Source organism: Dreissena polymorpha, chromosome 4 (genome assembly GCF_020536995.1).
Source record: "Dreissena polymorpha isolate Duluth1 chromosome 4, UMN_Dpol_1.0, whole genome shotgun sequence".
Taxonomy (NCBI): Eukaryota; Metazoa; Mollusca; class Bivalvia; order Myida; family Dreissenidae; genus Dreissena; species Dreissena polymorpha.
Window position 1 is genome coordinate 37,126,048 of NC_068358.1, and position 288,358 is coordinate 37,414,405.

The 288,358-nt window shown below is 35.2% G+C and overlaps 6 protein-coding genes, 2 long non-coding RNA genes and 1 other non-coding gene across 22 annotated transcripts in view; 3 read left to right on the forward strand and 6 right to left on the reverse strand.

Annotated features, from left to right (window-relative positions):
- Nucleotides 1-14,953: 14,953 nt before the first annotated feature.
- Nucleotides 14,954-22,459, reverse strand: LOC127878354 (uncharacterized). The gene is made up of 3 exons (XM_052424883.1): nt 22,250-22,459; nt 17,840-18,073; nt 14,954-15,517 (listed from the first exon to the last, which is right to left on the reverse strand). Exons 1-3 carry the CDS (start codon nt 22,457-22,459, stop codon nt 15,275-15,277), a joined length of 687 nt encoding a protein of 228 aa, XP_052280843.1. The 3' UTR covers nt 14,954-15,274.
- A 7,848-nt stretch (nt 22,460-30,307) lies between these two features.
- Nucleotides 30,308-37,809, reverse strand: LOC127879907 (uncharacterized). Its single transcript, XR_008049330.1, has 2 exons — nt 37,742-37,809; nt 30,308-34,185 (listed from the first exon to the last, which is right to left on the reverse strand). It is a non-coding gene; the product is annotated as an uncharacterized LOC127879907 (long non-coding RNA).
- Nucleotides 37,810-48,946: 11,137 nt separating this feature from the next.
- LOC127879903 (arrestin domain-containing protein 3-like) lies at nt 48,947-84,495 on the forward strand. Of its 5 annotated transcripts, none has more exons than XM_052427007.1 (8): nt 69,909-70,381; nt 70,632-71,314; nt 76,949-77,095; nt 78,806-79,035; nt 79,597-79,779; nt 80,758-80,943; nt 82,669-83,059; nt 84,130-84,495. In XM_052427007.1, exons 2-8 carry the CDS (start codon nt 71,173-71,175, stop codon nt 84,243-84,245), a joined length of 1,395 nt encoding a protein of 464 aa, XP_052282967.1. In that variant the 5' UTR covers nt 69,909-70,381; nt 70,632-71,172; the 3' UTR covers nt 84,246-84,495. The 5 variants fall into 5 exon arrangements, with proteins under 5 accessions (XP_052282970.1, XP_052282969.1, XP_052282967.1 ...); XM_052427008.1 differs by having other exon boundaries at nt 69,920-69,989; XM_052427010.1 differs by lacking the exons at nt 69,909-70,381; nt 70,632-71,314 and adding an exon at nt 48,947-49,499.
- A 635-nt stretch (nt 84,496-85,130) lies between these two features.
- Nucleotides 85,131-128,998, reverse strand: LOC127879902 (cytochrome P450 3A31-like). 4 transcript variants are annotated; one of them, XM_052427002.1, is made up of 25 exons: nt 128,979-128,998; nt 125,824-125,923; nt 125,528-125,580; nt 125,183-125,279; nt 124,487-124,609; nt 122,886-122,974; nt 122,051-122,199; nt 120,592-120,722; nt 120,246-120,303; nt 118,927-119,084; nt 118,339-118,433; nt 115,231-115,374; nt 104,865-104,964; nt 104,557-104,609; nt 104,200-104,296; nt 103,775-103,897; nt 101,094-101,182; nt 100,141-100,289; nt 98,807-98,937; nt 98,104-98,161; nt 97,490-97,647; nt 96,910-97,004; nt 89,395-89,538; nt 86,869-87,031; nt 85,131-86,330 (listed from the first exon to the last, which is right to left on the reverse strand). In XM_052427002.1, the coding sequence occupies exons 4-25, from the start codon at nt 125,264-125,266 to the stop codon at nt 86,253-86,255; spliced, it is 2,469 nt and encodes an 822-aa protein (XP_052282962.1). In that variant the 5' UTR covers nt 125,267-125,279; nt 125,528-125,580; nt 125,824-125,923; nt 128,979-128,998; the 3' UTR covers nt 85,131-86,252. The 4 variants fall into 4 exon arrangements, with proteins under 4 accessions (XP_052282962.1, XP_052282961.1, XP_052282965.1 ...); XM_052427001.1 differs by lacking the exon at nt 128,979-128,998 and adding an exon at nt 128,370-128,565; XM_052427005.1 differs by lacking the exon at nt 125,183-125,279 and having other exon boundaries at nt 128,979-128,993.
- A 1,295-nt stretch (nt 128,999-130,293) lies between these two features.
- Nucleotides 130,294-130,383, forward strand: Trnaf-gaa (transfer RNA phenylalanine (anticodon GAA)). Its single transcript is given in 2 exon segments — nt 130,294-130,330; nt 130,348-130,383. It is a non-coding gene; the product is annotated as a tRNA-Phe (tRNA).
- A 10,598-nt stretch (nt 130,384-140,981) lies between these two features.
- LOC127877705 (60S ribosomal protein L4-like) lies at nt 140,982-164,820 on the reverse strand. 2 transcript variants are annotated; one of them, XM_052423838.1, is made up of 8 exons: nt 164,662-164,820; nt 164,206-164,371; nt 155,196-155,566; nt 154,531-154,660; nt 152,916-153,072; nt 144,395-144,478; nt 142,880-143,045; nt 140,982-141,252 (listed from the first exon to the last, which is right to left on the reverse strand). In XM_052423838.1, exons 1-8 carry the CDS (start codon nt 164,662-164,664, stop codon nt 141,181-141,183), a joined length of 1,149 nt encoding a protein of 382 aa, XP_052279798.1. In that variant the 5' UTR covers nt 164,665-164,820; the 3' UTR covers nt 140,982-141,180. The 2 variants fall into 2 exon arrangements, with proteins under 2 accessions (XP_052279798.1, XP_052279800.1); XM_052423840.1 differs by lacking the exon at nt 140,982-141,252 and adding an exon at nt 142,030-142,135.
- On the reverse strand, nt 148,517-149,909 carry LOC127877708 (uncharacterized). Its single transcript, XR_008048585.1, has 2 exons — nt 149,315-149,909; nt 148,517-149,152 (listed from the first exon to the last, which is right to left on the reverse strand). It is a non-coding gene; the product is annotated as an uncharacterized LOC127877708 (long non-coding RNA).
- An 87-nt stretch (nt 164,821-164,907) lies between the features above and the next one.
- LOC127877704 (proline-rich protein PRCC-like) lies at nt 164,908-178,433 on the forward strand. The gene is made up of 7 exons (XM_052423837.1): nt 164,908-165,244; nt 166,561-166,775; nt 172,426-172,482; nt 173,779-174,465; nt 175,212-175,274; nt 176,066-176,266; nt 176,635-178,433. Exons 1-7 carry the CDS (start codon nt 164,995-164,997, stop codon nt 176,719-176,721), a joined length of 1,560 nt encoding a protein of 519 aa, XP_052279797.1. The 5' UTR covers nt 164,908-164,994; the 3' UTR covers nt 176,722-178,433.
- Nucleotides 178,434-209,599: 31,166 nt separating this feature from the next.
- LOC127877698 (ras GTPase-activating-like protein IQGAP1) overlaps nt 209,600-288,358 on the reverse strand; it is a 112,382-nt gene continuing 33,623 nt past the window's right edge. For all 6 annotated transcript variants that reach the window (XM_052423818.1, XM_052423820.1, XM_052423822.1 and 3 more), the window contains 33 exons: nt 276,105-276,397; nt 274,679-274,772; nt 272,020-272,180; nt 269,963-270,056; nt 268,994-269,194; nt 265,153-265,316; nt 264,564-264,645; nt 262,854-263,017; nt 262,021-262,111; nt 261,369-261,517; nt 260,675-260,836; nt 258,889-259,059; nt 257,989-258,072; nt 257,807-257,878; nt 250,933-251,002; nt 243,636-243,722; nt 242,518-242,639; nt 241,335-241,654; nt 235,735-235,809; nt 233,939-234,088; nt 232,599-232,739; nt 231,289-231,373; nt 230,697-230,861; nt 229,151-229,218; nt 226,320-226,452; nt 225,734-225,836; nt 225,268-225,406; nt 224,666-224,753; nt 221,239-221,451; nt 220,160-220,326; nt 219,339-219,458; nt 218,821-218,929; nt 209,600-213,572 (listed from right to left, as the gene is read on the reverse strand). In XM_052423818.1, the coding sequence (XP_052279778.1) occupies nt 213,453-213,572; nt 218,821-218,929; nt 219,339-219,458; nt 220,160-220,326; nt 221,239-221,451; nt 224,666-224,753; nt 225,268-225,406; nt 225,734-225,836; nt 226,320-226,452; nt 229,151-229,218; nt 230,697-230,861; nt 231,289-231,373; nt 232,599-232,739; nt 233,939-234,088; nt 235,735-235,809; nt 241,335-241,654; nt 242,518-242,639; nt 243,636-243,722; nt 250,933-251,002; nt 257,807-257,878; nt 257,989-258,072; nt 258,889-259,059; nt 260,675-260,836; nt 261,369-261,517; nt 262,021-262,111; nt 262,854-263,017; nt 264,564-264,645; nt 265,153-265,316; nt 268,994-269,194; nt 269,963-270,056; nt 272,020-272,180; nt 274,679-274,772; nt 276,105-276,397 (4,457 nt within the window). In that variant the 3' untranslated portion in view covers nt 209,600-213,452. The remainder of the gene's footprint in view (nt 213,573-218,820; nt 218,930-219,338; nt 219,459-220,159; nt 220,327-221,238; nt 221,452-224,665; nt 224,754-225,267; nt 225,407-225,733; nt 225,837-226,319; nt 226,453-229,150; nt 229,219-230,696; nt 230,862-231,288; nt 231,374-232,598; nt 232,740-233,938; nt 234,089-235,734; nt 235,810-241,334; nt 241,655-242,517; nt 242,640-243,635; nt 243,723-250,932; nt 251,003-257,806; nt 257,879-257,988; nt 258,073-258,888; nt 259,060-260,674; nt 260,837-261,368; nt 261,518-262,020; nt 262,112-262,853; nt 263,018-264,563; nt 264,646-265,152; nt 265,317-268,993; nt 269,195-269,962; nt 270,057-272,019; nt 272,181-274,678; nt 274,773-276,104; nt 276,398-288,358) is intronic.

A 288,358-nucleotide genomic window follows, 5' to 3' on the forward strand; every position in this document is an offset into this window, starting at 1 on the left:
TAGGCCTAGGATCATGAAACGTCATAGGTAGATAGATCATGACTCGCAGATGACCCCTATTGACTTTGAGGTCACTAGGTCAAAGGTCAAGGTCACGGTGACCCGAATTAGTAAAATGGTTTCCGGATGATAAGTCAAGAACGCATACGCCAAGGATCATGAAACTTCGTAGGTAGATAGATCATGACTCGTAGATGACCACTATTGATTTTGAGGTCAGTAGGTCAAAGGTCAAGGTCACGGTGACCCGAAATAGTAAAATGGTTTCCGGATGATAACTCAAGAACACATATACCTAGGATCATGAAACTTCATGGGTAGATTGATCATGACTCGCAGATGACCCCTATTGATTTTGAGGTCACTAGGTCAAAGGTCAAGGTCACGGTGGCCCGAAATATTTAAATGGTTTCCGGATGAAAACTCAAGAACGCTTATGCCTAGGATAATGAAACTTCATAGGTACATTGATCATGATTCGCAGATGACCCATATTGATTTTCCGGTCACTAGGTCAAAGGTCAAGGTCACAGTGACCCGAAACAGTAAAATTGTTTCCGGATGATAACTCCAGAACGCTTTTGCCTAGGATCATGACACTTCATAGGTAGATTGATCATGACTCGCAGATGACCCCTATTGATTTTGAGGTCACTAGGTCAAAGGTCAAGGTCACGGTGACCCGAAATAGTTAAATGGTTTCCGGATGAAAACGGAAGAACGCGTATGCCTAGGATCATGAAACTTCATAGGTACATTGATCATGAATCGCAGATGACCCATATTGATGTTCCGGTCACTAGGTCAAAGGTCAAGGTTACGGCGACCCGAAACAGTAAAATTGTTTCCGGATGATAACTCAAGAACGCTTTTGCCTAGGATCATGACACTTCATAGGTACACTGATCATGACTCGCAGATGGCCCCTATTGATATTCAGGTCACTAGGTCAAGGGTCAAGGTGAAAGTGACAAAAAACGTATTCACACAATGGCTGCCACAACAACGGACAGCCCATATAGGGGGCATGCATGTTTTACAAACAGCCCTTGTTAAATTTAAATTTTAACAAACAAACACAAATCAACGTATTATCACAGCTTTTTTGCCCCCATGAAAGCTAATAACGGCAGTCTGTCCACATGTTTTCAACTGAAATGTAAAGGTTAAGTTAAAATATGTTATTGAATATTGTGACCCATCCCCAGTCCATTTGTGTCCATCTTTTTCCATCTTTTTGTTTGTATATAGACATGAACTTGTCCCAAGGTGGTATTTTACTCTTTCACGTACACTATTGAAAACTTGCATAAATTGTCACTGAAAATATAAAGTTGTGAATGTGTAACTTGTCTGCTGAAGTTTACCATTACAACAGTTATGCCCCCTTTTCAACAGTTGAAAATGTGTATTATTTTTACATGTTAACCATTCATATATACAATTTAAATATATTTTAAACTCTCTTTGTCATGTATTAAACAGTTATTTTAATATGTTTGTAGGTTACTGTTCAGTGCAGTTCAGCGATGGGTTTAGACGCATCGAGTCATCGTGAGTGAGGAGAGTTGGGGATCTCTAACGACGGACAGCAGTTAAATTCAAATGGACCAGAGACGTGGCTCTTGTAAAAATAGTGTTGCTTTTTCAACGTGTATACTTCTTTTGTCATATTTTCTTTTGAATGTTTTTATTATTATTTAAAGTAGAAGTCCACCAAAATAACCTGCAGATGAATTGTAAAATTCGTACCAAACTGATGATTTTTAGGAAGATACTTGCCTGTGACTTATATTAAAGGATGTTATACGCTTTAAAGGGTGACAATTCTTCGTAAAATAGAGTTGGTTTAATCCATTTGTTGAATTGGCGTTCTTCCCCCAATCATATTATTCAAAGCCCTTACTGAACGCTACACTCTGTACAAGTGAGTTTTTCCATTTCGATTTTCATGTGTGTTCGTGAATTTAAATAAGTAATATTGATTTTAAAAGATAAAAATAAATGGCACTTTACTACTTTTACTAAAAAGCTGTTGTATTGCATTCATTGCGTATATATTTTTAATCTTTGTAATTTGTTAATGTACATATCACAGTGTGATTCTAAATATTTTGTTTTCGATTTAGATTTGCAAGTTGTGATCATATGTTTGTGTTGTAGTGAATTCAACATAAAATATCGTCCTAATTGGTAATGAAATGATTTTATTAATCACGGTTAAATCATTATATTAATCCTGTCGCATATTTGTTTGAAATATTTTACATTTAGTACAAATTTATTTGTAAACATTATTAATTGAAAATGTGTTATTGGGTTATAACCTCATTCGTATTTATTTAAGTTCTGTTATCATATTTATTTTGTATATATTTCCTTACTGTGACTGTTTATCTTTTCATTTTTGCAGATCAATATTTAATTTTGCTATAAAAGAAATATTTGTTTTGAAATGTTGATACTTTGAACATCCTGTGACCTACTGATATTGTTTCATGTTGATATTAACATTTATATCAATCATCAAATTGTGATTTTACTGAAATGGGAACAACTTTGTGTGATTTAAACAAACTTGGCCAACCAGTCTTTTAGATGAAAATATGTATATATTGTTGTTCATAAGTTATAATTTTTTATATAATTTTGAAATAACTGTTTTGTTAACTTTAATGGAAAACTGGCATGTGGTCAGTGTATAAAGTTGACAGTTCCTGAAATGTTGGATGCAGTGTATATTTTACTCTTTTTTAATTTAGAATACATGCTTTAACTAATGTGATTGCTGTACTTTTTGTTCTTTGACTCATTACTACTTTGAAGTTATATTATGCTAATAAATGTTGGAAGTTTGTTATGCTGGAGTAATATTTTAATAATGGGTCTGTTAATTAGAAATGATAGGAAATGCAAGCAATTCACTTGTTAGTTATAATGCTTGGAATTCTGTTACACTGGCATACCAGTTTGAGTTGTGAATGATTTTTACTTCGTGACATTAGCAGTGATAGATACAGAAATTGGAATTCAAGAGATTTGCATTGGATTTTGTTATGCCAATGAAACATTTTGAGTTAAAGGGTGAAAATTAAAAATGATGTGAAATCTGAAAATGCTTCACTGGCATAACATTTTAAGTTTGGGTCTGTAAAACAGAAATGTAGAAATTATAGGAAATATGCAATGTGAGTGATTCGACATAACTTTTTTGCGTTTGGGTCTGTTAATACAAAACAATGCGAAATGTTTGGAATTGTGTCACCCTGGCATAACATTTTGAGTTGGGTCTGTTGATACAAAACAATACGAAATGTTTGGATTTTTGTTACCCTGGGAAAACATTTTGAGTTTGTGTCTTTATATAAGAAATGATGGGCACCTTTTTTGCAAGTGATTTACTTTTAGATAAAATGTTTGGCATTTTGTTAAGCTGGCATAACATTAAGCAATTGGCTGCTATAAATAAGAAAAGATAGGATGTGTATTTGCCATTCACTTTCTGTTGACATGTTATGCATTTTGTTATGCTGGCATACTACTTAAAGTTTTGGTTCATAAATACGAAATTATTCAAAATGTGAGTGATTCACTTTGGAATTAAAGTGTTTGGAATTTTGTTACGCTGGCATAACATTTTAAATTTTGGTCTGTAAATAGGAAATCTTTCGAATTGCAAGTATTTCACTTGTAGTTTTAATGATCGGAATTTTGTTACCCTGGCATAACATTTTAAGTTTTTGTCTGTAAATAAGAACTCATTTGTTATGCAAGCAATTCACTTTGTGGTTGAAATGTATGGAGCAGCGTTTTAAAATTGTCTGCTTGCTACATAGCATGATTCATGTTATTGAACACTTTTTACTATAACTTAGGCATATGTTATATCAAAACTGCTAACTTTCTTCTTTCTGTTTGTATACTCAAATATGCCCATAAAATTAACTTTTTGTAAGCTAGTTTAGCGATAAGAATTTATTCCGATATTAGCTCTACATTCATGTTATCAATCTAAAAAAACAATACTCAGATAAGAAAATCATACTCATAAACTGTCTGTATATGTTAATGTCTGTGTATGTTTTTGTACATAAGTATGAACATACATTAAGCAATAATACATGCGAATACAATTTATACTGACACTTTCTAAAACTCATGTTAATATTTTTTACCACTCCTGTAAGGTCTCCTTACCCATGCCACCACTATTTGTCTGTTTTTGTTTGTCAAATATTCAGAAGTATTGTAATGTGTTCGAAAACAAACAAATACCTACATATTTTATATTTATGGTAGTGGAAGTTTCTATATACATACGACATGTAATGCATGTGACATTTTAATTTGATATAGTGTAGCTGCTAAATTAAGACTAATCATCTTATTTGAATAGCACATGCATATGTCTCTGTAATTCAGAATAACTATTCTGAAATAGAAATTTTATGCGTCTCTGTTCATGCTAAAAAGTATAAACCAAATTGTTTTTGTGAATGTAAACTAGTTTACTCTGTCATTCAGAGTTACCGCCTACTAAACAACTTATACACTAAGATACCTTCAATGCCAAGGATTCCATTCGAATTGCTTATGTGAAAATATATTAAGTTTTGAAGGTATTAAACGCGGTGAACCTAATATCATTTGTGTGTTTTCATTTAACACTTTTCAGTTAGACTTTCTGTCTTTATATTGCACACCTCTTGCTTCATTTTCGCTTTTATATGAAGCTTATTTAAGTGTTAAGTGAATCTTTTAGATGTACAACTACACTGTCTGACAAAATATCATTGCTTCTATTGTATTCTTGAATGCTTAAATGAAGATTGCTTACACAACTATAAGAAATAGTAACATGCTTGACATTTTTTTTCTTTTCTCTTGTATTTTTTACATATTCATAATGATAATACAAAATCAAAACTAATACAATAGAATTCATGCAAAACCTTAGCAATTGTTTTGCCTTCTCTTGTTTTGTTTATATAATTATATATAGTGTACTCTTTGTATAATCATAATGACAATACTAAATCAAAACTATTAAATGTGTTCACATGTATATATGATTTAAATTAACAATGTTTTTGCTTTCCCTTGTTTGTTTATGTAATTATATGTATTATACAAAACAAAACTAACTTTTGTGTTTATATAAATATGCCTATGCAGCTACATAATTGATATGCATATCTATTCCATAAATAGTATGTGTACCTTTGGTCCACAATATCAACTCAAAGAGAACCTGTCATTTCATTTGTAGGGCTTTGAACCCCTACAAATGAAACTCGTTTACCTCTTTGTTATAGTGAAATGCTTATCATATTTATTTTATTTTTCTGTTTATATGATGACATGTATGCAACATAGGTACAACTGTTTATCTGCTTCTGAATAACCACTGTTTCCCATATGAACTCTTAATGGTATACACTTAATTTTTAAAATAAAATTAGTTTCATTTATAACAGTTTATTTGTAAACACCTATATTTCAATAATGCTTCAATTTAAAACAATATTGAATCAATAAAACATAACTTTTCATAACACAAATTTCTTAAGTTAACTTGATACTGATTTGCATATGTTTGTAATCTGTTTAATGTTTACCCATATTGTAAATAATTTGGTCAATGTTCTTTTATGTTGTATACATATGTATTTATTTATGTATGTCTCCTTTTTGTTTTTCATGTTGTTGTTCCTTTTTTCTAGATACTTTTCCAATAGTATCACTGTGCTTTATTATTATAACATGTACGTTTTAAAGGCATGGTATATAGATGTTCGCATAATTAATAATTGTTGTTCATTTTGTTTAGATACCCTTACAGTAATATTACTGTGTTTATTTGTTAATACAGTTTAAAGGCAGGGGATGTAAATTTTTGTTTCATAAAACTTACTTTACCACATGACTAGCAATCTGAATATTGTTTCTTTAAACTGTAGAGGATTAAATGGCAAATTTAAGAGGCTTAAGGTTTTTAATTACTTAAAAGAGTTAAATGCATATATATATATTGTCTGCAGGATACACATTTTACCCCTGATATGTACAAATCCATTTATTCGGAATGGGGATCTGAATGCTTTTTAAGCAATGGTTCTGCTAATTCTAGGGGAACAGCTATTTTCATATCAAATAGCACAGATTATAAAATACATAACTCTGTTGCTGATTCCAATGGTAATTTTAGTGCAATTGATATTTCTGTTAGTGAATACAACTTTACGTTGCTGTCTTTATATGGTCCAAACATTGACTCCCCCTCCTTTTTTACTGATATCTTTGAAACTATTGAAAGACTTGAAAATGATTCTTTTATCATATGTGGCGATTTTAACCTTGTAATTGATCCTGTTGTAGATTATTATAATTACAAAAATATTAATAACCCTAAGGCTCGCAATAAAGTATTAGAATTAATCAATTGCTACAAGCTTGTAGATCCCTTTCGACATCTTAATCAGTCAAAAAAAGATTTACATGGCGTAGAACAAATCCAATTCAACAGGCTAGGCTGGATCTATTTTTAACCACATCTGATTTTTTGCAACACTTAAAATCCACTAAAATCGAACCAAGTCTTCAATCGGATCATTCAACAATTACTTTAAACATAACTTTAAGCAATTTTTCTCATAAACCAGGTCTTTGGAAACATAATAATTCTCTACTGTCAGACATAATGTATGTGCAGGAAATAAACAAAAAAATGATGAAATTAAACTTCAATATGCACTACCAATTTATAATCACCAACATATTAATGAAATTCCTGACAGTGAATTACAGTTCACTATAAGTGATCAACTATTTTTAGAAACTCTGCTTATGGAAATATCTATTTCATATGGGTCTTAGATAAATAAGGAAACACAAATTATAATCAAAGCGCCGTAGGCGCTGAAGGCCTGGGGCTAGATTTAGGGTGCTTGGTAAGAAGTGTAGTGACTAAACTGTAGTAAATGTAAACGGATCCACGCTATTTTGCTGCCAGATACAGTGTACATGTATGCTGATGTTATGAAGTTGAAGGTTTTATATGATACTCGTGCTTAATATGTTTATCTAGTTTTAAACACTTCGACCTTTAAGGTAAGGTCATTCAATGGTCAAGTTCATCATAAAATAGGTCAGTGGGAAGGTCTTGTCCAAAGTAGAGTTTAGGACAAAAATAAAGTATATCCAATCATGAACCACAACGTTAGAGCATGGTCCAGCCTTGTCAGGATGGACTAAACAGGCGAAATTGAGCAAGTATTGTAAGTTTGAAGAGGATATCTTTGATAGTCTTTGCGGAAATTGACATTTACAGACAACTAAACAAACGCGGACGCCGTCTACCTGGCTATGACAATAGCGGTGGTTTTGTTCTATAAGTCGAGCTAAAAAGGGAGATATTAATTAAGTTATGTGTGACTGGTAGACTATTTTCAGTCAATATAATGACAATAATGGCATTTTGAAAGGTAAGTGCTAATGATAATGAAATGTTTGAAAATGGTTTTGAGATCAATCTGAAGGCAGGGCAAAGTTACCAATACCATCGTAATAAATGAACAAGTACTTAGTGCTGAGATCAATTTAATGAATACAATGTTTCAACAACCTGTAGAACATGGAAGGTAATTGTTTTTAACATCAAAGCTTAATATAACTTGACATAATGAACTAACTAATAATCTAGCTCTACAAAATGATTTTAAAATGTTTGGAACAAGAATGGTATCATGCAATTTTCGTTCTTTTGTGTGAGTATTAACATATGTACTGTAAATGTACAAGGGCTAAATAACAAAGATAAATTCACTAAAAGTTTCAAATGGTTAGACAAAAAGGTATTATAAGTCTTTTTTATACAGGAAAGTCACCTAAAACATACCTTAGCAAAAACATTAAAAAGTGGTTGGGACGGAGATATTTATCTTAGCGGACAACATACAAATAAACAAGGCATCGCTTGTCTGAGTAAAAGTCATACAGGAATAACAGTGGATTACTTGAACGTAATAATGATTGGCAGACAAGCAAGTATAGATATAAAAATACACGAAACACAATTAACATTAATGAACGTTTACGGTCCGAACATAGATAGTCGGAGAGGATTTCAATATTGTTCTTAACCCATTATTAGAGATAAAAGAAATGGAAATCTTTAAAGTACCTTCGGCTATTTCAGGTTGTATTTCATGCAGTTAAAGTTCAACTATCGAGTGATCAGTCATAAATCCTGGTTTTATGTTGCATGTTTCGATAATGTTGCAATAGACTCGCATATTTAAAAAAATCTTATCTCCAAAATATTGCTGGTTTTGTGTTTGAGTGCCAGGTGTATTTTTTTTCATTATGATTAACTGTATGCCATATGTTTATGTAATTGTAGTTTTCAATTATGTTATTCAAAATGTTCTTTTTTTTTAAAGTAAATAATAGCTTTTGAAAAGATACACAATATCAAACACAAATATAACAGGTAATAACCAATACAGTTTAAGATAACAAAGATGCAAATCCACACACCTTATGGGAAATAATTAAAGGCAAGATACTTAACACAACAATAAGATGCAAGTCATTTAAAACAAGAGGGCTGTTAGGCCCTAAGGCGCTCACCTGAGAGCAAAAGGTACTAGACTATTCTGGACAAATGCAAGCTGATTCATAAAGATTAGACCAAAAAAGGGACTTTCAACAAGTTTTTTTTATATTTGACCTAGTGACCTAGTTTTTAAGCTCTTCGCTAAGATTTCATTGGGACTAAATAATGTTTTGACCAAGTTTCATGTAGATTGGCCAATAAATGAGGCTAATATAGCGTCAACAAGTTTTCAATAAAGCCATATAAGGACAACTGCCCCCCCCTTCCGGGCGGCGATATTTTTCAACGTATTTTAACCATTTTCAAACTCAGCTGAGCTATTGTTAGAATAAATGTTCTCATCAAGTTTCATGAAGATTGGATAATTATTGCGACTTCTAGTGTTAACATTACTAAATAGCCATATTAGGAAAAATGCCACGCCCCCTTGCGGCCATGTTTTAAACGGACCTAAACCATTTTCTATCTGAGCCCAGATATCATAAGTACAAATATTCTGACCAAGTTTCATAAGCATTGGACCACAAATGTGACTTTTAGCGTAATAACAAGGTTTTACTATAGCCATGTAAGGAAAACTGGCCTGCCACCTGGCAGCCATGTTTTTCAACAGACCAGAACCATTTTCAAACTCATCTGAGTTATGGGTTGTAGAAATGTTCTGACTAAGTTTCATGAAGATTGGACAATAAATGTGACTTCTAGAGTGTTAAAAAGGTTTTACTATACACTAAAGCTATATAAGGAAAACTGCCACGACCACTGGCGGTTATGTTTTTCATTCAACTGGAACCATTTTCGAACGCGTTGAAGATTTTCTTGAGAAACATGTTTTGACGGACTAAAAATGTGACTTCTAGAGTGTTAACAAGGTTTTACTATAGCCATTTAAGGAAAAACTGGCACGCCACCTGGCAGCCATGTTTTTCAACCAATTGGAACCATAATTGATTTCGTCCAAGATATCATTAGAACAAATGTTCTGACTAAGTTTCATGAAGATTGGACCATAAATTTGACTTTTACAGTGTGAACAAGTTTTACTATAGCCATAATAGGAAAACTGCCCTGCCCCCTGGCGGCCATGTTTTTCTTCCAACCGGAACCATTTTTGAGCTTGTGAAAGATTTCATTGGGACACATGTTCTGACCAAGTTTCATGATGATTAAAATGTAACTTCTAGAGTCTTAACAATGTTTTATAATAGCCATATTAGGAAAACTGTCACGTCCCCTGGCACGCAGGTTTTTCAACGACAAGAAGCATTTTCAAACTCCTCCAAGATATTAATGGGACACATGTTTTGACCAAGTTTCATGAAGATTGGACAATCAATGTGATCTCTAAAGTGTTAACAAGGTTAATGTTGACGCTGCATGACAGACGACGCACAAAAGGCGATCACAAAAGCTCACCATGAGAAAGTTGTGCTCAGGTAAGCTTATAAAAAAAGTAACACACAAACTTGAAAATGAAGCCATAAAAGTCATTGAAGATCTTGAAAAACAGAAGAAACACAAATTATACCACCTCCATTGTAGAAGGAAATTCTTACAAAAATGAAATGTGCAGCTCCTTGAGATACACATGCATGCCAAATATAAAGTTGCTATCTTCAATATTGCAAGAGTATCCATAAAATAAGCGATTTGGGCCACATATATTTGACCTCTGACCTTGAAGGATGACCTTGACCTGTCACCACTCAAAATGTGCAGCTTCATGAGGTACACATGCATGCCAAATATCAAGTTGCTATCTTTAATATTGCAAAATTATTTATAAAATACGCGATTTGGGCCACATATATTTGACCTCTGACATTGAAGGATGACCTTGACTTGTCATCACTCAAAATGTGCAGCTCCATGAGATACACATGCATGCCAAATATCAAGTTGCTATCTGCAATATTGCAAAAGTATTCATAAAATGAGCGATTTTGGCCACATATATTTGACCTCTGACCTTGAAGGATGACCTTGACCTTTCACCACTCAAAATGTGCAGCTTCATGAGATACACATGCATTCCAAATATGAAGTTGCTATCTTTAATATAGCAAAAGTTATTGCAAAATGTTAAAGTTCGCGTAAACAAACCAACTGACCAACAGACAGGGCAAGAACAATATGTCCCCAACTACTATAGTGGGGGACATAAAAATTATAATAGTAGGTATTTATCACACACACCTCAATGGCATAATACTTTTAGCACGGGCACAGCATGTTAAACACAATGAAAACAATACAAAATACTGTACAACATTTTAAAACGTAGAAACAAACACAAAACTATACACTGACTAGTAGTTAATGGCAAAGACATAACAAATCAAAGTCAAATAATAGAAGAAGCCTATTTTTCGAAACACTATAAACGAAAGAATGTTGAAAATTTACTTTACACTAAAGCTATATAAGGAAAACTGCCACGACCACTGGCGGCCATGTTTTTCATTCAACTGGAACCATTTTCAAACTCGTTTAAGATTTTACTGGGAAACATGTTGTGAGGGACTAAAAATGTGACTTCTAGAGTGTTAAGAAGGTTTTACTGTAGCCATTTAAGGAAAAACTGCCTCGCCACCTGGCAGCCATGTTTTTCAACCAATTGGAACCATATTCGAACTCGTTTAAGATATCATTAGAACAAATGTTCTGACTAAGTTTCATGAAGATTGGACAATAAATTTGACTTCTACAGTGTGAACAAGTTTTACTATAGCCATAATAGGAAAACTGCCCCGCCCCCTGGCGGCCATGTTTTTCTTCCAACCGGAATCATTTTTGAACTTGTCAAATATTTTATTAGAACACATGTTCCGACCAAGTTTCATGATGATTGGACAAAAAATATAACTTCTAGAGTCTTAAACAAGGTTTTATAATAGCCATATTAGGAAAACTGCCACACCCCCTGGCACGCAGGTTTTTCAACGACAAGAAGCATTTTCAAACTCGTCCAAGATAGTAATGTGACACATGTTCTGACCAAGTTTCATGAAGATTGGACAATAAATGTGACCTCTTAAGTGTTAACAAGGTAAATGTTGACGCTGCACCACAGACGACACACAAAAAGCACGTTGTGCTCAGGTAAGCTAAAAAAAAAGAAACACACAAACTTGAAAATGAAGCCATAAAAGTCATTGAAGCACTTGAAAAACAGATGCATAAAAGAAACACAAATTATACCACCTCCATTGAAGAAGGAATTTTTCACACACACAAAAAATAGAAGGAATTTATCACACACACCTCAATGGCATATTACTTTGAGCACGGGCACAGCATGTTGAACACAATGAAAACAATACAAAATACTGTGCAAACATTTTAAAACGTAGTAGCAAACACAACACTATACACAGACTAGAAGTTAATGGCAAAGACATAACAAGTAAAAGTCATATAATAGAAGAAGCCTATTTTGCGAAACACTATAAACGAAAGAATGTCGAAAATAACAACCTCTTTAAAATAACACATCATGCTTTAAAGGAAGTGGAATAACACGTATGTGAAGGATTACAAACTGAATATGAATATCGACAAGCTCGTTAAGAAATGCCAAATAACAAAAGTCCGGAATCTGATGGCATCACTATTGAGTGTTATAAAATATTTTGGAACAATATTTTAACACATTTAACATTTTCACTAAATTATTCATATAACAACGGAGGAGTAACCACTCAAAAAGCAAAGTGCTAATGATAATGAAATGTTTATAAATAATACCGAGATCAATCTAAATGAAGGCAGGGCAGAGTTACCAACACATCGAAAACTAGGCAAAAGCGTTCTTGAGTTATCATCCGAAAATCATTTTACTATTTCGGGTCACCGTGACCTTGACCTTTGACCTTGTGACCTCAAAATCAATAGGGATCATCTGCGAGTCATGATCAATCTACCTGTGAAGTTTCATGATCCTAGGCATATGCGTTCTTGAGTTATCATCTGAAAACCATTTTACTATTTCGGGTCACCGTGACCTTGACCTTTGACCTAGTGACCTCAAAATCAATAGGGGTCATCTGCGAGTCATGATCAATCTACCCATGAAGTTTCATGATCCTAGGCGTATGCATTCTTGAGTTATCATCCGGAAACCATTTTACTATTTCGGGTCACCGAGACCTTGACCTTTGACCTAAAAATCAATAGGGGTCATCTGCGAGTCATGATCAATCTACCCATGAAGTTTCATGATCCTAGGCGTATGCGTTCTTGAGTTATCATTCAAAAACCATTTTACTATTTCGGGTCACCGTGACCTTGACCTAGTGACCTCAAAATCAATAGGGGTCATCTGCGAGTCATGATCAATGAACCTATGAAGTTTCATGACCCTAGGCCCAAGCGTTCTTGAGTTATCATCTGACAACCACCTGGTGGATGGACCGACAGACCAACAGACCGACATACCGACCGACATGAGTAAAGCAATATACCCCCTCTTATTCGAAGGGGGGCATAAAAATGAACAAGTATTTAGTGCTGAGATGAATTTAATGAACACAATGCATTAACAACTTGTAGAACATGGAAGTTGATGGTTTTAAACATCAAAGCTTAATATAACTTTGCATAATGAAGTATTAACTAATAATCTAGTTCTACAAAATGATTTTTAAATGTTTGGAACAAGAATAGTATCATGTAATTCTCTGTCTTTTGAATGAATATTAACATATGTATTGTAAATGTCAAAGGGCTAAATAACAAAGGCAAACGCACTTAAATTTTCAAATGGTTAAGACGAAAAATAGTCTTTTACAGGAAAATCACCTTTACATATTAGCAGTTGAAAATAACACCCTTTTAATAAATAGACATCATGCTTTAATTGAAGGGAACACAAAATAATTTGATGTGTCTGCACTTCCAGCTTGTTAAGTGAACAATCAATCGTGTCACATGTTATCTCACATGATGACTCGAATAAAAAGCCTCAGAAATGAAGAGGAGCAAAATACAAGTGTACAATTTGAGTATTGAGCCTTATTCTTTAATCAACCATAATCTAATCTAGAAGTAAAAGTGCACTTTTGCTTTTCATAGATAAACTTTCAAAAGGACTTTTCGGCACTACAACAATGGATCATGTCAATTTTCTTGCTGATCACATGAATAAACTAACCATTTATAAGAATGGACAACTGTATGTCAGGTATTAAATATAACATGCTACCAAACAAATTTATTGACTGCGGATTGCAATCAACATCCTCAAATATGCACCAAGTCATTGATTATGTTACAAGTATTCTTATGGATCATATAAGAGAAACCAGTAGCATACATGATGAATTAGAAGAATTTAAGTTAGGAGTTCCAGATTTAATCAATGGAAAGTCGTGTACTCAATGAATGATTTTCTGTTTACAAGATCAAGCTTGTTTTTAATTTTATAACTTCTAATTTTATAACTGAAAGATCCTTTGCATTTATACAAGGTCGAGTCTTTTCCTGTACCTATGAATGCTACATCACATGATCTGTAGATGAAACTCAAATATTAAATTTCCCTGCTTTCTTATTGATAACTAATGAGTGGCTAGACCCAATTAAACTGAATGTGTAGGGTCCAGCCTCAAGTATTGTAAAAATAATTTTGCCTAATCACTTCTTCATGTTGTATATTGGCAATCTTTGCAAATGTCAAAATCAAGAAATTATACCTACAGCAAACACAACTATATTTAAAACCCTATGAATACATGTATACATATCCAGGTGACATCAAATTAACAAAATCAAATTATTTTTTTGCCCATTAAAAGTTTTTAAGACTTGTTACTTGAAAAAGAACATGGGCTGTTTATAAAAAATGCAAGCCCCCCATATGGGCTGTCAGTTGTAATGGCAGCTATTGTGTGAATACGTTTTTTGTCACTGAGGTGGTGGTGGAGGTGGTGATGGTTTCATGATACCAGGCGTAAGCCTTCTTGAGTTATCATCTGGAAACCATTTTCCTATTTCCAGTAAACCACTTTACTGTCTCGTTTCACTGTTACCTTTGATTTAGTGACCTGAAAATCAATAAGAGTCATCTGCCAGTTATGATCAATGCCCCTATGAAGTTTCATGATCCCAGGCATAAGGCAAAGCTTTCTTGAGTTATCATTTGGAAACCATTTTGCTATTTCCATTCAACCATTTTACTGTTTCAGGTCACTGTGACATTGACCTTTGACCTATTGACCTGAAAATCAGTTGGGGTCATCTGCTGGTCATGACCAATGTCCCTATCAAGTTTCATGATCCTAGGCGTAAGCATTCTGGAGTTATCATTTAAGAACCATTTTCCTATTTCCAGTCACTATGACCTTCACCCGTGACCATTGACCTCAAAATCAATAGTTGGTCATCTGCCAGTCATGATCAATGTACGTATGAAGTTTCATGATCCTAGGCCTAAGCGTTCTTGAGTTATCATCAGACAATCATGTGGTGGACGGACGGACAGACAAACACACCAACATGTGCAAAGCAATATCCCCCTTCTTTGAAGGGGGGCATAACTAGGAGAAGTAGGAGCTTGTTGTAAAATGTATGAAAAAGTAGGAGATTTATAAAAAAAAACACTAGGGAAAACATGGTAAACTAGGAATGCTGAATAATGTCATGTATATGTATAACAGTTTACTGAAGTTTCACTGAAAGTACTTCCGATCCTTTTAATTGCAGCCTTAAGTTTGTTTTTCGCTCTGCAAAGAAAGATTCTGGATCCAATACTTCTTCAAGTTCTTGTGGAAGGGCAGCCATTAATAATTGTGAAGGAATTGCCCTCACAGAGTCATCACTGAGGAGAAGTTCTGTAACGTCATCTTGTGCACAGGCACTAATTACTGTAAGTGTCACATGTACAGTTGGTGGTTCGACTTTCTGGAAAAATAAGGAAATATTTCATATGGCAATACAAACATTACTTTTCAAGGATAAGGCAGCATCAGACATTAACAAAACAATAGAAGTTGTTTGTTTGTTTTAACGTCGCATTTACACGTTTAATGGCTATATGGCGCCTTTTCCCGCTTGTCATGGTGGAGAAAGACCCAAGGTCCCCTGAGCAGGTCCCCTTGAGCATTTCATGAGCGGGCACTTGGGTGGAAGTTTTTTGTCACTGTGACCTTGACCTTTGACCTAGTGACCTGAAAATCAATAGGGGTCATCTGCCAGTCATGATCAATGTACCTATGAAGTTTCATGATCCTAGCCATAAGCGTTCTTGAGTTGTCATCCAGAATCAATAGGGGTCATCTGTAAGTCATGATCTATCTACCTATCAAGTTTCATGATCCTAGGAATAAGCGTTCTTCAGTTATCAACCGGAAACCATTTTACTATTGGGGTCACCGTGACCTTGACCTTTGACCTAGTGACCTGAAAATCAATAAGGGTCATCTGCGAGTCATGATCAATGTACCTATGAAGTTTCATGATCCTAGGCATAAGCGTTCTTGAGTTATCATTCGAAAACCATTTCACTATTTTGGGTCACCGTGACCGTGACCTTTGACCTAGTGACCTGAAAATCAATAGGGGTCATCGGCCAGCCATTATCAATCTACCTACGAAGTTTCATGATTCTAGGCATAAGCGTTCTTGAGTTATCATCTGGAAACCATTTTACCATTTCGGGTCACTGTGACCTTGACCTTTGACCTAGTGACCTGAAAGTCAATAGCGGATAGCTGCAAGTTATGATCAATCTACCTATTAAGTTTCATGATCCTAGGCCATAGTGTTCTTGAGTTATCATCCGGAAACCATTTTACTATTTCGGGTCACTGTGACCTTGACCTTTGACCTAGTGACCTGAATATCAATAGGGGGCATTTGCGAGTCATGATCAATCTACCTATCATGTTTCATGATCCTAGGCCTAAGCGTTCTTGAGTTATCATGTGGAAACCATTTTACTATTTCGGTTCACTGTGACCTTGACCTTTGACCTAGAGACATCAATAGGGGTCATCTGCGAGTCAAGATCAATGTACCTATGAAGTTTCATGATCCTAGATTCAAGTGTTCTTGAGTTATCATTCGGAAACGACCTGGTGGACGGACCGACCGACAGACATGTGCAAAGCAATATACAATGTACCCCCTCTTCTTAGAAGGGGGGCATAAAAATTCAACTCCCAGAGCGAGAATGGAACCTACATCTGTGAGAGGCAAGTGATCTAAAGTCAGCCACACAATGTCGAACGCTTCTTAAATTGAATTAAATTAAATCGTGATAATCTTGTGTAGAATCAGATTGATTTTTTATAAGAATACTAATTAATTTTTATGTCTAGACAGAGCAACTCGGGGATTTCAAAAAATTTTGGGGAAGGTACTGGATGGATTCTTTCAAATGGGAAGGAATGTGTTGTGAAATCTAGAATTTGGGAAAAACTTAAATAGAACATACTTTTACTCAGGAACAAGATACCTTTAGTAGGCCTTTTACATTGGCTTTTAAAGTTTTATACAATAACAACAGGTGACATTTAGCATTGACTTGACATAGACTAGAAAAGTGTCCATAGGACACGGGTGCCTCCCTTCACAGCTTATTATTTACATGATTAGCAAAAATCTTACAAGTCTTAAGTCTCTCATATTAAAAGCAACATAAATTAACCAAGGGCCATAAATGTTACATGGCGCGAATCTTCACATGATGAGCAACAAGCCTATTAAGTTTCGGGACTGTAGGAATAAACTCTTTTAAGTATAATTCTACTAAGTCAGGGGTTACAACTCTGCTTTACCAATTGAAACAAAACTAAATAAAACTCAGATGCACAACTTCACATAGTGAGCAATAATGCTAAAAAGTTTCAAGACAGTGACTGTAGGTCTTTTCTTTCTTGAAGTGTCAAGACTGTACGCCTTATACTTTAATAGATATGCGCAAACTTTATTAAGTATAATTTTACTAAGTCGAGAGCCATTACTCTGCTTTCAGATATTGAAATCAAATGAAAAACCACAGGTGCACAAATTTACATGTTAAGCAATAAGTGTAGATATGCATATCACAAACTTTTTTCAGACGCACGGAAGAACAGCAAACAGACGGACATGGTTTGTTTTGTTTTTTTGGGGGGGGGCACAAAAATAGGCAACTTGTCATGGTGTTCTGCCCACCAGTAGTGCATCTTAGCTAAAATATTTGAAAAATCCTTAAAGTATGCAGTCAAATTGTTTACTTACAGTAACTGAAGTTGTGTAGGTAGAATTGAAGCTGGTTTCAGTTGTGTACTTTGTTTGGTAAGTGTGTATTGTCAAATAAGTGATTTTGACGAAATCCACAGTTCTGACGTTTTTGTTAGTGTTTCTCCACAAAGCCACTTTTACTCTGTCCACCGTTTCATCCTGTATGTAAATTGTTCTCATCTTTGTCGGACTTTTCGACTTTCCTACCAGGATGTCGCGCTCTTCTTCATCCTGTATAACATGATTACATACATATTGAGTTATTAGCAAAATGACAACAGCTGACAGTAATGGTGTGCATGACTTGAAGGATATACAACATGCTGACCAATATTCCTGTTAAGTTGCATGTCTTTAGCTCAAGCAATTTCGAGGTTCACGCGACGCAGCATTTTTGGACAGACACACCCACAGACAAGTTTCATTAAGAATGGACAATAAATGTAGCCTCTAGAGTGTAAACAAGGTTAATGTTGACGCTGCATGATAGACAAATGGCGATCACAATAGCTCACCATGAGTATGTTGTGCTCAGATGAGCTAAAAATGGAGTGTAAAAGGGTTAAGATTAGTAATTACGAGCTGTTTTTATGGAGCGTTAATTGTATAAGGCCTAACGAAAAATTATGTTTTTTTCCGGTTACCCGATCGACCGTCAAGAGTTTACCCGTGACTGCAATTCTTTTAACAAAAAATCGCGAGTGGACAACAACGATATTGTTTGACACTATTTGGTCCCTATGTAGATCTTTAAAGGCCTGAACTTTAAACCACGCCGCTATCTTTGAAAATGGCCGACTGCTCAAGCGTAGTGGCTTGACAAGAAGGCAGAGCTGCCATTATCTTCCACCATTTTGGAATTCAGGGTAGGGGGAAAAAATCCAATGACAAGGCACAGTCATGTTTATATCTTATACAACCTGGCTTGTTTTAAAATGTTAATACACCAGTGTGAAACAGAACTTGATTATCACAAGAAGGTCAGTATCGGTAATATCTTGATTTGTTTTGTGCGGTAACCTCCAGTGTGAAACAGTACTTGATTATCACAAGATGGTCAGCATCTGTAATACCTTGATTTGTTTTGTTCGTAAATTTGATTTATATTATTTGAATCATGTTGGTACAATATGAGTACGAACATCTAATAATTCCGAACATTTTCGAACCAAATATAAAAAAATATCTGAACCTACTGACCCTCATTGTTTTGAGTGTGTAACCGGAAACATACATGTTTTTGTGTTCGGTGTAAGGTAAATGTGCTAGTTACAAATGCATAAAATCACCATCCAAAATATGGCAGATGACTATTTGGTAACCATGTTTGAACAGGTTTAACATGTTGGTGCATATTTATACAGTAATCTACTATGTAATTTTGTATGGAACACATTAGGGGACTTAAATGAAATGAGCGCCATCGCAATAATTAGACATGTTTTGCAACCAATTCCAAAGGTATTATAAGTACACTGTATTATGTGAATTTGGAATTAGACATCAAACTGGGAATGGACATTGTGTTGTTGATATTCTAAAACAAAACTGTTCCTTTCATGTATTGAATTCATGTTTGTAATGATTTATTTAAACTTCAAGCTTGATAAGTAATAGGATATTGCTTATTAAGCTTTAAGTTCATTTTAATTGTAGTTTTCAACTGTGTGTGGCATGGACAGTTTCATTTTATGAAAATTATAAAAAAAACAAGATGCGTTTGTGAAACACAATGTCCCCCTATATGACGTTTGACTTTGTAGGATGACCTTGACCTTATGAAGGATGACCTTGACCTTGACCTTTCACCACTCAAAATATGCAGCTCCATGAGATACACATGCATGCCAAATATCAAGTTGCTATCTTTAATATTGCAAAAGTATTCATAAAATAAGCGATTTGGGCCACATATATTTGACCTCTGACCTTGAAGGATGACCTTGACCTTGACCTTTCTCCACTCAAAATGTGCAGCTCCATGAGATGCACATGCATGCCAAATATCAAGTTGTTATCTTCAATATTGCAAAAGTATTTATAAAATAAGCGATTTGGGCCACATATATTTGACCTCTGACCTTGAAGGATGACCTTGACCTTTCACCACTCAAAATGTGCAGCTCCATGAGATACACATGCATGCCAAATATCAAGTTGCTATCTTCAATATTGCAAAAGTATTCATAAAATGAGCAATTTTGGCCATATATATTTGACCTTTGACCTTGAAGGATGACCTTGACCTTTCACCACTCAAATGTGCAGCTTCATGAGATACACATGTATGCCAAATATGAAGTTGCTATCTTCAATATAGCAAAAGTTATTGCAAAATGTTAAAGTTGGCGCAGACAGACCAACAGACAGACCAACAGACAGGGCAAAAACAATATGTCCCCCACTACTTAAGTTTTGTAAAAAAAAACATTTTAAATGATGCTATTATATATGAAAGTATCTATTTTAATTATTATTTGTTAAACTAAATCAATACAACATGTAAAACTGCATATTATGCACTGTTGAAAAAACAATATAGTCCCATATTGATGTCCTATTCCAACTCCACAAAATACTGTGTTATTAGGAAGTATAATTAAATTAGGTTTACAACTGAGAAAACTAGAGCTTTGTCACAGACGTGATAAAACCCCCCACATGCTGTATGGACACAGAATGTTTTGCATGTTGCCTTCACAAAAGCAACTTGATGAATGTTGAAAAACGCACTAAGTGACCCTGTGACCTAGTTTTTGACCTGGCATGACCCACATTCGAACTTCAGTCTTGGATTACACTCGACTGATGATCGAGTTATGATTTTTGCGTCTATCGAGTTAAAATTCCAAGCCAGTAGCCCGATCGTATAAGTGCTTTTTTCGTGTTTGAACTTAGTTACATGGCCGAAATAGCTTCCTATTGTTATAGCTTCCTCGGCATTCCAGAAATTGTTTGTTCGGTACCGATTGTGCCCAGGTTTTTATTTATTGATTTTTGATTGGCTGGTGATGGCCATACATGAACGATAACTGACGAAAAGTCCTTGCTACTTTCCTAAAATCTTACAATGTCCACCATCTTAAAATATTTTAAGTGATCGATTTGCAAAGTAAAGCACTGCACTATCAGCTTAACATATTGAAAAGCAAATGCTAACAATATTATCTATTTATTACGGATTTTCTAAGAAATTTGTTTTCATTGTCTGAAATTAAACGATATGCACATTTACTTCATGTGCAAAACACATACATCTTTCGGGCATTCTTTTTTTGGATACAGTGTTTTTCGTCGATGTTAATTATTTTATTTTTTATTTTCGACTTTCTTTATAACATTTTCTATACAATGACGAATACAGATGCGGTGATACGAATGGTCTGGTTTATACTATTTTGCATTGTACCCTTGAGTTACCAGTTTCAGTTGATGTGTAACAAATAGTTGACAATATCAGATTAAAAAATACATATTAACCCTTTGCATGATGGGAAAATTGTCGTCTGCTAAAATGTTGTCTGCTGAATTTCTAAAATTAGCATTTTCTTTGATTTTTTTCAAAGAATATTATCAGAATAGCAAATAGTTTGGATCCTGATGGACGTTCTGTGGCGTCTCATCTGGATCCAAACTGTTTGCAAAGGCCTTCAAAATTCGGTTCCCGCACTGAAAGGGTTAACCAGCAATTGCAACTAGAAAGATAAAGGGCTCTGCCCTTTATTGTGGTTGGGGACGTGCGACACTTGACCCTCAGTCTTATTTTCCAGATTTCACATTTGGGACAATTGACACCCCTGCTATAGAAGCCTATTCAGAAGTAAATCGGTAATCTCCATTGGGCACTCATTGAGTAGATGCTTATTGAACAGTGTAGTAAGTTGATCTCTCTAGACACTTTCACTAGTATTATTACCGGATGGATTGGATTAGGTCCAAGACTAACATATTTACAAATGTTACAGAATTATAACTCTAATTCGGGCTAGTAAGAATTGATTCGGGCTATTGAAATTTCCAAGCTGGTAGTCTGATCAAGCTAGTGCCTCAAAAAAATAATGCCAAGACTGGAACTTGGCCTAGACATCATATAGATACAACTTATGATTAAGTTTGGTGAAGATTGGATGAAAACTACTTGAATTTGAGAGCATACAACATGCTGTATGTGACCCCGTGAACTCGTTTTTTGACCCGGCATGACCCATATTCGAACTTGACCTAGACATCTAGATACAATTTCTGGCCAAGTTTGTTGAAGATCGGATGAAAACAATTCGAGTCAGAGAGCGGACAACCAATACAGATCAGATGGACAGACAGACAAGACTCCTATATACACCCTTTAACTTCGTTTGTGGGGGTATAATGAAATTATAAGCCAATGAAAAGAAGGAATATAAATACCTGAATGACTTTCCCGCGAACAGTTGTTTTGGTTTTTGGAGGTGACCTTAGTGCTTCTCTCAATGAAACCATAGGAGCCGCTGGTGGATTGACAAGAGCCTTACCCTCTTGTACTCTACTGTCAGGGACTTCAATTTCTTGTGTTGGGAACAGTCTAGATGTTCGGGTTAGAATGATATACCCATCCCTTCGGATGAAATTTCTCAACATTATTGTTTTACCTTCAATAAGTTTGTTTAATTGGGTTGGGTCATACGACACAACTTTCACAGTTTTTTTGTCATCTGCTATAGCAACAGACTTTGACTGCTTTGTCTCACCATTGGCATTAGTATATGTCTCTGGACTGCTTGCAAACACAACTCTGCCCCTTGCAGACTTGTCATAGGGCATGCTTTGGTCCATGTTCATGATTTCTTCTAAGGTTGACATCTGCAAAGATATAAGTAGAACAAATGTAATTTATCAAACAAGAGTACTGCTTGTGGGTGCCAACGCTTAACTGCAGTTGTTTGTTGCCCTAGCATAACTCGATAACTGAAAAATATTGCCCAAATATTTATGTAACTTTTCATACAAATATGCCTCGTCTGTATAAAGACCTATTGCAAGTTTGAAGAAAATGTCCTTATATTGAAGGAGATAGCTGCATTTTTTAAGAAATTTGCTGAGTTGAAAAGGGGCATAACTGTGAAAATACTGCCCACTATTTTGTGTAACATGTTTAACAAATATGTGTTGTCAGTATAAACAACGAGTACAAGTTTGAAGAAAATATGTTTAATGATTTTACTTACTTCTCACCAAAATGATCAAGATACAAGAGGTTTTACACCTTTGTACAGCTGATCAACCGTGCCTTTGATTGTCGCAGTCGGCAGTCCATCGAGCCAGTGTCAACTTTTTCGAGAAGTGGACACTAGTCACACTCTTTTTACACATTTCGCCGTAATCCAATACATTCAAATTACACAACCAAAAAACCCCAACCGTCGTCACTTGTGCAGACATTTCTTAAATCATCGTAAAAGAAAAAGAAAGATACAATAATTGCTAACAGTTGTACGGTTGTTTTGCGTTTCATTAAAAGTAAACCAATCAAATGCCACTAATTGGTCACGTGATTTGAAACGTAGCACATCGTCATCAAAATGGAATTTTATTGATAAAACGGAAGTGAGATTCTCGCATGAATATGCAAACAATATAAAACCTATGCCGTATCCAATGCTTAGGAATTTTGCTTCAATAATATTTTATTACACGTTCTATGACACTTTCATGTTATATAGTTATGTTCTGTATTCACAATGCGGGTTATTGAGAACTTCTTTGCAGGGACCTATTTGTTTGTATAGGTCCCTCTTCTTTGATTGCGCATGAATGACCGCCAAGTGGTAAATCGGACTTTTCCAAATTCATTCATTCGCGGTTGTTTTGGCAGCCAGCCGAGTCAGCTTATTCCAAAAAACGGTTTCAGTACTTTGGCCAAGGGGCTTCGCCCCAGGCCAAAAAGCAAATCATTAACTAGAATTAAAGAGTTGGAAGAAAACTTTTCAAATGAGAATATTGAAGAATTAGAAAATGTAAAATCTGAAATAAAAAATATTCAGAGCACACAATTAAAAGGATGTATGATCAGATCAATATTTCAATGGACTTTACAAGGTGAAAAGCCATCTATATATTTTTTGAGCCTAGAAAAAAACAATGCAATAACAAAAACGATATATAAACTTAAAAATGAAGATGATTGTAAAATAACTGACCAAACATGTATCCTAAATACAATAGCATCTTATTATCAGTCTCTTTTTAAGCAAAAAATGAATGTAGTACTGAAGACTTTAATAACTATGTAAAAGAAATTAACTGTCCAAAATTAAACCAGGCTGAGTCCACTTCAATTGAAGGTATCATAACATTAAAGGAAGCTGCAACAGTTTTAAAAAATATGTCAAAAATAAAAGCCCAGGAAGTTCTGGCTTCAATGCAGACTTTTATCAAATGTTCTGGAAAAAATTGGAACCTTTGTTGTCAGATCCTTAAATGAAGCTTTTAATTGTGGTAATTTATCTATAACACAAACTTAAGGTATCATAACCTGTATTCCAAAGGGTGATAAGTCTAGGCTTTTTATACAAAATTGGCGCCTTATTACTCTTTTAAATACTGTTTATAAAATTGCCTCTGGAGTAATAGCTAATAGACTTAAATTATGTATGGACAAGTAAATTCATAACGACCAGACTGGTTTCATTAAAGGGAGATGCATAGGGAAAAATACAAGATTAATTTATGACATTATGCACTATACTGAAGAAAATGACATCCCGGGCTTACTTCTCCTAATAGATTTTGATAAGGCGTTCGATTGATTGTCGTGGTCCTTTGTACAAAATACACTTTCTTTTTTTATTTTTTGGTCCAGACTGGTTTCAGATTTTATAGATTCTAAGTCGGCTGTTACTCAGTGTGGTTACTTATCTAATTTTTTCCCTATTAAAAGGGGCTGCAGACAAGGAGATCCCTCTCATGTTATATTTTTATACTCTGCGCTGAAGTTTTGTCACTTGTATTGAGGGATAACAATAATATAAAAGGTATACCACTACATGGAATCGAACATAAATTGTCCCAGTTTGCGGACGATACTACTATTTTATTAGACGGTACTGATCAATCATTAATTGAAACACTTAATGTTATACAAGATTTTTCAAATTTTTCAGGTCTTAATGTTAATTTTTTGATAAACAAATGTTGTATGGATTGGCAAGAATAAATATTGTTTTTATACCATAAAAACAAAATGGAAATTAAACTGGATGCAACACAGCTTTAAAATGCTTGAAATAAATTTTGATGTTGACCTGTCAAAAATACTTCAAATAAATTACAATGAAACAATTGTCAAAATGGAAAATATCCTGAAAAATTGGAAAAGAAGATTTTTAACACCAATTGGAAAGATTGTTATTGTTAAAACACTTGTTGTGTCATTATTCAATCACTTGTTCATATCACTGCCTAACCCACCCCATACTATTTTAAATTCAATAAAATCTTCAATCCTGACTTGTATTTGGGTTAGGCATAGTAAAATAAAGTTTACAAGTATAGTTAAAGAATATAGTGAAGGAGGTTTAAAAATGATAAATTTGGATGCATTTTTTCCAGCACTGAAACTTACCTGGTTACAAAACATTCAATCCTATAGAGGAAATTGGATATATATCACAAAACTGTATTTTGATACTCACAAACTTTTACTTGCAGTTATCATTATGCTTTAAATATGTCTAACAGAATTTAAAACCCTTTTGAGTGGATGTTTTAAAAAGCTTTTCACTTTATTGTAGTAAATTAGAAGTAAAAGCAGAAGAATTGTTGTATTATCCAATATTTGATCATCCAAATATATTGATAGGTAATAAAAGTATTTTCTTTAAGTCATGGTTTGATGCTGGAATTCACTGTATAGGTGATATATACAAAAATGGAAGCTTTATTTCTGTTGATGATTTAAATAAAATGTACAATTTGAAAATAAATTTCATGAATTAAGAACAATAGATACATTTTTGAAAAAATATGGTTAACCCTGTCCTACCCAACATATTATCAAACCCTTTTTGCCCCCTAAATTACAACGAATATTAAAAAAAAATGAATCGGGAGCAAAAAAACTGTACACAATTCTAAAAACAAACAATGAACAACCTTCAGTAAAAGCAAAATCGGGTATAAAACTCAATACAACAATTAATGAAAATGAATGGAACTGCATTTTTAACTACCCTTTTTAATAACAAATGATGTAAAGGTACAGTGTTTCTAAAACAGAATAATTCATAGGATACTTGGAACGAATAGTCTTTTGAACGAGATGAAAATAATTGATGATCCATTATTTACTTTTTGCAAACAAAGTGAAGAAAATTTAGAGCATTTATTCTGGGAATGTCAGATATCTTAAGCAATAATTGATGAAATACTACCAGGTCAATCTTTTTCTTTCATTAATATGCCAATATTTCTACTTGAATATTTGACAAAGTCTGATGGTGCAATAATGTTATTTTGTTTATCAAGCTATACTTTTACAAATGTAGGATAAATAAATGCATTCAAAGCATAGCTAGAGCCAAGAAATACATACGAATATGATAATAAGTACGAATATGATAACTTGAAAAAAATATCAATTTCAAAAAATAATTTAGAATCGTTTGACATTGAATGAGAACTATTTTATGCCATTGTTGCAAAAACTTAATTATACAATTATAAACACCTATTATTGTTTTTCTCTATGCCTTTTCATCTGTTATAACAACTTATTCATCATTGGTGTTCTTTACTCAATGAAAAATGTCTTTATTATTCTATGCACCTATTATTATTTGTATCTATGCCTTTTTTCATCGCATAGTTCAATTAAAACATCCATGTTGATATATACACACTGGAATTTGTCTGTTTATGCCCCCTTTTAAAAAGGGGGTATATTGTTTTTGGCCTGTCTGTCATTCTGTCTGTCCAAAACTTTAACCAATATTAAAGTTATGTCATAACTTTTTACATATTAAAGATAGCAACTTCATATTTGGCATGCATGTGTATCTCATGGAGCTGCACATTTTGAAAGGTCAAGGTCAAGGTCATCCTTCAAGATCAAAGGTCAAAAAAAATCAAAGCGGCGCAAAAGGGGCCGTTGTGTTTCTGACAAAAACATCTCTTGTTTTTTCATCTATACACCATAAATGTTGTTGGGTTTTTTTCAACACAAAATTACATGCATTAGATAGCTAACCTTATATGTTTTGCATATGTTATTCTGTTCATTTCTGATTGTATTACATGCTTGTGTTATTGTTCATTATTGTATATGCAATCTCGAAATAAAATGTGTTGGAAAAAAAAAACATTTTAAGTTTGGCCGGAATTTTGTTACGCTGGCATAACATTTTTGTATCTGTAAATAAGAAATCATTTGTTATGCAAGCAATTCACTTTGAGGTTGAAATGTTTGGAATTTTGTTACGCTGTCATAACATTTTAAGTTTTAGTAGGTTAATAAGAAATGATTCCAAATGCAATTGATTCACTTTGGAGTCTAAGTGTTTGGAATTTTGTTACGCTGGCATAACATTTAAAAATTTTGGTCTGTAAATAAGAAATCATTTGAAATGCAAGCATTTCATTTTGGAGTTGAAATTATCGGAATTTTGTTACGCTGGCATAACATTTTAAGTTTTTGTCTGTAAACAAGAAATCATTTTATATGCGAGCCATTCACTTTGGTTTCTAAGTGTATGGAATTTTGTTTCGCTGACATAACATTTTAAATTGTGGTCTGTAAATAAGAAATCATTTGAAATGCAAGCATTTCATTTTGGAGTTGAATTGTTCGTAATTTTGTTACGTTGGCATAACATTTTAAGTTTTGGTCTGTAAATAAGAAATCATTTAAAATGCAAGGAATTCACTTTGTAGTTGAAATTTAATAATTTTTGTTACGCCGGTATAACATTTTAAGTTTTGGTAGGTAAATAAGAACAGTTTCAATTTACTTTGAGGTAGAAATGTTCGGAATTTTGTTACGCTGGCTTTGAGGTAGAAATGTTAGGAATTTTGTTACGCTGGCATAACATTTTAAGTTTTTGTCTGTGCATAAGAAATCATTCAAATTTTATGCGATCCGCTTTGAAGTTGGAATGTTTGGCATTTTGTTACGCTGGCATAACTATTTAAGTTTTGCTTGGTAAATAAGAAATGATTCCAAATGCAATTGATTCACTTTTGGAGTCGAAGTGTTTGGAATTTCGTTACGCTGGCATAACATATTAAGTTTTGGTCTGTACATAAGAAATCATTCAAAATTTATGGGATTCACTTTGGAGTTGAAATGTTTGGAATTTTGTTACGCTGGCATAACATTATAAGTTTTTCGTATGTAAACAAGAAATCATTTGAGTTGCAAGCAATTCACTTTGAGGTAGAAATGTTCGGAATTTTATTTACGCTGGCATAACATTAACATTTTAAGTTTTTGTCTGTACATAATAAGTCATTCAAAATGTATGCAATCCACTTTGAAGTTGAAATGTTTGGCATTTCGTTACGCTGGCATAACATTTTAAGTTTTGCTTTGTAAATAAGAAATGATTCCAAATGCAAATGATTCACTTTTGGAGTCGAAGTGCTTGGCATTTTGTAACGCTGGCATGACATTTTAAGTTTTAGTCCATAAAATAAGAAATTATTCGAAATGCAAGCATTAAACTTTGGAGTTTAACTGTTTGAACATTATGTTACGCTGGCATAACATTTAAACTTTTGGTCTTTAAATAAGAAATGATTCGAGATGCAAGTGATTCACTTTGGAGTCCAAGTGTTTGGAATTTTGTTACGCATGCATAACATTTTCAGTTTTGGTTGGTAAATAAGAAATGATTCGAAATGCAATCGATTCACTTTGGAGCTGAAATGTTTGGAATTTTGTTACGCTGGCATAACATTTTAAGTTTTGTTTGGTAAATTAGAAATGATTCCAAATACAAGTGATTCACTTTTGAATACAAGTGTTTGGAATTTTGTTACGCTGGCATAACATTTACAGTTTTGGTCTGTAATTAAGTAATCATTCGGTATGCAAGCGATTCATTTTTAAGTTCAAATATAATGAATTTTGTTAAGCTGGCGCAACATTTTCTTCATTTTTAATAAATAATCATGTCGAAATTATCAAAAAAACTGGATTTCTTTAGTATATAAACCCTGTAAAACACCCCTTTAAATTGGGATTCATGGACATTCCCTTTTTAAAATAGACACAGTTATTCTTGTTGAGAATGACATAAACCTACGAAACAAGGCGGTTAAAAAATTAGCAGACAAAAAATAACGGCGACCTGGACATAGGCTTGTTTAAAAGGCTTGTTTAAACATCACTAAGATTCGTTGGCAAAGATTTGATTCATTTTGCATTTAATTTCTCATTTACTTTATGTTTAGCTGTAACGCGCATTGGTGCAAGGCGATATCGCGTTCTAACACTATTCACCACTATTAAATCACATACGCGTATGTGTTATGTGAAAAGGAAAGATTTGTCAGAAATAATAAACAAAAAAAATCGCCATGATAAAACTCGGATTTATTTGCAAATGTGCAGCTTTTCAAGCGTCACGTCTAAGTATAGCCGGACAATTTGAAGAGGCAGTAAATCTATGTATATATGTAATGCCTTTAATAAGGTGTTTTATATGTATTATGCATGCCTTAGGCAAAGCCTTTTCCTCTGAAATGTTAAAAATAACACTACCGGAGGCTTTTGAAGGATGCCTCAGCGAAGCATGATACGGCGATGAATGGGTTAGGACAACAGTTGCTGAAAGACTGATGGCATATTAACTTAGGCCTAGGCCAATATAGCTCCAAGCTACAATGACCAGGGCGAAGAATGGTTATCAAACGAATGCTATGAGTATGTCCTTTGGAGACCTCATAAACGAAAGCACGTTTCTATGCGTTCGTTTCACGTCTCACCATTTTGTTGATTCTTATGTTTCGTAAACCCATCCTTAACAGGGATTATGTGGACCGAAGAACATTTATTGTGTATTCTCGATTCAATATCGAATAAATGAGAACTTTTTTGTTTCAAACACTAAATTCAGATCCTCTATGCTGTACTGCATCATGCGCAAATCCGGTTACTGTTGGGGATGTTTGCAGAAGCCCAACGCCACAGTACCATCTGCGAGCCCTCATATTGCATCGGTAAGATGCACAAGGTACTTACTGAGCGAATCGATATGCTGAGCATTTCTCAATTGCACGACAATATATTTGTCTTAGCAAATTAACAAGGTGTTTTTCGAATTTGACAAGACATTTGGAAAACTGCTATGCGGGCAGTTTTAACGTCTTCAATTGTGATCCAATAAAAATTGAAACGAAAACACCTACAATTAAATACGTAGTGTGTGATAATTGAGATGCAATAAGCTTCGTAAGTGCATCTTGTAACAGAATAAATTAAAACAGATGTAATTTTTGTACTTTTAATAAACACATATAATTTAATAGATCATGTGTAATCATTTTGGCTTGTTGCAAAACATATCAATATCTAAAGAGTTGACATAAGCATTCACAGCCAGAGCCAGTTCCTACGAGCTCCGTTCACCCGTAGACCTCTGCTAAGACTGGGTTCTGGATATTAACATATTATTATTAATTAATCCCAGACGACGAAGTTTTTTTTGAAATTACAACAATGACAATTTAATAAAAGATACAAAATTAAAAGAGAACAATTTGGTAGACCTAATGAAATACAACTAAGCATCGATAAACACTAAACTTAAGTAAAACAAGCACAAGTAAACTGTTCTATAATAAATAGTATTGTATTTGAAAGGGGATAACTGCGTCATTCCTATAATAAATATCATTAGGAGTTGTCCCATATGTTCAAAAAATAAATACATAACCATTGAAATATTAAAGAGACTCAATTGATGTTTATATAGTTTATTCATATAACTTTAAACTGATAAACTTCCTTACATGTATGTGACGCATTCGGTCACAGCTCATCACATACGCCTCGGTAGCAGAGTTAGGCATGCCTATATATAAATTTATTTTTGATATGCTTGCTCAGTTTTCAATTAGAATATTATATAGTTTAAAGAAGCAGATTAACACGGTGTGGTTCACGTAAAACGAGGTAAACACTCAGAATTCGGATAAAAGAACAACAACAATAAAGTGCATAGCATTGATGCATCAAATTACTTTCTTTCTAATTAAGTTAAGTTCAATATTCTAAAAAAAGAAAGTGTGTTAGTATCGTCCAAAAATGTGTGTTTAAAAGTTTTAATATCGGTTGGGGAAAACGCGTTTTCTTATGGACAAGAACAAATATGACAACTTGTATACTCTAAGAAATTGACTTATGTTTACCTTAAATATCTGCGATATAAAGGTTCAGTTATATGTCACAGATTAAAAACTGTTGTAAAATACATGTCTTATAAATATTGTAAAGTTGGATGTTCGAAAACAAAGTTTATTTCTATGATCACAAATTGTATATGGTTCGTTATATTACATAAGCGTCCTCCCAAAACGTCCTGTTATTATAGAACGTTTATCAGTATATATGCGCCCCCAGGGCCACATGCAATCAACTAAACTAGGTTTAAACAATACAAGTTTAATGAAAAAATGGTGACAACTCAGCTATTGAAAGGTGGTGAGCAACAGAATTGATGTTAATTGACCTTGACCAAGGGGACATGGATCTCGCATGTGGATCATTTCATGAAAACAATCATGTCACACAGTCTGATAAAGGAGAACAATTGAAGAAAATTATTACGGAATACCTTGATGCATAGTGACATAATTGCTAAATATTGATTCTTTTAATCAGTAAATTCAGGTTGTGATCTTGGCCTTTCCACTAGAGTTATTTGTCTTACATGGTATTCAGGAACAGATGATTAAAAAAAAACGTTTTAAACTTCATGGTTTTTGCTCATATGTAATTTGAGATACGTATTTTGATTGAAATTGAGATAATAATCCCACAACAATTTCACACCGTAAAAGATATACTTAGGTCTTGGAATAGTTGAGAATACCAGTGACAATCAAACCAATAATTTTCTCAACAGTCCCTTCATTGTCGTTTAATTACAATACAGCGATAACGATTCTAACAGTGAAACACTGCCACTGTGCAAGTGGCGACAATGAACTGTTATCGTCAACATAAGTACATCATATGTCCTCAAAAGAGACGAGCTTGTACAAACTACAACCGTGTTTTTATACAATTTAATTTGCATAAACACGAAATAAAAATTAAGCACGTCGATGAGTGCGAATTCTGTCACAGTTCACGAAATTGCAAACCAGATCCGTTTATTTTAAATAAATTATCCAAAACAAACATGTAATACCAAGAATTAACAATAATTAACTTACTAGTATGATCATATTTTCGCAATTATGAAAATATGTTTAATGTTGACAGACAATAACATCTTGCACCAAAACTTTTAATTTACATCTCATCAATGCAATTTATTTATACGAAATAATTCTTTGAATATACTATTTTCGACCGTTTTTAAGGCAAATATGTAGAAATGTTATGCAGCGAGTATAGTATAATGTATGTTTTAAAGAACGTATGCTGGTGTGGTTATTAAAGATGCTTTTAATAACGTTATAAATATCAAAATACAATGCAGGCTGGCAAAATAACAACAACATTAAACGGCGCTGAATTTGATATTATTTTATTGGAATAAGGAATAGAGAACTAGGAAAAAGAAATCAACTTACCGTCATTGACTTGCTGATATAAATTTTATATTATATTGAATTGAAAGAGGACTGTTTTGTACCTCATTTTGCGACATCTCCGTGTTGTGATGTTAGGCTGTACGCTGGTTGATTACACTTGCCACAAATAAATTGGTAATGTGTTGTGTCTCGTATGAAACCTCGCATGAAATTAATTGTAAGTATCTGGCTACATATGTATCGACACGACGGCGCTGATGTTATTGTTGCATACACTTGCCAGAATCATTAAGCAAGAAATTAAAATAAAATAGCCATCAGGTGTTACATACTTATTTGTGATTCATGTGTGACTGTTACTGTTTGCTAATTGCATTCCTAAATAAAGTTGCGATTATATTTGTGAATTGTGTCTATTTTTATAAATCGGTAATTCAGTGCAAACCGCCAACGTTGAAGTCGACCGTACGAACCACTTTTCTATGCTAGCGGCAATAATAAGTTGCGTCAAATTGATAGCTAAATAATAAGCAATAAGATGTTCGCTGAGTGGGACACTTGGTATTTCAATTCGTTTTAATCGTTTATTCATTAATTAATTGAACGAGTTTTTATAGTTTTTATGTATTTAAGTAAATTCGAAATGTAAATTTTGAAATGAAATTGTATTCGTTTAAAAAAATAATTGCTTATGTCGTCTAAAATCGTAATGCACTAGAGTTCAGAAGTAGAACAATTTATTCGCGTCTAAATTTTTAAAGAAAGAAAATATGCTTTAAAAAGTATACAATATTTGAAATTGAAACACACACATAATTAAAGTAATATCAATGTTAACTTAGAATAAAGCTAATAATCACAAGAAATCCTGTAGCAATGTAAACAATCGTAAAAGTGTTGATGCAACCGTCAGGATTGCAGAAGCAATGACACCTCAGTGCAATAACCCCTCCAGAACCAGATACAACTACACACGAACAATAAATAAATATATTTACAACATTGAAATAAACTATTTACAATATGATATGACTATCAAAAAAAAACCAACAAAGTATCAAAGTTAATGTAGTTCAACTGTAGATGTTAAATATAGTGGTGGAGCACTATTTAGTGTCACGACCTGAACCTATGTCCAGCCGTCAATGACCAGAACCGGAACTGAGTACCGTTGTTGTTGTTCTGCGACGTAGCAAACTTCGAGCTGTATCAAGCCCAAAAGTAGAGTGCAGATAACCCGAGATGTATCAAGCCCGGAAGTAGACTGTAGATACCCGAGCAGACTATGCCCGGAAGAAGACTGCAGTTACCCGAGCTGTATCGAGCCCGGAAGTAGTCTGTAGATACTCAAGCAGACGATGTCCGGAAGTTGAACGTTGACAAACGCTGAGCAGACGTTGCCCGGAATTCAAACGTACTGGTGACGTTTACGTGACCAGCCGTATACCGGTGCAAACGGTTTCCCGTATTCGAGGCGTCGTCGGTAATGTCAACGAGTATGACGCCCTGTAGACTTGCTGATGCTCAAGTAGCACTGGCGTAACACTAACGGTGCGTTGACGACTTGTCGTCTACCATCCAAACGACTACCCACATTGAAACGGCTAAAATAAATGACATTAGTAAATACTTCGCCATTAACGACTGTCCTACAGTCATACCATATAAATATATATAGTACAATGTCATACAACGTATCACAAACTTGTTTACTTCCATAAATGCACAAGTTTCTTATAAAATATTGCTACTCGATTGAATGCATATATTAAATGCACGATTTGCCAAAATATTGTACACATACTCAATTCACCAAATAACATCTAAATGTTAAATATGATACTCCACCGTTAATGTGTAATATTGAATTAAATCAAACTCTAATGGTTTGTTAAATCAATTGATGCATAAAGCGTCTACACACAATACATGACATAAAAACATTAACAAAGTCATTATAATACATGCCTCGCGTACCTAAGATTATGTACACAAGCAAACAACTACACATGTAATGCAAGTTTCCGCTTTTGACAAATATTTGAAAATTGAAACACAACTTCGACGTTTACTTGTAAAATTACAAACAATTTATTGTATTCCTATAAGAACAAATTGTTATATTTAAAATAAACTTCGGCGTTTATTTGTAAAAATGCAAACAGCAATTTATTTCACCTGGCAAAAACAAGTATCAACAAGAGCACCACCTTGCGGGTGCAGACCGCTCATCTATTTTTCTTTTTATAGGTGAAGGGACCTATCTCAATTTCAATCACAAAGGATGGAGGGGTGAAGTGGAGAGGGGTGTATAGTGTTGGGGTGTGGTCATTCATTACATTATCTTCAAAAAATGCACAAAAAAATCCAAAAAATTATTTATTTATTTATTTTTGGGGGGGGATTCTTGGGTGGGATGGTTGAACGGTATTTAAAAAATAAAATAAAAATAAATATTTGTGTTTTTTAACCATGTTTGAAAATAACAAGAGACGTGTTTGTCAGAAACACAATGCCCCCTATTGCGCCGCTTTTAAATAATTATTTTTTTACCTTTGACCTTGACGGATGACCTTGACCTTCCACCACTCAAAATGTGCAGCTAAATGAGAACGCCGCTTGGAAATATTATTTGTTTGACCTTTGACCTTGAAGGATGATCTTGACCTTGAAGGATGACATTGACCTTGAAGGATGACCTCAAATTGAGCCTACACCACTCAAAATGTGCAGCTTCATGATAACGCCGCTCGGAAATTATTATCTGTTTGACCTTTGACCTTGAAGGATGACCTTGACCTTGAAGAATGACCTTGACCTTGAAGAATGACCTTGACCTTGAAGAATGACCTTGACCTTGAAGAATGACCTTGACCTTGAACTTCCACCACTCAAAATGTGCAGCTGCATGAGAACGCCGCTTTGAATGTTTTTAAAAAAAAATGACTTTGATCTTTAAGGATGACCTTGACCTGAAGGATAACCGTGACCTTCCACCACTCAAAATGTGCAGCTTCATGAGAACGCCGCTTTGAATTTTATTTATTTTTTGACTTTGAAGGATGACCTTGACCTTGAACTTTCACCACTCAAAATGTGCAGCGTCATGATAACGCCGCTTTGATTTTATTTTTATTTTGTTTGACTTTTGACCTTGAAGGATGACCTTGACCTTGAATTTGAACCTACACCACTCAAAATGTGCAGCTTCATGATAACGCCGCTTTGATTTTTTTTTTACCTTTGACCTTGAAGGATGACCTTGAACTTGAAGGATGACCTTGAACTTCCACCACTCAAAATGTGCAGCTTCATGAGAACGCCGCTTTTAATTAATTTTTTTGACCATGAAGGATGACCTTGAAGGATGACCTTGACCTTCCTCCACTCAAAATGTGCAGCTTCATGATTTACACATGCATGCCAAATATCAAGTTGCTATCTTCAATATTAAAAAATGTATGGCCAATGTTAAAGTTTTCGGACGGACAAACACCATAAATTTGACATTTGACCTTGAAGGATGATCTTGACCTTGCACCACTCAAAATGTGCACCTCCATGAGATACACATGCATGGCAACTATCAAGTTGCTATCTTAAAAAGTGAAAAAGTTATGGCCAATGTTAAAGTTTTTTTCGGACTGACAGACAGACTGACTGACATACTGACGGACAGTTCAACTGCTATATGCCACCCTACCGGGGGCATTGAAATTATTTTTTTGGGGTGGGGTGGGGGGTATAGTCTGAGGGTGTGGTGGTCATTTATTAGATGATCTTTAATTTTAAAAAAATAATGGGGGATTGAGGGGGGATTCGGGGGGGATTCGGGGAGGCGTGGGGGATGGTTTGGACGGAGCCAATAGTGGTATGTCAGGTAAGAGTTGTTTTGTCAAAGTATCAATCGAATCGAATCATAAATAAAGAAGTTATGGCAATTTTAGCAAAATATAATATTTTTACCTTGAGAGTCAAGGTCATTCAAAGGTCAAGGTAAAATTCAACTTGCCAGGTACAGTACCCTCATGGTAGCATGAAAGTATTTAAAGTTTAAGGCAATAGCCTTGATACTTTTAGAAGTAAAGTGAATCTAAACACAAACTGTAACCATATATTCAAAGTTACTAAGTCAAAAAGGGCCATACTTCGGTAAAAATGACAACCAGAGTTATCCAACTTGTCCTTTACTGTCCCCTTATGATAGTTTGCGAGTGTTCCAAGTATGAAAGCAATATCTATGATACTTTAGGGGTAAAGTGGACCAAAACACAAAACTTAACCAAATTTTAAAGTATAAAGGGCCCATAATTTCGTCAAAATGCCAGTCAGAGTTACATAACTTTGCCTGCACAGTCCCCTTACGATAGCTAGTAAGTGTTGCAAGTATGAAAGCAATGGCTTTGATACTTTAGGAATAAAGTGGACCTAAACACAAAACTTACCAAATTTAATTTTGTAAGTATAAAAACGGCACATTATTCTGTAAAAATGCCAGTCAGAGTTACATTACTTTGCCTGCACAGTTCCTTTATGATAGTCAGTAAGTGTTGCAAGTATGAAAGCAATCGCTTTAATACTTAAGGAATAAAATGGACCTAAATACAAAACTTAACCAAAATTTTCAATTTTCTAAGTATAAAAAGGGCACATAATTCTGTCAAAATGCACGCCAGAGTTATCTAACTTTGCCTGCCCAGTTCCCTCATGATAGAAGTAAGTGTACCAAGTTTGAATGCAATAGCATTGATACTTTCTGAGAAAAGTGGACCTAAACGCAAAACTTAACCGGACGCCGACGCCGACGCCGACGCCAAGGTGATAACAATAGCTCATAATTTTTTTCAAAAAATAGATGAGCTAATAAAATGGACCTAAACACAAAACTTGACCAAAATTTTCAATTTTCTAAGTATAAAAAGGGCACATAATTCTGTCAAAATGCAAGCTAGAATTATCTAACTTTGCCTGCCCAGTCCCCTCATGAAAGTAAGTAAGTGTACCAAGTTTGAATGCAATAGCATTGATACTTTATGAGAAAAGTGTACCTCAACGCAAAACTTAACCGGACGCCGACGCCGACGCTAAGATGATGACAATAGCTCTTTTTTTTCAAAACATAGATGTGCTAAAAATATATTTGAAAATTAAATAACTTACCCAAATGCCGTATGTTATGGTCACTTACGTCCCATCTAGTGCTCTAGTCTCAAAGCTGTAACTGTCCGTGTATGTCAAATAGTCTGTCGATTTATACGTGTAACCGCCCAGCAGCGTTTACCGGAAAATCGAGGAACATGTTCTCCATGAACTCAAACTGAACAACTTGTCTTCATTGACCAATAAAATTAGACATAAATCGATCATGTACACATCACCCGATATCGTACGACTCAAAGCGTAATTTACTGAGGCCCGTAAGTCTAACTTTACAGAAAAACATAACAATTTACAAAAATATGAAGATCGAAGTTTCTTAAAACTTATCGTATTTAAACGTGTTTTGGCTTTAAATGTATCTTCTACCACACTGAATAATGTGGTTAACAAAAACTTGGTTAAAACCCCTATAATAACCATCAAACTGAAAAATCTGAAAAATAGACAAATGTAAAGTTCTATACAAATGAGGCCCGATAATTTACATAAAATAACAAAGAAATGGGTTCAAACGTTACAGTTGACTTAATTAGTTATTCATGCAATAAGTCAATGTATACCAAACGCGTTTCTTTTACGGTTCAAATATAAGTAGACTACACCGTTTATGGAAAACGTGTGTGTGTGCGTTGTTTGTTTGTTGTTGTTTTTTTTTTGGGGGGGAGGGGGGTTGGACAACAAATTGGCATATATCGCAATAGTGTATTTACTATTAAAAAGCAGAATTATAAAAACAGATTAATTTGAACAGCCTAGTGTTTTTCCTATGCCAATTAGTTCACAATCAATAATGACACGCGTGATATACGTCAGTTTATACAAAAACAAAACGTCAACGTAGTTCAAGGTTATATCCTGTTTTATTATCAAACGCTATATAAAAAGTTAAAGGAATTTTGCAAGTGTGCAATAAACAACCAATCGTTTTAGCATTTCACTTGCAATACATCTATAGAAACTTTTGAAGGGACCGTCAACCACGCATGACGAACAAATAAAACTTCTAAAATACCGTATTTTTTACAATTATTAGTTTATATTGATTAAAATATCACGACTGATATATTACATTACTTAAAAACGTTGTTAAATTGTCATATTTTCAGTATATTCGGTAATAAATTGTAATGGGTACAGGTGCCAAATAACTACCAGTTAACTATAAATAACGCAAGTAGATTGATCATCATCGTCACGTGGTTAACCCTGGAATGCAAATTGTGCATGCATAGTGAACAGTATATATTTTATATATAAAATGAGCAATCTACTTGCGTTATTTATAGTGTGTTTATCGTTATGTCACCTTTTTTCGCGATGTACTTTCAATTTCACATCGCGAAATTTTATTACCGAATATGCTGAAAATATGAACTTTTTTCAAGTAAGGTTATATACCAGTAGTGATATTTTAATCGATATAAAATAATAATTGTAAAAAATACGGTATTTTAGAAGTTATCTTTTTTCGTCATTCGCGGTTGACGGTCCCGTTAAAATTTATAAGTATTGTTTACGTGTACAGCAATATTTCCATCATGTATATACGCATGTTTGAAAATCGATGTAAACTTTTCCTCTGATTATTTTCTAGCCATTGTGTAATATTTCCATATGAATTATTTACATAATGTATTCTTAATACTATTATTCCGAATAACTTACGAGTATGGATTTCTTTTGTTGTAAACATAATTATATAGTTGTGCGTGTTTGATTTTGTTTCATGGTTTGTTTTTCAACGAACGCACCCACACGAAGTGAACGAGAATATAGCATCAATCATTTCATCATTCTTACAATAAAAAAACTAAGTATCAAGAAAGTCAATTCATAATTAAAAGGGATAAACATCAATAGTTTTCATAAAAAAGATAGGCACTGTCGATTCTAGCTGCTCTTAAAGTCTCTGTTTAGTTTATCTGTTATAAAATGTGTGAATTTCTTAAATGTTGTAAACATTTGTTTAGCATACAGTATGTTTTTCAAAGAATTTCTAGAATGACCACTTTTTAATAAAGCATTCCTTTTGTTAAAATAAGGTTTCAAAATGTTTGGAGGATTCTTGTTGTGAACCTTTGTCAGAGTACATAAAATGTCCTATACTTAATCAGAGGCAGCGGTATCATAAACAATCAAATGCCCCGCTCCCCACCCACCAAAAATACCACTTCGGATCGGGAACCAGCAACTCCTTCATGGCCACCTGGTCGCTTGGATGGTTAAAGTTGTTGCAAATGTATTTTAATATACAGGTCATCATAAAAATGGGCTTAAACATGTACCAACCTAAACCAACAAACTATGGGAAATGAGTCTCATGGGAGAGGATTGGGGTTTGGTTGGGTCCTAAGAGGACGGGGGTGTTTCGAATTTTGTTAATAATTCCATTGCTTGTGTACTGAATATGTATTAACAAGTTATAAATGCGTAAACCCTTTCCATAAATAGTTTCAATTGCGATCGTAAAACGTTGTCTTAGATGATTACTCCTGTAAACCTTCTGCAGTAATAGAACCTTGGTGCAGACGTTTTCCTTTTGTGTAAGGTTATCACTAAAATACATTTGAAAGAATTCACAGTTGTACATGACATTCATGAAGCCTTTGAAGTCGCTATCATCTGCTTTAGTAACGTCCTTGTACCTTTTTTTAGAAATATCATTTTGCAATCTGTGCACCATGTACTCGCATCTGTGTGAGCCCTTGTAGGGCATTGAAAGCTTCGTGGTTTTGAACGATTGCGAAATCGTTGCTTGTCTAGAATTTCCTGGCATATTGTATTGCATAAATTATTGTTGGGGCAAGACCGCTCGTTTGGCTTACGACACTGACTGCAGACAGCGTTCTCCGGTAAAGCGTGTTTTCTTTTGATCTCTTGACGGATGTTATCATGCAATTCTTTGGAAGCCTTTTGTACAATGCAAGCAGGCAGTCACTTGTTATTTGCATACCCATGGCCGCCTTAAACCAGTTTAGGGTGTCCGCCTTTCGAATGATGTCTTTGTACTCCTTTCCTTCAGAATAGAATAAAGTATTAGTGCTTGCCCGTAAAAGATTTTTAAAAAGCGTTATTACTAATGTAAAATACTAATTACAAGGGTTAGTGTGTTCATGAATTGCAATTTTCCTCATTGAAATCTATACTCACATGAAATCTCATGTTGAAATCTTATATAGTATCTGAGATATAGCCATAAAAAGTTACATCAGACAAAAACAACAAAAGGCAATAATTCTTATATACGAATGTGTAGGGTTACAGTTCTTGGGTATGACACTTTTTGTTATTGATCTATACACCCATTAGGGTTCATGTTGAAATCCTTCACCGTTTATGAGATATCCTTCCGGGCCCAAACCTTAAAAATTAGGTCAAGTAATATCTTGTATAAATAAAGACAATTTGTAAAAAAGTACACTTACCTGGGTAAAAATCCCTTCTTCTTAGCATGTATATCTAAAGTTTATTTGATCGAAATCCATAAACACATGTCCGTTATCTGCCTAGAAACACCCTCATATGAATCAAAATGTCCGCCGTTTGCAGAGTCCAAACATCGTCAAATGACTTGAACGGGCCAATCAAATTTCACAGGAGCTACCACAAGTAGTTAAGGCCACACTATAAAATAATATGTGTTTATTGGGTACAAATGTCAAAATATTTCAACTTCAAACCTAACATTTAAAACACGTAACACAAAAACAAACATTTTAGTTAAGGAGTTATTATTCCTTACAGTGTGTGCAGTAAAATTTTACATCTTTTCTGATAACCTTTTGGGAAGTACAGTAGCCTAAAGGTGTCCAGTGTTTAGAGAGCATGCCCATTTTCATTCAATCACATTGGACCCATTTGACAATGACCAAGCTCACACTTCGGGCTAGCTCTATTGGCTGGTGTCGCTTACACACGCAGAGGTCATTTTCATCATAACTTTCATCAAAAGAGACTTCACTGTCAGACATGTTGTTAATTGATGGACCTGGTTGGCAAATGTGATGATAACTTACAACGGTAGGTTTTACATTTTCTTAATTTGATGTGTTATTCTTTTTGTTTTTGGGAGTAGTTTTTTGTTTTAATTCATGAATTATCATTTTATTGACGACATCTCCACACAAGGCTTTACCAGAAACCACTTTGCTCATTGTGTTCCTTGATTTTGTGAGTTTGTTGCATGTACATTTTCTTTTTTTATGTTCTATCCCTGTGGTATCCAGCAGATCAAGCTGTACACCGCCTTCAACTGTGGACTGGCTACTGGAAATTTCATTGTCATTCACATGAAAGACTTCTGCTGGTAGCAACAAGTGCAGTGGAATTATGGAAGGGTCAAATGGAAATACCCATGTGCGCTTGAAGCCAGATTGTAGATTTTCGACTGACAAGGATTTAATGTACACTTTACAAGCAACCTCACATATGCTGTACCTGGTTATAGCTCCACCTGTTCGTCTGATCAGATTATGACAGTGATTATTGTATATGCGTTCGAAGGGCCCATAACAAGAGACATCCAGGGTTTGAAGAGCATGACTAGTGTGTGCAGGCAAAACAAATAATATGATGCCCTTAGACAGAGCCCATTCAGGCAGAGTGACTGAAACATGTGATTTATGTCCATCTAATAGAAGTAAAACTTTCTGATTTTCAGTTGACGGAATAAATTTGCAAAAATGGTCTTCAATATATTAGCGGAAAATTAGGGAATTTGACCAGCCAGACTCGCTTACAGTCCCATTGGCTCCAGCCGACGCTCCATGTAAAAGGTCAGGGTTCATGCGCTTGCCTGGAAATATAAAGAAGGGCGGTAACTGCATACCACTTGCACTGCCACAGCCAAGGATGGTTACTGTCTGACCTTTACCAGAGGTCACTGCAGATGGTCGAGTGTCAGCACTAGCTACGACCGTGGGGTGGCCTATGGTCAATGGTGATGCCCTTCTCATCAACATTAAATATTAAATGTGGCTTATCCATGAGGTCATTATCTTCAAGGACAGCTTTCAAGTTGGACATGTACTCGGCCACCTTTTCTTTTGACGTACATTTAGCCCTTGCTAGTTCAAGAGCACGAGGCTTCTGGACTTTCAAAACTGGCCAACGCTTGATGAAACCCCTAAACCATTTTAATGTTAGTGGTTGGTGTTTCTGGCGAATACCGAGTTCAATTGCAAAGTCTGTTGCTATGTCACAGCATTCCTGGCGGGTGTACCCATAGCCATAGTCAACCATCCTCTTAATGTGATCGACAAGCTTTGTTCTTGTGTGTGATCAAACAAAGCAGGACTACCAGTGGTTTGACAATTAGGGTCAACCCTACCCAACACCCTGTCCCGCAATGTCATTACAGGAACATTAAACATCTGTGCAGCTTTTTTTACAGGAAACTTGTGTTCAACGACATATTTATAAGCAGTGTAAAGGGACTCTGGGTTGTACTGTCTCATTTTCTGTGGGGCTTGGTTGAATACTGGTCTTGGATTTTGCTAAAAAATAGAGAGAGAAAAAAACATGACAAAATTTAGTAGGATTTTTGTTTCTTACTAAAAGGACGTAAACCAATCACAGGATTATGTTTGGCCTTTTTTTTTCATACCGGAAGTTGTAAGGCATCGATTGACATGTTTACACAAGGCACATACGATATTTTCCCACGGCGTTTTACATATTAAAATGGATATAAACTGTTAACACATCAATGGAAATGTACCAAAAAATGTATTTACTGAGTGTTTAATGGGCTTAAATACATGTATTACCTGTTTTTACGCATTTTTTTTCGTGTTTGCATTTGAGTTGCACTGAGTGTCAACAAACCGTGGTGTATGTGACGTCATTGCACAAAATCACGTGATTAAATCGCGAGCTTAGAAAAAAGGACGATGTTCGGACACTGACGATGTTCGGGCCCTGGAGGATATATCCATGAAAAATTTTATCAGATAAAAACAAAACAGGGCACTAACTCTTATTTTATAAAGTGATAGTTATGGCACTTCTGCTCATAGATATCTATGATGTTTGATTTTGATATCTTATATAGTTTTTAAGAAAGGCCTTAAAAAATGTGTTACAGAGACTTTCGGACTGACAGACAACGCATATTATTTACCCCTCCGCCTTTGGGGGGGGGGGGGTAATAAAAATGACATATGAACTGCGAGTAATCATTTAACAAGCGGAAATATTAAATATCAAAGTAGAATTCTATGTCCAACTCCTTGCAGCTTTTACCTCCCCTATTGTGTTGATGACTCTTGTGTTCGGAGTTTCAGCCAAGATCACAACATTGCAAGTCATAAAAAGTTTTAAATAAATCAACATAATTTAACTTTATGTATTTAGATATGACAGTTCAAAAAAGTGTATCTTTAATAAAGGTTTAAACATTCTACATGTATTATTTTTAATACGTATTTTAATTTGTTATTTAATAATAATCTAATTTATAACACATTTCAAAATATATGACAACATTTATAAGAAGAACTTACATATTCGCATGTTACTCTCGGTATATAGACATTAAATAAAGCTACTTCTATCAGAGAGGGCTTATCCTGTGAATGGTTATTCCGATCATTTACTGGCAGGATATACTGTTGCTAGCTTGATACTGACTAAAGAAAATGCTTTGATAATATATTATTATAAAAAATAGCAACACGTAGAATTAAAAGAATAAACTTAATTTTTGTTTAATTAAATGTAGTTACATAATTGTTTGTTTGTTATATCAGTTGCAAGATGACTGGTAGAGGTCTGGACCGGACGTTGGTGCATTTAGTACTTACAAAAGGTCCGATTACCAGATACAATTTCTGTCAATTTCTAATGATATTCCGAATTTGATTATATGTGATTCCAAGCATCGAATGAAAGTTAAGTTTTGTCTAAAGTTGATATCTCAAATAATGTTGCGAAGAAGTCCACTGACACCAAGTACTATCGACCTTTAAATCACAAACATCAGAACTGTTTCTCTCATTGGATAAAATATACTTTAAAAAAGTAAAAATGTGAAATCGCGAAAGAATGTGTGGTCATCTGGTCTACTGATATTAATAAGTACTATACCAGGTAAAATAACAGACAATCTTTATTCTAAGAAGCCCACACACTTTCAAAGGAAGATCACTAGTACAGCTTAAGCGAGAGAAAACTAACTGGTATAATTGTGAACTTTTACAAATCAAGATCAAAAGTAAAAAACTAAACCCAAACCCGCATGTTTGAAACCAGTTGTGATTTATCTCGCTTCACTTTTCCAGTTGGTCTGAATTCATTAACCACCTGGTAAGTGGACTTTAATCGTTCACCTCAGTTGGATTTATTTTAGCACCGCTGTGCGAAAACGGTGTTTAATGCATTTGTGTAGTGTGTTGTCTTAGATTAGCCTGAGCAGACCCCACAGGCTTATCAGTGAGACACTTCCTACTTTTACTCTGAAGGAAGTCAATTCCGAGCGAAAATCCAGTTCAAGCGGAAATTGTCGTCCCTAATTATTTCGTGTGGACTGAACAGGCTAATCTGGGACCGCACTTTACGTTCATGTTTAAGTCCGGTTTTCCCAGAGCGCTGCTCATTTAAATACAAATTCAAAATCGGCTTTAGATACCATTGGGGTAAAATGTCGGCAATATACATCGATGGTGGACAAGCATCCAACAGAAGCTTTCTGAAAACACAACTTGGATAATTTTGTTCACATGTATCGACTTTAATGGTTCGTTTAGTTCATGAATTATGGTAGCCAAATTCAAAATACCTTTTAAGATATAGGACAATAAATTATTATTCTAAGTTTAAAATCGTAACAGCAATCGAAAGAAAACATTTTTTATTTAAAAGCATACGCCAGTGGTATAAATGGTTTTATATATTTATACAAACAGTTACCACTGTGCCCTCGACCATTCATGTGCAGTACAAAAGGATGTCGCAATACAAGGTATGGCATTATATGAAAGAGCAGATTCTTTATCTGTCGGCTAGTTAGTACGCGGAACGTATCGTTTTCTATTTTACTAACAGTTTTCTTGTTCCACACCCGACATATGTGCAATCCAAACTATGTATTGGTATATGGCACAAATGTTGTAAATATTAAGTTATATAACACTGTCACATTTCATACTCAAGGCGTTAAGGATGAATTTGTTAAATTTTGTATTTTTAATGTGATCCTATCCATCCCATATGCAATCTCGAGCAAGGCCCTTCTAAATATCTCTTAATGGAGTTTCAACCGAGTATCTACATGTATTTATATTCACACGTTATTGAGTGAAAAGATTTTTCGGAATTTTGATAATGCTTACTGACAGTATGTGGCGAGCCAGTCGAACCCGACAAGGTCTAGGTCCGACTATATAAAGTTTTGGGGGCAAGTCACTGCAAACACGCGTCACGTTTACACCTTTATTTCTTCTACATAAACAGTGCCGCCGACGTGAACAAGTACTACGTCGACAATGACGTCTACGACGGTTATGGCAACGATAATGCGAAGACTATGACGAATATGGCGAGTACAAATGTGTTCTAATTGACGTTTCTGACATATATCATCCTACGAACAATATTTGTGACGTTAGTGACGTTTGTGACGGTTATCTGTAATTAACGATGCGAATGAAAAGTATAATAAGCAAATGACAATATGCAGAACATGTGCGTAATAATAGCATATAATATTATGAAAATTACACAACAATGGTCTCAACTGATACAATAACACATAATTGAAATGAAAACTATATAACATTCACAAATGACTGTGTGGTTTTCCTTTACCCTTATTACAGAGTTCATTAATCAGACTTAAATAGTCACTCAAACCAAAAATGTATCAATTAATTTACACGTGTAGAAAAAATGCAAAAAAAACATTAATACAAAATAATAACCATAGAATAACAATATTAACTTACTGAACAATTCCTTCTCAATCCCCAAAAATTTATATTTCGTTAATGAGAAACACGACCCACTTGTTTCAGAGTCTTAACTTGTTCTGCGGGCTTCGGGCGTCGTTTCAATCGGACGTAAATTAATTAAAAATAAAACCATGCAAATTACATCATTTTGACCAATCGAATTCTAGTATTAGCCCCAGCAACCACTTCTAAATATACCCCTTACCAAATTTGGAGTTCCGGAAATGCCATGACCATATTCGGAGTGTCGAAACTTTAAAGAATTGTTAAGCATTAGATGTGACACAACAATTAAAATATATGGGTGGTCGACATTCCCAGTCCCGGAACACCATTATTGTTTATCATCATTCTGCTATTTCGAACAATGGTGCTAGCCTGCAACACAGTATACACAAGTTGAATGTTTATAATTTAAGTTTCATACTACAATATATTACTGTGGTCAAAGTTCAACATCGAATGTGTCTGTTAAATAGCGGCAAACATATAAATATAGATCATTTAAGATAAAATAGGTGTATTTTCATATTGTCTCTTTAATTTTTGACATTTACTTTTGTTAATATATGTGTGTATCTAAATATTCGGACACGAAAACACATTTCCGTTTGGTGTCCGAAAACTTAGAGTAACCACGGTAGTTACATGCGCTTTTTTATATTAATTATTATCATTCGCGGAATACATCAACTATATTTTAATTATTAAAAAATAACAGAAAAGTATTGCATAGTGAAAGCGTGTTTTTTTTTCAACACACAAACACACACACACACGCGCACACACGCTCGCACGCACGCACACACACATACACAAATAAATATTGGCCAGATCACCGGGTAATCTTGTCTGATCAAACGCAGTATCCATTTCTCGGACCACCTGGCTTAAGACCAGACACACTGCTCGGGGAGTCAAACATCTATTAATTACCCATTTATCAAACTTGTTACCGGACACTGACTCTGGTACAATCATCATAGCGTTAAACGCGGTGTGTTTTGTAACGCATATGTTTTGCCGGTAAACATGTTTATAGTTTTATTCCTTTTGAATGAAAAAGGTTCGCTCAATGGCGTCCATGGTTCGTGATTAAGGTCATATTTACTATGCATATGCTTAAAGTGTTTGTATAATGAGATAAAATGATATTTTTACAACCCGTTTGATAAAGGCCACGTATGTAAGTTACACATTTCAGGAAAGTTTGTCTTCAATAACTGTTTTATTCAGTTCCGACACCAACGACTTTGAAACAAACGAGAGAATCAATAACACTGAAAGGCTGAATGGATTTATTCATTCGAGAGAAATACACGTATAAAGTGGCTTAACATATTAAGATATACGTCTTCACCTTTACCAAAAGGACAAACATTTCCAAATGCTTTCACTTGAACACATTCATCCTCTTTATACATATGTATCCAGCCCTCCCTCACCTCTATTAAAATTCTTTCTGTCATACATAAAAATATGACGCTGCGCTGATTTGCCCTATTTGGTTATTACTGTTAAAATAAATCACTACAGTCATAAACCAATGGACTACGAATCAATGTGTATAATTCAATGAGTTTTTTTAGCCTGCTTGAACTTACACACCCAATGTAATATCCCTGTGACCCCCCCCCCCCCCCCCCCGGATCCGACATTGGTGCAAACATATGCAAACTATTTCTGTTTACTGATATTGAGAGCCACTGGTGACTGCAAGTCTTTGGAAAAACAAATAAATGGCAGTTTTCCAGGTAGCGGGGTCCGACTTTAATAGCATGCCAGAGTTCATTACATGGTCAGTGCGCTATTAAAGAGTATTACAGTCTTTGTACCGACCACCTATAACGATGAAGATGTAAACTGAGTGATGGATTTAAAATATATTTACAAGCATTAAACAGATATTTCGAACGTACGTACTGTGTGCCTATCGTGAAGCATTTTAATAGTATAGTTATTGTGAAAATTCGAAATAATTAGCCAATGGGTGTTCATTTGTCTTTACAAAAGGGATGTGGAAGTTCTTTAATTTTCAACGAGTCGCTAAATATATCAGACATAATTTAACACCAGCAGATATAAAGTATGATCATGCCGATTAGCATGGAAAAAAAGTGTACACACGATGGAATTAAAATCATGCAAAATCAATTCACAGCGGAAATATCTCTAATCATTAACTCACGCTAACAGGTTTCAGTAACAAGGCCGCAGTTTAGTCTATGTCTTGCTGGTATTTGACTTACTGGTCTGCATCTGACGAACCTTGCAAAAAGAATCAGCAGGAAGTCATCTGAAAAAAAATATTTGCAAACTATCAATCAGCGCCCCGCATATCTGCCACTTGAGGCGTATCAAAGAGTTAGGAAGAAGTTTGCAGATAAAGGAACATTTTCTAGCGAACTGAATAAGCTTCGATGCATTCAAACATTTTGAATATTGGTATGCAGATTTATGGATACACTAGTAATTGGTGGTCCAGATATCCAGGACCCCTGAGAACAAAGAATAATTTACTCGCATAACGAGACTTTACGAGACTCTTTAATTGCCGATAAAACTGTTAAAGACCGACACTTCAGACACTAAATCCATTGCGTTTTCAATAAAATGCTACGCAAACTAGTTTAGTTTCCGTCGGCTGGAAAGTTTAAAGCATAGCGTGAGAGCTCGATTTAAAAGTTCCACCAGGAAAATGAAAAAGGTGGAAGAGATGATGTTGGAACTTGAGAAGAAATTGTTGTTTCCTGGACGTCAAATCAAAGGAACGCTGACATGTGTGACGTCATCTGCAGTCCGAATCTCAAGTAAGGCGTTACGCTTATTCGTATTTAGCTTGATAGTGCCTTTCTTTATTCCTCTAATCGCATTGTCTTGATAAAGTTATGAACGTATCATATATATTTACTTTCAACATGTATAATGTTTCAGTTTTATCACTGTAAGTTTTCTTTACAATGTGTGCTCATCTCATCACGTTTATCCGAATCATAGTCTTGGCACAAATATATTTGCCCTCTTAGCGCGCCAATTCACAAAATTAAATATTTATTTCCGATGCCATATTGTTCAATGTCAGATCAGAGAGTCGTTCATTGTCTACAAAATAAATAAAATCTCAATTACGAAAGGAGTTTTATAAGTGTGATGTCTTTGAGTGCATCCAACCTATATAGATAAATTGTGCTTTTTTGTTAAAATGCCAATCACAAGGGTCATATAAAAGCGCTTAACATAGAAACTTATTAACGTTATCAGCACACTACACATGCTGAGTGAATTATGTTGAATTGTGCGCTCTTGACCTAAGCACGTGCAAAATTACGTCAAATGTTGCAGATAAAGGTTGTGGAGTGGATCTCTTATTTATTTTTTATAAACCATTTACCTATCTTGCTTTACGTATAAAACAGTTAGTTAATTAATGTGTGTTCGTATTTGTATTTTTGACGACTTTTCTTTTTTTTCCTGACGCTTTTCTCACTTAAAGATTAAATAACAACACTGTGTAAACCTCGAACCATATGGGTATTATCTTGGCGAAAACTCGATTGTCTGTTAGTGTTCTGCTAGAAATACGATGCGATTATATGCCGATTTCGTATGCGTCTTGCAGAAAGCTTTAGATATAGATATAGATAAAGATAAAGGTTATGCAGATACTCCAGAGCCGATAATATTTATTCTTCATAAGCTTTCTGTTTTCTACACGTTCATGTTGTTTTTTTTTGTAAAATAAATAAGACTTCGATACATCAATTTAACTATGATATTTTTATATCATCGCCAGGCTAAAATGATCCGATAATAACAAAAACTATCAAACTCATGTTAACATTTAGAAATTTTAGTAGGTACTTGAATATTAAGACAGATTTATATTAAATTACTAAGGATTGTTCAGATAGTGTGACTGCAGAAAAATCGATAATGTGTATTGGTGCCCGGAATTCAAGAAAACCATCGATTGACATTACGTTATGCATTTTTAATCATAGAAATATGACAGTTGTTAGTTTCTCAATATATTTTAACGCAGCCCAATATATCTTGCAGGCTAAAATTTTTTAAGGACGTTTTCCTTCACGTCTAGTTGTGTATGTTGTGTTCAATATAAACACGTTAATTGTTCTAATGCGTTTTACAAAGACAAGAATTGGTTTCAGCTTAAACTGTGTTTGTATCCGCAAACATAAGGTTTATCCGTAAACACCAAGGTTCGTACTTCTTTTCTTCCAAAATGCAACTTTTTAGATATATATGTTCCCTGTTATAAACGTACATCTAAGGATTGTGTAAATATGCTTAAATTTAACATAAGGTAATTATAAATTTCAATAATAATAAAAAATGGTTAGCAATGTTTAGTAGGATAAAAACGGTATTTAAGTGCTCCACTTTTCTTATTGTATAACGTGAACGGAGCATTTTCATCTCACCCACGTGTGGTTTATCATAACTACCAACTATCATATCTGAACAAAGGATTATTTTAACCAATTTATGCCTAGCGTCTAGAAAAAAAGGCTTGGCAAACATCGTAGACCCAGATGAGACGCCGCTTGATGCGGCGTCTTATCTAGGTCTGCGCTGTTTGTTTTAAGGAATTTTTGACAGAAATATTCTAAATATAGAAATAAATATACTAGACATCCCTAATTTTGGAAAAATTGTGATCCAATTGGGAGAATCCACTAGGCATAAATGGGTTAAACGTATAAGTATTCCATACAAAATACTGCCATCGGTAGCATAGTCAGCTGATTTGCATGACTGAGAGACACTAAACAACGAACTCATATATCCGCCGTCTCACTTTGAGTAGGCTATTAGTAAACAAAAAAGATCCATGTGCTGCAACTCATCCCCCGGGATCTGACAAATGTTTATTTTTGTAACCGAAAAAAAGAGATAGAGGCCGGGCCTTGTTATTGGAATCAGTGTTATTAAGAAAATACTGACCGAGCCCGGCTAATGAGGGTACAAATAATCTAACTTGAGATGTATCAAAGAGAGAAATTGTAGGTTTTTATATTGTATTATACTTTTGTGACTTCAAAGGCGTACTTAAAATCGAATGCTAGTTTATCAGTTGTATTTGTGTACATAAAAAGCGTTTAATTCTAACGCTCAACGACGGATCTATAAGGTATTCTTGATTGATTCCAATCAAAATGTGTACAGCATTATTTCAGCACGTCATTATAGAAATGCAGATTAATTCATTAAGTTCGAACTATTTTTATATGAAACGTTGTTATCTTTGTTATAAATTGTTTATAAATTTTAATTTATTCCATGCACAAATAAATACATGCACTCGTATGTCTCGATGTTAACATCTGTCAAAGTCGCAGTTGAAATGGGAAACGTTTAACTTTCTACAGTCTACTTTATTTATTCATAAATGTTGTCAAGAATAACTCGAATAAGATTATATTCATTAAGACCATTCAACATATACCGATGAACTTTGTAATTTGACTTACTTGCCGATCTCATGGGACGAATAATTGGGCTTTCATCTCTTAGATAGAGAAGTATCAATGTAATCAATTCGATACATGGCCGAACGAATCATTCCGCATTGTGCTCTCCTGATCTTAAAGGGATCTTTTCACGCTTTGGAAAATTGACAAAATTGAAAAAAGTTGTTTCAGATTCGTAAGTTTTCGTTTTAGTTATGATATTTGTGAGGAAACAGTAATACTGAACATTAACCATGCTCTAATATAGCCATTATATGCATCTTTTGACGATTTTAAAACCTAAAAATTATAAAGCGTTGCAACGCGAAACGATTGAATAATTTGGAGAGTTCTGTTTTTGTCGTTAAATTTTGTGAAACTACGAAGATTGCTCATATAAGGTATAAAATACGTCAAGAATGTGTACTCGGCGGAATAGCTCAGTAGGCTAAAGCGTTTTTACTTCAGGACTCTGGCAGGACTCCAGGGGTCACTGGTTCGAAACTTGCTCCGGGCAATGTTCTTTTCCTTTTTTTAATTTTTTTCTTGATTTTTTACTGGAGCTTTTGTGATCCAATGTTTACATTTATCAATATAAAGCATTTAATGAATAAGTTAAAAAAAATGCCAAAATCTGTGAAAAGGCCCCTTCAAATAATTAGAACATATACTGGTTCTGCCTGCATTTCCTCTGAAAATTATGACTTCACTTAGCTAGTTTACTTTTTGGACGACTCTCTAATAGTGTGTAACTGTTATAATAAACACTTGAAACACCAGGACGGTTTTATCACAGGTGAAACATTTCAACTTCAACTTAGATAAGGCACATATAAAGTATTTATGTTATATAAAAAACGTAGATGAGAAATATAATGCAATAATACATAATCAGGTGTTCTTGAAATATGTATCAAACAATGGTATGGAATATTACTAACGATAGCAGATGTCAATCATATTTAAATTATTCTGAACCATTACCTGGTAATGGTATTTTGAAAACACTTTTCTGGGATTAAACCATTTAATACAAACGAAAATGTAAATGTGAAATTTCATAAACTTAAGTTTTAGTGTAAAGTATGTTTGTTTGATATTGCGATGATGTCTTAAACCTGACTAAACTGGAATATATAGAAAATGGTGCGATACGAATGATTAATCGGTATTTATTGAACAAAATTATATGTACTCTATCTACTATGTATAATATACTTGTATGTTGACGTAAATGAATAACTGCTGACAATCTACATTCAAAATAGCGTATATTAAAAGTGATGTCTAACAATAAACATATATGCTATTAATTCTGGATATGTATTTTTCTCCTCACAATACCATTTTTATATAAATATTGGTCCACAGAGAATATATAATAAGTTCATGCTCGGTTACGCAGATTATGTAGCCAAAAATAGGTTTAAAGATTTTGCATAATTCTGGATTTTAAAATGAAAACCATCTTTAAAAGAATCTTGTAGTGTGTCTTATTGATACAAAAGAGCTATCGTAAGTAATATTCCATACCATTGTAAAAAATCCAATATGATCATATTGTACTTAGCAAGCAAATGGAACTGTATTACTAGCGTAGTTCAGTTTACAATTAATCAGTGTAGTATGGAGAGCGTTGAACTCAAACAGATCAAAGAATTTCAGGGAAGCTGTGTATACAATCTATGATAAACAGATTGTGTTAAGGGCGCAGGGCACGATATTAATAAAAATTTGTTTTGCAAATATAATGTGCATTGACCGTGCCAAGGCGGTGACCCTAGCTTTATTCTTATATGTGTTTATGTTGTTTTGTGTTGTGCTGTTTTGTGCTGTTTTGTACTGTTTTGGCAATCGGTCACTTGCCTTAAATAAAGGACCAACTAATTGTTTATAATAAGAATTCAATACTGCTCCAGCAGCTGGAGTTTCACTTCTTTATATTGAGTGTGAAGAGATGTGTTGGCAATTGTGTTCTATTTTAATCGTGTGTTTTTACTCGTTGAGCTTAAGTTTGCATATATGACAACCACAATCTGAAATAAAGGGGAAACCTCGATCTTAGAATGAGAGTTTAATAAATGCGCCTACGAAGTATCTTAAGTTTGAAATGTAATTTTTGTTGACATCAATTTTATTTGTTCCATGCCTGATTCTTTCTGGCATGCAGGGATTTAAAAAAGAGTTTAAGTGCACATCTTGAAATAAAATGAATTGGTTGCAGTCTGTGAAATCACTTGACGGGTATAAAAGGGGATTTCGGTCTGGCTAATGTGGTTTACGGGAACAATTAAATGTACCGGTGGAAAGCTGTTTTAGTATTTTGAAAGTGTAAACTAAAAGTTTGGATAATATGAACGATATAATTATCTACTTATTTTATATATTAATAACACGTAGAAATAATGAGCCGTTTTTAAAACATATATATATTTCTGTCTGTGCACGCATTTAAACTGAGATTGTAATATTTTATAGCAACAACAAACTCCTGAACGATGTACACTTTCGAAATCTCCAAATTATTTAAGGTATTATCAAGGCTGCTACACACGTCAGCATATTTGTTGTTTTACTCTGTACAAAAAATAACAACACAAGTAACGGGAGCCATGTGTAGGTAAATGACTCCAAATTGCTGCTCGACAATTTATGATATGATTAATTTATTAATCACATAACACGGGCCTTAAGAGAAAGCATATTCGTGCGTGTACGCCAGGTCTCGAAGTAATTAGGTTTGATATTCAGATCATAACTATAACACATACCTCTGACGAGTATGTTGACGTCAAGCGCATTGATCTGTCTCGTGGAACTATTAAGATGTACACAATAATCATTTTCGCGAGTACCATTGTGGGAATCATTTGAACTTCTGCGTGAAAGAATCTTAAGATTGATTCAGTAATGTCGCCGTTAATAGAGCGTCCAGGAAATATAGGACATTAAACTAAACTATGGAGAATGACCGTTCATTTAAGTGTTGACAATACAACATTGAACAGATGAAGATGTAACCCGTTCAAAAGAAAACATAAACAAGACAATTCGAAAATATACAATAACATTATACATTATAAAACATTGAAACAAATTGAGAATTGTTTCAATGCTTGAAACCTACAATATGTTATTAAACATTCGACTATAATTACGTAAGATTAAGCATAGACACCGAAAAAGACGCGCATGTAACAATTTATCAGGTATGAAGGCGGGCAATGTAGTACAGGATTTCTCGCTGTCCTTGTGTACAATGGTGGCTGGGGTAACGTGCCCCGTGTATCTGGCAGGGCACGCAGTGATGGGCACACTTCATTTGGACGTTCTGCAACACTTTCCTCTTAAATGTAAGTTGGTTCCTTTCAGAGGTTATTTGTTGATTAACTGCTGTAGTAATTACTTGATGTTTATTCGTGTGACATACCTAATTTTGTATATGCATTAATACGTCAATAAAAATATTACTTAATTATCATGTCATTAGCTTGCTCCACAGTCTGATGGTATTTTGTTGAGCACGGCGTTCATTTTCAGAAACTGTTTTCTGAAGAATGATTTTTCTCATTGTTAAAAAGGTTCAAACCGGAAATCAAAACATTATCTTTACTTAAATGACACATTTCGGGATTTAAGCTAACACATTCTAGTCAAATTTCATTAAAGACCTGTTGCCAAAATAAACATGAAAACCATTCATACAAAACATCTCATGCAAATATACAATACATAAGCAGCTATCAAGCTCCACTTAATTAGCTCGAATTAGCCGGCAATTAATGCTGACAAGTAATGAGGCTTCCAGTTCAAATGATACATTATATGAAGATATGTAGATGCAATGGTTGTGTATTAGGGTGTTAAGGGTGGGAGTAAAACCTCTTAATGTTTATTTGTCTATTGAAAGGGTGATTGAACTGTTCATGCAACGTTTTACTGTACCATGATTCTGAAACGATTCCTACTGCATAGATTGAAAATAAAACAATTGTTGTAATGTTGATATAGCGTATACGTCTGTCACTATCACAATAGAGGCGGGTATATACCGTTTGTATTAACTATGTAACGATTGTTTTGATGCAATACAATAATAAGCAGTTAAATATTGAGCTGATACATAAATATTTCAAAATAAGAGATTTAATTTGTCCGAAACAAAGCAATATCTGTTAACAAGTTCAACAACCTAAAAAATAGCACAAACGCTTCCGCGCAAATTATGACTTCAACAAGATCCTAATCTTGTATGATGCATATTTCTGGCTATGTTTAGCAATTCTTATTATAACGTTATAAAATATGTGCGCTTCAGTTTGCAATGCCAGTCGGTACATTTTCAACATAAAGACGTTTAAATGAAATAAAACATTTGCAGTTAATGTCTAGTTTTGACATACGCGCCAGTTTAGTATATTGTTGCCACGTGATAGCGAGGATTTAAAGAAGAGTATCTGTCTAATTCATCACATAGATTTAGTGTTGCACTGCACATTGCAATGAACAGGTTTATCTGGATTGTTTTAAGGATTGCTCTGAAACGAGCAGAGAAGTCAGAATTTGTTATTCAGGTGGAACTTGCAAAACTTGATTACCCGTTCTGAAACGACGTACGCTATAAACGAATTAAAAATAACATTCCAACATGTGAAAACTTTTTAGACGGTGTATTGAATAAGTAAGGTCATAAACATAATAGATCATTTACGAATTAGAGGCATGCCTTTGTCATCAATAGTTTGTGTAATAAAAAATAACATAGAGTTGTTGGACACTGAGTCTGCTTTGACGGTAGAATTGAATCTAAATCTGTTTATTTGTGATATAGGCCTCCGGCCCCTGACACATACACATATATATTACAATTCATGCAAGACAATGGTGTGTGCACAAATGGTTGGCATAGTATTTAAACGTAAAGTCGAGTGGTAAACAATGCTTAACAATAGCATGCTAAAACATTATACAGTAATTACATGTAGTAGAACAAAAAGATTCACATATTTCATCCGAAACACGCGCATGCACGCACGTACGCACATTCACACATGTATATAATTATATTCATTTATATGCATACATACACATACAAATGTTATTGAGTATATATACGATATATAACTGTATAAACCCTGCATATATCCTACAAAGATCTAGAAGCTATTCTATAGGATGCGTACAAGTAGTAATAGCTGAAATTATGTAATATAGGTAGGGCCTACCGTAAATTGACAGAAATTGTATGCCGAGTAGTAAGCCTATCGAAACGAAATATAGGACTTTCCCGGTAAGAGACTACATTTTAAGATTAATAACACTTTGACATTCATTTGAAAATATAGCTTAGTCCTGTGGCAAACCTCTAAATTAGGCTATATTGAAGATCAAGAATTAAATAATCGCGTTTCAAGTGCTTTAACAATGTAATAAGCAGTTTGTTTAATTGTATGTTCATTTTTGCTTGACAACATTATAAACAAGTTATGTATTTTTGGGTTTATGAAAAATTTACGTTGTATATATGTTTTCCGTATATCCTGTAATACAGGGCACTTGAATAGGAAATGTAATTCGTTTTCTTTTTCACAAGTATTGCAAATTGGACAAAGTCGCTGTTCTCTTGTTATACCGCGATATCTGCCTGTTTCGATTTCTATCGGAAAGGTTCCGGAACGAAGTTGGGCAAAACTGCGCCTAAATTTGCGCACATATAGGATGTCTGAGTATGCTTCGTGTTCGTATTGTGACTTAATATGTTTATATAATTCAAGTTTGGGAGATGTATTTACTATACTCCACCAGTTCTGTAAGTATTGAGACTTAGCCCTTTCTTTAAATTCATTTATAAATTTTTGTTGGTTTGGGACATGCTGGTTCATCCATATGTAATGAAATCCATTTGTGCTAGTTCTTAATTTCATTGGCCCAAATAAAGTAGAGATTTAAGTTTGTGTTCAATAAGAAACCAGTATTTTAGGCATCGATTTTGTGAAGTTATTACAATAGGGTAGCGACCACAGTCTCCGAGGCTCGTGATATATGCTGTTTTTTCACCAACACAAAGGTACCTTTTGCAGGCATGTCGATGGACCGATTCGATACATTGAATTTCTTTAAAACCCCAAATTTCACTTCCTTGTAATAAAACAGGACTTATTTTACTGTCAAACAGTTTAAAGAAGACCGAATTAGATAGTTGACCATATTTATACAATGACGACAATATGCCATTCAAGGCACGCTTCCCCTAAATTGCATTTTCGCTAGCCATTTTACTTAGCGAAAGAGAAGGAAAGAAGCAGGCACCAACGTAGGTAAAGGACTGAACAACGTCAATTAAAGTACCCGCATAACTCCAGCGTTTATTCATAGCTGGTTTACCCCCCCCCTTTCTGAAGACCATTATCTTTATTGTTTGTGGGTTAACATGTAATCCTGTTCTCGTACAGAATTGTTGCAATGAATCGAGTTGGCGCTGTAAACCCAAAACCGTATCAGCTAGAAGAGCAACATCATCTGCGAACATATGCAGTAACATTTCAGCATCATTTGGTGAAATTTGTATCCCTCTCACACCGTTATTTAATAATTATTGTACTAATTCGTTTATGAAAAAGGAAAATAATTGGATTGGGAACAAACACCCTTGTTTTAGACCGATTTTGCAATCAATATAGTCAGTGTACCCGTTACTGCATCGGACGCGAGACTTGACGTTTTCATACATAGCCTTTAGTATGTTTTAAAGTTTACCTTTTATGTTAGCTTCTTGTAAAATCTGCCATAGAATACTACGATCTACTGAGTCATATGCAGTCTTAAAATCAATAAAACCTACGTAAAACTTTCCACGTTTTTGGACAATATTTTGGAAATGAGAGTTTGCAGTACAAAGGCGTTATCTAATTGTCGAATAACCAGCTCGGAATCCGGATTGACTTTCGTGTATTGAAGCGAACGCGTTAGCATAGAACGATAGCCGTCTATTAATCACACTAGTAAATAATTAACCAAATATATCTAACAATGATATGCCTCGATAGTTTTGAGGAGAGTTAATATCACCCTTTTTATGTATTGGCACTATTATAGCGGAGCTCCAGTCCGATGGAAAATAGCCTGTATTAAATATTCGGTTAAATAAACTAATATTGGTAAAATAAATGTATGCGAATATTTAAAGAATGCAGGGGGAATTTCATCCTGACCGCGGCTCTTGGATTCATTAAGAGCTCGTATACTTAATAAAATTTCTTCATCGGTAATTTCACTATTGAAAAGTTCTTCTTCCACTTCAGACAAGTTATTTGTTATGTTTTGGTCAGGCGGTATAGTGCCATTGTTCGCATTCGCCGTAAATAGTGTTTCAAAATGCAATTTCCAGTCGTCTGTGCTAATTACGTTTTCGGTATTATTTGTTTCGGAGCGGTTCTTAAGTTTCTTCCAAAAGGATTTGGGGTTATTTATATTTGAACATAAGTCATCAAGCTTGATATTATAAAAAAGTTGTTTTTTACGGTTACAACAATCTTTGAATTCTTTTTTCGCCTGAAGGTAGTTATTCATATTAGTTTCCGAAGAGTTAACTCGGAAATTATGTAAACACGATAGTTTTACCCGTTTATAATCGCGGCATTCTTTGTCAAACCACTGTGGTCTGAGAGTGGATACTTTGCATTGTGATTCTTTGAGGCAAACAGCTGAACATTGTTGAAAAATGCCAACAATGTGACTAACGAATTATTTCTTCCAATTAAATTTTACATGAGAATCTTAAATACAAATTTTGCAGTAAAAAATATTGTTTGTATTTTTTATTTGTTTTAATTTACTTGGTAATATATGTGTCTAAAAACAATCAATCAAACGTATTGTGCCATAAGTCGATTTTTCTAATCATGCATCTCGTAAGATGTGATGATTAATTGTGTTCATTGTGTTCAGCGTGTGGTCTCCAAAAATACAAAATAGCACGAAATGTGTATGTGTCATTGTTGACTAAGCTCAGTGTATGTTCTCAGAAACCCTAGCTACATGTTTCCCGGGGACCGTTTCAATAAGCGTCGTAGTACACATTTACGATACGATACGTTTTTCGAAGATGCATAATTGCCAAAGTCCATATCATATTATTATAAATTGTCAGTACTTAATTAATTGTATTGGCACCTCAAGCGCCGTATATATTTGATGAGCTTGGAGAACTAGTTCCTGTACTTATAAAGATTACAATTACAAATTTCTCTGGTAAGTTAAAATTGTCGTACGATCGTTTATGAAACGGCCCCCTGGACTCTAAATTGGACATTTTTTAACATACTTGGATTTCAAGGATTCTTCGCGAACTATTAACTGTGCATGTGTACTTATAAGGCGGATAACATAATAATGTCATGATAGTAAGATTTATATAATCACACTACTGACTGCTTCAAACTTTGTCCGTACTGGAACAACCATAAAGCTGACTGAAAGGTGCTCATGATTATACAAATAACAACAATAGCCGATTCATAAACGTGCCTTAAAACAACTTTCGTCTATATCCGTATCAAACCACTATGAATTAACAATATTAAGCTGCAAAAACTACAAGAGCTATGCCATTCCTATTTTTAGCTCGGCGTTTTCGGAGAAAACCCGAGGTATTGTTATAGCCAGCTCGTCGTCCGCCGTCCGACGTCCGCCGTCTGACGTCCGCCGTCCGCTGTCCGCGTCGTGCTAAAACCTTTACATTGGCTCTTAAATCAAAGTGCTTCCACCTACAACTTTGAAACTTCATATGTAGATGCACCTTGATGAGTTCTACACGCCACACTAGGGGACACTAGGTCAAAGGTCAAGGTCACTGTGACCTCTAAACAAAAATCTGACAAGCTTTCATTTATTCAAAACTGCACCCGTAGCCGAGCGTGGCACCCGTTATGCGGTGCTCTTGTATTTGTATTGCGTGAAGCATACATAACTATTACTTATTGAAGTAATGGTTTCGTTTTCAAAGTAGATGGGGCCAGATTTAAAGATGAAAAATATCCTGTATACATGTATTTCGAAATGTTTTTGATGGTAATACCGCCGTTTCGATCTGTGTAAAGACAAGCAATGCGTCATTGTCCCAGAACGCGCAATGTCAATAATTGAAAACCTTTAATGAGCTTGGTGTTCAATGGATGTGTAGCTCATTATGTCGAATAGTACCCCCACCTTCAATGTTGTCATCACTCATAGCATTTAGGTAACCTCGTAAACGAGATTTAGTTGTTACAGTATGTAGCATTATAACAACATATATCAGTATATATGTATGTGCGAACATTTGTTATATCTCATCTTAGTCACTTTCAAATGTATCCGTTATAATTCTATAATAACAAGTATTAATTAAGCCAAGACATGACTTGTTAAACGAATTATTTCTGCACTGTCTCTATACTGATAACAAAATTCGCGTTTTATATGCATCTTCATTAACGTAAAAAATCAACATGAACATATTAACAACAGAACATATTTATTAACCGTTTCCACCTATGCTTTTTGTTTAGCCTCGTGTTCATCAATCAAGCTAATGATGTATGAGAATGAATGATCTGCCTTGAATCTCTACAGATTCTACGGACGAAAGAAAGCTTGTTATCTTTCTTTTACCAGGTATGTTCTGTAAAGTATTGAAACACCCTTTAACGTAAAGTCTATAATATAGAAATTTATTTTAATTTCAAGTATTTTAATCAAAGACCGATATAATGTGGTATTTATAAGAATATTAACAATCCCTTTAAGAATATGTTTCTTTAAATAAAAAAGAAATGCTATAAGCATTATATTCAAATAAGTTGTAATACGATGAATTAATCGTTGTAATTTTATCTGCGGCTTGGTTTTTTTAAACATTCGTGCAATGTGATTAATTCTGACCAACGTCAACGTTTTTAACTTGGTTCAGTGCCACTTCAAATAAGTTTCAAGTCTTTTAATATGTTAAGCGTAGATAAATTGGCATTGTAATATTGGCTTTATTTGGATCATGGAGTGCGATGTGTTTAAAGAAAGTTGTTTGCTCACTAAAAAGTGAAACATTCTGTTTATGTCCTGCTCGTGCTATAGGAGCTGCGTTATCTTGTATAATCGATAGTATAGGTTAATTTTACATAAAAAAATTGTCAAAGATTTGTAATTAGTTTTATAAAGACCTGTTCTTTAGGTCATGACAAATAGAACAGAGATGCCCGTCGGATTTTCTGCTCCTTTAAATATTATTATAATTTAAAAAACTGAAATCAAAATCATATGTTGTTACCTTATATTTGAATGTGTTTCATATTTTATTTCTCGTTCACTATGTTGATCAAAAATATAATCCCAAAATATAATCCCAAAAGACCAAAGTGTACTAAGTAATAGGAAGGGATTTCAATTACGTATCTGTTAGTTGAACATGTGCCAGTTGAGTTGTATAAATTAATCGGGCATGTGTTTTATGGAGACCGTTGAACTCAAAAAAAGTTCACAGTGTTCATTATAGCTGGGTACATAGGCTACGAAATAGATGTTCTGTTGATGAATTAACTGTCCGAACATATGCTGGATAAAATATACTTTGCTGGATAACACATATTTGTGTTATAAATATGAAAATGTCAAGTTATATTTGGAACTTTTGCCAGTACCCTTATGGAATAATGTGTTTGGTTCTTATTATCCATAATCTGAAATTCACGTGAAGCTTTGGCCGTTTTTATTAGATTTAAAGGAGTGGGTCTTAGATATACGATCACACTACAGTTGGATTAAACGGTGGTACTACTTTTATTTTTTTAAGTTTGAAGACCAAAGGGATTTTCATTTCTTGTTAGACAATCCCAAGTCAATGAATGCCAAGAACATTTCTTGAATTGTGTATTGAGAAGGGAAATGTAATTCAAAATATCTGGCATGCAAATGGCATTGATTATTTTCCGTGATTAAACTTGAAGGATATAATAAGATATAAAAGCCTCGAAAATACAGTTGCACTAAACGATGCAATTCATTGCAGTTATGTTATGGTGATATGTTGATAGTGTCAACGAGTAGTTAATAACGTGCCGAAATTTTGAAGACATAATAACGCATTTTCTTCAGGCTTTCGAGCGATAGACAATGTAGTTAATGCATACATGTTCCAAATATCTATATGTAAATATGTTTTGTTTTAAGCAAGGACTCTCTGCACATTTGACGCAATAGAAATATAATAGATAAGAATAGATCATCGAGTTTCTTCACACTACTAGACAACCTTTGATACTCTTCACTGCAAATGACAAATGAGAAATACTCGTAGTAAATGGCTTGTAAGACATTTTGTCAGACTAAAACATTTTTTACACAAGACTTAAGTGGAAAAATATGTGTACGTGCAAGCTGGGGCTGGAGATAACGAAGTAAGAGAGGCATATCATACCTACCCAGTATTCTATTGGCGTTATGCGCATTAATTTTCGACATGCCAATTATAAACATGTATAATATACATCGCTGATACTTCATTTGCATCGCCTTTCTGAGGACCGTCTTGAATATGGATTGTTCGTGAAGTGACAATTCCTGGATCTATGTATGTCTGTATCGGTCGTTATGCGGCCTGTGTGAAGGGCATTTTATGAAAACCCAATTTAAAAAACTGTTGAAGTAATCATTGGTTGTTGCTATCTGCCGAAACGATATAGTGTAATTTAAATTTACAGCAATGTTAAATTATTGCGTTTGCAAAAAGTAGAATTTTCGCCATTGACCTTTTCCTCTTATAATCGCACGACTATGAAATCGGGAAATGTGGTACAGGATTTCGCGCTGTCCTTGCGTTCTCGGCTGTGTGATGTAACGTGCCCCGTGTATTTGGCAGGAGACGCAGTGGTGGGCACTCTACACTTGAACGTTCTGCAACACTTTCCTCTAACATGTAAGTTGGGTAACTAGCTTCACAGTTGGTTATCTGATTATCCAGGGTACAGAATCAACGGGGTTTTCATGGGGTTACACATGGACTAGACAGAATGTAAAGAAACCGTTACGAACTTTTATTTTGCAAATATCTTAAGTTATTGGAATATATTTGCAAAACAAATCTTTATTGCATAAAAGCCTGTTTTTCTTGCAGTCTGTGCCGATATCTTGAGGTATTAGAATAAATCATTGAATACGTCTGAAATCGGCGACAACATTTCACCTTGCGTGACGCATAGGTGTGCAGTATACATGTAATTTTGAGCAAGAACACAAGCTTATTAAATAAAGTATTTCTGATGTGTTTCACATTGCCATAAGCACCATAACAAGCTGTCGTTTATGCAAAAGTTGAAATTCTTGAAAAAATGTTTTAAAAAGTTTTTTTGAAAAAAGCAGCACTTACCGGTGTGTTACATCCAATAACGTTTAGTGGGGAAAACCCAACAAAGTCTAGTGATCATGCACAATGGATCTGGTAATAACAATCCGTCGGATGTAATTCAATTGTTTTCATGTCTGTGGTCGATGTCCCGATTTAGTATCGTAAACCGCTGTGTTCAAGCTTATTCCTGACACTATATGAAGGCGGGAAATGTGGCAAAGGATTTCTCGATGTCCTTGTGAACAAGTTTGATGGGTGTAAGGTGCCCCATATGCCTGGCAGAAGACGTTCTGCAACAGCAACAGCAAATTAGTATCCATCATATAACTTCTTTTTGCCCCATAGGCAGTTGGTAAATAAAAAATCGTTTTTTTTTCTTCAAATATTTGTCATTGAACAATACGATGCAGAAATATTAGTATTAATTATGTCTGAACACCAATTATATCTTAAACATAATAATAATTTAATTAATACTTAAGCAATTAACAACAATGGCATGAACTTATATTATTATATGGTGCAATGGTTTCAAACATGTGAATACCTTCGTCTATGCAGTGCCCTTAAATGAACGATTGCAAGCTTGTGTTTTTTTCACACGCAGTGAGAGGTAGAAAAAAATTAATGTGTTCGGGTTGTTTAATATCTGCGGTTAGTAAATCTTGTGTTTTCTGCAAGATGACATAAGCTACGACTCTGAATCAGTTGCATTCATTTCAACCGCTATGTCGTTGTTGTTATTGTTTTTTGTTTTAAAACAATTTAGAAAATGGGTTTCGGTGAATAACTAAGGTAACCGAATTTACTATGAACTTACGGTATGTTTGTATAATGCAGTTAATTACTCATTTAATAAAAAGCAAATCAATGCGTATATATTTGAGTTGAGCGTTACTTTCCTACAAATAATGTTGTCGTTTTGACTATCACTGTGGCCAATTAGATTGTTAGATTGTTTAAGTAGTTGAAACTCAGTGTTGATGCTGTCGTCAGACTTGTCAAACAGAAAGCCATCAGAAGTCGTATAGATTTATGAACTGTTCAAGATTGGGGTAACGTCATGTTTGTCTGTCTGTTGGCTTGTTTGAGCATATATAGAACATAGATCGATTTGTTTTACTCAACAAAATGTAATGGGCAGATGCCAATTATTTGCACACGACTCAACGCTCGAACTTCTAGGCTCGACCTCTGGGTAACCTTTACAAAAAGCAGTTGTTTTCATTAAAATTTCAAAGAACCTGCGATTTGTTTGTTGATGCCTTGGATTAACGAATTGGTGATATCACTTTCAATATCAAAGAGTCATATTGTGTTAGCTTTTGTCGTATTTTCCATTAAACTTGTATATATTGCTTTATATAACTTACCATTACCAACACTTTTCAATACGTTGGTGTACAAACATATTTGTCAATTTATAACTTGCATCTCTCACATAGCATGCCGCCTTTGCTCTGGGTTAAAAGAGCGGTAAACTCAAGAAATCCCATATATTCGCCAGATAAACCCAGTGGTATTTACGGTAGCGGTGTGGTTTATGGATTTTCAAGTACATGGGATGGCAAATCAGAAGATATAAACTATGATTAATTGATTTACAAGCCCCACACTGTTTGTCTGATAAATTCTTCAAAGCCAATAACACATTTGATATATTTAAACTGAAAGGAAAAAGGATACCTCAATGTATACAGTTACATGTTCACTGTATTGTTACACATAAGAAAATAATGTATGTATGTGTGTAATTAATGTGTTCCCATATGTCTGTTTGGTTATTAACATTATTTATTATATAGTAGTAGCATGAGCCTGATAACAACTTTATCTGCCCACAACAGCCATCTTTTGGCAGACAGAACAAAGATATACCCGTCAACCGTTAAAACAGCACGCAACGAAACAATAGGTTTTAATTAATCAACCTTTAAGTGCGAGTTTGCCAAACTACCACGTACAAAACAACTACACATTTATACATTAAAATTTAATTTCTTCTACATAACTGACTTGGTTAATATTTACCTTGAATGTTTTTTACATAAAGCATGTAGCTATTCATACTCATATCACAAATGTAGTTCTGTCTTTCAGTGGAAAATTGGGGATTCGATACAAAACATTCCAGTCTAATTTAATGTGAGATAAATTTACCGACATTTAATGGAAGATAAATAAAACTGCTGCCAAAATAAACAAAATTTCACCTAAAGATATCTAGAGCAAATATACGCGTAGAATACACAAAAATATTTTTTCCATACAATGGTATTTCTACATGGCAACTTATCAACAATTTAATAAAGCATAAAAGCACACAACGAACACAAACAAAAATGAATTAAGCTTAAAACATTATCTAACCTCTTAGACCAGAATAAATAACTCACATGGTGTATTAACATAATGAACAACATTGAAAATAAAACGAAAGAAAACACCCATACCGTAATAGTTATGTGGTCAATGCCATGGAGCAATCAATGTTAAAAAACAAATTTGAGGTTTACGGTAATCCGGTTTGAATTGTATCCCATACTTCATACTAGGCCAAAATTAATTTACACAAGACAGAAGCGTAAATAGAGTTTCACATCATCGCATCGCAATCCAAACTATCAATAATTTGTTAAAAATGAAGTTATTAGTACATTAATACAATTTCTACTTGTTAAAAGACCTCTTTTGCTCCATATTTTGCTTACATAGAGAGAACCTTTGGAAATAAATAGCATATACTAAAGAAGTTTATGAAAATATACAATTTAATTAATTCTTAATAAAGAGAACAGTGTAAAAGAACACAAACAGTATGTTATTCAAATATAAATTCACGTATAATAGAAATAATCGATTTCATAATTCTATGATAGATTTATGATACGTGTAGTGTTTGCGTATGCTCAAATTGATGTGGACCGGAGTCGTTCACCTATTACGTAATGATACAATAATCGGAAATATGTATTAATTCATATTTGGTTTATTGTTTCTCGTCTATTGGCACACAGTACAAAACAATTACGTATGTATACCTTGTGGTCAAAATAACATTCGCACTATTAACAATCAAACCTGACGCGAGCTCATCGTTCAACGTTATTGTCTCATTTATGAGACAGGGGGGGGGGCTCAAATACAAGCTATGTAATAATTTGTGTACGTTGTGTTAAAAAGTGAAATATAATGTGATTTTAATACTTCGCAGTTTCATATTGCTTGACAAAAGGGGGAAAATTGGTCCGTTTTATCAAATATAAGAGCTGTTTATGTGACGTAGAGGGAATTCCAGACGACAAAACTAAACTTGTCACAGTATCTCAACATTTGGTTGCACTAAGTTTTTTTAAATCTGGCTTTAACGGCATTGTTTGTAATTAAAACCGCTTAGATATGTAATACAGACAACACTCAAATAAACCCACAACTTTATTTGGTAAAATCACTGTAGATATTTGTAAGAGCAAAACTTATCGATTTATAAGGTTTATATATGTACAACATTTATATATCACACTTTCAAATAAATAATTAATAATGACAAAAGATTGACTCGAAGGTAAGGATTTGCTTACTATAGTATAACAAATATAAATAAATTTTACTCAACATTTAAAAACATTCAACATTGAAACTATTTGTTGGATATGATGGAATATCGATTTTAATTCACACAAATAAATCATACATTTTTTTTACTGTTTTAATGTTTACAAATACATATTTGTGTGTGGGTTCTGTTCAAATATTGCCGTCGTAACGTCATAAAAATGAAGTCATTTCACAGTAAAACGTCGTTCACTGTTTGAAAAAGTATTAATTCACTGATATGCCTCAATAAATATCCGGAAAGCAATAAATAAATTAGGTTTATTTCACATCTACAGGTATAACGAAATAATAAAATAAAAAAATCCCATAACAGTTATCACCTGTTCTTGTTTGGTCAGTGTAAATCAATCACGGTAACGATGCATGAAAGTCTGACACTGGCTTGAATCAATGCAAACTGAAGTAGGGTTCAACTACAGGAGTTTGTTTTGATCCACGCTAAAACATGTGTACTGACATGTCAATCAATATTTTCTCGCAAGACTGACTAAGCACTACCTTGGTGATTTTATTTGATTTGTATTTTTTAATGTTAGGAAGGAAGTTATATCGTGTACTCTTTTATCATAGTGAATAAAAAAGTGGAAATAAATATTAGACAATGTTAGTGTTCAATTACTGCTCATACATGCTTATGATCGTAGAATAACAAATTACTTTTAAAATGCCTCACCTCTATAATCCATGCGGCTTTGGATTTTCCTCAGTCGTGTTTAACCAATATATGACAATATTTCGAGGGCTCAGATTGAACCCACCAGGATTTTGGGCAGGTTGCCTCTTTTACAAGATTATTAAGGCTGAAAAAAAGTGTCATCTTAGTTAAAGCAAGTCTTCGAACCGGTTTAAAAACTTCGTTTAAGCGATGTCTGACGTTTTATTTGTTTCCTCATTTTGGTTGCGTGTGTTCTTATTGGCGGGCTTACCGGTATACACAATCGATTCATGACACAAACTTCCGTTTTTGTTCTGCTGATGTTGTTTAATCTGCATTAGTTTGTACGATTGAGCGGTTCAATCCATAAAGTACATACAATTAATACCACCGCCTTATATGAAATAAGTTATGTTCCAATACATGTATAAAGACAACATTGGCCACTCATTAATAAGGTAATATACAAAACTGTACTTTACTGAGCAATATGTTTCACATTTTATTTCTCTATCATTACATTGATCATTTGAACTAATCCACAAAACCCAAATACACAGTGCTTGGGTATGTTAGTAAGTGCAAGTTAGTTTGCCAGTTGAGTAGTATAATTTATTCGGGCATGTGTTTTGCATGCCGAGGGTTGAAGTCGAACAGATTCCTACAATTTCTAGACAGCGTTAACTTTAAAGAACAGGCTATACTGGTAACTTAGGTGTCCGAATGAATACATTTTTTTAAATGAACAAAGGCATTCATAGTTATTTATTTCGTTTTGTCAGCAGAAATCTTCCGTTGTGTGTATTTGTTTTATTATGATTAATGTCTTCTAATTGAAAAAATATCATCTGAAATGAAGCTGTTTACTCGATTGTTTTAATGCGTTTTTAATGTAAGAGCCTTTGAAGTATGAACACAGAACTTTGAGATTCAAGTGTTGAGGTTGATTTTATCTCGAAAGTTTAAATTCAAAGTGAATGCCTATTCAGTGGCAGAAGCCCCAATTTAGTAGACGCCAAGTTCTGTTCAGCACGTGTTTGTTTTAACAACAATATAATTAAAACAATCTGGCGTACAAATGCAATTGGTTACGTTTTGTGATAACACTTGAAGGATATAATGGCGAATTGAAGTCAGGAAAATCCATTTCACAGGAACAATTGATTCCACGGGAGTAATGGTATTACGATATTTGGAAAGTGTCAATAGTTGTTTGGGATAATGTGAAATACATATTTGCTAGTTTCTGATGCTATTTTATGGTAAATACATTAACGAAGAATTAGCATTTTGACAATGTGTTAGGTTTTTTTTTGACAAATTCGTACCTGCTGTTATATGATGCACCATGTACAATTAAAACAAATACTGCTTGTGTGAACATATTTAACTTTAATCTGTTATTCTTTAACTTTAAAGAAGCGTATCTACTCAACAGAAATATTCACATAAATGAAGATACATTGTGTTGACGCACTCAATGAAAATAGCATCATTAATCACAAGAAGATGTTGCATCAAACGTTCACACTGGCTTTTGGTAACTGTTCTCTGCTAAATGACTGAAGAAAGGTGAGAGTTCGTTAAGGGCTTTCATAACCAAATTGTTACACTCAAGTGCAAACATATTCGCAAGTTGACTGGTTCAACAGATTGATATGGTTAAAGTTTATTGTGTTCTAAAGACATTACAAAGTTATATTTCAGGACGGATCCAAGCATATGTATCCTTTTTTTGGCATATAAATTGATAAAACTTTTTAATGTGCATCGTCGCATTTCTGAGAAGCTTTTGTAAAACTCATTTCTTGATTTATTGCAGTTCGAAAGAAAGTGTTGTGGTGTATCATGCGTTAGGAAGCACGGAAATACGGGCTGTGTAAATTATAATGGAAAAATAATAAAACGCTCATGTAATTCGAATAAGAGACAACAACAGTAATGAACAGAACGTTGATGTTTGGGACAGCAATTATGAAATGAGGGTTGCTGTATTATACTAGCACTTTTTAAACCCTCGAATATGAATTTTGATTGTGAGATTACTATTCTTTTAGAAAACATTCAAATCAAGGTGATAAGGAAGGTGAAAATTTAGGTGATATTTTTGTTTCCTGAACATTTCGTGAACGCACAAATCAAAAGTTAATGAAATCAACGCGTTGAGAAACAATTCATCAAACCGAAAATTGCAATGAATTAGGCAACTGACTTTATCCGACACTAAAAATAGCAGGACCATGTGTCTGAAGTTCTAATCTGGTTACAAAGAAGTTAGAGTATTGGATTAATATTAATTTTAATAAGTTAAATTAAAAAACATCATTTAAGTTGACAGGGTTCCATACAACAACCCATTCGCGATGAAGGCGGGCAATGTGGTACAAAATTTCTCGCTGTCCTTGTGTTCTCGGCTGTGTGATGTAACGTGCCCCGTGTCTTTGGCAGGGGACGCAGTGGTGGGCACTCTACACTTGGACGTTCTGCAACATTTTCCTCTAACATGTAAGTTGATTAACGAACTTCAGAGTTTACTATCTGATTATCTGGTATTAACAATCCATCGGATTTAATTCAATTGCCTCTATGTCCATGGTCGATGTCCCGATTTAATATAGTAGACCGCTGTGTTTAATCGTATTCGTGAAACAGTAAGCATTACGTGTTCTGATCGTGATTTATTCCATGTGGTACGATTTTTCCGTATATTTCATTATATTCCAAACGCAAGGGTTTTGTTTATTTTAGATTGATATTCGTAGTTTCCCGCTGATGTTAAGTACATCAATGCGGTCGGTTACACATTCGCATATGTTTCTGGTTTAGACGTGTCACCAATACTAAGTAGGCATACTAATTCCATAAACAAAAATCAGAATCAGAGGTATGGAAGGCGATTGGCCAATCCTCAAACACATTATATGACCGAACAGGGATCGAACCCGTACCAAACCCGCAATCCTAGGAATTCTATTCCAGCGTCGTACCAACTGAGCTTTTCTGCCCTGTAGTTAAGAAACTTTTCGGAATAAGATCTTTTTTTACAGATGGTAAAGGTCCCTATTAAATCTAATATTCGTAAATGGACAAACCAGAAACAATGGTCATTATTATTACATACGAGTATTTTTTTTATCTTCGACCTTCCTTAAGCAGCCTGGAGAAATGTTTTTGTTTTTTATTTTCTGCTATGTCTTTATAGTGTTCCTACGTACAAGTATATACCTTACAATCAAAACAAATGCAGCGTCGTTTGCATTTTCCCACGCAGCGAGGGATGGAAAAATAACAACTAGGTTTGCTTCCACGTGTGCATTTTGTAAAACCAGTGATTACAGCAAGATGTTAGAGTCTGCGACTCGTCAAGAGAGAGACATTTCTTGGAACAATGTATAGTCTGGTGTCTGTTCAAAATGGAACAGTGATTATAGCTACTAAGCATATTCTTAATGTGATATTATCCTTATAAAACCATTTCAGTTGGCCCGTTTGTAGTATTAGCCCTTGACACCGTGATATACCTTATTTAAAAGGCGAGAGCCGAATGTACCATTTGAATAAGAAACTAGCAAAATAGTATGATATCCTAGCATATATATGTTATTGAAGTATATGCATACAGAATTTAAACTGCAACTTTATGTAGCGTTAATAGCATTCTTAAACAGAGTAGTCCAACTTAAACTATAAATGTCAAATAAAACGCATGCATATCAATTGCAAGTATTATATGTATGTATTATTCGGAGAGAGTTGTTTGATCGTTTGTATCAACTAAAAGACTTAAACAGTATACATAGGCGATTAATATTGTTTTAGATGAACATGAGCAATTCAGCTGCATCAATATATTTACGAAATGATTAAATGAGTCGCGTTCTGAGAAAACTGGGCATAATGCTTGTACGTAAAGTGTTGTCCAAGATTAGCCTGTGCAGTCCGCACAAGCTAATCAGGGACGACACTTTCCGCTTCTATGGTATTTTTCGTTTCAAGGAAGCCTCTTCTACACGAAAATCCAGTCAAGGCGGAATGTTTCGTCCCTGATTTGCCTGTGCGGACTGTACAGGCTAATCTGGGACGACACTTTACGCACATGCATTATGTCCAGTTTTCTCAGAACTCGACTCAAATAATATTTCAACTATTATGGTACCAAAATAATTCGTCAGATGACTGTTACTAGTACCGATAGAAGAATGAACACATATACACGTATATTTCACACTTGTAAATAAAGTTAATACAGTTTACGTTTTTTGTGCCATAAAAAATGGTTATTAAACATTACACAATAATTGATTTACTAAATTCTATAGTTTCACCGAATGAACCATACTTATGTGGCGTCTCAAAGATGATAATTTTGAATTCCTTGTTTAGGAAGTAAACCATGGTAATTTTAGTTGTATTCATACATATTGCATGAGGGCATTATTTTCTTAAATACTTTCAAATTTCGTTCTTTTCTTTTCGTTGAACTATTTTAAAATGCAAAAATGAGATAAAAATAGCTTAATAACAGATACTTTTAACTGGTTGTTGGTGCTACAGGCAATGTGGTATTTCTTTTTTGATGGGGGATGGGGGCAACCTATTTATGCCTAGTGGACTCTCCCATCCTTCTAAATTGGATCAATGTATTTAGAAAATTAGGGATGTCTAGTATATTTATTTCTATATTTAGAACATTTCTTACAGAAATTCCTTTAAGCAAACAGCGCAGACCCTGATGAGACGCCGTTTCATGCGGCGTCTCATCTGGGTCTACGCTGTTTGCCAAGGCCTTTTTTCTAGACGCTAGGCATAAATGGGGTAAGCTCAACCCTTTTTAGTTTACAAGATTGCGTGACCTACAATACTAATATTATGTAACAAATGCATTTCAAGACGACAGAGTAAAATATTGTGTTAAAGTCAAGGTGAATACATAGCTTTAATGTATATGCAAAACAACGCATGCAATTGAAGCAATAAATATGAAACGATAATTGCTTCATGTACCCATGCTGACCCTGCCCTACATAGTTTTTTAAGTTATCTGTTTCTCATTTGTTGGACCGTAGAACATACGTGTTATATCCTCTTTGACATGCGAGCTGTTTCGGAACATATGAGATCAGCTGCGGTCTTAGACAGAGATGAATGGGTTACAGTACACAACATGTTTGCTATTCAACGATGCCATCAAATATATAGAAAACTCATATTCCACAAATTAACCAAAAAACAAAACATTTTTGTTGACTGACGCCCATCAATACCGAAATCGATTTATTTTAAACTACATTTACATAATTAAGCATTTTTAACCAATATTTGTCAAAAATGTGACGCCCTAACTTCTGACTTTCTGTAGGGCAGACGTTTATCACTGCCAATAAAATCTGTTATGTCGGTCTTTTTTATGGTAAGGCTTTATTTTATAAAGGTAATTTATTCTGTAAATTTTCTTCTTCATCAAGTATTGTTTTTATAATTGTATTGTATCAAACAACGAATTATTAAATTCTGCAAGCGGTTGTGTCGAGATGGTTTCTCGTAAAGTGTTCTACTGGTGATCTAGTATTCGAATTTATAGAAGCGTCATTGCATAACCATCATAGTTTCTTGTAAACTGGCTTCAAGACATGTCTTCAAGAAATTATCACTTGTGAATTCGCATAGTAAGCCTAGTGGTAAGTACAGACGTGGTGAGGTTTCTGGAATTATGATTCAGAAGATATAAACTAGGAATAGTTGATCTTGTTCATTTACAAATCAAACAATGGTTTAACGCTGATTGACATAACTTTATGGTACAGTAAGACTTTCGATGTCACTGAAACCAAAAAATGCAAGATAAATTATGTATCCATTTCCATATGTATTACTACGATACATCAAAGAAAATATATACGAGTCATGCTCTGAAAAAGGGGGTTTAATGCTTTTGAGTAAAGTGTCGTCCCAGATTAGCCTGTGCAGTCCGCCAAGGCTATAGGCAAAAATTCAGTTTCGGCGGAGAGTGCGGACTGCGAAGGCTAATGGACGGCACTTTTTGCACTTACATCAAACTTCCTTTTTTCAGAGCACGGCCCTTATATATAATGCGTTATCTATTTAAGGATCGTACCCTTTAAATAGAGGGTCACGCATGTCAGGTAAAATATCTTGAACGTGATCAGATGAGGTTCGGCTGTACAAAGAATACTTGAATGCAAAATTGATTATTGTTATACCACAAGTATTCGAAGGTAAAAAATAGCATACAGATAATGTGGATAGATGATATGAGTAAACAAAACAAAAAAGAAACAGGAACAAGAAAATATAGAAAAACACTATGGTATATACTATGAAGGATTTTTAAACAACTGGGAAGGAGCAGGAGAATAAATTATATATATTTTTTTACCTAAGACTGCATAATAGATAAATTTCGATACTTTACGGATACGTTTTATTTATTCTTTGTATGCATATGATGCGCTGTTTGTGATTTGTCCTACACGATTAACAAAACTAGGAAGCCAGACCGGTTATACGCGCTCAAGGCATCACAAGCATAGGCGGGCATGTGCCCCCCCCCCCCCCCCGAACATTCGCGCCATAGACAGTGGACCTCCTGATATGAAGCTATACATCGCACTATGTTTTAAAATTTGTAAACTCTTATCATGAAATCTTACAATTTACAAATCCATTAACCCGACAACAAACTTATCCATTTTTTATTTAGGTGGTTTGAACACACTTATCCCACTTTGAGGTCACATGCACACAATTATTTTTATGACCTAAACACTGGCTATTATTGTCAGACGGCCAGTTTTCGGGTGGGCATTCTTCCGCATATCTTTAACATATAGAATAGACAGATGTGCGGGAAGGTCGCGGATATTCACAGAATGAATATATTACCATTTTAATATTAACAGTTTTTTATCGGGCATAAATATCTGTCTTAAACGAAAAGCTAATTGTAACTTCCATAACAAGATTGCCGATATACAACACACACATTCAAGTCTCATTTTATGGAGGATAAACAAAACCTGCTGCCAAAATTAACAAGAAAACCAGCTTCTGCTATCTCATGCAAAGATACAATACAGAAGCTGCTATCAAGCGCTTCTAAATTGCCCCCAATTAGCCGGCAATGTTATGCCGATAAGTCTTGAAGGCTTCCGATTCTCGATAATGACATATTATAGGCATGCAGATCTCGTTGCCATGTCTTATCGCGTTTCGGTGAATGATAAGGACCCATTACCGTTTTATTGTCCGTTGAAAGGACGGGTTGAGCAACAAATGTCAGCAATCAATCTCGAACAGAATTGAGGAACTTTCCAATATCGACTTTAACTGCTTCAAAGATAAACCGGAACGATTATGATTCATTTTTTTTTATTTTAACGAGCGCACGTCTTCTGAATATGAACAATCAATAGTCTTAAGGTGAAAACATTTTATGGTAAGGGTTAAAGTATTTACAAATCAGTATAATGAGATATTTTTGTTTAAGGAGAAGCATTTCTCTTTATCTTCTATTCTTCATATATATCTCAATATAACAATCAAATCCCATTTAGTACGTAATGAAATCCGTGGTTATCAAACCATATTAACACATTTATGCCTAGTGGACTCTCCCATCCTTGTAAATTGGATCAATTTATTTCCAAAATTAGGGATGTCTAGTATATTTATTTCTATATTTAGAATATTTCTTACAGAAATTTCTTTAAACAAACAGCGCAGACCCTGATGAGACGCCGCATCATGTGGCGTCTCATCCGGGTCTACGCTGTTTGCCAAGGCCTTTTTCTAGACGCTAGGCATAAATGGTTTAAAATAGAAAATTAAAGTACGAAAAATTGACTTCAACCAGAAAAAAACAGGATATAATGCATTTGCGTAAAGCTTCGTTCCAGATTAGCCTTTGCAATCCACACAGGCTAATCAGTTACGACACTTCCGGCTAAACTGAATTTTCACTTATAAGAGACTTTATTTAAAAAATTAAATAAACGCGGAAAGTGTTGTCCACGATAAGCCTTTGCGGACTGCACAGGCTAATTTGGAGCAACACTTTAAGCACATGCATAAAGCCCCGTTTTCACTGAGCGAGGGTCATATGTACTCTACTGGTTGCAGGTATAGCGATCACGGTGAAAGGGCGTGGCTATGTGCACTGGACGGACCAGCAGCTGCGAGGCCCGGGTCAGCCGCGGTTCAAGGACACACACCACCATACCGCCAGCGAGGACTACTTCGAACGCACCCTCGTGCTGTGTGGGGACAGTGAGTATTGCAGTATAAGCGGAACATGTTTGATATTTAAAGGGACAGTCAACCACGACGACGAAGAAAAGAAAAGTTGTAAAATACCGTATGTTCTTACAATTATTAGTTTATATTGATTAAAATATCACGACTGGTAAATAACATTACTTTAAAAAAGTTGTTGAGCGTTCATATTTTCTGTATATTTGGTAATAAATTTTACTGGGTATGTCTACCAGGTAACTACTACCAGTTAACTATAAATAACGCGAGTAGATTGATCATCATCGACACGTGGTAAACCCAGAAATGCACAATGTGCATGCGTAGTGAAGTGTATATATTTTATATATAAAATGATCAATCTACTTTCGTTATTTATAGTGTGTAAATCGTTATGTCACCTATTTTCGCGATGTACTTTGGATTTTACATCGCAAAATTGTATTACCGAATATACTGAAAATATGAACTTTTTTCAAGTAATGTAATATACCAGTCGTGATATTTTGATCAATATAAACTAACATTTGTAAAAAAATACGGTATTTTAGAACTTTTCATTTTTCGTCATTCGTGGTTGACAGTCCCTTTAATGCAAGAACTGCAATTAATTTGTATTATTCATAAATAAGTGATGGTTGCTTGGAAATCATGGAATGATACTTAAATGTTGTTTTCGAATATAACTGACCAGTGTCCTTAAGCTACTATCAGAAATATGTCGAATATTGTGTGTTGTAAGCATATAAAGTTTATCATGTCATGCAATGTTCCTTAAAACGAATTAACAAGAAAATTGTATTTTTAACATGTCTGAACTTGATGACAACATTTACTGCTTTAATATGAAAGTCTATATCACCGTCTGATAAATGGTGCAAACGAGTTGCGTGCGAGTAATCGTGGAAAAAAACTTGTATCGTTTAGTGTTTTATATAACTGTATTTTAAATTTTAAAAATATTAAAAACACTTATTCTAAAATTTAAACTGTGTTTTAAATGAAAAGACCCAATATTACACAATTAAAATGTTAAATATGCTTGAAATGTTAAACTATTATCAAAAGCATTTATATATAAATTGAGCGTTGTATTGAAAAAAAAGCAACAGCAATAACCCCCCGTTCTCACATAGCTGCGACTTTATGACGATCATCCCGATCAAGCCACGATCAAAAAAAGAATCGAGGCCGATCGGAGTCTGAATCGAGCAATCTTTATTTCAACCGTTCTACGATGCCCCTACGTCAAACGCTTAATGCGTTTACTGCCGCGACATTCAAGATCATACTACGGCGCAACGCAGAGCTTTTACTACGATCATGAAGATCTATCTCTCCACGATGCTCCCACGCTGTCTGTACGATTACGGCGCTCTACTACGCTCTTTTTACGACTTTACACCTATTCTTGTTGGCCACGATCCCGCTACGCTTGTTTTGAGCATGTTCAAAATAAGCGTGGCGAGAGCCTAGAGCTCTCCGATCATGAAGACTCTACCACGATCATACTGCGTTTATGAAGACTCCACTACGTTTCTCCTGCGATTTGTCACGATCGGCCACGTTTGCGGCCACGCTTTGATCGTAGTAGAAGCGGCGTCTGTGTGTGAACGGGGGGTAAGATACATTTAAAGGACACAGTTTTTTGTACGAAATATTTCCCGTTTCGGGGATGAGAAAATACGTTATTACACAACATATATCCTCTGTATTGCATTACAGCGGCTAATATCGGCACAGAGGAGCGCTGTGTGTTGCCGGCCGGCCGCTACTCCTACCCATTCCAGTGTCAACTTCCGGCTCGTCTTCCTTGCTCCTTCGAGGGCGAATATGGCAATGTCCGGTACTGGGTGAAGGCGACAATAGAAAAAGGGAGGAAAATCCTGCACAAGACGAAAGTCCCCTTTAACGTATTGTCGCCCCTTGATTTAAACGTTGTTCCGGATTCCAATGTAAGTCTCGTGTGCAAAATTTGGTCATCACCACTAACAATATACATATTGAATTTAAATGTAATCACATTCATATGTTAGCCTAGCTTAAAAGTATAGCACGCAAGCATTTACATGGAACATGCGAAATCTAGTATCATACATTTATGTCATTCCTGCTAGTTGTTGTTCGTGAACGTGCAAATGACAACATAACAGTAAGTAACTTGGATATTCTTGCACATATTAAACCGATTCCACTAAACTAATGTATGCATAATACTGGTTCCATAAAATTTTCGTGCATAAGCTTCAGCGCCATTTTATTGACGACTTATACAAAATGTTCAGTGTATAGCTCGCCAATGGTGAAATGACACGCTTCAATAATTGCGCCCTATATTTAAACTCAGTTCTATATGGGTTAATATTTTCCGAGAAAATTGACAATATATACATGCAATTTCTTATGATGTTCTTTTATCAAGTTTACTAGAAAAGTTTTTAACATTAAACGGATTGTCCAGTTACTATAAAAGAGAAAGGTTTCAAATGAAAGCATGGTCTAAATTTACATTACAGGTGCACGTCCAAGAGTCCACCGAGAAATCCCTATGTTGCTGGTGTTGTCTCTCTGGAGAAATCAGTGTCTCGCTCTCCATTCCAAAACGAGGTTTCGTACCGGGCGAACCAATCAGATTTCAGGCCGACATTTCAAATTTTTCATCTCGTCGAATGAACTGCTGTTCGGTAGAACTCAAAATGGTACATACATTTGTAATTCAAGGTGTTAACTATGAAACTTACTTATCTATTATCTTTTTTAAAGACGGATTCCAACATTTTGTCACGTATATTTCCACCCTAACTGTTGCACTAACACGATTTTAAATGATACACAACAAAACGAAGCATCGTGGATAAAAATGTATGATTTTAGCTTGGTTGTGTTAAACGTCAGTGGCTTATCGTAGTGGTTTTTATTCCGTTTCTAAGCAAACCAGTAATCATTCAAACGATTCTCACTGGGTGTGGATAAATGCACACTAACGGAATCCCGATGACTAGTGAAGCCGTATCCATTATACCTCTCTTGTTTTTGTTATAGGTCATTTTTTGTTATAAAGTAATTTATTACGTTTATTAAATAAATATAAAACTAAACTGTGTTGTGTTGTTTTATTTTTTAACCAGTATCTTTATATTTGGTTAATTTAAAAAGTAAGTCACGAGTATTCTATGGGAATATAAATTTAGTCAGTTGTTTATTCGATTTAGTCGTTAGAGTCGTTTTACTCTAGGTAAAGATAAGTTCACCTAATCCATACAGTTGCACGTTAATAATTTGACTAATACTCAGATCACTCCTCCATTTTCCCGTGCACAAATAGGTTCAATGTCGATCTCGTTCATCGAATGATTGCTATAGTCATTCGATGCTTTACTTTCAAAGATTCTACATCTTTGATATATGTTGATAATGATTTTTAATATCATTAATAAATATATATTTCAGCCAAATTGAGTTTTCTTTAACGATAGAACCCACAAAATAACCATCCGGTAACATTTTAGTCATGCAATACTACGTTGTACAAGGCGCTAAATTCGCAAGAACATTATTGTCCACATGAAGTAAAGTTGCTCTCGACGAGAACTACTACATTTGGTAGGGCTTCTAATGTGAAGTGATCTATTTACTGCTAACCAATCGCTCGGAATACTATAGAAACGCTTTTGCAGACGACGTTGTTCCGGACGGACCTGGATTGTCGCAGCACCACTCAGCAGGTCTGCAAGGTGAAGCGGAAGCAGAAGATTGGGCGGGGTGAGGAGGTCACGTGGTTCTGCGAGGACCTCGTGGTCCCGCCCCTACCGCCCAGCTGTCTGATTGGTTGCAGCATCATCAGCATTAAGTACACATTGGAGGTATAGTATACACGTGTGTGTTATGTTTGCTTAAGGAGACTGATAACATGTTCACAGCCGTTAATCACGCGCGCCAACTCTTTTTTGAGATGCGTTAATAAATGAGCCAATGCTACTTGGTGGCGGTCAGGCCCGGATGTTTTGAAATTTAACGGATAATTTTACAGAATTACTACATGTTTTTGAACATATTTTGCATTATTTGTTAAAAAAATTGGCCAATGTAGTGCGATTCACCGATTATAAATTCATCCAAAGATGTACAGAAACATACAACTTCAACCCATTTGGAAAGCTGAGGACCTTTATAAATTGTGGCATGGAAGAATTCGTAAAAGCAGATCGATGTATTTTGCCTGTGTGACGAGCAAATTTCCAACCAATTAAATCGCTCATTACATCAAACGATTGCTTTGAGCCTTTATACAATTTTAAGTCGTGCACAAAAACATCGGCTTCTAGCCGATTTAATAGATAAATTTGCATTTTTCAAAAAGAGATGGAGTCAATGCCAAGGAGGTGGCGCTCCGATTAGAAGGTGGCACCAATGCACATTTATAGCTTTTTTTAAGTGAAATATTTTATGTCATGGTTACTATTATGTTTATAGGATTAACATTATTTTTTGTAAATTGACTACTTCAGCACATTTGAGCCGCGTGTGTTTTTAATTAGAAAAAGTAGTTTTCTTATAATGTCTTTATGGATTTAAACGTTCGTCTTTGTAAGATAAGAACATTTAACATGTATTATACCAAAAGGTTAAATGAACACGACCGAGCTATCTTCTTTTTTTTTGGAGTTGATACTGGAAAAAAATATATATGAGCCTAATTAAGATTCGTTGACCTTGGCCTTTTAGAAAATTAAGCATTTGGATTAAGGGACACAAATCATTATTTCAAGAAGTATTATCTTACATTTATTTCGTGAATTATCATGCTGTATACAAATAGTGCTGTCGATGAATTATCTTGATAATGTTGAATATAAAGTTATTGGTTTTATTTAGTACTACACAATTTTGGTATATACCATTCAAAGGGAGTTTGGAAAAATGCAAAATTATCTACTACGTCGGCAAGAAGCCAATATTTTTGTGCCTGCAGCATCTAATGTATGTTGTACGCAATCGTTTGATGCCGTTAGCGATTTAATTGGGTGGAAATTTTCTCGTCACACAGGAAAAACTCATTAAAATGCTTTTTAAAACTCCACCATACCACCACTTAAAGAGGTTCTCAAGTTTTTTAATGGGTTGAGAATATATGTTTCTGTACATTTTTGGATGAATTTATAGTCGCTGAATCGCACATTATTGCCCGATTTAAAAAATAATGCGAAATTTGTTGAAAAAATACACATAAAACCAAATCACCCTGAACAAATATTCATGAAATTTCAAAACATCCGGGCGTGAGGCCCAACTGGGAAGTTGCATTGGCTCATTCATGAATGCATCTCAAAAAAGAGGTGGCGCGCGTGATTAACGGCCGTGGTCGTAGTATATTCTTTGCAATCATGTTTCTAATACAATACAATGAAATTGCGAATAAATAATAATACTTATAATGTGGTTTGAGCAGATTTAATGAGTTATTAATACATCACCATATGCATGTTTAATAGTTGAATTATCGCATTATGGTAAATTAAAAAAGAAACTTCAGAACTATCCAGAACAAACGCGACTGTTAAGTTTAAACGTGTGTGCTGTCTGTCCAGCTTCGTGTTGATCCAGTGGGCCCAGCCTTTGACGTGAGTCTTCCCATCGAGGTCATCATCGGGACAATCCCTCACAAAATCCACCGCATTGAGCCCCACTACGCTAACGCTGCTGTACAGAAGGCGGGACCTTTAAACGGCAGCGCGCATGCACACAGACCGCAAGCTCAAGTTTCGCCCCTTGCACAGGTTCAGCCAATAGGGGTCCCTGTACTACCATCGCAGGACGGCCATATGGTGTTGTTAAATCAGACCTTGGCGCAACGGTCTCAATCAGGGGCATCGGGGTCGGATAGGGGCTCCGATAGGGGTCAGGGTCAAAATAGACCCCCGTCCCGGGCCTCGAATGCCCCGTCCACCACGTCATCGACGTCCGTCCAATCAAAACGAAGTAAGTATTTCATTCTTAACCATAAAATAGCTTAACACAAATATGATAATAATAATATAAATATAAGCACGATGCGTATACGAGTAATACATGTTTTGCTACTGGCGTTTTGTGCATGCGTGTTTATGATTTAGCTTTTAAATAAATAAAAACTTATCGAAACTGTAATTAATGAAAGAGACTCGTTCGCAGTTCACCAACATGAAAATGTAAATAAAAATGTCATAAATTCAAAAAAAAATTGTATGTCATATAAGTATTCAGACACGCAAAATAACCCACTTGAATAGGAAAGCTATTAAAAATGTAAACGTTAGTTTATTAAAAGTGATATTATGAGCATGTTTCACTGTTGAATTGAGCTGAAAAGAATTAACAGGTCAAAAGAGTTAGTTAAAATGTGGTTACTGACCAATGTTCTACAACTCATCTTGCTACCAGTTGTTTATAAAAATATATTTTATATTAAATATTTCACATGACTCACCCAGTCCTCTAAGCCGAAATGATCCGTAAAACAAAATTGTGTCTTTGTGTCGTATGAACGAATCTGCACTAAAACTATATTTAGGCTAACATCGTACATGCATGATCAGTTGTCAAACGAAAGTACGGTTGATATTCAAATGCATTATTTTTCTCTTTCCGGGATATTGTTTTAGTATGTTGATGCTGCATTAACAAATATAAGTGTATATGAAGTGAAACACCAAAAATAAACAACGGTTGCGATAGACACCTATAAACTGTTAGATGCCCATAATATCACTTTAATAGTCAACAATCGAAATGGGATTAAAGTGCTTCATCCATAAGTTGGCAAAGCATTTGTTACGACATAGAATTTAGATCCGAATTCAGATATTTCGTTGTGAAGTGATTGTGCCTAAGCTTTTGTTTCTAGAAGTCCTGGGCTGAACCGCAGGCATTGCACAATTTTATTTTATTGTTTCTTTGTTATGAAACTTATACAATTTCTTCCGAATACTAAGTTGTGTTAAAATGTTTTCTTCATCACTACGAAGGTCTTTATGTAAGAAATAAATATGTTTGATGTTGCTTGATTTCAGTATCTGTGATTTTTGTCGAGTCCATAAGCAAAGGCTTTCGACGACCCGTTACGGATGAACATGACAGCCGCGATGTGAAGTATGCGCCTGTGTATCCGTACTACAAATGGAGATAGTGTACAGCGGATTGCGTAAAACTGGGGAATGACATTCAACACACTTCTGTAGTTTCTGAGAAGGGCACCGGTTCTTTGTGTTACAGCAGTGTATCATGAAATGCAACTAGTTGGGTGTCTTGTATGTTACGGTCATCGATGGTAATTGATGTGTACGATAAGTATAGTATTGTTTATGCATAACATTTATCTTGTTCAAATGCTATACTTTTGAATCTCTGTACAATCGACTATTAAAATCTCAGATCTACTATAGTTTAAATAGACTCACATGTATATCTGGCCTACTTTTGATTTTAATAGAGCGGCAACTTCCAGCAGATATTGTAAGTTGACGGATGTCTACTTAGCTCACAAAAATGATAATAGCAGTGTTCAACTGAACGCGATATTGCTAAACAGTGTGTTGAAGTTTTGAATCAATATCTAGTTAAATAATAGATATTTACCTCAGGGTCTCGAAACACACTGCGAATTCATTTCACGTATTCTTTCGAACTCGGTTAATTTGTCTATTTTGACACATTTCTACAAAAAGCTGTATAGAATTGTTTTAACAATAACGAATTTCAAACTTCTAAAAACTATTTGTTACGATAGACTACTGGCTTGTGAACTCGTATCTTAATTGAAACTCATCATTTCTTCTGATCATGAGTTATTCGACCACATAATGTGATACAAAAACATAATTTCTTAAATTAATTAATATGTATCCATATTATTTCAAGCTCAATGTCACCATTCTCTCTAGCCATGGCACACTTTCCGCCCATTCTCTCTAGCCATGGCACACTTTCCGCTGGTGATTTGATCCAGTGCTTTAAAGAATGTCAAACAATCTTCCCGTTTTTGAGAATATGTCAAAAGACATTCACAAGCCTATTCTCACTTTAAAAGTTTTATTATTAACTAGTTTCCTCTATGAAGTAATACAAACAAACACAAACAGGCGAATATTAATGAAACACTGACTGAAGATGCAACTTAAAGCAGTTGTGACTAAATATTAATCAAATGAGGTATTTAAAAGAAATTTGGTTTAAGATTTATAAAACAAAGAAAACACTAGTATTGACTGCTTAAAATCCATTTCTGTTCGTGCCATACTAATCATAAGGAGATACATACGCTGGTTTTTATTATCATAAAGACATAATTTACAAAAAGGAAAGTGAGCCAAAGATGTTGGAAAAACATGTATGCTCTCCAATAAGCATGGTTATAGACTTTTTATATATCGCACGGAAGTGACTGACCGATCGACTGCCGTGCAAACCAATATACACCGCTTCTTCCAATGGGGAAAGACGTTGCCAACATGCTTTTGTAGCAATACTATATAAGCGAGGGATTTCTGAACTCGAACATAACCATGTAAGGAAAGAGTTTTTCTTGCAATCAAACAAAGTGAACTTTACCTTTCGAGCTTTTTTTTTCTTTAAAAAAAATTAATACATACCTACACTTTTTCCGAATATATATGCCATAAATGAATATAGAATACATATATAGAAATTAGAAATTACATCAAATTCAACATATGTCAATCCCAACTAAAATCAAGTCTACTTCTACCTTAAAATTAACAAGAACTAAAATCAAGACGGTTTTGTTCTTCAAAATAACGGAAAAAATAGTTTTGCTTGTAAAAAAGCAAATACATGGATATTTTATATCATAGTTAATATAACAATCTCATATTGTTCCTTCGAAAACATTCTGCCTTGGTTATATACAATACAAATGGATCAAAAGTTCAAAATGTCCAACTATTAGTCAGCATAAGACAATAAAGTCACATTTTTTTCTCAATGAAAATTAAAATTTTATATAAGTGCTGTTAATATTTTTATAATAAAAACTATTTGTTTCAAGATACAGCTTTTTAATAGACAATGATGACATGCGCTACCGTAGAAAACCGCCATATACCGTTCAATGAATAGACAATATGTGTATTCGTATAGATTCCATTCTTAGCAATTTTGGAGACTGGCTTAGATCCTAGCGAGCATCCACCGAAATTTTGATGGGTTTCTCAGGCCGCAGGAACGCTTCGCTTGTTACGAGCTTCAATGGCACCTTTTGAGGATAAATAATGTCATGTCAACAAACATAGCATTATACAAATATAACTAGCAATCATTACAGGTATGATTTTTAGACTACACGCTACGAACAATAAATAAACGTCTTCCACTGTTAAAATATCTCCGACATACTTTTTTAAACCAATGAGTTTTTGGTACATATCCGCGGCTAATCTTCATATTTCGCGAATGCAACATCTGTTTGAATCGGTGTTTGAATCGGTTGTTGCTATAAGAAAACCGTGAGTTCTTGAAATTTACTACACATGTTTTGTAAACAAAAACAATTAGTATTTGAAGCAAGGCTTTAACAGTATTGCACGGTTTCTAAGTAAGTCAGTCAGTCTATCAGCATTAAATGTTACAAATATACGGAGCGAACTCCACATATCTGTGCAAGAAGCATTTCTAATCCCAATTGATCCACACATTCCTGGGATTCTAGTACGTACTATTCACCATAACTTACCAAGAGAATTGGTGTGTATAACGTTAGTTACATAGCTTTAGTTGAGCTAAGGGTAATTTACCTCTGTTTCCTCGGTCGCCACAAACTTGACCTTCCGCACACAATTAACCAAGGCAATCTTTGCTTCCAGCAAGGCAAGTCTCATGCCGATGCAGTTCCGAGGTCCTTGGCCGAAGGGCATGAACGCAAACGGGTCACGAGACCATTTTGCATCCGGTGCAAACCTAGAGTATGACCATTATAATGAAAGTTTACTATTCAACCGGGCTTAACGGCCATGTGAATACTGTGGGAGTTTAATGACATAGGTTGATGGCAACACGCATTATAAATGCTTAATTTCTACTAATTAAGTGCGTCGCATAAAAACATGCATGAATATTATAGTCTGCGCAATATAAGGATTGAATTTTTTGCTAACCAGAGTTCTATAACATGATATTACATATAAGCATAAAATATACTATTAAGACGCACATGTAACGGCAAAGAAGGTACATCCGCCTTGTAAACATGTGCTGCTATTGCCAAACTCCCTTGAAATATTATTTTGACCCCTAAGTCTGATATTGATATTTTTTTCTCTATTGATGAAATAAACTTAAGCCGCGTTCTGTGGAATGGCTTTTTATTCATGTGCGTAAATTGTCGTCCCAGATAAGCCTTTGCAGTCCACACAGGCTAATCAGGGACTACACTTTCCGCCTTAATTAGATTTTTGCTAAGAAGAGACTTTCTTTAAACAGATAATATCATAAAAGCGGAGAGTGTCGTCACTGAAAGCATGTGCGGACAGCACAGGCTATCTTGGAAGATACTTTACGCACATACATTAAACCCCCTTTTCACAGAGTACAACTCAATTTTTTTTTCACTCTATTGATATATGAATTGTCATTTGCGTGTTAAACTAATTGTTACGCTTTGCGCTAGAATAATAAGCAAAGGGCGATACTTTGATACACATTAAAGAAACAGTCTTGGTTTTTGAACCACGCAATGCTGCCTAAATTTTTTAATTATTTTATCAAGTTTCATTTGAATCTCTTAATAATGGTTAGTTATGATATGCATAATACAATTATACCTCATAATGCGGCTGTGCGCAGTTAAAATATAAAAAAAATTCAATACAGTGTAATTTTATCTTTGTAGCTTCATTGTAGAGGAATTTAATAGGTCATGGAAGATTATCAAAAAGCAATTACTTAATTACTCCGTTAAAGATGAAGACAGGTAATGGTGCGTCTACTCTTCCTCTCATAGCCCTTTATTAATATATAAACATTCATTTTAAAAGGATTTAATCGTTTGCGGGTTATGCTTTAGAAAGTTAAAGAATATAATTGTGTTTTGCTCACACAAAAAGCAAAAGACAATAACTAAAAGCGTTATATAAATGATTGTATTCCTTTTATTTGCACATTCTTCAACGTTTTTAATCAATTTATGAAGTGTGTTGTGAATCCCTTTAATTCTTAAGAGTTCAGACTTGGTAAATGAACAATTACTATGGGGCAATAACACCGTTAACACAGAAAAGAGAGCTTTGGTCAATGCACTCTTCATGTTCTTTTATAACATGAAGGTTAGTGAAAATCTGTCAGTACTTATGTTGTACTTAAGAAACGGAATATCACAAATAAGCGTTTGAAATAACTCAAAGTATACTAATAAGGGAGCTGTGGTTATTGTACGCTGGGTTTCCTCTGAATCTCCAATAGCAATCTAATCTACAGTCTCAGTTTAATTTGATACTATGCATGCAATACTAAAGAAGTTATGGTCTTCTCGTGAAAATTTGAGTAAAGGGTACTAACCGTATAAATCATGAAGAGAGATGAAAGGATCTCTTGTTCTTAAACTCCCTAAAAAGCATGATTTCATTATACAAACTTTCATTGGAATTCCTTGAGTACGTCATGCTCCGCACAAGACGCCAGTGGGGCGAACGGAAGAATGGAAAACGGAAGATGTGATTGATATATGAATTCCTTAGGGGATAATCAATATATGCCCTCTCAATAGAAGCCATTTGATACTTTATGCTTGTGATGAAATGGAGCAAAAATATAATCAGGGGCCATCCTCTGTGAAAAGGGGGTTTAATGCATGTGCGCAAAGTGTCATATCACAGATTAGCCTGTGTAGTCCGCAGTTTTACAGAGCACGGTTGTAAATTAAAATTATATTATTTAAACTAGGAACATTGCATTACATGATTGCAAAAGAAAGCAAAGTGAATTAACTAAAAAATACTGCAGCATTACGTAAGGCTTTGTACAAACCAATTCCTTTCAGGCTCCTCAATCAATACACGAAGTATTATTGTAATCACTTCAGTATGATTGCCATACGAAACATAAAGCTGTAAGCAATTGCCATACGAAACATAAAGCTGTAAGCACTGAAGATGTTAATACCTTCCATTCTTCCTGAGTCATGTTCCAAATAAAGAGTGACAGAATGACGGAAAGAAGAGCGGACGATATTATAAATATATTCCGTTCGGGTGCATAATACACGACATTTTCAGGCATTGGTTTTACATGGAAACTAATAAATGTAATATATTTGTGTACAGTACCTCTCGGGAATGAACTTTTCAGGCTCAGGATAGTTGTTCTCATCGTGGTGGATCATGTAGATGTTGAAGCTGATCGCTGTGTTTCTCGGGAACCAGTAGCCGTCAATCTGGACATCGCGATGTTCCGATGTAGCTCGATTCATTCTGTAACAACATCATAATGGAATACATTCGCATCTTGAAAATATTCAACATAAGACTATATCTATATATATTGTGTAAGAAATTAAATGAAAGTTGCCACTGGCAATGTTAAATCTGAGGCCGACCAATAAGTTTTTTTTTCAAATTACATCCAAAATAATTAGAATATGTAGGTGGACTAATCTTTGTTTTACTGTACTAAAGCTATTTTCAACCTTAATAATTATGTTCGAATGCAGACATTTTCCAAAGTTCTATGCAACATATGTTCCAGACATGATAGAGAGATTTGCGATTAGTATTAATGGCGATTGAATGTAAAAACAATGATAAAAAATTCGGAATATAAACGTATGTGAAGATTCATGAAAATCGCGTTGGTAGTGGACACTTCTTTTCTTTACGCGTTGTGAAGAATTACGCTTAAAGCGTGTCTATAATATCTTATTCTTTTTGTAAAAACAGATACAATACGAATGATTGTTAAACTGGAATAGTTGTTCGAAAAAGTATTATCCGAAAATATTCCAAAAAAAACTGTTTTATTCCATTTAAGAAAATTGAGCTGTATAGCAGAAGAAAAAAAACTTTATGTAACGAAGACATGTACACAGTAAAGAAACCCCTATGTATTGTGCACCTTTGGTCATACGACTCAAAGACTCTTTTTTGTTCTGCAACAAATACGAGTTAAATTGTTTCAGTATAGCCTAACTGTATGTACATGTTCAACGTAAATACGGTACGGAAACTATTATAATATCACATGTACAAGCAATGGGTCGGCGCCGTAAAAATAGAGGAAGTCAGTTTCATATGGATTGTTCGTATGTTAATAAATGTACAGCGTCATATCAGTTGAACGTACATCGTGCTTGTTTATCCTAATAATGAGTTACATACTTGTGCTGAATATAATGCATGGGCAGTTTTGCCCAGATAAGGATACAGTTTACCTTGCATAATAGGATCATTAAGTACACTTAATGGGGTTGTTTACAAAAATAATGACAATAAAATAATTATCAGTATGCTTAATAAATTTGCCATATTGTTGTAAACAGTAGGAAAATCTCATTCACCTTAACCAAGTACCAACACACAAGTTGCAATATCAAACGCTTGTTGTTCATCTGAAATGAAGTGACCTACAGTGTCAACGCCTTTGATAAACTCTAAGGCAACATATATGTGTTTTAATACAGGAACTCTACAAAGAATCGATATGTAATGAAGTTTGTTCCTCGGATTCATACACAAAAGCATGCACCACATCGTATATGTTTGCACTGCCTGGTTTGCGTTTGGGCGGGTATAGAGCCGAATAGGGCGACCTGTTATGGTCTGTCAAAAGACTTAAAAAATACCTCTTGTGTATTGGCTGCCAATAATTTTACACTACCGTTTCTTCTGTCGCTAAACTCATCTTATTCTTAGAACTGAATAGCATTTTCTGCACTTGATCGTTGTATGAACTGTCGGGGAAATAACGCATACTTTCGATAAACGCATACGTTTGAATATTTGTCTGAAAATGATGGCATGTCATTTAATACTTGTAGAATTTATTTAAATGTAGCTATTGTAAAAAACAAAAAGTCATCCGTTTCTTGGATAAAACGTGCTCCGCTTCTAGGACGGAAAATCTTTCGTGTGGAACAAACATAGCATGTGGCTGGGACATGATTTAGTGGCCAGGGCCCGAATCACCAACCTGTTTTGATATTTCAGGGCCAGCTCTTATCAATGATCGACCTACAATAAAGTTACGACTAAAATTTTATCTCACAACAGGTACACATTAATGAGAGAAAAAAGAAGTGAATAGAATTGCACAAAGTGCTCATTGCGACTCATTGTGGTCAATCTTTTCCCGGCGTTGGTCGCTATACGTCGTACGGTGTCAACTTTTAGCTCTTTACCACGCTAGAGGCCACATTTTTCATCCGATCTTGATGAAACATAGTAGGATTATTATCTTGTCAATATCAAGACCGAGTTCGAATCAGAGTCAGCAAGTCAAATTTAAGAAAAACACTGTTAACACTCCGGAGGTCACATCTATGACTAAATCTTGATAAAACTTAGTCAGAATGTTTATCTTGACAATATTAAGGCCAAGTTTGAATCTTGGTCACGTGCGTCTTAAAACAACTTCATCTTTTAAAATCTTAGAAAAAAACGTATTACCACTCCAAATGACTCAACCTTGACAAAATATGGTCGGAATTTTTATCTTGATAATATCTTGATAATATCAAGGTCGTGTTTGAATATTGGTCACATGTCGTTAAAACTGGGTTACCAGGTAAAGTCTCGAACAATTCGTGTACCTTACACTCAGGTGAGCGCTTTAGGGCAAACAGGGCCCTCTTGCTTGTAAGCATTCTTTTCAGCGAGATTAATTATTATCAAAAGCAACAGTATCGCAGTACATATTGATTTCTCAAATATTTGCAGACACTTATGGACAAAGCTCGATAATAGAACCGGCAAGTCGCCAAAAGCCCATGAGCTCAAGCTATCGACCAATTCTCGTGTTTCCGGTGGCTAAGATTGATGCCCCAGATATAGTTTTAAAATTACATTACACAATTTATTATATGCATAAACAGAGTAAACGCAAATTAGACAAGCAGAGTAATTAATTCAAGTTGCACGTATTGTCTTGTTGCTTCCCTTTTACAATTGGTTGCTTGCCATGAATAAGGTTTCTCTCCAACTGATGTACAACAAACAGCTGGAGTTTCACTTTTTATTTGAACACTACACCAAATTGATGTGTTCTATGTGGATGTAGTAGTTCATATCCCCGTACTTATCACAAATGTTGTCGTATTTCCAGTCTTTAGGGGCTCTAAGCGGTAGAGTCACTTCTTACTGTGTTATGGGGTTCCTGGCAATTGGTCATTTGGCATAAATAAAGGACATCGCGCTATAATACGGTATATCTCCTGATGATGCAGCTGAAGTTTCACTTTGTTTATATTTGAAGTGTTCGTCACTTTGGAACAAAGGGGTCCATTCGAATGTGCTTATGTAAACTATAAGATTATTCTATAACTCTTCTTTGTACGCACAATGTCCAAGTAAACGGAAGAGGTGCCAGTAAGCAGAATTATTCCTGGGGACTATTTGTAGCGAAGCCTTGTAAAGACTCCATGCCCGTGACACCTGGTTCTCTAGCTCTAGGCAGTGTCCAATCATGTTTAGTGTTGTATCTATGTGGCCTTGAATCTTAAGCACATTTTCGACTGCGGTGCTTCTCATAGAATCTCTTTCAGACTTGTAGTACTCAATCAGTTTTTCAAATGCTTTGCTCTTTTTGTCATGATGAGCTAACTGCCTCGCTGTCAAGTATTGAAGGTAGTACAGGAATGGTTTTGAGTCTGTCACTGCATAATCCATCCACTGTGTCAGTCCTTTGTGCGTGTTGCGTTCTCTCTGGTCAAGGTCTGTCACTGACCTATACATTTCACAAACGAGGTGATTTGGGACGCAATTGACCTCTTCACGCAAGAATTCTACATCCATAATGACGTTGCCTGCATACCGCATTAATGTTTCTGTTGGTGTGCAAGCGTCTTGCACTGGAGCAAGATCTATTTGCATCTTGCATGGAGTTCTCTTGATGGAAATTTGAACCATTTCTGTTTTTATAATGCTCTCAGTTTGGGTGAGCAATGCATCTGCTGTGTCGAACTGTTTAGTACATACGAGCATTGATGCATATTTTAAGAAATTAGATATATGATTTGAGACCAGAGACACTTCAAACATGTCAATAATGTTTTCTGTGATTTTTGTGTTGTTTTTTATACAATCAGATGCTTCGATTGTGGCTAAAACGGAAATAATATTTTGGTATGCAAATCTTAGTTCAATGCTGTATTCTGGATTATGCTCAGCGGTACTTTTCATGTTTCTGGTGCACGTCCTAAGGAAAGATTTGAAGTCTCTCTGTGGATCTTCGTTCGGAGTTTCAAAAACTGCATGTAAAACGCTATCATCTCGGACCGCTTGAAAAGTCTGTAGAAGTACGGTATTCAGGGTCATTGGTAAGACATTTTCCATCAAAATTGTAATAGTATGCGAACGGTTTTCCTCTCGTGATGGGAGCCCGATATAACGGCTGGATAACCTGGCTCCCACGTTGTCCATGCGTAGTCGATACAGACACTGCAGGTCTGTGTTTATCATGCTATTGAGTTCTTCAATCAAAATTTTGAATTCATGGCATTTTATTTTACCTGCAAACAAGTTCACACACGCTATCGTGTAATGTGGGCACATTCGACGTTGGAGGAATCGCCTAAGCATCGTCAGACAATATAGTACACAGTTTAAGAGATTGTCTTCCCTCCATTTGTTTTCCGGAAGCTGTTCGACGGCGAACAAAAGCGCTGTTTTCATATGAAATGTGCTTACTCGATCACCAACTGTTGATTTAAGAAATTCTTTTCTGATCATTTTCGTTAGAATGTATGCTTTCATTTGAACTTGGTTTAGATCAAACATGAGTATGCGCTCAATCAGGTTTGTTGACATTCTCCACTGAACGGGTAGAAGGGAAATAGCATTAGAAGACAACTGGACATTGACGTTACCAACCCTATCAGACGAATCGTAGCTTACTGTGTTGCCGATGCTTCCTGGTGGAACTAGAAACACTCCACACTTTCTTGCATTGCCTAATGTTGCATCTGTTGGCCAGTGGCCTGGTCTTGGTCTTGTAAACAATACGCGGCAGTCCTCGGGTAGCGTTGGGCACCGTATGCCATTAACGCTGTCCTGCATTTCCAGTGAGGTTATAGCAGGTCCATGTTGCTGTACGTCGAATGTCCATTTTTCGCAAGCTTTGGTCAACTTGCCGATGATGTAATTGTTTGTTAACAATGCTCGGTTTTGTTGGTCGAATGTGACCTGATCCCGAAATCGTGCATTGTCTACGTCATTTAGGTCTCCTTTGCATATTGGAACGGGCGTCCTTTCCTGTATAGGTAATATAAATTGTAAGCTACAGCACTGCTGAAAGGGCCCTAATGTCTTTAAAACTAGAAAATTGACGTTTTCAGGCTGCCACTCAGATAACCTCACGCAAGCAATCTTTTTAACAGAGTAAATCAACCCATCAATGTCCGACTCCATACCAAGCGTAGTAGAACCTTCGCTCTGGCTTCCAAAGATATACTTTTTGGTATGAGATGGCTTTGTAAGTATGGATTCGATATTTTCCAGCAGAAGATGAACATGTCTTCTGTACCTAACCATTTCCTCAGTCACTCCTATGTCTTCCATAATACTGTTCAGTTTTCTATCAAGCGGCGTTTTATTTTCTCTTTCCATGTATATTATTTAAATCACCAAACACATCAGATATAATAAGCCAGAGTATTACGCACTGATAACTTCTGCTGCTTAGTAAGTATATGTAGCCATAATCGATGTCCCAATTCCGTTATTTTGCTTCCGAGTCAAAATGTTGATTTTGTCATTAAAACTGAATTTCTTAAGCATTCTGTATTCATTAATTCATATAACGATTTAAAATCCCAACGTTCCATATATGGTATTTCTTTAACATAACTGTTTTCCGTCACTCCATTAAATTATTTAAACGTTCATGTATATTCTGACGACTATTTTTCGTTTAATGTATTTCATAAATAACCATATTCACAGTGACATTAAATGTTCTCATACATGTATACACAATGCAAACAGCATACTATACTTCAAGATTAAATATCAATATTCTCAAATTGTCAAGTCTACCTGAAAGACTGTATAACCGTATGTATGAATGTTAAATAACTTGCCAGTTTAAAGACGAGATTGTTCGCATTATGAACATATCGATCCGGGAGTATAAAAGCATAAACCACCATGTTTACTCGCCAATAAAATAAGATATCAATCTGTCATATATCAAAACAATACCTGTATTTGCAAATAGGAAGTTACTGTGTTTTGAATATGAATCGCATTTTTTGAACAGCACCAATATTGACATTTCTTTACCGATAATTCCTTTTATACTTGATTAGACATTTTCAATTAAACTTTAGGATGCTAGGTCACGAAAAGACCACACGGTCAATTTTGAGTATAAATGAATGTAAACGTTAAAACACGAGTGTATAATATCAAAACATATTATTGGAAATGTTCATTCCGACATGTTCTAAACGTTTGACACAATAATGATACGTTGTATGAGATTGTACATACGCAGAAAAAGTTTTAGCGCTAGGTAAGTACGCAGTATGAGATTTAGCGCGTGGTACGTACGCAGTATGAGATTTAGTGCGTGGTACGTACGCAGTATGAGGTTTAGCGCGTGGCACGTGTGCAGTATGGGATTAAGCGCTTGGTACGTACGCATAATTAAAATTAGCTTTTGTAACGTACGCAGTATGAGATTAAGTGCGTGGTACGTTGTTAATTTTAGATTTATCGCGCGGTACGTGCGCAGTATGAGAATTATCGCGTTGTACGTGCGCAGTATGAGATTTATGGAGCGGTATGTGCGCAGTATGAGAATTATCGCGTAGTACGTGCGCAGTATGAGATTTATCGCGCGGTACGTGCGCAGTATGAAGATTATCACGCGGTGCGTGCGCAGTATGAGATTTAGACACATAATCAAGTGACTTTTTACATTCATTTTTTTCTAGGACATTTTCTACAGTTTATGTTATTGTGCACTGATCTTTTTTTTTAATCTTTAATCATCTTTAAACAGAGATAAATAATGAAAACATATTTACCACACATTAAATAAATTCAGTTGTTTACTGTATCCAATTAAGATTTTCCGAATAGGAATTCAGTTTGGGCATAAAATTAGATAAGAGGACCATCTAGTATCACAGTTCAGTTTACAGTTAATTGGCAAATCAAATTTAAACTAAAATAATAATAGACGTCAGACTGAAGACAGGCTTGTTTTTTATAAATATCATTGAAATTAAAAATATCTGATTGATCGAGAAATAAAAAGATTGTTAATGCATTTTACATCACATTTTCTGTTTAAATTCCTGTTTTGGTCAACGATTGTGAGAATAAAATGTTGATATTGAAATCGCTTATATTCGTTTTAAATGGAAATGAAAATCATAGTAAAGTTATAAAGAGAAAATGTGCTGCATATTTTGCGTTGATTTGTTAATTTTCCTAACACATGTACGACATAATTTAACAAAAACAAATATAATTCACATTTTGAAAGCGTCATTTAATATATTGAAATTAAGTTAAATAAAACTGAATGTTAAAATCATACCGTCAACTTACGAACTCCGTATAACAAGGACAATAACGCGATGAACTCTTCATGATGTTTATATCACATTCAAACGTACTTACGCTGTAACAGGCGGGTACATCCTGAGAGTCTCGTGTACAAACTGATCCAGGTACGGCAGTTCCATAACCTTCTCATATGTGATTTCTTTACAGTCCTGCAAACAAAGCCGCAACTTCTATAGCTTTCATGCATTAGGAATTATTTCATAAAAAATGCACGTATATGAGTGAAAAAGAAAGCGTTTGTCAAAGAAATGAAAATACATGTTACATTGTTCATTCTCATCAAACTTATAATATTTTATCATTTTACATTTTACGTGTTAATGAGATAATATAGTTACATTTATTGTATGCTTAATATTCAAATGAGTATTAGCGTATTTTGTGTACGTCAAAGCATATGTATATCATTTGTAAATTTAGACATTAAACTGCTAACATTTTTTTGTTCAAACGAATCGATCGTTTGCTACTTGAATAATAAACATGAATGTTTTTATATGCATTACTGTGACAATATCAATATAAATGTCGCTTGCATTACTTGTAAAGTTGTATGTGTTGCTCCTACATAAAATATATTCAATAATCTGGATTAAATTGCACTTATATCAATATTTTTAAGTTTTCATCTCACCCCGGGAATGTGTTCATCAATCTCCTCCTGTAAGGTATTTTGCACGTCAGGGTTTGTTGCCAGCACATATGAGGCGTACGTTAGCAGAGTGGCCGTTGTTTCGTAACCAGCGACAAACACGATGAATGACTGCGAAACGATCTCGTGTACCGTTAACCCTGATAATGTATGAAATTGTATTGGACAATAAATATGTTTACACCATGCCAATTATATCCAAATAACTACTCTATTGTCTGTTGTTTAATTAAAATAGTGCTTAATTTCCTTGCATGCGCTGCACTTGGAACATTTGTACTTGGATGCCAGTTTAGTTAACCTAATTTTGTTTTTCAAAAGATCATGTGGTAAGTTTGGATTTTGATAATCAGTTACTGCTGTCCACTTCTTTTTTCGGATTTCATCGTGCATATGACGGACTTGGTTGATAAAAAGAATGATTTTGCTCGATATACGTTCTACATTTTAACTGCAGTTTAAACCTCTGGACTTCCATTTCAAGGTCTTTTTATTCCCAAATAATATTAACTTAATTATTAACTTAACGTTCTAGACAATATATTATGTGACCAAAAAGTGAAACCGTGTGTACCATTTAGGACTAGAGTACATACTTTTATGGACGTCATGTTCTGAATTCAGCATAAGTTGCAGTAAATCCACTCTGTCTGTCTAAAAAAATAACACATATACTTATCTTCACTTCGTATTTCAGATTTGTATTATTACCGGAATTATATTTTTAAGATTATATAATAATATTATTATTATAATTATATATATGATCTTGCATGAGTGGTCGTTTTGTATTGAATTTATTAAGCAAGTCATCTAAATAAAGATAAAAACCAGGCTTGGCGAGATTTTATCTTCATTTAGATGACGAGTTTAATAAATTCAATACAAAATGACCACGAATCTAAGATCCTATTTATAACATGACCAACACATTTTCTTTTTATTTTATGCTCTTTTCACCATTTGTTCACATTGTAAAAGAGTTGAACTGAAGAAATTCGCTGACGTCATTTCACAGTTATATAACTAGTGTAATAACACCCGTGTAATAAACAAAATTGAGAATTAAGTAATTTCACACCTGGAGCGTATGTCATGTTATAATGCTATTTCTATGATTGTAAAAAACAACATCATAATGTAAACATTCTGAATGCTAACATGACAGTGGTTCAGACTTACTTTGCATAACAAAGCTATAATATTGCACATGAGTCGAATTACACGTATATATTAGTAATATTTAACCGAATTCGTAACATATACATACTATTGTTTAGGACTAATTGTTGATTATACCGTGACATCAGTTTTGCGTTGCTCAATTATCTGCTTGCTGACATCTATGAAGAATTCTAGAGAATTCGTCGGGAAGAAAATGCTGTACTTCAACAACCTCGTTAGATATGGCCCAAGTCGAGGAAATATCACTAAAATAATGTTCATTTCATTGTTTTGCCATGCATAAATAATATATATGTTTGTGTTCATTTTGTATATAATCGGATGAACCTTAAAACATTATAAAGACAAAGTTTCATTCTTTTCTGACAATGATAACAAACAAGTTTATTCCGAGTAAATGTAAAACACGCACGATAAAGTACACTTTTTTACTGGTATAAGTCTATAGTCTTCTGTATTTTCCTTTGAAAGGTGATGAGCCAAGCTTGTATCACTTTAATGTTAAATAGTAGTTTTGTATGTCATGTCTGGTTTGGAAAGGAAAAGAAACTCTTGACATTAATGAACCAAAAGCGGAATGTGCCAAGAATGTATCTTTCTGAATTTGTTTCTATAATTCCATTAGTCCATTATTTGGAACAATCTAACGGCGTCTTTGAAGTTTTTAACACATTCACATTTTCAATATGTTGTTTTTGAAAGCAATTACATTATATTAAAAGATACAAACACATACCATATTTCGGTGGTAAAATGTCGATACTGCTTCAAAATATAAAATAATATCTTATTAAAATTGGTAAAATTTGAAAATGAGTATATATATACTATTAAAAATTTCATAAGTTTTATTTATTTATTTATGTAATAAAATACATGTTATTATCCTAAGATGTGTGTATATATATATATATATATATATATATATATATATATATATATATATATATATATATATATATATATATATATATATATATATATATATATATATATATATACGACTAAAAAATTCACAACTGAATTTTGCACTGTTGTGTTATTCAGTATTTCGCCAACTTAATAAAGTCAAGTAATTAGATCTAGATTAAAATTGTACGGGACAATATATTGGCAAATTTAATTATATAAGACACGGGTATTCGCATATCTAAAAACTAGCCTCGTTTGAGTATCGTGACTGTGATAGTTGGCCGAATGCAGTCACTGCCCGGATATTTTACTACTTTCATGGCAATGTTTGAAGCAATTGACATATTCCTGCTCACAAACATCAAATTAAAATAATTATATTACGTACTTCAAGTCATCCAGTTAAAAATCAGCAAATATCATAGCTATAGGATTCATAAAAACATATTTTTATTTATTATGTAATGCGAATTTGCACGAAGAATTATATATATTTATATATATTTAGATAATATCCAAATAATTTTAAAACTCACTCATAAGAATAATCACTGGATTGAAGACGGGACCGCTGAAGACACGTTTCCCATGCGCAATGAAAGGATCATCCGGGTTCTTGTACGAGTTGGTTTCAATGCCGAAAGCTGTCCGGGCAATAACGTCCATTGTAAAACAACCAAATATGCTGAAATTTAATGTGACAGTCTAGCATTAAGGGTTCATCAATACACCTCAGGGCCAGCACAAACCAAACTGCAAATTTAAATTTAAGAAAACGTAATGAAGAGTTTTCATGACGTCGTTGTGATCTTTAATGTTATGTACCTTAAATTAATGCCGTCTACAATGATATAGAATTTGTATCACTGTTAGATTATTGAAAGAGTCAGAAAAACTTGTGATTTGACAGGTTATTGGTATTGCCAGTGATTTGACAGGTTATAAGTAGTACCAGTGATTTGACAGGTTATTAGTATTGCCAGTGATTTGACAAGTTATTGGTATTGCCAGTGATTTGACAGGTTATTAGTATTGCCAGTGATTTGACAGGTTATTGGTATTGCCAGTGATTTGACAGGTTATTAGTATTGTCAGTGATTTGACAGGTTATTAGTATTGCCAGTGATTTGACAGGTTATTAGTATTGCCAGTGATTTGACAGGTTATTAGTATTGCCAGTGATTTGACAGGTTATTAGTATTGCCAGTGATTTGACAGGCTATTGGTATTGTCAGTGATTTGACAGGTTATTAGTATTGCCAGTGATTTGACAGGTTATTAGTATTGCCAGTTTGTCATAATTTCATTGATGTCTGATTCCTCTGTGCAGTTCGTTTAACATTTTACAGGATACAGTAAGAGAATACGACGCGGTTGTCAACATGCTTGTGTGTTTACGCTTCATGATGATGCTGATAAATAGAAGACAAAATAAATATAAATTTACGAAGAGGTGATATTGTTTTCTTTATTTGTTTGAATACATTACTTTTTGGGATCTATCGTTGATCGTGACCGGGCATTGTCTAGTAGGTCTTGTATTAAGATTTCGCTGACCTGGTTAATGTTTGAAGTCATCTACAATTATATAATTGTCATGAAATGAACTGCAACACTATGCAAAATAGTTCAAATAAGAAAACGAAATTATCATATGCGCATCGGGTAATGTATGAAAATGTGAACAAATTGTATCTTCTCGTTATTTGATTACGTGACCTCAAATATAATAATATCAAAGAAGTCACAATTAACACAAAATGAATCAGTTACTTTTTAATCACAAAAACTATTTAATTTGGAATGAAATCATATTTGAATACAGTCATTCTAAAATGTGCATTAATGTTCCGTGTTATACAAAAGCGATATAAGAAAGTTTAAATTTGTTAAATATACATATTTGTCACGGAACGAGCAGATTTAAGACTCGTGTTTAAAATGCCATAAAGTATTCCTTGCCCTCACTTATTATTTTCCAACTTGTAAAATTCTTCACGAACTTGTAAAATAAAGATGATGTACAAAACATAATCAATTAGATATATACGTTAACGAGAGTTGTGAACATGATGAGAACGAAAGATGAAGCATTTTAAATTGCTTCATACAATGAAGTACACGTTTATCTCTGACTATTTTGCGGTATGGTTTGGTAGTAATCTTGTTGAATATAAATCGATATGTATTAAATGATGACATGAAATAAATAAATATAAACCTTTCCTCGCGTAACTGTTAAATACTGTCGTCTTATACAACAAACAGGTTTTAAATAGGAAAATTTTGGGTAATTGATGTCTTCATAACTTCATACAGTGAAATACACGTCGTTATTTCATGAACAGAACAGAAAGATTATTCACATTCAATTTACTTTAACAAGTCCAGTTCATCGTTGTACACAACTTACAATATATAAGCAATAAGAGCATGCATAGTAATGCGAAAGTGACCAAAATAGTATATAATAAGGTGTTATTAATGCGCTAAGGCCAATATATTACTCAACGTTTTCATAGAATGCCTCAGTTCTTATTTTAAACGCATTTTTACAATATATCGCGAGTTTAGTATTTGTTAACAAAAATATAAATTAATGCATATTATGTCGGTTATAATAGAATTTGTAAATCACAGTGCCTGTCAATGTGGAAAATAAACATTAAATACCAGTGGATAACAACTAGATTATTTTTATCCAGCTCAAGTAAAATGATAAGGTTTGGTAATTTCACTCCAGACTGACTAAGGGCCAAGTTTTGGGGGACTAATTGTCTTATTTTTTTAAACATATTTCTTTAAAGTCACTTTCCGTATCAAAAAAACCATCGTAAACAAAAGAAAACATATAATACAATGCCATGTAATTGTTTAATTAAGTTTTATCGATGCATAATCTAAAGCGATCTTTCTTGCGGTATAAAGCGACGATTATGCAATCATCCGACATCATATTATGACGTCATAATGAACAAATCTCATGACGCACAAGCAAAACTAAAGAATGTTTATAAATAATGGCACTCGTACGACTAAAAATAAGTTGCATATGACCAAGTATGAAGGTGTGTATTGATAATACCATCATGCACCAAAATCAACAAATATCACATATATATATATATATATATATTATATATATATATAGTATATATATATATATATACTAGATATATATATATATATATATATATATATATAAAGAGAGAGAGAGAGAGAGAGAGAGAGAGAGAGAGAGGAAGAGAGAGAGAGGGAGAGAGAGAGAGAGAGAGAGAGAGAGAGAGAGAGAGAGAGAGAGAGAGCGAGAGAGGGGAGAGAGAGAGAGAGATGGATGGATGGATGGATGGATGTGTATGGATGGGTAGATGGATAGATGGTTAGATAGATAGATAGATAGATAGATGATGATGGATGATGGATGGATGGATGGATGGATGGATGGCATGGCTGTCTGGATGGATGGATGGATGGATGGATGGATGGATGGATGGAGGATGGATGGATGGATGGATGGATGGATGGATGGATGGATGGATGGATGGATGGATGGATGGATGGATGGATGGATGGATGGATGGATGGATGGATGGATGGATGGATGGATGGATGGATGGATGGATGGATGGATGGATGGATGGATGGATGGATGGATGGATGGATGGATGGATGGATGGATGATGGATGGATGGATGGATGGATGGATGGATGGATGGATGGATGGATGGATGGATGGATGGATAGATAGATAGATAGATAGATAGATAGATAGATAGATAGATAGATAGATAGATATCGATAGATAGATAGATAGATAGATAGATAGATAGATAGATAGATAGATAGATAGATAGATAGATAGATAGATAGATAGATAGATAGATAGATAGATAGATAGATAGATAGATAGATAGATAGATAGATAGATAGATAGATAGATAGATAGATAGATAGATAGATAGATAGCTCGCTCGCTCGCTCGCTCGCTCGTCTCGCTCGCTCGCTCGCTCGCTCGCTCGCTCGCTCGCTCGCTCGCTCGCTCGCTCGCTCGCTCGCTCGCTCGCTCGCTGCGCCCTCCCCCCTGTTTTCTGTTCCGTTTTTTCCCCCCTTTGCGCCCAATAATGTATATTGCATTCGATATGTGTGTTCTAAAGTATATAATTTAGCTACCATCTTAAGTTTCGCAGCGCTGAAGCTTGGCGTCAGGATGCTTCTCACTCTTTTCCACTCTGCGTCTTTCAAGGCCAAAAGTGTGGCGTCCGAGGGAGGGGGTTCATATACTCCGGTTAATGTCTGCAAATGTTTAGCATTGATAAGTGCCTGAATGTCAACAAAAATCATGGTAACCCACTAATCTTCTTGCATCGTATTCTACAACGGTTATTTCCTTAATATAGATTTCAAGTAATTTGTTTGTTAAAATAGTATTATCCAAGCACAACCATGATTCGATCCTTATAATTTAGCATATATATTATTTGAAAACTTTAAAAATAGCGCATGTATATAATATCATTGCATAAACGAATTGCAACTGAATAAATTATGTTTTGTAAACATTTCAACGTTAATAAAGTGATGATATTTAAACTTACAAATCGGTTCTGGAACTCAACGTGGTCCTTGACTAAGATCTTTTTCAAGATGTCAAGATCACACACGTTGATAAGATTGACCATGCCGAGAGAGCCACTTGGTACAGAAAATAACGCAATCGTTAATTAACAAAGAAAATAAACTCTCCAAACAGGAACAGGTATCATGGACATTATGGACATTTTAAAAAGTATTAAAGTATGTCTGAGGTTTGAGTTATGCTTAACATCAGGTACATTTTAAAGAAAAATAATAGAATAAGACGTGATATTTCAAATTAAGTTGTAACATTTGTATTGAAAATGCATTTTATTTTTTAGAGAAAACAATAATTATACAACTACTGTATGCCCCACCCATAAATCTTCCCGAAACGTTCGATTCGCCTGCGTTCACCATCTGGTGTTGGCTGGATATAAAAAATACAATCAATGAACGTAGCAAGAAAACAAGGTACACATATATAAATTATCATTCAGTAATCATACTTCATTGCCATTTATTTTGAAATAACAAACAGACGGAATTTTGTTGTTTTCTATTCTTTAACACGTAAAACAATCGCAAGAAAAAGACAAAACCAATGCGTTCGCGAGCGCTTGCTTTGTATTAGCATACGTACATCTGTGATATTTTAGAAAAGGTGTAAAAATCAGAAACTTACGTTTGATAAAGCGAACGGAAGAGTCCCTATAATTGGCAGTGGGAAGTATCCTTTCACGTTGTATTTCCATTTCCAGCGGATATTTTGTACCCAGTCGTATCTACAGATTACACAAGCAGTTCTGGTAAATACTGTTGGGAAACAGTGTTTACATTAAGTAATATATATGTGGTAATAAGAAGAAGAAAGAATTTATCACTTATGAAAATGATGTTTGAAATTATATATATAACATATGCCAACTATTTTATTTGAAAACTTTAAAAATAGCACATGTATATAATATCATTGCATAAACGAATTGCAACTGAATAAATTATGTTTTGTAAACATTTCAACGTTAATAAAGAACATAAAACCTGAACCTTGCATCTTTCGAATTATCAACATCAAAGCCGTGTAATATAGGGGAGTTTCGTCAGACTGTCGATTTATTATGAACGTTTATAGTAACTATCGTCGCTTTAAAGAAAAAAAAGAAACTGTGCTTTCATATACTATACGCCATTTTTAAGATCACTGTTTCATCACATATACGGGTATAACCCGATAATTGTATTATAACTAAATAGTTTTTTGTGTGTAAAAAGGTAGATAAACAACTAGCATGACAGACATCTCGATTGGAAGATATCTTTTTAATTCATAGTGAGCAAGATATGCTTCTTGATCGACCGAGGGTGATTAGGTTAGCAAATTTTCATACTGATTAGTATTAAATCAGATAATTTTATCTAATTGGTTCCGTGTCTATTTCTGCACGGCGATTCAACCACAGAAACGACGAGTTTAACGCTATGTATTTATGTCGCATTTATTACTATACGGTCAAATGAACGCTGCTTTCTATACGGTCGAGGAAAAGGAAATAGAGGAGAATAAGTGTATTGTGGTATAGTCGTTATTTCCTTTAAAGTTAATTTGCTAAACAATCTGAACAAAAACGAAATTTGGTCAGCCAATTCTCCAAAAGAATATAATATAATGACAACGGAATATACCGTGGGTTTCAAAGATATTAACAACGGAATATATACAGAGGCATTCGAAGATAGTTACTTCCTTGGGTCTCGCAAATAGTGACATCGGGATACATAAATTTAGTTCAAAAGACAGTGATAACATGATATATTCCGTTCAGACGATAAAAGGTTATCAGGAAAAAATAAGTTCTGATGCGGAGATCGGATTCCGATCTTAAATATTATACAGATATTTCAGATAAAGACAAAAATATTCCTTCTGAAACATTATCAGGAGATGCATTATTGTGTAATTTGTTGCCATCCGCTAGTATTGCATTTGCAGCAAAATTAAATGGAAACTGCCAATACGACACAGGACTTCAAGAGATTGAATTACACATACGATTAACATGTCTTACCATAACTGCAGAAACCTTTTAATTCCGTTAATACCGACAACGCTTACCCGTTTTATACAAGTGGTAGCTATATAAGGCTATTTATTGTATATTTGGCGTATGTTTATTTCGCATGGGGTTGCATTTTGAGAGTGTGTACCAGCGACCCTACTTAATCCATTTACTAGACTCACGAAAGTTGAAACGAATGTTCAATTAAAGGTACTATTTCCAGCCTTGAGTTTTAAAAGGGAGATATTTAAATATTCGAGTGGTCTTATTCTATGGGGGAACCCAGAGAAAACCCAACCTGCCCGGTATGGTGAGCACCGACCAAACTCCCGTGCTGTCGGGAGTTGGGATTAAATCCGGGTCAAGTTTACAAACCACTGGGCAGCAAACGCTTTTTCGGAACATGATTCTGAAAGTATTTTAAATATGGCAGCTATGTTTGCATCCACATATTAGTTGGGATTTCCAAAATCGACTCCATGAAGGTGTAGTTTTTAGTTGTGAGCGTTAGCAAGTCAGTCTGCTCTTCGCTACGCTAGGAACGATTACTGCAAGTCAGTCTGCTGTTAGCTACGCTAGGAACGATAACCACTGCCTGTCTGCACTTCCTGCAGTAAAATTATGCAGACGACGAATGCTAGAAGCGTCTGCTCTACTACGCTAGGAACGATAACCACCGCATCTGCCTGTTTATAGTTCACCACTGGTACACTGAAGTGTGTATTTAATCGATAGTGTTTAACAGCTTGTAAGACGACAGTCTAGTGTTTATCATTTAAATCTGTACATATTGGCTGCTTTCAGGGAAAACGGGGCTTAATGCATGTCAAATAAGATTAGCCTGTGCACACTGATTAGCCTGTGCAATGCGAACAAGCTTATAAAGGACGACACTTTCTGATTTTATGGTGTTTTTCGTTTAAAGACAGTCTCTGGTACAGGGATGACAATTAATGCATATGCATTAACCATGTTTTCCCAAAATGAAGCTTAAATTATCTTTTTTATTAATGATTTGAAAAAAAAACACATCTCGACCTATGCTTTAAGACACACTCTTTATAAATTTGAATGGGTTGTGTTCATTTCAAATTTGCGATATAAAAAGCTATAACATAATTTAGACAACTGAGTTGCGTCTAAGATTATACAACAGCGAACAACTTCAGCGCCTTCAGCGCTTTGATTTAAGAGCGCAAAAACGATCGTAGTTGTCTGATATACTGACCGACCCAAACTATAAATAGATGGTGACGCCCATGCGTTACACTACGTTATACCGGTGTGTACACCACTTGATAGTGCATGTTAGCCCGATATCGACAATCAGCATACTATCGAATTTTAAGTTTATTGCTGAAGTTGTAGCATTCAACTCAACTACATATGTCTTCGAAATTATTTCCGATGATTTTGTAAACCATTTATTTACCTTAGTGTGATTTTTGTCAATAAACTAGTCTTAAATGTTTTTGTACACTTTAGACTCACCCATCACTATTATTGGTACACGTACTTACACTACACTGAGGAGAAACAGAACAAGTATTGTTCTCAATTGTTCCCATAAGGTGAAAGTCAACCCAAACACCTCCATAGCCGAACACAGCGTCAGATACAGTGTACTCTGTCGTTCAAGCTGATTTAAGCGGAAGAACACAGCGACTCTATTTTATATCAAGGATCTTTCCATACATACGAGCTTTCCGTTGTTAACACAATGTATATATTGTTATCAAAAAGAGGTGCGTGTATTTAAGTAAACATTATAGCAGACACAGTGATCTCTCTGCACGCACATAACCATAGTATAGAGGCAAAGCTGCAATTTTGACAGATGTGTCGCCAGATTAAGATATTGATCATCATTTTGCTTGTGAAGGTCGATACTTGTTTGCATGAGTACATGTAACATTTGTCTCAAATGTAGCGCGGTTAAACCTATTTCAAAATGCGATGCAAATCTACGCGTTTGCATATTTTATATAATTTATAACGTAATTTTAACACAATTAGATAATAAGTAAGGGCGGCTACTCCTTCGAATGTAACGATGTGTATGCATACACATTACACTATTGCGCTACCAATGAAATTTTACACAAAAAAGTCAACCATCACAAGCTACTTACATTACACTTATTACAAACATTAGCAGTGATGTTTTCAATAGTTCCCATACGGAAAACGCAAATCCGAAAACCTCCATAGTCAAACAGTATCAGATTCAAGGATTATTGCACCAACATAAAACGGTTATATTGATTATCGGGTGTAACGATGTGTTTTCCCCATCTCCAGTTCAAACAAGCCTGTGTCCCAAATTCCGAGCTTATCGTAAAGTCGTAAGCGCATTGGCGGTTATTTAAGTGTACTAAACGACGCACTTCAAGCGATTAGACCACATACGAAGCAATCAGACGACGCGTTGTGTGTGATGACAGCAGTGTTAAGTATGAAATCATACAGCAATTGTTGTTTTCTGTTGTATAAGTTCCGGTTAATAAACTGTTAATGAAGGCTAATTAAAAACCTCCGTTAGTTTATTGCAGTTTTATGCTTATGCTAACGTTGGTAGTCTAACTGACACGAATGTTGTTCTTGTAATATTATGGAATTTTCGTGTTACTTTGTGGTTATTAAAATAGCTTTATTCACGTCTTTTCAGTTAAAATACTAGCAGTTTAAGTACTTCATGTATGCGTCCTTTTCAAAACTTTCTGTTTGTCTGCACCTCAAAAAATGTGACTTACGTGTGTTAAGTTAGCCTAATTGCCTATTTAGCATATTTAGCCTACTGTATTTAGCAAGTTTAGTACGTAGGTTGAAATATACATCCTTTTAAGTTTATATTTGCATATTAAGCAGTCATTTTAATCTATAAAGCCTATATTATTAATATATGAAATAAGCTTAACTATACGTCCAATTTAGGCTATGTAGACTATTTAGCAGCAAGTTAAGCCTTTTTTTGCCTAATAAGCAATATTTTTAAAATGAAACAAGAAACAATAGTCACATTTAGCCTATTAAGTAGCATATTCAACCTTATAAGGTAACACTGGTGGTATTGATATATATGTCTCCATATCTGGAATTGAACATTGAATATTGAATATTTATATGTAGCACTATAATAAAGTATAAAAACAACCTTATTAAAGGTTTACATGTCTTAAATCTTCCCGAACATTAACGAACCCGCACTCGTGGAACAATATAATTAGGCATTATTATTATATCAATACCACCAGTGTTACAATAAGCCTATTTTAAAAGTTTATTTAATATGTTAAAACATGCACCCTATTTACCCTTTTAACTTGTTCGCGTATTACGCGTCATTTTGCATGTGAGTGGGTATGCCCCTTTAGGGGCCCCTTTCGGACGAACAAGAGTAATCCCCCGGAAGCGACCTAGTGCACTCTGACCAGCCGTCGACTGCCTTTCGGGCTGAACTAGTTTCGGCCGGGATTTGTAATAAGGGTCGGCCGTGCATGCAGCTTATTCAGCCTATTTCTCGTATGCGTCATTTCCCAGTCAGGTTATGACTATTTAGCGTATTGCGCGTCATTTTGCATGTGAGTGGGTATACCCCTTTTAAGGGCCCCTTTTGGACGAACAAGAGTTATCCTCCGGAAGCGACCTAGTGCAAGCTGACCAGCCGTCAAATCCCTATAGGGCTGAACTAGTTTCGGCCGGGACTTGTAATAAGGGTCGGCCGTGCATGCAGCCTATTTAGCCTATTTTTCGTATGCGTCATTTCCCAGTGAGCGGGTATGCCCCTTTTAGGGCCCCTTTCGGACAAACAACAGTTGTCCCCTGAAAGCAACAAAGTGCACTCTGAACTGTCGTCAAATTCCTTTCGGGCTGACCTAGTTTCGGCCGGGACTTTTAATTAGGGTCGGAGTCAGGTTATGACTATTTAGCGTATTGCGCGTCATTTTGCATGTGAGTGGGTATGCCCCTTTTAAGGGCCCCTTTTGGACGAACAAGAGTTATCCTCCGGAAGCGACCTAGTGCAAGCTGACCAGCCGTCAAATCCCTATAGGGCTGAACTAGTTTCGGCCGGGACTTGTAATAAGGGTCGGCCGTGCATGCAGCCTATTTAGCCTATTTTTCGTATGCGTCATTTCCCATTGAGCGGGTATGACCCTTTAAGTTCCCCATTCGGACAAACAAGAGTTATCCCCCGGAAGCGACCTAGTGCACGCTGACCTGCAGTTGACTGTCTGTCGGGCTGACCTAGTTTCGGCCGTGACTTTTGATTAGTGTCCGAGTCAGGTTCAGCGGGCCCCTTTCGGACGAACAACAGTTATCCACCGGAAGCGACTAACATGTAGTGCACGCTGACCAGCCTTATACTGCCTATCGGGCTGAACTAGTTTCGGCCGGGACTTTTAATTAGGGTCGACCGTGCATGCAGCCTATTTAGCCTATTTCTCGTATGCGTCATTTCCCAGTGAGCGGGTATGCAATGCTCAATATCCTTAAAAAATATTGCTCAAACTCTATTTTACTATTTATATCGTCTGGTAGTTTTACATTGGCATTTTTACCTATGGCATTTTTACCACTTTACTTCTGGCATTTTTAACTGTGGCATTTTACCGCACACCAGGTTTCTTGGTATCTCAAGAGTAGCCTTTTCAGTATACATATCCTGACAAGACTGCGTTGATGAGCAGACTGGGCTGGAGTTACGCTGACAGAATATTGCATAAGACCCATTTTTACATGACGCGGGTCTTTAAAAATCTCATCACGGCTTATAAATGAAACATCAAACCACGATACTTACCAATAGAAAATTGACACTGTGTTATTTATAGCAAACTGGCAAATGTCGGTACCCTATTCTGTCACGAATATACTATTTCGGTAGTTTTTGTGTCCTATATCAAACCACGATAGATGACTATAGAAAATTGAAGTCACATTGTGTTATTTATAGCAAACTTGCAATTGTCACTAGACTTGTCTTGCCTGCATACGTCACATAAACTATTTAGGTAGTTTGATCCCACACTTGTCATTCAGTTCTTCACTTAAATTTGTGTTATTTGATTTATTGACAGCAATACTGTGTAATAAACATAACACGCTTATTGATAGTACATTCCGCCTTAACCCGACGATTTACTGACCCAGCACTCACCCTGTAAGTCTCGGGGATGCAATTTACCAGAAAGCGTAATTTTAACTGCGGCAGATAGTAGTCCGCATCACCCTAAACTGAGCAGTGTTACATCATATACTTAACAAAAGCGGTGATGTTGCAAATGTTTTGGGAGACTATGCTCACAACAGCCAATGGAATAAATGAAGTGTATTCATTCGGGTCTGCTGGCGTTATGTAAAAGGTCATTTAAGGTGAAAAGGCGGGTTAAACAGCTTCGCAGAAAAAAATACATTATTGTTCGAAATTTACACACATTATGAACATTATGGAATATTGTAAAATTAAAGTTTTTGCTACTAAAATTATGCTTCAAATAAACAACTGCAAAAGAAACAATGCTAATATTAATATTTGAACGCGTATATTATTTGACAAATATAAAAAAATTTACTCAAATTATTATTTTTTTATTAACCCATATTTCCTTAATATAGAAATTTTGCGTATTATTGTCAGTAAGGTTCGATTTGTCATTGGCGGCTCGGCAACTTCTTTAATGCCCCACGAGTACTCTTTAAGTCCCTGTTCGCGGAGATATACATGGGCAGAATCGTAAGAAAACGTGTTTTTATTGAGGATATCACTGAAAATCCGGATGAAATCGGTTGAAAACGAACAATACAGCGATTTTTATTTTGCGGTCGAGAACGGTAAAGTACGAACACGACCTAATTAATATTCATGATTCGACACGTTAATTCAAACCTAAACAAACAAAATTGCGGCTACGGGCGAATTTATCGGAGAGAAGGTAAGAACTAATGCAAATACATCTGTTACAGACGGAAATTGAGTTTCAACGCTACGTTTTTGCTAAATCTATGTATTTATCTTTCATTATGCTAATAATGTTTAGCAAAAGCTAAATATAGAATTTGCTTTGTTTTTCTTACAAGGCAAACAAAGTGAACTTTCTTTAAGAAAATTTAATATATATCTACACTTTTTCCGAATATATATATGCCATAAATGAATATTTAATACATATATATAAAATACATCACATCCAAAATATGTCTATTCCAACTAAAACCATTTCTACTTCTACCTTAAAATCAACAACAACTAAAATCAAGACGGTTTTGTTCTTCAAAATAACGGAAATAATATGTTTGCTTTAAAAGGCCAATACATGGAGATTTTATATCATAGTTTATATTACAATCTGATATTGTTCCTTTGAAAACATTCTGCCATGGTTATATACAATACAAATTGGGCAAAAGGTCAAATTGTCCATTTATTATTTAGCAAAACTTTAATAAAACAATAAAGTAACTTATTTAATATAAGTGATTTTAATATTTTTATAATTAAAACTACTTGTTTCAAGATAAAGCTTTTTAATAGACAATGATGACATGCGCTGCCGTAGAAAACCGCCGGATACCGTTTAATGAATATACAATATGTGTATTCGTATAGATTCCATTCTTAGCAGTTTTGGAGACTGGCTTAGATCCTAGCGAGCCTCAACCGAAATTTTGATGGGTTTCTCAGGAATCAGGAACGCTTGAGTTGTCACGAGCTTCAATGGCACCTTTTGAGAATAAATAATGTCATTTCAACACACATAGCATTATACAAATATAACTAGCAACCATTACAGGTATGATTTCTAGACTACTCACTACGAACAATAAATTAACGTCTTCCAATATTGAAATATCTCCGACGTACTTATTAACCAATATTTTTTGGTACATTTCTGCGGCCAAACTTCATTTTTGCGAATAATGCATGCGTTTGAATCGGTTGTTGCTTTGAGAAAACAGTGCGTTCTTGCACTTAACTACACACGTATTGTAAAAACAATGAGTATATTAAAGAAGGCTTTTGGAGTATTGCGCGCAAGACAGTAGTCTCCTACCATAAAACAGTAATATGAACGAAATTCAATTGCGTTGTTTTGTCCTCATATTTGCATTTATTTGTACAAGTGCTCAACTCTTAAGGTATTTAATTTTACATGTAAACTAGTAAAGCCTGACAAGATAAGTTTGTGAGGTAGTACTAGTTTAAATATATGTCGGTCTCTAAGTAAGTCAGTCAGTCGATCCGCATTAAATGTTACAAATATACGGAGCAAACTCCACATATCTGTGCAAGAAGCATTTCTAATCACCATTGATCCACACATTCTAGTACTTACAATTCACCATAACTTACCAAGCCACTTGTTGTGTATAACGTTAGTTACATAGCTTTAGATGAGCTAAGGGTAATTTACCTCTGTTTCCTCGGTCGCTACAAACTTGACCTTCCGCACACAATTAACCAAGGCAATCTTTGCTTCCAGCAAGGCAAGTCTCATGCCAATGCAGTTTCGAGGCCCTTGTCCGAAGGGCATGAACGCAAACGGGTCACGAGACCATTTTGCATCCGGTGCAAACCTAGAGAATGACCACTATAATGAAAGTTAACTATTCAACCGACGTTAACGGCTATGTGCATACTGTGAGAGTTCAATGACATATAGGTTGATGGCGAACGCATTATAAGTGCTAAACAATCTACTAATTAGTTTCGTCGCACAAACACATGCGTGAATATTACAGTCTGTGCAATATATATGTGAGCATTTTGCTTAACAGTACGCTTGAACATGACATATAAGCATATAGCATTCTATTAAGACGCACATGTAACGGCAAGGAAGATACATCCGCAGTTTTAAACAAGTGCTACTTGTGCTACAAGTGCTACAAGTGCACAACTCCCTTGAATTATTATTTTGATCCCTAAGTTTGATATTGACAACCATAAAAGTAGAAGAAAATACAAATTTGTATTTATTCATTGAAAACATAAATTTGTATTTTTCAATGTTGATATATACATTGTCAATTGCATGTTAAACGGATTGTTACCCTTTGCGCTAAAACAATTAACAAATGGCGATACTTTCATAAACATCAAAGAAACAGTCTTGGTTAATTAAAATCCGTCAGAACCTGCATAAATATTATGTACTATAGAAACGAAATATCACAAAATAAGTGCATGAAATAACTCAAAATATACTAATAAGAGAGTTGTGGTTATTGTACCCTGGGCTTCCACTAAATTTCAATATCAATCTAATCTACAGTCTCAGTTTTATTAAAATGCATTCAATACTAAAGACGGTATGATCTTAACAAAAAAATGAGTATAGGGTAGTAACCGCATAAATCAAGAAGAGAGATGTAAGCTTCTCTTGTTCTTTAATTCCCTTAAAAGCATGTTATCATTATATAAAGTTTCATTTGAATTCCTTCAATACGCCATGCTCCGCACAATAAGCTGGTTGGAAAAACGGAAGAACGTAAAACGGAAGATTTAATTGGCATATGGATTCCTTAGGGGACAATCAAAATATGCCGTCTCTTTTAAAGCAATTTTATACTTAATGCTTTCGATGCAGTTGAGCAAAAATAGGTTGAAACTAGGCAAATTACAGTACATGTTTGCAAAACTAAGCAAAGAGTAATAACTCCAAAATACTATAGAAATAAGTGAGGCTGTTGCACAAAGCACTTCCATTCAAGCTATTATTTCAATATATGAAGTGTTAAAATGTAATCCCATTGATATGTATGTCCTAATGATTTGCATACGAAACTTTTTAACCTGCAAATACTGAAGATGTTAATAACTTCAATTCTTCTTGAGTTATGTTCAATCAAAGAAAGCATGAAAGACTGACAGAAGGAAGAGCGGACGGTGCAATAAATATTATCTTCCGTTTGGGTGCATAGAACAAGAATATTTTCAAGCATTGATTTTAACATAAAAACTTATTACAGTAATGTATGTGTGTAGGGTACCTCTCGGGAATGAACTTCTCCGGCTCAGGGTAGTTATTGTCATCGTGATGTATCATGTAGATGTTGCAGCTGATCATTGTGTTTTTCGGGAACCAGTAGCCGTCAATCTGGACATCGCGATCTTCCGATGTAGCTCGATTCATTCTGTAACAACATAATAAGTGTAATTCATTCGCATCTTGAAAACATTCAGCCGAAGACTAGATCTTTATATATTGTATAAGACATTTATTGAAAGTTGCCACAGGCCATGTTCAATGTAAGGCTACGTAATAACTTGTTTGTTTTAACTAACATCTAAAATAATTAGGATATGTAGGTGGACCAAGCTTTTTGTTTGTTTAATCCCTTTTTTACTGCACCTAAGTTATGTCCCACTTTAATAAGTATGTTCGAAGACAGACATTTTCCAAGCCTCTATACAACATATACTCTGGACATGAAAGAGAGATTTGCGATTATAATTAAGTATTATCGAATGTAACAACAGTCATGGACAACTGTATTTGGAATATAAACTTATTGAAGAGTCCACACATTCATGAAGATTGCGTTGGTTAGTGGAAACTTTTTGTTATTTTACGCGTTTTAAAATATAACGTTCAAAACGAGTTTATAATATTTTTTTTTGTGTGCAAACAAATACAATACTGATGAATGTACAACTAGAAAAATCGTTCCAAAGAAGTAGTATAAACAAGAAGGCCAAGATGGCCCTAGATCGCTCACCTTTTTTTACAAGGCCTTGTTCATTGCTTAGTTGAAAATTCAGTACTCTAGAGCATATTAGATTGGTTCTCTTCTGTTTACTTTTGCAGTGTGAGCATATGATTAATTATGATTGAGTACTGTCTATTTGCATGGGTTTTTTGCAAGCAAAAATTTGCAAGTAATGCTAATTCAACATGTGTTTACAAGATTTTGTTTAGGATTTGGACCTCCTGACCAAGATTTTGACCCCACATGACCCAATGTCAAACTTTGCATATATATCATCAAGAAAAACATCCTGGTCAAGTATCATCATTATTGGACCAAAACTATGGCCTCTAGTGTGTTTACAAGGTATCATTGGGACAAATTTTCTGACCAAGTTTTATGAAGATTGGACAAGAAATGTGCCCTCTAGAGTGTTTACAATGTTTTTCTATAGCCAAATAATGAAAACTGCCCCGCACACTGGCGACCATGTTTTTCAACGGACCGGAACCACTTTTGAACTCAACCAAGATATCATTAAGAAAACCATTTTGACAAAGTTACATGAAGATTGGGCATGAAATGTGACTTCTACAGTGTTTACAAGGCTTTTCTTTTTTGACCAAGTGACCTAGTTTTTAAACCAGCATGACCCAGTTTCGAACTCGATCGAGGCATCATTGTGACAAATCTTCTGACTAAGTTTCATGAAGATCGGACAAGAAATGTGACCTCTAGAGTGTTTACAAGGTTTCTCAATAGCCAAATAAGGAAAACTGCCCCGCACACTAGCGACCATGTTTTTCAACGGACCGGAACCACTTTTGAACTCAACCAAGATATCATTTAGAAAACCATTTTGACAAAGTTACATGAAGATTGGGCATGAAATGTGACTTCTACATTGTTTACAAGGCTTTTTTTTTGACCTAGTGACCTAGTTTTCAACCCAGCATGACCCAGTTTCGAACTCGATCGAGGTATCATTGGGACAAATCTTCTGACTAAGTTTCATGAAGATCAGACAAGAAATGTGGCCTCTAGAGTGTTTACAAGGTTTCTCAATAGCCAAATAAGGAAAACTGCCCCGCACACTGGCGGCCATGTTTTTCAACGGACCGGAACCACTTTATAACTCAACCAAGATATCATTAAGACAAACATTTTGACAAAGTTACATGAAGATTGGGCATGAAATGTGACTTCTACAGTGTTTACAAGGTTTTTCTTTTTTTGACCTAGTGACCTAGTTTTTGACCCGGTACGACCCAGTTTCGAACTCGACCGAGATTTCATGGGACAAAGCTTCTGACCAAGTTTCGTGAAGATAGGACAAGAAATGAGGTCTCTAGAGTGTTTACGAACAAATGTGAACGGACGGGCGGACGGACGGACAGACGACGGACAAAGACCGGTCACAAAATCTCACCTGAGCAATCTGGTGAGCTAAAAAATCAAAAATACAGTTTTAGTGCATTTTAAATAGTTTTGAGTTGTACAGCAGAAAAATACTTTATGTAATGAAGACATGTAAACAGTGAAGAAAATTCATTAATCATGCAACTTTGTGCATACGACTCAAAGACTCATTTTTGGTTCACAAAATCTCACCTGAGCAATCTGGTGAGCTAAAAAATCGAAAATACAGTTTTAGTGCATTTTAAATAGTTTTGAGTTGTACAGCAGGAAAATACTTTATGTAATGAAGACATGTAAACAGTGAAGAAAATTCATTAATCATGCAACTTTGTGCATACGACTCAAAGACTCATTTTTGGTTCTGCAACAAATACGAGTTATCGGTATTGGCGATAGCTTGTTTTTTATAAATAACATTGAAATACACACTATTTGTTTGAAAGGGAAATACAAAGATTGTAAAAACATTTAATATTATATTTTTTGTTCAAATTCCTATTTTAGTAAAAGATTGCGAGAATATGATGTTGGCTTTGCAAATCGTATAACGTCGCTTTTAAATGGAAACAAAAATCCTTGAAAAGTTATAACGAGAAAATGTGCTGCGTATCTTGCGTTGGTTTATTAATTTGCATAACACATGACATATATACGTTATGGACAAATAATAAATGTCATTACGCGCGATCCGTAAAATAACAAATATTATCACGTCAGCTATGAACAAAATCACAAACAAAATGCACGTGGTTTTTTGCATTATATTGGTTTAACTGTTAAACAAATTGCATCCGTGTACAACGTTTTTAAAAATCACATTGTGGAAGCGTCAATTTATACATTGATACTAAGTTAAAGGTATTGGTTTGAATTACAGCAAGTGTTAAAAACATCGTCAACTGACAAAGTCCGTATAAAATTGACAATTACGTAATGAACTCTTTCATGATGTTTATATCACATTTAAAGTTTCATTTCAAACGTACTTACGCTGTAACAGGCGGGTACATCCTGAGAGTCTCGTGTACAAACTGATCCAAGTACGGCAGTTCCATGACCTTCTCATATGTGATTTCTTTACAGTCCTGATAACAAAGCCGCAGCTATAATATCGTTCATATACTTATAATTTATTCGTGAAAATAATACATGAATATGACTGAAAAAAAGTGTAAATACATAATATTAAATTTACATTTATCGTTTGCTTAATATTCAAAGTACTATTAGCGTCTTTTGTGTACGTCTATATATATATATATATATATATATATATATATATATATATATATATATATATATATATATATATATATATATATATATATATATATATATATATATATATATATATATATATAATTTGTCAATTGAGACAGCAAACTGTCAAATTATTGTGTTATCGTGTGCTACTTTCAGTTTAAATAGAAATGTTTTAATGTGCACTACTGTGACAGTATCAATATAAATGTCGATTTCTATTACTTTTTAATCGATGACTGTGGTTCTTTCATAAATTAAATTAAAAATCTTGGTTAAATTACACTTCTATCAATATTTTTTAAGTATTCATCTCACCATGGGAATGTGTTTATCAATCTCCTCCTGTAAGGTATTTTGCACGTCAGGGTTTGTTGCCAGCACATATGAGGCGTACGTAAGTAGAGTGGCCGTTGTTTCGTAACCAGCGACAAACACGATGAATGACTGCGACACGATCTCTTTTACCGATAAACCTGATTGATAATGTATGAAGTCGTATTTGACAATGAATATGATAACAAAATGCCAACCATATGCAAATGAATACTATATTGCCTGTTGTCTAATTACACTTGTGCTGTGTTTCCTTGCATGCGCTGCACTCGAAAAATGTGTACTAGGATGCCAGTTGATTTTACCTAATTTAGTTTTACCAAAGACCACGTGGTTAGTTTTGAATCATTTTTATGATATGTATTAAATGAAAATATTTTTGTGTTTGTATTATAATAATAGGGGACAATGAAAATATTCCGTCTCATTTGAAGCAATAATTATAAAACTCCACCGCAGCTATTGTTTAACTATACAAGATAAATTAATTTAGAATTATAAACAATAGCTTGTGTTATGTCTGAAATAATTATTTGGAATGGTCGAATGTTTTTAAGGTACTTTTGACAAGAACATGTGTGTCTGACTCATATTCGAAGTTTCTGTTGCATAACGTACATTGTTTGCTCGTTAGTATAATCGAACAGTTGCCAAACAAGCGCATATTCCGTTTAACATTTTACAATTCTCATACACTTTTTGGACGATTGTAAACCTCAAAAATGCTTTTGATTTGGAAATCAGTAACTAATGTCCACAGCTCTTTTTTTTCTTTATGCATATGACGGACTTGGTGGATAAACAAACAAAGATTTGTGTTCGATTTACGTTCTTCGTTGTAACTGCAGGTAAAACGTGTCGACTTCCGTTTCAATGTATTTTCGATTTACGTTCTTTATAAATAAATGTGATTTGTTCTGACGAGTTTCACTGCTTAACTCTGAGCTTCACCATACTGTTGATTTATTTATTGATAATTAAACTTTAAAACAAACACTAACAAAACCGGATAGATCTTTAACTATAGCAGAACTTTAAAATCAAAGCAAATCATGCTGATTTATTTCAATACACATTCTGCATTTAATTAATGTATATGAAATATGTAAATCTGTTCATACTTAGATCATATGATTATATAAATAAAACACATCTCCCGCACATAGCCTGTTTATATCTTTTCATTCATGTATTTTAATTCCCTAGTGATATTGACTTAATTATTAAATTAACGTTTCACAAAATATATTATGTGAAAGAAAATTGAAACCGTGTGTATCATTAAGAACTCGAGTACATACTTTTATGGACGTCATGCTCTGAATTCAGCATAAGTTGCAGTAAATCAACTCTGTCTGTCTAAAAAAAAACACATATACTTATCTTCACTTCGCATTTAAGATTTCTAGTATTACCGAAATTATATTTTCAAGACATGTCTAAAATAAATATTGCAATTTCTGAATGCCCATATGACAGAGATTAAGACTAAGTTTGCACAAAAAAAACAATAATGTTGCAAATAAGTGGAATGTCGAGTATATATTAGTAATATGGTATTCATATTCTTTAAATATATATAATATATATATATATATATATATATATATATATATATACTATTGTTTCGTACTAAGTGGATCATACCGTGACGTCAGTTTTGCGTTGCTCGATTATCTGCTTGCTGACGTCTATGAAGAATTCTAGAGAATTCGTCGGGAAGAACATGCTGTACTTCAACAACCTCGTTAGATATGGCCCAAGTCGAGGAAATATCACTGAAATAGCGTGTATCTTATTTTTGTCTATGATCTTATTATATGTGTGTGTATGTTTGTGTTTATTTTGTACTTTATCGTATGAAACTTAGAACAGTATAACGAAGTTCCCATTTTTCTGACAATGTTGAAAAAAAAGACTCCAAGTAAATGTAAAATACAAACTATAGCCTATGCCATCAAATAGGTCCAAGTCTCTAGTGTTTTGTATTGACCGTTGGAAGCGGTGAGCCCTGATTAAGTGACTTTCATGTTATATAGTTTTCAGCATCTGATGTAGCTAGCGTAAAGATAACGATTATCTTGCAATTAATGAACAAAAAGCGGAATGCGACAAGAGTGCTTATTTTTTTATTATGTTTGTTGTGTTCCATTATTCATTTATTTACAACCTTGTAACTATTTACCACATTAACATTTGCGATATGCTGTTTTGCAATGCATTTATATAATTCAACAATTTAAGAACACATATATGGTAAAATAATTATTCAAAATGAAACAAATCTTATTAATCTCATTGTGTTCTTTTGAAAACCCTCGTTTTAGATATGAATGAATAGATCTCTAAATATATTTTGTTTAGTCCGAAGCATTTTGTTCTTTGCAATAACTAAGATAAAGCCGCTATTGAATGGCCGTCTTATGATGTTTTTACACTTTATTAAGGATGCAGGATCACGTGACTGAATGGGGTTCACAAATGGATGTTAATGGATACAAACACACCGGTAAGTTGGCCCTTTTTTCAAATGGCTTTTTAAAACAATATATCTTAAGAATTTTAACTAGTGCATAAAAGACAGTTTGGATACGGCCTTATGGCAATGTAAAAAACAAACATCAGAATTACTTTATTTAATAAGCCTGTGTTCTTGACCAAAATTTCGATGTGTACAGCCATTCATATACACGGTTATGCTGCAGGCAAAGTGAAATCTTAAGATATCGGTACAAACTGCAAGAAAAACTGTCTTATATGCACTTAAGATTTTTACAAATATATTTAAAAACTTGAGATATTTTTTAGTTCTTAACGGTGTGTTTTCATTCCTTCCAGCCCGTGTGTAAAACCCGTTGACCCTGAATTGGGCTCTGTTAAGTATTTCAGTACTTTGCCTAGTCAATGCAACCTAGACATTAGATCTAGGTTAAAATCATTATATAGAGTACACATCAAATAAATACTGAACTATTACGTACCTCGACTCATCCAGGTAAATCAGCAAACATATTAGCTATATGATTCATAAAACATATGTAGTGTAAACGTGTAGGAGGACATTTATACCAGAGTGATATAATATTACAACAATTTTAGAACTCACTCATGAGAATTATCACTGGATTGAAGACAAGACTGCTGAAAACACGCTTCCCATGAGCAATGAAAGGATCATCCGGGTTCTTGTATGAGTTGGTTTCAATCCCAAAAGCAGTGCGAGCAATAACGTCCATTGTAAAACAACCATATATGCTGCAATTATATGAGACAGTCTAGAGTTGGTCATGACCAGTCGTCGTACACCTCAGTGCAAGCATTCGCCAATCTCCATTTTAAATGTATGAACAGGGAAGCGGACAACGACAACGAGCGAGGCCTGGTAGTGTAGTGCGCATGGGGGTGGGGTTAGAGGGTTAGGGTAAGGGTTAGGGGTCGGGTTTGGGTTAGGGTAGCCTTAAAACCTAACCTTAACCCTAATCCGACCCCTAACCATAACCCTAACCAAACCATAACCCAAGGTTATCTCCCATATACCAGGCCTCGCTCGTTGTATGAACATGATGAAGTGTATACACTGAATCATTTTGTTCCCAAATTTCATGTAGATCCACATTTAACCATTTTAATTATCCATGATATTGAATTGAAGTTTTATTATTACTTCATTATTGACTGAGTGTGGAAAACATTCTTATCGACATGTTATTGCTTTAACCATTGTGTCATAATTCCATCAATGTTTTTTTGTTATTTTGATTATTCTATAAAGTAAGCGTTCGACTTAAATGCGTTAGGACGTATTTTAATGGATATTAGATCACGACCCGGATGTCAACACGCTTTTGCATATAAGGCTTGATAATGATGTCATGTTGGCGTGATGAAAAAACTGTATATTCTAAGAGGTGATATTGTTTTGATATAGTTCAATACATTACTCTTTGGGATCAATAGTTGATCGTGAACGGGCATTTTCTAGGAGACCTTGCGCTAAGATTTCGCTGACTTGGTTAATGTTTGTGGTCATCTAAAATTATAAACGTCGTTGAACTGCTACAATATGGCATGGATTCAATAAAGAAAACACAATTATTATATGCGATTCGGATAGGGATGATACCATCGACATATTCCACCAAATGTATTTAATATTGTATGTATTATTTGAATATGTGTCTCAAATAAACTTACATGAAACATGTCAAAAGTATCACACAATTATCGGTTCCCAATTTAGACACGAACACCATTTAAATTGAATGAAATCATATTTAAATAATGCCGTTCTACACTGTAAATAAATAAATTCGTGTGATTCAAAAGCGTTATTTTTTAACTATTAATATTAGTCCCAAACATAACCATATACATTAGCAAGATAAGGGAACAGAATGAGAACGAAAGGTGACGTTTTTTTTTTACATGATTCATCCAATGAAGTACACGTTTGGTTTTATGGTTGGTAGATATCTTGTTATACATACATATGTATGTATGAAGTTATGGAATACAATAATTTAATATACAACTTTCTCAATTAACTGTGAAATGATGTCGTCTTATAAAACATCAGTGTTTGTAAACGAGGAATTATAAATTGGCAATTGATATCTGCCTAACTTCATTTAATACATAGAGGATATTTGTTGGATTCGATGGAATATCGATTTTATTTCACGAGTGATCATTTAAAATAATATTTTCACGAGTGGCGCAGTATTTTTTATGATCACGAGTGAATTAAAATCGATATTCCATTGAATCCAACAAATTTACTTTTTATTTTATGCTTTTTTCACCGCTTATTTACATTGGAAAAGAGTTAAACTGGATAATTTCGCTGGATTTATAACGTCATTTTGTCGAAAAAATGACGTCATTTCACATTAAAACAGTCAAAAATATCGATATTATTCACTGTTATTTTTCACTGTTTAAAACAGTGAAATACCACTTTTATTTCACTGATATTTCTCTATAAACCACCGGAAAGCATAAAATAAACATTTTTATTTCATCCTACGTGGCGAATGAGCAGTGAATACATGAATTTCAACTCGATAATTGAACACGAGCTCAACTGAAATTATTGTCCGTGTTAAATTCAACATCATAAACAAATAATGAAATGATACACTGCGATGGAAATGTGCAATTAAGCTTCTTCAGCTATGCAGAACATGAGACACTAAAGCGCTATATCCCTTCTAAGGCATAAAGCGACAATAATGTACAAATGACGGCATACTATGACGTCATAATTCCTTAGAGAAAATTATATTTATTTGTTTTTTGCTATGGAAACAAAATAATGTCACCTATTCTCACTTAAGTGTTAGAACTTAAGCCATGTCGTCTTATAAACAGCATTAAAATGAGCAATATCAACTTTGCAGCTGATGTCGGTTAAAAATACGCCATGAGACATCAAAACTCTGCTCTGTTAAACTGTTTTACACACTTTTCAAAAACGTCTAACTGTTGTAACACATGTATATTGCAGTCAATATTTAATTTTTAAAATAAATACTTTGGTTACCATCTTAAGTTTTGCGGCACTGAAGCTTGGCGTAAGTATGCTTCGGACTCTTTTCCACTCTGAGTCTTTTAATGCCGGAAGTGTGGCGTCCGAGGGAGGCGGTTCATACACTCCGGGCAATGTCTGCAATTGTTTTTTCACCGATAAGTATCCTGAATGCGATGCCCGAAAAAGTCATGGTACTTCTTGCATCATATTATATATGGATACCCCTACATAAGTATTTTCAAGTCCGATTTCAAGTATAATTGTTAGCTAAAACAGTATTATCCAAGCGCAAACATGATTCGATACTTACAATGTAACATAAACTGACGATAGTTTTACGTATAATTATTATATCTGAATGCCAGTTAGATAGTATTCCAATTAACCCATTTATGCCTAGCGTCTAGAAAAAAGGCCTTTGCAAACAGCGGAGACCCAGATCAGGGTCTGCGCTGTTTGCTTAAAGTAATTTCTGTAAGAAATATTCTAAATATAGAAATAAATATACTAGACATCCCTAATTTTGGAAATAAAATTGATCCAATTTAGAAGGATGGGAGAGTCCACTAGGCATAAATAGGTTAAACATATATGCTTTCACAAACAGTATGATAGTTCAAACATAGATTTTATCTTTTTGAAAATATAATAACAAATGCTCTTCATAAAGAATTGATTAAAAAAACACGCCTTGTTATGGCAACTTACAAATCGGTTCTGGAAGTCCGCATGGTCCTTGACTAAGATCTTTTTCAAGATGTCAAGATCAAACACGTTGATGATATTGGTCATTCCAAGAGAGCCACTTCGTACAAAATTCATGCAATCATGAATGAACACACGCATGACGAAAATAAAAACAAGAAACATGCAGAAGTGTCATGGGTATTTTTTAAGAACGCAAGAAAGTTAGTGTTTTAAACTATGCCTAGAAGTAAGGTTCGTTTATTATAAGAACAACATATCATAATTATATGCTTTCTTTGTTACTTCATATTTATGTAATAATAAAATTTATTTTGTAGAATAAAATACAACGACAGTATGTCTCACCCATAAATCTTCCCGAACCTGTTAATTCGACTGCGTTCACCATCTGGTGTTGGCTGCATAAAAAAATTGAATGTAGTAACACTTGTACAAATGTAATTATTATTATTCATACATATTGATTCAGTGTCATTTATTTTGAAACATTAACACGCGGACAAAATGTCTTTCTTTTTTCTAAGCGATAACGCGCAACTAAAGGAGAAAACCAAAGCGTCCATAGGCGCTTGCTTCGTATTAGCAAGATCTTAGTTAAGATCTGTAGATTTAAAAAAAATGGTTTAAAATCATCAACTTACGTTTGACAACTGGAACGGAAGAGTCCCTAAAATAGGTAGTGGAAAGTATCCTTTCACATTGTATTTCCACTTCCACAGTATATTTTGTACCCAGTCGTAGCTACAAGTTAAGAAAGTAGGTCTGGTAAATACTATTGGGAATCAAACAATATACGTTAATAGGTGGATATTTTGTTATCAGAAGGAGAGAGAAAATTTACACAAATATGTTAAATATATATGGAATTTTGTACATAAAATTTGCTCACTTTTTGATCAGAAAGACTTTACATAAAAACCACAATACATGTATAAAATAAAATACCAAAACGCCCTTTACCGCTTATAAAATAAAGAATAACCAAATCAATACAAGTTCATACACAAGGTGCATTTTTCATATTTTTTAACAATCTCCATGTTAATTAAGAAAGGAATATCGAACCTTCCATATTGCGCATAATCGTCATCAAAGCCGTTTAGGTTACGTGAGTTTCGTCAGTCAGTTGATTAGTTAAAATGATTTGTATTAACTACCGTCGATGGAGAAAAGACAGAAAACTGTTTTAGTTTGCTTTTGTAAAAAGCGGCATTTTATTAAAAAAATGCTTAAAGCGGGACTGCACAAATATAAACTAATAATTGTAAATAATACGTTATTTTAGAACTTTTCTTTTTTCGTCATTCGTGGATGACGGTCGCTTTAATGTTGTCATCCGTTTTTGTTTGTTTTATAACGAAATAAATCAAACAACCAGCTTTCTCTTAACGGTAAATGAACAAGCGGTATGCCCCATCTAATTAAGAAGAAATCCTTATCACGTATACTGATCCATCATCGGGGACCAAGATATCATGGGTATGCGTCTTGATCGACCGATGGTGATAAGGTTAGCAAAATTTCGTTCTTATTAATAGTTTATTTCTCCGTGTCCTTTTCTGCATGGGAATTCAAGTAAATAAACGTCGAGTCAAACACAGGAGGCGTTTGCTTTGTAACATGTACCGCTATCAATCCGCTATTGGCATATTTACCTGATATACGGTCAAATGACGATTGCTTTCCAAACTTCATTCGAGGAGTATGACAATGAGAAGAGACATTCCAAAGTGCTTAAGTCATTGGTAGTTAAATTGCTAGGCAGTGTAATTCAAAGTGAAACTTTGTCAGCATGTTATCCCATGGTATATGATATAGTTACACCGGAACATACATCGTGTGATCAGAAGATAGCGACAAGCGAATAAATACCAAGGGTTTCATCAACAGTGACACATGGAAAAATACATTGAGTTCCAAAGACCGTGACAACAAAACATAAAAGTATACCTTTTCGGCGAGGAAAGTTATCATAAACAGTTAATTGTGCACCGGAGATCGAATACTGATGTCAAATATAATATAGATAGTTCCGATCATGGTTCCGATATAGACATAAATCTTACTTTAGAAACATTTTAGGAGATAAATTATTGTAACCATCCGTAGTCTGTCATTTACTGCTACTTGTAGTGACCAATTGCCTATACGACATATAACTTCTAGGGATTGAATGAAACAAATAAATGTAGGCACACTATGTTTTTTTTTCGAATCTCCACAAGTTCAGAAACCCTTGAACATTAACCACAAACATTAATCAGGTACCGACAACGATGGCCCGTTTTATCCACACGTGATGGCTACATAAGCAATAGTATATTGGGTGTATGTATTTTGCCTGAAGCTGCATTATGTGTGTAACGGGAGTGATTACCTGTATTCCTACCAAATTCACTGACTAGACTCACGAATTTTAAATATAGCTGCAATTTCCAGCATTGTGTTGTTTACTGAACGATGTTTAATTTTTCGAGAGTTCTCATTCTTAGGTTGGAAACCGGAGTACTCAGACGTGACTCTCACCTGTCCGGTATGGTGGCAACCGACCAAACCACCGTGCTTACGTCAGCGGAGATTAAACCAGGGTCGTTTTGGCGCGAAGCGCGTGAACAACAAATGCGCTAAGCGGACAGCAAACAATGTAATACTTATAGGAGAGTTATTTTGAAAGCATTTTAAACATGCCAGCGTTGTTTTTGTACACATATTAATCGGGTTTCCCGAAATATATCCCGTTCCGATGAAGCATATTTTATGAGCGCGAAAAAAAATCGCGATCATCGGTTAATCTGACCGACCCAAACTATAAATAGATGGTGACGACTATACGTAACACTGTCAGGTCGAGCTGCAAAGCACCTCATGAAGAGGCAAGTAGGACCTGTAAATAAACTCTGATATACACACACGTTGCACTGTGTTATACCGGTGTTTACACAATGCTGACCGAACGAAATTAACACACGCGCAGATACTTGACAAAGCCATCTAGACCGACATCAACAATCGGCATACTATCGATTTCTTCAGCTTATTTCTGACGGTGTAGTATTTAACCCTATAAGTAAATCTTCGAAAATATTTCAATTTTTTCTTTAAATGTATAATACTTAATGTGATTTGTTTCTCGAAACTTATCTTCAATTTTCCTGTACACGAAAATATTATAGATACTCGTACTTACATAACACTAATGACGAACAGCAGAAGCAATGTTCTCAATAGTTCCCATAAGGTGAACGTCAACCCAAACACCTCCATAGTCGAACACAGCGTTCTGAATACACTGTAGTCTGTAGTTCAAACTGATTTAAGCGGAAGATCACAGCGACTATATTTTATATCAAGGATCGTACGATACATACGCGAGTACACTGACATTTATACTGTTCTCAATGTTATCTGCGTGTATTTAAATAAACATTTCAACAGACAAAGTGATTTCTCTGCAAGGACATAACGAACCATATTATCAAGTATAAGTTGTAATTTTGACAGATATGTCGTCAGATTAAGAAATTGAGCACCATTTTGCTTATGAAGGTCGACACTTGTTTGTATGAGTACAATTAACATTTGCCACAGATGTAGCAAGGTGAAACCTTTTTCAAAAGGCGATGCAAATCAACGTTTATATTTAATATAATACATAACGTAATTTTAACGCAATTAAATAATAATTAAGGGCGGATACACATTCGAATGTAACGATGTGTATGCACACCCATTACATTATAATTAACGTTACCAATGAAATAGTACACAAAAAAGTCAACCATCACAAGTCACTTACATTACACTTATTATAAACAATAGCAGGTAATGTTTGCAACAGTTCCCATGCGGAAAACGCAAATCAAAAAACCTCCATAGTCAACATAAAACGGTTACATTGATTATCGGGTGTAACAATTTTGATTACGTCATTTCCAGTTCAAACATGCCTGCGTCCCACATTCCGAGCTTATCGTCGTTAGCGCATTAGCGGTTATTAAAAGTGTACCAAAAGACGCACTTCAAGCGATTAGACCACACACGAAACAAACAGACGACGCGTTGTACTCTTGGAGACCTTTCTTACGCAACATCTTTCAAACTTGTTGGCGTCGCTCTGGAGAGCGGCGACTAGTATGTACGGTAATGCATTTTTTTCGCTTATGGGAGGAGAAGTTATTTTACGGATCAATGTATATATTTTTGTTTTAAGAATATCTTGCATAGTGGTGATTTTTTGTGTAAATTAGTGTAAATAAGTACTGCATTTGTGCCTTTTACATTTATTACAACATTTATTGCCAATAATGCAAAGCTAATTGTTTTAAAGCGGGTATATACGATTTTTTATATGTGTTTAATTGTAATATATTGATAAAATATGTTACAATAACATAAAATGGGCAAGAAAAATTATACATTAAAGCCGAATTTCATAAAATGCAGCAAAGACAAATTAGCGCCCCGAGCCGATTGTGACGTACATATTTTCCTACAATAACCGAAGCATTCGTCTTTGTATTAGGATCGGAGTTAGTGTTCGTGTGTCGTATGAATAGATATCGTTGCAGGAATTCAAATAAACCGTTACACTAAGTTTAGATTCACATCGTACATGTATGGTATACATGCTGGCGAATTCGGCTGAACAGCCGTTTTCAATTTCAGAATTAAATATCTGGCTTATTTCGCATTTTTCGACACATGTTCTTCTTAACTTTTATTTTAATTTATATTGAAATATATATATAATAAGTTTTTTACACATTTTATATAAATTCATAAATATTTGACAAAATCGTATATACCCGCTTTAATTAATAACTGATCCACAACTGATCACAGGGGAAAGATCACAGGGACTGGGCAAATACGCGAAACTTTCTGGTTTTGTATAAAACAAAACATAATCAAAATATATTTATTTTATGGTTTTTCTAATTTGCTTATTTAGTGGAGAATCAATGTAGAACGATATTTGACGACCTATTGCGCAAGCAAGTTTATTGGAAGGCGTAGTGGTACGAAAACGTTCAATGTATTAGTTTATTAATAGACATATAATAACGATCGCTATACACAACTTCACCAAATAGCAGTACATAAATGTGTCAGCCGGAATAGCTCAGTTGGGAGAGCGTTAGACTGAAGTTGTTTACGCAACAATCATCTAAAGGCCCCCGGTTCAATCCCGGGTTCCGGCACGAACGGAACAGTTCGGCGGCTGACAATATTTTTTCAGTCAGGTTAATAAATATAATAAAGCTTTAATGTATGTAGACATTTTAAAATCTATTTTACTACAATTGGACATTTTTATTAAAATTAATGGATGCCGCGTGGTGACAACGTTAATTAAAATTTCTTACATCACGTAACTATCTTATAAAAAATACACATGTTTTTTTATTAACAAATAAATGCAAACAACACATCTATTATCCATGTATTTTTATGGTTGTCTATCATAGGCCCTAAGTACTATCCCTACCACATATAGAGCGCGAAGCGCGACATGTATTATTGATTGTAACAATGGGTTGCGATAAAGGAAGCAGCCGCTTATCAAGGAGGAGCTGTGTCCCAGCAACCCGTTTCCCTAGAGGCAAGCACTCCTCGGATTTTTTTTTAAGAACCACATATAGAGCGCGAAGCGCGACACGTATTACTATCCAGGTGGTATGGGTCCTTTAGCATTATCCGACCATTACGTCCATAGTTATCTTCCTTAGAATTTGAGAAGTTTTGAAATCGTTGTTCGAAGTTCAAAATTTTCATCCGATTGTTCCCAAACTTGCACAGGTTTTTATGAATGAGGACGCAACCCAAACTCTATATGAGCAATATCGGACCATAAGTCCAGAATTATGTTTCTTTGAATTTAAAAATAAAAGTGAAAAACTGCTTGGTTAGGTGATTATGTCAACATTTTTCATCAGATTCTTTCCAAACTTGCAGTGTCTTCATATCAATGAGCATTTTTACCTCATTTAAAATGAGAAACATCGGGACAATAAGTCCAGAATTTTTTTTTCTATTAAATTTGACAAAATAAACAATTTCCACTTGTTTAAAAGATTTCACAACTTTCGTCTGAATCTTTCCAAACTTGTTAAGTGTTTTTATATCAGTATTACTCGAACCCTACTGAAAATGATGAATATTGGAGCAATAAATCTATTATGATCTTTTACTGAATTTCAATGTATTATGAAATGCAGCTTCTTTATGCAATTTACAGTTTTTATTCTTTTTTTTTCAAACTTTAACAGTGTTTTCATATCAATGAGTACTCAACCTCTATCGTAAATGAGCAACGTAAGAAAAAGTTCAGAATCATCTCCCCTTGAAGTTGAATGCAATTACGCTTACAAGATGAAGCAGATTTTTTAAAACCTACGCAGTTCTGTTCCATTAATGAAAACTGCACACGGATGCCAGTAAAAAAAAGGAAACCAATGTAAATAAAATGAGCTATGAAATATTTGGGGGTTACAACACAAAATCATAGATAGTGGTTATTTGGGGGTTATAACACAACATCATAAATAATGGTTATTTGGGGGTTATAACACAAAATTAAAGATAATGGTTATACCAGTATCTTTTTCTATTTTGTTTAAAATAATCGGCCAATGTATTAATATTTACAGTAGAAAAAAACTCGTTCCATGTAACTTCATTGAGTGCCTTTTACACTGAAATTCCCGACGCCCTTTGATGCTTTGCATCAATACTTATCTTGTATATCCCTGTAATGAGTTAAGATTTTGATTTAAAATTGCACATGTGATCATTTGACTATATTGTGTGCAAGATAACGATAAAATCATTCATTCGTGACAATTGGGCGCTTTTGCACATGGGGTAGGTGTGAATTCATTTTTTTCACGTGAAAATGTTGAAAAGCGACATGATAAAAAAAATCAATTTATTCATTTAAGATGGGTTGATACACCAGGAAAACATAAAATTAATTTAAAAATCATTATATCTCGTATACAATTTCAGGAGCGCAACAGCGCAATCGGCATGTTGCAGGCTACCTCCCCCACTTGCTAAGCATCCGATCGTCACGGATGAATGATGTTATCGTTTGCTTGCACATACTTTAGTCTAATGCTCGCATCTACAGCTTTAAATAAAAATATTTACTCCTAACTGAGATATTTTAGTTTAAAAAATTCTGCGTTCGAAAAGTTAACAAGTGTAGTTCAGCGCTATATTATTCCAATTTTACTTCAATTTCATCAATCATTCTTGGTGGGTTGTTAACCAGGAACACAACATTGTTTATAAAACAATATGACTCGAATGAATATTCTTGAGGGCAATGTTTCAAGCCGGTCGGTCATTAAAACGTGTATGTTAATGCGTTTTACTTTTCACATTTTTATTTTAAGATATACGATTTTGAGAATTTTACTTCTTCAGTGACTTTTGTTATTTAATATGTTTGATAAATTAATGTTGAACAATTTCAATTAAATTTACATGAAGTATTAGATATGTGTTGAATTAGTGCGAGTCCAAACATCAACAAAATCCGTTCTAAAATAAGGGAGCTATATTAATTAGAATGCGTGTTGCGTTAGGAAAGTAAGAAAGGTATATGTGATGACAGCAGTGTAAAGTACGAAATCACACAGCAATTGTTGTTTTCTGTTATATAAGTTCCGGTTAATAAACTGTTTAAGTACGATTAGTCAAAACCTCCGTTAGTTTATTGCAGTTGAATGCTAATGCAAACGTTGGTAGTCTTACTGACACGAATGCTGTTCTTGTATTATTATGGAATTTTCGGGCTACTGTGTGGTTATTTCGGGCTACTGTGTGGTTATAAAAATAGCTTTATCCCCGTCCTTTTAGTAAGAATACTAGCAGCTTGACTACTACATGTACATGTGTCTTATTCCAAATGTTCTGTTTGTCTGTACCTCCAAAAAATGTGACATAAACTTATATAGATATTTTGTTCAGTTTTTATATACTGTCAAGTTCATTTTTCATATGCATACGTTTGGTTATTTAATCATCTGTAGCGTCGCCAATTGTTACATAACGTAAGTATCAAACACACAATCGAAGCCGAATTAATAAACGTTGAGGCCCATAGGCAGTGAAACTTTTGAGGTCAACGCCACAGGTCTCCAGTCGGCTTAGTGCGTTTCCAGATCACCATTGCCAAGTCGATTTCACACGTTTAAATTAGCCTACAAGCGGAAGGGCTGGAAAAACTTAAATGGTATAAATGTCATTATACTACCCTTTGCCAATACGACATTGTAATTATCATATTAGAAACTTAAGACAATCATTGTTGCCTAATCTGCCTTATCGGTTATCCGGGAGTACATAAAATTCAAATTTATACTTTTGCGTGTACCCCACAGTAAGCGTATCTCAACAAGGCAGTCCACGATGAAAATCTATCCTCCGATTCCATTGTTTGACCTTGAGTATAAGACAGCGTCATTGACTCAGAAATTCTGGATATCTTCTGATGATAATCTCTTTTCATGAAAATCTTTCTTTTGGTATAGATATGACGCAAAAACGGCTTTAAATAAAGTGAAAACTTCGATGTATAATAATTTATTTGTTTTCCATAACTATATAAAATCTATATAGATTTCTATAAATCACTACAAATTTATAGTTAGATGCATATTTGATATGTATTGATTCCGTAGCAAGATCTTTTATAAATTTATTACGGTCATATCAAACTTGGCTTTCAAATACTTAAGCTTTCATCGTGCGTCATTAAATGGTAATTAACTTGGATGCGTTTTAATTCCCTTTTATTATTGTTTAATTTGAGTTGCTTTGCTATGAGGTAAAATTTATTTACACTTATATATATCATGAATATTGTTGGGCCAAGTGTGAGGTTGAGCGCTAAAACCGGTTTAAACCCCCCAATGCTTTTCATTGACCGTTCCAATGCGGTGGCCCCAGCTTTATTCTTATGTGTGTATGTTGTTTCCTACTGTTTTGGCAATAGGTCACTTTCCTTAAATAAAGGACCGAGAAATGGTACATAATGCAATGCAATAGTGTTCCAGCAGCTGGAGTTTCACTTGTGTATACGAGATTGTTTGGCATAATACGTCATAACATATAACTGATTACATAGGTGTCGCGTAATGACGTAAATTTTAAAATAGCGCGTTTTCTGAATTGTGGTAGCTTTATACCATTTTACCCAATGGTATCATTTATTTTTATATTGTTTATGATATAAATTTGATAAAGACGATAATGTTACTGACATTGTTAAAACAACGAAATTTAGTCTCAAAATATTTACACCATGCCCGATTGAAATTATCAAACCTGATCATACTGAACTACACAAAATGACGACTTGTCAGTCACTGGGACTCACCAGAGCATGAAACAAGAGTGCCAAACTGTCAAAAGATACGCCCGTTTGAAGGTTTTGTACAACTTGATAACTTTACCATGACCCATGTTTGAACTTGACCTACATATCATCACGGAGTGTATATTGACAGGAGATGAATCGAGTATTTAAAGGGATCTTTTCACGCTTTGGTAAATTGACAAAATTGAAAAAAGTTGTTTCAGATTCGTAAGTTTTCGTTTTAGTTATGATATTTGTGAGGAAACAGTAATACTGAACATTAACCATGCTCTAATATAGTCATTATATGCATCTTTTGATGATTTTAAAACCTAAAAATTATAAAGCGTTGCAACGCGAAACGATTGAATAATTTGGAGAGTTCTGTTTTTGTCGTTAAATTCTGTGAAACTACAAAGATTGCTTATATAAGGTATAAAATACGTCACGAATGTGTACTCGGCGGAATAGCTCAGTAGGCTAGAGCGTTTTTACTTCAGGACTCTGGCAGGACTCCAGGGGTCACTGGTTCGAAACCTGCTCCGGGCATTGTTCTTTTCCTTTTTTAATTTTTTTTCTTGATTTTTTACTGGAGCTTTTACGATCCAATGTTTACATTTATCAATATAAAGCATTTAATGAATAAGTTAAAAAAAATGCCAAAATCTGTGAAAAGGCCCCTTTAACCCTTACTGTAGTAAATTCAATCTTATGCAAAAACTATTCATCCGATTTTATTGGTTTATACGTTATCTTGTTGCTTATTAATTCCTCTTTCAAAAAAATATAACCTTTAGTATATTCCCGTTGTTATTAATGGATTTATAGCGAGTTAAACACAAGAAATACACATTTTATGTTTTAACACCGCGCGTTTTAACGTGTTGTGGCTATCGATCTTTTACGATTAGCGTACAGCGAAGTGCGGAGGTTATACATTTTGATGTACCCACTCACGTCTTTTGTTAAATTATAGTTTCATTTCTCGGCCGATTTTGACAAATTATATATCATTAGAAAGCTTACGTTACGTAGTAAACAGATATATCAATATATATTAAGTTTTTCTTCTGATTTCGACAGCCCGGTGAGTTATAACTTAAACTTTTGCAAATATCATACCGTTTTGGAGTTTTAGAATCTAGATTTACGGTTGACATGTTCGTACTTAATACCAATTTGTAGCGTTTATATTTGGAGTTCAGTTTTAAAAATTACATCTTGCTTAGGAGAATAGAATTCTGTATACGATAGAAAAAAAAATTTGTTTAAAAACGAAAGTAATTAAGGAATGAAGGCGGGAAAATGTAGCGCGCGTTCCTAACGCACTGAACTGATGCTACGGTCTTGGCGATTATGCTTTTGTTTAGAAACCGGCCATTTAATTTCTTTTGCCATCTTATAATATTTTTTAGGGAATATATTGTAGTATTTTGTTCACGAAACATATCAGTAAAGCTTATTATAAATGAATCTTAATAAATTAACGATTTCAGCTCTTGTTTATAACACAGAAAGGGTGTAAAATTTATGATGAAACAGCGTATATAGCGGACCCTCTCGATATTATTCGGCTTTGCATGCATACTTGAAATAAAATGGGTGTCAAAAACATTCATCGTTTGCTGTTTATTATCAACAAGGTAATTATGTATAATTATTTGAAATGTTATTTACCTTAAATTATCAATTTATTAAAGATTCTTGAAAATCACGGTCCGTGTTACGCGGGTCATTTCGTATTTTGACATCAGGGCATCATGTCCAACTATTGAAAATCAGATTTTTTTCACCGGGACGATGACGGCTTGGATTTAGACAGGCAGACAGATAGTTTATTCAGACTTAAACAACAGTACATCGTCTTCAACTCAAATATTTAAATTATTTTAAGACGAATTGTTAGGTGATTACACATATAGCAGTGATGATTCTGAGAATGTTGCAATGTTTTTTATCCGTGTAATCTAGAGTCCATGGTTTGAGCATTTTTATCGCGGTGTTCAATAAAAGATATCTCAATAATCTTGTTTATTGATAGATCTGTGGTTTTATTGCCTCTGTGTTCAGCACAAGCCAATTATCTCGTTATGATCAGATACTGTGCCGACCAGTACTAAATAACACTATGGTGTCATACGCCACAGCAGGGACCTATACTTGTATATTGGTCCCTAACCACAGGTGGCAATGTCTGGTCAGTTTACACTTTTTATGATACCTCCATGTCTTCTCGTGGTATTAGTGGTCATTTCTTGGAGTAATGTAACGCCAAATACTAAATTTTGCGTTTATAAGATATGTAGCGTATTGAAAACATTTATAGTCATCTGCCCATACAGATTGCCATAAACTAAATACTGTATAGATGTCAGCCAGCTAAATCACAATAATTATAAGTGCTTAATACCTATACATGTACATTTTAAACATTTAAAAAATCTAATACTTAACATTTAACGTATTTAGCGGGTACCGGTAAAAAAAACTCCGTCATTTCGTAGTCCTATAAAGAGTGTATGGTAGTGTACGGAACAACATAATTAAAAACAGCATTCTCATTTGACCACAACGGGGTTAAATAATCTTTCCGAAAAATACAAATAATACAGAGTTTTAATTTAGAATTCTATATATTTATAACTCTGTTAACTTATAAAGATATTTCAATATACATGCATAGACAGTTGACCGTGATTTTCAAGAATCTTTAAATAATTTTAATTAATTGATAATTTATGGTTAATAACCTTTCATTTAATTTTACATAATTACCTTTTTGATAATAAACAACAAACGATGAATGTTTTGACACCCATTATATTTGAAGTATGCAAAGCCGAAAAATATCAAGAGGGTCCGCTATACATTTGTATACGCTGTTTCATCATAAAATTAACACCCTTTCTGTGTTATAATCAAGAGATGAAATCGTAAATTTATTAAGCTTCATTAATACTTAGCTTTATGGATATGTCTCTAGAACAAAATATTTCAATATATTTCATAAAAAATATAATAATCATGGCAAAGGAAATTCAATGGCCGGTATCTAAACAAAAGCATAATCGCCAAGACCGTAGCATCAGTTCAGTGCGTTAGGAACGCGCGCTACATTTTCCCGCCTTCATTCCTTAATTACTTTCGTTTTTAAAAAAATTTTTTTTCTATCGTATACAGAATTCTATTCTCCTAAGCAAGATGTTATTTTTAAAACTGAACTCCAAATATAAACGCTACAATTATGTATAAAGTACGAACATGTCAACCGTAAATCTAGATTCTAAAACTCCAAAACGGTATGTTATTTGCAAAAGTTAAAGTTATAACTCGCCGGGCTTTCGAAATCAGAAGAAAAACTTAATATATATTTATATATCTGAAAAAACTACGTTACGTAAGCTTTGTAATGATATATAATTTGTCAAAATCGGCCTAGAAATGAAACTATAATTTAACAAAATACGTGAGTGGGTACATCAAATTTATAACCTCGGCGCTTCGATAGAAGATCGATAGTTACGACACGGTCACGTGACTTAGACACAACAAGATATTTGGCGTAACGGTCCCGTTTCATATCCGTGTAATCTAGAGTCCGTGATATCATCTAGACACAACTTCTGACCAAATTTGGTGAAGATTGGATGAAAACTACTTAAATTACAGAGCGGACACCATGCTAAATGCTTGAAATGCACTAAGTGACCATGTGACCTAGTTTTTGACCCTGCATGACCCATATTCGAACTTGACCTAGATATTGTCTAGGTACAACTTCTGACCAAGTGTGGTGATTATCGGATGAAAACTACTATTACAGAGCGGACAATATGCTAAATGCTTGAAATGCACCAAGTGACCCCGTGACCTAGTTTTTGACCTGGCATGACCCATATTCGAACTTGACCTAGATATTGTCCAGATACAACTTCTGACCAAGTTTGTTGAAGATCGGATAAAAACTACTTCAATTAAGAGAGCGGACACCATGCTAAATGCTTGAAATGCACCAAGTGACCTAGTGTTTGACCCGGCATAACCCATATTCGAACTTTACCTAGATATTGTCTAGATAAAACTTCTGACCAAGTTTGGTGAAGATTGGATGAAAACTATTTGAATTAGAGAGCGGACACTGCTGTGGACGCCGCCCGCAGCCAAGGTTAAACTATAATACGTCCAGTTTTTTTAAAACGGGCGTATAACAATAAGAGATGTACCCATAAAATTACATATGCCCCTGAAAAACGCTTTGATAGAAGTTATGAGCATTTTTCGGCACCTAAAGCAGATTTCGAAACCTAAACGCGGACCCTAAGTTCAAGGTCAAAGGGGTCAAAATGTGCGTTCGTATGGAAAGGCCTTGTACATATACACATGCATACAAAATATGAAGGTTACATCTGAAGCGACATAGAAGTTATGAGCATTTTTTGAAACCTAAACCCAGATTTCGAAACCGAAACGCGGACCCTCAGTTCAAGGTCAGAGGGGTCAAAATGTGTGTGCGTATGGATAGGCCTTGTCCATATACACATGCATACCAAAATATGAATGTTACATCTGAAGTGACATAGAAGTTATGAGCATTTTTCGAATCCTAAACGCAAAGTGTAACAGACAAACGGACGGACAGTGCGATCGCTATATGCCCTCCTTTGGGGGCATAAAAACGTGTATTTCAATGTATGAAGTACGCAAGATATAAAATGAACTAGTTTTGGCAGACGTGACCCTCCTCAGAACTTTACTTAAGTATTTTAAACATCACCTTCTATTTAAGTTACATCATAGTTTTAAAGGGATCTTTTCACGCTTTGGTAAATTGACAAAATTGAAAAAAGTTGTTTCAGATTCGTAAGTTTTCGTTTTAGTTATGATATTTGTGAGGAAACAGTAATACTGAACATTAACCATGCTCTAATATAGCCATTATATGCATCTTTTGACGATTTTAAAACCTAAAAGTTATAAAGCGTTGCAACGCGAAACGATTGAATAATTTGGAGAGTTCTGTTTTTGTCGTTAAATTTTGTAAAACTACGAAGATTGCTTATATAAGGTATAAAATACGTCATGTCTGTATACACGGCGGAATAGCTCAGTAGGCTAGAGCATTTTTACTTCAGGACTCTGGCAGGACTCCAGGGGTAACTGGTTCGAAACCTGCTCCGGGCAATGTTCTTTTCCTTTTTTATTTTTTTTCTTGATTTTTTACTGGAGCTTTTACGATCCAATGTTTACATTTATCAATATAAAGCATTTAATGAATAAGTTAAAAAAAATGCCAAAATCTGTGAAAAGGCCCCTTTAACATAAATGTTGCATATATATTGGGAACAAGTTTTTATGATAATGCGACAGTCTTTGCACGCACATAACCCAGAATGGAATATTACCTAGACAGTGTCATTAAGATTTGTCATAATTGTCATAAATATTGTTTTCCAAGATTTTACCGTTTTTATGACCCATAACCAAACTCTTCTTTGATATGGTCACGATAAACATTCTGACCAAGTTCCATCAAACAGGCCCAGGAAGTCTAAACATCGGGAAAACAAAGACTGAGGGTGTGTTACTTGGAATATCTGAGAATACTGTTTTGGTGAATTTTATATGAATTAAAAAAAAGAAGAAAACAAGAGATGTGTTTGTCAGAAACACAATGCCCCCTAATGCGCCGCTTTGATTTTTTTTTTTACCTTTGACCTTGAAGGATGACTGTGACCTTTCACCACTCAAAATGTGCAGCTACATGAGATACACATGCATGACAAATATCAAGTTGCTAAGTTGAATATTGCAAAAGTTATGAAGGTTAAAGTTTTGGTTTAAGTTTTTTGTTTTGTTTTTTTACCTTTCACCTTGAAGGATGACCTTGACCTTTCACTACTAAAAATGTGCAGCTCCGTGAGATACACATGCATGCCAAATATCAAGTTGCTACGTTCAATCTTGCAAATGTCATGAAGAAGGTTACAGTTTTGGTTAAAGTGTTGTTGTTATATACCTTTGACCTTGAAGAATGACCTTGACATTTCACCACTCAAAATGTGCAGCTCCATGAAATACACATGCATGTCAAATATCAAGTTGCTACATTCAATAGTGCAAAAGTTATGAAGAAGGTTAAAGTTTTGGTTAAAGTTTGTTTTTTGTTTTTTTTACCTTTTACCTTTCACCTCTCAAAATGTGCAGCTCCATGAGATACACATGCATGCCAAATATAAGTTGCTATCTTCAATATTGCAAAAGTTATGACCAAGGTTAAAGTTTTGGGACACACACATACAATGACAGACAGGCCAAAAACAATATACCCCCGATCATTCGATCCGGGGGCATAAAAAGTGTACATTTCTAAAACAATTGAAATTATCTACACTGGGCAGAACGAGCGGAGATCAGAATAATGCAACAAAAGAATACTCCTGGGCAGTTTATTAGTCTGCTGATGCCTCACAAACCAAATGACAGCAATACATTCAAATATCACATCTATACTGTTTATCTCTTGATGTCATAGTTTGACTTGTTCATAGCACAATTCCAGAGAAATGTCATTTAGAATAAATATGGTCAACTTTGTAAAGGCTGTACATCTGATGTGTGTTGAACAGGCAGTTTACTTCTTGCCCTTGGCAGGAGCCTTGGTTGCCGGCTTGGCCCCTTTAGCTGCAGGCTTGGTGGCCTTGGCCTGAAACATAACACACAAGACTGTTAAGTTAATAGACACAATGAGTGCAAGCTAATTTTCATCTTGACTTCTGAATGTTCTGAAACATGAAGCAAAAGACTGTGTTGTAAATGAAAAAAATATACATCAAAGACACATGTCTTCTGAATTAAAAGCAAAATTTGTAGTTTCTTAACTTCAAATTATGCACAGTTTGGAACAACCAAAAGCATAACTGATGACCATCACAATTTTACAAACATTTTAACGCCACAACACTAACATACTTTAGCTTTTAACAGGCCAATTAACAAATAAAAAAAATCCCAAACTAAGCCTCACAAATATTTCCTGAATAATAAGAAAGGGCACTCCACTCAAGCTTACATTTCCAATGGTTTAATATTAAAAATTCAGACTAGGGTATGGGAAATTCGATAAACAGCTGAAAGCTCATAACCCACTTTAAATCTTTGCATTTTTATACAGATCCCATTCAAAGTTCAAGAATTTTTTTGATGAAAAATATCATTAAATAAATAACGAACAATTATGATAAAATGTCATCTTTTCACTTCAAAGAATAGATTAAAGAACAATTTTGATAAAATGTTATCTTTTCTCTGTACAGAATAGATTATACATTATTTTAAAAGCACTCATTTTTAAATAGTCTTTGCTCAGTACATTGCATTCAATATCACATCTATACTGTTATCTCTTGATGTCATAGTTTGACTTGTTCATAGCACAATTCCAGAGAAATGTCATTTAGAATAAATATGGTCAACTTTGTAAAGGCTGTACATCTGATGTGTGTTGAACAGGCAGTTTACTTCTTGCCCTTGGCAGGAGCCTTGGTTGCCGGCTTGGCCCCTTTAGCTGCAGGCTTGGTGGCCTTGGCCTGAAACATAACACACAAGACTGTTAAGTTAATAGACACAATGAGTGCAAGCTAATTTTCATCTTGACTTCTGAATGTTCTGAAACATGAAGCAAAAGACTTGTGTGTAAATGAAAAAAATATACATCAAAGACACATGTCTTCTGAATTAAAAGCAAATTTGTAGTTTCTTAACTTCAAAGTATGCACAGTTTGGAACAACCAAAAGCATAACTGATGACCATCACAATTTTACAAACATTTTAACGCCACAACACTAACATACTTTAGCTTTTAACAGGCCAATTAACAAATAAAAAAATCCCAAACTAAGCCTCACAAATATTTCCTGACATAAGTCAGAATTTTTTTTGATAAAATCATATAAAATAACGAACAATTATGATAAAATGTTACTCTTTTCACTTCAAAGAATAGATTAAGAACACTTTTGTATAAATGTATCCTTTTCTTCTGTCCAGAATAGATTTTATACATTATTTTTAAAAGCAATCATTTTGTAAATAGGTCTTTGCTCAGTACATTCTTAAAGTTCCATAATCTAAAGTTCAGAATGCGATAAAAAGAACTGCGATGCCTAACATCAGCATGGTTGGTATCTGATCACAAGCTATCAGCAACAAGGACCATAATATCATCATAATTAGGCAAAACAAAAGCAATCTTTTATCCTGAAGATTTAACAATGATTAAATCTTCACAATGTTCTGAGTGGTAGTTCAAGAGATGTGAATCTTGCCATACCGCTGCAGGCCTCTTGGCATCCACAGCCCCAGAGCGTGCACGTTTCTGTCTGGCCTCAATCTCCTTGGCAGCCTTGCGGACCACCTTGTCATACGGGTTGAGGCGGCCCATCACTCGCAGGTTCTTCAGAGGATTCTTCTTCAGGATACGACGCTTGTTCTCCTTCCTGCAAGACACAGAAAGGAAATATTACATTGCCATACTTGTTTCAATGACAAGGATAACATGTCAAACAGTGATCCTAGTCCTATACTGATCAACTATGAATTGGCTTGCTTAGCTTCTTGATTTCATATAGCAGGGTTTGTAATAATCTAGAATTAGAATTTAGGCATTCTTGGTCAAACTGTCTTTTTGAATTACTAATAACAATGGCTTCAATGAATTATGTATGCAAATAAAATATTTTCACTGCTTAGAATAAATTATTAAGAATTTAAAATAGCACTTTCTTTGTCCTGAAATAAACTTTTTGTAAGAAACACAAGAGTTTCAACATCTATAATTTATAATGGAACAAAGTGAACTGCAATGCCTTACATCAGCATGGTTGGTATCTGATCACTTAACCATCAGCAACACGGACCATAATATCATCATGAATAGGCATCAGTTTATTTATTTACTTGAAATATACTTGAAACAAAATGAATTGCTGTGATTAATAATACCCATCAACATATATATTTTGTGTTTTTATTAGCCCATCTATTTATACCAAGATGCTTGTTTTCCTTCCTGTAAGACACAGAGAGGGAAATCTGCATTGCCATATTGGTTTCAATGAGGAGGATACCATATTTGACAGTGATACAAAAAAGCACAAGCTTGAAAGCCCACTACTTGTTCAATTTTGAACTTGATTGCTCATCTTGATTTCACATACCAGGGCTTGTGATATTCTTTTAGTCACCAGTACTAATGCTAGAATTGACCAGTCGCCAGCTGTCAATCAAACTCACGAACTAATCAATCAGATTTTGTTTATTGTGGCCACATGGTCCGACAAACAAAGACTGTCGGAGTAATGGATAAAGCGTTTTATGAAAACACAACTTAGTGGGCGGAGCGATCTCGAATTTGGCGACTGGTCAATTCAGGGATGCTTGGTCAAACTGTATTTTTCAATGACTTATAACAATGGCTCGACTGAATAATGTATGGATGTCAGATTTTCAACGCATAGACTAAAGTATAAAGAATTTAAAATAGCACTTCACTTTGTTCTGAAATGAACTTTTTTTAAAAACATTACAAGACTTACAACATATATCGCTTATAATGCACCAAAGTGAACTGCAATGCCTAACATCAGCATGGTTGGTATCTGATCACTAGCTATCAGCAACACGGACCATAATATCATCATAATTAGGCAATAGCAAACCAATTTGCTAATTTGCATGAAATGCACTTAAAGCAATACCATATAACTTTCTCATTTAATAATATCCGTCTACATAAAGCATATATTTTCTGTGCTCTATATTCTCTAAGCAAATGAGGGTAACATACTTGGGTGCTCGGAGTGCAGCCTGTATCTCGTCACTCTTCAGTAAACGGCTTAAATCTGTGTTGGTCATTTTAGTAGAAGGAAGACTGAAACAAAACCATCATACTGTCATTAAAATGTATATTACAAGCAATATTACCTAAGCAATAATGATCAAATGTTCATCATAAACATCTGCCCCCGCAGATTCTACTAATTCAAGATCTGTAACCACCATGAAGACTCAACTGTCCTCACAGCATACTCATAGTGATTTGTCCAGCAGACATAACTTATCGACACCTATTCTAAGATGAAGGACATTTTTGAAACAAAAGTATCCTAAAAAATATTTAGAATGAAACAAGGATGTGCATGCCCAATGTCACAAGAAGCTGCATATCAAGCTTCATTAAATTCTAATCCTTAGAATCTGAGATTTCACTTCGAACCACAAAGTACCAGTGTTTTTATTATTTAATAAATTTGGGGCCTGTAGGGGGACCCATTCCCAATGGTGAAACACCCATACGGGATCCAAAAATTTCCAATTGACCGTTTTAAACAAGAAACCGTCGGAGATGGGTGATGCTCCCCAAAGTTGTTTTCTTGTCACAATATTGCACTATATATTCAGATAAAAGGAAACTTCTTGAGGGCACAGTAGTTGGGGGGACAAGAATTTTTTATAGAAAATTTCAAAGGGCCATAACACTGTGAAAAATCATCCGACCAGAACCCGCTGATAATATGCACATCTCCTCTTGGTAGTGAAGCTTCCCATAAAGTTTCATTGAATTCCAGTCATTAGTTGCTGAGAAAATGAGAAATAGCCCGGACAAAAATTGTGCATGGACGGACGGACACACACGCACGACAGACGAAGCGGCGACTATATGCTCCCCCCCCCCAAAATAAATTTTGGGGGTGCATAAAAAACAACAAGAGATGTGTTCGTCAGAAACACAATGCCTCCTATTGCACCGCTTTGAATTTTTTTTTTTTTTACCTTTGACCTTGAAGGATGACCTTGAACTTCCACCACTCAAAATGTGCAGCTTCATGAGAAACACATGCATGCCAAATATCGAGTTGCTATCTTCAATATTGCAAAAGTTATGGCCAACGTTAAATATATTTTTCGGATGGACGGACAGACTGACATACTGACGGACAGTTCAACTGCTATATGCCACCCTACCGGGGGCATAAAAATAAACTAGAGCTTTGTCACAGATGTGAGGAATACCACCACATGCCGCATTGACACAGAATATTTTGCATGTTGTCTCAGGGGTTTTTCAGCACTGTCTGCGCCTCCGGGAAACGGAGGCTTTCCCAAAGCAAACGGACCCGTTCCCAATCAAATTTTGATTGCATTTTTCCCCAATTCCAAAAAATAAAATCTTCCAAAATCGTAAAAAGTAAACATAATTTATATCGAAAGAGTGACTTCCCTTCATTCGTGATGTAATAAAGCCTTTAGTGACCGAACAGATTTTTTGGTTGCCCATTTGGCCGGATGCATTTACTCTTCAGCGATGACGTCAAACTGTTCGCATTATACAAGGAGTATATAGAGTCCGCACATACACATTCTATAACATATCTGTAAGACGCTATTTTCAATCAATGCTTCGCACAATAGTAAATCGGTCGATGTCGTTCCTCACAACCTCGTAGCTACAGAAATGCAACTTTTCAACGGATGCCAACGAATGTTGTTAGAAATTGAAATTCTGTAAAAAATATAAAAAAAAATGAAGCTTGCAAACTACGGTAATAAGCCGTAGACGCATAAAGAAGTATACTGAAAGTATAACTTGACAGTCAGGGGACATGTTCGGCAACGATATCTTTGTCACCTACAGTTTATTCATTTTTATGAGGACGAAATTCGTCCATGATAGGAAAAACCTCGTAGTTGGCAAATAAAAAAATAAAATAAAAACGTTTTTGTCAAATTTGTCCAAACGAAACGACGTACCTATAGGTGAAATGGCGTCGCTACGACTTTTCGCCAGGAAAAAAGCCAACAATCATTCTACAACATTTCGTCACGTGGCTTTTCCAAGGGCTCTGATTTGGGTAGAGCTACGATATATAGCACAAAACACGCGCCAGACTTCAAATATTCGGAAAAGACGAAAAAAATATTTTGAAAATTTTGGAGCTACGAGGTTTGAGAACGACAGCGACGAAATATTACATTTAAAAAAACACAAAATATAGACGCTAAAGGATGTGTAACGATATTATCGATGTTTTCCAAACGCTCAGAATCTTCCGAAATTACTGCCGCGAGTAACCCTGAACAGACAGGCTCGGACAATCAGCAAAATGTAACAGCAACAGAAGTAATGCCAGGGCCGTCAATCACAAAATCGGCAACTGAATGCTCAGAGCCTTGTAAGAAAGTTGTAGTTCAATCGTCATTTAATACATTAAAGTATGAGGCCTAAATTAAAATTGAGTTTGTTTGCCCTTTACCGACCGACCCACTTTTTACCCCCCGACCCAAAAATTTTTATTGCGATTTCTGAAAACGTATTTTTTTTTTTTTCGTTTTTTTCGACGATGATAAAAGAGCCAAAAGCAATATTTATTCATGCGCGTATTTATATCCCTGTCTATTATTATCGCCCCTGACCGATCTAGGTCGCTCCGATAGTTGGAATTTCATACGCCCCAGAATAGACAGTAATGCAAGCGTCTATAACCAGCATCGCGATCGGCGAAAATGTTCCGTGAAAATGGCCGAACGACATCATACTTAACAATTGGTTCGCGAAAGTAGTCGGACATATACGAGTTTACGTTCGTTGTACACATGTTGTTAACGTGATCCAAGATGGCGGACAATTAAAAGAAATAACGATGCTCAGCGAGAACAAATAACTATCGAATTTACGACGGACATCATATAATTAGTATTGATTAATGAAAAGAGCGTGTCATTCTACGATGGAGCATAGGTTTTAGATACAGTGAAAACTCGCTATTATGACCACTTGTGGGACTTTTCAAAAGTGGTCTTAATAGCGAGGTGGTCTTAATTCTGAGTTTTCATGAATTTGATGGACATATAATTACAACAACGTAAATATTCACTGAACTTTTATCTGTTTGCATACAATATAACAGTTATCCGTTTATACATTGTATTTATACATTGTACAAAGATAGTATTTCAAGTTGTTCATTAAAGAAGTGTAAATACATGTATATGTACTTTTCATCAAGATCCTTGATGTTTACTTAACGAATGAGTCAATTGTCGTCTGCTTAGCATTTTGTCGAATAAAAGTCGAGATTTTCTTTTTAGAATAGCTTGAACACGAGTCTTTCCAATGCCGAATAAATCGTCGTTGAGATTTCCCATCACTTGCGTCGATCAAATCAATCTTTTCTTTTAAACACAACTCTTTCCGTTTTCGCTTATCCATTTTGAATAACGATATGGTATAAAAGTCGGTTTTTATATCCATCACGAACAAAACCGTGTTACTCAAATATCCTAACTGTTAAATTATTCGCCGTAATAAATCTTTAAAGTGTGTACCAAACAACTACCAATTTACCCATCAAAGACTCAATAATAATAATAGCTAATTGTCAATCAAGGGTTAAAAAATATAACAAGTGCCGAAAATCTAAAACCTGTGTCGCAAATCGATGCCAAAAACCGTTGTCGTTAATTGTGTTTAATTGGGTCAGAATGGCTTCGTACACAAGCCCGATAGTACCACAACATCAGATCAAGTAAGGTGTGAAAATTACTGGTCGTTTGGCGGGTGTCAATTAAGAACAATATCGATAATTGGTATTGATTAAAGTGGTTGTAATAGCGGATTAGCGGGTTGGTCGGATTAGTGAGTGTAACGACCATTGAAATATAGAAGGAACAAATCGGGACTGAAAAATGGTGGTCGACTTAGAGAGTTGGTCGGAATACCGAGGTGGTCGTAAAGAGAGTTTTCACTGTACAAATAAAACTCTCTTTTTTTTGCAAATGTATGAACTGAATGTCACAGAACAAGTGATGAAGTGTTTGAAAATTGGAATGCAGTCTTCTCGCAAAGAAAAATACATCTAACAGTTACAGGATTTTTTTGTCGAAAATGCAAAATAAAAGACAAACATGATTTGATTTATATGCAAGTGGATCTGTGTTTAATCAGATTCATGTGCATATTCTGCTTTATTATGTTTGCCACACTGAACAGTTTACTGTAATGGCATGTTAGTGAAATGGATATGTAAAGGTAAACTTATTTAATTTATTAATGTCTCTTAGCTAAATACATCGACAACACTCAAGTATATATGTTTAAAGCGTTAGTATATCCACAAACTGAAACTAACACCCTTAATTTATTTCCCCAAATCAAGTTTTCATGCTTATGTTAGTTGCAATAATACAACTCCCAGCTATTTACCCTCTGAGCTGTACGTATGTACTCATAAAAGCTCAGAGCATTCAAGAACAAGGGACAAAATTGTCACAAAACCAGGTTTTCATTGTGAAAAAAAATCTGATAAAGGGAGACAACTCAAACTGAACTTTTTAAATGAACAAACAAAATTAACACCCTTTGTAAGTTTGTTTTAAAATAAATCTATTTTTAGTCGTGGCGACCTTGACATTGGAGATATTGACGTGATTCTTTTGTGTGACACACCGTCCCATGATGGTGAACAAATGTGCCAAATGATTTTAAAATATCATAATGAATGACATAGTTATAGCCCAGACAAGCTCATTTATGGCTATTTTTTACCTTTGAACTCAAAGTGTGACCTTGACCTTGGAGATATCGACGTAATTATTTCGCGCGACACACCGTCCAATGATGGTGAACAAATGTGCCAAATGATTTTAAAATCTGACAATGAACGACATAGTTATGGCTCGGACAAGCTCATTTATGGCCATTTTTGACCTTTGAACTCAAAGTGTGACCTTGACCTTGGAGATATAGACGTAATTATTTCGCGCGACACACCGTCCAATGATGGTGAACAAATGTGCCAAATGATTTTAAAATCTGACAATGAACGACATAGTTATGGCCCGGACAAGCTTGTTCCGCCAGCCCGCCAGCCAGCCCGCCAGCCAGCCAGCCCGCCCGCATTCGCCAATCTAATAACCAGTTTTTTCCTTCGGAAAACCTGGTTAAAAATAATGCTTCATAATAATGTTCAGTTTGCCCTTTTATGAATTTACTTTTCCATGCTGAGACTATGCACTAACCGGTCAAACACTTAAAATTGAGGCCTGTAAAAACTTCAACAGGCCTGTGAATTGTTTCTCCTGGTAGGCCGGTCTGGCCTGTAAAATGTGATGGTCTTTCGCCACGTCTGAATTTTTCCATTAAAGGCTTTGGGCTGTCTTTCTACACTCCTTCAATGCTTGTTGCATGCTAATTAAGCCCAATTTAAGGGAAAGGTTTAAGTTAAAAATAAAAGCTGTCTGACTGTTAAATAATTACAAATGCATTTGAGCAATTAAAATCATATAATGAACAAATATTTGATGTAATAACACACAAGCATGCATTTGATATTAATATATGCAAGAAACAGCAAACAAGATAATGTTAAGCTACATAGGGCTTCGTACACTGCAACAGTGCTTTAATAAAAGTGTTTTAAATATTCATAGACTATTAGTGTATTTAAAAAAATATAATTTCTCAAATAAAATAAAATAATTTTCCTACCTACCTACCCACCTGTAAAATTTAGGGTCGGTAAAGGGCAAACCAACAATATTTTAATTGTGGCCTGAAATGAAATACCCATGGCTCTATTTTAGCTCGGCCAAAAATGTTGCTGTAACTTGTGTTTGGGCAGTGTTTGTTTTGCAAGTGTTTATATAAAGAAAATTGTTGAACAACAGAATTATTTAAGCATGAGCCGTTTCACGAAACAAAAATTCCCAAAATGGGCTATTTTGTCGATAAAAAATTCCCAATTTGGTCAGACTCCTTTTCCCAAAGTAGGCAGAAAAACCCCTGTGTCTTCACAAAAAAACAGTGGACACCATGCTCAATGTTTAAAACGCAATAGGTGACCCCGTGACCTAGTTTTTGACCTGGCATGGCCAATCTTCGAACTTAGCCTATACATCATCTAGCTGACCAAGTTTGGTGAAGCTCGGATGAAAACTACTTGAATTAGAGAGCGGACACCATGCTCAATGTTTAAAACCAACTAAGTGACCCTGTGACCTAGTTTTTTTACCTGACATGAACCATACATTAGAACTTGACCTAGACATCATCTAGATACAACATCTGACAAAGTTTGGTGAAGATTGGATGAAAACAACTTGAATTAGAGAGCAGACACTTAATACCGACCGACCAGCAGACAAGCTCACTCCTATATACCACCCTAAACTTCGTTTGTGGGGGGTATTATAAATCTCAACAGTTCATCTCCCAGGGCCCTCAATCCATTTTAGGGGAAGCGGGTCGCTACCCATAGCAGGGGGAATTTTCGCGGCGTTTTCCCTTTTGGGGGGATTTTTTACTTACTATCTAATTATTACATTTGTACATGTTTGCACTATATTCATTGCTTATTTCATAATTTAGTATGTTTGACAAGATTAAATTAAAATAGAATTGAGATATAATAATCATGAGACATCTATCTATATAAAAAAAAAAAATTTTTTTTTTTTTTTTTTTTTTTGGGGGGGGGGGGGGGGGGCTCTAGAAGTTAAACCTTAGTAAATGTATTCACATCACTTTTATTTTCAATGTTTAAGCATTTGTTGATACTAAGACAGCAACTATAATTCCCAAATTTAAGCCAAAATGACTTGTTTTTTCCCAATCCAAAGGAACCGGGCCCCATTCCCCCCGTGGTGAAAAAAAACCATTGGGTAGGAGACAAAAGACTGAAATTGACCAGGAAAGAATGATATCACAGAAATAAATTCCAGACCCATACAAACTCAATGCAGACCTGTTTACCCTACCGATTGCTTCTCAGTAGTATGGAGGGCATCTCTCAGTAAATTTGGGCTGTTGTCAGTAGTTTTAACCTTTTCAATGAATCATTTTGAGCATTTAAACACCATGACTGGGTCACATATCAGTTTAACGGTACATAAAGCATTAGATGAATTTACTTGCTTATAATTTAATATGTTAAGTGATTTTATTTGATTTTTTTTGTTACAGCCTGTTCCATTTGGATTGGGAAAATTAGCGCGATAAACCATGAAATCAGTAAAAAAATAACGCGATAAACCATGAAATTGGGAAACATTAAGCGTTATAAATATGATTATAAGTAACAGAATTAAAATTGTTTTTAAGTGCGTGTTTGACAGCATTTTAATATTATAAAGTGCTGCTTTAATATCTTCTTACAATGAAGACAATATTTAGTTAATATCCATCTACATGCATATTAAACTTGCAATAATCTATAAATTCTTAAATACACCATTTGATCATAAGCTCTTTTAGAGTAGCTGTAAATTTAATTCAGTATTTTTTTAAATTAAATATCATAAGGGGAAAACATAAACAAATATTGACAACACCCTTTAAAGTTCCAGTTGTGTTAATAATGTATTAAATGGAGTTATAATAATATTTTATTTGTTTACCTTTCAATATCTTGCACTTGACAACCTCAGTTCAATGCTATTTCATTAAACTGTACAGCGTAACAAACATAATAAAGCAGAATATGCATATGAATCTGAGTATACACAGATCCACTAACATATAAATCAAATCATGTTTGTCTCTTTCCATTTTCGAACGATACTCATCTTATTATAATAAATGCTTTTACTTTGTGAGTAGACTGAACTCCAATTTTCCAACACTTGTTTCCATGACACACATTCACTGTGCAGATTTCTGATATTTTTTTATATCTCAAACATAGTATTTTGCGTTAATTGACACACGAATTACATTATTCCCTAATGACCATATGATATCCGTTGTTAATTTGAATGGTATTTATTATTTTCGTCGTTAAACGCAATATTTGTCTGCTTGCCGCCATCATGGACGTGTGTAAAAACAGGCGTGCTCAATCCCAATATATCGACTATTGTCGGTATTCTCCGCAATAGAGAGAGAGATGTGCATACTGAATAGCAACGTAAAATTGTATATATTCGGCTTAATTTGCTAACCAATACGCAAGTCAGTTGTTCTTCGGTGACGACTCGACAAGCTCGATCAGCACTCATTCCCCCGGAGGCTTGAATATAACGTTTCTTACTACACAAGCGCCAAAAGGATTATGATTGATAAATTACCCGCAAAGACCGAAAATAAGAGAAAGTACGATTAAAAACTAAAATTTTTTCCATTTTGATTGATGGATCCGTAGTTTTTCAGTAAAAATCCGTAGTGCGTAGTTTAGCCAAATAATCCGAAGGATCTACCGCGAATCTGTAGAAGTAGACAGGTCTGTCAATGCCATCAAAATAAGAAATAGGAAGACCACAAGCTGCCACTATATGTATGGGTAATTAATACATTTACAGTACGGTATACTTACTTGTAATTATTTTTTTGTTGTGAAGGCGCTTTCCATGTACCATAGATACTGTCAAGCTTATTAATGGCCGACTGTGTCCAGATACAGAAACGCCCAACGTGGCCACCAGGAGCAACCTTGACCAGGTTTAATCGGGCCACGTTAAGTAAAGTGACTCCTGAAAACCAATAAGGGCCAGAATGGTTATGAGCAACTACTTAATGGAAACTGTTAAGCACTTTGGCATCAAGTTTATTAATATAAATGTATATAAGTTGAAGTACATTAAAATACAAAACGATGAATTCCTTGGATGCGAATCTGCAATTCACATGAAAACTACTTTTCAGGTTATGTTAAATATATAAAGACAACTTTCAAAGAAATGTTTCCATTACATCTATTCTACTAAGGCAGAGTTAACTGTTGGACTTGCATAAAATGTCCTCAACTCAGTGATGGTATCAGTATGGTTGGTATCTGATCATGTGTAATCAGTAACACGGACCATAGTTTTATCATATATCCAAATACATTATATTTGACTGAACAATCCATGCAAACAAGAGGGCCATGATGGCCCTGAATCGCTCACCTGACTAACCAAATACAATCCCAACCCAGTTTTCATCAAGATAAAACATTCTGACCAAATTTCATATAGATTGGATGAAAACTGTGACCTCTATTGTCTACACAAGGTTTTTCTAATATTTGACCTATTGACCTAGTTTTTGACCCCAGGTGACCCAAATACAATCCCAACCAAGATTTCATCAAGACAAACATTCTGATCAAATTTCATGAAGATTGGATGAAAACTGTGACCTCTACTGTCTACACAAACAAATTGTTGACGGTTTTTCTATTATTTGACCTAGTGACCTAGTTTCTTACCTCAGATGACTCAAATACAATCCCAACTCAGATTTCATCAAGATAAACACTCTGACCAAATTTCGTTAAGATTGGATGAAAACTGCGACCTCTATTGTCTACACAAGGTTTCTCTATTGTTTGACCTAGTTTTTGACCTAGTGACCTAGTTTTTGAAACCAGATGACCCAAATACATGTACATTCCCAAGCTAAATTTGTATCAAGATTAACATTCTGACCATATTTCATAAAGATTGGATGAAAACTGCAACCTCTATTGTCTACACAAGGTTTTTCTATTATTTGACCTAGTTTTTGACCTAGTGAACTAGTTTTTGACCCCAGATGACCCAAATACAATCCCAACCCAGATTTCATCAAGATAAACATTCTGACCAAATTTCATAAAGATTGGATGAAAACTGCGACCTCTATTGTTTACACAAGGTTATTCTATTATTTGACCTATTTTTTGACCTTGTGACCTAGTTTTTTACCCCAGATGACCCAAATACAATCCCAACCCAGATTTCATCAAGATAAACAATCTGACCAAATTTCGTAAAGATTGGATAAAAACTGTGACCTCTACTGTCTACACAAACAAATTGTTGACGGACGCACACACGCACACACAACGGACGCCGGACATCACACGGTCACATAAGCTCACCATGTCACTTTGTGACAGGTGAGATAAAAAGGCTAAAAACTGAGGTAAAATAAACTTCCTAAGCTTTTTGTTTCATTTTACTTACCTGGAATATTTCTAAAAGCTCTTGTTAAACCATTATCTTGATTATAAACAATAAGAGGTCCACGTCTTTGAATCCTACGCCTGTTCCTCATTTTCCCTTTGCCAGCTCGGAATCGTCGAGATTTGTAAACCTGAAATATTCAGTAAAGAATATTTTCATCTGCCTGCTTAGTAATCGAATCAGTGCAAATAACTTATTGGCAACATTATTTTTTTGCAGATTTCATATGCACAAGGTGTATATATTTAAGAAATAATCGACGGGTTACTGTTGGTTATTGGGGTAATAACCAACAGTATGGAGTTACGATGCGTAGGAATGTGTAGAAAAAGTCTGAAGTTGTTATAACCACTGTACTGATATTTTTATATTAGGATATTCTGTTTTATTGAACTATTTAATTAAAAACTATTTTTTAAATATAAATAAAACAATAATACATATTTTCCCAAATTTGAATTTATGCTAAAATTCCGTATGACTATGAAAATGGGTGTAGGTCATATTTCATACTTTGTGAGAAACAAAACTATATTAACAAAATAAATCAGCATGGTTTATTTCTCTGATCACTTTGAATCAGTAACACGGACCATGATATCATCATTTGACTTTGATAGAACTGTTTAACAATGTTCTGTCTTTGCAAATGTATTTAAACAAACCTTCATTATGTCCTGCCAGGCCTTGAGACGTTTCAGGAGCTGCACAGCCTCTTTTGTCTTCTTGTATTCCTCTATTTTGTCGGTCACAACAAGGGGAACCTCTGGTATCTCCTCAATCTTGTGACCCTTGGACATCACCAGGGCTGGGACAGCTGATGCTGCCAGGGCAGAGCAAAGGGCATATCTCCTCTGGTTCACATTGATTCTTCTGTGCCACCTACGCCAGGTTTTGGTCGGAGCAAACATTCTTCCGCCACGGCACATGTTGCCAAAGGCACCCTGGCCAGACCTGTGGGTACCACCACCACGGACTCGAGGAATACGAGCAACAGCTCTGCCAGTACCCCAGGACTCAGCAGACGTCTGGTGACCTGAAAAAAAATTAATTCCATATTTATTAGGTCAAATGTCTAACAAGATGCAAACCTTACAAAACGGTGTTTCTGACAAGCTCTGTTGGGGTTCTGCTAAGGTCTAGCACAGAAAGTTTAGAAATTAATATTTTGATAAACATTCCAATAAAAAACAAGAGATGTGTTTGTCAGAAACACAATGCCCCCTATTGCGCCGCTTTGAAGCCATATATTTGACCTTGACCTTTCACCACTCAAAATGTGCAGCTCCATGAGATACACATGCATACCAAATATCAAGTTGCTATCTTCAATAATGCAAAAGTTATTGCAAAACTGTAACCAAGGTTAAAGTTTTGGGACACACACAATGAATGACAAACAGACAGACAGACCAAAAACAATATACAGGGCTTTTCATCCTTATATAACAGAGGCCGATATTCGGCTCCTTCCCAATTCTAAAAGGCCTTATTTTTTCCCAACTCTGGCTGAAAGACTTCCCAAAAAAAACGATTGAAATTCCCCTGAAAATCAAAAAAATAAACACAGCGGATAGTGTTTTGTAGCCAAGTTACTATTCGGTATAGTTTTACTGGTCTTGTAGATGATTGTAATTTCATTGAAAGCTTCCACGAGCGATAAACAAAGATGAAGGTTTATTTTGCGTAATTGTTGTCTGGTATCGATTTTTTCGCTACCAGTTCAGTTCAGGTATTTCCCCACTACCGCTAAGCCGAATTTTAATTGTATTTGTGTACCAGTCTAGAACAGAATATTGCGTAGTACGGGTTTTATTGTCGGTTTTTGAACGAGGGCCGCAAGGGAGGTCACCAGTGTCATCGCTGAATTTTAGAGATAACTTTTAGTTTACTGTTCAAAAACTGCTGTTACCTGTTGAAAAGTTTATCTGTTTGAAAATATAGCTGGCCAATCTTTGAAAAGAACATTTCCAGGTCATTAATTCATAACAAAAATAAAGTTCAAACCATTATTGTGACTGTTTAAAATTGATTAAATGATTTACCTGTGATGAAATGCTTTAAAAAGTTTTTCCCAAAATGGCCATTTATCGCGCTTAAATTTCCCAATTTGCAAGGCTAGGGCTTCTTCCCAATTTCCAGATGAAAAGCCCTGATATACCCCCGTTCTTTTATCCTGGGGCATAATAACACAGTTGTCCTCCCTTCAACATCAAGTGTCAGGGTTTTTTTTTACTAAGAAAGTGACGCCGATGTTCGGCGTCTTCCCCTACCAGAATTTTTCCCCTAAAAATACCATTTCCCCTCCAAAAATATAATTTTTCACCAAAATATAATATTTTACCCTCAAAAAAATGTTTTTTTTTCTTTTGGGAAGTCGACACTTATCCAATTTGTACCATGTACAACGATCTTACTCTCTCTCTCTCTCCCGACGAACACTCAAATCTGGGAATCCCAGTGGTTTTATATATAGCTCTTAAATTACGTCATGGAAACCGGGCAACTAATCGTATTAATCATGTGACTATTTTACTGGATTCCGGTCTTGCGCGAGAAGGGTGTTTCGTCAATTAATTACCGGAAACCAGTCGAATTTTCATCCAGGTTATGTGAAAGCCAAAATATAAAGGTTAAAACAGAAAAAAGTCTCACAATTGGCATTCATACACAAACAAAATAAAACGTTCGGACCCAGAAAATATTAATTGCGTTGACGCATTTTTTAAGAATTCATCAACATCGATTAATACTGTCTGATTATTGTGAAAGTGAAAGTAGACAATCGGCAGCTGCCGCACCTTTCCCTTCCAATACTGTAGCAGATCTAGATCATCAACCCATTCATCATGAAATTGAAATCATAATATTGACATCGTTCCCCGGCCCCAGTTGAAAACATTTCCCATTATTAGATCTACACCTGCAACTTTATTTAGGACTTTGACTTTAATATCATACTTGTTCATGTGTTTAAGAACAAAAAGGTCAGAGACATGCCTCTTTTTCTAAAAAAAAAAACCCTGAAGTCTATAATGAGTTATAGACATTGAAATGAACAGTTATTATTTTTTCCCCAAATATGTTTCTTTCGCGCTCGATTTTCCCCTTTTACCCAGCGTCCAGCGTCTTCCCCTTTTTCTAAAAAAAAAACCCTGAGTGTTATTGGCAAAATGCAGATGACAAGTGGAACACCCTGACAAAGGAAGATTTGTCCTGTGATTTTAAAAATTAAACTGCTTTGACAATACAGTATCTTTCTGATGTTTTCTCTTACTGTTACACATGATGTGAGAAATGTTCAACCTTAATAATTATAGACCAAGTAATTTTCTGCTACACATTTAAAGAAAGGAGAACAATAAAATACAGAAAACAGATCATGGTTTTCCTTAACGATTAAAAGCTCTTCAGTAACAGACAGATTTTCAAACATCAGCATGGTTGTTATCCGATCACTATGAATCAGAAACACGGACCATAATATCATCACATGTTTAACATTGTAAGCAGGTCAACCAAGTAGTTGCAATAATCCAACTCCCAGCTATTGACCCTTTGGGTCGCTGGCAGTTGCAACTGATAACTGCTGATGCTGATAACTGATCATGTAAACTTGTCGCCTGGAATTCAGACAGCACTTTAATCTGTAATATTGGCAACATGACCTATTATCTGGCATAAATAAACACAAACAGATCATAAATAGATCACTATAAATATAGTGCGCAAATTAAAACAACTTACTTGATATTGTGTGCTTACATAATACTGATACTTGGCTTTTCCATTGCAAAAACTTACACATTTTCATGAACTGTTGACATTTTTGAAACTTTGGATTAATATCATTATTATGCCAGCACACCATATCACGTAAAATTTAATTAGCGCATTAGTGATATACACTGCAACGCCGATATATCGCGGTTGTTGGGATCCAAAGATCGCGAGCGCGATATATCCGGCGCGCGATATAATTTGAGAAATGTCTAACTAAATTGTATTGCGGTTAATTTGTCAAATTTCCTCAATGTTTTCATTTTATATACGGCAATGCTGCATATTTTATAGTAATAATTGCAAACCAATTCTACAATAAACATTTTTCATAACTACATACGTATCTGTATTTATCATAAAAAACAAAATGTAAATTATATTTTTCATTTTCTTGTACGATCGCTCGCGAAACAGAAATTCTTACCGTAAAAAAACGTCTAAAATATAATTGTGCATAGATTCGAATTTACCCTTATAAATAGTCCTAATGAAGGAACTGAAACAGCGTAACGGTAACGATACAGCGTTTTTGAATGATATTTTATGAAGAGGAAATGTCAATGCCACATAATTCGTGAGATACCGCGGTACTTTAGTTGAAATTTACAAAGAAACTTTTAATGGAAATTAAATTATCTCAATGTTGACCCGCTACGAAACTTTTATTTACAAATAAATACACCCACGCCAATTTTGCGCGCTTTTTATTAGAACAAAGAAATTCATGACCAGTACCGAAATTAAACGATTTATATACCAGTAAACTGCCATTATTACCTTTGAAATGACACTAATTGGTTATTTGTTAAGTGTTAAAAACAACCCCAGCCGTGTGTACACAACGCTGTCACTTATCGACTGTTTTTTACGCTTCACTGCGTGCCATAGTAAGCCGCGACATATAGGGTGTTAATACTTGCTAGAACCGTTTTTTTTGCTTAAGTTATCGAATTCTCAGATTAAAACATGACATTTAGTGATCATGCTTGTCGGATTTTTGGGAGCCATAGCAAAAGCGCGATATATTGGACAGTGCGATATAACGGTCCGCGATATATCGGCGTTGCAGTGTATATAGGATTTGTTTGTGTTTATTTAAAGGGATCTTTTCACAGTTTGGTAATTATTGACAAAATTGAAAAAAGTTGTTTCAGATTCGCAAATTTTTGGTTTAGTTATGATATTTATGAGGAAACAGTATTACTGAACATTTGCCATGGTCTAATATAGCCATTATATGCATCTTTTGACGATTTAAAAACCCAAAAAAATATATAGCGTTGCAACGTGAAACGATTAAATAATTTTGAGTTCTGTTGTCGTTTAAATTTTTGAAACTACGAAGATTGCTTATAACGTATAAAATACGCGCTTATGTATGCTAGGCAGGATAGCTCAGTTGGCTTATGCGTTTTTACTTCAGGTTTCCAGGAGTCACTGGTTCGAGCCCTGCTGCGGGCTACTTTTTTTTCCCCTTTTTTTAAATTTTATATTTGATTTTTTACTGGAGCTTTTAAAAATTAATGTTTACATTTATCAATATACATGTAAAGCATTTAATGACTAACTTCAAAACATGCCAAAATCTGTGAAAAGGTCCCTTTAATTTTATGCCAGAAAAATAGTTTATGTTTCTAATATTACAGATTAAAGTGCCATCTGGATTTCGGGCGGCATGTTTCCATGAAATATCTGGATACCAGTTGCAACTCCCAGCGCCCAGGAGGGTCAACCTAAAAATATTTTCAAATCAATCATGCTGCATCTTTATTGTTACGTTCTTTTAGATTATTCAATACTGAAGCAATTATTGCACTGAATACAGTACTTAGTAAACAGAAAATCTGGACAAAACTGGATTAAAGGTTAGAATGTTGTGGAAACACGTTTAGCAGGTAAACTGACCTATTGTGTAGACAACGATGATTTGAAAATAGGGGATTAACATAGGCGAATGCAACTATTTGCAGATTTTTTTCTGTGATTTGTGATTTTTTTGGGAATTGGGAATTTATTATTTTGAAAGTGGGAGAAAAGGTCTCATTGAAATAGTGCCGTTTTACGGTACCTACTTTATATAGAGGAAAACGCTGCATAATAGCTCAAAGCTTTCAAGAACAACTAGTCAACCAATAGGGAATAGATTCTGAACAAGAGATGTGTTTGTCAGAAACACAATGCCGCCTTCTGCGCCGCTTTGAAGCCATTCATTTGACTTTTGACCATTAAGGTCGACCTTTCACCACTCAAATGAGAAGAGATTTAATGGAGAAATGATTTATTTTTTTATTTTTGACCTTTGACCTTGAAGGATGACCTTGACCTTTCACCACTCAAAATAAGCATCCCCTCGAGATAAGCATGCATGCCAAATATGAAGTTAATCAGGGACTACCCTAGGCCTTAAAAATAAGGAGGAGTGACTTCTCCTTTTTACTGAAACGGGAAGAATGGAAAATCAGGGAGAAGTTTGTGTGAACAATATAAAAACATGTTCATTTCACAACTTGTATTATTTCTATAATTATTTTATGCTTATTTGTAAAAAACCCCAATAAATTCTCATTGAAATCTACTTCATCTAGAGATTTCAATTGAAGCAGAATCCGGCTTTTAGATGCCAGCATCTGCAATTTTGTCACTTTTGACTCCTCTAAATTATCTTTCATGTCGATGCAAATGTTACCATGAAACTAACATAACATGTATTTTTTTAATACACAAAATGTAGTTTTTAGTAAAACAAGCTATACTAAAAAATATACAAAGTAATATTGAAGTTTTTTTTCCCACTTTTTGGGAAGATAGCCCATGGCTTTGGAATTGGGAATTTTATCGGCATTTTCATGAAATTGGGAAAATAAATTCATTAGCCTTTTTTTCCACACGAAAAGTCCACTGATTAGGGAAATACTAAATTTGATATAACCCTTTATAATCATTCAAATTAAAAGAACAAAATCATATAATACTTTGTTAAATGTAATTGAATTAAAATTGAGATAAAAATACACATTAGACTTCTTTCTAAAAAAAAAAAAAAAAAAAAAAATTTTTTTTTTTTTTTTTGAAATTGGGATTTTTTGCCACATTTTGGGAAAAAAGTATACTTTTTGGGATTGGGAACATAGCCGAATTTCGGCTATAAAATCGGGCCAAAAAAAAACCTGTATTGTATGGCAATAAACAAATTGCCAGATACAAACTATCAAGATTTAAATATTTTGACCCCTGAAAAGTTCATTTGACCCCTGACAATATCAAGCACAGGGTCATTTGACTCCTCATTTTCAAAAACTATTGAAATCCCTGTTCATCATAACACATTTAAGTCATTTAACACATTAAGTAATTTAAGATATGTACCGGTAGCACCTTTTCATCACATATTTCTCGTCAATATACATGTATTATCATCATCCCTAAAGTGACTGCTTTTGTAACAAAAACACAATCTTAATGCATGGAACATCTAGTATATCTATTACTGTTTATCTGAATACTATTCATGTCCGAAATATGTTCACTTAACAATGCCTTACCTGTTTAACTTTAATAATCCAAATTTTCCTTGTTGTTATCTGGTTTAACAAACCTTATCAAATGTTTGTTAAATGATAAATCCAGTTAATTCTTTCTCCATTATTGAATCAGCATTACTTGTAATTTGAATCGACAGCTTTGAATTGAACACGGGTTGAGTGTTACAATACGTACACCATTTGCAATGTCGAAGGTCATGACGTAGCAATTGAATTCTACTCAGATAATTTATATCTAATCGAGGAAATGTGTTTTCCCTATGTTTATGTGTAGTATTATGACTTGTAAGTATAAAAAATGAACCGAGATTCCAGTTTATATACGATGGGTGTTTAATACTCGTAATTATCGGTGGCTTAACAAAGTGACAAAACTCGCTGGACTTAGCCTCTAAACCTTTAAGTTCGTGCACCTTAAACTTCTAACGCATTTATTTGTATGACAAATCAGTAGGAGGATAATAGTGATCTACGTAATTAATAAACCTTTGATCAAAATTTGTTTTTCTTTAATTATTTTTGCCGACTTTCTTTAACCGTGCGGTCTGCTAAAAAACCTGCAATTATCAGATGGTCTATCAATGATCACGTTATCATTAGACAACTTACGGCACACGCGAATAGGCACAAGTGTGTTGTTATTGCAACCAATATTAAGAGACTGCTTTGTCTAGGTCAATCAACGATCCATGCGGAGGGTAAATTGTGTAACAGTTAGATAAACATCAAACAATAAACTTGCTTATCGCCTGCAGGCGGTAGTTGTTAGATTAACAACAAACTTGCTAATCGCCTGCGGGCGGTAGCGCGCCTAAGCAAAACTAATCGGACGGTTTGATTTTCGCTTTTCTGGGCTCGTAGGGCGATATCACGGGCGAGCGAATTTATCGCTCTAGTCGCCTGTAGAGTTGTCCCTGAATGTGTTCAATATGAAAACAAGAATATCAGTGAAACTGATGGATGCTCCCCGATGATGCGCTTTGTCAATCTATGTGTTAATAACCACCTAAAAAAATCTATTATTAGCCTCGGTGACCTTGACCCCAGTGACCTCAAACCTCATCAAAAGGAAGAATCGCATGCAAGGTACCTACATGCAAAATATGTTAGAGAGAAGTAAAATATTGAAGGCGCTGTGAGAAACTGTAACAAAATTGTGACGCAAAAATCTATTTTAAGCCTCTGTGACCTTGACCACAGTGACCTCAAACCCAGTGATTTTTTTCACCCAATTGGGAACGGGTCCGGAACCCATGCCATTGGGAATTTTTCGCTTCGTGAAATCACCAAATTGGGAAAAAAACGAGTCGCGAAATCTTAAAATTGGGAAAAATCAAGTTGTGAATTGTACCAATTGGAGAATGGTATTGATATGACTTTGTTTAACTTTTGTCAGCTTTAAATGAAACAGAAAAGCAACATTAACTTTCATTCACAGTCTTGCACAAATAACAACATGCTATCAGAACACAGATTGTAACAGAGTTCTCTGTTTTTATCTCCTTTAAATATATCAAGAATGGTGGCTTTCTGGGCTGATGAGAGTCCAGACACCCACAGGCTGCATAGCCTTATCTGAGCACTAAATGCTTATTTTTGTTGCAGTGTACCGAGGGGAATGGGTGGACGAAACAGAGGCTGAACTTTTAATCATATTTAAAACATTTAAGTGATTTAAAATATTTACCGGTAGCACCTTTTCATCACATATTTATCATCATTATATTATCATCATTCCTATGACTGCTTTTGTAACAAAACACAACCTTAATGCATGGGGCATCAAGTATATCTATTACCAGGGGGTTTTCTGCCTATTTTGGGAAAAGGAGTCTGACCAAATTGGGAATTTTTTATCGACAAAATTGGTCATTTTGGGAATTTTTGCTTCGATGAAACGGCTCATTTGGGAAAAAATTGTGAATTAATCATGCTTAAATAATTCAGTGGTTTAACAAATAAATTTGTTTTTATTTGTTATTTTGTCTTCTTTATGTAAACAGATGCAATATTGGGCATTTTTTTTTTTTAAGAACGAAGTGTCTTATAACTTGTGTGACTAACCAGTGTTTGTTTTGGTCAAAAATATTTGCTATAAGGTTTTGACTGTTCAGTTCTTATCACAGAGTGTAACTGTAACTGAAAAACAAAACTGCAGTAATTGAATTAACGTTGAACATGCCCAATATTGCATCTGTTTACATAAAGAAGACAAAATAACCAAATAAAAGCATATTTATTAAACTTTAACCAAGGTTAAAGTTATGGGAGAGAATGACAGACAGACAGACAAACAGGACAAAAACAATATACTCCCGATCTATCGATCTGAGGGCATAACAATATTTACCAGCTTTAACACTGACAGCATACGGCTGTCTGCTGTTTTTCTTCATTTCAAAGTGAACAAAGCTGACAATGTCAGGCCTGATGGGAGCCCTGAACACTGCTGGCAGGGACACATTGGTGCCTGCTCTCTCACCCTTCTCATTGTAGACAGATAATAAAGGCCGCGCCTGAAATATGTGAATAACAGTGTAACTTAATGAGTCGAATCTTGTTAAAAGCATCGGTAAGGTTGCCATTAAAAAATATGGAAGAAAGAAAACATCAGGTCTTATTAATTTATCTTACTGGAGTCACACGACCGCGTGTCTATTCGCGAAAACATGTTGTACCTTACATTACATATTAACACGGTCGAAACATCTACCCTGACTTATTTAAAACAGAAAAGTTAAGGCAAATGTCAATACATGAAAACGTGATTTGAAGCAATAAAGCACATGGACATTGAAAGTGATACCATTTTGATTGAAGTTATTTACGACGTGTCCGCACAATGGCGACGTGATCGGAAAAGGACTATATGTAGAGTATTAATCGTAGAATTCTGATTGTTTTAAATTAACATGGTGCAAATCCATTTGCTTCTTTATGTTATTTTATTTCAAAGCAAAATTTTATGTGGTTTCGTCCAAGCACTAAATTTTATACTTGAAATTAAATGCAAACTAAAGAACTATTTTATTAACAGATATTCGGCTGGCTGCTTACTTCAATTAGTGCAATAAATTAGTAAAAGATATAAGCGATCTTCAACCAATAACGTAGGGTAAAAACACACATTTGTCAGAAAATGTCCCTTGTTGCCTACGGTTCGAGTGATGACAGTGACACAGATGATATTGAGCCAACTAATATCATTACGCATAATATGAATGCAACGACACCGCAAGTTACAGCGCATATTCAAAATGAAATCACAGTTCACAAGGCTACAGTAGAACCCCTTCAACTGGCAGACCCTGTGGGTCAGATATCAGACTCAGAGGAGGAGAGGGAAGACGATGACAGGTCCTCTCCGCCTACTGGAGTGCTGTTGAAAGGCACGCAACTTCTTTGATTATAAAGTGTATTAAGAGATAATAAACAAACAAGACGGGGGCATATGTCGTCTTTCCGAAATGTCGTCAGACAAAAGATGGACATGTCTGGTAAAATGCTCGCCGGTCTGAAAGATTTTCTGTCTTTGCTGGACCGAAAGTCCGGTAAATATTTGATCCGCATAGAGGTTAAAATTTCACATGATTTCTCGTTCCAAACAGCTTACATATTCTCCTACAACTTTTTTCCTTCGACAAAATATTGGAAAAACATCAATCTTAAAATAGCGCAGCAAACTTTTGAATAATCATACAGTTGTGTACTCTCATAGTGATACGATATCATTATGGTAATAGTGAGGCAATGAACTGTGCATTCATTTGTCCGATAAGGAAATCAGCATTATCTGGTTCCCTACATTCGTTATTGTAGGTTAGGCTGCGCTGTGTTTTTCTTTTCAAGGACTCTGCCCAAATGTAACAACACTTTCAGTGGATTCATTTCTTTTTTAAATTAAAAGAACCAGCGCGAATTTTTCTAGTTTTTGTTTGTTCATTCTTTCCGCCAAGATTGGGATCAATTAAAAAACGATTGTGATAAAAGAAGAAATTTAATTCTTCTTTTGTCGCAATGGCTATTCTAATTGCATCTAGTGCAGATTAGATTATTGCTTCTGGGGTAATAGGATAAAACTAGTTTTATTTAAATGATCTTTGCTGAAGCTATTGTCTCTATGTAACTGTTAAGTAATGTAAATACTGACAGTATGTGTTAGTCCAATTGTCTTACCTTTTAGAATTAATGAAATTTGCCAAATATGCCTTGCCTGGTTTAATGTTTTTCGGTCTGGTAAAATGTTTTTCAGTCTGGTAAAATGTCAAAGTTTACCAGACTGAATGTCCTGTAAAATGTGGGCAACTTTCAGAAAGACTGATATGTCCTAATTGGGGTATGTTTATACTATAGCCGTTATAAGATGATATTACCAGTGGCAATTTTTTTTCTTTTTTAATTAAGTCTCAAAATAAGTCCCATTTGATGTTTGACTGTCAGATATGTTTGGATGGAGCAGAATAGCATACAAATAAAGACCATCACCAATTAAACAATTGTTAATAATCAAACAATTATACTTGTTTTTAATTTAAAGTTAATTTACACAAACATTTCCCAATTTCATTAGTAAAGGTTATGTTCGCAAAATGATAAAAAAATGCACAGTGTATCAGCAGTCTGTTTGGAAATGTTTTGTGCCTCAGAGTAAGACAGTTTTAACCTTTTATAATATATAAATTGTAAATACATATGTTATTAACAGCTCTTCCAGAACCAAAGTCAGGTTCTGCCAACATTCTGGATAAGTCTGATGTTCTTGAAGATGAGGTGAAAAAGTCAGGTTCTGCCAACATTCTGGATGAGTCTGATGTTCTTGAAGATGAGGTGAAGCCAAAGGCTTCTCAGGTTGCTGACATATCCAAACCAGAACCCAAGAAGAGCCGTCAACCTGTCAAAATCACCATACCAGCGTTACCAGTAAGATGATAAGTTACATATTTTGTATCAGTGTTTGTTTCCGTATAAATTCGGGGCGGGTATTCAGCACCATTCCCAAGTGATAAAAGTATATATTTTTCCAGATGGGATCTAAAAATTCTCAATTGAAGATTTCACAAAAAATATATAACTCAACATATAGTTCCTTTTCCATTCAGCTGTTCAAGTTGTAACTTACTTAATATGATATTGAAAACATTTTAATTCTCATTTTTAGCTCACCTAAGTACAATGTGCTCATGGTGAGCTTTTGTGATCACCTTTTGTTCGTCGTGCATCGTCCTTCGTGCGTATACATTTGCCTTGTTAAACACATTTAGAGGTTAGAGGCCACATTTATTGTCCAATCTTCATAAAATTTGGTCAGAAGATTGTTCTCAATGATATCTTGTATTTGTTTTACACATTTAGAGGTTAGAGGCCACATTTATTGTCCAATCTTCATAAAATTTGGTCAGAAGATTGTTCTCAATGATATCTTGTATTAGTTTTAAAATGGTTACGTTTGCTTGAAAAACATGGCTGCCAAGGGGAGGGGCATTTTTCCTTATATGGCTATATGGCTATAGTAAAACCTTGTTAACACTCTAGAGGCCATTTATTGTCAGATCTTCATGAAACTTGATCAGAAGAATCATCCCAATAATATCTTGGACCAGATCGAAAATGATGCCAGTTGGTTGAAAAACATGGCCGCCAGGGGGCTGGGCATATTTCCTTATATGGCTATAGTAAAACCTTGTTAACACTTTAGAGGCCACATTTATTTTTCTATCATCATGAAACTTGGTCAGAAGGTTTGTCCAAATGATAATGGTTCCGGTTGCTTTAAAAACATGGCCACCAGGGAGAGGCGCATTTTTCCTTATATGGCTATATGTGGCTTTAGTAAAACCTTGTTAACACACTAGAAGCCACATTTATTGTCCGATCTTCATGAAACTTGGTCAGAAGATTTGTCCCAATGATATCTTGGATGAGTTCGAAAATGGTTCCGGTTGGTGGTTGAAAAACATGGCCGCCAAGGGGGCGGGGAATTTTTCCTTATATGGCTATAGTAAAACCTTGTTAACACTCTAGAGGGCACATTTATTTTCCAATCATCATGAAACTTGGTATGAAGATTTGTCCCATTGATATCTTTAACATGTTTGAAAATGGTTCCAGTTGCTTTAAAAACATGGCCATCAGGGGGCGAATCATTTTTCCTAATATGGCTATATATTGCTATAATAAAATCTTGTTAACACTCTCAAGGCCACATTTATTGTCCAATCTTCATGAAGCTTGGTCAGAAGATTTATCCCAGTGATATCTTGGATGAGTTTAAAAATGGTTACTGTTGCTTTAAAAACATGGCCACCAGGGGGCAGGGCATTTTTCCTTATATGGCTTTTTATGACTATTGTACAACTTTGTTAATACTCTAGAGGCCACATTTATTGTCCAATCTTCATGTAATTTGGTCAGAAGATTGGTCTCAATGATATGTTGGATGAGTACAAAAATGGTTACGTTTGCTTGAAAAACATGGCTGCCAAGGGGTGGGGCATTTTTAGCTCGACTATTATATATAAAATATATATAGTGGAGCTATCCTACTCACCCTGGCATTGGCGTTAGCGTTCCCGTTAGCGTGAAAATGTTAAAGTTTGCGTACCACCCCAAATATTTTCAATGTCCTTTGACATATTGCTTTCATACTTTGCATACTTCTTTACCAACATGACCCCAACTTATAAACAAGAGCAGACAACTGTATCAAGCATTTTGTAAGAATTATGGGCCTTTTTCACTTAGAATATGCATATTATTGATAAATCTATGTTAAAGTTTGCGTACCACCTCAAATATTTTCAATGTGCCTTGACATATTGCTTTCATATTTTGCAAACTTCTTTACCATATGACCCCAATCTATAAACAAGAGCAGACAACTGTATCAAGCATTTTGTAAGAATTATGGCCCTTTTTCCATTTACTTCTTTAATGATCAGATTTTATTAATACTTTGACAAGACAACACTTACCTGAATACCACAATGGATTCCACCCAAACAATACCCCACGCCCCAACCCAGAATCCCTGCCCCCCCTCCCCCCCCCCAAAAATTTTTTTTTTTTCCTTTTATTTATTTTTTAAATATCATCTAATAAATGACCACACCACCCATAATACCCCCCCCCCCCCCCCCCCCCAAAAATAAATAAATATTTTTTATGCTCCCGGTAGGGAGGCATATAGCCGTTGAACTGTCTGTCAGTCCGTATGTCAGTATGTGTGTATGTCAGTCTGTCGGTCCGTCCGAAAAATCACTTTAACATTGGCCATTACTTTTGCATTATTGAAGATAGAAACTTGATATTTGGCATGCATGTGTATCTCATGAAGCTGCACATTTTGAGTGGTGGAAGTTCAAGGTCAAGGTCATCCTTCAAGGTCAAAGGTCAAAAAAAAAATAATTTAAAAGCAGCGTTCTCATTAAGCTGCACATTTTGAGTGGTGGAAGTTCAAGGTAAAGGTCATCCTTCAAGGTCAAAGGTCAAAAAAATAATAATTCAAAGAGGCGTTCTCATGAAGCTGCACATTTTGAGTGGTGGAAGTTCAAGGTCAAGGTCATCCTTCAAGGTCAAATGTAAAAAAGATTAAATATTTAAAAGCAGCCCAAAAGGGGGCATTGTGTTTCTAATGAACACATCTCTTGTTTTCCCTTTTTTATTTATTTACTTTATTTTTGAAGGACCGTCCAAACTTCCCACCCAAGCTATTGCTATCAAACTTGAAATAAAATCTATTTAGTTTGTTTTATGTCTTTACAAATGTTCAATAGATTGTGGAAAATATACCTGAACTATTACCTTGACCTTATTGAACAATTTCCCCATGATGGCTTACGTTATACTGTCAAGCACTCAAATAGTCGAGCGCGCTGTCCTCTGACAGCTCTTGTTCCTTATATGGCTATATATGGCTATAGTAAAACCTTGTTAACACTCTAGAGGCCACATTTATCGTCCAATCTTCATGAAACTTGGTTGGAAGATTCATCCCAATAATATGGTGGACGAGATCGAACATGATGCCAGTTGGTTGAAAAACATGGCCACCAGGGGCGGGGCATTTTTCCTAATATGGCTATAGTAAAACCTTGTTAACACTCTAGAGTTACATTTATTTTCCAATCATCATGAAACTTGGTCTGAAGATTTGTACCAATGATATCTTGGACAAGTTCGAAAATAGTTCAGGTTGCTTAAAAAACATGGCCACCAGGGGGCGGGGCATTTTTCCTTATATGGCTATATACATGTATGTCTATAGTAAAATCTTGTTAACACTCTACAGGCCACATTTATTGTCCAATCTTCATGAAACTTCGTTAGAAGATTCATCCCAATGATATCTTGGATGAGTTCGAAAATGGTTTCGGTTGCTTCAAAAACATGGCCACTAGGTGGCGGGGCATTTTTCCTAATATGGCTATATATGGCTGTAGTTAAACCTTGTTAACACTCTAGAGGCCACATTTATTGTCCAATCTTCATGAAATTTTGTCAGAAGATTGGTCTCAATGATATCTTGGATGAGTTTGAAAATGGTTATGTTTGCTTGAAAACCATGGCTGCCAAGGGGCGGGGCATTTTTCCTTAATATATGGCTGTAGTAAAACCTTGTTAACATTCTAGAAGACACATTTATTGACCAATCATCAAGAAACCTGGTCAGAAGATTTGTCCCAATGATATCTTGGACAAAGGCGAAAATGGTTCCAGTTGCTTGAAAAACGTGGCCACCAGGGTCGGGGCATTTTTCCTTATATGGCTTCATGAATCTTCATGAAACTTTGTCAGAATATTTGTTTAAATAATATATTGGATGTATATGAAAATGGTTCTGGTCTGTTAAAAAACAAGGCTGCCATTGTTTTATTGTTCACTAGTCATGGTAAGTTGGTAAGAACATTTGTTCTAATGACATCTTGGGCTGCACAGAACAGGTCAGTTCCTTTGAATCTCAGGTGAGCCACTTTGGGCCTTTCAGGCCCTCTTAATTAAAGCATTTGTTAGCAAAACAACAACAACACTAGTTTCCTAATTTTAGTCAAAACACCGCAATTTTTCCCAAACCAAAGTGACCCTGCACCATTCCCAAGATGGTGATAAAGAACACTGATGTATGTTATTTTTGCAGTTAATGAATAAAAAAATTTAGAAAGAAGCTTCTGTTTGCAAAGTTGTTTTTTTGGAAACAACTTGTCCGACTGCATGGGTCTTTAGCAATTTTGATTAGTGTCACTTAATTACATATCGTTGTTCGTGGAGAACACACAGTAACAAACAAAGTTCATTTCTGTTTTCATCGCGATTTATTTCTGTTGAGTGTTGAATATTCTCTAATACAACGCTTGCTAATGTTCGTGAAATACAACCTAACAGCACGGCGGCCAATATGGCCACCACGTCAAAAAAGCGTGACTGCTCTACTCTATTGTCAAACTAGGACTTTAGACTGTCCTTCTTACAACAAAGCACAGCATTTTATTCCAAGGTACATGAACATAAAATTTAGATATTTCCTATCCCATTCTTGATTGGTTGACTGTACTTTTCCCCCGATTTACTAAACCCACCCCTTCGAATAACACTTGTTGATTGGATGGATCGCTCATGCATCTACCACATGTCACAACAGAAGAGTGCAATACACAGTTATCACGTTTGACCAATATGTTCGTGATGAACATGTGCAGATAAGAACCTTTGGGAACAAGAGACCTCATTTCATTAAGCATACTCAATCATATAACCAGATGTTCTCTATGGACAAACCACATTGGTAATATGAAACCTAACACTTCTATAATCAATTATGTAAACCCCGATACACATTCAATCCGAACTTGTATCTGTTATGTACCTTGTGAAATTGTAATTACACTTATATAATCACTTATTTAAATTTCATTATACCTGTATATCATATCTGAATTGGGACTTGGTATGTCTGTTATGTATTGGTTTGAAGTAATGTTGACCTACGAGCCAAATTGTTTATTAAGAACTAAGACATATCAACAGATGACCCCGATAATTTAACTACACTTGAGAAAAGAAACCATACTTCCATAATCAATTTTTCAAACTTCATCCTAACATTGCATATACATATTATTAAAATATCTTCTTATTAATTTCCATCATAAGAATAAACAATATGCATATACCGTTATGTTGCATTAGTAAACTTTCAGTTATATATGTAGATTGTTGTAAGACTCGAGGAAACTTATATATTGTTATTATGATTGCATAATTATTTGTTTCAGAAATCATTTGGAAACTGAAGGTTATAGTTTTAACTTCACGAAAAGGATGCTGGACAATAAAAAACCTGATAACAAAAGTTAATTGTGACATAATTTAGATTTAAGACTTTGCTTATCCACTTGTAATATTCAGGTGGTTTCTCCAGTGTAACTTTAAAAAATACCAACAATCCTCTGTTTGCTGAATCTTAGACCATGTTTTCAAAAATTGTCATTTTGTCAAACTTAACATGTGAACAATAAAGTCCCAATAAATGTGTAAATCTGATCACCATTAACATTGTTATGGCTCCCAATTGCAGGATTCTGATGATGAAGAAGGACCTGCTAGGAAGAAAACTCGTCTTGCCCCATCTGCTGTGAGTTTTGAACCTTTGTTTAGCAAGATATTAGACCTACAGAAACTTATGCTTAGTCTTGTTCTGAAAAACTGGGCTTAATGCATGTGTGTAAAGTCTTGTCCCAGATTAGCCTGTGCAGTCCTCGGACAATGCTACGCATATGCATTAACATCTGTTTTCCCATACTGAAGAGAGACTCACTTTTATTTTATTCCACTGTTATGTTGGTATATATACAGATAGCCCAATCTGTTATGACACATTTTAAAAAAAGACCTGGATTCATTTAGTCATTGGAAGAACGCCTACTTGGTGTTTCTTGTAGAGAATACCTGAATGATCTCTCAGTAGGATGAAAAGAGTTGGAAGCCATTTACTTATCAGAAATCATACATCATAACGTCACTGCAATAATTATTATATTTAAAGATTGTGGTTTCAATATTGCAACAAATTATTCATTAATCAAATGTATGATGTTATCTGATTTTTTTTTCATTTGTATCTTACTAGAACACATTTATGAAGAATTATTTCCTGTTGCATGTAAAACCATTAATATGCCACCTAATAATAGAATAGTTTCTTTTTGCTATAACTGTTGTGTGATCAAATTGCTTACTATCATGTTGATGTTTTACTTTTAGCTTGACTATTATATATGAAATATATATAGTGGAGCTATCCTACTCACCGCATTAGCGTTCCCGCTCCGTTAGCGTTAGCATGCAAATGTTAAAGTTTGCGTACCACCCCAAATATTTTCATTGTCCCTTGACATATTGCTTTAATATTTTGAATACTTCTTTACCAAAATGACCCCAACCTATAAACAAGAGCAGACAACTGTATCAAGCATTTTGTAAGAATTATGGCCCTTTTTTCCAATTATAATATGCATATTACTTTAGTTACATTGCCATAACTTCTTTATTCATGATCAGATTTTATTAATACTTTGACAAAACAACACTTTCCTGAATACCACAATGGATTCCACCTTGACCATGACCTTTCACCACTCAAAATGTGCAGCTCTTGGAACAATACCTAGGTATTCGCTTTATGCATATGCTGAATGTAATCCCAGATTAGCCTGTGCAGTCTGCACATGCATATCAGGGACAAGATTTTCTGTCTAGATTTTTTTTTGGTTTAGAAGAGACTTCCTTTAATAAAAAATTCATGAAAGCGGATAGTCTCTGATGAGGATGTGTGAACTGCACATGCCAATCTGGGACCACACTGAAAGCCCAGTTTGCATTGAACATGTATATTTAAGAATGTTATCTTAATGTTTTGTTTTCTTCTCAGGGAAAAAGTGGATTGACGTCCCTTCTTCCTGCGCCAGTCCATGGTGCAAAGAAAGAAACTAATCGGCTTCTCCTGCCCTATACACTCACAAAGAAATCTCAACCATCAACACCAAAACCTCTGCAATCAAAATCCCAGTCCACAGGCACTGTAGGCAAAGCCAGCAATGTAACAACCAGTCTGGCTTCATATGGCAGTGACTCTGATGAAGATGAGGAGGAGGATTCACAGCAATCAATCAACTTCTTCTCTATAGACTCCGGTACCAAACATACTGGTACAAACTCTCACGTGGAACCTGTTGTGGGACCAACTTTACCACCTTTTTCACAGACTTCAGGTCCAGCTGAACCAAGTGTTGTAGCAAGACCAGGTTTGATCAGAAGTTCATTGCATCTTCCCGCCCCTGTGCATCAAATTTCAAACTCTGTAAACCATTTAAGCAACAGCGAAAGTGTGTCCCGACAAATCTTAAGTGCAGATATTGACGCTGAAGTCATATCCGAAGATATTGACTCAGCCAATGGTAGTCTTGCTGACTTAGCCGGGATTGCTGGGGCAGTCAGAGCAGATGCACCGTTGGTGTTCAGGGGTGGCGTCACTAGTAGGAACCCCAGTATCCCCCTGTCTGCAGGGCCAGTGGGGCCAATGTTGCCCAGTATGTCTATGAACGAGGGTTATGATGTGGTAGGTTTTCTCTAATTGTTTGAATGCAGTTTTAATTTTTCTCTTAGCTTACAGCTGCATACATATAATAATATTATTTTTAATTCGTATTAGTTAATTTGTTTTATCTTTTATGGAAGAGGCCTTGCTTTGGAATTGTAAAAATGAAAAAATAAAGATTCTTTATTTATTAACTGATTTTGTTTACAAATTAAGGTTATTTTTTATTCCTTCGGTAGGGTGGCATATAGCAGTGGAACTGTCTGTCTGTCTGTCAGTCTGTGCGTCTGTCCGAAAACTTTAACATTGGCCATAACTTTTGCAATATTGAAGATAGCAACTTGATATTTTGCATGCATGTGTATCTCATGGAGCTGCACATTTTTAGTGGTGAAAGGCCATGGTCATCCTTCAAGGTCAAAGGTAAAAAAAATAATTCAAAGTGGCGCATTAGGGGGCATTGTGTTTCTTACAAACACATCTCTTGTTTTTTTTAAAGCCTTAGGTTATTTTGCTGTTATTGTGCTCATGCTTGAAATTTCATGCAACAAATCAAATGTATATTGTCTCACTGTAAAACATTCAACTCAAGATTTACGGATTTAAAACAAAAGTGATGTTAAATTGCTTTTCAGTATTGTTATTTTGGTTAATTAAATAAGAAATAAAATTTATCTGTCTGTAGGATGTCAAATATGGATTATACACATGTCACTTACATAACTTGTCAAGTTCATTTTATAATGTATGTACTGACCCTTCTGCAGGGCTATGGTGCCGGCAGCTACCCAGAGGCAGAAGATGTTGAATCCTATGAACAAGATCAAGAGGTATGTCAATGGGTCTCATGTCATAGCTCTAGAAACTACTAAGTCTGCTAATGTGACCATAAAACCTTGCACGACTCAATAGTGGATAGCATATCTCCTTACCAGACTGGGCTATTTTCCAAGCTGGTCTGGAGCAATGCTGGCTTAAACGGCATAGGACTATTTCTTATGACACAGGTCATTTCTATTTAACTTGCTGTCCTATTTAGAGTCTGAGAGTCACATATTTCAGCTGAATACTGCGGTCATTCAACTAACACACTTGCAGCACAGGTAAAGTATTAAAAAAATCTTCTCCAGGCAGTTACAATTCATAAATGTATCCCAGAATGGTCAAGTGGAAAAAAGGTAATTGAATAAAAAATTAATGGCCAAGAAACAGCTTATGGCAGTTTTCATGGCCGCGAAGTATTATATGATTTTTTTCTTTTAATTTGAATGATTATAAAGAGTTAAACCAAATTTAGTATTTCTCTAATCAGTGGACTTTTCGTGTGGAAAAAAAGGCTAATGAATTTATTTTCCCAATTTCATGAAAATGCCCATAAAATTCCCAATTCCAAAGCCATGGGCTATCTTCCCAAAAAGTGGGAAAAAAACCCTGGTTATCCTTTTAACAATTGTATTTGACCCATAACTACGAATTTCTGTTACTCTTCAGGTGTTTTATATGAGGAATACACTATTTTTAAAATTGAATTTTCATTTTGCAAAAAGCTTATTTCATTGTTCAATGTTGTGGTTGGTGGACACAATTTTGAAACTTTTCTAAAATCAACCCTACACTTCAGTTCCTGCGTTTACAAGGCAAACAGAAGAGGGGGCGTGAAGAGATCAACATTATAGATGTGAACGCAGATGATTTCACAGACCCCTCTGAAATCACGAAGCATTTGACTGAGGAGCAGTCCTACCAGTCCCATCGGAAGAAGGACGACCAGCCCTCCTCTCAACAACGACGCAAACACCAGATTGGCTATCTAGCCTTCCAGGTAGGCTAACTGCAATGTTTTAATAGTGTTCATTCTTGTTTGTTCCAAAATTTGCATCTCTGTTTTTATCTCAAAAGGTGCTGAGTTAAACAAATATTAATTATGTACCATACATCATGATAAATATTAAATCATTAATAGCCTTCAAATCCTTTTCTTTTGGTTATTTCAATATATTGAAACAAATAAGTTTAACAATTTTAATTTAGGATTTGACATAGTGTGGTGTAGTGTCTCTTTAAATTCGTGGCCTGTTTTTAAACTTAATTAATGAAATTTACTGACATTTAATTATACCTTCCCTGTTTCTCATGTGTGCTATTTCTACATGGTATCTATTGACACTTTTTATCCCTTGGTGTTTCTAGGCCAAGGAGCGTGAGTTGGAGTTGAAGAACCAGTGGTCCCAAAACAAGATGACCCGCAAACAGACCCAGGCCAAGTATGGGTTCTAAAATCAGAGCAACAGTCACCATCTGGTGTTGTCTTGGAGACATTTAGTAGAATGATCAGAAGCTGACATTGTTTTTTGGGAGTAACATTTTGAGAAATGTTCACAAAATCAAATTGTCTTGGAGGTATTTTGAAGAATGTCAGCAACTGACATTTTCTTAGAAACATTTTGTGGAATGTTCAGAAATTAACATTGTCATTGAGTCATTAAGGAAATGTTCACAACTAACATTTGTCTTGGAGACATTTTGTGGATTGTTCAGCTTTTCAAATTGTCTTGTGAGACATTTTGTGATATTGTCATCAATTCACATCATCTTAGATTTTTTAGCGATTCTGTTTTCGGAGAAAACATGAGCTATTGTCATAGCCAGCTCGTCGTTTGCCGTCCGCCGTAGTCGTAGTGCTAAAACCTTAACATTGGCCATAACTTTTTAAATATTGAAGATAGTACCTTGATATTTGGCATGGATGTGTATCTCATGGAGCTGCACATTTTGAGTGGTAAAATTTCAAGGTGAACATCATCCTTCAAGGTCAAGGGTGCAAAAAACAAAGTCAAGGGAAGTAATAAGCTTTAAATGGACAAAGTTATCTGACCTGCCCAAGTATAAATTTTTGTTAAATAAATCAAAGCGGCGCAGTAGGCAACATTGTGTTTCTGACAAACACATTGTGGTAAAAGGTCAAGGTCATCCTTTACGGTCTACGGTAAATAATACAGATTTAAGGGAAGTAATAAGCTTTAACAATGGAGAAAATTATTCAATATTGAACAAAGCCACTTTATATATTTGGCATGCATGTGTATCTCATGGAGCTGCACATTTTGAGTGGTAAATCTACAGTCACGGTAGTGGCTTTTAATTATTTGCTACTAAAAATAGATTTGTTACAGACAATTATTTTCAAGGGAAGTAATTTATATAATTATAAATCTTATATTATATATTTCCTTACCAAGAATTGAAGTTCTTTTCACAGTTACTGTACAGATTTATTATTTTGATTATTTATAACCCAAATGATTGATTTGTCAAAGTTTTTTTTAAATGATATAATTATAATTTCTTTGATGTTCATTACATACCTGTGGACTTATGTACATAGATACATTATCAAGTCTGGCTATGATCTCTTTTAAACCACAGGCCTTGGTTGTCAGTGATGTCTGACATGGTCATAATTGACTGTGAGACCCTCCCCACCCACCCACCCACTCTGATTGGATTGGACAAAATTCAAGGGAAGTAATAACCTTTAAAGGGAGATTATTTCTATACCTGCAAAATGATAAATAGAAATTTTATTTCAATGCCGTGCAGTAGAGGGCATTGTGTTTCTGACAAACACATCTCTTGTTGGGTCACTTAGTCAAAGGTCAAGGTCACTGTGACCTCTAAAAAAAACAAACTGACAAGCTTTCGCAGCCGAGCGTGGCACCCGTTATGTGGTGCTCTTGTTTTTCTGTGGAATGTTCAGCAACTGACATTGTCTTGGCAACAGTTTGTGGTCTTTTCAGCCAATCTTATCGTCTTGAAGACATTTTGTGTAATGGTCAACAACTGACAATGTTTTGTGGAGACCTTAAGTGCTCTTTGAGTAACGTTTTATATGATTGTTAATGTGATTTAAATAAAATTGTATTATGAATGTTAATGTTAAATTTCATGCAGGGAATTTACGTTCTGCAGAAAATAAACGCTGCTGTTAAGTTTAAAGTTTGATTTGATAAAGCTAAGGTTAATCATAATTTAATCCACACAAAACTCCTTGAGGGCTGATAATGGAAGAGCGCTCTTATAAGCATGTCATTCACCTAATCAGGGCTCGAAATTAACACTCGCACACTCGCAAAATGCGAGTGAAAAATACCGATTGCGAGTTAAGTTTTAAGCCACTAGAATTTTTTTGCGAGTGAAGAAATAGTGAAAAAAAGAGTTATATCGCTAAATGCGCTCGACGTTGTGAACGCTAAACCGCAGGTCAATTAATAGAACGTCCGAATACCCATATGCGGAAGCTCGCACCTTGTATGTAGACTAGTATACTTATAGTACATATATGATGATGGTATTGGTACAAAGAACATGAAAAAGTCGATTATCCACGCATGTTCACTATTAAAGACAAAAAACCTGAACAGTCATGTTGTCGAAGCGAAAAATAAATAGTTTCTTTTTGCCCACAGATCGACATGACAATACGAATATAAAGCAACGTTAATCGTCGAGTTTAGAGAAAAAAAAACGGAAATAATTTTTTTCCACGAAAACAGTGAAAAAGTGGGTAAAAGAACTTCATTTATAACACCACACCAAACCTTGTGGTTGATGTCATATTTTATTTAGTTTTAAGAGTACTAAACTAATGTCCAAACTTGCTTTTATTTATGTTTCCAGAAAAATTTGCGAAAATGTTTTTGATTTTGCAAGCTGGTATTTAAGCTGCTCGCAATGTTTTGCTAGTAGAAAGAAAAGTTAAATTCGAGCCCTGCTAATACAAAAACCTCGTAAAAGGCCCACAGAAACTTAGGAGTCTATTCTGTCAATACACATGTACTACTGTTTTCACATTCTGTAAGTTATAAAACGGTGGTAATTGTACAATATTTCCATTCTGCGAACAACCTATGAACTACTGATTGAACTCCTCTCTGCAGTAATGACAGTTGTAAATAAACCTTAATCTATACAAGTTAACGCATGCATAACAAATCTCCACAACCAATTGCAAACAAATAATTAAAGTTTTTGAAGTAATTAGTCCATGATTACATGTAACAATTTTTAGCGTTATTGTATTTACTTTCTATACTTGATGTAGTATCACAACTGACATGATAATCAATGTTTTACAAATGCTGGCATCCAGCATAGTGTGTCCTAAGCAATCAGCTTCAAAACATTGGGCAGATTTTAATGAAACTTTACAGGCATGATTGTTGGATGACTCTCTGTACGCCTACATAATTTAACCCGTTAACACATTCTGCCACTTAAATATTCAACTTCTGCACTTACGCCACAAAATTTTGCTTTTTGGACATGTGTGTCTTGAGCACTCCTTTCATTAATCGAGTTGTCAAACAATTGTGTTTTATAGCTTTATTATGCCCCCCTTCAAAGAAGAGGGGGTATATTGCTTTGCTCATGTCGGTCTGTCTGTCGGTCGGTCTGTCGGTCCGTCCACCAGGTTGTTGTCAGACGATAACTCAAGAACGCTTGGGCCTAGGATCATGAAACTTCATAGGTACATTGATCATGACTCGCAGATGACCCCTATTGATTTTGAGATCACTAGGTCAAAGGTCACGGTGACCAGAAATAGTAAAAATGGTTTTTGAATGATAACTCAAGAACGCATACGCCTAGGATCATGAAACTTCATGGGTAGATTGATCATGATTTGCAGATGACCCCTATTGATTTTTAGGTTACTAGGTCAAAGGTCAAGGTCACGGTGACCCGAAAAAGTAAAATGGTTTCCGGATGATAACTCAAGAACGCATATGCCTAGGATCATGAAACTTCATGGGTAGATTGATCATGACTCGCAGATGACCCCTATTGATTTTGAGGTCACTAGGTCAAAGGTCAAGGTCACGGTGACCCGAAATAGTAAAATGGTTTTCGGATGATAACTCAAGAACGCTTATGCTTAGGATCATGAAACTATATGGGTAGATTGATCATGACTTGCAGATGACCCCTATTGATTTTGAGGTCACAAGGTCAAAGGTCAAGGTCACGGTGACCCAAAATAGTAAAATGATTTTCGGATGATAACTCAAGAACGCTTTTTCCAAGGAACATGAAACTTCATAGGTACATTGATCGTGACCCGCAGATGACCCCTATTGATTTTCAGGTCACTAGGTCAAAGGTCAAGGTCACAGTGACAAAAATCGTATTCACACAATGGCTGCCACTACAACGGACAGCCCATATGGGGGGCATGCATGTTTTACAAACAGCCCTTGATTAAACAATGTTTTTGATAAGAAACTGATTGCTGATGGAGCTATGTCTATAGCACTATAAAAAGAACATAATTCATATTTAGTTTAAGCCGATCTGTATTCTCTTAACAAACATGAAACAAAATTTTAGTAAATGCTGCTTATTGTTTTTAGCTCACCTGAGCACAACGTGCTCATGGTGAGCTTTTGTGATCGCCTTTTGTCTGTCGTGCGTCGTGTGCCGTCAACATTTGCCTTGTGAAAACTCTAGAGGCCACATTTATTGTCCGATCTTCATGAAACTTGGTCAGAACATTTGTCCCATTGATACCTCGAATGAGTTTGAAACTGGGTCATGCTGGGTCAAAAACTAGGTCACTAGGTCAAAAAAAAGAAAAACCTTGTGAACACTGTAGAAGTCACATTTGATGCCCAATCTTCATGTAACTTTGTCTCAATAATATGTTGGTTGAGTTCAAAAATGGTTCCGGTCCGTTGAAAAACATTGCCGCCAGGGGGCAGGGCAGTATCCCTTATATGGCTAGAGAGAAACCTTGTGAACACTCTAGAAGTCACAATTTTAGCCCAATCATCATGAAACTTGGTCAAAACATTGGTTTCATTGACGGACGAGTTCGAAAATGGTCCAGATCCGTGAAAAAACATGGCTGCCCGGGGGCGGGGCAGTTTTCTCTATATGTACATTGTGAAAACATGTGAACACTATAGAAGTCACATTTTTGGTCCAATGTTCATGAAATTTGGTCAGAACATGTGTTTTCTGGATATGACAGTTGAGTTCGAAAATGGTTCGGATCAGTAAAAAAGCATGGCCTCTGGGGGGGGGGGGGTCATTTTCCTTATAGTTATATAGTAAAAACAGCTTGTGAACACTCTAGTTAAGCATGTCAAGGGAAGTAACTGCAAAATTGCTTTTGAAAAAATTATGTTGAATTGACAGAGTTGTCTCCCTTTTTAAAATATTTTTTAAGCACAAGAAGATTAAGTGGAATTAATTATAAATTATAGTTTTACATTCTGGAAGATAGCAAACTTTTGAATATGTTTTTTATTGTTTGATGATTCTGTACAATATGGCATTCTTTTGTCAAACGATTAAAGCGAGACTATACAATTTTTAAATGTGTTAAATTGTAATATATTGAAAATACATGTAACAATAACACAAAATAGGCAAAACATTGAAGACGAATTTCATAAAATGCAGCAAAGACAAATTAGCACCCCGAGCCGATGGTGACGAAAAGATATTTCGTACATATTTTCCTACAAAACAGAAGAATTCGTCTTTTTATTTGAATCGGAGTTAGTGTTCGTGTGTCGTATGAATTAAGATTCACATCGTACATGCATGATATACATTCTGGCGAATTGGACTGTACAGACATTTTCAATTTCAGAATTAAATATCTTGCTTATTTCACATTTTTCGACACATGTTCTTCTTAACTTTTATTTTAAATTATATTGAAATGTATGACCTTGTTAACACTCTAAGAGGTCACATTTATTTTCCGATCATCATGAAACTTGGTCTAAAGATTTGTCCCAATGATATCTTGGATGAGTTCGAAATTGGTTTTTGTTGCTTTAAAAACATGGCCACCAGGGTTAGGGCATTTTTCCTTATATGGCTCTATATGGCTTTAGTAAAACCTTGTTAACACTATAGAGGCCACATTTATTGTCCAATCTTCATGAAATTTTATCAGAAAATTGGTCTCAATGATATCTTGGATGAGTTCGAAAATAGTTATGTTTGCTTGAAAAACATGGCTTCCAAGGGGCGGGGCATTTTTCCTTATATGGCTATAGTAAAATCTTGTTAACACTCTAGAGGCCACATTTACTGTCCAATCTTCATGAAACTTGGTCAGGAGATTCATCCTGATAATATCTTGGAAGTGTTCAAAAATGATGCCAGTTGGTTGAAAAACATGGCATCCAGGGGTCGGGGCATTTTTCCTTATATGGCTATAGTAAAACCTTGTTAACACTCTAGATGTTTATTTTCTGATCTTCATGAAACTTGGTCTGAAGATTTGTCCCAATAATATCTTGTTATCTCAGGTGAGCGACTTTGGAAAAACAAGCATATAGAAAACCTTTGATGGTGACATAAAACCAATAATATATAAAAAAAAACATTTTGCTTGACAAGGAATAAATATGTACTTATCCAACTGTTTGTTGATTGGCAAGGAAAAAAGCACCAACACCATGGCAATATCTTAAACACATACTTGTTAAAATGAACCATTATTTTTATATCAAGTTAGATGCAACATAACCGTTGTATTAGGTATATCCTAATTTTAAAATGTCTTTGTAAATGGATCCACAATCAAGCTGTAAAACCGTAAAGTTATGCAATAAGAATTCATAAGCATAATTGATAACTTGGAAAGTTTGAACATTTGTAAAGTGTAGGGGACAAAGGGACTTATCTCTGTGAAGCAAATATAAGAAAATTAAAATAAATACATAAGGCTCACTATTGCTACTTCCAAAAATGCATCAAAACAGGGCATTGTTGTTTAAGATGTAGGTCAACGTACATTTATAAGTATTTTTACATTTAAAGAAAGAGTTGTTTTACCAGTGTAGTTCAATATTACAATGATATATTTATTGCGCAAGAGATTCCACCTCTTGCATTCACCAAAGTGTTCCTGTTGAATAATGACCAAATGGTTTAACACATCTTATCCATCATGAATGCTGAGACAACCAACCACTGAGGGAACATGTGTTGCCGGAGCCGGTTCGCCTGCTAGAAAACCTATACGGAAACCTGGAGGCTCCACTGAAGACAACCCGGTTCACCTTTGCCTCCAGACTTCAAGTGTAGCGCCTATCGAGGCGTAGACGAATATATTTTCACGAAGACTGCATGAATTTGTGTTTTTCATGATTTCCGGCCAATGACTCTCCAAACAAGAAGTTAGTTTAATAATAACACGCACCATTAGACTCGATCACCAAGATTGCATCAGTTTGTGAATTTCATTAGTTCTTTAAATGTTTCCATATGAACACGTTTTTAATGTCTTATTGTCTACTACCTTAGTATATAATGTCTTGCGGTCTACTGTCTTTATGTTCACTGTCTACTTTCTTACTATCTTCCAGTCTTAAATTATTGTCTATGTCTTACTGTCTTCTGTCCAAGCTGTGGCATAAGTAGGTCATCGGAGTACACTCAGTGGCTATATATCATTCATGTTATGTGCATCTAAATTGGTATAGGGCAAAATGTTTTGTTAAAAATTAACAAACACGGCGCGATACGACTGATATGGATAAAGGATGATCACAAAAAGTCGCACGACGCCCATAAAAGCTCACCCCATGCCCTCTGTGGCCTGGTGAGCTGGGAAAAAACAAACTTGATAAAGACTAATTAATTTAATACACATAAACGGCTACAACATACAATCAATTACAGAATATGCTTATTTAATAACAGTTCAATAATGCTTTTTATAAATGATAAATTAAACAGAATTTATTGTACCTGTTTATACATGGCATGTAATGGTGTATAATTAATAATACATGTTATACAATTCATGTGCGTATATGCAAGACAGCAACATAACTTTCCAGTTGACGTTTAACTTAGTGGTTTCTCATTCAAAATTGTCGTCGATTTATTAGAGACTGAGTAACTTATTAATCAATAAATAATTACGAAATATATTGAAGTTATGTACTAAGTATAATTATTTCATGCTATCCTGGTTACCATGTTACCTGTGTTTACTCTTGACTTAAGTTAACATTTTTGTTAACACATAATCGATATTCTTGAAACATACAAACGATAACACAACTTTAATAACTGTATACAAATGACATAACATATTAATTTGTAAATATAATCACACTTCTCGAAAATAAGTGTGTTTTTTTGATTGCAGCTGTTTTCAAAAAGACGTCTTTGTTAGTTCTCCCCCAATGAAAACATATTTTTTATAATAAATAATAAAAATATTATTACACTGACAGTAATTTAATTGTGTTATTTGTATAAAAATACATACCGTTTTAAAAATAAGTAATGGTTCCTCGCTAAAATGCGTGTAAACTAATGAAAAGCATGAATGGGACAAAACAAATGAAAATCAACTGTAGATTTAGTATATGAGGATATTTCAAAGTACACAACGCTACATAGTTTTGATGACGTCAGAAAGTGTTTTATACTTTCAAAACAATGTTCGTTGAATTGTATTCCCAGCGACAATGTTGATTACAATTAGTAAGACATTAGTAAGAGATGGTCGATCACGTTGAGGGTGCATTATTTAGCACTGTAAGGACGCCTAGGGTTTTGATACTGTAATTGGCACTCATTACAAAGATTCATACCAAACAAAAAGAGCAGCATTACAAGCAGGTTATCAAACGCATCAACCGATCATATATTGACCTCTATATCTAATTGACCATAGGAAGAGTAAAGAAACAAAATCGTCCCTTACTTGATCCAAACGGTAAGGAAACGGGTGGCAAAAAAAGGACCATAAACTCGATAAAAGAGGCCATGTTTCTAAATCTTAAAGATGAAATGTAGTTAACGTTGATACTTGTTTTTTTCTTTTCTGTGTGTCCAAGAAATTTACAAATCTGATGATGTACGCATTTTACAACTGAACACTTTAATTATAATTGAATTTAAACATTTTCTCTGTTACTGCTGTTACATATGTTTTGATGTTTTAATGTGATTTTCGTTTTCATTTACATTTAAATGTTTTATGAATCAATCTGGAAATAATTGTAAGTATCGGGACCAAAAACCGTTTTAAACCTTCAATTTTAGGCTTCTAAGTTAGACGTCAAGTGCGTAGACCCTAATATCATTCATACGCGTTTCGATTTATTGACTCTTTTTGTGTCGAAGTGTAAGACGATGTGTATCTCTCGCTAGTACTGGTGCAACAGGAATTTCACATATACTTTTTACAGTGAAAGCTAGCCGACAAATAAATAGTTGAGACGTCCAATTCATATTACTACGTTTAGTAATTATGCAAATGAGGAACAATATGGTTATCATTTGCTGTCTTGATATGTTCTCATGTGACATGTTATAATTTATGTCAAACATGCGTTTCAGACATATGTCGAAAGTATGTATGACGTGATTTTATTCGATCTCATGTTGCAGTGACTCTGATTGAAATTCAAACTCACTGAATCAATATTAACCTTATTATAAATGCATACACTTTAAAGTTATGTTCAATTACAATATGATCAAATGTTATACAAATATAATTCTTATATAATTGTGCTACCAACACCAAGGTGTCGTTCTGTTATAAACTACAACACAGCATGATTATTTGTGAAATCAGTATGTTTCTTATGTACAGTTTTTACAAATGCATCATTGCAATCAGATGCAGTGATGTTTCCATATGTCTCCATGTATATTTTACAAAACATTTGACGAAGCTATTTCAAACGACTCATGAGTTCTGCTAAATGTTGCTGTCTGTGAGGTGTCCTGTTCTCTACGAGGCGTCGAACCAGGCGTTTGGCGACCGAAAATGGCGTGATAATACAAACACATGACACGTTTGTTGCAAACAAACGCAAAAAACATGAACAAGCCTTGAGAAGCGTTTACAAACGTTGCGATGAAAGAGAAAACTGAGCGCTCAAAGATTCCGTCAATAATCAAGAGTGGCCAAGATAAACCAGTTATGGTACACAATTTTACATACACAGCCAGATCACGACGTCCTTGTTGATTACTCTGCAGTGTTGGTGAATTACGTATCTTGTAAAAGGTTATTCCATAAAAAACGGCGTTTGAAATGAAAATGAGCGAAGAAGGGACAATAAAACCAGCAATTAGGCTGTAGATATTGTTTAGAAAGCAGATCCGGTTCCCATAGCCACAGTCAACACCATTGGATGATGCTAAGTTGACAGATATTACAACCGAAACAATGAGTGTTGGTACAACAGAAACCCAAACAATATATCGAACAAACGAGGATTTGGCTGCATCCAATGCAATCATCGTTTTTACAGAAAACACATCGAACATATGAAATGAACAAACATTCATAGCGCAAAATGCAGCAAGCCAAGCGATGTGCAAAGAAATTCCCAAATAGCGACAGAGATAAGTTGATTTTATATCTGCGAAGGTAACCCATAAAAGTATCAATTGAGCTAAGAAAAGCAATATTGCTAGCATGAGATTGTTCTTTCCAGGGATAGTCCTAAGAACAGAAAAAGAAAAATACGTTGTTATTACAATAAGTAAACCTAGCATCGAAACTACTGTACACGTCCAATCAAATATTCGGTATAAATCTTGCATATACCCGACATCGTTAACCCGATTTGGGGTCATGTTATTCCCAAACGCGTTGAGGGCGCTTGCACAAACTTTGACAGTTTGCGATTGAAATGAGTTGTGTCTTTCCAATATAATATCGGATTGCAATACACTGATATTGTCATCAAATCCATTTAATTGAATGATAACATAGCGGTCTTGATATTTAAATTTAGATATGTTCACCAATTTAAGGGGACATATTAGAGTGTTTTGGATAACTGAGTGGGCTTCATCGGATGAAACATTCGCCGCAGCTTTTACTGTTTTTATTGAGACTAAAGTCAGGTTGCTTATTTGGGAACATTTTTCGTTGTCAGCCTTCCATATTGTATTTTCGTGTACTACACTAGAACAAATAGTGTCATTATCAAAGTAAAATGAAAACTGGCTAAAAATGTCTAATAAGCTGTTTTCTAATTTGGATCGTTGATGCGTTTCTACCATGGTTACTGTTATTTTCAGAGCAAATGTTTCGTGATTCCTGGAAACGTACAATTCATCCCCATTACAACCAAACGTATAACACGACATATCCAATATTTGTCCTAACTCGGATATGGTCTCTGACAACTGTTTAAAAGCATATTCACATGCGTTTACAGAGATGTTTAACCATTGATTGTTGAAAACATGCTCTTTCTCACACGGCCTCAGATGAATCACACTGCTGTAAGCGACCTCTCCAACAAAGTCCAGGATGTACCGACAGGAACCATTCACGTATATTCGCTCTCCATTGCACTCGAAATCTGCACACTGCGACTTTAAGGAAAAACTCAAATTAGGAGGAATATCAGTTTGTATGCATACTTCAACATTTTTGTTTTGAAAACCGAAAGTGCTAAAATATGTAAATTATAGCTAGAAAGTAGAAAGCATTACTCTAATATCCTACAGAAAGCTGCATTAGGCCTTTAAATAATTTAAAAAAAAAACGCGATTGTTAAACCGCTACATTTTACATTAAAATATAAGATGAAACAGTCATACCTGAATACACACTGTAGGAGGATCTTTTTTCAAGTTCCGTATCTTATCAATTTCCTGTCTAGATATGCTGAACAGATCATGGTATCCAAATGTCGTACTACCCGGAAAGCTTGGCAGTAAAGGATTATGCCCGTCTGTATGGGAAATGACATCAGCTGTGCTGAAGGAACAGATTGTCGATTTCTCTAAGACATTAGAATCGCTGTTCCTACAGGACATTATGACATATCGCGTGCAATTCATCCCGATACAAAGGGCGAAATTATATATTAATGATGGGAAATCTATGGAAAGAATTTGATGCTCTGTACATAACTTATTTTCATCTCGAATTGCTTGCCATTGTTTCCCATCAAAGCAGTCGTATTTCAGAATATTTTCAGCATACACATACGGACAAACCCGTGCCTGACCTGACTGTTGCAATGTAAATTGTACGGTGCAGTCGTGACTTTTCGCAAGAAATATAACAATGTCTATTGATACGATAAGACGCTCATCAATATATGAGTGACACGTTATTTTTAAATACGTTTTAAAGTTGTACATGCTGTTTTTCCTTTCATTTTGAAGAACAGCGTTTTCATTACACTGAAGACAATATATGTTTTTATATGTAGTTACTTGGTCTTGCAAGTGAACTGGAACATTAGATAGTTGATCCGTAGTGGACATGCATTTTCCATCTAAAACCAAGTCAAACAAGCCATAGTCAGGGCATCTATCAATGACGCGGTAAAACGTTGCCTTCTCTTTTGCTCTATCGTACGTTCCCTTTCTGATTGTAAGGAACTTGTCGCCCTCGATGCAGTTGTATATATCGTATTGTAAAAGTTTGTCGAAGCAGCATGGAATATGTTTGTCTGTACATGGCGGGTTACATGTGCACGAAATACATTTCCTAGTATTAGTGGTTACGATTGTTTGGTTTACGTTTTTGCACAATCCCACACTTCCACACATTTCATTGATACCGCCGTAAATTTTTGAAATAAATGGTGACAGTTCAAGTATGTTCGGTCGTTTGTATTGCGTCCACGCATTTTGTCGTGATTCAAACATACCGATTAATTGGTACAAATGCTTCTCCATATTTTCTATTTTTTCTAGTATATTAAATTCCAAATGAATGAAATGTTCAATTCCGAAGTTTGCAAGCATTTTAACGGTTTGATTAGCCCACGGATCATAACATATCATGCAATATATGTTCTTAAATGGATGCCACCTTGGTGTCTGTTCTGCCGTCTCACATTTATTGGCGAGTTCGTGTTCAAAGGAATCCTTCAGAGTATATGTACACGTCTCGTGACCAATTATAGGTTGCTGGATGGTTGATGCCAGACCTGGGTTGCAAAGAATGCAAAATACATTTTTGAAGTCATTTACAATAAAATTTAGATGTTCACATGCCCAGTTTATTGTTTCGTCGTAGTCTTTCCATAAACCAGTTACATTGCAGCGACTTGTTATTTGAGCGTCTCGTTTTGGTTCTTTTATGCACGTAGTCACCATCTGTTTATACCCCGGTGGGATTACCTCCACAAGTACGCATTCACCTTTGATGATGCGTTCCCACATTGGTGACTTTGACTTGTTTACAAGGTTATCATCAACACAGGCTAGCTTCGTTCCAAACTCTATAACGTCTGTATCGTTGCAACATGTTGCACAGGCTCTATTTCGATACACTAAATTGGTCATTGTGGATACAACCAGATGTTCACTGGACCTGCATTGGTCAACCAATTCCTTGTCCGTATCTAGTGGACATGAATCTATTGCCAAGACACCCACGTTACGCCTAAATTTCTTGGAAACACTATCAGTGTTTTGTATAATCTCATCTATGAACAAAGCGTCAACGAGGATGCAGTTGACTGGCAGATAACTTACGGGTGAATCTACACAGCAATCCCGAAAGGAATGGCATTTGAGTCTTGTCGAACAGACGCTGAAAAAGGTGAATACCCGCTTTAGCTTATTGACTAACCGAATGTCGCTTTTGGATTCCCCCACGGGTAATAACACGTTGTGCATCTCTACCAAGTCGCTTAATTGTGTTGCAACTCCAAACTGCTGGACAAACTCCCAATTGGCATTGATATACATTGGCTCTTGGATTTTCGCCGATGGCATCACTGCACTGAGCAAGAAGAACGGTATGAACAGGCTGGCTGCTTTTGAAGGTGTAGAGAACAAGATCTGAAACATTAGCTTCGACTGCGTTAATCGCACATACCGTTATTACTTATAAGTTTTCGGACACCCTCTTTTAAGCAAAACAATTTATTTTTCGTTACTCTTAATTATTTTTACGTGTCCGAAAACTAAGAGTTATTACGGTAATGTTGGACAGTTGTGTACATAAAATTAGAATAAAACCACATTGATAGGTATTAAATTGCTAAAATATATTGTGCTATTTTAAGAGGTTCTATGTGTTACAATATGAATTCTTTGTCTATGCAGTTTTGATTTTTAATTAGATAAGATGATACAATTATTAAAAACCGTAACATCAACAACGATAACAATGTTAATAATAATAATAATAATAATAATAATAATAATAATAATAATAATAATAAAATAATAATAATAATGATTATAACAATAATAATAATTACCATCTTCACGTTGTGCCCAGGTGATTTCCAATTTTTAAATCCACGTAGTACCCTCTTTTGGAATCTTAAATATGCTCAACTCAACTCCATAGAAAATAACGTTAATGGACTAACATGATAATCAGACATAGCACTCGGAAATAGTCCACAAATGAATAAAACACATGTCATATCTCCATTAAGATATCAATTAAGATTTAGGGTTTACTGCCGAGATTAATAGCATTGAATGTCCATTTACATTACCCGTTTCAGATGAAGTGCATTATGTCAACTCTTCGCGTGGACCGCGTAGCGACAGTTCACGGAATGAGCCTTCATTATGGTTCAGTGATTTTATTTTTTTTTGCTTTTTATTTAACCGCACGTTTTTTATTGGGAAACGCGATAAGTCAAGAAATTGTGAAAAATCAAAATCAAAATAGATTCATATTGTATTATTTAATATTACATTATTTTAAAATTATCTCAATTGTTTAACAATAAATAACACGTTGAACTAAACTAATATATGGTATTAGATCTAATATAAAGTGTTCTTAAAATCCATGTGTTTGATTATATTTCATTATTATTACCATTAATCAAAATGGTAACTTATAGTGACTTTGTTAATTATTAACTGACCACCAATTGTAACAAAATGTATGGTGACATGATAATCATTGTGACAAGCTGAAGCTGCTATTATTGGTGACATGATAATCAATGTGACAAGCTGAAGCTGCTATTATTGGTGACATGATAATCAATGTGACAAGCTGAAGCTGCTATTATTGGTGACATGATAATCAATGTGACAAGCTGAAGCTGCTATTATTGGTGACATGATAATCAATGTGACAAGCTGAAGCTGCTATTATTGGTGACATGATAATCAATGTGACAAGCTGAAGCTGCTATTATTGGTGACATGATAATCAATGTGACAAGCTGAAGCTGCTATTATTCTGAACACTGCGATTAGTCATAATTAACAATTTTACTCAAGTTGAAATGTGAAAAATGGGAAAGAAATTCCCGCCATGAAATAATATTGGGTCTTCTATCGGTCTATTCACATAGCATGCCTGTATTACAATTTGTATTGATTTATTGGGACTTTTTTGCCACGTTTCTTGATACATTTATGTAAGATATTGTAAGATATTATGTAAGATATTTGGCAAAGTTGTGTTTGCCACTTCGGAAAGAGCTGAATTTCGGCGACAAATAGTTACTTTCGCTTGGTTTTAATTAGGTGTAATATTTACTATCTAAATAGTTACTTTCGCCTGGTGTTAATTAGGTGTAATATTTACGTTTATCCTGCCTCTGTTGCAAACATTGGCCTAATAAAGCATTGTCGAATAAGCTAGTTGATCTCCGGCAGTAGCTCGAGTGACCGCGATCTACCGTAATTACGTATTCCTACGCGTCGACTAATATGTTTTAATATTTGACCTTTGAAATTAATTGAGACGCATCATGATTATAATCGTTATGTTATATATCATAATATTTTGTTTCTTCTTTTAAATATATTACCGAACCAGATTTCCGTATTTTTCATTTTCATTTACTTTGATTACGCATTTTATGACTGTGAAGTAGTTTGTTGAAGAAACACAATACATGTAAACGTAGACAGAGTCCAATTCTGTTTTCTTTACGTTTTATTTCTGCTTTTTAAAGGGACTGTCAACCACGAATGACGAAAAAAAGAAAAATTCTAAAATACCATATTTTTTACAATTGTTAGTTTATATTGATTAAAATATCACGACTGGTATATTGCATTACTTGAAAAAAGTTCATATTTTCAGTATATTCGGTAATAGAACTTCGTTATGTGAAATCGAAAGTACATCGCGAAAATAGTTGACATAACTATAAATAACGCAAGTGGATTGATCATTATATATATATATAATATATACAATTCACTACGCATGCACAATTTGCATTTCTGGGTATACCACGTGTCGATGATGATGATCAATCTACTGGCGTGATTTATAGTTAACTTGTAGTTACCTGGTAGACATACACAGTAAAATTAATTACCAAATATACTGAAAATATGAATACTTAATAACTTTTTTCAAGTTAATTAATATACCAGTCGTGATATTTTAATCAATACAATTTAATAATTGTAAAAAATACGGTATTTTACAACTTTTCTTTTCTTCGTCGTCGTGGTTGACAGTCCCTTTAAACTCAACACAACGTTTTCCAATGTTAGTACAATATTCAAGATAAAAGCGGGCCCCGCCCGAGACAGCAAGAAATTACGACCTCTCCCCTCCGGCAGTGGTCGGGAGACTAATTTTGTATAAAGAACAAAATATCAAACGGTAACACGTGCAAAATCTGTTGGGCCGTGTGCAAAGTCATGTGCAACGTAAATATGACGTATGCAACGGACACAAAACGAATACATACGGAACGGACCGAAATTTGACACATAAGGTAAGCAAAAGAGTGTGTTCTGGTGTTGATTAGCAATCATTCTCGAGATATGGAAATGCAGCCATCTGATAATTTATCCTTTAGGTGTCCAATGTGTATATTCACTATTTTGGTATCTGTATTGGTTATATTGTTAGTCTGCACACACTACATATTCCCTCTAGGTGTGCATTTTGCGTAAATAAAAGTAAATATATATCAACAGCGTTAATAAACATGTAAAATCATAAATGCACCTGAAGAAACAAACAAGGGAAACTCTCAAAGAATTAAACCTGAACATGACAAACAGAAAAAAGAGCCCAAAATAAGTTTGCTTAAGATTACAGGTTGACAGCAATACAGATGTTTCAAAGCAGCTCAGTGATATTAATGAAGCACGTTTAAATGGAATATAAAAGATGACAAGTGTCTTAAAATGATGCTCGAAACAATTTGAGATGAGTTAAAAACATCCTTCTTCATAGAATTGAACGTTTGGAAGCAAAGCTAAAGGCAAAGAGAAAACAAGAAAAAAGAATAAGAATACACAAATAGATGAACAACCGACTAAGTGGAACAAAAAGAAAGTGATTAAAAGTCTACTTTAAGTTAAAAAATCTTATAACAGAAGCACTCAATAAGCTAGATCAATATACCAGAAACAACGACTTGACTTTAAAAAATGAAACGTGTAGCAGATGATGTTAAACGACACATCGGGATCCAAATGATCAAAACTGAGATTGCTTATGGTTATAAGTCAGGTTGTTCTGAAAATTGAAAAAAAAGCAGAGTGAACTATGCACAACATCTAACGCCACTGAGCAAAGACGTTTTCAACTCTGTTCGTTTGAAGATACACTTGGCCTAAAATTTCCAAAAATCAGACATCTAATGGCAATTCTTAGGCATGGCTTCCTTTTATGTTATAATGATTGCAAATAACTTTTTTTTTAATCTGGATGGGATGTCACCCTCTGGAATGCTTGACGACCCTGTAATTTGGTCAAAAGGTCAGTGAGTGCATTTTGATTTAAAGAATGAGGTAAAATTGCCAAAATTGTGAAATATCATATTCTATTACTGATTTTACTCCTGAACTGATACTTGAAGGGTTTTTCATTTTTTAACTGATTGTGGCTTTTCATAAGTAGGTCAAAGGTCCTCAAGTGCACTTGTATAACCCGTATAGGACGTAAATTGCAGTTTATATTGAAACCAACCAAAGATCCATGTATTATATATTTGTAAGTAACTTTTCAATGAGAGATGGATACTTTGAGGATAAAAAGAGTTTTTCTCTGTTGTATTTTAAGTGAATGTTCCTAACTTTGTAAGTTACGTTACCTAAATTAAAAGAAAACAATGTTCATTTTTAAATATATATATATATATATATATATATATATATATATATATATATATATATATATTGTTTTATATGCATATTATGCTAAATACTATTTAAAATAAAAGATTTCAGCTCAAATAGTTTACTCTAATGAAGTTCTTAATACTTTACGTTCTATAATGCCATATTCATGCAAGATCAGTTATTTTTACTTCACAAAATTAGTATTAATTGTTATAGATATGAATAATGTAAAACTAATTTTATTTTACCAAAAACAGTGACCTATTTAGAAATATATTTCAAAATCTTAGGAGTATCATTTATAAAATAAAACAAATGTTTATCTGGCTTAAATGCACTATTATGACCTACTGTATCATCATGCTGAAGATAATGTCGGTCTTGTGTGATATTTTATTTAACGTACGTTACATAAATTCACAGTTTTGTTCCAAAACACGAATTATTATGGCCGTTCAACAGACATTCGCTTCACATGCGCATTCCAACAAGCATCCTTGGTCAGATCGATAGCACTTAAATCGTGCTTTTCTACACTTGGTTTGACAGCCACATGATACTAACTGGACACATGCTGCAGGGACTTTTGGTTTCCTCATCAATACGGGCTTCAATGAATTTTCTGCAAGTTTCCATGTGCCAGTATCAAGCGAATCATCAGGCTGAAAATCCGTATCTGTGGCATTTAGCCATATCTTTTCCTGATAATTTGCCCTTTTAATGTGAAGTTCAAGCGCATCATTTGTAGAGGGTTACACAGCCAAACTCATCCTTGCTTGCCAAAATAACCGGTACCTACATGTCAATGTTTGGTGGGTGGTCCTGACAGCAGTCATACAGCACACACACAAATTTAGAAACTGCTAGAGCATCACCATTTTTACCAACACCCTACAATGTATCAGCTTATGGGATATACTTCACCCAGAAGATTTTCTTACTGATTCCATTTAGAGCAGAAGCGGTGTCGCATCCTGTCAATGCGTGAAACCCCAAAATGTTCTTTCTGACAGTGTCACCTAGTTTTTCAGATATTGTGTTCGTAGGATAAATGTTTCTTTGTTTGTCTGTACCAGATATCATATATACCTCGGCGTCAGCTCCAATATGGTATATGTAGAAGAGCAGAACGTCAGTGTCTCTACAATATACTTCTAAACGCTTGTAACCTCTATCAATAGCATCCCTTGAGTGCAATATCATCCGCGTATCTGCCTCCTCATGATTTACACATAGATTTGTCGCATCAAAAGTACTCGACTTTGAATCAACACCACCTGGAAATCCACCTCCTACAAATATAGCTGATCCTGCTGGAAGATTTTCTGATTGTTTTAGCAATTCGTTTGAGAGAAATTCAGCCAAGGCTTATTTATTGCCATCGTGTGTGATATACTGTTCCCATATTTGCGGAAGAGGAACGATTGGACATGGTATGAGCTTCCTAATAGGTCGACGCTTTCCTTTCCTCTAAACTGTCGTTGCTTCTTTGATAGATAAACTTCCAAAGTATCGATCGAAAGTCGCATCAACTCGGTAGTGTTTGCGCTGAAATTCCTTAAAACAGATGTTATAAAAACAGTTGCATATTGTCCAAATGTTTGACAGTCCTTAGGCTTACCTAAACTCTGTATTAGCGCGTGTCCATGCACATGTTGCATCAGTCGTTGTCGGAACAACTTAAGGCGTCACTATATCAGTGTTCTTTGTAAGCACTTGGAGTAGTTTGATTTCTGGGTTTCATGCATTTTCCCACTAGCCTTTGCAAATGATAATACCACATCAGAAAGTTCATGTTCTAGTACAGATGCTGTTTCTACGGCTCTCCCTGAATTAGCTGAGTTCAAAAGTCTCTGCATTAGCTTTCTGTCAGCCTTTAAAACATTTGTCACTTTCTTCTTTTAACTGACTGTCTCATTATAGAGACATGCAAATTCGATGTTTTTGCTTGTATCTTTTTGAATAGGAGCATAAAATTCAACATGCTGCTCTTTCAGCCTTTCTCTACAAATTCCTTGAGTAATGTTTTACCTCGACTTTCACAGGTTAATAAATAATCTATGATATCATTAGTTGCAACGTCCTTATATGCTATTGAGAACAGTCTCTACATGCACACCGAATATATCATATGAACCAAAGAGCTGCATCATTCATGGTTCTATTGGAAACCTCAGATCTTACTTACCACGTAATACAAAAACTATCTCTTACCCGGTCCTGTCTTGTTATTCCAAGTATACCTCTGTCGGTTTACACATTCTGTTTATCCACTCAGTAGCTTGGTCGACAGGTACTCCGTTTCAGCCTGGTCGTAAACCATTAGCCACGGCAGCATCTCGGAGAAGGCTTCAATATGCAACAGCCAATAACCTATCCTTAGGGCTTTAATGAACTTCATAAGTATGTCAACCAAATGAACCAACAACAAAAGTACAATCAACAACCACAGAAACAACAACGTGATCACAATGGTTTTAACAGATGTCACAATTGATAAGCAACGCGGTACGCATCAACACCCATATCATCTACACAATATAAAGCCTCAGTACGCAGATCAGAGACACTGTCACGATGGAGTCAACAACAGAAATAACGACGCGATGACGGCTTGTTTAACGACAAAAATAAAAGAAAAAACAATGACATATCCAGCCTAGATGTGAACCTTGGTACGCAGATTAGTGCAACCGACCACGTGCGATTCACCCACACAGCTTGGCGATAGATAGATCTTCTTCACGGCGGCAGTGGTAGACAACATCACCCATGAATCAACATAGACGGAAAACAACAAACCAAGACATCTACTTGACAGCAACAGCAACATATTCAACTCGGGCAACACCTACTTCGAATGGACAGCGCAGGAGGTCACTGGTCAAACAAAGCATGTTCCAGTGTAACGTGGACAATCGATCAACGTCATTTGACCTGTTATGTAGTTCCAGTCCATTGTGATTGACATTTACATTGTATAACATTGCCCACACTTATTTTCTCGGCAAAAACATTGATACATGATATTGTAAGACACATTGTATTTCAGGATTTGATCTTTCTAAAGAGTTTAAATCATAAAATATAAAATCATTCTTTGATGAAAATGAAGTGTGTCGCATAATTGATGTATATTTGATAATAAAGCATGCCCTGGTTTACGTCAGTATGGCCGGAACTCATTAGTTTGTTGACAGTAGACGCATGGGTTCAGTCCGTTTAAATTGTAGATCATTACAGGATTACTAGGTTAATAGATGTTTGTTTTCGTGTCGGTGCAATTAACAAATGAGAATACGCCCGTATATGCATTTCAACAAATTGGTTTGACCCATCAAGTTGACATGTTTATGTAACGATACATGTATATAAGCAAAGCGTTTTGGACACTAAGAACAATAAGGATTTAACACATAGGAGAGACGCTTGAGGTTTTTATTCAGGGGTCCTGTCTGGGTGGAGTTTGGCTGATTTTGTCATGCCCTGGAAACATTTTTAGTTACTTGGAGAATTCAATGGACTTGGAAATATTGCATTAACAACTACTCTTAAGAATTATATGGACTTGGAAACTTTATGTTAACAACTGAATAAGAGTAAAGAACTACCCATCGAGTTTATATATATATGTGTGTTGTTATTATGGCACACATATTCTATTAATCGCTCATCAAAAGTATTCGTGTTATACTCACTGGAAACTCGGGGAATGTGCAAATCAACTGGAAACTCGGGGAATAAGGAAATTAATATCCGCATTATATCGCTCGAATATAGTTTTGTACAAAAATAGACTTCTGTCTTACCCTCGAGTTAAACCCACTTAAAGCGTATACTAACCATTAGTTTTGAACATTACATTTATCATTTTCAAGTTGAAAATTACATCAGTATTGAGCACGGTTTAGATAATGCGCGTCATAGTTAGATAATATCTAGCCGCGCTCTGCGAAAATGGGGTTTAATGCATGTGCGGTAAGTGTCGTCCCAGACTAGCCTGTGCAGTCTGCACAGGATAATCAGGGACGACACTTTCCGCTTTAATGATATTTTCTGTTTAAAGAGAGTCTCTTCTTAACACAATATCCAGTTTCGGCGGAAAGTTTCGTCCCTAATTAGCCTGTGTGGACTACACATGCTAATCTGGCACGACACTTTACGCAAATGCATTAAACCCCGTTTGCACAGAGCATGGCCCTTATCATTTTCAGCAATAGTGTGTAATTATACACTATAATACACTTAATTCGTTGCAGCTTTGTTGGCATTCCTATTCGTTTGTTTGGATAAGTTCATGTTTTGGAGAAAGGACGTTCGCGCGCATCGTTTCACTGTCTTCGATTTTAGGAGAACCTTTGCCTTGCGCTTACGTCTTTTGTTACTTTTTTGCATCCCATATAATTTGTACCGCATATAAAGTGTAAGAATAGGTCGTCTTTATTTAAAAGTACTAATCAGAAAAAATAGCTACAAGACTATATTTAATTTCATTGTTCTGCTTTTTTTGCACTTACAAAATTTATCCGCCTCTACCACGCATGCGAATTAAGGTAAATCTTATTCATTATCTGAACGTCTCATGAATGTTCTTGTTACCATGGTAATATAAATGCATAAAACAATGTACGTGAGGTTGAGAGTTCTAACAATCGTCGATGTTGATCAGGAACATAAACGCATTCAACGGCTATGGGAAAAATTGACGGCCTGTGAATAATCCTTTATATCAAATCATCTATTGTTTTATTCAACTGGTAGTATGGTTATTTAACTATACATCAACAAGATTTGAAATACTAAATCAGCATCTTTAGTTTTTTTCTTTCAAAGGTATGTCAGTACAAATGTATTGCGATGAAGTGACGTATGTTAAACAAGTTTACTGTTACTTTTGCAACTGACAATAAATAGAAATAACATCTCAATGTAACATTATTTAGTTTATAAGCTATTCTATTGCATATGTTTAGATCAAATGTCTAAAAATAATCAATCAAATTTAACTATTATCAATAAATACGAAACGCTGGGACATTGCACTAGACAAATATACACATGTAATTTTGAATCGACTGTATAAGATTGACAAAAAAGGTATATATACAGAATTCAATCGTTCTACCAAAGAGAACTTTGAAAAAAAAAGAATATTTAAACAAAATTATATGTTATAAAGATTTAATCTTTAACCTTTTACCTGAACTCAAATGTATTAACTGAAAAAAGATTCTTTTTCCTGTACATTATAAACGTTTTAAAGTAAGCGGACATTTTGTTCTATGTCGTTTGTTAAGATAAGTGTACAAATAAGTGTTGTTTGACATGATCTGAGACTTTGTTACGAATATTTTACCCTTTATTCTCAAAGTTAATAAACGTGTCAAATAAAAAATAATCTCCTTTTTTGGCTGAGTCCTGGATTGTAATAAGGTTGAAATTATAAAAGTCACAAAGTGCATCGTTTACATATTTGATTCAATGGTGAGTTTCTATATATGTTTTATACAACACACAGCGAAATAATGACCGCTAATTTAAGAACATTGCATTTAATAAACACGAAATATATGTTTCATATTCATTCTGTTACTGTTGAAGGATTGTAAAATAACTTTCCTAGTCTATAGGGAAAAGGGATATATAAATGGTTAAAGAAAAAATTTAAAACAAAGTAGTGTTAACAGGTCGTTTTTGTTGTACACAGTTACGAAGATATTTTTATATTATATCAAATACCAATAAGCGAAACGCAAAACAAAAGTTTAAAATACATTTTTGACTAATAAATCGTTATCCGAAGTCATTTGACAAACAAAAAATGACGCTATGATATTATAATGTAATCTGCTCTCCCAAAGATATAGATAATGATACTGATAATAATAATAAAAAAAAAATAATAATAATAAAAATAATAATTATTATAATAATAATAATAGTAATAATAATAATAATAATAATAATAATACTAATAATACAAATTTAATAATTACCATCTTTACGTTGTGCTCATGTGATTTCCAAGCCATGGTACCGCCTTTTATAAACTTATATACTCACATCCATAAAAATCAACGATAATACACTAATGTGATGAGCCGACATAGTTCTTGGAAAAAGCTAACAAATGAGAATAACATAGTTCACACCTCCATTAAGATGTCGATTTAGATGTAGGTATGCTGATGAGAATCAGGGGATCCAATGTCCTTTTGCATAGCCTGTTTTAGATGAATTGTACTTTGTTTGGATCTCGAAGCGACAACTAATGGGGATAAGCCTTTATTTTTATTCAGTGACTTGAAATATTAAACAACCTGTGCTTGTTTTTATTTCGAAACATAGTGCGTTAAAGCTAGAAATTGCGAAAAAATATCATAACTAGTATCAATATATTATTACAAATGATCAATTTTCATAAATAAAATACATGTTATTTTTGCAATAATATGTTTTGACCGCTTCAATTTCTTTAAACAATTAATTTTATTATTTTATTAATATTTTTTTCATGCATTTCAGATTGCAAAAATGTATACATTAAAAAATGAGAATAACAATATCCATAGTTATTTATCGTAAATCGTTACTTACAGTGTCTCTGTTAAAAAAATACTTTACTACAAATACTTAATATACGCTCAACTTAATATCTAACAATAAATGTAGCATCAAATCTACTTGTGAACAACGTTAACTTATTAAAAAGAATGCTATTAAGTTGAATGTTTTAATTAAATGACAAAACATCATATATATTACAGGTCTAGATATAACCAAATATAAAATCGAATGCAAATAGGGTTTTTAACTTTTATTTTAAATACCTGTAAGTGGTATTTGACATTGCATTTCAATGTTCTTTTACACCCAATTTGTTTGTGATTATAATAATGAATTTTTCTACATTTCTTTAAAAATACATATATTGTTTTTATAAAATACATTGCAATATTACAAGTTTATTCCAGGGTAGAAGGCAGATATTATCCAGGGAAAATAGTTATGGATGACAAGGGGTGTGTTGAAGGCGAAGAAAGCGGATTTCAAAGAGAAACGGCTTAGAAATAAGAGGAATATGAAAAATCCATTTACAAACTGAAACGCTCCATCGTATAAACAACATCGTTTGCTAGAAAGGGTCATTAATGTTATTTATGGTACCGTCTTATATGCAAGAAGGATATCGTATTCAGAAGTGTGTCACGAAATAAACATATTAAATCAAGGTTTATTTTAAGAAGGATTTTTATAACTCTTGTTAATTTCCTTAGTTGTGCATCTAGTATCTCCAAGGGCACTTCCAATGTGGTTGAAAACACTCTACATTTGGGGCTATGAGGACGGCAAGAGAATTGTTCAATACTGTGGTGTGACCTGGAGCTCGAAAAGACCTCAGACGATGTCAAGTCAAGAGCCTTCACCGAACGAGAAATCAAAGCTAGGAAGGGATTGATTCAGATCCGTGGAAGTACATTCCAACGAATTTTAAGCAGCCAGGTAAGTCGATGTATTTGAATGATAACATTGAGTCAAACATCTCCACCTATCAAACCGGTTTTAAATAGAGTTTTGTTAAATAATTATGAATCCTGAGCTTACAAATGTTAAACCTGTTTTTCTAAGAGATCCATATTTCCGTGTGCAGACATACACGAGAGTATTCAAGAGCTGACGTGCACTTCAATTAATGGGAGCAATGGGAGAATATTGATTCATAAACCAACCACTTAAAAACATTATTTGAACCATTGCCCAGCTGGATTCGGGGATCGTTGGATCACCTGGAGCATCTTGGCATCTTCCAAAAAGTATGCAACAGTTAACGTAGTCATTTTTCAAGGGATGTAAATTTAACGCCTTTATCAATATTGTTTTAATAATGAGTGATAGTTATCTTAAAATGATCACAATACTGTGATGTTATATGTTTTGTCGTGTTTTTTTTTTCAGTTACATGACCTCTTCCAGTGTGATTACATAAATATTGGGCAAGAGCGCCGCTCGAGATCAATATAACTACCTTGAATAACAACGACAGGGTCAGAAAGAAGCCGTGTAACGAATTTATCTTACCGATGTTCTTCTTTCTTCATTATCAACGTAATGTCAGGAGCAAAGCTGTATATTCTGTATGTTATACCGTCTTCTTGTTTGCATCTATGACGTCATTTAATGTTTCTAACATAGTAGAAAAGCTACACACCTTATGTGAAAATACACAGTCGCCATGTTACCCGACTGAGCCGATGAAAAAGGAGTATTCTGTACGACGGAACATAATATATAATATGCAGTTTTCATGTATATTCATTACCTCATTGCTAGCATCATAACATAATAGTATAGGTTTATGTCAAACAACTGTTTTCATGTAATAATATTCACAAGAGTTTATGCTACCTATTGCAACTGATAGGGAAAATGCAGTTGGCTTGTGCTCTGTCTGAGGTTTACAAAATGAGTATACTGAACGAGGTAAATTCAATACTTTTATCCTAAGAAACAACTAAAGGTTTTTGTAAAGAAACCTCACGGAAAGTATATACCTAAGCTTTATATGACCCTCAATTTCTACACGATCCTACATAAACATAATTTTATTCATTTTATTTTCATTTTTTTGTTCATTTTATGTCTACGTTTTATGTGGATTGAAGGTTTAGAATATTGTCGTTCTTTGACAGTTGCTCTATGGCTGTAATTTCATCTATTGACCTGGTTCGAATCTCCACCTCCTTGTAATGATTATTTATGACAGGTAATAGAAAAATTCACCCATGCTGTTGAATATACATATATTTGACCTTGACCCTTGAATAATAACTTGGGACCAGGTTCTTGCACGCGACGCTCCGTCACATCTTACAAGTACAGTGATTTTTTTCGCGTTATATTTTACTGCCTGTGCCATTTTGATTGAAAACAAGCGCGATAGACCATTTAATTAGGTAACATCACCTTTAAAGTGGAAATCACCTTAACGCAATGCCAATATTGTACAATTTTGCAGTTCATTACATTACAGGCGCCCCTTTTTTTTTATCTACCCGTATTATTTTAACACATTTGCGGCGGGACCTATTTGTCCGGAGCTCGTCAGAATTTATTGATTGTTTAATACATGAGTGAAAAGCATGATGAGACGGAGTGGCTCGCGCAATAACCATGGCAGTAAACATTACTAATATAACTATAAATAACAATATACTAATTGTTTAAAAGTGCATGTTTAACTGCTTTCTAAAATGTATATTATATAAAGTGGTAGGTGATGTTACCGTCTATAATGGTAATAAACGCTAATGGACTAATGGGGTTTACTGACATATTTCACGGAAATATACTACAAAAACACATTAAAAAATAATGTATCCTGTTTCGGACCATTGCGACAAAATGCACTTTTGCTTTTCTATTTATTTTCCATACAAAAAATAACAAGAACTGTCAGAGGACAGCGCGCTCGACTATTCGAGTGCTTGACAGTATAACGTAAGCCATCTTGGGGAAATTGTTCATATTCAATAGTTTATTAGACGATCTTTCAAAAATAAAAAAAGGAAAAAAAAATCTTTTTTCTGGGGGGGGGGGGGGTGGGTAGGGGGGGTGAGAGGGGGGTATAATGTGGGGTGTGGTAATTTATTAGATGATGTTTAAAAAAATAAAAAAATTTGGGGGGTGGGGGGGGGGGTGGGGGTGGGGTGAGAGGGGATATCATGTGGGGTGTGGTCATTTATTAGATGATGTTTAAAAAAAATGGGGGGGTGGGTGGGGGTAGGGGGGTGGGGTTGAGAGGGGGTTTAATGTGGATGTGGTAATTTATTAGATGATGTTTAAAAAAAATTGGGGGGGTCGGGGGGGGGGGAAGGGATTCTGGTTAGGGGCGTGGGGTATTGTTTGGGTGGAATCCATTGTGATATTCAGGTAAGTGTTGTTTTGTCAAAGTAATAATAAAATGTGATCATAAGTAAAGAAGTTATGGCAATTTAAGCAAAATGTTCAATTATCTAAGTGTAAAGTGGCCATAATTATGTCAAAATGCTTGATACCGTGGTCTGCTCTTGTTAATAGGTTGGGGTCATGTTGGTAAACAAGTATGCAACATATAAAAGCAATATGTCAAAGGATATAGGAAATATTTTGGGTAGTACGCAAACTTTAACATAGATTTATCAATATTATGCATAATCTACATGTAAGTATAAAAGAGGCAATAATTATGACAAATGCTTGATAGAGCTGTCTGCTCTTGTTTATAGGTTGGGGTGATGTTGGTTAGCAAGTATGCAAAATATAAAAGCAATATGTCAAGGGACAATGAAAATAAATGGGGTAGTACGAAAACGTTAACATTTGCTGCATATTCTAAGTGGAAAAGAGGCCATAATTATGAAAACGTTCTTGATAGAGTTGTCTGTTCTTGTTGATAGGTTGGGGTCATGTTGGTAACCAAGTATGCAAAATATGAAAGCAATATGTGAAGGGACAAAGAAAATATTTGGGGTTGTACGAAAACTTTAAAAGTTGTACCTATGCATTATGATAAGCGGCCGCGTTCTGTTAATATACTTTTTTACAATATATCTAAGATGCTGATATTAGATTTTTGAATCTGATTTCAACGAAAATCTTGTCTATATATATTTTTTATGTGTTCGATCCGTTTAATTTGCGAACATAGTTAATGCGAAACGAGGTTTGCGCAAACTTTAAGGTTTGCCATTCAAACAAGTTGTTTTAAGGCTTTATGTAATATGTTTATTAAAGGGATCTTTTCACGCTTTGGTAAATTGACAAAATTGAAAAAAGTTGTTTCAGATTCGTAAGTTTTCGTTTTAGTTATGATATTTGTGAGGAAACAGTAATACTGAACATTAACCATGCTCTAATATAGCCATTATATGCATCTTTTGACGATTTTAAAACCTAAAAGTTATAAAGCGTTGCAACGCGAAACGATTGAATAATTTGGAGAGTTCTGTTTTTGTCGTTAAATTTTGTAAAACTACGAAGATTGCTTATATAAGGTATAAAATACGTCATGTCTGTAGACACGGCGGAATAGCTCAGTAGGCTAGAGCATTTTTACTTCAGGACTCTGGCAGGACTCCAGGGGTCACTGGTTCGAAACCTGATCCGGGCAATGTTCTTTTCCTTTTTTTATTTTTTTTCTTGATTTTTTACTGGAGCTTTTACGATCCAATGTTTACATTTATCAATATAAAGCATTTAATGAATACGTTAAAAAAATGCCAAAATCTGTGAAAAGGCCCCTTTAAAACAATGCGTATGTTTGCTTTAACAGTGCTAAACTGTTACAACATCAGTACCATTAGCAAATGCGAAAATAAAAATAAATCGCAGTGAACCGTTGTATTGGTCCAAAATAATGTCTTCGGAACAAATGATAATGGATATTTCCCTTTCTCACATCCGTCCATTAACATCAAGTCCATTCGAATTTTACACCTAGTGCTTCTTGTTAATTGAAGGTACGCTTTACAAAGAGCCTTCTCTGGTGATAAAAGTTTCCATTAGCCGTGTCACATTATAAAGGCTATCTGACCATATTTCGGAAATGATGCTACTTTTAGCACGTAGTCTTATTGACAACAGGAAATGTATTGTTTGAATATGTTTTACTAGACGGTCTGTAATAATTATGCATCGCAATATTCAAAATGTCATGTTGACTTTTTCATCCGATAAATACTATTTAGTACTGTTACTTTTTTACACTTTTTCATTTATAGCATTAAATGTTTTTCACACATAGTTGTATCTTAATATTTTTGTGCAGCGGGAAATCTAATGGGTTCTTTGTATGAAGCTATTTGGAGTCTAAATTTGATTTTTTTTTCCATTCCAATTTCTTAATTAATACCGAAAACTGTCACGTAACATGAAGCTTTCGAAACACAAGATGCGCGCGCTCATTTTGAAATGTAGTTTCCTGTAGGGTATTAGACGATTCTGCAACTTGTCAAAAGAATTTGCGACGTTCGCTATAACAATTTATAAGAAGGCGAAATCATTCACAGTGTGAAATTCGTAATGGCAAGCATCAAGCTATGACGTATAATTTTCGGACAACGTGGAATCAGATTTTACAAAAATAATATTGTCAAAATCAATGTTTAAAATATCACTCTTCGTAAAATTTCACTTTACATTCGATTTTTATCAGTATCATTTAAGCCATATCGTGCCTCGTCAGCTGCGACTATACTTTACGAGGATATATTGCATCGACATCTCATGGTGCAAACCTAATGTTTTGATTTTAATGCCTATTCTTAAATCAACTATTTAAAGGAATATATAAAACGTATTACTTCTAAAATGATATTATGACCGATCTTAATATTTGGAGTAATATTTATTTCATTCATGAATATGTTGTGGCTATTGAACTATTTTCCTGGGTAAATCGGCTTTATTGCAAGTTTCTATGACATCAATTACTTACTATTAAACATGCATTTTCTCAACGTCGTAAAGTTCTTACGTCACTCAAATTGAGCCGGCTGATATATAGAGATTATCAGTTTACTGCACAATCGTTTCGTAATATATCAGATGAGGCTTAGTCGAGCTATTTTTGGGCCAAGCTTGATATATTGCAGAAGGGAAGTAACATGTTTCCTGTTTATCATATATGTACGCCCTCATATTAACATAACTAGTTTAATATAATTGTTACAACTTAACCTTTTTTGAAGGATGAATATGCTTTATGACGTTTTCACGTGTTTATAATGACGTCTCGATGACTTGAACTTCATATTTGTATAAAATACGTTTTTAGCTGTTTTGATGATTTCCTGTCAAAAATCCTCTTCTTCTTTGTATACAATTTCAATTGGGAAAAATCTGATTCTTTTCACCAGAAATGATGTATAGTGCTTTACTATTTATACGTGGTACAACAAAAACATGGAAAATATTAATAACCAATAACCCGATATAAACAAGGCACTTAAGTTTCAGGTCGACGCAAACTGATGTATGAAGATAATTAAACATAATATATTATAATTGTTCATCTCAGATGTGCTGTTCAAGAAATATTTTTTTCCGTTATATACTCCTTACCGAGAATTATTCAACAAAACATCATCATAAAAAGATAGTCAAATTCAAACACGATCTTTGATAATATTTTAGGTAATTTAAACGCTACTGAATGAAACACACACAATTTAACTATGCTTAGTTTAGCTTTTTGAAAAGACGTTCCCATGATCTTATAGTGACGTTAACGAATCATAACATATAGGATATTTGTTTGATTCGGTGGATTAACGATTTTAATTCACGAGTGATCATAACCACGAGTGAAAATATTTTTTTTCTATGATCACAAGTGAATTAACATTGATATTCCACCGAATCCAACAAATTTTCTTTTTATTTTATGCTTTTTTTTACAGCTTACTGTATATACATTGTTAAAGAGTTTAACTAAAGAATTTCGCTGCGATAATGACGTCATTTCGTAAAAAATGACGTCATTTCACAGTAAACAGTGAAAATTATCGATTTGAAACTGTGAAATTATCAGTTTTAATTCACTGATATTTCTCTATAAACCACCGGAAAGCATAAAATAAATAGAGGATATTTGGTCATGTCAGTGTAAGATCGTTTGTTATTTAACGAGTGATCATAGAAAATATATTTTTTTCGCAGCCACGAGTGAAAATGTCTTTTTTCTATGATCACGACTGAAATAACATACGATCTTACACTGACATGAACAAATTTTCTGTTTCTTTTATTCCCCTTTTTCAAGAAAATAATTAACAGCTGTTTCCCTGTTGCTCAAGTTACCCTATCTCGGAGTTTCTCCCGTGGCGTGCCTCAATACTTTGATATGACGTCATTTTTTTACGAAATTACGTCATTTTTTTGACAAAATTACGTCATTATTCCAAGGAAATTGTTCAGTTAAACTCTTTTACAATGTAAATAAACGGTAAAAAAACCCCATAAAACTAAAATAAAACGTGTTGGATTCGATGGAATATCGATTTTGTTTCACTCATGATCATAGAAAAAATACAAACAAGGATATAAACAAGAGAAGTACATCTTGATATGATAATCTAAAAATAGAAAAAGGTATTCTGAATTCCGAACAATTGTGTTATTTTCACTGCTTTTATTTCACTGCAGAAATGTCATATTTTATCATTAGGTATACAAGAAAACAAAAGATGTGTTTGTCAGAAACACAATGCTCCCTATTGCGCCGCTTTGAAGCCATAAAGTTGACCTTGAAGGATGACCTTGACCTTTCACCACTCAAAATTTGCAGCTCCACGAGATACACATGCATGATTTGCAAAAGTTATGAAGAAGGTTAAAGTTTTAGTTAAAGTTTTTGAATTTGTTTTTTTTTGTCCTTTGACCTTGAAGGATGACCTTGACCTTTCACCACTCAAAATGTGCAGCTTCATGAGATACACATGCATGCCAAATATCAAGTTGCTATCTTGAATATTGCAAAAGTTATGACCAAGGTTAAAGTTTTGGTTAGTTTTGGGACACACACACACATACAATGACATACAGGCCAAAAACAATATACCCCCGATCTTTCGATCCGGGGGCATAAATATATTATCATGACGTCAACGTCATCCATGGAGCCGTGGAGACATCAGATTCATCGATAAAAATAAGAGAACCAATGTATTGACATTTTACTGGTGCTGGTAGGATTCTAAAATACACTTTGAAGTTAAATTTCTTTCACGCTTACGTCTTGAGAAACCGGTATCGTAAAAAACATACATTATTTGTATGACATTTTTACTATGTTACCAAGAAAATTTCCTGTTTCTGTAAGTTTATAATTTGATGAATAAAAATGTCAGTGGGTACAAGCATAACTATTAAAACGATTGAACCTACTATACAAAAACATACTTTGTGTCCTTTTGACTTGATAATAGTTTTGTGTTGTTAAATAAACGTACATGTGTGTGTATTAATAGAACCTATTTTAGTACATATTTTTGTGTTTTGGTACAAACAAATGTTGTCTTCGTTGTATTTTTATATTAGACCATATTGTAAATAAGAAATGTTTTGTTTAAATATGGTTTATTAAACAGTTTGTAATTATACATGCATCTTAACATGTAACAAGAATGTATTAATAATGTACTTATTATGATAAATATGTTATAAAATTGTTTTGTTTTAACACATGCTACAGAAACATGAAGTTTGATGCATTTTTATAGTGCACAATTAAGCATGGCCATTTGATATAAAAAATGAACAATTTTTTGGCAATTTCCTTTAACAACTTTATTCATTCTTTGTCTATACAAATCAACTGGACTGCACATGCTTATCTGGGACGACACTTTAGGCACATGCATTAAGATGGTTTTCTTAGAGAGCCAGAGAGATTCATTAAAAGCAAGTATAATTCTAACAACTAGTATTACCCTAGTATTACCCTAGTAAAACAGACAACTTTACGAAGTTGTTTCATATGTAACAATATTTTGAGAAATATTCACTTTGAAAAAGAAAAGCAAAGAATTCAGTACATTATAGTCTACATGATAATAAATTAATACAAGGTGAAGCACGATATCTATTTAAAAGGCTTTATTTACAGATTTGTTTGAACAAAGGCCACAATAAATATGTATTGCATCAACTTGAACACACTGTTTTGTAATATAAGATAAATGCCACATATCTAAAAAGACTTTGACAGATCAAGAAAAAGTAACTAAATGTACACACAGTTTAATATATAGGCAGTATAGTAAAAGGATGACATTTAATTGAAACGATTCTAAAATATGTTGAAAAAAACAAAAGTCGTGAAGTGGTCGGCAAATACTAGAAATGTGACTAGAGTAAATTATTAAACTTGTGCAATACATGTATATCTTCTCTTCTTTAATATTATGTGTCTCTGCTGTACAATTTTCTTAAGATAACATGATACATATTAGGAGCACTTGTTGGTTAAATCAACAATAATTATGATTAAAGTAAACCATTTCCAGTGCTAAAGGTAAACATATTTAACATGAAAGCACATTTCCATAAGGCAAGCTTGAAACAGGCTCAACAGTCAAAAGCAACAAACATACAGTAACAAGATAAAAGCAAGCAACATGAGTATAGGGGTAACATGTACAGCACTAACAAACAAGAGGGCCTAAAAGGCCCAAAGTCGCTCACCTGAGATAACAAGATATTATTGGGACAAATCTTCTGACCAAGTTTCAAGAAGATCGGAAAATAAATGTGGCCTCTAGAGTGTTACCAAGGTTTTACTATAGCCATATAAGGAAAAATGCCCCACACCCTGGCAGCCATGTTTTCAACCAACCGGCATCATTTTTGGACTCATCCAAGATATTATCAGGATGAATCTTCTGACCAAGTTTCATAAAGATCGGACAGTAAATGTGGCCTCTAGAGTGTTAACAAGATTTTACTATAGCCATAAAAGAAAAAATGCCCCGCCCCTTGGAAGCCATTTTTTTCAAGCAAACATAATTATTTTCGAACTCATTCAAGATATCATTGAGACCAATCTTCTGACCAAATTTCATGAAGATTGGACAATAAATGTGGCCTCTAGAGTGTTAACAAGGTTTTACTATAGCCATATAAGGAAAAATGCCCCGCCCCTGGTGGCCATGTTTTTAAAGCAACCAAAACCATTTTCAAACTCATCCAAAGTTTCATGATGATCGAAATATCAATGTGACCTCTAGAGTGTTAACAAGGTTTTACTATAGCCATATAAGGAAAATAGCCCCGCCCCTGTGGTGGCCATGTTTTTCTACCAACCGAAATCATTTTTAAACTCGTCCAAGATATTATAAGGATGAATCTTCTGACCGAGTTTCATGAAGATCGGACTATAAATGTGGCCTCTAGAGTGTTAACAAGATTTTACTGTAGCCTTATATAGCCATATAAGGAAAAATGCCCCGCCCCTTGGCGGCCATGTTATTCAAGCAAACGTAACCATTTTCGAACTCATCCAAGATATCATTCAGACAAATCTTCTGACCATATTTCATCAAGATTGGACAATAATTGTGGCCTTTAGAGTGTTAACAAGGCTTTTACTATAGCCATTTAAGGAAAAATGCCCCGCCCAAAGCGGCCATGTTTTTTAACCAACCGGCATCATTTTCGAACTCGTCCAAGATATTATTGGAAAGAATCTTCTGACCAAGTTTCATTAAGATTGGACAATAAATTTGGCCTCTAGAGTGTTAACAAGATTTTACTAAAGCCATATAAAGCCATATAAGGAAAAATGCCCCGCCACTTGGCAGCCATGTTTTTCAAGCAAAGATTACCATTTTTGAACTCATCAAAGATATCAGTGGGACAAATCTTCTGAGCAAGGTTCATGAAGATCGGAAAATAAATGTGGCCTCTAGAGTGTTAACAAGGTTTTACTATAGCCATTTAAGGAAAAATGCCCCGCCCCTAGCGGCCATGTTTTTCAACCAACCGGCATCATTTTCGAACTCATCCAAGATATTATTGGGATGAATCTTCTGACCAAGTTTCATGAAGATCAGACAAAAAATGTGGCCTCTAGAGTGTTAACAAGATTTTACTATAGCCATATAAGGAAAAATGCCCCGCCCCTTGGCAGGCATGTTTTTCAAGCAAACGTAACCATTTTCGAACTCATCCAAGATATCATTGAAACCAATCTTCTGACCAAATATCATGAAGATTGGACGATAAATGTGGCCTCTAGAGAGTAAACAAGGCAAATGTTTACGTCGCACAACGAACAACGGACAAAAGGCGATCACAAAAGCTCACCATGAGCACGTTGTGCTCAGGTGAGCTAAAAATAGTGGAAGACAAACAGTCAAGAAATTCGCATAAAAAATAATGTGTTTTATCAAAAAGCAAAAATATTTGGTCCATACAGGAATGTTATTGTTTATATTGGCCCTCTTAATACCAACAGCAAAAGATTGAACATGTAAACATTAAGACAATACTTCTTACTGAGGGATAGAAATATATAAATCATTTCCCATATGATATTTATTATATAATAACGTAACGTATAGTATAATCAACTAATATAAAATGTTAACTATTGCCTCTTTCTTACAAGTAAATGTAAGAACAATAAAATCATGATAAGCAAATATTCAACTTTTTCACTAATTTCTTGATAAACAAGACCATAGTTATACTATTGGATTATATTAGGCATAAAGCAAACTACCAAACCATCTTTGAAGCTATGCTTTAGAATGTTATGATACACATAGCTTCTGGCATCCAAATGGTATAATATATGTGTATAATATAAAATACATAACTATATCCTACAGAATAGTGAGCAAAAACAACACAATACAGACAATGTTTAAGACATTTTGCTATGAAATGTCCATTTTAAAACCTTTTCTGTTTGTAGAATGTTTTAAATTCAAAATCTGAAGAAATTCAAGAACCTACAATAGAGGAAATTCAGATATTCAGTTTTATTCAGTATTATTAATGACTAACAAGCTGTACACAAGACTACAAATGCAAAAATGCCCTTTTATTACCAAATTGCTTTTTTGATTTTTCTATCCTTAAAAGCAGTTAGCCAAATCTATGCTATACTTTAAGAACAAGTCATGTAACAAATGTATCTAAAGTCATATCAAAATGACAAATGTGGTTCACTCTATTTAAACTAGCCATTTACTAAGTTAAAGCCTTAGGATATAATACATTAAGAAGCTAACAAAAAAGAGTAACATCAAAATAAGTTTATGATCAATATTCAATAATGAAAATTTAAACTACCGGTACATTTTTCCTCAACAGTCAGGAAAATTGGTAATAATTAAAAAATTCAGTGTCTTATATCAAATCTTCATTACATCCATTTTCATTGGAACCTGGACATGATTGTGAAGGTACTACTTGCTTCCGCTGTAGAATTTCTTGTTGAGGAGGAAGATCAGAAGGTTGACATTGATCTTCGTCTTTCCAAACATCTCCATGACTGCTACACCCTCATACTGCAGTTGTAGCAGGTCCTACAAACATAGAGTTCCAAACTGAGTTAAAGTCATTGAAATTAGTAGTTCTGCTTTTATGGTTGTTTCCATTTAAAAGAAGTCTATTCTAAGCAAGTTTATACTGCAGACAGCACAGGCTAATCTGGGATGACTTTTTATGCATATGCGAGCCAAACATTTTATATTATTACTCAAGGCCAAGACATTGTTGCAAGCCCTTTGCAAAAATTATAAGTGCAGGGTTTATCGTCATGTGCTGATTGTAATCACAGAGCAGTCAAATAACAAGAGCTGTCAGAGAACAGCGCACTCAACTATTCGAGTGCTTGACAGTATAACGTAAGCCATCATGGGGTAATTGTTTAAATTATTCAATAAGGTCAAGGTACCGGTAATAGTTCAGGTATATTTTCCACAATCTATTGAACATTTGTAAAGACATAAAACAAAGTAATAAGATTTTATTTCATGTTTGATAGCAATAGGCATGGGTGGGAAGTTTGGACGGTCCTTCAAAAATAAAATAAATGAATATTTGTGGTTGATTTTTTTTAACAATGTTTCAAAGACAAAAAATATTCTTTTTGGGTTGGGTGGGGTGGGGGGGGGAGTTGAGAGGGGGGGGTTTAATGTGGGGAATTTTTTTTTTTCGGGGCGGGGGGTGGGGAGGGATAGGGGGGGTGTTGAGAGGTGGGTATAATGTGGGGTGTGGTCATTTATTAGATGATCTTTAAATAAGAGCTGTCAGGGAACAGCGCGCTCGACTATTTGAGTGCTTGACAGTATAACATAAGCCATCATGGGGAAATTGTTCATATTCAATATTATATAGGCGATGTTTCAAAAATAAAATAAGGAAAAAAAAAAAATTTTTTTTTTTTTTGGGGGGGGGGGGGGGGGGGGGGGGTAGTGCGGGTATTAGGGGGGGTATAATGTGGGGTGTGGTAATTTATTCGATGATGTTAAAAAAGAAAAAAAATTGGGGGGGGGATTGGGGGGGGGGGGGGGAGGGATTCTGGGTAGGAGCGTTGGGGATTGTTTGGGTGGAATCCATTGTGGTATTCAGGTAAGTGTTGTTTTGTCAAAGTAATAATAAAATGTGATCATTAATAAAGAAGTAATGGCAATTTAAGCAAAATGTTCAATTATCTAATTGTAAAAGGGGCCATAATTATGTCAAAATGCTTGCTACAGTAGTCTGCTCTTGTTTATAGGTTGGGGTCATGTTGGTAAACAAGTATGCAACATATAAAAGCAATATGTCAAAGAATATAGGAAATATTTGGGGTAGTACGCAAAGTTTAACATAGATTTATCAATAATATGCATATTCTAAGCATAAAAGGGGCAATAATTATGACAAAATGCTTGATAGAGTTGTCTGCTCTTGTTTATAGGTTGGGTTGATGTTGGTAAACAAGTATGCAAAATATGAAAGCAATAGGTCAAGGGACATTGAAAATAGTTGGGGTAGTACGCAAACTTTAACATTTGCAGCATATTCTAAGTGGAAAAGGGGCCATAATTATGACAAAATGCTTGACAGAGTTGTCTGCTCTTGTTTAAAGGTTGGTAAACAAGTATGCAGAATATGAAAGCAATATGTCAAGGGAAATTGAAAATAGTTGGGGTAGTACGCAAACTTAAACATTTGCTGCATATTCTAAGTGGAAAAGGAGCCATAATTATGAGAAAATGCTTGATATAGTTGTCTGCTATTGTTTATAGGTTGGGGTCATGTTGGTAAACAAGTATGCAAAATATGAAAGCAATATGTCAAGGGACAAAGAAAATATTTGGGGTAGTACGAAAACTTTAACATTTGCACGCTAAGGCAGACGTTAATGGTTACACTTACGCTAACGCAGACGGTCACGCTGACGCCGGGGTGAGTAGAATAGCTCCATTTTATATATTTCATATATAATAGTTGAGCTAAAAAAAAAAAAAAGGAAAAAAAAAAAAAAAAAAATTTGGGGGGGGGGGGGGGTCGGGAGGGGGGGGGGGGGGTCGGAGGGGGGGGGGGGGGGGGGGGGGCAGGGATTCTGGGTTGGGGCGTGGGGTATTGTTTGGGTGGAATCCATTATGGTATTCAGGTAAGTTCGTGGGGTATTGTTTGGGTGGAATCCATTGTGGTATGTAGGTAAGTGTTGTTTTAATAAAATCTGATCATAAATAAAGAAGTTATGTCAATGTAACTAAAGTAATATGCATTTTGTAAATGGAAAAAGGGCCATAATTGTTACAAAATGCTTGATACAGATGTCTACTCTTGTTTATAGGTTGGGGTCATGTTATACAAAATATGAAAGCAAAATGTCAAAGGACATTGAAAATATTTGAGGTGGTACGCAAACTTTAACATAGATTTATCAATAATATGCATATTTAAGTAAAAAAAAAAGGGCCATAATTCTTACAAAATGCTTGAAACAGTTGTCTGCTCTTGTTTATAGTTTGGGGTCATGTTGGTAAAGAAGTATGCAAAATATTACAGCAATATGTCAAGGGACATAGGAAACATTTGGGGTGGTACGAAAACATTTGCACGCTCACGCTAACACTCACGCCGGGGTGAGTAGGATAGCTCCACTATATATATTTCATATATAATAGTCAAGCTATAAATGGCCATATAAAGTATAATAATTGACATTATTATGACATTATTTAAGAAATAATATTTTTCTATCATGGTTTGTTGTCGAATAACCCACAGTAAGGAGTATAGATGCGTAGGAATTAAATCACGAGTGCGAAGCACGAGTGATTTGATAACACGCATCTATACAACTTACTGTGCGTTATTTAAGAAATAATATTTTTCTATCATGGTTTGTTGTCGAATAACCCACAGTAAGAGTATAGATGCGTAGGAATTAAATCACGAGTGCGAAGCACGAGTGATTTGATAACACGCATCTATACAACTTACTGTGGGTTATTCGACAACAAACCATCATAGAAAAATATTATTTCGATTCTAACACGATTCTGATTGATTTGGTTCAAGCTTTAGGACGTGAACTATATTTTTCAATACTCCGCCCTTCTTAGTACAAAGATCACTATTTTGTGACGTCATTGAATTGTACTAACGTATGACGTCGTTTTCATTCATAAATATTTTGCAGATGACGTCACTTTCATTGAAAACAACAATCGTAGAAACTTAATGACGTCACGTTTATTGATGCTACTGAAAAGCTGACATGCTATTAATGTTTTCTGAATTACGTTTCCTAACAAACAACATTCTTTGTAGGCTTGGTTATGCCACTTATCACCAAATATACAATTTGTTGTTTCATTACATTTATATACTGGTCATGTACGTAATTCCGGCCACTCTTGGGACTATTTAAAAAAAATCTTTAGTGTTAGGCAACTGGTTGAAACTAAACTTCACATATATAATCCTGGGTTCAAAACTCACCTAGCATGAAAATTTAAATAGAATTAGATCGGTGGATGTTACTTAATGAACAGAAAATGATGACATGTAAACTATCCATTTTCGTAGGTTAAATGTACCAAAAAATCGGCCACTTTTCAGTTTGATCTGCAGATAAAATTACAAAGCAATATCTTTTTACAAATGTCCAAACTTTCAGAGTATTAATCAATGTTTATACTATTAAATTTTTTGACTTGAAATTTAAAATAAATGCGAAATTATTATACCAGTTACTCCCCCTACCTATTTTAATAAATATAAACATTGGGAAACTGCTAATTCATTAAAAAATATTTATTTTTAATGTGTTTAATAAATTTTTTCAAACATAGCTAAAAAAGTAAACACATTTTGTTTGAAAAGTTGACTTCAGTGTTGATTATTAGTAAACGCTTATATATAATATTAAAACATGTAACCTAGTAATATTCTTATAAAGGGAGGTAATTCATATATTAAAAAAATATATTTAGGACATTAGGTTCTGATTTTTATGTTTTGAATATAATTTATTGTACAATTAATTGGTTAAACTTTAATTTAAGTTTTTTTATAAAAAATAATTTTATCAAATATATTTGTTTCTTATATGAATATAATTGTTGCAACTAATTATGACATCACTTTCCCCACGAGCCAAATATTTCCTGCTATATTTGTGACATTTTAACACAAAAGTTTACAGTGATGTGGTTCTTACATTTGCACAATATTGAGAGTAGGGATGGTTTTCATGTTGATTTTTCTTAATAAAAACAAAATATGTGCGTTAAGATCATGAAAATGATTTTACATAGGTGGCCGATTTTTTACGTACAGGCCGGAATTACGTACATGACCAGTACATGCTACAATTATTACATTTCTTTTAGAGCGGGTTTTAGCACGTGCATTTTACTGCAATATTTTCTTTATTTATTCGGAACTATTTTCGAAACATTAAGCTCCGCCCATAAGTTATTGCAGAATAACCCACACTTGATTTCCTTCTTTGTCTATAGAAAACAAGTCGCGTGCCGTGTTAGAATCGACAACAAACCACCATAGAAAAATAATATTTCGATTCTAACACGATTCTGATTGATTTGGTTCAAGCTTTAGGACGTGAACTATATTTTTCAATACTCCGCCCTTCTTAGTACTAAGTTCACTTATTAGTGACATCATTGAATTGTACAAACATATGACGTCATTTTCATTCATACCGGTAAATATTTTGCAAATGACGTTACTTTCATTGAAAACAACAATCGTAGAAACTTAATGACGTCACGTTTATTGATGCTACTGAAAAGCTGACATGCTATAAATGTTTTCTGAATTACGTTTCCTAACAAATAACATTCTTTGTAGACGTGGTTATGCCACTTATCACCAAATATACAATTTATTGTTTCATTACATTTATATACATGCTACATTTATTACATTTCTTTTAGAGCGGGTTTTAGCACATGCATTTTACTGCAATATTTTCTTTATTTATTTGGAACTATTTTTGAAACATTAAGCTCCGCCCATAAGTTATTGCAGAATAACCCACACTTGATTTCCTTCTTTGTCTATAGAAAACAAGTCCTGTGCCGTGTTAGAATAATAGATAACAATGTACACATATTGTTTCACCTAAAATTGAAGGCCATGCCTTTTTCCCAACCTCAAGAAAAACAGCATTACATGTGCTTTCAGCTTATAAAGAGTAGTCCCTCTTACCATATCAGCTTTCAGAGAGTAGTCCCCATTACCTTATCAGCTTTCAGAGAGTAGTCCCCCTTACCTTATCAGCTTTTAGAGAGTAGTGCCCCTTACCTGGAAGATGAGATCCACCTTCTCCACCTCGATGCCCATGAACTTGGCCCCTACCTCAAACACGCCCGGGTCAGCAGTGGCCGCAATCTCAAACTGGGCGTTCTTGAACCTGCACAGAGGGGTAGGGTGAATAACAGTTATCAAGTAACAGAATGATAGACAGGCCTACTAGTATTTGAAACTCTTATATAGAGCAATTTATGGTAGCTTTTTATATCACAATCTACAATATGGAGAGTAAATACAAGCAATTTTCAGCTTAGTCAATTAAACAAGTTTTTTTTTAAGTTAAGCATCGTGTTTAAGCATATATATATGACTATAAAGATTTTAACACTTCAAATGTTTTTTAAGCAACAAGCATTTTATTATCCTTCGCCCATCTCTCTTTTCCAAAAAATGTTTTTGTATAGGCAAGAAAAATTGCTAAAACCTCTTGTTAGGCAAAGGTGGCTTTTTTTTTAACATTTAAGAAAGGCAATATCTTTAAAACAATGTTGGTGTGACATTATACTTACTGGTTGGGTTTCAGACCCTCTATCTCTAGAATAACTCCTTTCTCGTTTAGTTTGGCTCCGTTGTATTTGATAGTACCCTGGGCCTTGCGTGCGGTCTTGTTAGCCTTCGCCTTGTGAGACCTAAAACATGGTACAATTTATAGCAAGATATTACGAAGATTATAAGATGAATACCAACACCATTTGATTTTCAAAAATGAAAAACTGCTCTATACAAATTTCAGGACTTTTTTTATACATTATGATAGTGATAATGGCAAAATAGAAACACTTTTGTACAATTATGAATTTCCTTAAAGTTGTTTTGTAAATAGTAGGGTCCGCATGGTATGCTTTCATTATTTATATAACTTTTATACCGGTACCTAATATTTAATACTTTTACAATCAAAACCAGGCAACAATAGTAAAGTACAATACCTTTAATAAATTGCAAACTTGGATAAGCTTTTATCTCACATCCTAAAAAAATGACCTAATCCGATTGGCTTAGAGCGGTCACGTGCCCATGGTTTATTTTCCATACATCCAGAGTAATGTCCATACACCCCGAGTAAGCGAGTAGTCGGTTGAGATATAATCGTTACACAGTTAGTAACTGATGGTGTATGGGATATACGCCCTCCGTACTTTCATACCATACTTGAGCTTGGCTTGGTTACTATTTACCATTTTTAATGTATAACCATGTATTTAAAATATAAATATAGTGAGTTGTTCACGAAAGTTTGGATTTATACCCCCTTCAAGACAAACAATTCTTATTTCACACTGATCTAGAATTTAATAAAAATACACAAAAGAACATTCAAAGCACTCACCTTCCTTTTGACTGCATATTTTCCGTGCATGTTTTCACATATTGGTTGTAATAGTCCACCTGGGATTCATAGAACTTGTGTTTTTCATTGAGGGACTTAAGAGTCTGTCGGAGCTTGTTTAACTCCTGTTTACGATTGTTGCGGTAACGCCTCTGGTTACGGATGTCCTGCAAGGGGAAGTTTCATGGTGGTTATCTAATGAAACTATATACCTGTTTACATTGTATTACTTAAGTGACTATTTCAAGAGACCTAGTGATTTCTCAAATTCTGAGAACTAAAATATATTTTCACAAGGAAGACAAAAACAACAACACTTTTTTAACAAAACATAGTTATGAAAATTACTTCTTTATCACATCTTTTAACTCCTTTTAATACATAACTAACTGGCAATTCTGATACTGGTTTTCAAAACAAAGCAAAGGTTTACAATACAGCCGGCTAGGGGTACACAACGTGGTACTTCTAAATATCGGCTGCATGCAAGGGACATTTCGCCAAATATCAAAAATATGTTGGAAAATATACAACTTGCATTCTTATGATAACTGATAAATGAGAAATTAACAGAAGTCAGGGTGTCCACAGCAATAGTGACCAATATTGTTCTTTCAATGAATTTAATTTCAAAACAGGAGCTTTGAATAATTAATGTGATAGACTCAGGTTTAGAATAGTTTATACATTCCAATACCAATATCAAACGTTGAATGCAAAACAAATGTACCCGATCCAGATATGACAGACACAACAGTAACCATGTCGCTCACCTGAGCACTGTAAAGTCAGCCCCATGTCTCTCATCTGAGCACTGTAGTCAGCTTTATGTCGCTCAACTGAGCACTGTAGTCAGCCCCATGTGGCTCATCTGAGCATTGTTAAACCAGCCCCATGTCGCTCATCTGAGCATTGTTAAACCAGCCCTTTGGCGCTCAACTGAGCACTGTTAAATCAACCCCATGTCGCTCATCTGAGCACTGCATGTAAAGTCAGACCCCAGTTGCTGACCTGAGCACAGTTAAGCCAGCCGTATGTTGCTCACCTAAGCACAGTGAAGTAAGCTCCAAGTGACTCACCTGAGCTATGAGGTTGATGATCTCCTGATAGCCATCCTTCCTGGACACCACACTCGCCAGTTCCAGGTTCTGTAGACTCTTCTTGATCTTTGTCTTCATGAGGTTCAGTGGCAGACGGAAGTCACCCGACATGGACTGCTGTCTCACCAGATTGCCTTGGGTCCGTGCAGCACGCTTGTCTCGCTGCTGAACGAGCGACGAATGCACCTCTTCCTGTAAAACGTAGGGCATTAATGGTTGAACAAGAATATGAATGCTCTGTGTAAGGTGTCAAGTGTTGGCTGTGGAATAGAACAGACAAAATTACTGTAAACGTAGACCAGAGATTTAATATATTACTACAGTCGAAACTGACCTAACGGCCACCTGAATTTACCGGTCACCTGCAGACAACGGTCAGTCTGAAATCCCCCCGACGAAAAACACTCTATATTACACTTGAATTTAACGGCCACCTGACCATAACGGTCAACGGCCACTATATTCCACTCAAAAATTCATGTTTGACCTGAAATCACGGTCACGCGTCAGTCGTCTCGAGTCCCGAAAATTAAAAACACAGCACATTATTTGTCCGTCTACTTTGCGTTTAAAGCATCTGAAAGCGGTAATTGTCTATGATATTATAAAAGCGGCCCGCAGCGAGTAAACAAATTATAAGGTGTTGTGGGGGTATCTTCAAAAGAAAATATGTCAGAGTTTATGACTTGTTGAAAGTAATTATCGCTAAATTAAATGACCGCTATTTCTTTGAATTAGAACGGTACAATTACACCGTACTATCGGTTTATGACACCGAATCCGCTTTTTAGACTTTTACGGATGTGAGGTCAACAGAACGTGACAAGCTTTATTTACTGAATAAATAAGATGCATGAGTAAACAATTATACCAGCGTTGATAAAGTCATTGTTTAATTTAACAAGATGAAATTAAATCAATCTAAAAGATATTATTCTCTATTATTCAATGTACACGCGTAAGTTAATGCTGTTATTATGCTTTGTTACTGCAATGAGCATCTGTTTTACACTGTATGCAAACGACTGGGTGGGGTAACGACGTAGTAATACTACCAACTGACCAACCTTCTTAAAATTGTGATCCGAATTCTACGGTCACCTGTGGACAACGTTCACTTTGATCATTTCCCTTGACTGACCGCTGAATTCAGGTTTGACTGTAATCTTTTCAATCATTTTTATCAAACATTTTTCTTGAAAAATTGTGAGATGTTTACAGAAACGTCAGTTTAACTAATGGGTGATTCCAAATCAGATGTGCACTTTGAAACGTTGTTTAATCCATGTGCATTTTTTAGTACCATATTAGCCTCAGTTTTTTTGGTCGTTTCCTTTATATGAGGACTGTCCTTTGCAAAAATCGGAAAAAAGTTAAAACAGAAAGCGTCCTATATTAGCCTGAGCACGCTGCAAAAGCTAATATGGATGCATAAAGCCCAATTTTCCCCGCGTAGGGCTCAAATGTTCACAACTACACTTAATGGGAGAGAAGTCACCTCTTCCTCAGAGGCCAATGTTCACAACTACACTTCATGGGTGAGAACTCACCTCTTCCTCTGTGCCCAATGTTCATAACTACACTTCATGGGAAAGAACTCACCTTTTCCTATGAGTCCAATGTTCAAAACTACACATCATGGGAGAGAACTCACCTCTTCCTCTGAGGCTTATGTTCACAACTACACTTCATGGGAGAGAACTCACCTCTTCCTCTGAGGCCATTGTTCACAACTACTGTGAAACCATTATTAATCGTCAGGCATTAATTTTCATAAATTTCGTCAGTGGACCGATCGGCGAATTTAAGATCCTAACAAACAATCATGTTTGAACAAAAACAAACACTAAGTTGAACAATATTTTAAAACTTTACCGTAGACATGAGGCATTATATTCCAACATATTCCATGCACACGTTCACTGCTGTTTTGTAATCAAGATTAATCCGGTTTTGACACGAAGGGATGTAGATTACACAAGGTAATAACTGACACGTTACACTTCTTTAAAACGCGTGTGCAGTACAGCTGTATCGAATGCGTTTACTTCGTTTATGTAGAATGGTAATGAATTAGCGCTAGTTGTTTATAACTTTATTACCCATTAGGTGCATTGTGTTTTTCAGGGATGTTGCATATTAGCCATCACGCAGCGAATGCCGATGAAAGACAATAAACCAAATGAAAAGATGACGATGTGTGATCAACATGCGTATTTATCACAAATTAATAAAGAATATTTTAATTGTTGTTTGATTGTTTGCGTTTAACCACACTTATTACTATTTTATATGTATCAATTTATTTATTGTTAAATTATTGACATTATTGATTTATATACCGGTAGTTTACGTTTGGCAATTATAATAATAGAATAAGACTAATTTGCAATTGGCTTCGTTGTTACAAACACTCGTTAACGGTTATTCGATCCCACTTGTCCGCTTATAACAATGAACGTGTGAATAGCATACATTAAGAGGGTCCATAACTGTCCATTGATAACAAAAGACTACTTAATTGGCATGTGACAAACAGACCCCACCTTTTGCAGTGATTCTCAAGTGTGTTCCCGCATTCGTACCACGATTTTTCGAAACTGCGATTGATCGCGAATATGTATTACACACAAATCGGATATTGACTGACGCATTTTTTTATAATTCAAAATCAGAAATCGGCGAATTTAAGTGCTGACGAAATCGTCATTTTTATAAAAATGACGAAATTTTGTGCTGTCGAAAATAAATGGTTTCACAGTACACTTCATGGGAGGGAACCCACCTCTTCCTCTGAGGCCAATGTTCACAAATACACTTCATGGGAGAGAACTCACCTCTTCCTCTGAGGCCATTGCTCACAACTACACTTCATGGGAGAGAACTCATCTCTTTCTCTGATGCCAATGTTCACCTCTACATTTAATGGGAGAGAACTAACCTTTTCCTCTGAGGCCAATGTTCACAACTACACTTCATGGAAGAGAACTCACCTCTTCCTCTGAGGCCATTGTTCACAACTACACTTCATGGGAGAGAACTCACCTCTTCCTCTGAGGCCAATGTTCACAACTACACTATGGGAAAGAACTCACCTCTTCCTCTTAGGCCAATGTTCACAACTACACTTCAAGGGAGAGAACTAACCTCTCCTCTGAGGCCGATGTTCACAACTACACTTCATGGGAGAGAACTCACCTCTTCCTCTGAGGCCAATGTTCACAACTACAATTCATGGGAGAGAACTCACCTCTTCCTCCGAGTCAAATGTTCACAACTAAACTTCAAGGGAGAGAACTCATCTCATCCTCTGAGGCCAATGTTCACAACTACACTTCATGGGAGAAAACTCACCTCTTCCTCTGAGGCCAATGTTCACAACTACACTTATTGGGAGAGAACTCACCTCTGCCTCTGAGGCAGGTTTCTCCAGGATTTGCAGCAATGAGTCTCCTGACTGACAGGCTATCACGTCAATCACCATACGTTTGGTGCTGGAGATGAAAGACAACAAATGGACAGTTAAGTTTAGAGAGAAAAACAGATTATACAAAATAATCAATTCAATGAAAGAAAAAAATAACGTTTTACAGAAACATGTTTTTAATGTAAAATCCAGATAGTTGACTGAAAAAATATGTCTGATTTACTTTTAAGTTATTTTTTTATTGCACATTAAGATATTGTTATCCACATAAATTAAAAAAAAAACATTTTTTTTGCTTTTCATTTCTGTCAATGAGACAATTTACATAGAAACTCTCCTTGTAACTTCATAAACTTAACCAATAATTGAAAGTTAAAAAACGCTAAATTAAAGTTGTGCAGCTTTTGTATGAGAAGTTCAAATCATCTGCAAAATAACATTTCAAAATCTCACACAAATACAGCACAAATTGTCAAGGTTAATTGTCTGCCTAAACTTAAAGGGACATAATAAAGAAGCACAAAATTTTAGCCGGTCTCATAGCTCAGTGTCAGTAACATATACAAGTCCCCCACACCTACAGTATGAGGAGTGTTTTGATGTCCGTCTGATCATCGTCAGGCACCTCAAACTTGTTGACGAGGGTGAGGGTGATCTCAGTCTTGGCCAGCTGGGCATGGATCTGCTCCTCAAGGTTTTCATTCTCTGCTACCTCCACACCTGCACAACAGAGATGAACGCGAGTCAGTTTGACATTGTGACATAAAGTGTCATCCTAGATAAGTCTGTGAAAACTACCATAAAAAAGCAAAGTTTTGTCCCTGTGGAGACTGCATAGGCTAATCAGGGATGACACTTTATGCACATGCATCAAGTGCAGTTTTCACAGAAGCACCCTTCCATGAAATGTTTTATACCTCAAATTCTCAACAAAACCTCGTTTGCAACACAATATAATTTAGTCACAATCAATATGCCAATTCACAAACCCCACTTCACAAGACCCTTAAGTCCCATAATGATAAGCAGCAAAACCACCCCACTAACCCAGCAGCTCATGTCCCGTGGGCACCTCTCTCAGATCCTCCAGCAGTTCATGGAGAGGGTCGTGGTTGTCAGGGGCGATACGGTCCTGGTGATCTAGCAAAAGCTGCAGAAGACCAAAATATAAACTCTTCCTTTCCTCCCAACTTACAGCTATTTTTAAAGCTATACGTAAGTCTTAACCCTTTGAATGCTGGGAAATTTGTCGTCTGCTAAAATGTCGTCTGCAGAATTTGTAAAATTAGCATTTTCTTCGATTTATTTCAAAGAATACTATCAGAATAGCAAACAGTTTGGATCCTGATGAGACTCATCTGGATCCAAACTGTTTGCAAAGGCCTTCAAAATTCTGTTCCCGCACTGAAAGGGTTAATACATCAGTTCACTTTTTGTAACTTCTGAATGAGATGGTTAATTTTGATGTTTATTTTTTACATTTTGCTGTCATGCATTCAACATTTGCTTCACGTAAAATAATTTTATTACATAATGTTTTAACAGAATATACTTTTATTCATCATATTTACTTAAGTTTAATTTAAGTAAACATTATCCTACGACACTTTCAGGCCTTGCAGCCCCAGTGTACCTGATGTGTGTCGACTATCTCCTGTATGGAGATGTAGATGACAGGCTTGATAATCATCGTCACATCCGTGTACTGGTCAATGTTGAACTTCACCTCTGGCTCTTCCACGTCACACGCCATAAGGCAGTACTTCCTGCAAAATGGATACAAACATTGGTGTCTTAATTATTATAAAGCAAAATAAAGCTGTTATATCATTATTATTTATTTATAGCAATTTAAACTGTTATATGAAAAAAACAACAAAAAAACCAAAGCCATTCAAATTAAATTTTAGGGAGTGAGTTTTTTTTTGCCATCTAAAGAATGGCTGTAACAGGCCATCAAACAGTACACCACATATAGAATGGGGAGAGTGGATACAAACAGTTTAGTCTTTATGATTGACTTAATAAGGGAAAATATAACTTTAAGATCTCCAAATTTATTTCTATAAATATTTACTTTATGTTAAAAAAGAACAGAGCACAGTCATTCAAGATAATTTGTTCACAAGAGTCCATCGAAATGTACTTTCCACAAATATAGTTTCTATTATTGTATACATTGTGTAAAATACTATAAAAGAATCTGCACACAATCGGACCTATATGGTGTATAATATTTTGTTGTTTTTATTATAAAACAATAGATGTGTTTGCCAGAAACACTATGACCCTACTGCGCCGCTTTGATTTATTTATTTTTTTCATTTGGCAGGTACAGATAATTTTCACAAGGGAAGTCATAATTTTTAAAAGGGATATAATAAAAAATATTACTTCCTATGTAAAAATGATCTGTACCTTCCAAATGATAAATAGAAATTTCCCTTTAAAGATAAATACTTCCCTTTGATTTGTTTTTTTTTAACCTTTGACCTTGAAGGATCACCTCAACCTTTCACCAATTAAAATGTCCAACTCCATGAGATACATATGCATGCCAAATATCAAGTTGCTATCTTAAATATTGCTTAAGTCATGGCCAATGTTAAAGTTTACAGACGGAAAGAAGGACAGTTCAAATGCTATATGCCACCCTACCAGGAGCATAAACAAGAGCACCGCCTTGCGGGTGCAGACCGCTCATCTATTATTTTTTAAAGGTGAAGGGACTCTCATTTTCAATCACAAAGGAGGGAGGGGTGGAGTGAAGAGGGGTGTATAGTGTGGGGTTGTGGACATTTATTACATTATCTTCCAAAAAAGCGGAAAAAAAAAAAAAAAAATCGGGGGCGGGGGGGGGGGGGGGGGGGGGGGAAGGGCGATGGGGGGGGGGGATTTTTTTGGGTGCGATGGTTAGACGGTATTTTAAACGGGGGGGGGGGGGGGTGGGGTATAGTGTGAGGGTGTGGTGGTAATTTGTGAGATGATCTTAAAAAAAAAAAAAAAAAAAAAAAAAAAAAAAAAAAAAAAAAAAATAAAAAAATGGGGGGGGGGGTGGGGTGGTGGTATAGTGTGAGGGTGTGGTGGTCATTTGTGAGATGATCTTAAAAAAAAAAAAAAAAAAAAAATAGGGGGGGGGGGGGAGTAGGGGGGGAGGTGGGGGGAGGAGGGGGGGAGGGCACGGGGGAAGGTTTGGGTGGAGTCTATTGTGGTATGTCAGGTAAGAGTAGTTTCGTCAAAGTATCAATCAAATCTAATCATAAATAAAGAAGTTATGGCAATTTTAGCAAAATTTAATTATTTGACCTTGAGAGTCAAGGTCATTCAAAGGTCAAGGTAAAATTCAACTTGCCAGGTACAGTAACCTCATGAAAGTATTTGAAGTTTGAAAGCAATAGCCTTGATACTTAAGAAGTAAAGTGGATCGAAACACAAAATTTAACCATATATTAAAAGTTACTAAGTCAAAAAAGGGCCATAATTCCGTAACAATGACAACCAGAGTTATGCAACTTGTCCTTTTACTGTACCCTTATGATAGTTTTTGAGTGTTCCAAGTATGAAAGCAATATCTATGATACTTTAGGGGTAAAGTGGACCAAAACATAAATCTTAACCAAATTTTCAATTTTCTAAGTATAAAGGGCCCATAATTCCGTCCAAATGCCAGTCAGAGTTACATAACTTTGCCTGCACGGTCCCCTTATGATAGTTAATAAGTGTTGCAAGTATGAAAGCAATAGCTTTGATACTGTAGGAATAAAGTGGACCTAAACACAAAACTTAATCAAATTTTCAATTTTCTAAGTATAAAAAGGGCACATAATTCTGTCAAAATGCCAGTCAGAGTTACATTACTTTGCATGCACAGTCCCCTTATGAAAGTTAGTAAGTGTTGCAAGTATGAAAGCAATAGCTTTGATGCTTGAGGAATAAAATGGACCTAAACACAAAACTTAACCAAAATTTTCAATTTTCTAAGTATAAAAAGGGCACATAATTCTGTCAAAATGCATGCCAGAGTTATCTAACTTTGCCTGCCCAGTCCTCTCATGATAGTAAGTAAGTGTAACAAGTTTGAATGCAATAGCATTGATACTCACTGAGAAAAGTGGACCTAAACGCAAAACTTAACCAAAATTTTCAATTTTCTAAGTATAAAAAGGGCACATAATTCTGTCAAAATGCATGCCAGAGTTATCTAACTTTGCCTGCCCAGTCCCCTCATGATAGTAAGTAAGTGTACCAAGTTTGAATGCAATAGCATTGATACTTTCTGAGAAAAGTGGAACTTAACGCAAAACTTAACCGGACGCCAACGCCGACGCCAAGGTGATGACAATAGCTCATAATTTTTTTTCAAAAAATAGATGAGCTAAAAATGTTCTTCTTATGAAGATCAAGTTGGTTTGTATGCAAGAACATGTAGATTATAAGAGATATACCTTGAAACAGCTTACTTACTTGAATTTCTCATGGGTTTCCTTGATATAGGTGTTCATGTGAGACAGATAGGCAGAGTCCCCTCCAAACTGAAACAATTTCATTCACTGGATACAATTGCAGATTTACACAGTAATATTCACATTTTTGCAGATTGTTACAACGTTTTCACTATGCAATTCTACCAATTGATACACCGTCAACATAATGAAAATATTTAATTTTTCCATCAGCATGTTCCCAACTCTGAAATGGTTTCCTTCTCCAAGGCAGTAAGATTTTCACCATCATTCTTAGAGTAGCCAATTAAAGCAGCTACATTTGAACCATGATTGTTATAGTAGCCCATTTTAGCAAACTACATTTTAACAATGATTGTTATAGAAGCTTATTTTAGCAACTACATTAATTTTTCACCATGATTGTTATTGTAGCCCATTTTAGCAACTACATTTTCATCATACATTTTTAAACCCTACTGTACTGGGTCATCAGTGCACCAAATTTTCAAAATTTGATCCCCATGTTATCGTTTACTCCAATGAAATCACAAATTCCATTCTACAAATTAAACTCATGCAAATGTTGACCTGGAATTTATTTACGAATTTCATAATGATAAACAATCACGTTTTTCAGTAGTATACATGCATGACATGAATTGTGGGGCACATGTATTCCTATTTAACATGGGTACATCAGGAACATGATGTGACTGCATAAGGCACATTTCATATGTAATTATGACAACCAAATCAACCAAACTAGTTAATTAAAAAACTGAAAACAATGCAACAATGAATTTCTGCGATTAATTTAGCTGCCTTTGTCTGTATATAATCATAAGAATTATTAATTTGACTTTGTCTGTGTTTTAAAGGATATAAAGTAACATTTCATTGAACAGTATTTTAAATATATTATGTTTTTCACTCTGTCCATAGGGATGCCCAAACATTTCCAACTCAAAACTCCATTTATGTTGAAAACAAGCCATTTATTGTCCAATTCAACCTTTGACCTCTAAGTGTAACCATGACCTTTTTAAGTAAGGAGATGTGTGTTACAGGCGACACATTGTCTATGTTTGACATTTGAGCCAAATTATTTTAAAATCCATGAGGGCTTAAAAATAAACTTTGCTTGTTTAAAAATTGTATCATTTGATTTTCAAGCAATTTTGAGCCAAATTCAAGCAAGCACCTTCTTAGCATTTTGCAAGGATATGGTTGAATATAAGCATTATTAAACACCCTGTTTTGTTAATAAACCTTGTTCAAAGACTATGAAAACCCTGTTTTTTCCTCACTGTTTATCCTAACTGTTTTTGCAGCGACAAGTTCAAAACATTTGATATATTTTCACTTTTAGCAGGTACATTTTTCCTAAGATTGTCATTCTACCGAATTGCGCCTATATTTTCACAATGATTTTATCCTAGTAAGTGTTTACACTATGATTGGTCTCTTACAATTTTACCCTGATTGTAATCCTAGCTCATTTTCACCAAAATTTTTACATCAAACCATCATACCCAGTACATGGCAAACTACCAAAGTTTTCCTACCCCTTTATTTGCTGCTGCAAACTGCAGCACTTTGGCGACAGATCCAAGGTTCCTGCGTTGATCCATGGTGAGGGCCTTATCCACGCTGACATTGATGATGTCAAACGCGTCCGGGGACACAATGGCTGGGTTGATGTAGCGGTAATACAGCAGGTTACCAACAATCTGGGGGATACATAGTACACATAATGTATAGCTGTACTCCATGATCTCAAAGTCACTGCACACAAGTAGCTTAAAAATATTTACCTTTGACATATCCAAATATAAACTTTTTAGAAGTAAAGAGATCAAAGGACTGTTCATTTTGAACTTTTTTTACCTAAATAATTATCATGTACCCGTAAAATAAGCTAAAACAATTAAAGAACTGTTTCTTAATTTAATTAGACACACATAGATTCAAATTAAATAAAAAAGGTGTGCCTATGTGTGACAGATTTAGCTTGTAGTTTTAAGAATAAGAAAATATTACCGTAAAGTTTTCTCTTACAAATAATTAAATACATCTGACTAGCTTTAAAGTTTTAAAACAATTGTTGTAGTTGTCAAACCTATTTCAGAAAATACCTTGGACACAATGTATTCTTACCTTCAGGATGTCTTTTTCTTCAGATTCAGGAAATTTCTTCTGTAATGCTGCTTTCAGTACTTTGGCCATATATCTCATGCCATACCTAAAGTAATATAGGGTAGTGACAGATAGGCTTTCATTTTAGTTTATTTATTATATTTTACTTATTGTTAAGTGACGATCATCTTTTGTCTTTAAAAAAGTCACACTCTGGTTAATCAGGGCTTAATGCATGTGTATAAATTGTCATAACAGATAAACCTGTGCAATGTAAAGTTCCTACTGCTAATCAGGCTCAAAACTTTTTGCCCTAATTAAATTTTTGTGAAAACTTCCTTTCAACAATGAATTCTATATAAGTGGAAAGTGTCATCCCTAATCAGGGGTGTGATTGAGGTTAAGTCTGAGGAGAGGAAAATTCTGTATACTGATTTTGAATACGGGAATCGCGCAGATAACGCAATGACAAACCTTAAAACAGACATTAAATAAACACCATCTTAAACTTATTAACAAGATTTATTTATGAAAACCTTTATAAAATCACATTTAACATAATATGCAAAGTCACCAGTATTAATTGTAATCAAAATCAATGTGTGCTCCGATCCCTGTGAACGATGAGGGCAATCTTTCGTTTTAACTCAATGTCTTTAAATTCAAAATAAGGTCAACAATTTGACAGTGTTCAACTAAGGACAATTTAACACGGGATCGTTAGTTCACGATTTTTTCCCATGGAATATGACTTAAGTTTAGCCTTACCAAGACAGTCGATCGTCTGTTCCCATTCAGACAGTGGAAACGCTGATTTATATCCACTGTTGTTTCTTCCTTTTCCCATTTAAATTTGTAATTGAATAATTGTTCAATCTCCGAGATTTTGTGAGATTCGTTCGTTCCTTAAATAATGTTCATTATCGCTACACAAATGCGCCATTTGTAAACAAATTGGCAAAGAAACATGAAAAACGTTTTATAAAACCAATTTTAATTGGAAGATTGGGAAACTACAGCCAATGACATCGCTCATTTCAAAATGCGTAGGCAGAAATTTCAAGTGTAATATGAGGATAGTTTTCGACAGCCGCAGATTTTTCGGGCCGCTTTTGAAATAAGCATGCAGAATTGGGCGAAACATTTTTTCATAATTTACGCAATTCGGGCAAATGACCCCGGACAGCCCGATTTGCCGAAATCCGCAGTAAAATCACACTCCTGCTAATAAGCCTGTTGGGACTTCTAAGGCTAATCTGGGACAACACTTTATGCATATGCATTAAGCCTAGTTATCCCCAAACGAGGCTGAAATCTATACAGGTACTCACGGTATCTTGTCTACAGACTGCAGGATGGCGTTGAGGAAGCGGTCAGTGAGGGTCTGTAGAGCATCTGTGGACTCGCGCAGCTTGGCACACACCTCTGGATGCTTCAAGGCTTGCTCTATGCTTACATCGTATGGCAACGTACTGGACAGCAAGAAGACATGAATATAGTGTATCGAAAGAACACAAAATATAGTGTCTCAAATATTATATTGGCCTTTTGATCCTTACCATTAAACACATATCGCCCTAAAGACCACACTGCAATTTTGTGAAGAATTTCAACAAAGCGCCAACTGTAAGGCTTTCTGCGTGTTTTTTTCATTGTAAATATTCACTGACCATTGGCCTTAAGATGTGATTTGACCACATTAAATTTGTTGCGCACAAACTGTGTTCAGCTGCTGAGAAAGCTCTAAATGTATGGTTTCACGGACTGGTAATTTAAAAACACTCATACACACTAAACCCTGTTTTTATGGCCCTACATGTAAGAAAGCATGGTTGCAAATAAAATATTATAAATCCATTGGACAACAAAATCCTTGATTGGTTAATTATCACTTTTCTTTTTACCACATTATTTCAATTAATGCTAGTCTCTGCAGGGCTTTTTGTCTTGATTTGGGGAAATGGCCTGGCCTTCCATTTTGGAGAAAAAGAATATCGACAAAACTGAAAAAGGAGAAACAATTACAAACAACAGATTTCCAAGCAATAGTGTCCCCTACCGTTGAAACTCCACCATTGTCAGTATTTTTTAAAATATTTGTTGCCATAGCAACCAAAATTCTTGACGTAGGAACAAAATGAAATGATGTGCATAATCTCCATATTGCTATCTATCCATGTTTCAAGTTTCATGAAAAAATATGAAGAACTTTTAAAGTTATGTTTCAAGTTTCATGAAAAAATATGAAGAACTTTTAAAGTTATTGCAGGATCCAGAAAAGTGTGACGGACAGACAGACTGATAGACGGAGCGCAAACCTCAAGTCCCCTCCGGTTTCACCGGTAGGGAACAAAAAGTAAGCTTGAAATTTGGGGACAATTGCATCATTTTAAAGAAATTCTTGTTGAGGAAGGGGACTTTTTACGGCCTTGCTTAAGAAGGAAAAATCCCTGCTCTGACTCCTACATATTCAAATGTCTGACAGTCTGTCTTGTATTGTCAATAGGCCAACTAAATCCTTTATTGACAAGTCATGGCTGGTTAATCAACCATAATCAATCAGAGCTCAAAGTTGTGAAGACTACAACTTTGTAAAAACAAGTACCACTAGCAAAACTTGTTCAGCTATGTTTAAGGGCAAATAACTGTTCAAAGAATACCCCCTACGCACCTTGTTACTCCTGTCTCGGACTCCTGCTGGTTGACCCAGACCTTGTACACCTCAATGGGGTTGGTGTTGATCTTCAGGCCCTTGTCTGAGACAACATTCTCAACCAGCGGCTGCAACATCTCCTTCAGGGCATTCTGACCGCGCTGATTTCTAAAAAACAAATACAAGGCCATTAACCATTTTTCCATCAGGTGCAAAGTAAAAAAGGCTATATATGCAACCTGCCAACCAGCATGAAACCAAACAGCCTGCAAGTAACTGTTTACCATCATTTCATTATCTAAGGTACTACAAACAGGTGTAAGTGAACGAAACCTGTTGAAGCCTACAATCATCTTGATAATGAGAGGTTAATGTATGACTGAATGTAGTGAACAAACATGTTGAAGCCTATAATCATCTTGATAATGAGAAGTAACTGCATGACTGAATGTAGTGAACAAACATGTTGAAGCCTAATATCATCTTGATAATGAGAAGTAACTGCATGACTGAATGTAGTGAACAAACATGTTGAAGCCTACAATCATCTTGATAATGAGAAGTAACTGCATGACTGAATGTAGTGAACAAACATGTTGAAGCCTACAATCATCTTGATAATGAGAAGTAACTGCATGACTGAATGTAGAGAACAAACATGTTGAAGCCTACAATCATCTTGATAATGAAAAGTAACTGTATGACTGAATGTAGTGAACAAACATGTTGAAGCCTACAATCATCTTGATAATGAAAAGTAACTGTATGACTGAATGTAGTGAACAAACATGTTGAAGCCTACAATCATCTTGATAATGAGAAGTAACTGCATGACTGAATGTAGAGAACAAACATGTTGAAGCCTACAATCATCTTGATAATCAGAGGTTAATGTATTACTGAACGTAGTGAACAAACATGTTGAAGCCTATAATCATCTTGATAATGAGAAGTATTTTGTATGACTGAATGTAGTGAACAAACCTGTTGAAGCCTACAATCATCTTGATAATGAGAAGTATTTTGTATGACTGAATGTAGAGAACAAACATGTTGAAGCCAGACGGTTAAATGTATGACTGAATGTAGGGAACGAAACCTGTTGAAGCCTACAATCATCTTGATAACGAGGGGTTAAATGTACGACTGAATGTAGTGAATAAACCTGTTGAAGCCTTCAATCATCTTGATAATGAGCTGTTAAGGTATGGCTAAATGTAGTTAAAAAACCTGTTAAAGCCAACAATCATCTTGTTAACAAGAAGTAACTGCATGACTGAATGAAGTGAACGAAACCTGTTGAAGCCTACAATCATCTTGATAACAGGAAGTAACTGCATTGAATGTAGTGAACAAACCTGTTAAAGACTACAATCATCTTGATAACAAGAAGTAACTGTATGACTGAATCTAGTGAACAAACCTGTTGAAGCCTACAATCATCTTGAGAATGAAAAGTAACTGTATGACTGAATGTAGTGAACAAACCTGTTGAAGCCTACAATCATCTTGATAATGAGAAGCATTTTGTATGACTGAACGTAGGGAACAAACCTGTTGAAGCCTACAATTATCTTGCTTATGAAAGGTTAATGTATGACTGAATGTAGGGAACAAACCTGTTGAAGCCTACAATTATCTTGCTTATGAAAGGTTAATGTGTGAGTGATGTAGGGAACAAACCTGTTGAAGCCTACAATCATCTTGCTTATGAAAGGTTAATTTATGACTGAATGTAGGGAACAAACCTGTTGAAGCCTATAATCATCTTGATAATGAGAAGTATTTTGTATGAATGAATGTAGGGAACAAACCTGTTGAAGCCTACAATCATCTTGATAACAAGGGGGTTTCCTGTCACAATGTCCGTTATCTTCTCAACCTTGGAGCTGTAATGTAAACAAAACATTCTTATATAGTATATATCTTCAGCATGGATCAACAAGACATCGAAACAATTAAATAATGCTTCTTTTTAAAGCTTTTATTACAACAAGAAATCATCTTAGAGGACTTACAGAGTAATTTCAGTAAACATGAAGTTCAGGCTTCTTAGTAATATTTTTATCAAACATACAAAATGTGCCATATTAATTTCATAAAATATGTATTTTGTTATACCTTACATACAACTAATGCTTGTATTCTAATAGCTTGTCAAGGCATACATAGTTGAGCCTGTCTGCACCGAATTAATGGGAAGGAAAGAGATCATCAGAACTGGGTGACAGTCAAATTGTTGCAAACTTCTTTCCAATAAAAACAAGTATCAACACTGGGTAACAGCTACTAGAAAGACAAGGCTTTGACAGATTGGCCAACAGAACAGGAGCCTCCTACCAATGAACACCTAGCTGCATCCATTTAAGATTATGCATTTCTTTTATATCACCAATTTTCATAAAATGTTTAACATTTCATAATCCAGTCACATGTCCATTTGTCACAGTAGGATGAAATTTTTCCCTCCCTATTTAAACATTTATAACAAGCTTTACCTCTGGTGAACATTATTGCACATAAGTCTCATATTACTCATTATTTTCAATCCATGATCATGTATAATCTACTTTTAGAGTCATTAGAATACACAATTTTTTTGTTCTTGTTTTACAAAGAGTTACCAGACCCCCTTAACATATGTTCAGTTCTTTTGTTTCAGTAACCAGTTTTGCAACTAGACAGATAGACTGACAGACAGACAAAACAGAAGGAAGGACAAAGGAAGACCCTAGATTCTCCTCCTAGTAAAACACTGGTAGGGATCTAATAGGAATAATCATTTATAAAAAGAATGGAGTAATAATCTTGGTTAATACAAATTATTATCATATTAATAATTTATTATAGTGTTACCAGAAAAATATATATTATTGGCCTTCCTGTACAAGAAATAACAAACTCTTTTTTTACAAGAAAAACATTATTCTACTAAATATAATACTTTTTGTACCATCTAACAATGACTTCATTTGTGTGTACTTGTCTAAATTGAATCGGGTATTTAAAGAAAAATATTGTTCATACTATCAGCCTTCGAATAAAAATTATGCCAGTGCTTTGGGTACATACAGAATTGAGGACAAATACGGTAGGGTTTTGTTAACAAAAGTTAATAAAAGAGTGGGGGTACACAAAATGGGATGCTACACAAGGGTACTAGCTCAAGCCTTACAGTATCTGGGACCATTGCACTACCATATACTGTCTGATGTCACCTTTATTAGATGAACTTCTCATTCATGGCTATAAAAAAGTTTTTATTCAAAAGTATATTTGTTTAAAATTTAACATTACAATTTAGCCATACTGATGTTAAATTAGTTAACCTTCTTCATGCTTATAGTTCACTGAATATAGAAATAATATTCATCCATAGTAAGCGGATTATATATATTAAAAGGGCATACATCCTCATTCACAATCACTTACATGTAATTGTATGGAAATACACATACAATAATATGCAACACAGCTATCGAATTAAAAATACCATCAATGCAATTTATTATCAAACAAGAGCAAACCCAGGTATTATAAACAGTCATCTACTTTGACACCTTGTGCTTAAAGTATTATACAAACTCCCATTCACACATCAACCGTCTCTTTTGATCATAAAATGTTACTAATATATACCTATGATGTCACAAAACTGAATTGGTCAATATAATGTCCTGCTATTGCAACAGTTACCATACATATGTAATCATGTTTTGGATTTATAAAACTGTGCAGGGATGGTTTGTGTGTTATAGGAATCTGTAACAAGGATCATTTCAAAAAGGGCTGCCCTTGTTTTGGCAATTCAAAATACTGACAAGTCTTGTGGTGGCATTTCAAGATGGAACACGGACTCTAGATGACATCAATATACACTCCATGGATGGAATTAGTTGCTCTTTCTCAATAATTTATATCTAAACTAATCAATTAATTTTGTATCAATTCTTGAAGGGTGTTGAAATATAAGGGAAATATAATTGTAACACATGCAATTTCAGTGTGTTGTTTGTTACTGTTGAAAATTGTTAACAAAATGCAGGGTCTTTAAGAAGTAATTCAGATTTTTAAACATTCATAAAATGTCTTGTTAATCAGCACATGTATACTTTCTTCTAAATAGAAATTTTTAAAGAAATAACGACACAGTTATGTTTGAGGCAAAAACAAAAAAACATTGAAGTAAAGAGTTTTTAATATTGCAAATTCATTAAAACTCAATATTGATAAATAAATATACATACATAAATTAAAGAGAAAATCAACAAACATTACAATCATTTTAATGTGCATGTACATTTGATAAAGCTGAAGCTGTTGATACTTCCTGGGATGGCTTGATAATGCATGCCATATGGTGCTGATATCACATGTTTTATGAATAACATAAATACCCATGATTTTACTTTGATTAGTACAAAAAACAGCTGCACACTTTGTATATATATTTTTATAACAACAGTGAACAATAAAATTTATTTCACCTCTATAAGGTGACAACAATATCCTGGTTTGCTCTATTTAATTTCATGAACATTTGGGTACTGAACACAAACAAGAGGGCCATGATGGCCCTGAATCACTCACCTGACTAACAAAATACAATCCCAACCCAGATTTCATCAAGATAAACATTCTGACCAAATTTCATAAAGATTAGATGAAAACTGTGACCTCTATTGTCTACACAAGGTGTTTCTATTATTTGACCTTGTGACCAAGTTTTTGACCCCAGATGACCCAATTACAATCCCAACCCAGATTTCATCATGATGAAGATTCTGATCAAATTTTATAAAGATTGGATGAAAACTGTGACCTCTATTGTCTACACAAGGTTTTTCTATTATTTGACCTAGTGACATAGTTTTTGACCCTAAGATGACCCAAATACAATCCCAACCAAGATTTCATCAAGATGAACATTCTAGCCAAATTTCATAAAGATTGGATGAAAACTGTGACCTCTATTGTGTTTACAAGGTTTTTCTATTATTTGACCTAGTGACCTAGTTGTTGACCTATTAACCTAGTTTTTGTCCTAGTGACCTAGTTTTTGACCCCAGATGACCCAAATACAATCCCAACCCAGATTTTATCAAGATAAACATTCTGACCAAATTTCAAAAAGATTGGATGAAAACTGTGACCTCTACCGTCTGCACAAACAAATTGTTGACGGACAAACGCACACACGCACGCACGCACATACGGACGCCGGACATCACATGGTCACATAAGCTCACCATGTCACTTCGTGACAGGTGAGCTAAAAAGGTAAATGACGACAACATCTATATAACACACTAGCCAATCTGTTACATTTTCAAAGAACAGATAAATATGCAGGAATCTGGCTAGTACCTCTCCAAATTATATCTACTGCAACTAAGATGGAAATCTTTTTTTTAAACTAAACTTCTCAATACAATGTCATCAAAAGAAGAAATAAAACTGGTGAGATATTATCAAAGAAAAAATTAAATCATATTAATAATGATGAAAATTATTTATGTTAAAAAAGACATGAAATGATTAATGTTGTTATTATTTTAAAAGATAACCAAATTATTATGAGCATCAAAGCTTGTTTTAAGCAGAAATATTTCTCTTTTTTTAGAGGCATGGTATAGGTTTCACTCACTCTTCATGATCACATGCGGATAACATACTTACGCCCTCCTGGTTTGAACAAGCAGAAGCAGAGTTTAATAACACATTAAATAGGAAATGATCATACATCATTAAAGATCTCATACTACAAAAATGCATTTTCTAAAAGCTTAATGTTTCGGACACCAAAACGGAGTGACAAGGGTATAAGTGTTAACGCAAAAATATCAGTAAACAGTAACATAAATACTTTATTATGTCCTGAGTTGCCACAAAAATATAAATATAACATAATCAATTTTTACAACTAAAATCTGAAATGTTAATACACTCATATTCCAAAGGAGAAAAACTGTATTTGATGTATTACACACAATAAACATGTTATTCTTGTACTTTTACCATAAAATTTAGGAAAATATTATTTGTTTCATTTAGCAGCAGCAAAGTTTTATTTTTAATTTGAAGGCAATGCTAATTTAAATTTGTCTCTTCATATTTCTAACACTCAGCTTCAACAATTCTTCCATTTCTGTAATAATGCAGGCAAAGCACTCAATAAAGCTAAAACACACACATGGCAAGGAACTAAACAAGAAAATAAATTTATGACAATACTATAACAAGACTGTTCTCACTCTACATTCATTTCATGCAGATTAATTTTGTCAAAAAGATCAAGATTGTATGTTGACAAGCAGTAAATGAAGTTGATTATAAACAGCACAATGCAAGTGTCCAAATTGAATAAAGATCGGGCAGTAAATGATATATACTTACTTCCTGACCATAAAAAAAGTTTATATTGATAAAAGAGCCAAATTACGTTGTTTTCATGAACTGATAACAAACACATTTGATCTGTGCAATGCAAAAATGGGTCTTATGCCATATGTAGTCAGTGTAGCTCCATATCAGCCTGCACAGATAAGCAGGTTTTTCATCAGGAGCTACCCTGTCTGTTTAAAAGTAATGAAAGGTTTCGGTTTCTTGTTAGCAGACAAGATGGCTCCTGACCAAACTGCGCAGGCTGCTCTGGAGCTACCCTGGCCCAATACGCATAAAACACCATTTTTGCACAAGCAGCTCATAAGAGACAATACAGCAATATGTGCAACAAACTTTACATCAGAGAACAAGCAAATCAGCACAAGCAAATTAAATGTACTAACACTTAAAATAGAAAGTAAAGACCAATGCATTAAACCCATATGTTTGCATATTAAAACACAGACACATATATAAGCATCACAATTCTGTAGCATAAAAAGCAAAACTGTTAAAGTTAAGAATTGTGATAATAAAAAAACAAACAAAAAAAACTTCACCTATGTGAAGAGTGAAGAAAACATTTCTTCAAAGAGAAAACTACCCTAAACCATCCAATAAGTTTAACACACCGAGCTCAACAAACCAGATTAAGCATGAAGCCATTACAGTATAAACTAACGTTGAGATTCAAAACCTTAAAATCGGCTGATGAGAAATGAAGATCTCCAATAGAAAATAGGAATAAGCCTCGCTCTGGGAAAATGGGGATTAATGCAAGTTTGTAAAGTTTCCTAGATTAGCATGTGGATTCAGCACAGGCTTATTAGGAACAACACTTTCTGCTTTTATTGTATGTTTTGTTTAAAGAAAGTCTTTCTTAAAGAAAAAGACAGCATGGGCTATAAGTGTCCTCCATTATTAGCCTGCACAAACTAATAAAGGACAACACTTAAGTACATGTATTAAAACCCATTTTCCCAAAGCACAGCTTGAAGGTCAAATAAGGCTTTATCTGATTGTCACTTACATGATCTCCTCCTCTAACGCAGTCTTAAACAGCTTCGCCAACAAATACTCCTCCCGTACGTTACTGCCATAGTTGAACAGCGAGTAAATCACGGACTCCATAAACTTGGTGGTGCGGTCCTGGGGCATCTCAAAGATCAGCTTGGCCAGGTATGTGGGGTTAGTCTGGAGCAGGTAGAACAGGTTCTGATAGGCCTCCATGCGGTCATGGCTCTCCTTGGACATCACTTTCAGGCCCTTTGTGGGGGCCACGCTGCGACGATTGCCGCCGTGCTGCACTTCGCGCTGCTTGGCAAGCTTTCTGTTTAGCATCACTACATCCTGTCATGAGAAAAAATGTCCATTGTTGAAAATCATGATTTAACATGACTATTGCCAAGCAATATATGTCCCCTACCGGCTCCACCATTGTCATAATTTTTTCTTCTTTAAATATTTGTTGCCATAGCAACCAGAATTTTTGAAGTAGGAACAAAATGAAATGACGTGCATAATGTCCATATTGCCATCTATCCATGTTTCAAGTTTCATTAAAAAATATTAAGAACTATTAAAGTTATCGCAGGATCCAGAAAAGTGTGACAGACTCACAGACTCACGGACTGACAGACTGACGGACACACAGAGCGCGAACCATAAGTCCCCTCCAAGAAACCGGTAGGGGACAAAAATATATATTAATTTAATATAATCGATATCAGGGATTCAAATTGAAGCAGAATCCTCCTTTTTGATGCAAGCAATAAAATAGAAAAATTCTGGGGTGGGAGGGGGCAGGATACTTAAATGGTTAGGGAATTACATGCTTTAGACCAGAATTGAATTCGTCCCAAACCATAATAACCTCATCAAAATGAAAAAAAGACAATCTGAAAAAAAAATCAACAATTGACTAGGCCTCAACATATAATACTTGTATAATTTATTCGAGCCTCACTCTGGGAAAAGGGGGCTGAATCTATGTGCATAAAAAGTCGTCCCAGATCAGTCTGTGTGGTCTGCACAGGCTAATCAGGGAAGACACTTTTAACCTTGACTGGATTTTTGTTTCCACGAGACTTAATTTCAACAAACAATACAATAAAACCAGAAAGTGTTGTCTCTGATTAGCCTGTGCAGATTGCACAGGCTATTCTGGGACGATGCAATGCATATGCTACTTTTTAAAACGTTGGTCCCTGTACCTGGAGTGTGATCCTGTTCTTGATGAGGAGCCCTATCTTCACGTCCATGGTGTCCAGGTCCTGCTCCAGCTGCTGGTTGCCCTTGATCTCACTGATCACCTGCTGCTTGACCCGCTGCAGCTCTACAGGGGATAAACACATGGATACATTCCAGAACAAGCAGCAGCACTGAAACTTTCCGACTCACAAGCGAGGTTTTAATAGCTATATGCAACCAGCTTAAAACCAGAACAGCCAGCAAGTCACTCGCAGTCTGTTCAATTTTTAGGCTGTTTGCAACTCATTGGTGCATCAGATTTCCAAAAAAGCCTTTTAGGCTTTAAAACATGAATCTAGTAATTAAGGTTTTTCATATAATGGATTTTCGAAGGAATTACAACCACATCAAAGTGCGTATCGGAGTGGTAAAGGGTTAATATTAGAATATTTACATCGAATCAACAGACCAAAATACTACAACATAAATTAGGTTTGCAGGAGTTAGTTGATAATAGACATATTAAGAACTTAAATACATCACATGACTGCCAATGTCCAAGGGAGCTAATCTGAGAACATTAGAAACAAAACACATTTTGAACAAAGCCGAGATATCATAAGAACAAAGGTTCTTGGTAAGTTTCATGATGAGTGGACAAAACATATGACTTTTAGAGTGTTCATTGGGATTCATAATTGCGACATAAGGAAAACCGCCCCCACCGACTCGTAACCATGCTTTTAAATCAACCAGAAATATTTTAAAACTCATCCGATACATCTGTAAAACAAATGTATTGAGCAAGTTTCGATAAGATTTGACAATAAATATTACTTCTAGTGTTCTCAAGCTTTTTCTTTAATTCTACCAAATTTTTAACCTCACGTGACCAACAAATTATCTGACCTTTTTCATCAAAGTAAATGTTTGGCTACACACAACGCAAGACAAAAGATAAGTTCTACCTATTCACAATTATTATATTACAAAAAAGTTTAATACGAATGCCAACTTGTTGCAAAATACATCTCTTCTAAAGGTCTGAGTAGCATTGGTCTGTGAAGGATGTGTAAATGTGTTAAAGAAAGGATGCATGAAGCCCCCGTAATCCAGCGAGGCTCATGTTGATGTATCATACCCAGCTCCTCAGTATAGTCTGCGTCACTGGTGTCTAGAAGGTGGACAAACCTCTGTACCACTGCCAGCGGGGGGTTCTTCTCATACACTGAATAATGGGAGACATGGCATTATATGTCATTATATACGGAGCCTTTTCCACTCAAAGTGAAAATGACTATGACTATCATCGAGCATTAAACTAGAACAGCCTAAAAGTAACTCGCATTCTGTTAATGTTTTATGCTGTTTGCTGATGGAAATGAAGCCTTTTAAACTTGAATTTATTAATTTTTTTAATTTAATTTGATTTTGTAAGGAACAAAAACAAATTTTCTTAAAATAAAATTCATTTTTTATTATTAAATACTTACCTGCTATCCCTAGCTATACCTTTCTAGGTGGGTTAGCTTCTCCAGAAATCTTCAAGTGCCTGAATTCGGCCACTTCTCCTACTGAAAACATTCAGATTCAGGTTAAAAAACATAGTTCAATGTAACTTAACCGGAAATCAAGAACCGTTAGTCATCTTACTTTTCATACAATTATGAAAATATAAAACGATGAGCGGGGTTGGGAGGTGGGACTTACCGATAGCAGGTAAGTATTTAATAATTAAAATGAATGTTATTTTATGAAAATTTGTTTTAATGTCATAAAAACATAGCTGCTATCCCTAGCTGATTTTGAAGCTGTGGCGGGAAATTCTCGCTATATTTTCCCATCACAGCAAAAACCCATAATCAGGTTTTTCAGCCAGAGATAGTAGAAATGTGTCCTCATACAATCTTCGTTAGTACAGTATTGTACTTAGTTTCTGAACAGGACCAGTACATTTACGCCATGGAAAAAACTATCGTTTGAGCAACCACAAGAGGACCCAACATATATAAATTGTCCTGTTGACACTCAAGAGAACAAAGATAGAATGAGGAAAAGGTGGTCGGATTCCTCTAAAAGCAGCTTGAAGCACTTCAGAAAGTGGAACATTATTAATACTGTAAAATCATTAAAGTTCGTGTGGTACTAATTTTCGTGGATTTCGTGGTTCTGCCGAACCACGAATTCAAGTACCAACGATTTTTGATACATTTTAATCCGAAATCGGTCTTTTTTGAATGGCATTTCCGCCATTTTCTTTTGTTGTCGGTTGTCCGAGATATTTGTTTTTTGTAATAGAAACTTCACTTCAGTAGGTCACATTACACTTTTATCTCGACTAATTAAAATATTTCAAAATTGTAAATGTTGTTGTTATTTTCCACGAATTTGTTGTAAATTAAATATGTTTGAACTAAGATGTTTATGATTACTTAGTTTGATAAGAACTACGATGTTAATGATTAATCAGTATGAATAACAAGTAGTGTGTTTATATAAAATATCAATTTGTTCGCCATCCAGTGCATTAATAAAACACTAAAGTCGTGCGAGTTTTTCTTTTTTATTCATCATTGCAAATATACGTTTTATTCATCATGGTTAATAAACGTAACGCGCAATTTTTGCCCTGGTTTCGTCACAGTAAGAAGCGTACTCCCCACGCTTCCGTTAACGTCCAATGACCATTTCTTCTACTGCATCGTTAGCGGCCTGTGTTAATAAAGCTTCAGTCGTAGACAGAGCCTTTGCAGGGTCGGGCAATCCTGCCATAGTAGGAGAACGTGTCGGTACTGTTCCCGTTTTCAACCATTGTGAAAGAGACATTGTTTGAACGCAAGTTAATGCGATATGTTGTTTTATGGATAAGTGTTTGGTTGATAATGCTTTTATAATCAAGCACGGTATATAAACTGTACATCAACGACTATCCTCTTTTACGGGACATCGTCAAATTAACATTTTGAAGATTTATCACATATGTCAATTAATGCCAATTAAACTTAAAAGAGACATTACAGTTTTCACACCTGTATTTTGGGGACCTTATTACTCAATTGTTACGACTAGGGGACCTATTGCGCTGTGATTTACAAATATTGTTAAAACAACATTGATGGAAATTAGCGAGTGGGGACCCACAAGCGCGCAGCTTTATTGCTCTTATCGACAATTATCGGAAACACTTTCACGCTTCAGTGCACATTAACCTCGAGTCGTGCTGTCAACACAGATAAGCAGATTATGCTTCGTTATTACTCTGGTTGTTTTATTAAAACCTTAATAATTATGACGGTAAGTTGTTTTTTATTTGAAATCCACGAAATTACGTGTCAACGAATTAGTTGTTTTTTTTTTTATTTGAAATCCACGAAATTACGTGTCAACGAATTAGTTGTTTTTTATTAAACCACGAAATTTCATACCGACGAATTTCTATACGTTTACAGTATACGCCCACGAAGCCGAAAGAGCTCTTAATTCATGCCGTCTGATCTTAAAAAGGGATAAATCCCTAGATGAGAGAGATGAATACGCCTTGTTAATAGTCGAGGCTACCCAACGAGAAATCGAAGCCGCAGACACATCCCCCCATCAGAATTGGAGATAAGCGTAAGCATCCAGTTGGTCCTAATCAAACAAAAACGCGTCTACTGAACATGCTGCTGGATTGTAAACCGGACTCACATACAGAGGGAGTCAGTGATTGGGTCTGGTTGCAAATAGGTTGACCATAGAACAACCAAACATGAGAAAAATCTGATTGGTCCATCCTGATGAAGTGTCCACTCCGATGGAAGTAATTGGTGTTTGCGAGACAACAATCCGCCAGGGCGTTGAAACGACCTGGAATATATTATGCTAGAAGAAAAATGTTGAGCGTCTTGCAAGAACAAGTAACTCCTTAGTTTCCAGATACAGGGAGTGAGAATGTGTTCCCCTCTGTGCCTGAATGAAAGTCACAAATGTTGTGTTGTCTGTTGACACCATCACACAAGAGTAATGGTATTAACTCCGAAAGAATTGGAAGCTGCGATAACAGATTGTCCGGAGACCATTTCCAACAAGCTGAGAGGTTTGTAGCTTCTAGTCCGTTCATTATGCTTAGGATTAGATAAATCCTAAGGCACTTTCCACAGTTCTCCTCGTTTGGAATGGTCTTATAAGCTGATTCCAACGATTGAAATACTGATAAAGTAGAACCAAAAGGAAGGCGTGTATCAATGCAAGAAGCATCCTTAGAAAGCCTGTTGGGATCAAATGTACAGACTATTTTTTCGTGATGGAGATTGTCAAATTAGTAGACATCTCCGCAGGTCTTGGGCAATAATATTCACCAAGATTTTGAAATATCATTTCATAGATCCGATTAATTAATGACAATATTTGATCCATGTCATCATTGGAATCTGTCTCTGAATCGGCCTTGTTGTCTACAACACCAGCAGTGTGCAAAGAATCAGCAGAAACTGACTTGGAAATACTAGGCCTAGAATCATGCACCAGATTGCGAGTATCTGGTAATGATGAATGACCATCCACCCAATCAACCCCCTGATAATTAAAACCGTAAAAAGACGGTAAATTATCAGAATTGACCGGTACGAATTGTCCAGACGAATCTTGAAGCCATAACGTGTCCGGATTCGACGGTTCCAGAGCACGAGGTACCCGAATAGGTACCGTATCCGATATCCGTGGTGCAGAGTAAGTATCTGTAGTGGTGAGACAAACACCAGACGCCAAAGTCTGCAAAGTAGTACCAGTCATAGCAACATTTGTTAATGTTAAACTAGAAACTGGATCTGGTACATAGGGTACCGCAACATTAAAATCTGAGACAGGATAGTAATGTGTAGGATACTAGTAGTCAGAGCAAGACTGTCTACTTGAAGCATGATGACGAGCTTTATCCCTGCAATGCTGAGAAACAGATCGGCTGCAATGGGAATGACGTCTCGTAGAGTAACGTCTCCTAGAGTCTCGAGATGATCGGTATCGATCATATCGACGCCGTGAATGAGAGCTACTCGATAAAGGAGATCGTGTACGACGTCTACCTCTATTGTCGGTATTAGTTGACGACCCAGATGCCTTAGAAGAAGAAGAAGAGGAGGAATAATTCGATGATGATGATCGATGTATATTCTTGATCGATGACCGGTGCCCGGTAGTACTGACTGGTGACAGGTAGTATTGACCAGTGACCAGACTGTATTGACCGGTGATTGGACCGGTCACTGTTGATAGATGACAGGCGACCAGACCGGTCCTTGGTGACCGGTACCCTGGACTGGTCCCTGGTGACCATTGACCGGACCGGTGAGCGGATCGGTCCCCAGTGACCGGTGCGTTACCCGGTGACGTACCGGTCATGCTATGACCAGTGTTGTTACCAGGCAATGACCGTATGGCGGCTGCCAAATGGTTTGGCATAGGTCATAGTCCTTCACCAATACCATCGGGCATAGACCGGCTGACGGTTGTCACCAAATGGTCTGATGTTGATCGACTTTCTAAAGAAGTTAGCATAGTACGATCTCCATCTTGCCCTATACCCGATGACTGATGTTGCCAATTCTTGATCATAGTCAGTAGTAGGAATGATAGGAGGATTATCCTGCACCAAATGATGATTCTCTGGTAACGAAGAATGACTATCCGCAAAGTCGACACACTGATAATTAAAACCGGAAATAGACAGTGAATTATCAGAAGTGACAGGTACATATTGTCCAAAGGAATCTTGACCCTATGTGTCACGCAAAGACAGAGAGTAGCAGCCGGGTTTTTCCGACTAGGAATAGTAGCAGATACCCTCGGTGCAGACAAAACAGCCGTTGTGGTTAGATGAACACCAGAATTGAAGGGCTATGAAATCGGATCAGTCAATGCAACATGTGTTGAAATCACACTGGGAACTGGTGCATAGGGTAAGGAGACATTACAATCAGAAAAAGGGATAGTAATGTGACCAGTCCTAGAAGTCGGAACGACAATGCTTCAGTGAAGCTTGTCTATGACCTTTATTCCTGTGATGCCGAGATCTAGAACAGCTAAGACCCCGAGAGCTAGAACGGCTACAACGGGAATAACTATCCTCGAGTATCGTTTCTGTGATGATCGAGATGATTGATATTGATCATAGCGATGACGGGAATGAGGACTGCTCGATTAATAAGAGCGTGTCTGACGTCTACCTCCACGACGAATGTGCATTCGACAACGAAGAAGTGGAATAATCCGATGAAGAAGAACGTCTGTTTCTGATCGTTGACTAGCAACTGTTGACCGGTTAATGATCGGTGCATGTTGATCGGTGTCCGGTCTGTAGTATTGACAGGTGACCGGTAGTGACCGGTGACTGGTAAGTCGGACCGGTTATCAGTAACAGATGACCGGTGGCCGGTGCCCGGACCAGTGACAGGACCGGTGCCAGGTGGGTCAGACCGGTGACCGGACCGGTCTCCGTTGACCGGTGACCCGTGACCGGTCTCCGTTGACGGTGGGTCAGACCGGTGGATCGGACGGGTGACCGGACCGGTCCCCGATGACTGGTCGTTGCCGGGACCGGTCCCCGGTGACCGGTTCGGTACCCGGTGACGTACCGGTCATGACGTGACCAGCATTGTCACCGGATAATAACCGTATGGTGGGTGCCAATTGGTCTCGCATTGGTCCATGTCCTTGACCAATGCCATCAGGCAAAGACAGGCTGACGGTTGTCGCCATATGGTCTGATGTTGAACAACTTTCCAATGGTAAAGTACGATCGCCATCTTGCCTGATACCCGGTGACTGATGCTGCAATATGTCATCTGTGGTCTTCAAAGTCACCGGGTATTAATCCACTCTTGTATCTGCGACCATCATGTAGTCAATTATATGCAAGACAAGAGCAAAACATATTCACAATAAACTGGTCACAGACCAGATAATCGTACGGTACATAAAATCATTATTTGCCCATAATGAAAATAATTAACATTCTCTTATTATTATTATAAAAGAGAAATCAATAGTACCTATAACCTATAAAACAACTTCCGAAGATCGTAAATTAAACAAAGTTTAATTCAAAACAGATGAAAATTAAAATGACCATAATTTAGATTGTCATATGGAAAGTAAAATCATTATTGCACACAAAGGCAAATGATAAACATTCTGTCATTGTATTAGAAGAAAATGCTATGCACGATCTTGTAACACATGTGAAGAAAATTTACACAGTACAAATCTTCTCAATTTCCTATTGATGAAGATCACGATAAGTACGTGCTCATGTACATGAGCAGGTACAAAATACACAGAAAGCTGAAAACAATTAAAGTTATACATGGTGACTGATGCTGCAATTGATCATCTGACGTCTGCTGTAAAGTCACCGGGAATTTCTCATCTGATGAAGGTTCATCTGCATGTTTTCTGCTTAGAAAACGTTCTGCGACGGATTGCTTTCTGCCACGTCGCATTGTCTCACGCACTGCAAACAGAGCATTCATGTTCAAAGGAACAATTAGTGCATGACAAACAAGTCTTGTGGCAATCCCAAGAAGCCTTAATGTGCCCACACGAATCGCTAGTTTGTTAACTCATTCTTATTCTGAAAGTAGAACAAGAAGAAAATCCGCGTAAGAAAACAATGTCAAAAGAACAAAATAACTGAAATAATCAGTTAAACAAAGTGTTTACAATGTACAAAATTGTCAATAACTTGTTGACAAAAATCACGAAATCCTCGTGCTCAAATCATGAGCACAGAGAAAAACCCGGCAAAAAGTGAAAATCAATGAATTATCAACAAAATAATACAAGAAAAGATTTCTGAATGAAGCAGAAACGATAAATTATACAATTCATCAATTTCAAACCCAATTCCACCACGCAGAATGGAACTAAAAGTCCAAATTTAAAGCCGATAGTAAAATGTCGATCTGCACGGTGTGTCTCCAGCAAAGTAAGATGAGTTACGGTTCTTGATTTCCCGTTAGGTTACATTGTACTATGTTTAACCTGAATCTGAATGTTTTCAGTAGGAGAGGTGGCCGAATTCCGGCACTTGAAGATTTCTGGAGAAGCTAACCCACCTAGAAAGGTATAGCTAGGGATAGCAGGTATGTATTTATGACATTAAAACAGGTTACAATAGGAAGATGAATGGTAAAGGTTTAGCAGTAGGTTACAAACTGTAATGTTACTTACAAAATGCAAGTTAACAAACATTTATTTACTATTTCAAAGTAGTATGGATAAGTTTTATTATTCGAATATGTCAGATAGTATTTTACAACAATGAAGGATATTACTTCAGAAATATTTTGCCAAATAATACATAATTTATTGCAAAATGAAAATAAAAATATACATATTTGTAGGAAAATTATAGGCACATGAAATTTATCGCTATTATTGTGTCAAATAAGAATAGATCTTACTGAGGGCTCTGTAGTCATGTCGGGCCTTGTTGGAGCGCACAAATGCCTGAAGCTTCACAATCTCGGCCTCCTATACACATGTATTACAATATGAGACGCATTCTGGGAAAAGTGGGCTTAATGCATGTGTGCCATGTGTCGTCCCAGATTAGCCTGTGCAGTCCACACAGGTTAATCAGGAACGACACTTTCCGCCTAAACTGGATTGTTGTGAACAAGAGACATCCTTTAAACAAACAAAAAAAGAGGGCCATGATGGCCCTGAATCGCTCACCTGACTAACCAAATACAATCCGAACCCAGTTTTCATCAAAATAGACATTCTGACCAAATTTCATAAAGATTGGATGAAAACTGTGACCTCTATTGTCTACACAAGGTTTTTCTAATATTTGACCTATCAACATAGTTTTTGACCCCGGGTGACCCAAATACAATTCCAACCCAGATTTCATCAAGACAAACATTCTGACCAAATTTCATGAAGATTGGATGAAAACTGTGACCTCTATTGTCTACACAAGGTTTTTCTATTATTTGACCTAGTGACCTTGTTTTTTATCCCAGATGACCCAAATACAATCCCAACCCAGATCTCATCAAGCTAAACATTCTGACCAAATTTCATAAAGATTGGATGTAAACTGCGACCTCTATTGTCTATACAAGGTTTTTCTATTACTTCATCTAGTGACCTAGTTTTTGACCCCAGATGACCCAAATACAATTCCAACTCAGATTTCATCAAGATATCAATTCTGACCAAATTTCATAAAGATTGGATGAAAGCTGTGACCTCTACTGTCTACACAAACGACTAATGGGGTTATTTACCCTCGGGACTTTGGTTAGAAACCATTGCCTGAGCACACTGCTTAACATAAAACTCTGCGTTAAAAAGCCGAAAACGGCCATAATATGGTCAGCCCGATTTTACTGGGCTGTACCATTTATAATATAAAATACTTTGCAGTGTGGATGCGGTGCTTTGATAAAAATCTAGTAGTTTAAAATAGCTTTACTTATAATAAAATTAGATGCGATATAAACGCAATACTCAATACAAGGGCTGTTTGTAAAACATGCATGCCCCCCTATATGGGCTATAAGTTGTAGTAGCAGCCATTGTGTGAATACATTTTTGTCACTGTGAATGGTGGTGGTGGTGGTGGTGGTAGCAGAAGAAATAGTAATAGTAGTAGTAGTAGTAGTAGTAGTAGTAATAGAGTAGTAGTAGTAGTAGGTGGTGGTAGCAGAAGAAATAGTAGTAGTAGTAGAAGTGGTAGTAGTAGTAGTAGTAGTAGTAGTAGTAGTAGTAGTAGTAGTAGTAGTAGTAGTAGTAGTAGTAGTAGACTAGTAGTAGTAGTAGTAGAAGTAGTAGTAGTAGTAGAAGAAGTAGAAGTAGTAGTAGTAGTAGTAGTAGTAGCAGTAGTAGTAGTAGTAGTAGTAGTAGCAGTAGTAGTAGTAGTAGTAGTAGCAGCAGCAGTAGTAGTAGTAGTAGTAGTAGTAGTAGTAGTAGTAGTAGTAGTAGTAGTAGTAGTAGTAGTAGTAGTAGTAGTAGAAGTAGTAGTAGTAGTAGCAGCAGCAGCAGCAGCAGCAGCAGCAGCAGCAGTAGTAGTAGTAGTAGTAGTAGTAGTAGTAGTAGTAGTATGCATTACAAAAATGCTATTAGCCTTACATTTGGTAAAATTTAATTATATTACAAGGGAGGCAAATCTGTAACAATAAATTTAAACTTATTGCATTTGTTTCCCCTGTAGTGTATTACCTCCCCTGTCCTGCTTATATTTATATCAATCAACAAAATTAAACATTAACACAAAATTTAATATACAAAATATACAAAAAATCTCATATTCTTATAATATTTTTACTGATCCACTGTATTTTACTAAAAGGATGATATTTCATTGGACTGATAATTATAGATTTAGGATTACAGACCAGTTGCTTCAGTAATATTTTTCAGAGTGTGCCCTGTTGGCCGCGTATGCATTCTTGAATTATCATTCAAAAACCATTTTACTATTTCGAGTCACCGTGACCTTGACCTTTGACCTAGTGACCTCAAAATCAATAGGAGTCATCTGCGAGTCATGATCAATGTACCTATGAAGTTTCATGATCCTAGGCCCAAACGTTCTTGAGTTATCGTATGACAACCACCTGGTGGACGGACGTACCGACACCTGGTGGACGGACGTACCGACCGACCTACCGACATGAGCAAAGCAATATACCCCCTCTTCTTCGAAGGGGGGCATAATAAACTGCATGTTGTCTGAGCCTAACGCTGTTAAAAAGCGGCGTTTCTATTGGCTGAAAGGCTTATATAACGATGGCCCTGATTGGCCGAAATTTCTATTTAAAGATTACAAGTAGGTCAATCCGTTTTAAAATAGAAAAATTTCCCAGCCGACGACCTTGACATTGAGTGCACTTTACAGATTGTAAACAATAAGAATTTCTGTGCAGGAAATATATGAGATGAAAGAAAAAGGATAATTACATCCAAAAGAACTTAAATTTTAATGAAATACATGAATTGTTTTATAGTAATAAATTACAATGTTGATGTTATATTGTTATTCTTCTTCTTCTTATTATTATTAATATGATATTGTAATTGGATGTTTTTAAAAGGAAAGATAAAGAGAGAGAATAGCCCAATTTTTATAAGTAAAGATGGTGAAAACACATACTGTTGTATGTGGCATCATCATTACTAGACCCACTGTTCAATATATACTGCAATGGGTTTGTTGGAGTCTATAGACTTTGTGATCTGTGTTTTAAATGTTAAAATTAATGTAGAATTACTTTAATTTTATGTTTCTATGAAAGAAAAGAAATACACGGAAGTGTATTATGTTGGAAATAAGCAAACATTATTACTATTTTAGGATTTTACATATCACAAAGTGGTTTAACATTGCCACTATGTATTAAATCTATGGATAGATGGGAATTTGTTGTAAGAGTTATATGTAATACATAGAACTCTTAGCAATGGGAAGATATAAAGATTAATAAACATTAATTAATAGGGAAGGAAGAGACTGATTTAATAGCTCTAATAAGAAAAGGGGGATTTGCATGTAAACATGCAATTATATAGAAATATAACAAAAATTTGTATTTGGTAATTGTAATTTAGTTTTAAATTATATTTTGTATTGTAATTGGTATGTATTCCTAAATGTGGCACAATGTTAAACACTTGCAGACAGGGAATATAGCCGTAATGCTCCAACAGAAGACCCTGTCTGTATGGATCTTAAAGAGTATTGGGCTATGAAGAAGAAACGTCCCCCCAGAGTGGCGTTAAGACATACATGCCATACGTCCCGGATTGTCCGGGACAGTCCTGGAAATGAAGAACTTGTCCCGGAAATCTGTCAAATGTCCCGGAATATACAAATCCACATATACATGTACCTTATCTTAATAGGCTTAACTGCACCTCGAATCTCTGTATATCTGCAGCGTCTCCATGACAATGCCTACCCGAATAGGCAGACTACGCTACGTGTCAAAATCGATCAATTAACAGGGGTCCTGTTATCATATCGATTGTCTCACGTTCGCGGTCAAACCGAAAAGGCGGCATTAATGTGGTTGTTAATTGACTTTAATCTACTACGTCATTATTTCCCGCTGCGTAAGGGCAAAGGATAGTTGTTCACACATCTGAAGTCCAACATTGCTGAGTAAAACATTAAAAGCAGTTTATGTTCGCACGTTTAACCGACAAAGAAGTTGAGTAAAAAAGTAAGCATTTAAAAACGTCATCCTCACTAGGTTTATTATAGTTATGTTCTAAACCCTCAGTAAACATACGTTAATAATAATAAGTGAATTTGAAATGCGTTCGCCATGTCGTATCAACAACTACGCGTTACACACCGGTCTTAATAACAATAACGCAGTGACGTCACCATCTATGTTTAGAACGCTTTCACTGAAAACACGTGGCTTGTATCTAGTAACGGAAGTAGTAATGTTTAATTTGACGTTAATAGATCAAGTGTATTTCGGATAGGCTTTCGAACTTTTGCAATTAACGATGCGAAACAAAACAAAAAAACGTACCAAAAATGCATATGTCTATAAATATCGCTACATTTTATACATGTCCCGGAAAATCGGCAAAAGTCCCGGACAATTTAACTCAATGTCCCGGAATTGGTCTGAAAAATTATGGCATGTATGGTTAAGACAATATTTAAAAGAAAGTCAATAGTAATATTTGTATATTACAGTTAATTACTAACTTGTCGCCAAAAAACGGTTACCTTTATAGGGCCACGTAAGGTCTACACAAACAAATTGTTGACGGTTTTTCTATTATTTGACCTAGTGACCTATTTTTGACCTCAGATGACCCAAATACAATCCCAACACAGATTTCATCAAGATAGACATTCTGACCAAATTTCATAAAGATTGGATGAAAACTGCGACCTCTATTGTCTACACAAAGTTTTTCTATTATTTGACCTAGTTTTTGACCTAGTGACCTAGTTTTTGACCCCAGATGACCCAAATACATTCCCAAGCCAGATTTCATCAAGCTAAACATTCTGACCAAATTTCATAAAGATTTGATGAAAATGGCGACCTCTATTGTCTACACAAGGTTTTTCTATAATATGACATAGTTTTTGACCTAGTGACCTAGTTTTTGACCCCAGATGACCCAAATACATTCCCAACCCAGATTTCATGAAGATAAACATTCTGACCATATTTCATAAACATTGAATAAAAACTGTGACCTCTACTGTCTAAACAAACAAATTGTTGATGATTTTTCAATTATTTGACCTAGTGACCTAAAGATTGGATGAAAACTGCAACCTCTATTGTCTACACAAGGTTTTTCTATTATTTGACCTATTATGTAACCTAGTTTTTGACCTAGTGACCTAGTTTTTGACCCCAGATGACCCAAATACAATCCCAACCCAGATTTCATCAAGATAAACATTCTGACCAAATTTCATAAAGATTGGATGAAAACTGCGACCTCTATTGTCTACACAAGGTTTTTCTATTATTTGACCTATTATGTGACCTAGTTTTTGACCTAGTAACCTAGTTTTTGACCCCAGATGACCCAAATACAATCCCAACCCAGATTTCATCAAGATAAACATTATGACCAAATTTCATAAAGATTGGATAAAAACTGTGACCTCTACTGTCTGCACAAACAAATTGTTGACGGACGGGCGGACGCACGCACACACAACGGACGCAAGACATCACACGGTCTCATAAGCTCACCATGTCACTTCGTGACAGGGGAGCTAAAAACATTCAAGCGGAAAGTTTGGTCCCTGAAACTGTACACTACACACATTCATTAAGCACAATTTCGCGGGATAATATGCAATTTTTCAAACTGACACAAGTACAGCTTTAATTTGTTAAGTTACTACACAGGTTCATACCTATATGTATTTATTAATTTTTGAAAAGGACTGAACATATTTTACGTAGTGAGTTGTAAAATAACAAACAAATTAATGGAAAACTCAAACTTATTGTCATATCAATTTAAACAAGAGCTGTCAGAGGACAGTGCGCTTGACTATTCAAGTGCTTGACAGTTTAACGTAAGCCATCATGGGGAAATTGTTTATATTAAATAATTTATTAGACGATCTTTCAAAAATTAAAAAAAAGGAAAACAATTTTTTTTTATTTTTTGTAGGGGGGGGGGGGGGTAAGGAGGGGGGGGGGGGGGGTGAGAGGAGGGTATAATGTGGGGGGGGGGGGGGTAATTTATTAGATAATGTTTTTTTAAATTATTATTTTTTAATTATTTTTTTTTTGGGGGGGTTGGGGGGGGGGGGGTAGGGGGGGTGAGAGGGGGGCATAATGTGGGGTGGGGTAATTTATTAGATGATGTTTAAAAAATCAAAAAACAAAATTTTTAGGGGGGGGGGGGGGTTGGGGTAGGGATTCTGGGTAGGGGCGTGGGGTATTGTTTGGGTGGAATCCATTGTGGTATTCAGGTAATAGTTGTTTTGTCAAAGTAATAATAAAATGTGATCATAAATAAAGAAGTGATGGAAATTTAAGCAAAATGTTCAATTATCTAAGTGTAAAAGGGGCCATAATAATGTCAAAATGCTTGATACAGTGGTCTGCTCTTGTTAATAGGTTGGGGTCATGTTGGTAAACAAGTATGCAACATATAAAAGCAATGTGTCAAAGAATATAGGAAATATTTGGGGTAGTACGCAAACTTTAACATAGATTTATCAATAATATGCATATTCTAAGTATAAAAGGGGCAATAATTATGACAAAATGCTTGATAGAGTTGTCTGCTCTTGTTTATAGGTTGGGGTGATGTTGGTAAACAAGTATGCACAATATAAAAGCAATATGTCAAGGGACAATGAAAATAAATGGGGTAGTACAAAAACTTTAACATTTAATGCATATTCTAAGTGGAAAAGGGGCCATAATTATGACAAAATGCTTGATAGAGTTATCTTCTCTTGTTTATAGGTTGGGGGTCATGTTGGTTAACAAGTATGCAAAACATGAAAGCAATATGTCAAGGGACAATGAAAATAATTGGGGTAGTACGGAAACTTTAACATTTGCACGCTAACGCAGACGCTAACGCAGACGCCGGGGTGAGAAGGATAGCTCCACTATATATATTTTATATATAATAGTCGAGCTAAAAAGAATTCATCACCTTATGGGTTACATCATAAAAATCCAGGAACATTAAGCCTTTGTCAGTAAAACAAACTTTCAATAATCTCGTATTTATTTCAAATGATGATTCCAAGTAAAACCTAGAACAATTCATAAGCAAGAAAATCAAGTAAGTATTGTTGTCCCTTACATGATCTTTGAAGTACTTCAGCCTATCCTTGAACCTTTTCCTCACCAGCCACATGCGAACAACTGCTTGGATCTACAAACGCAATCACACAGATATTACCAATTACACACTAGTTTATATGTGTTTGTCTGAGAAGTCATGTCACCAAATAAAAAAATATATATCATGTTCAGGAACCATACCTTTGTGGAGAATTTTGCATTCTGTGCCAGAAAGTTCAGTCTATCTTTGTAGGCTTTCTTCTGTCGAAAGCCTTTCCAATATGCCTGTAAACAAGTAAGTAATTCACTTATTATGAAATGAATATGCTATTGATAATTAGCAAATCTATTGTTTTATAACATTGAAATTCATTATTCAAACACCTATACATGATAAAACTTTTGACTTCATATTCAACTTTGACTTAAAGCAGATATAGAACTCACACTATTCTGATCCCTCACATATCCACGATACTATAGTGACAATCCTCAGAAGCAGCACAAAAGCTATTCCACATTGATATTCTTTCAAACATATAATTCAACATCACAGACATACACCTGCATATTAACCACATATTTGGGCACACAGATGCCAGTATATTCATACTAGATACACATGTATTCATTATGTATCAATAATCTGTATATCCACTACAGATCCTTGTACTTTTGATTGATCAAAACCAGAGGTTATTATGAAAATGTGCTTTCTTCTTATTCAGTTCTTTTTCCGGATGATATTAGCACTGCATATAATTTCGTCAGATAATGTAAGAACATATTTTTCTTGTATTACTTTACGTCACTTGTCAATTTATGCCAGTTGTTGAATACAAAACAAATAGAGTCACAACTGGAAAATTTATAAAGTAAGAAAAGAGATTAAATGCGATGCTAAAGCAAAAAATACAAAAAAATCAAATCTTTTTGTAAACCACAGTTAGAATCTAAATTCTCTATATGAAAAAACTATGTGGAATATGATTAATTTTTTATCCCATTGACAAAAAAAGCCAAAGATTCCACCAGCATTTTCCCGTTACTAAGGCTACAGCCCTTCTCCCAGTCATCAAACAGCTCCTGGTTCCCAGATACCTGAATTTTCACAACAGAAGGCTCCTGGTTATGCAGGAAGGCCAGGCGGCCCCGGTAGTTTTTCCTCGCCATGTAACCACGGGCAATGGCCTGCACCTTGACGATGAAGTCCTCATTGGCCTCAAACAGCATCTCTCGGTTACGTGCGTCTGTCACCTCATTCAGCACACCCTGAACACAGGCAGCAGCAAATTGCACATAAGTCTGTCTACACAGGCATATCGGGACAACACTTACCCTTTAACTGCTTTTTTTTTTAAGAGAACAAAACACATTTAAGAGTAAAGTGTTGTTCCTGATAAGCCTATGCTGATTGCACAGGATATCTGGGATGACACTTTAGGCACATGAACTAGACTCCGTTTTTATTTCATGTTTACACCGAGTTGTCTGAAAACTGACAGATATGATCACAAGCAGTTTGCATAAGCAAATCGATGAAAAGTCAACCATCTACACACATCTACAAACAACACTGTACCAGAAACTGTTGTTTGTTTGTTGAATTGTCGTGTTTTTTTAGTACCAGGGTATTAAGTCAAGTATTGAGTTAAACTGGACAATTTCAAGCCCACAATCCAAAACAAAACACAAAATGTTGGACAGCTTGCTAGACTTTTCTGATGCTTTTTCAACTTTTCTTATGCTTTTTAGAACCCTGGCATTTTAAAAGAAAATGCATGGATTATAGGGACAACAAAACAAAGCAAATATTGTTCTTGAATTACTGAGTGTACGAATTTTCAAAACAATGACTTAAACAAAGACATCTCCAACCAAATATGCAATCTCATTCAATGTTCCAATATAGAAACAAAACAAGGGACAAAATTGTCACAAAACCAGGTTTTCATTGTGAAAAAAAATCTGATAAAGGGAGACAACTCAAACTGAACTTTTGAAATGAACAAACAAAATTAACCCCCTTTGTAAGTTTGTTTTAAAATAAATCTATTTTTAGTCGTGGCGACCTTGACATTGGAGATATTGACGTGATTCTTTCGTGCGACACACCGTGCCATGATGGTGAACAAATGTGCCAAATGATTTTAAAATCTCATAATGAATGACATAGTCATAGCCCAGACAAGCTCATTTATGGCTATTTTTTACCTTTGAACTCAAAGTGTGACCTTGACCTTGGAGATATTGACGTAATTCTTTCGCGCGACACACCGTCTAATGATGGTTAACAAATGTGCCAAATGATTTTAAAATCTCACAATGAACGACAAAGTTATGCCCCGGACAAGCTTGTTCCGCCCGCCCACCAGCCCGCCCGCATTCGCCAATCTAATAACCAGTTTTTTCCTTCGGAAAACCTGGTTAACAAACTAGAAATACAAAACTAAGCCTATAGCAAAATTTTAAATATAACAAGTTAGAACAAAATCACTGAAGGCATTCCGGATACAATAACTTGCCAAACAAATTTAACCTAGCCCAAATACAGAGGAAAATGCTTGGGCAAGTGCATGCAAAATAGCTTGAATTAAAACAAGAGCAACGCATAACGGGTGCTAAATCTCGGCTGCGGGTGCAGTTTTGAGCTTGTCACAGTGACCTTGACCTTTGACCTAGTGACCCAAAAATGGGAGTGGCGTGTAGAACTCATCAAGGTGCATCTACATATGAAGTTCCAAAGTTGTAGGTGGAAGCACTTTGATTTTAGAGACAAATGTCAAGGTTTTAGCACGACGTTGACGGCGAGCTGGCTATGACAATACCTCGGATTTTCTCCGTTAACAGCCGAGCTAAAAAATGAGCCTAAGCCATTGCCACAAACCTGTATTTCGTCTTTGGTAAGGAGGCTATGATCCTTGACAACATCGTCCGTGCGGCTCCACAGGTAGTCTATGGTGTGAGTGTTGAAGAAGAACTTGGCCCCACTGCTTGTACGGTTCATCATCCACCCACTGCCTGTTGTGCCTGTCTGACGTTTCTTCTCCTTTAAATAACATTTTCTCCATTAACCCGTGGACCATGTGGAAGGGGTTACCATTTTTAGCACCAAAAACAAAAAAAATCCAAACACAAAAGTAGCATACAAGAATAAACAGTGGAAGACCTTATAATTCATTGAGATTTTTGTTTAAGGAAACGGTTATTTGCCAAATAAATGAATTTTTAAGTATTTAGATGTTTTTTTAATTTGATCATACCTTTTATTATTTGTTCTATGTTACACTTGACACATTAAATTTGACAGACCACAATAACATGCCATTTTCATCCTTACCTTTTACCTTATTTAAGTTTTGATACAACATTTCACTTAAATTAATATTATCTCTTCGTCACATAGAATACATTTTTTTACTAGTCTCATTAACATACAACATAACAAGATTTCAAATCTAGGGCATTGTCACAAATGGCACAACAATTTTAGAGATATTCCAGGGCAAATAACTCATATTATTTGCGGGCACACTTTTGTGAATCTGTTCCTCTCTCACTGATCCCTACTTGCTCAGTACCTTCAGGTTGTGCAGTTTCTCCAGGTATGTGTGGGCACAGTCATGTCGCACATTCTGAGCACCCACCCCTGGTAGAGCCAGTGCCACTGACAGTGCCTCATGGTCATCAGCATCAACAGCATCATTGATGGCAGCAACGCCCATGGACACTGTGAATGAAACCAAGATTACCATAATTATATCATTAAGAAGAAATAACATGGACAAATTGTGATATCATTCCAGCTACACAGTCAATCAATTTTTACATCAAAATTTCATCAATAAGATACAAAAATTGTAAATGTGAAGTCACAAAAGGTTTCTAGGTCTTATTAGTGGACAGGACAGCTCCTGACCGCATAGTGCTTTAAACCCATTTACAGATGACATGGCTTTTATGACATATACTACGCGACCCACATTCGACACCCTGCTTGACCTCACTATTTGACATATACTACGCGACTCACATTCGACACCCTGCTTAGCCTCACTATTTGACATATACTACGCGACCCACATTCGACACCCTGCTTGGCCTCACTATTTGACATATACTACGCAACTCACATTCGACACCCTGCTTAGCCTCACTATTTGACATATACTTCGCGACTCACATTCGACGCCCTACTTGGCCTCACTATTTGACATATACTACGCGACTCACATTCAACGCCCTGCTTGGCCTCACTGTTTGCTGAGTCAACAGACGACTGGATCTCATCCAGCCAAAGTTCTGCACTGTCCACCTTTTGTTTCTGAAATGGCAAACAAACTATTGACCTCCTTTAAAAGAAACAAGAGCTGTCTCCATCGGAAGACATATGCCCCAGAAAAATGCTTTTTCGAAACCTAAACGCGGATTTTATTACCTAAACGCGGACCCTTAGTTCAAGGTCAAGGTCATAGGGGTCAAAATTTGTGTGCGTATGGAAAGGCCTTGTTTATATACACATGCATACCAAATATGAAGGTAACATCTGAAGCGAAATAGAAGTTATGAGCATTTTTTGAAACCTAAACCCAAAAGTGTGACAGACAGTGCGACTGCTATATGCCACCCTACTGGGGCATAAAAAATATAATAATTGTTCCGTCATTTTCGTTATGTGATTTTTGTCACAATCAGATAGGCAGAAATTTCACATTTTGCAAATATGTTTATAATGATGCAGGGGTTTGCAAGTTGCCAAAAGGGCTACCTTGTTTTGCTTGCCAACCCCCCCCCCCCCCCCCCCCAAATCTTAACCTGGCAAGAGCAAGCGGACTGCTGCTAAAATAATCTCCTTGTTAATAGGTGCACTGTAACAGGTTAACCCTTGATTGTACCTTCCTCAATTCTTATATTAATGCAAAGCACACTCTGGGACTGCATAGGATAATCTGGGATGTAACTTTACGCACATGCATTATACCCTGTTATCCTATAGGAAGGCTCATATCTATGTTTTGATATTGAAGATTCAAAATAATTTACATAATTCGGAAATTCCTGCCTACCTCAGCCTTGAGCTTCTTCTGACGTATGAGCAGCACCTGGTACTGGTAGGCCTGCCTGTCCTCCACATGCTCCAACTTGGCCTCTGGCAGCTTCAACATCTCCAGTGTGTCCTCAGGCTTACCACGATCTATGTACTCGTTGATCTTAGATATGGCCATAATTCCTGGGATAGAAAACAATTGTAAATAATTAACACAATATTTCGCAGGTATCTTTTGGTTTGCCTCAGCCAATGTACTCTTTGATCTTTTGCAAGGTTTATGAAATTACCTTGCAAAATTTTACATAACAAAAACTACATGAATTTTGTGTTTTGTCATGAATTTGTTATATGTGATTATATATTAATTTTAAACCTATTTATTGTAGATTGAATGCAACAAAAGTCTATGGCTTATTGAACAAGGCTATTGTCAAGCAGTATGGTCTCCTACCGGCTCCACCATTGTCAGAAATTCCACCATTTTCAGAAATTTTTATATTTTTTTGGTTCCCATAGCAACCACAATTTTTGACATAGGAACAAAATGAAATGACGTGCATAATGTCCATATGGCCATCAATCCATGTTGCATGTTTCATGAAAAAATATGAAGAACTTTTTAAGTTAGCGCAGGATCCAGAAAACTGAGACGAAAAGAGCGACAGACTGACTGACTGACAGAGCACAAACCATAAGTCCCCTCCGGTTTCACCGGTAGGGGACAATAATATTACACACAACCTGTTCTCAAAACTGTTGAACAAAAAGACTTAATTCAAAACATTGTGTTATTCCTGTACATTCAACATTGTTAAAAAAATATACGATACAATCTCACAGTTTTTATTCCAGCTATATATTCCAACACTTTCATCCGAATCATTATTATTATCCATAGTAAACACACCAAAACGCCATTATTCCCCGCCAAAAGCAAAGGGATGTAGAAAGCGCTGTGTGTCTGTCAGTTTGTCTGCTAGTCCCTCCATCGGTATTTCTCAAAAATTAATTTTTTGCGGGGGGATATCAATTTAACAAATTTGTTTTTGTTCTTTTTTTTAAATGCAGTTGCGTTTCAAAATGCCCAGACACTAGTGTCCTTTATCTGGATCAATGATGTAACCCAGTCAAGTTATGTAAGCAGATAAACAAGCACAGTTTGGTAATTTGTTTTGCATTCACTTTAAACAGCAATAGAAACTCTGTTTTGGACTAATAACTTAGAGGTTTTATTCTTATAAAGTACTTTGTTTGATATATATTTATTCAATGGAGTATAAATTGAAATTTTCAATCGTCTACAAGTCAACTTAATTTAACCTTCCTAATCGAAAGTACAAGGCCAAAAAGTAGTTTGCAATGTGCATGAAGTAACAGTGTAAAGGATGATAGGAATGCAAAGCACAATTTTAGTTTCCATGACAACCAGAGTTTCCTTCTATAATTTTAGCTGTTGGATGAAAAAATACAATGTTCTTTCTTTTGCATGTATTTCATTCAAGTTCACTTTTTCTTCCAGAATTAAATTATATGAAATGTATCAACCTTTCCTTTTTAATCATTTCCCAGACATTCGGACCACAAATATTGTATTTTCAATGGGACCTGTATTTAAATCGTCAGTCAGGTCCAGGGCAGGTCCTTGGGAATGTCTGTAACTAAGATGTTAAAGGTGACTTAATGGGAAGTTTCTATGCTGCTTCATGAGCATTCAGGCCTGACTTACGTAGGTGTTCCTCCTCCACCTGACTGTTCACTTGCTCCACGACATCTGTGATGTCTGCATGGGTCAGTAACTCACACTCCTCCTGGAAGAAGTTCATAATAAACCAGTATAAAGTATATGTCACACAAAACATGTGAAATTTTCTGGTTTGGTTTATTAGGTTATGTATACAAACAACTAAAAGCATATTACATTCAAATTGTTTAAAAAAAAAGGACAAAGTTGTCTTCACAGTGGTAAAAATAGATGACTTTGATATCTTTTTTCTGTCAACATTATAATGCTTAAACAAACTTGCAAATTTTTCAGTTTACATGTCATATCTTTTTTTAAGTGCTATTTGAGTGCACTTCTGTTCCATGCTTCATGTATGTGATCTTCAAACCATTTAACTGGGATAACGCACAATTCCTGCTTTGAATAAAATAGATACTATTTTTTGTTAATATTCATTCTCGGACTTAAATATGAAGGTTTGTTACCTTCTTTTGCTCAAACAAAAATATCAATGTATGCCAGTTCTGAAAATCTTCCAATGTGAATAAGCAAGGAAATAAGTTTATTAGCAACATCTAGGCATTGCTCTTACCCCACGTTTAGCTTTCTTGGCTTCCACGAGTGCCTTCTGGTACCGGTCACTGTTCTCCTCATCCAGGCTGGGAATACATGCAGTGTCTGCTGACAGGGCCTGATAGGTCTCTTCAGGGCTGCCCGTGTCAACACATCTATTGATCTTCGCAATGGAAGACAGCACTGAAAATTGTAGAAGAAAGCACAAGGTTAATATTGGCAATGCACTTTAGACGGCGCACAAGAAAAACTTCAAAAGGTTATCACAAAAGCTGACCAAGAGCATGTTGCGCTCCAGTAAGCTTAATATAAACAAAATTAAAAGACAGCAAACAATGTTAGTCCAATATAATGCGAATAACTGGGTCCCAGACACAAGACAGCGACATATAAGGATCATTGTTGTATGTTCTCAGCACATTTATTGCCATGTTGTAATGTAATTCACAAACACATGCATATAAACATACCATATTGATAACTGTATTAAACATTCCATATCAACAACTGTAAACATAGGTACTGCTTTCCTAATGTGCATATATACAGTGCTCCAGATAACATGCGTAAAGGCGTAAAAACGAATTAAATTTCTTAAATAATGATTTAGATTTAAACTCTTTGCGTTAAGTTACGCATTAAAAAAATAAAACACGAATTGAACATTTTCGAACGTGCGTTAGACTTCCAGTAGCAAATTTTATACGGTAAACATTTCATCCCGGTTTTGACTGGTCTAGGCACTCAATTAAAACTACAACTTTAAGTCAACGTCACTCTAGCGTTTGCTGTGAGGAAAAGCCACACCTAAGAACAGTTGAAAGGCCAGACGGTCTCGATTCTGTTCTCCTAGTATTGCAGGCGAGTCATTACCGTTTATTGTACCTTTTTAATTACCCTTATCGTAATTTTTATAAACAAGTAATATACTGTATACCTATTCAAAATGTCATTAAAATTAAATGTTAAATATAGTTTTTGATATGACTTTAATGGCGACCAAAATGCCATTATGACCTAAGCCGAAGTGTCAGTGACCGTTTTACATAAAAAATCAAAATGGCCGATCGAAGCGTGGAAGGCAAAAAAGCCATTTCAGTGTCAAAAGCCCACGCTGCATGCATTCTTTCAATTAGATTCAAATACCCAAAGCATGGTTTCGTCAATAATTGATGAATTTATAAGCTCTTGCGTAAATGACTCAATTTGTTGATGTGTCAAAAACAATAAATAAACAATTATTTTGTAATATATTGTTAATAATTAATTTTATAAATAGAGGTAAAATAAGAATTAAGTTTTAAAATAGGGAGTAAATAAGAATTAGACCAAAATTTTATCTGGAGCTCTGCATATATATCCGATAATCCATTATAATTACACAATCAATTATAAAAATAATAATGCTAGCCGTTTATGACTTTTAATGTGTTAAAGAATATCACAAACACATATATATGCCATTTTTTATAAGTGTTAAGTTGACAGAGCATTATGGGAGAGACTATTCATTGGGTACCTTTCAGAAATAATTATAACAACCAATGGACAAGTGAATGCAATATAATACAAAGCGATGTGTTATTGCATCATATGTTGTAATGAAAAAAATGTCCTTCCCTGGGGCTTTCTGAAAATCATGCGACAATGAAAGTGATTTTCTGTTTAAAATTACCCTGCCTTTGCATGTAACTTTATCCACTGGATTACTTATTTAATGTATCTTTTCCTGTTGAGTTTTCAATTGCATTTTAGCAGACAATATTTATATACATATTATTTACAAATAATAATCAAATAATACATGCCTAATTAAACTTGTCACAGCTGTCAATAATTGCATAAAACACTGATAAACAATAGATTATCACACTTAAACTTGAAATGCCCCATTAATGGTTAGTCATTAATCTATTTTAATCAAGGAATTATGCAATCAGCACTGATATATTTGAATTTTATGAAAACACTAGAGACCAAAATGGAAGGTTAAAGAAACAAGAGCACCGCCTTGCGGGTGCAGACCGCTCATCTATTTTCTTTTTAAAGGTGAAGGGACTCTCAATTTCAATCACAAAAGAGGGAGGAGTGGAGTGAAGAGGGGTGAATAGTGTGGGGGTGTGGACATTTATTACATTATCTTCCAAAAATGCGGAAAAAAAATGCAAAAAAAAAAAAAATTCGGGGGTGGGGGGGGGGGGGGTTGGTGGGGTTAGGGGATTCTTGGGTGCGATGGTTGGACAATATTTCAAAAAAAAAATAAATATTTGTGTTTTTTTAACCGTTTCAAAAAAATAATTTAGGGGGGGGGGGGTTGGGTGGGGGGGGGGGGGGGGGGGGGGTAAAGTGTGAGGGTGTGGTGGTCATTTGTGAGATGATCTTAAACAAAAACGTAAGGAAGTTCTGCATTATTTACACTGCACACATTTTTTTTTTTTAATTTATGCTTTTAGTAGAACAATTTTATGTAAACAAAAAAAAAAATTAGGGGGGGGGGGGTGGGGGGGGAGGGCACGGGGGATGGTTTGGGTGGAGTCTATTGTTGTGGTATGTCAGGTAAGAGTAGTTTCGTCAAAGTATCAATCAAATCTAATCATAAATAAAGAAGTTATGGCAATTTTAGCAAAATTTTATAATTTGACCTTGAGAGTCAAGGTCATTCAAAGGTCAAGGTAAAATTCAACTTGCCAGGTACAGTAACCTCATGATAGCATGAAAGTATTTGAAGTTTGAAAGCAATAGCCTTGATACTTTAGAAGTAAAGTGGATCGAAACACAAAATTTAACCATATATTCAAAGTTACTAAGTCAAAAAAGGGCCATAATTCCGTAAAAATGACAACCAGAGTTATGCAACTTGTTTTTTTACTGTACCCTTATGATAGTTTGCGAGTGTGAAAGCAATATCTATGATACTTAAGGGGTAAAGTGGACCAAAACACAAAACTTAGCAAAATTTTCTAATTTTTAAGAGTAAAGGGCCCATAATTCTGTCCAAATGCCAGTCAGAGTTACATAACTTTGCCTGCACAATCCCCTTATCATAGTTAATAAGTGTTGCAAGTATGAAAGCAATAGCTTTGATACTGTAGGAATAAAGTGGACCTAAACACAAAACTTAACCAAATTTTCAATTTTCTAAGTATAAAAAGGGCACATAATTCTGTCAAAATGCATGCCAGAGTTACATAACTTTGCCTGCACAGTCCCCTTATGATAATTAGTCAGTGTTGCAAGTATGAAAGCAATAGCTTTGATACTTAAGGAATAAAATGGACCTAAACACAAAACTTAACCAAAATTTTCAATTTTCTAAGTATAAAAAGGGCACATAATTCTGTCAAAATGCACGCCAGAGTTATCTAACTTTGCCTGCCCAGTCCCCTCATTATAGTAAGTAAGTGTACCAAGTTTGAATGCAATAGCATTGATACTTTCTGAGAAAAGTGGACCTAAACGCAAAACTTAACCGGACGCCAACGCCAACGCCAAGGTGATGACAATAGCTCATAATTTTTTTTTCAAAAAATAGATGAGCTAAAAAAGGAAGCAAAGACCCAATCGATGATAACAGAGGGCGTTTTGTTGGATTTACTATGTATTTCTATCCTTAGTGGAAAACATCTAAACTCTATCCAACATGAACTTTAGTTGAGAAAAGGTTTGAGATTATTAATATTTCAATGTAACAACACATCACAACTTATTCATTTTGAATATGCCCAGAAAGGTAAGGAATATTTGTAGATAATCTTGACACTTATAAGAAGGAAATCTGCTTGAAGGTGTACAAGAATCATACTCCCTGCCGTCAATCTGTCACACAAGTAAACAATCCAACTATTAGTATTCCAGCTCACCTTTGACTGCACCATACATCTCATCGTAGTTGAGGTCCTCATTTTTCTCCTCCTTCATACTGATGAACTCTGCCATGTAGAGGGTGCCTGCAAACTCGTAGCACTCGGGCAGTTGAGACTTTGGATGCTGAAGGGTCTTCATCAGCAAAGGTACATCCCGGGTGTCTATGGATGTGTTGACTGATGTCACCGCTAGGCTCTCTGCACAATTATGAGATCAAGTGAGCACAGGCTAATCAGGGACAGCACTTTAGGCTTTTATAGATTTCTTGTTTAAAGGAAGTCTCTTCGTAGTGAAAATCCAGTTTAGACGAAAAGTGTCATCGCTGATAAGCCTTTGTGGACTGCACAGGCTAAGCTGGGATGACACTACGCACATGCATTGAACCCTGTTTTTCCAGGACAAGGCTCACAATCTAGTCTACAAGAATTATGTCTGACATATATAACAGCTAATAATTGAGGGGTACATGGAATGTTTAATAGCTCTAAAATTCAAACCTACATGGCCTCTTTACAATCATATAGAAATCCTTCACCAACTTGTATTAATACTTAACCAATAATTACACAAGTTTTTACAATTTGAGAAATGGTTTGAGACTATTTAAACCTTTTTCATAAGATATCTATGCATTCGCAATACTATCATTAATTTTGAACTGGTTTAATTGTCTATCCTAAATCACAATGTTTTTATGTCACATCAATTTTTTTGTAAACTCCACACAGGTCCTAGTTTATTATTAGCAGCTTTATCCTTTAAATGATGTGTCAATATTGAATGTAATGGTTCATTGAATACAGTGAGACATGCCTCTTATGTTACAATACAGGTGTGACAACCAAATGTAATCGTGACAAATTCTGGGCCTATATGGGATTATTGTTAAAAAGAGACTTCGTTTAAACAAAAAATTCCATTAGAAAGGAATTAATAGCTTATTGAACACAGTGAGAAGTCCTTACTCTGATACTCTGCATCTGCCTCCAGGTTTGCTGTGTTGACGGCCTGCTGTATGTCATCCTTGTCTAACGCCACATCCTCTCCATTGTTGTTGTTCTACAATACATGAACATCACATACACACACAAACACACATATGGACATTGTATTAAATAGAAATCAACTAGAGCTTTGTCACAGACGTGACGAATACCCCCATATGAAGAGGGAATGAAGAAAAGTATTTGAAATAGGGAACACCATGCAGAATGTGTAAAACACACTAAGTGACCCCGTGACCTAGTTTTTGGCCCAGCATGGCCCATATTGGAACATGGCCTAGAGATAATCTAGATAAAACTTCTGACCAAGTTTGGTGAACAGCGGATTATAAGTACTTGAAATAGAGAGCGGACACCATACTGAATGTGTAAAACGCATAAGGTGACCCCGTGACCTATCTTTTGGCCCGGCATGGCCAATGTTTGAACATGGCCTAGAGATCATCATTCTAGATAAAACTTCTGACTAAGTTTGGTGAAGATCAGAAATTAACTATTTCAATTAGAGAGCGGACACCATGCTCAATGTTTAAAACTCACTAAGTGACCCCTTCACCTAGTTTTTGACCTAGCAAGGCCTATGTTTGAACTTGGCCTGAAAATCATCTAGATAAAACTTCTGACCAAGTTTGGTGAAGATCGGATGAAAACTACTTGAATTAGAGAACAGACACCATGCTTAATGTTAAACAAGAGGGCCATGATGGCCCTGATTCGCTCACCTGACTAACCAAATACAATCCCAACCCAGATTTCATCAAGATAAACATTCTGACCAAATTTCATAAAGATTAGATGAAAACTGTGACCTCTATTGTCTACACAAGGTTTTTCTATTATTTGACCTAGTGACCTAGTTTTTTACCCCAGGTGACCCAAATACAATCCCAACCCAGATTTCATCAAGATAAACATTCTGATCAAATTTTATAAAGATTGGATGAAAACTGTGATCTCTATTGTCTACACAAGGTTTTTCTATTATTTGACCTAGTGACCTAGTTTTTGACCCCAGATGACCCAAATACAATCCCAACCCAGATTTCATCAAGATAAACATTCTGACCAAATTTCATAAAGATTTGATAAAAACTGTGACCTCTATTGTCTATACAAGGTTTTTCTATTATTTGACCTAGTGACCTAGTTTTTGACCTAGTGACCTAGTTTTTGACCCAAGATGACCCAAATACAATCCCAACCCAGATTTCCTCAAGATAAACATTCTCACCAAATTTCATAAAGATTGGATGAAAACTGTGACCTCTACTGTCTACACAAACAAATTGTTGACGCTTTTTCTATTATTTGACCTAGTGACCTAGTTTTTGACCCCAGATGACCCAAATACAATCCCAACCCAGATTTCCTCAAGATAAACATTCTCACCAAATTTCATAACGATTGGATGAAAACTGTGACCTCTACTGTCTACACAAACAAATTGTTGACGGACACACGCACACACATGCCGACACCGGACATCACACGGTCACATAAGCTCACCATGTCACCCATTGACCTAGTTTTTGGCCCGCCATTGCCCATGTTCAAACTTGGCCTAGAGATAATTAAGATTAAACTTCTGACCAAGTGTGGTAACGATTGGATAAAAACTACTTGAATTAGAGAGCGAACAACATGCTGAATGTTTAAAACGCACTAAGTGACCCCATGACTAAGTTTTTGACCCGGTATGACCCATATTCAAACTTGACCTGGACATCATCTAGATACAACTTCTGATTAAGTTTGGTGAAGATCTGATGAAAACTACTTGAATTAGAGAGCAGACACTTAATACGGAACGACAGACCGACAGACAAGTTCACTGCTATATACCCCCCTAAACTTCGTTTGTGGGGGTATAATAAGACAAATTATGTAAACAATATTAACTCCCAGTGGTCCCCCCTACTATTAAAAGAGTTACAGACATATAAACACACCATGTATGCTGTACTTATGCAGGTCTAACAAAACATTGCAGGTTAGTTGTGTACAACTGTATTCCCCACCTTTTTCACCAGTCTAGCAGCCTGTAACTGGATGACATACTGGTCTATGTTCTCATCCTTCACGTTGCGAATGCCGAGCGCGCTGGACTTCAAGTAGGCAAGCACTGAGGCAGGGTCCTCCTTGAGCAAGGCTGTATTCAGCTCACTCAATGCATGGGATGCTGGGAATGATAAACGTATCAGCTGAATTCTGGGAAAACTGTGCTTAATACACACATTATTTACAGAATGTCTCTCTTAACAAAAATCCAGTTAAGGTAGAAAGTATTGAACCTGATTAGCCTTTGCAAACTGCACAGGCTAATCTGTGACAACAGTCCTCGAATGCATTTAGCCCAGTTTTCCCACATGAGGTTTAATTTACCAGACAAGCTGGAAGTATCCACTTTACAGGTTTCAATGAAACTAACTGATACAACAAACGGGCAACGCTTAATTGCTGCCATTTATTGAATAAGAAACACATGCGTATTACAATAAAGAAATGAGTGTTAAATGTAAGTTAACTAACTGGGAAAAGTCATGTATTATTTAGCGACAGGTTAATAAAACAAGCTGGCCCAAGTTCGCTCACCTTTTTGAACTCAACCAACATATCATTAAGACAAACATTTTGACAAAGTTACATGCAGGTTGGGCATGAAAAGTTACTTCTACAGTGTTTACAAGGTTTTTCTTTTTTTTTGACCTTGTGACCTAGTTTTTGACCCATCATGACCAAGTTTCGAACTCAATCGAGGTATCATTGGGACAAAATCTTCTGACCAAGTTTCATGAAGATCGGACAAGAAATGTTGCCTGTAGAGTGTATACAAGGTTTCTCTATAGCCAAGTAAGGAAAACTGCCCTGCCCACTGGCTGCCATGTTTTTCAACAGACCTGAACCACTTTTGAACTCAACCAACATATCATTAAGAACAATAGCTGTCACCATAGGATGACATATGCCCCCTTTAAACGCTCTGATAGAAGTTATAGCATTTTTCGAAACCTAAACGAAGATTTCGAAACCTAAATGTGGACCCTTAGTTCAAGGTCAAGGTCACAAGGGTCAAAATTTTATGTGCATATGAAAAGGCCTTGTCCATATAAACATGCATACTAAATGTCAAGGTTATATCTCAAGGGACAAAGTAGTTATGAGCATTTCTCGAAACCTAAACACAGATTTTGAAACCTAAACGCGGACCCTAAGTTAAAGGTCAAGGTCACAGGGGTCAAAATTTTGCTAGTATAGAAAGGCCTTGTCTATATACACATGCATATCAAATATGAAGGCTTTATCTCAGGGGACATAGAAGTTAAGAGCATTTTTCGAAACCTAAACGCAGATTTCGAAACCTTAACGCGGACCCTAAGTTAAAGGTCAAGGTAACAGGGGTAAAAAAATTTGTGCGTATTGGAAGGCCTTGTCCATATACACATGCATACCAAATATGAAGGTAATATCTCAAGGGACAGAAGTTATGAGCATTTTTCAAAACCTAAACGCAAAGTGTGACGGAAAGACAGACAGCCCGATCACTATATGCCCCCTTTTCTTCGAAAGGGGGCATAAAAACATCTTGACAAAGTTATATGCAGATTGGGCATGAAATGTGACTTCTACAGTGTTTAAAAGGTTTTTCTTTTTTTTGACCTAGTGACCTAGTTTTTGACCCAGCATGACCAAGTTTCGAACTTGATCGAGGTATCATTGGGACAAATCTTCTGATCAAGTTCCATGAAGATCGGACTAGAAATGTTGCCTGTAGAGTGCATACAAGGTTTCTCTATAGCCAAATAAGGAAAACTGCCCCGCTCACTGGCGGCCATGTTTTTCAACAGACCGGAACCACTTTTGAACCCAACCAACATATCATTAAGACAAACATTTTGACAAAGTTACATGAAGATTGGGCATGAAATGTGACTTCTACAGAGTTTACAAGTTTTTTCTTTTTTTGACCTAGTGACCTAGTTTTTGATCCAGCATGACCCAGTTTCGACATCGATCGAGATATCATTGGGACATATCTTCTGACCAAGTTTCATGAAGATCAGACAAGGAATGTGGCCTCTATAGTGTTTACAAACCAAATGTGGACGGACGGACATATGACGGACAAAGACCGATCACAAAAGGTCACCTGAGCGATCAGGTGAGCTAAAAATCTATTGTAGGTTAAAGCAAAATAATTTAAAATTATTATGACATGAGTGTTTCTTTCTTTATTTATTTGTTAACTTAACTAAACTTTCAATGCAAATTAAAAAAAACAATTGCACATGAAACCTTTTTTATTCATACTCTATATGTTGCATGTATTTTCTAATAATGACAAACTATTAAAAACAATGAAAATAAACAATAAAATAAAACAAGATGTGTTTGTGAAATTCACCTTTGACCTTGAAGGATGACCTTGACCTCTCACCACTCAAAATGTGCAGCTTCATGAGATAAGCATGCATGCCAAATATCAAGTTGCTATCTTCAATATTGCATAAGTTATGGTCAATGTTAAAGTTTGACGCAAACAAACCAACAAACAGACAGGGCGAAAACAATATGTCCCCCAGTATAGACTGGGGGACATAAAAAACAATATAAAGTTCCATAATCTCTTGTTTGTATCAACAATTCCTTGACCATTCTGCAGTGAACACCCATACTCACTGTTGACTAGATTGAGGTTTCCCTGGAGTTCTGCCTGTGTGAGCATCTCGTCATAGACGTCAAACTCCTTGCCCATACCCTCCTCTGACCCTCGCTGGAAACAGAAAGCATGGGCGTAAAGTGTTGTCTCATATTAGCCTGTATAGTGTGCACAGGCTAATCTGGGCCATTTTGTAATCATTTTCTTTGAATGAGAACAATACTGTTATGCCGTTCTTTTGATTTATAACAGCAATGCGCTATTAAAACTTTTTTTTAAGTGAAAACAAAGACACGTGATGACCAAAATTTAAAAATATCTTTCAATAGGAATAAAACGAACTGTGGGATTTACTGAATGAATGAGATGTGGGAGTAAACAACAATATTATTGTTGATAAATTCATACGATGATTAAAAGATATGAATGCAAAGTCTATTCGAAACATAATTGTTATTACACTTAATTTTCTGCAATAAGCCAGGGTTTACATTTAACTGTTTTCATATGACTGTGTGGAGTAATGACCTAGCAAAAATTTAAACTTTCCAAACATATACAAGTGGTCACCTTAATAGAACAATGCAGGTCACTTGTCTAAACCTGTCCTTTGGCCATTTCCCTTAATTTACAGCTGTTCTCAAGTTTGACAGTATTCAGGTAACCGTTCAGGACAGTTAAGAATAGGGCTATAACGATACACTCGAATATTGGAATTACTCGAATACGGCTGTGGGCGAATCATATTCACTATTAGCCACCTCCCGAACCGAATATTTGACGAATACAAACAATGTGGTTTCGAGTTTGAAAGTTTAATCATCTCATCTTACCTTACAAATGAAGGTTCATACAATTAACCCCTATATTTAAATGTTCTTCTCCTTATCCCGGCGTATTTCATCATGTTTACCCCACCCACTATGTAACACAGTGAGATTATCAACGAAAATGGCGGCACCGGTTAAATATTTACGACATTGAATTGAATTTTTTTTTCGATGGTTGTTTAATGTTTATTAAGGTAAATTAGGGCGATTTGATGCTCAAACATACACACAAAGTATGATGTGCAATTTCATATAATTTCATGTCAAGTCGCTTAATTGTTCTACTCAAGGATTTCATTGGTACTAGGCATGTTTTCAAAACTGTGTTCAAAGTTTAAGCAGTTCTAGTCAGTGTTTTGTTATTTCAAAGTGTTATAGTTCATATTTTTAGTATGCAATGATACTCAATTAATCAAATTGACAAATACTCATAGTTTCATACTATATAATGTCTTGTCAAGTTGTCAGTATTACTTTTGTTCATTGAAATTTATAATCACGAATAAATATTTGTATTCGCCACCCTGTATTCGTGATACGTATCGTATTCGTCACCTAGTGTATTCGTTACAGCCCTAGTTAAAAACACAAAAGAAAACCCAAGTACAGTACATGCCTTATTCTTTGCTTTCTCAACCTTGGCCTGTTTCGCCTCATAAAGGCTCCTGCTGTAGTTCTCAGCAAGGCCTTTGTTGACGGCCACCATGTTGGCAGCAGGGTTGCCTAGCGCCGCCATGATGTCAGCAGGCACCTGCATCTCGATGGCCTCGTTGATGGCAATAATGGCTGCGTGCAGTGCTGCGTCATCCTGGCTCAGCTCGTTGGCAAGGATACCGCCTATCTTGCTGAATGTGGGCATCTGGATGCCATACTTGTCCAGCTCCTGGCGCATTGCACTGATCTCCTCCTCTGCAATATGGCAATGTGAGGTTAGTATGTTTAATTCATATGTGTCTTGTTCTGTGAAAATAGGGCAAAATGCATGTGCGTAAAGTGTCGTTCCAGATTAGCCTGTGCAGTCCGCACAGGTATTTCAGGGACGACACTTTCAACTTTTATGACATTTTTTGTTTAAAGTGATATTATGGGCATTTTTCACTGTTGAATTGAGCTGAAAAGAATTAACAGGTCAAAAGAGTAATTTAAAATGTGGTTACTGACCAATTATCTGCAACTCATCTTGCTACCAGTTTTTATAAAAATATATTTTATATTATATATTTTACGTGACCCTCCCAGTCCTGTAAGCCGAAATGATCCGTAAAACAAAATGGGGCCTTTGTGTCGTATAAACGAATCTGCACTAAAACTAAATTTAGGTTCACATTGTACATGCGTGATCAGTTGTCAACGAAAGTACGATTGATATTCAAATGCATTATTTTTCTCTTTCCGGGATATTGTTTTAGTATGTTGATGCTGCATTAACAAATATAAGTGTATATGAAGTGAAAACACGAAAAAATAAACAACGGTTGCGATAGACACCTATAAACTGTTAGATGCCCATAATATCACTTTAAATGAAGTCTCGTCTAAGCAAAAATCCAATATAGGCGGAAAGTGTCGTCCATGATAAGCCTGTGCGGACTGCACAGGCTAATCTGGAACGACACTTTATGCACATGCATTATGCCCAGTTTTCTGAGAACACGACTCATGTATCAGGGAACAATTAAAAATTCAAATATGATCTACAATTCTAAAATCATGTCAATATTTGAAAGTGTTCAACAATTTAAAAATCTGGCAAAATATTATTTTAGAGAAAAATCCAGTGCTCATAACTTTGTCAAATATCAATCAACCATAACAAAACTCAGCCTTTATCTATTAGTCCTATAGGTGGACACACACACACACAAATCAGTTAAGTATCTGAAAGGTTTTCGGAAACAAGTCTGGAAAACTGTTATTCATGAGAAAATTGTTCAGCCCAAGGCAACTAAATATCAAAGGACCAGAACGTAACTTGAACTTGATCTGTAAATCATAAAGGTTACCTCACTTACCAAAAGATAAGGTATATATATACTAGAACTCTGCGTGTTGAATGGGTCACCTGATGGTAGCATACCTGTGTTAATTGTTTACTATTATATTGGGGATGAGACGTTAATTATTAATGTTGTTACAATCAAACTTTTACCTTTTTAGTAACATATTGAATAAGCAAAACTATTTTTAATGAATGAATGAATCTTTAAAAAATATTTAGTTTTTAAAGTAAAGCTCAAGAAATAGTAGGTATGAACCTTTTTGAGGTCATGGTCGCAGATTTCAATATCTAAAAGCGGACCCCAAGTTCAAGGTCAAGGTCACCCGGTCAAAAAATTTATGCACATGGAAAGGTGTTGTCCAGATACACATGCACACCAAATATGAAAGCAATATCTGAAGGGCACAGTAGTTATGAGCCTTTTTCTAAACACGGTCAAAATTTCAAAACCTAAACACTGACCTCAAGTTCAAGGTCAAGGTCACAGCGGTCAAACAGTGTATGTTCATGGAAAGGTGTTGTCCAGATACACATGCATACCAAATATGAAAGCAATATCTGAAGGGACACAGTAGTTAAGAGCCTTTTTCAAATCGCGGTCGCAGATTTCGAAACCAGTACGCTGACCTCCAATTCAAGGTAAAGGTCACAGGGATCAAACATTGTATGCTAATGGAAAGGTGTTGTTTAGATGCACATGAATACAAAATATGAAATCAATATCTGAAGGGACACAGTGCAGTTATGAGCCTTTTGCAAATCGCGGTCGAAGATTTCGAAACCTGTACGCTCAGTTCAAGGTAAAGGTCCCAGGGGAAGAAAATGTTTATGGGCATAAAAAGTGGTTGTTCGTATACACATGCATACAAAATATGAAAGCAATATCTGAAGGGACACAAAAGTTATGAGCCTTTTTCGAAAAGTGTGACGCCGCTGCCGACACCGCAGACTAAGTAAAACCTATATGTCCCCTGACCATAGCAGGGCTCCCTCTGGCTCAAAATTTTTCTGTAGCCAAATTTACTTTTTATGTCTTTATTCTTATTATTTTGGAAATTTAATGGGTGATAATGCAGAAAACTTTGTAGCCAAATGGAATGTTTTGTAGCCAAATTTCCTTATTTGTAGGGATTGGCTAATTTGGCAATTGGCAGAGTAAGCCCTGCATAGTTAGGCGACACAAAAAAATTAAGAAAAAACTTCAGAAACAGGTCGGCAGACAGACAGACTAACGGACAGTGCCAGTGCTATATTGCACCCTACTGGGGGGGGGGGGGGGGGGGGGGGGGGGCAAAAAATACAATGTGAAGTTCTTGTGATGCTCATATTGTAAATTTTCTAATAGGTCTTTACATGATGATTACTGTCATTGTCTTCAATACAGGCATATTGAATCTACAATAATGTTGGCTATGCTAACTAGAGCTATGTCACAGACGTGATGAATCCCCCCACATGCAGCATTGACACAGACTATTTTGCATGTTGACTTCACAAAAAACACCAGAAAATGTTTAAAACGTACTAAGTGACCCCGTGACCTAGTTTTTGACCCTGCATGGCCCATGTTCGAACTTGGCCTACACATCATTTAGATACAACTTCTGACCAAGTTTGGTGTGACCTAGATTTTGACATGGCATGACCCATATTTGAACTTGGCCTTAAGATTATCTAGATACAACATCTGACCAAGTTTGGTGAAGATCGGATAAAAACAACTAGAATTAGAGAGCAGACACTTAATACGGACTGACAGACCGACAGACCAACAGGCATATTGAATCTACAATAATGTTGGCTATGCTAACTAGAGCTATGTCACAGACGTGATGAATCCCCCCACATGCCACATTGACACAGAATATTTTGCATGTTGACTTCACAAAAAACACCAGAAAATGTTTAAAACGTACTAAGTGACCCCTTGACCTAGTTTTTGACCCTGCATGGCCCATGTTCGAACTTGGCCTACACATCATTTAGATACAACTTCTGACCAAGTTTGGTGTTACCTAGTTTTTGACATGGCATGACCCATATTTGAACTTGGCCTTAAAATTATCTAGATACAACATCTGACCAAGTTTGGTGAAGATCGGATAAAAACAACTTGAATTAGAGAGCAGACACTTAATACGGACTGACAGACCGACAGACCAACAGACTGACTGACCGACAAGCTCACTCCTATATATCCCCCTAATCTTCGTTTGTGGGGGTATAATAATTCAGATTATTGTAATCAAGACAAATATTTGGGCAGCACTCTGTGAAAATTGGTTTTCATGTATTTGCATTAAAAGTCTTCCCAGAACTACTTTTCCACTTGAATGATATTTTTCATTTAAAGAAAGTCTCTTCTTAGCAAAAAATTAGTTAAGGCAGAAAGTGTCGTACCTGATTGAGGTTAATCAGGCTACTCTGGGACAACACTTCACGCACATGCATTAAACCCCCCTTTTCACAGAGCACAGCTCAATTATTTATTCATTTTTTAAGACAGATACTTATAACACCCCTCCAGATTTCAAATCATCACAAGTCAGTATTTATATTAATGTACATTATTCTTGAAAATCACAAGCTTTACACTACGCGACCCGTGATTTTTGACGCGATTCTCGCATCACCGCAATCGATGCAACGTGACAAATCGCGGTGATTCCGAGCGACAAGAAAATTAGGGTGATGTCTCGGGACTCCACGGTGACAGTCGCGCGATGTATCTCGCTGTTACGCAATCAGCGCGAATCACCCCGAACCGCCGTGGCTCACCTTTTTAAGCGATTTACGTTGAAGGTTACACTAACATGTACATGTAACATACATGTATACACTTACATTATACAGTGCAATAATAAAGCTTTTGTTGTTGTTGTATACAATGGGCGTATAAGCTAAAATACTCCCGTTCTGACATGAACTTGATGAAGTAATGTCAGAAGCTTTAACGGCTCCAAATCAATATAACAGCGCAGAATGATCATGCAATAATTATTGAACATAACATGTAAACATTATTTAATTAATTGCATTAGCAGAATGTTTATTTAAACTTACAAGCAATTATATTCCAGGCTCGAATACACTTCCACTGTTCAAATTCCATATTGCTGCCATATACATGTAGCACTGTGTAAATTGAAAGTTGCATAGTGTTTGGTCATTAATTGGTCGGTTATAAATACCTTGTTTCTCTATACATGGTATTTGATTTAGACGAAACTTATAATTTGGTAATTTAAGAGAAATTTGATATAAGTTTTCCATTTAAACTTTGATCTTACCGTGTGTGTTTATTGACGTTATTAATTATGTTAATACTTATTTTTGAATGTCACTAAGAATTATAACGTGTAGCTCTTTTGTTAACAGTGTTTAGCAAAATATTCGTGCCTTAAGACACGGAAAATTGTTTAAGTAACACTTTTATTTAAAGTTTAAATGTAATCGGTAGATTACGTCTAATTATTTGGACTAAATTATGCTACACTGTAACTCCAATATAACGCGGATGACGGGGTCCAAGCCACGCAACAGCGTTATAAACGGACAGCGTTACAAGTTTTGAGCTTATTTATTTACGGGGGCTATAAAAACAGGTAAAGTATAGCCTATAATATAGGTCCTGTGTATTGTCATGCTGTGTTGTCATCCGCAAATACATGCATATAAACCGAATCGAACGATAACAGTATACATACCGCTTTTCTAATGTGCACATTTATCCGATAATCAAATATAATTACAACATCACTTACGAAAAAATAATGTTAAACATTTATGACAAGAAATATGTTTATGAATTTCGTAAACAAATTCATATGCCTACGCCATTTTTCAGAAAAATTAGTACAGTGCATTATGGGACACAGCTTTCATTGGACAAGCGAATTTAAATTTAGATGCAATACGATACATGTACAAAGTAATATTTTATTGCGTCATACGCAGCATGTAAAAAACGTGCTTTCCGTGGACTTTCTGATAACAGGCACAAATTTAAGTGCATCTCTGTTACTTATTACACTGCGTTAGCATGTAAATAAAATGCAGGATTTTTTCATTTCTTTTTCATATACGTACTGAAACATTAAACACAGACACAGATATTTTTATTTATCAAGCATGTGTAGCATATAATAAACAATAACACACACAGGCATAGTTTATACAATGAAATACAATACACGATAAATACAAAACATAAACAGGTAATCGTTTTAAATAACTTTAATTTGATAATTATTCCGCTTGCACTTGCCTTATTGAAATTAGCGCACTGAACCGCTCTGATAAAGAAAACATGTAATAAACACGGACTCGCGAGTTTTCACACCTTTATTGACATTACACAACAGATTAACACCAATTAGCTGTCGAGTGTCGTTTAACCTCTAATCGATTAAAATCAGTTAAACGGACAGATAAAGCAATCAAGCTGTGATCGCCGGCTACTTTGAATTTTCTGAGAGTTGCATAACATGGATTTGAGTCAGAAATGGAAGGTTGGAGAAAAAACGGGATCCAAGGACCCCCCGCGTTATATTGGACACAGCGTTATAATGGACCGCACTATATTGGAGTTACAGTGTATACTTATTTATTTTTTGTTTCAGGCTCCAATGCGAATAACTCGTGTTACTCACGTTACTTTCGGAGCGTTGTACATACATTCACAATGCTTGATAAGCCGGAAATACATTACTGTTCTATTTTTAAGTATATGTAATTATGACATCGTGTTATATAATATGTTGTTATTACATCATTGCCTACATATTAAAGCCATTAACATTGTGTTTGTTTTGCTGAAAAAAAAACACGAGTATATTAACGTAGCACTTAGCGTTAGCCGAGTTCAATAAATTTGATGATGATGTATAATGTACATGCATTTCTCTGGGTTTTCACGCCCAAAACAAAAAAAACCTCAACATTTGATTATTTATTGTGTACTGTCCAGCGGGTGATAGTGTTTGTTCTAGTGTCTAATTGGCACTCTTTGTATGTGTTCAAACTATAAAAAGATGTGACAATCACAGAAACAACAGGATGGCGCTGCCAATTAAGTGCGAGAATGGATCAAAGGGCATTGACAAAAAATAACAGTTTGCATATATTTTTCGGCGTTTACTCAGATGGTCTCTCACAACAAAAAAACTATACCAGTCAAGGAATTATGTTTTACTTTTATCAGTAACGATACGGATATGGCTTGTTTGATTTTAAATGACTTTAAAAGAAATAACAAATTGTTGGCTATGTAATTGTTTTAAAAATACCAAAGAAACATTTAACTGAAATCAACAGAATTCAATGTTCTCTGCACTACACAGTTTGTATTAAAAAAAATCAATACTTGCACGCTCTTATACCTTGACCTTGTATATTGCCGCATAATTTTCGCGCTCTTTTGTCAGGAAATATATATGATGACTATATTGGAAGCATTAATTTTGAAAACGTCGTGTTAACACTAAAACATCGGAAGTGTGTTTTGGATTATAAATTATAATTCTCATTTGGGAATTTAACGGAACATTTATACTTATGGTCAGGGATCATATCTTCCCGCAACATCAAACAGTCTGGATATAAATGGGGAAAGGGAAAAAGTATCTGAAAATTTATGTCCGAAATTATGACAAATTACGTTAAAATAATATACCATTGATTTTGCCATTCATGAAGGTGGTATAATAAATGTACCAGTAAAATTCCCTTATAAGTCATTTTTTTAACGGGACATTTGAGTTTTCTCAACTGGTTTATCATTTGCTATTTCATTGTTGTTTCATGTTGTTTAATCAGACTTTTTTTTATCATTGAACCAAACAAATGTCTGTGCGTAGGTTGGCTACAATCGCACATGGGTTGGCTACTGACAATAACAAAACAAAATAATTAAGAAATGATTCGTGTACGTTATAGTTTGTTGTCAAATAACCCACGGCCGATAGTTTAGATGCTTAGGGAATAAATCACGAGAGCGAAGCACGAGTGATATAAAACCATGCATCTTATTTTCCGGTCGTGGGTTATTCACCAACAAACTATAAAGTACACGAATTATTTCAATTCTAACGCGGTTTTTACTAAAGATTTATAAAATGCATTTTTTTTTTCTTGTGTACTATTTGATGTGAAGTTCCGCCCATAAAAATAACTTTCGGCTGTTCTGTCGATCAGATCCGCGACTTTCATTCATAATTATATTACCGGATTATTATGCTGGTGGAAAATATATTGGCATGTTTTGTTTAGTTACAGCGAGTGCTTTCAGTGTATAAGGTGCACAACTTTCGACCACCCTCGTTAATTTTGGACGCTACTTTATTTCGCTGTTCACAAGTTTTTGAATCTTGGTCTGAGGTGCAATAAACCGGTCCTGACTGGTTTAGAGACTGCAGCGAATGGTTTATAACACCTAATTGAGATAAGATATGAATGTCATTAGGGGGTGTTAGCATGTGCACTGTGTAATCGATTTCATGACATGGGAATTTTAGCAAACAAAATCAGACCGACTGTTTAGTATTTTAAATCGGTCTTTCATGACCCCAATTGGTCTAGGACCGACAAAACCGAAAAAATATGATCCCTGCTCATGGTACATTTGTTTTGAATTGATTATTAATTTGTTACAATGCTTTACGTGTCGAAAAACTGTTTTGATAATATTATGCATTAATAGCACAATTTCCAGGAGGAAAACGTTTTTTTAATTGAAGGCGTATGACGCAATAAAACGTTTTTTGTAAGATCGTATTGCATTCGATCAAAATTTAAATATGCTCGTCCAATGAAAGCTGTGTCCCACATTATGCACTGTAATCTTTACACTTCTGAAAAATGGCATAGTCATATGGTTGTGTTAATGAAATTCTCAAACATATTTACTGACATAAATGTTTAAGATTATTTTTTCGTATGTGATGTTGTAATTATGTTGGATTATTTGATAATTGTGAACATTAGAAAAGCGTTATGTATACAGTTATCAATACGATTCGGTTTATATGCATGAATTGGCGAATCATCGATGTCACCGATATCAACTGCGCTCACGGCAAATCACCGCAAAGTTGAGGGGAATCAGCGCGCAGATTATCTTGCTCTTGCGCAATGGCAGAGTGACAAATCACCTGAAATCGCGGTGATTTTCCACTAAAAAACAAACTGTCCGCCTTGACTCCGCGAATTAGGAAACAATCACGGGTCGCGTAGTGTAACTGACATTCATTTGCAGGATAGTTAAGAGAGGGTCTAACAAAACAGTTGCAATCTTGATATACTTCTCTTTGCATGGGAAAACAGCTATTTTAAACAAGAGCATCGCATAACGGATGCCACGCTCGGCTGCGAAAGCTTGTCAGATTTTTTTTTTAAAGGTCACAGTGACCTTGACCTTTGACCTAGTGACCCAAAATGGGTGTGGCGTGTAGAACTCATCAAGGTGCATCTACATATGAAGTTTCAATGTTGTAGGTGGAAGCACTTTGATTTTAGAGCCAATGTAGAGGTTTATGTTAAAGTTTTATATTAAAGGTCACAGTGACCTTGACATTTGACCTAGTGACCCAAAAACGGTTGTGGCGTGTAGAACTCATCAAGGTGCATCTACATATGAAGTTTCAAAGTTGTAGGTGGAAGCACTTTGATTTTAGAGCCTATGTTTAAGTTCTATATTAGAGGTCACAGTGACCTTGACCTTTGACCTAGTGACCCAAAAATGGGTGTGGCGTGTAGAACTCATCAAGGTGCATCTACGTATGAAGTTTCAAAGTTGTAGGTGGAAGCACTTCGATTTAAGAGCCAATGTTAAGGTTTGAGCACGACGCCTACGGCGGACGGCAAGCTGGCATGACAATACCTCAGGTTTTCTCCGAAAACAGCCAAGCCAATAAAAATGAACCAAAACTACTCTATATACTGACATTATTATGCTATACTATCCAAAATTGATTTCTTTTTTTGTAGCATTAATACATTTTCATTGAAGAAATTAAGCTATTTTGTTGGGATAAGTTTGAATCTACCTTACCATGTATAAAATAATGATATTAATACTACCTCTTTTCTCTATATTTGAGAAACATGACTTGTTTGAATGTGTATAAAATTATAGAAAATACAGTCAACTTAATGTTGCTTAGATCAATGTCAGGGTGTATTTTCTCCCACATAAAACACAGTCATATGAATTATTCATCTCCGCCCAATAAAAAAACACTTCAGCCACATTTAACCTTATTATGATAATCAGTCAAACAACACTCTTTTCATCATTTCTCAAGCAATTAAAGGTCAATCAACCGACATACAACAGGTCAAGATATTTAATTAAGCCAGCACAAACAGACATGCTACATTATGTATAGCATGGTCTAAATATGGCCAAGCATTTACCTACACTGATTAACTTAGCTCACCTTAGTTGACCTGTGTCTATATTCAATATATTTAGGCTCACATTTTCAAGAGCTGACTGATAAATATTTCAATTTTGGAGTATTTATGTGATATTAATTATCTTATTCTATAATGGGATTTATAATCAGGCAATTGCATTTAACCCATTTATGCCTAGTGGACTCAATCATTCTTCTAAATTGGTTCAATTTATTTCCAAAATTAGGGATGTCTAGTATATTTATTTCTATATTCAGAATATTTCTTACAGACATTCCTTTAAGCAAACAGCGCAGACCCAGATGAGACGCCGCATCATGTGGCGTCTCATCTGGGTCTACGCTGTTTGCCAAGGCCTTTTTTCTAGACGCTAGGCATAAATGGGTTAAAACAATGTCCCAGCTGTTTGCTTTCCTTTCACATGCATAGCCTGTATTGTTTTGTTATTGTTGTAAATTGGTTGAGATACAACGTACTTTATGTTCAGAGCTCCAGATAAAGGCTGTACAGCCGTAAATACGCCTTTTTCATGAAGATTTACGCATTTATTTTTATAAACTGGACGTACAATTACGACATTAATATCCATTTTACGCATTTACGAAAAAAATCTAGCCGTACCAATACGTCTGCGTCAGTGAGGCATGATTTGTTGGTCTCTAACCTAACGGCGCTTTTCGTTAATTTAAATTACTGAAAAGTTGTAGACTGGGTTCATATATTAATGTCTATTCTGTCGCGTGATTTCCTGTAACTTGTAAATCGGTCAAAAACAATATGTATGCGCGCAATGGAATGCCGGCTTAACCGAAAGCGGTTCAAAACAACACTTTGTTGTCATATAATGACTACATACTGTGTCGTCTAACCATCCTGACATTAAATCTGTAAACCCAGAAAAAGACATTGTCGCCCCGATATTAAACGATTTGATTGCATTGGTGGCTTAAAACATTAGAAAACACGATGGGAAACGGATGAGACAGTGAAATAAGTGTTCATTTACTTGGCTTACTAGTTGGCTTGTGTTTTCTTGTCAAGAAAAATGAAGAAATAGTATTAGTCATGAGTTTTATATGTCTAGTTGTACTTGCATCATAATTCAGAATGGAAAACCTAATACAGTAACTGTTTAAGAAGCTACATATATTTATTATAATTGATGCACATGTTTCTGTAAAGTCATTTATACACCCTTCAATATCCAAGAACACGGGTATTTTTGGATATGGTAGTACAGGTACTAATTGATTTTAAGCGTTACTCCTTTTCTTTCTGTCAGTCGCAGTACCGTTACTAATTTCACAAATCCTTATCTGGAGCTCTGTATGTTGTCAAGAAATTTCTAGTGTGGGTGTTTGTGTCAATTTAAATTTAATTTAAATTGCTCACTGTCACAATCAGGTGAACATGTTCATAACAGCAACATTCTTATAAAATGATTCATGTTTATGTACTTTGTAGTTTGATAATGTAAAATAATATCTTATAACAGGTGAATGTCATTTTAGAAATCAACATACACGACAATAAATTGTTGTTGTTTTTTTTATAAAATCCTAGATGCAAAGTGAAAATGATGGCTTTTTTTAAAAATCACTGTTGCCCAACAAATCTGTCATTTCCATGTGTCATATCCCTCCTACTCGTTAATGTGAACTGCACATATTGCAGTGAGTAAGCAGTAACTCCAAACATGACGGATGAGATAAGCTTTTAATGTCCCATATTTGCCACTTAACAAACATCATCCACTAACGTTAAGTGTACATGAGTGATTAATCATTTAATAATGAAAAGTTACTTAATAGAATGTGATGAAATGTGGAGATTTAGGAGAGTTCACATAAACAAAGAAATCTAGAAAGTATGTTCTGAGTTACAATGGATATAATACAAATTAAATGTTAATTTTACATTGGAAATAATTGAGCCACACTCTTGGAAAAAGGGCTTTATACATGTGTTCAAAGTGTTAAACAGGCCTTTGCAGTCCACACTGTCTGGTTTGAGACAAAACTTTCTGCCTAGACTGGATTTTCGGTTAGAATAGACTTTCTTTAAACAAAAAACAAAATTTAAGCAGGGATCGTCTTTTTGATTAGCCTGTGCTGACTGCATAGGCTAAATTGGGAAGACACTTTACACACATGCATCAGTGTTTTTTCATTCAAATCGGGTTATTTGACCCATATTAAATGGAAACAAGATGTGTTTGTGAAACACTATGCCCCCCTAGTAGGTACATGACCTTTGACCTTGAAGGATGACCTTGACCTTTCACCACTCAAAATGTGCAGCTCCACGAGATACACATGCATGCCAAATATCAAGTTGCTATCTTCAATATTGCAAAAGTTATGGCCACTGTTAAAGTTTGACGTAAACCAACAAACCAACATACAGGGCAAAAACAATATGTCCCCCAGTATAGACTGTGGGACATAAAAAGT

Bases quoted from the DNA above. Each gene is read 5' to 3' on its own strand.
- LOC127879903 (XM_052427009.1), top strand. From the start codon at position 63,966: ATGAAATCGGGAAATGTGGTACAGGATTTCGCGCTGTCCTTGCGTTCT. The intron at 64,108-76,948 runs GTAAGTTGGGTA...TACTGGTTGCAG, and splicing joins GCAACACTTTCCTCTAACAT to GTATAGCGATCACGGTGAAA. The intron at 83,060-84,129 runs GTAAGTATTTCA...GCTTGATTTCAG, and splicing joins GTCCGTCCAATCAAAACGAA to TATCTGTGATTTTTGTCGAG.
- LOC127878354 (XM_052424883.1), bottom strand. From the start codon at position 22,459: ATGTTGAGAAATTTCATCCGAAGGGATGGGTATATCATTCTAACCCGA. The intron at 18,074-22,249 runs GTATTTATATTC...CATGTTATACAG, and splicing joins TTCGCGGGAAAGTCATTCAG to GATGAAGAAGAGCGCGACAT. The intron at 15,518-17,839 runs GTAAGTAAACAA...TTATTTTTCCAG, and splicing joins CCTACACAACTTCAGTTACT to AAAGTCGAACCACCAACTGT.
- LOC127877705 (XM_052423838.1), bottom strand. The intron at 144,479-152,915 runs GTAAGTATACCG...GTTTTGTTTCAG, and splicing joins CAACAAAAAAATAATTACAA to TCTTCCTTCTACTAAAATGA. The intron at 141,253-142,879 runs GTATGGCAAGAT...GTTATGTTTCAG, and splicing joins ATGCCAAGAGGCCTGCAGCG to GCCAAGGCCACCAAGCCTGC.
- LOC127877704 (XM_052423837.1), top strand. From the start codon at position 164,995: ATGTCCCTTGTTGCCTACGGTTCGAGTGATGACAGTGACACAGATGAT. The intron at 165,245-166,560 runs GCACGCAACTTC...TGTTATTAACAG, and splicing joins TACTGGAGTGCTGTTGAAAG to CTCTTCCAGAACCAAAGTCA. The intron at 176,267-176,634 runs GTAGGCTAACTG...TGGTGTTTCTAG, and splicing joins TTGGCTATCTAGCCTTCCAG to GCCAAGGAGCGTGAGTTGGA.
- LOC127879902 (XM_052427001.1), bottom strand. From the start codon at position 128,446: ATGGAGGTGTTTGGGTTGACGTTCACCTTATGGGAACTATTGAGAACA. The intron at 122,975-124,486 runs GTAACCAAAGTA...TTATAATTTTAG, and splicing joins GTGCCGCAAAACTTAAGATG to ATGACCACAAACATTAACCA. The intron at 120,723-122,050 runs GTGAGTTCTAAA...ACGCTATTTCAG, and splicing joins TCCAGTGATAATTCTCATGA to TGATATTTCCTCGACTTGGG.